At 35.4% G+C, this 288,358-nt stretch overlaps 1 long non-coding RNA gene and 1 pseudogene across 1 annotated transcript; one reads left to right on the top strand and one right to left on the bottom strand.

Moving 5' to 3' along the window:
* Positions 1-39,281: 39,281 nt before the first annotated feature.
* LOC126954400 (transmembrane protein 248-like) lies at positions 39,282-40,296 on the bottom strand (annotated as a pseudogene).
* A 10,286-nt stretch (positions 40,297-50,582) lies between these two features.
* On the top strand, positions 50,583-175,298 carry LOC126954488 (uncharacterized). Its single transcript, XR_007725613.1, has 3 exons — positions 50,583-50,817; positions 173,748-173,826; positions 175,204-175,298. It is a non-coding gene; the product is annotated as an uncharacterized LOC126954488 (long non-coding RNA).
* Positions 175,299-288,358: the final 113,060 nt, after the last annotated feature.

The following is a 288,358-nucleotide window of genomic DNA, read 5'->3' as shown; positions in this document are numbered from 1 at the left end:
GTACCTGTTAACAGCTGTAGTCACTGTGGCTGGCATTCCCAGAGTTAATCCAGCAGTTACAGTTATCACCATCTTGTATTTGTTCCTTCTGAAGTGAAACCAGTAGCAGGCTTATATACAACATGTCCCGTTCAAAAACCTCTGAAAGAGCAAATGCAGATGCTGAAATTGCAACTGTAGAATTTCATCATAAGCCCCTTTGAGGAGACTCAAATAGAGCAAAAGCAGAGCTTGGCTCTTAGGAGTCTATTCAATATATATTTACTCTTTGAATGATTATACCTTGGAGAAGAGGTATTGGCAACCACCTCTGTCCTAGTTGTGCCCATCACGTGAATGACTACAATAGTGGAGCCTATGTCTGGGTCCTGACTGAGCTGACTGTGGACTTGGCTGGATTCTGGGCCTGATGCTACTAGTCAGCTGCAAGAGGATTGAGATGTTTGAACACCTCGAAGCTCAAACATCACCTATTTCTAGACCCAGCCTATCAGGATCTTCTCACCCCAGCACAATCTGGAGCACATCTTAATTTTATTTTGTATCATACTTTACAGGTAAAAATTTAATTTAACACAGGTATTTTCTAAACTTTAGTATTTTTGTATATCCAATTGTGAGTTACCATTAGACATACATAATGTCTTCATTTTGTTGAAGCTATATAGAGCTCTCTTTTTTAGTTGACAATATATTTTATTTTATCACATAATGTTTAGCAAAAAGTTTTCTTACTGGTTGGTAATTTTCTTCCTTTTTTTCCTCCATACTTACATTTTGATGTGAGAAAGCATTTTATTTGATGTTTCAGGCTTTATAGAAGTATGCTAACAGTCTTAAAGTTCATTTTAGTCATAGTTTACTATAAATATCACTGTTGTTTCTTGTGTTCTTATATTTTTGTCTCTATTCTCTGTTATAATGTATTTTAACAAGTGGGTCTAGCACTTGCTAATGCAGATTAATATGCAAATATCATTTCCTATTATTAGTCTCTTTGTTTATATAATTACATACATTTTTAAGTAATTAGAGCAGAGCTAACATTGTTCATCTGTAAAACATCATCAGTGAGCTAGTTTTTCCAGTAAACAATTGAAGTTGGACTTGATAGACTGATAACCGCAGTAAGCATTTTAATATTTTTGGGACTTAATTTCCAAACAAAGGCTTTTCAGACAATACTCTATGTTTGTGTGCATATCAATAGCTTTACATATTTATTGGAAAAAAATCTGTTTTTTTAATGAGTTTGGATGCTTGAAGCTTTAGCTTTGGATGTCAAGTACTAGTTTTATGCTCTCATAAATAGTTTTCTCTATAAATAGTTTTCCTGAACCTCAGTTTTATTCTCAGCAAAAATAGTAACCGTAATATTCATCAGAAAGGAGTATTAAAATATTAAATTAGATAATATTTATAAAACATCCAGCAAAGGGTTTGACATTCAAGGTGACTTATGTAAATTTGTGATCCCTCAGTTCCCACTTTTTATGTAAACTGAATCTCTCTTAAATTATACATTTGATTTTCTTTGTTGTGAAATATAAGGCTATACTAATACTATTCTCAGATTAGTAGAGTAAATTTTTTTTAGTAACCTTTTTTTTAAATTTCTACAATGGGATACATTTCACTCTTTGCTATTTTTCCTTTCCCAACAAAAATGGATTATATGAACTGCTATTTTAATGTTTCTTAGCTATATAATAGGTATTCCTTTTAATAGAACACAGTAAATATAAAGAGTTCACCTTAAATTACAGTTTCTTCGTTTTCAAGAAATTCTTTCCATCTGGAACACATTGTATTTTCTTCACTAAATGTTAGTAAAGATTAATGAAATTAGCATTTATCTAATAAAAGTGATCTTAGTTGCAAAGCACTAATAACAAAAATAAGAATAAGTTCAGTTGGCTTGAAGAATAGTTTGATTCAATTTAAGAACATCTATTGGCTGGGTGTGGTGGTGCACACCTGTAATCCCAGCACTTTGGGAGGCTGAGGTGGGTGAATCACAAGGTCAAGAGATCCAGACTAGCCTGGCTAACATGGTGAAACACTGTCTCTACTAAAAATACAAAAATTAGCCAGGCATGGTGGCGCCCACCTGTAATCTCAGCTACTTGGGAGGCTGAGGCAGGAGAATCACTGGAACCCAGGAGGTGGAGGTTGCAGTGAGCCGAGATCATGCCACTGCACTCCAGCCTGGGTGACCGAATGAGACTGTCTCAAATAGTAAATAAATACATAAACAAACAAACATTTATTGAGCATCTAATATGTATACCTGCCCTGCACCAGGTTCTAGAGACATCAATAGAGAAAACAAAATCTATCTTGTGAAGCTTCCAAACTATTTGTGGTGGGTGGAATAGAAAATCAACAAATAAACAATGTATCAAGTCATAACAAGAGCTTTGAAGCAAAATAAAGTTGGACAATGAAAGAAAATATATCTAATGTGAGTGGGGACAGGGTGTTGATTATATATGGAAGCTAACTCCTCTCTATAAGGAGAGTGAATGAAGTGAGACAGTAAGACATGACAGTATTTTCTGAAACTTATTCGGTCAATGGAAGCAGCAAGTACAGAGGCCCTAAAATGAAAAGTGTTTCTGTGTGTGTGTTAGAGAAACAGAGAAGAAAGAGCAATGGCAGGGGAAACATGGTGTCTCAGTCTGTTTTATGCTGCTATAACAGAATACTATGGAATGATTAATTTTTAAAGAAACTTATTTCACCCATGGTTCTGGAGGCTGTATAATCCAAGAATGATGCACCACATATGGCAAGGGCCTTCTTGCTGTGTCATCCAATGATGACATTGTCATCCAATGGTGAAAGGCAGAAGGGCAAAAGAGCATGCATGGGTAGAGGAAGAATAGAGGGGCTAAACTCCTTCTTTTATTAGAAATATACTTCTGTGATAATGGCATTTATCCATTCACCTCTAAAAAGTCCTACCTCCCAACATTGTTTTATTGGGAATTAAACTTCTAATACATGAACTTTGAGAAACACATTCAGTCCATAGCATTCTGCCCAGATCCCCAAAATTTTTGTCTTTCTCACTTGCAAAATACATTAATTATTCCCAATAAACCCAAAGTTTTAGTTCTAGCACCAACTCAAAATTTCAAAGTCTAAAGTCTCATCTAAACTAGATGAAGGTGAGACTCAAGACATGATTTTCCCTGAGACAAATTATCCCCAACCAAGAGCCTGTGAAATCACAAAAAATGATTGACTTTCAAAATATAGTGATGAAGTAATAGGACCCAACTAAGTCCAAAATCCAACAGGAAAGATGATATTAAATCTTAAAGCTGAAAAAGAATCTTCTTTGAGATTTTATTATCTCCATATCCCACATCCTGGGCACACTAGGGCTGGGGTTGTGTGCTCCAGATCTCAGGCAGCTCTACTCCTATTGTTTTGCTGGGCACAGTCTACCCAGAAGCTCTCACAGGTTGGAGTTTCATGATTGTGGCCTTATCAGAGCTGCATGCTGATAGTACTATGGTTTTGTGATTTCAAGGACTTCCCCACTACCACAACTTCACTAGACATTGTCTTCACATGGGCTCTCTGCAATGGCTCCACCCTTGTAACAAGTCTCTGCCTGAGGCCCCAGACTGTTTGAAACACCTTTGAAACCTTGGTAGAGGCTGACATGCCCACGGCTCTTGCATTCTGTGTGCCTGCAGAATTAGCACCATGTGGACTGTCTTAGTTCATTCATGTTACTATAAAGGAATACTTGAGGCTGAGTAATTCATAAAGAAAAGAGGTTTTTTGGCCTATCACTCTGCAGACTGTACAAGAGCATAGCTCTGGCATCTGCTCAGCTTCTGGTGAGGGACTAAGGCTGCTACAATTCATAGTGAAAGGTGAAAGGGAAGTGAAGGGGAGCTAGCGTGGTGAGAGAGAAAATGAAAGAGCAAGTGGGAAGGGGCAAGGCTCTTTTAAACAATCAACTCTTGGCAGAACTTTTGCAGAGTGAAAACTAAGTCATAACCATGAAGATAGTGCCAATCAGATCCACTCTTATGACCCAGACACCTCAGATTAGGCCCCACTTCTAACACTGGGGATAAAATTTCAACATGAGGGTTTGAGGGTCAAATATCCAAGCTATAACATGAACCCAACCAAGCATTACAGCTTGTAACTTTTGGAGCAGTAGGTCAAGCCACATCTGAGCTCACTTGGGCCACAGCTGAGAAAGCTAAAAGTGCTCTGCTACAATTTGGGGAGCAGAGTGATTTTTGATGTGGCTCAGGGCAGTGAAACCTGAGGTCCCATGGACACCCCTCTGGAATCCTTGTCCTCAAGGTTTAGCTTGCTTCGAAGATGTCTGAAATGCCTTTGGGGTCTTTCTCCCATTGTCTGATGAATGAAACGTAGCTCCCTTCCATCCATATGAGTCTCTTTAGCAAAATGGTTGCTGGACTACACACTTAGGGTATCTGCCAAACATACGTTTTTATTTTTCACAAGTCCAGTCTGAGACTTGTAGTGGTAATAAATTAGAATTGAAGTCATCAGTATAAAATCATGTTTAGTTTAACAGAAACACAGATGATTACATATAGAAACAGATATGTGTAGATACCGAGGTTAGCATAAATACATACATACATTTCCTTGCTCTATCAGCTGAGAGGACTTAGAATCAATGATACACCACTAGCAACGAGTACATCTAGCACCCAGATTTTGGTTTCTAATACTGTTCTCCAATAAGAGGAGCCAGGGTGACTGGGCACAGTGGCTCATGCCTGTAATCTCAGCACTTTAGGAGGCCAAGGTGGGCAAATCACTAGGTCAAGAGTTCGAGACCAGCCTGACCAACCTGGTGAAACCCCGTCTCTACTAAAAATACAAAAATTAGCCGGGCATAGTGGCACACACCTGTAGTCTCAGCTACTCAGGATGCTGAGACAGAAGAATTGCTTGAACCTGGCAGGCAGATGTTGCAGTGAGCTGAGATCATACCATTGCACTCCAGTCTCGGTGACCAGTGAGGCTCCATCTCAAAATAAAAAGAAAAAAAAAAAAAAGGAGCCAGGGCTCTTTGGAGAAATACCTGATTCTAGGCCTGGAACAGGACTGGAACAGGAAACACACAAGATAAAGCTGAAGTATTCTGTAGTACCAGAAAGTAAGAAAATATTCAATACACACACACACACACACACACACACACACACACACACACACGGTATATAAATGTGAAACAGAAGTGAAGAATTACCAATTGAAGAATTACCAATTGAAGAATTACCAGTGGCTATTGTGAAACATTTTAAATTAAATAACGTAGTATTATATAATAACACACCACCTGAAGTGAATGTTAATGAGTCCATACTTATTTTAAAAATAAATAAATGGGGAGAAGAAACAAATATCTTGTACAGAGAAATTCCAAATTGTGTAAATATAAGGAGATAGAGGTTAACTGCCCACCATGACTTTTTTCCCAAATAGCACAGTATGAAAAGGTAAAGAAAAGAGTATATTTTCAGTGAAGAAACCTGAAAAACACTAAGTCAAGAGATCAAGGTCAACCTCAAAAGTGACGAATCACATTTATAATCTATATCTTTGAGAAAATGAGATAAAGATAATAATCCATCACCTTGGTCTTCTTCTCCCAAACCCATGACCCCAGTCTATCCATGAGAAAAATATCAGACAGATTCCAATTGATTAGCATTTTTCAGAATATCTGATCAGGGCTCATCAAAACTGTCAAGGTCTTCAAAATAAGGAAAGTCAGAGAAACTGTCACAGCCATAAGAAACCTAAGGATGCATGATGCCTAAAGGTCATGTGTGGAATCCTGGAACCTAAAAACGACATTAGATAAAAACTAAGGAAGTCTGAATAAAGCATGAACTTTAGTTAATAATAATGCATCAATATTTGTTCATTGGTTGTGAAATGTACCATACTAATGTAAGATGTTAATAACAGCAGAAACTGGTTACAGGTTATATGGGAATTCTCTGTACTACCTTGAAATTTTTTCCTGTAAATATAAAACTGTCCTGAAATTTAAAATTTATTCTAAGATAATTTAAATCCCTATGCTTAAACAAAACAAAACATTATTATCCCTTCAAATTTGAGTCAGGGGGTCTAAGCCAATTCATTGTAATGACAGGATATTCAATGCATATTAATGCTAAAAGAGAACATTGTACAAGTAGTTCACCCCTTTAACCTAAACTAATTTCTTAAGAATCCAGAACAGACTGTCTGGATGGCAATGCAATGACAGTCTTGGAATGTAGAAACATCTGGATGGTCATTTTCTATCTTTTTATATTCTGCCTCTATAAATCCCTGACTTTGAAGATTTGAAGTAAAATAGCATTAAAATATTCTGAAGAAAAACACATTCATAATATATTAAAATAGATAGTTCATCATTCACTTGGAAGAAAGCATTTGTCATCAACCTAGCAATTGCAGTATTTACTATTGAATCTAATCTATAATGATTTAAAAAACACTTTCATAATTCAGGCCTGTAGATATTTCTTTCGTTAGTGAAATCCTTTGAATGCCCTAAATAATTGAGTGTTCAGAAGCCAGCAACTCAAATTGAAGTTAGAAGTGTTGTTTGTACAGGTGGTTTGCCTACTGGGAGTCTAAATTCTTACTGTTGTTGTCCATATCAATTATTCTGAGACTTTGTCTGTTTAGTGTCTGCCAGTTTTTATAACAACAGAAGACTCTATTCAAAAACTGCTGACATGACATTTATCAAATTATCCTAAGAGTGAAATTCTGTTTCTAAATAAAAGAACCATGAGTGAAAGTAAATGCTTGGATGGTAAAATATTAAGTCACTGAAATGAATTTCTCAGATTTAAACGTTTAATATGTATTAACTAAAATTAGTAGTAATATGCTATTTTCAGATAGTCCTTTCTGAAACACTCATTTTTAAATAAGGAACAACATTTAAAACACTTTTCCAGATTTCAAATTTTATTTTTTTGCCTCTGGTGTGAGAAATTTCGATTCTTCTGAATCCTGAATTCAAACAAACAGCAGAAGTATTTTTCTTTGAAATGTATATAACTTAGTTTTTAAGTGTAATTATCAAATTAGATCTCATACACACAGAAGAACATACAGAAGACTAATATCTAGAGGAGAATTATTGAGTACTTCTTAAGTAGAGATTCTTTAAAGTTTGGCTTCGAGGATGAAATTGACAGAAACTGACAAAAGTCTGTCATTTTCACTGGTTTTTACACTGGCCTCTCAAGGACTAAATAGTTGCGTGCCTACTTCAGTATCCTTCTTCATGTCTTTATAGTTCATAATCAATGATAATTTTGATCATTATCATCTCTAATTTCCATTAATGATGTTAATATTTTGTGATGCTATTTGGACTTATTTTTAATAATATGTATTTTCAAAAGTTGAAACATTTCTTGGTGTAACAAAGTGAAAATCTCATTATGTGTTTTATATGTTGAAATCCTGATATGGTTTGTCTCTGTGTTACCACCCAAATTACATCTAGAGTTCTAATTCCCACAGGTTGGGGGAGGGGCCTGGTGGGAGGTGATTGGATCTTGGGGTAGGACTCTCCCTTTGCTGTTCCTGAGATAGTGAGTGAGTTTTCACAAGATCTGGTTGTTTAAAGTGTGTGGCACTTCCCTCTTTGCTCTCGCGCGCGCTCTCTCTCTGTCTCTCTCTGTCTCTCTCTCTCTGTCTCTCTCTCTCTCTCTGTCTCTCTCTCTCTCTCTCCTGCTCTGCCATGGTAAGATATGCTTGCTTCCTCTTCACCTTCTGCCAGGATTGTAAGTTTCCTAAGGCCTCCCCAATCCATGCTTCCTATATAGCCTGCGGCACTGTGAGTCAACTCAACCTCTTTGTTTCATAAATTACCCAGTCTCAGGTAGTTCTTTATAGCAGTGTGAGAATGGCTTAATACAAATCCAATCAGTTATTTTAAGTATAACTGTATGTTTTTACAAAAAAAATTGTCATATTTGGTGATGATTGTAATGTTGTGAACTTTTTGTAAAAAAATAAGAAATTTAAAATGGAGAAGCATTTTAATAATTGATTTTACTATTGATCATGTGTTCATAGAAAATGAGGTAAAATATTTTGATTCTTTTTTTGCTTTAACATAAATCCCACAGTATAATAATACTGAATATATTTTATCATAATTCTAATCTTTGAGAATAATTTGGTGTAATAATTTTATAGTTGGAAAAAATAACTTTTAAAATATATTTTTAGTATATTGTCATTTTATACTTTTTTCGTCTTGAGACTTTCAAGAACAAATCCCATTTAAAGATTTTTCACATATCATTAGGATGAATTTAATGTAAAATGCCAATTTTATTATTAATTTATTTAGCTTGAGATGGAATCTTGCTCTGTTGCCCAAGCTGGTATGCAATGACACAATCTTGGCTAGCTGCAACCTCTGTCTCCTGGGTTCAAGTAATTCTCCTGCCTCAGCCTCCCAAGTATCTAGGATTACAGGTGTCTGCCACCACGTCCAGCTAATTTTTGTATGTTTAGTAGAGACAGGGTTTCACCGTGTTGACCAGACTGGTTTTAAACTGCTGACCTCAAGTGATCAGCCCTCCTTGGCTTCCCAAAGTGCTGGGATTATAGGAACCATCACACCTGGCCCAAAATACGAATTTTAATGCCTCAAAATTTCATAAAGAGAAAAAAAAAAAATCACAAAAATAACAATTGATTTTTAATGTTAAGTCTTTTGAATTTCACCGAAGTTTGAGTTTTGGAGTACTTCATAAATAATGTCAGATACTGTCCTATGTGCTTTACATTTATTATTTCAATAAATCATCATGTAGTCCCATTTCACAAATGATATCAATGAAGGTCATAGAGACTATGAGGTTCATCCAAAATAGAGGAGAATTATTGTTAGTTTTTGTGCTCAATTATGAGCTATAACCCCATAAATGTGGAATCAACATACACTGTCTCAATTCAGACATTAAAATAGCATTTTAATTGTTACAATAAAGGGTTTGAATTTTTCCACAAATACACAAGAATTTAATTGATTGAAAATATTAACATTATTAAAGAAATTATTTGGTTAGGATTTAGTGGTGGGATGAGAATGACTCAACCAGAAAATAATAGAATAGGATAAGACAGAGGTTATAGAAAGTAGTGGTCATCATTCATCAGAGCGCGGGGCATGCAAAGTGCCCACAGTATTATACCACAAAGTTATTGTGTTGAACACAAACACACAAAGGGTCATTGACAAGTGTGCTGCTTTTAGATGTATGTTTAAAAATGGGTTTAGACTATACTATATTTAAGAATTTCTTTGTTTTGTCAAAGCAAAACTGCTTTGGTTTGTTTTGTCCACGAAGTCTCTGGATCCTATATCAAATTATGGGCGTGATGGTCAGTATTTAATTCGGAAGTACAAACTTCCAACTCAGTTGCTTGCATAATTCTGCCAAAGAAACATGGAAGAGAAGGCAAAGAAAATACAATAGGCTTTGGGGGCTCAAGCCAGATGTAGAAGGAGGCACTGGGTCAGGATCAGTGCACTGCATTGCATTGCAGGTGAGCCCAGATAGACTTTATAAACCAGTTTTTAAATTGGAGACCTGAAATGCTGTATGGGTCTTATCCTCATTGACATTTGTGACAATAACAATGTATACTTAGGCTTTTTGAGGGTGTAAACGTTCATGTGATTCATGTCTTGGAAAGTGGAGGCTGAAGAATGCTTTCCCATTGGGTTAGCAGCCGAGTTGGTCGGAAAAGGATAGTCAAGGGAAAGGGTTGCATTTGTACAAAAGAAAAAGTAATAAACCAAGATCACAAAGTATATGAGGGGTTTCCTGACACCTAATTTTTCTTAATCTAAAACCATGTTCACAGAGTTAGCTAATGAATAAAGTGTGGCTTCCCCAAAGGAGTATCAGCAGAGAATGTTCTGGCCAGAAGATTCAAGTGCTTAGTCCCCTTATTGTAAATTAATACATCAGGACTTTGATTTTTAAAATCAATCCCTTGAGCTTATTTAATATCACTAGGCCCCTTAGAAATAGACAACTAGCTTTCAGAGTCTGGAAAGACTAAGGGCCAGATTTGGAGCCAGGCAAATCTACCAAGGTAATGAGACTCTAAGAGGTCTTTTGGAAGGCAGCCTGCTGGCATTCCCTAGCAACACTCCCTTTTCTTCATGGTTTGAGCCAAGCCTGATCATTTTTCCAAGATGAACTTGCAATGGGTACTTTGTAGTGATAGAAAATTAAAATAATACTGTTTATTTGTGCAGGCTGCTATATTTTAAAACATTTCTGTAGAGCTTATCACATTTTAATAGAGCAGTTTTCCAGTATACTTATTTTTCCACTCATTTATAGATGAAGAGAATCAGTCAAAAGGGTGTTATGTACTCCCATATTTTCCCCCACATTAGATGTTTTGTTTTTCCTCCAAAAGTACTAACCTTCGAATGGCAGCATGAGCAGGAAGTGTTCCCAATGCTGTCAGTCTTCCCTTTGTTGATCCCAATGCTGGTTACAGAGGTGTGCCCAGTTTGCAAAAATTCACCAAGATATATACCCTGATGAAATGTACACTTTTATGTAGTCGTGTTATACTACCAGAAAAGTTAGTATATACTTAAATAACACTGGCTTCAGAAGAAAAAGAATAGTAATATTTCCATAATTGTTTTCTTTACCTATCTTTACATTTATTTAAAACTCCTAAATTTAATGTAGTTATTAATCTCTTCAACTTTTTAAGCTAGAACTGGGCCAATTTGGTAATCTCTTTCTTCTGAGTAACTTTAAACCTCACAATATACAGGGCCACCAAGTAATTGGTTCTTAGCTATTTAAAGATTCATGAAAAAGATTAGGAGAAATAAATGTGGTACTGTACCCAAAATAAAAAATTATGTATTTGAAGTATTTGAAAAACCTTATAAATAAATGAAGATAATAAATCAACTTAAAATTGTTAAAATTTCATTACACTAAACCAATTGTACCTCGGAGTCATAAGTGCATTACTCACAGAAATATTTTCAAGAGTTATATGACCTTGCAGATTAAGGCTTGTATGTGAGGATAGGTAGTGGGCTTCTGTAGAGTAGGATAGAGTAAATTGAATACATATGTGACTGAATTTGAATAGAAAGAAGGTATTTAGGGTTATAATGGGAAGATAATCCACACACCCACTTCTGATGTTTGAGGAATCTCACAAAGAGGAATTGCAAATTTTCTCATTGTTTCCATTTCATTTGTAAAGACTAGTAATGCCCTATCTAGAGAAATGATTTGACTTCATATAGTCAAACCATATATGTGTCTACTGAGTCTTTTTAAAGTAGCAATTCAATACCAGATTATGGACATAGGAGAAAGTAGTATTCCATCAGGAAGTCAGAGACTGTTACACACAAACACACAAAGGGTCGTTGATAAGTGTGTTGCTTTTAGATGTATGTTTAGAAATGGGTTTATCTTTAAGAACTGTTTTGTTTTGTCAATGCACATATATTCACTTTTTAACATTCTGAAATTTGGACTAATCTTACAATCATTTCCGCATGTGTTGCAGAAGTATCCTACAAAGAAGTTCTTACTAAATTCATAGTCTGTTGTGGTATCCTCTAAGAAATGAAGTAAAATGGTAATATTAGTCTCTGGGAAATATGAGTTTGAGTCAACATCTGGCAAACTATAGAGAGGTCTTGAGTACAGGAGACTTTGATTGCTAGAGATCATTGTGGATTTTCCTACTGAATTATGTATGCCAGCCTAGTGAAACCCACCAGTTCTCAACTTGAGGTGATCCTCTCCCCACCCCAACAGGGGCCATTTGGCAATGGAGACATTTTTGGTTAACACAGTGTTATGGGAAGAGTGCTACTGGTATCTAGTTTGTAGAGGTTAGGAACGTTGCTAAACATCTACGATGCACAGAACAGCGAGCCCCATTCTGAACAATAAAAAAGTGTCTGGTCCAAAATGTCAGTAGTACTGAGGCTGAGAAACTATGGTCTAATCTCAATACATCAAATTCAGGGATATTTTTATTAGGAAATGATACAAGCTCCTTATCAGAAAAAGGGATACTTGGTCATTTGGTTGAATGTTTGAGAATCTATTCATGACAAGATGTTGTGCTAAGTAAAATGCTCACAGTGGGGAGCAAAGCAGCCAATACCCTTCCTTTCTCTAGAATTTAGTCACATTAGAGGGCAGACTAGTAAATCAATTATATACAGTCATACTCAAATTGTTATAAAGGTTGTATTTGCTGAGGATCAAGTTAGTTTATGTGGTTCAGAATAAACACAATAAAAAGAACTTAACAGGCCAGGCACAGTGACTCATACCTGTAATCCCAGCACTTTGGGAGGCCAAGGCAGGTGGATCACGAGTTAAGGAGATTGAGATCATCCTGACCAACATGGTGAAACCCAACTCTACTAAAAACACAGAAATTAGCCGGGTGTGGCGCCTATAGTCCCCGCAACTCAGGAGGCTGAGGCAGGAGAAATCACTTGAACCCAGTAGGGAGAGGTTGCAGTGAGCTGAGATCATGCCACTGCACTCCAGCCTGGCAACAGAGCAAGACTCTGTCAAAAAAAGGACTTAACAAAACAAAATTATTTTTTCTCATATAGTGAGGCCTCTGGAAATAAATGATTTCTCACATTGGTGAAGAGTTTCAAGGGCCAAGTCACTGTGATCTTGGCCTTTTCCTCAATGTTGCAAGATGCTATTTCCGCTTTTGCCATTACATGCCTATTCCAGGCTGCGGGAAGGAGTAAAAGAAAAGGAAAAAGTGGATTGCTTCCTTAGAATACCTTTCTATAAATGAATTTTTCTGGAAGCCCACATATCAATGTCCATTTTCATCTGATTGAACAGAAATCATATGGTCACTCAGCTACAAGGGGGACTAAGAAAATGCATTAGTTTAAAACCCTCCAAGAAAACCGAGTTAAAATTGCCCACTGAAACCACCTACTATTTTAACCTAAGTCCTTGATTTTGGTTTATTTTTCTAGCCAACTGGTGTTCCAGCACTCTCATCAGGACATTCCTGTCCTCAACAAAATTGAGCTGTCATTAGCATGTAGGAGGGGAATGTAGATATTGGGAAAGAAACTAGAAGTCTCTGACACAAAGATTATGAAGGAAAACCCCAGAGACAATGAACTCAATTAACAGGGAGTAGGAAGAACTTTTCTGAGGAAGTAACATTTTGGACAACCTTGGAAATGAACAGGACTTAGCAATTGAATAAAGGACAATAACATATTTTACACCTACATATAGGAGGTGAAGCTGCTCTAAAAGCAAATTACATTTCTAAAGGGGCAAACCCTAATTGCAAAGAAGCAAGATTGTAAATAAGACTGTTTATGAAAACAACCTTTTGTAAAATGTCTGATTTTTTGGATACTTTCCATTTGGTGACACTTGTACAAAATAAATTTTTTAAAAGTTTGTCCCTCTTCCATCTTATATTTAGAAAGAATTGTCCCCAAGTCACAGATGCCTTGACAGCCAGCCACCCTAAAAAAATTCAGACAAAGCTCCCTTAAGAGTCTCCAGGAAAGAAAATGAATTCTTCCAGCTTGGTAACTCTAGTTCATGCTTTAAAAAAACAAAAGCTAACATAATAAACTCTGTAACCTTCCAAGAAACACTAACTGAACCCACCTACTATTTGATCCTAAGGCCCTGATGCTGATTTATTTTTCTAACCAATGGTATTCAAACACTGTCATCAAGAGCTTGGCCCGAGCTCCATGAGGATTATAGAAACGCATGGTGTTTTTTTGTTTTGTTTTGTTTTTACCTCTTGTTCTTACATGTGATAATCCCACAGGATTAAAATAAAGTCATGTTCCTCCTCCTGTTATATCTTAAGAGTACAAAAACATTGCAAATACCTAAGAAGAGATTTGAGATAATGTTTCTGTTCCACACAGTGTGTACTCAATTTGCTGGTTCTTTTGTCGAAACTTTCATACCCAATTATGAATAGTTACTTGTTTGAATCTGTAAAGACTAATTTCCTTATATTAGTACTTGAATATGGAAGAGCCCAAATAGCCAAGGCAATCCTAAGCAAAAAGAACAAAGCTGGAGGCATGTCACCCTTGTAGTATAGGCTTCAAACTATACCACAGGGCTACAGTAACTAAAACAGCATGGTACTGGTACAAAAACAGGCACATAGACTAATGGAACAGAATAGAGAGCCCAGAAATAAGGCCTCACACCTATGACCATCAGATCTTTGACAAACCTGACAAAAACAAGCAATAGGGAAAGGATTCTCTATTCAATAAATGGTGCTGGGATAACTTGCTAGCCATATGCAGAAAATTGAAACTGGATTCCTTCCTTACACCATATACAAAAATCAACTCAAGGTAGATTAGAGACTTAAATGTAAAATGCAAACCCTGGAAGACAACCTAGCAATACCATCCTGGACATAGAAACAGGCAAATATTTCATGACAAAGGCACAAAAGCAATCACAATAAAAACAAAAATTGACAAATGGGATCTAATTAAACATAAAAGCTTCTGCACAGCAAAAGAAACTATCAACAGAGTAAACACACAACCTACAGAGTGGGAGAAAGTATCTGCAAACTATGCATCTGACAGAGATCTAATATCCAGCATCTATAAGGAACTTAAATTTGCAAGAGAAAAACAAACAATCCCATTAAAAAAGTGGGCAAAGGACTGGGCATGGTGGCTCATGCCTGTCATCCCAGTAATCTTGAGGCTGAGGTGGGCAGATTGCTTGAGGACAGGAGTTCGAGACCAGCTTGGCCAACATGATGAAACCCCATCTCTACAAGAATACAAAGATTAGTGAGCATGGTGGTGTGCACCTGTAGTCCCAGCTACTTGGGAGGCTGAGGCATGAGAATCACTTGGACCTGGGAGATGGAGGTTGCAGTGAGCGAAGATCACACCACTGCACTCTAGCCTGCTCAAGAGTGAGACTTTGCCTCAAAAAAAAAAATAATAAAAATAAAGAAATAAAATAAAAATGGGCAAAGGACAGGAACAGACACTTTTCAAAAGAAGACATGCATGTGGCCAAAAAGCATATGAAAAAAGTTCATCATCACTGATAATTAGAGAGATGCAAATCAAAACCACAATGAGATATCATCTCACACCAGTCATAATGGCTATTCTTAAAATGTCAAAAAAACAACAGTTGTTGGTGAGGTTGTGGATAACAGGGAACACTTATACACTGTTGGTGAGAGTGTAAATTAATTCAACCATTGTGGAAAGCAGTATGATGATTCTTCAAAGAGTTACCGTTTAACCCAGCAATCCCATTAGTGGGTGTCTATGCAGAGGAATATAAATAATTCTTTCATAAAGACACATGCATGCAAATGCTCACTGCAGCACTATTCATAATAGAAAAGATGTGGAATCAACCTAAATGACCATTAATAACATACTGGATAAAGAAAATATGGTACATACAGACCATGGAATACTAAACCGCCATTAAAACGAATGAGATCATGTCTTTTGTGGGAACATGGATGGAGCTGGAGGCTATTATCCTTAGCAAACTAACTCACAACAGAAAATGAAACACTGTATAGTCTAACTCATAAGTGGAAACTAAATGATGAGAACCTATGAATACAAAGAAAGGAATAACAGACACTGAGGACTACTTGAGGGTGGAGGGTGGGAGAAGGGATAGGAGCAGAAAAAAATAACTATTGGGTACTAGCCTTAGTACCTGGGTGATGAATTAATCTGTAAAACGAACCCCTATGACATGAGTTTACCTATATAAGAAACCTGCACATGCATCCCCAAACCTAAAATAAAAGTTAAAAATCAACCAACAACAACAAAAAATAAAACAAAAAATACAAAACAGCATAGTAAAATTGTATGACCTAGTATTTCTTATTCCCTTGACTCCATACAAAAGAGAATAAAGTCCTAAAAAGGGCAGGTGCAAAATAAAAAAGGCATTCAAGGAGTAACTAGTAATAAAATAAGGAGCATCCCAAAGCAGAACTAAAAGCAGAGAGGAAGATCCCAAAATATAGAGGAAGATCTTTTAGGTGGATCACTTAGGAATAGATTAACACCTTCCTCCCAAAATTATACTAAAAAAGGATGACCTTTGATTTACTTGGATTTATATTTCTTTGGTTATTTGGCATCTCCTTTCTCTTATTCTCTGTCTGAAGTATAATCTTCACCAGTGCTAATAACCCACTTTGGGTATTTCATCATCAATTTATCATTATTAAATTGTTAGGACTGAAAAAGATTTTTAAAATTCTTTTGTCTGTAATAGATTCAGATTTGAAGACTATTAGCAAGTAAGTCTCTAGTTGTATGCTTTGTACACCTGTATACTCTGTATACCAAAAGCTTCTTAAAATGATATTATACATGTTATGATTATCTCATCAAGAGAAGGGATTTATTTATTCACTCATTAAGTCTGGTCTGGGTTGCTTTCATTAACGTACTATGGAAGAAGGTATGGAGTTATAGTTCCTGGTCTATCAAGACCGTTGCATGCTTCCAACTCAATTTTTTTTTTTTTTTTTTTTTTTGGAATGCTACCACCAACGTGTAAATAAGCACAGGGTCACCTGCTTGAGGATGAGAGGCCCATGACACAGCCATTCCTGCCATCCCAGTCAACAGCCAGCCAACTAAGAGATATGTGAAAGAGGTCATTCTAGACCATCCCACCTACCCTTCAGCCAACCTACAAGTTAATTTCAGGCACATGAACAAGCACAGGCAGGAGAAGTGGTATTATCTAGGTGATCTGCAGACTTCGGAGCAATAATAAATGCTTTTTTTGTTCAGGCCACATAGTTTGGTGTTTATTTCTTATACTGAAAGAGGTAACTAATATAGGAATTGATGATTAGAAATAGAGTGCCACTGACCTAAAATATGAGAGTCTGATTTGAGAGTGAAGCAGCAGGCAGATAATGGGAAACATGGTGAGCAAATATTTAGTAGAAGCTGGAGAAATGGTGAGAGCTTGCAGTTAGAGTCTGGGAAAATAGAGCCTCATGTAACAAAATAACAACAATAGGCAAGACTATACCAATAGATATGTTTCTAATAAACTTTTGGACTTCGGCAAAATGATTTTCAGACAAAAAGTTGAGAGTAGAAGTTTACTTCTTTTAGCTGCATGTAGTAAATGCTTGATATAGTAAATGCAGCTGCTATATGCAGACCACATAGTAAATATTTTTTGCTTTGTGACTTTACTGTCTCTGTCTCAACTACTGAAATTTGCTGTCCTAAGTGCAGAAACAGCCAAGGCCACCATGTAAATAAATAAGTGTAGCTGTGTTTCAAAAAAAATATTTATGGACATTAACATTTGAATATAAAATGATGTCCATGTACTACAAAATATTATCCTTTTGATTTTTTAAATCATTAAAAATGTAGAAAACAATAATAGTTCACAGCCAATACATAAATAGGCAGTAAGCTGAATTTGTCCTGCAGGCTGAACTTGAAAACTTTGAGCTAGACAAAGAACTTGCTAGTTTTCAAGGATAATTTAAAGGTATATAAATAAATAAAATTATTTCTCATTTTCCATCTTCTCAAACAATTAGAGTTCTAACGTAAACAAGTTCTGAGGACAAGATCTAATCAAATGGGCCCAGGTTTTGCTTTCAGCTACATTAAAGGGTTTCTAAGAAACTTCAGGTTCTTGTCCCATAACAGCTTGATATGGACAAAGAATCTGTGAGTAAGAAAGAGACACATGTTTCCCAAATAATAGTGAATTTGGTTGTTAGAATGGACTTGAGTCTGATTCAGAGCAAGCCCATAAAGTTTTAAAGTGAGTTATACTTCCAAAATAACTAGCTTCTCTTAAATCCTGCTCAGTTAACAGATGAATAAACCCAAACTTGGCACGTGGGAGAACTAAAGCACCACCTTCAACGTCAAGCAAGCTTCTAGAAGCAGAGCTGCCAAGGTGATTCACAGATAATCGCAGGTGATGAGGGAACTCTAGACTGGAACAACTATTCAATTGACTTGTAGACACGTGAGCAAAAACACACTTATTTTTAGTCCACTAAATTTGGGGATGACTTCTTGTGTAGGAATACCTAGCTGATGCAGAATATTTCATTATTCAATTGTTTGCATTAGCACATTGTTAGAGAGGGCTTGAGTTGGTAAAACACACTATTGAAATATTCCTGGCCGGCGCGGTGCCTCAAGCCTGTAATCCCAGCACTTTGGGAGGCCGTGATGGGCGGATCACGAGGTCAGGAGATCCAGACCATCCTGGCTAACTCGGTGAAACCCCATCTCTACTAAAAAATACAAAAAACTAGCTGGGTGAGGTGGCAGGCGCCTGTAGTCCCATCTACTCGGGAGGCTGGGGCAGGAGAATGGCGTGAATCCGGGAGGCGGAGCTTGCAGTGAGCAGAGATCTTGCCACTGCACTCCAGTCTGGGCGACAGAGCGAGACTCCATCTCAAAAAAAAAAAAAAAAATATATATATATATATATATTCCTTATGGCATAATGTATTTGGAATGGAAGAATGTGAGCAGCTATTAATTAGAGTTGTATATGCTGCACACAAAGAAGATTAATTTTATCTTCTTAAAATCAAATAGTAACTTAGTTTTTACTAACTAGATGTAAGCAGTATACTTTACTGAATTGCTTTTAAGTCTAATCTGGTGGAGCAAGACTCATCAGTGAAACTAGGCCAAGTGTACAGTGTATAGTTTTCCAGGTCATGAGATTTGCATTCTCATTTTTACAAAAGAATCTATATATTGCTTTTTATTATTGAGTTATAGGTCTCAGAATACTGTTCAAGCAAAATAATCAAGAGGCCATTAGCCTGGGGTTGTTCTCTGTACCAGGAGTTCTTTTCTAAGAAAACAGTAACTTAATTTGGAAACATTTCTTGTAACTGACTTAAAAAAAAATGAGCCTCAGCCAATCACAAACAGCCAACCAGCTCTTGGTCTGATCATTCATCAGATATATCCAAATAGGCAAATGCTTCATCACACCTCACCAAAATGCCTAGCTGTAGCCAATCAGGTAATTGTATCCTTTGTTGGTCTATAAAAACCTCCCTGCTCACTTTGGAGCAGAGCTTTCTGGGCCTCTTCTGGTTCTGAATGCTGCCCATTCATGAATTGTTCTTTGCTCATATAAACTGTGTTACATTTAATTTGTCTGAAGTTTTTTCTTTTAACAGTGCTTTTGAATGTTGATGTCTATATTCTTTGCTTAATCACATTTATTTTTACCCTAAAACATAAATTGAAGAACAAGGCAAAACATACACACACCCAAAACAAAGATACAACATGGAACCAGTTTGGTATTTAAGAGTAGGTAGGACATGCACTGAAAAAAAAATCTCTGAGGAGGGTAAACTTAATGTTCAGTCTGCATGATTACAGCAGCTCTGGAGGGATATGGCTCATACGGTTTTCACACACATTGTAAAACACAACATTTTCAGACACTATAAATTTTGTAGCTAAAATCTGTGAGAAGAAAATCAGGATAGACTCAACAGGTCAATTAAACAATCTCTAATTGAACTTTAGTCCATTCTTACCCTTATTTTCATTGCTGATGAGAGAGAGAGAGAGGGAAGCTTATGTTCCATTTGCTCACAAAATACCCAATGCAAGAATATCATTGTCTATACCTATGGGTCCTTTAAAATCACTGTCAACAGCAGAAGAGAAGTGTAACTTTCTTAGATATTTGGTTAGCCTGTGGGTTTCTGTAAAATTTAAACTGTTTCTCTAAAATAAGCAGAACCAATGAAAAGGAAAAGAAATTTGTTTTAAATGATCAAACTGGAAAAATGACCAGAAAACCCTTCTGGCCATTTTCTTTTTTTAATTCTATGTTCTTCTAACCATCATTTATGGGCCACTTGAGACATAAAGGAAAGGATGTTAAAGGCCCTGGAGATATTGTAGCTGCATTAGCAAAGTACCAGAACACATGTAAAAGGCTTGTAAAGCATTTGGCACTACAGCTCTGACATATAAACTGTGCTACAATTGTCTTCATTTCCTCTTGTCTCTGACTCATTCATGGTTTCTTATTCTGATGATAGAAATGCTGACCTGAAGGAAAATTATAAAATGTTCTAACATAGAAACTTATGCACTTCAAAATAATTGCAGAGGGTAAAATTTAAAAATGGGAAAATAAGCATACTGTATGTATCTTCATTGAAGTTACTATACATAATGTTTTATTATGGCTTCTATAATAAATTACTTTACCCTTGATTATGACTTTTACACATTACTATGAATTCCTTTCTGCAGTCTAGAGAATAACATGCAATAATGATTAAAAGATGTGGCAAGGAATATTTCACTTGGTAATTTTAAGAAATGTGGGAAGATTGGCTAGTAGAAAATTTATCACATGATTGATATCCTCCTGTGTGAATGAAGTTTAAACAGATTATTATTAAAATAAACTGAATTTTGATATACTTAGTCTTCATCAACATTCAATAACTTTATTGAGAAAAAGTCATGCAAAATTTTGAGGAACAATAAAACAGGAAAAGGAAAAGAGAAAGAACAACAAATGAAATGGAAGAAACTAGGGGAATAATTAGAAAACAAAATTGAAGTATGAACTTTACTTTTGTAAAATGAAGATATGATAGAAAATCACACCAACAGGGAGCATTATATCATGGATGATTAACTTTGGTACAATCAATATTTCTCTACAATCTATGTACTCTCCCCCAATGTTACTTGTACAAGTATTAGAATATGAATACAGTTAATTCTGGAATATTGAGGTTAATTGCTGCAAATTTATATATTTTTTAAAGTTTTCAGATAGGTATGTGAAAACTGAAAAAATATTGGCCAGACGTGGTGACTCACGCTAACATGGTGAAACCCCCTCTCTACTAAAAATACAAAAATTAGCTGCGCATGGTGGCGGGAGCCTGCAGTCCCAGCTACTCGGGAGACTGAGGCAGGAGAATCGCTTGAAACTGGAAAGCGGAGGTTGCAGTGAGCAGAGATCGGCCACTACACTCTGCCCTGGGCGACAAGAGTGAAACTCCGTCTCAAAAAAAAAAAAAAAAAAAAAAAAAGCATATATATATATATATATATATATGAGACATTTTTATGACAGAGAATAAAGTGATTGCCAAATTTATATGTCTTATTTGTAACAAAATAAACCAACTTGTACTTTTTCACAATTATTCTTGGCAAATTACTTTCTTAGCTTCATGCAAATATTTCAAATTCCTCAAATTCCCAAATGCTCTAGCAATTACTTTTTTGTAAACCACAAAGTACTATTGAAGGAAGACACATGAAACTAAAATGGCTCATACTGTTGCTGTCTCCTCGATATTATACTTACATAAATATTTATATTGATATAAATCTATATAATAAATACATTTGATATTTATATTTAGATATGTATAGAGATTTCCCAAAGAAATCACAAGAAAGGAATAAAATAATAAAATATAGACATTATTTTCAAATGTTTGATATTGCAAACAAGTTTTACTCTTAACAGTCATTTTAAAAAGCAATTCAGTTAAAAGGTGGTAGAGTTCACAAATATGAATGGCTATTTGTGGTATGGGATAAAATTATATTACAACATACAGAGATGTCAAGAGTGTCATATTCCAAATGAGTTAGAATGAAAAGAAGATAAGGCACATTAAAGAAAAACGTTGTGTTTTATGTTCCACAAAGAGGCTCTAGATATGACAATGGCCTATGGCAAAGAAAGAAATCGAAATTTGAATAGGCTAACTCATACAATGTAAAAACAGAAAAAAAAAAATGTTATTTTCTAATTTAATGTATTATTTTATTATAAGGTAAAATTTAAAAATGAGTACAATAACAATCCATCTAAAGATTTTTCCTTAGATCTTCTTGTTGGCAAAATGAATAAAGATTATAACTTGATCTTGGAATAAAACAGTATTGTTAAAATGGTTTAGTGATTATGGCTAGCATATTATGAAGCAGAATGTGATGGGAAATTAATTTGAAGAAGAGTGTTGAAATGAAAAATTACTTTTAAATTCTGGAAAAATAGGCAAACATTATGGAAAATGCAACTTTTTTGGTTAAGAAGAGTGAATTCCAGAAGTGAAGAATAGGAAAAATTGGACTTACTTGAGGATAATGTAAAAATGACTTGAAGGAGAAAAGATTAACAAAACTATGAGTCATTGTGATGTTTTTATCACTAAAATAGAATTCAAGGGCTTGACATTTTGTTTTATATTATGCCTCTTAGTAAGTGACATGTATTAATTTTTGGTCATTATTTTGAAGATATGATAAGTTATGATCTTCTTCCCTGTGTTTACATAAATGCACTAGTTAGCTAATAAATTCTGAAAGTCTCTAAGCACAACATAAGAACTCTTGCTTTATTTCAGAATTTTTGCCTTCAAGTAATTAACGTCCAGTGGAGAACAAGATGACTTACCTCCCAATCAAAAAATTAATTTTCTCTATTGGTACTGAAAACTCAGAAGCAAGGATGCTGTCATGGCCTTATATAAATAGACAAACCAAAAATATTCTTTAATACATTAGCATAATTACTAATTATATTCTTGAATAGATTTTTAGAAATTAAATACGTAAGAAATTTTTAAAAATCAAACACTTGCAAAAACTCTAGTTAAAACTACTTTATCTCTTTTAAAAATAGTTAAAAATGTATGTGTGTGTGTGTGTGTGTGTATCTATACTTCTAGTGCCCTCCCATTGCTTTTTCAATATTACTGTCTTATTTTTGAGCAAATGTTAAAGTCTCGAAAGGCAAAAACTATGTATTAATTGCTGTAGCCCGACAATGAATGCAAATAAACTAAACTAATGTCTGGTAAGTGTTTGCTACGCTGAAACATATACATGGTTGCGAACACCTTCTGCAACTGCTGTAAGTCTGATACTGAAACCGGAAAGGTTCCCTTGTCCCCCTTACAGAGTGTGCAATGGGGGTGTGGCTCACTTTCAGTGCCCCGCTGTTCAGACCTCCAGGGGAGCATACAGACCGGCAGGCTGTGGGGCTCGGACCCAACGGCAGTGTCTAGGGGTGAATGTTTACAGCTCCTGTAGCCCCGGTGGACGTGTGTTACAGGATTCTCTCTTAGTTTGCAGTCTGTAGTCTATAGGCGGTTTGTGTTAACTAGCTCAGTTAGACCCCCTTCCTTATCACAAGGACACAGGGCTTTCTGCATCGCCGGGTTTCTTGCCTTGGTGTACCAGAAGAGTTGAATCACACGTGGGCTTGGAAAATGGAGTGTAAAGTTTCATTGAGTGCAATAGCTCTCAGCTGATGGGGAACCCGGAAGGGAGATGGTCTTCCCCAGGAGGAGATGGGCCACTCCGCGGCCGCCGCTATCCTCCCACTGCCCCTGCCAGACTCTGCCTTCTCCCGCCGGCGAGCAGGTGCCTGTGTGTGTGCTCTTCTGCCTTCTGCCAAGGTGCTCTTCTGGACACCTGGCCGCCTGTGTATCTGCCCGCTAGGGTCTTGGGTTTCTATAGGCCCAGAATAGGGGCATAGTGGGCCAGGGTTGTCTTGGAAAATGCAACATTTGGGCAGGAAATGCCCGTCCTCACCTGGGTTCATGGAAGTGGAGCCCTAGCCAGGGACCATGCCCTCCTCTACCCAGCACTTCCCTCCCCTACTTCCCTATTATTTAAAGGCAACACGCCGCCAAGTGCAGTGGCTCACGCCTGTAATCCTAGCACTTTGGGAAGCTGAGGCAGGTGGATCACCTCAGGTCAGGAGTTTGAGACCGGACTGACCAATATGGTGAAACCATGTCTCTACTAAAACTATAAAAATTAGCTAGGCGTGGTTGCTTGCACCCCTTGTCCCAGCTACTAGGGAGGTTGAGACAGGAGAATTGCTTGAATCTGGGAGGCGGAGGTTGGAGGTTGCAGTGAGCTGAGATCGCGCCACTGCACTCCAGCCTGGGAGACAGAGTGAGACTCCTTCTCAAAATATAAAATAAATTAATAAATCAATTAATAAATAAATGGGACCACACTCTTCCCTTCCCAGCATTCCTGCATCAATACTATCATAGAGGTTTCCTTGGCCTTTCAGAGTTCACCCTGCATGCCCAAAGGGCTTAAGATTACACGGGGGAGAAGTCTTTATCCCTACTGCTGATTATTCTGGAGATTGGCTCTCACTAGCTAATAGCAGAGAGGTAGCAGTGTTAGGCTTTTTGGGCGCTATTAGAAATTACCTTCCCAGAGTCTACTGATAATCTCCATGTGGTTTCCAGAGTCTCTCAGCATCCATCCATAGGGCAAGCCTAAATTAACATGAAGTACACATTAGATGGAAGTCTTTGCAAAACTGGGTCCCTTTGCTATGCGAGCTATTAGATAAAACAATCCTGTTACTTCATTTACTATTAAAATATAATTTAAAATAGTGGATGTAGAATAAATTCTGTGCAGTAAGAAAACAGTAATATAATCTAAAAGGATGATAACCTTCTGGTGTCAGGCAAGATGCTAATGCTTTATATGCACTATATCATTCAACCCACTAAGCATCCTTTCAGATAACACAGGATAAGTAACTTGCTTACAAATTGCACAAGTAACAAATGGGAAAGAGCTGTCTGAGTCAAATGCCTATTTTAATAGAATAGTCTAATTTTAATTGCTGTACTATATGCCCTCCCTCCGGATTACTATTGTTTAAGGGTAAAAACGATAGCATCATGGAGAATTAGGAAGAAGCCTCTCACTGTATTTAGGAAAAACTTCAATCAAATAAGGCTCTGCTTCACATCCTAAAATTTGTTTAAATTGAAAATACTTTTGTTGTAAGAGCTGGTTTATGAGGGCTATTTAGAATTTTGACAGCAAACTGATGGTGTAGGATTGGCTAATATATTTATTTTGAATGATGGAAGAGTAGCATCAGAATCCTACTCTTCACTTTATGTATTTAAAAGTATCCCCCTTCAATTTATGATTTTAATGACTGAACCTAATCGTGAGCATTTTAATGTATTTGACTTTATTTGTAATGATTCATTTAGACAGTATCAATGGGAGGAGAGGTTTTTGAAAACCTAAAACACAAGATATAGATCAGTAAAAGGGTTTGTGCTTCTGTGCAGTATATGTTAAAGAGCTAGTCTGAATTAATACATTTAAGTAGATGTTTTGTTTAATGTCCCATTTCGAACTTTTCTCATTTCCTCCGTTCATCCTGCCTTCCATCCTCTAATCCACCAACAGATATTCCTCAACAAACTCTTAACCAAACTCTCAGCCATGTCCACTACCACCAAACTCATTCACTCAGATATGCTGTGTTAATCGTTCATTCTTTCGTCTTACCAAACTTATCCTAAAAAAAGAAATCACATGGCAGAAAGCAGCCTAAATTTTTATCCTCAGGTGTTTTTTCCAATTTAATATAGGTCAAAGAAATCATTTAAAAAATTAAACTTTATAATTTTACTGCCCCAAACCTCCCCCTATAAATAGTAGAGACATTTGGGAGGAAAATTTCACTACTCCTTTTATTCTGTCCTCAAAAATGTTCCTAATTCTTAAGAGTAAATTTTAACTTTTAGAGAACATGTTTCCTTTTCTTTGAGTTGTATATTGAAGAGAATAATCATTGACATGAAAATAGCTCAAGTAATTGTGACTGGTTATGGATTATGCAAAGAATGAATACTTCTCTGAATATGGGAAAAGAAAAGAATTACTTAAATAATACAACATGATATTTTAAAAGGCCATTGTATATGCACACAAGTGCCACACATTTGGTAGGTTTTAGAAATTCCATTTTTTAAAAAAAATTTCAAAATATAAGAAATCATTTTAAAATATTGGATTCTTTATTAGTTTTGGAAATTTTTCAGAAAAAAATTATTAGTCTAGTTAAACTAGTCAGCTAGAAATCTTGAAACCTGACTAAACTGGATATTTTAGAAAGTTTTATTTTGCCTTTTATATTTGATCTGCATATTTAGTTTTACATTTTAGCTGCTAACTTTAACTATCCAAAGATTTTTGAATGTTTAAGTTACATCTTAGTTATGGACTGCTGTAATGTGTCCCCTAAAATATATATATATGTGTGTGTATATATATATATTTATGCATTTAACTTCTGACTTCTCATGCCTCAGAATTTGACTACACTTGGAGACAGGACTTTCACAGAGGCAATTAAGTTACAATGAGGCCATTAGGGAGGGCCTTAATCCAATATGGCTGGTATCATTATAAGAAGAGGAGATTAGGACACAGACAACACAGACAGAGGGAAGACCTTGTGAAGACAGAAGAAGGTAGCCATTGGCAAGCCAATGAGAGAGAGGCCTTAGAAGAAGCCAAAGCTGCCTACACCTTGATCTTGGACATCCTGCATCCAGAATTGTGAGAAAATAAATTTCTGTTATTTAAGCCACTCATTCTGTTGTATTTTGTTATGGCAGGATAACTCAATAACAACCTTTCAGTCTAGGATTCATTTAAAATGCACACTCTGACTTATTATGGTCTTTATTTAAAAGTATAAATCATTAAGTCTTTAATACCTGGAAATCTAGCTAATTTCAGACTGGTTAATACGACCAGTTTCAGATGGAAAGATCCTGTAAGGACCAAATGAAAACGATCTAAAATATAAGGCATAAAAGATGAATTTAGTTATAACTTTGATAAAAGATACAAATTCTAATTGTTTGTGACCATTGCACGTTATCATCCATAGTTTTACCAAAAAGCCACTAAACATGTGCTTGGTAACATTTACTGTGGTTGCAGTTCATAGTTGTCTGTACATCTCCTTCATCATATGGAAGGATGTGTCACCTGATCTTATCTCCCAGATCTGTTAATTCCAGACAGAGAATAGCTTTTAGAGAAGACACAGACAGGGGAAGATTGCCTGGGAAAAGGTAGCCACCAGGGAAGCTGTGAACCATCAGTTTACATTTAGAGGGATTGTCTTGTCTGATCCTATAAAGCCTGTTGAATGAATACAAGTTCCCTTTGTTGTCTTATATTCCTATTTTTTTCTAATGCTTTATATAAGTATCAGAACTTAATAAATGATTTAATATGTATGAAGGGAATTGGTGACTGCTCTCTTGTTATTCTTTTTGGAAGAGTAAATCAGTAAGGATTAAGAAGAGGAGAGAATTATATAATGAAATGTGGTATTTGGCAAACCATATTAATAATACAGATGCCATACTGTTACTATGTCTTCCGAAATCTGATGTGAAATATTTATTTATATTAAATCAGAAAATAGCATCTTTTCACTAGATTTATGTGATATTCTATGTATTTCTTTTTAGAATTTTTTTATAACATTCATTTCTAAAGTTTAGTCTGCCTGGTCTATGTTCAAATGGTTTATCATTATTACAAAATCTGAACTTATATCTGAGAAAAAAATTAGAGTAATATTCCACTTTTCATTAAAAAGACAACATTGCTTTGCTAGCAGATTGTTTTTTTCTGGATGGCACAAATAAACTTCTGCTACTGATTTTGGAATTACCTAATAGGGTGCATACACAAACAAATACACATGCTGCACAAACCTAAGCAAATTGTCTTTCTCATCTTTCAGGAATTAAAATTTTGGTGTAAGGGTGTTTAGATTTAAAGGCAAAATTCAAAGAAATGCAACTCAGAATAGAAATATAAAATACTCAGATCAATGTCTCTGTCTTTTTTGTTTCTTATTCTAGTTGTCTTCATATCATCTATTTTGCTTGATGTAATGACTGACTGAGAATATCAGTGGGTATGTTTTTTAGGATAGAATAAGTACCATAAAAAATATCCCCAAAACATACACTGGCTCAAACATAATGTAAGGGTACAGTAGCCTCTGCTACATAACATGAAAAATGTTTCTCTTTATTCCTCCACATGGATGAAATACTTTCGTTTTGCCATGGCCAAAAAAGAGAACATTAACTCATTCTCAGGTCCATATTGCCTGCAGTCATCTCATCTGGTAGATCAATTTAAAAACTAATATTTAATTTTCCATGAAAATTAAGTAAAAGTGATAAGTCTTGTTAGTTGCCTCTTCTCTGGGAGTGAGCAGCAGAAAACACATTCTTGATATGTGGATAGGAGATTAAATCTTTAAAATAATTTAACCAGAATAGCACAAGTAATAAAATGATTTTCAAGGCCTCAAAATGGCTTTATCTTCCAGAAATATATGCTGAATTCCTATTAGTTCAATTCTTTAGGTGGTTCCTGAGGTTGATATAAACTGACAATTGCCATATGTGGCATGTGATATGGGAACCAGCCTAAAATATTGGTACCAACACTACATAGTGATCGTCTTGAACAACTTCAAATTCATAAACTTCACTTTCACTTCCAAACATTACATGTTGATTGCTGAGTACTTACTCAAGGCTTATAATGAGTAGATATTATTTAAACAAATATAGTTTAGCTGTGTAATTTTAGACTAGCATAATGTCTGACATATAATAGTAAATAGACTTTTGTTGACTGAACTAACAGATTTCCACTTGGGGCTAAGTAATAATACTGCTTTAAAAATTCAATTTGAGAAGTTTATATTAAAATTTCATTCTCTACTGTTTTACAAGCCATTTTATCAAGGTAAAAACATTAAGCTTCACAGCTGTATGTATTTTTGCTGTGTACTATAAATATAATTCAAGAGTTTGCTAACAGCATTTATTACTTATCTTCTTTCCTTTTTCCCTTTTAATAGTTTTCATTATGAGCTCTTAAGGTATATGCAGGGCAGGAGCATTCCAAATAGCCTCTTTACTTTCTCTCTCTTCCTGCATTTGGTGATGGCTTACTGATCTCATATAAGTTAGAATTTTATTGACTGGTATTCTTAAGAATACATACATACATTTGTATATGTGTATATATATGTACATACATACACATTTTTATATATCTATACACATACACATACATTTTTATATATATACACACACGCATATATATGTGTGTGTATATATATGTGTGTGTGATATGGTTTGACTGTGTCCCCACCCACATCTCATTTTGAATTGTAATCTGAATTGCAATCCCCATGTGTTGGGAGTGGGACTTCGTGGGAGGTGATTACATCATGGGGGCGGTTCCTTCATTCTGTTCTCATGATAGCCAGTGAGTTCTCACAAGATCTAATGATTTTATAAGGGGCTTTTCCCCCCTTTGCTCACCACTTCTCTCTCCTGCCACCATATGAGGAACGACATGTTTTCTTCCCCTTGTGCCATGATTGTAAGTTTCCTGAGGCCTCCCTAACCATGATGACCTGTGAGTCCATTAAACCTCTTTCCTTTGTAAATTACCCAGTCTCAAGTGTTTTCTTACAGCAGTATGAGAATGGACTAATACCAATGCAATGGACCTTAAGGATACAAACACATAAGAACACACACACACACACACACACAACAACTTTTACTACTGGATAAATTGTACATACAGTAAAGTTATGACAAAGAGAACTGTATTTGTTATTGTGATGGTTAATTGCATGTGTCCACTGGTCGGGGCCACTGAGTTCAGATATGTGGTCAAATCTGGATGTCCCTGTGATGGTGTTTTCAGATGAGATTAATATTTAAGTTGGTGGACTTGGAGTAAAGCAGATTGCTCTCCGTAATGTGGGTGGGCCTCATCCAATCAACTGAAGGACTTGGTAGAACAAAAGACTGGGCATCTCCTGGGCAAGAGGACATTCTGCAGCAGATAGCCTTCACAGATGAACTACAAAACTGGCTTATGTTGTGCTTCCATCCTGCCAGCCAATCCTTCAGATTTTGCACTTAGTGCTTGGTGATCTCTGTAGTCACATGAGCCAATTTCTTAAAATAAATCTCCCTCTCCAAACACACACACACACACACCCATGTGCTACTGGCTCTGTTTCTCAGTTGTGGTGTGAAAACTAAAGAAAATGCATGTTCTGTTGGTTACATGATATACACATTAGAATACATTCATGTGAAATTGTGAAAAATAGAAATGCAATTACAGCAGGGACTCTTAATTGACTTCAGATCTCTCTCTCTCTCCCCTTCCTGTATCTTAACAGACTCTAGTCTTCAACAGAGAGTAAGACCACTCCTATAAAGAGGGGCTTTTCTGGCCTCCAATGCAGATAATTACATAAGCATGCTATAGACTGCTAGTGCCTTCCACTACTTTGTGATATGGTGTCTAGGGTTAGAGTTTATTCAGCTACCTTGAACCAGAAGCTAACTTTAGAAATGAATAAAACTAGTCCACTTATGTTGTAATAATAAGGTAGAAGGAGCCTGGGTTTCCAAGGACATTTTGCACAGAGCTATCATACCAATCTTGGATTGCTCACTGTTGGACTTTTTACACATGAGAAAATATAATTCAAATATATATCTAAACTACTGCTGTTTTGTATTTCTATTGCTCACAGTTTAACCTAATACTGATAGAAAAGTATGATCAAAATTAAAATAGTTATATAATAACCCAGATACTGCATTTTACACTATGAAATTCAGAGTTTATTAAGAAAGTATAGAGGACATCTAGTCTTTGTTCCTCTTCATTGCCTGTGCTTTTTCTTTAGTAACAGCATCCTGATTTTCCTTTGTGAATGGTATAGTCTTGCTGTGTTGCTCATTCAAGGTGTCCTAGCATGCACTGTCTTTAGCCCTCCTTGGTAACTTAAATCCTAAGTAAAGAGTGAAGAATAGAAAGTGTTTACTTCTGATGCAAAGCGGGAACACCCTAAGGAATTACCCATCGTGTTCCTGGTATTCACAGCCCTGGCACTGCTCTGCTTGCAGAAATTTCTGAGCCTATTTCAATTTTATCTTTAATTCTATTGAGCTTCTAAGAGCTATCATATAACTTTTTTCTGTTTTGATTATTTTATTCAGAGTTTGTTTTTTTATTGCTCATAAGAGAAAAAGAGAAAAAAAAAGAAAGAAAAAAAGGAAGGAAGGAAGGAAAGAAGGAAGGAAGGGAAGGAAGGAAAATATTAAAACAACAAATTTAAAACTCAATAAGATACTGCAATGGATGAATATCTGTGTCCCTCAAAATGCATATGTTGAAATCCTAACCCCTGGCCAAGTACGGTGGCTCACGCCTGTAATCCCAGAACTTTGGGAGGCCAAGGTAGGTGGATCACCTGAGGTCAGGAGCTCAAGACCAGCCTGGCCAACATGGTAAAACCCCACCTCTACTAAAATACAAAAAAATAGCTGGGTGTGGTGGTGGGCACCTGTAAGTAATCCCAGCTACTTGGGAGACTGAGGCAGGAGAATCGCTTGAATCTGGGAGGCAGAAGTTGCAGTGAGCTGAGATCATGCCATTGGACTCCAGACCAGGCAACAAGAGTGAAACTCCATCTAAAAAAAAAAAAAAAAGAAAGAAAGAAAAGAAAAGAAATACTAACTCCCAATGTGAGTGATCCTTTTAGGTGGGATGGCCTTTAAGAGGTGATTAGAACATGAGGAAAGAGACCTGATGAATGAGATTAGTGTCCTTATAAAAGAGGCCTAAGAGAGCTCCCTTCTCCCTTCACCATGTGAGGACACAGTAAAAAGATGGTTGTCTATAATCAAGTAAGAGGATCCTCACCAGACATTTCATCTGTTGGCATCTCACTTTTGAACTTTGCAGCCTCCAGAACTGTGAGAAATACATTTCTGTTGTTTATTAGCCATTCAGTCTACAGTATCTTCTTTTTTCCCTCAGCTTCCTGAGTAGCTGGGATTACAGGCGCCCACCACCATGCCTGGCTAGTTTTTACATTTTTAGTAGATACGGAGTTTCACCATGTTGGCCAAGCTCTTCTCAAACTCCTGACCTCAAGTGATCTGCTAGGATTACAGGCGTAAGCCACTGTGCCTGGCCAGTCTACAGTATTTTATTATAGAAGCCCCCTCAAATCTAAGACAGATACCTTAATCATTAAGCACCAGGTTACACCAATTACTTTGTAATTTGCTTATAATCTTCCTTCTAAATTTGGAGGAAAAAAAATGTTTTTCCAATTTTCTCTATAACTTTCATAGTTTCCAGAATTAGTCTATGGCTCACAGATAATAGGCTGTCTTTAGTATTGAAAACCCTTTTATGTAACCTGTTAGTAAAACTCATCTATTAGGGTTACTTTGAAGATCAGAAAGAAATATTTAAAAATATTTCCTAAGGTATAAAATGTTTCATAGTAAAAGGTGATTATTTTTTCTAGAACAAGAAGACAGTATACTTCTAAAGTATTATTTTCTTATTCATTTATTAGAAGACATTCATCAAAAACTAATCTCTGGAAAGTATTTGGAATTTTTTTTTAACTCTCTGTATGTGCCATATTAATGTTATGGTAAGAATAATTAGAATTTTGCCTGACATTTTGTCACTTACAAGAATTTCATTAACCAAAAAAATGTAGGCAACTATAAAGTCCCTAAATCTTTTGATCATGACAAACAACGTTTATATATTAAGCAGTGTCCTGTTCAAGAGGAATTGTACAGTTGTACAGAAATGTGCCTTTTGGTGTTATTGGTTATTGCTCTAGATCAAGTGCAATAATTCTTACCCATTGCTCTGAGTGAAAGATATAACAAACATTGTTCTTGGCTTCAAAAAGACTGCTTCTTGCTCTTATATGGAGAATCTCAATACCAGAACATGAGATAGATACATTTTGCAGAAAACAAAGTATTTAATGTGAGGTGAGTAAGACTCAAGCCCATACAAGTTAAAGGTATATATAACTAGGTTTATTCCTGTCACTTATATGCCCTCCCTACCTTTGCCTTCCACATTTTGTAGAAGTGAGAAGAAAGTGTTAAAGTCCTAGGTGTTCTTAAGTTGGGGTTTGATAGAATTTTGGCCCATGAACTTGGATGAAAAGATTACTTAAAATAAGCTAGGTGTGGTGACTCACACCTGTAATCCCAGCAATTTGTGAAGCCAAGGTGGGCAAATCTCCTGAGGTCAGGAGTTTGAGACCAGCCTAGCCAATGTGGTGAAACCCAGCCAGGCATGGTGGTGTACACCTGTAGTCCCAGCCTCTCGGGAGGCTGAGGCAGGAGAATGGCTTGAACCAGGAAGATGGAGGTTTTAGTGAGCTGAGATCATGCCATTGCACTCCATCCTGGGTGACAAGAGCAAAATTCCATCTCAAAAAAATGAAAATAAATAAATAAAATAAAATAAAATAAGCATTAATTAAAGAAACTAAATAAGACCAAGTAAATGGGGGGCTATTCCATATTCAAGATTGGAAGAATTAATATTTTTAAAATGTTCATACTGCCCAAAGAGATTTATAGATTCAATGCAATTTTCTACCAAAATTCCAATGTCCTTCATCACAGAAATGAAAAAAAAAAAAATCCTAAAATTTCTGTACAACCACAAAAGACTCAGAAAAGCTAAGGAAATCTAGAAAAAAAGAACAAAGCTAGAGGCACTACCTGACTTCAAAATATATTACAAAGCTGTAGTAATCAAAACAACATGGTATTGGTGTAAAAAAGACACATTGAGCGATGGCATAGAATAGAAAGTCCAGAAATAAGCCCATTTATCTATGGTCAATTGGTTTTCTAGAAAAGTGTCAAGAACACACAACAGGGAAAAGATAGCCTTCTCAATAAAGGATGTTGGAAAAGTAAATATCCACATGGAGAAAATGAAAATGCACCTTTATCTTACCCCTTATATAATAATAAATTCAAACTGGATGAGAACCATAAATGTAAGACTGGAGACTGTAGAATTACTAGAAGAAAACAGGGGAAAAGCTCAAGGGAATTAGCTTGGATGGACCATAAGCTCCCTGAAAGAAAATGGCATTCTGTTCACTCTTTTGGTTCCCAATTAGTTGAATAAGCATATTTGAATGAATGAATGAATGACTACTATAAATGCTGTGAATTCATAACATTGCTTTGCTATTCACTCCCTTGACAACAGTCCTATGTACACTTTGGAAATAAACTTGTATAGGTTTATTTCCAAAGTTGCTAGTTGAGCTGAATTTAGACACTTGTTTATTACATATTGCAATGACTAGAGTCATTGTTTAGTTCTGTGGAGCTGCTGTAACAAATTACCACAAACTATGTGGCTTAAAACAATAGACATTTATTCTCTCACAGTTTTGATGGCTTAGAAGTCCAAATGCAAGGTATCAGCAGGGCCACCTTCTCTCTGAAGGAAGGATCCTTTCTTGCCTCCTCCTAGCTTCTGGCTTGCAATGGGCTCCTTGGTGTTCCTCAGCTTGTGGCAGCATGACCCTAATCTCTGTCTCTGTCTTCACACAGTCTTCCTTCGTGCATCTCTCCACATTTACAAATTTCTCTCTCCTTATAAGGACATCAGTATTATATTTAGGGCTCACGCTAATCCAGTATGACTTCATCTTTATTTGATTACATCTGCAAATACCCTATTTCCAAATAAGTTCACATTCACTGGAAATTCAACATCCAACACTTATAATCCTAAGTTGCACTTACATAGTTCTTCCTATGTGCCAGGCACTACTTTAAGCACTTTACCTATATTGGTTTATTTAATTATCACAAGGGTTCTATGAACTAGGTACTATCATTATCTCAGTATTGTAGAATAGCAAACTGAGGCAGAAAGACATCATATAACCTTCATGGTCACATTGTGACATGGTCACATGGTCAAATAGGACTGACCTTTCCCTATGGTTACATTTTAGATTCAAAACCTGGAAAATTGGCTAAAATGTTCGTGCTTTTAATCATTACAGACTACAATCTCTCAGGTAAGATGGGACTCATTCAATGAAGCAAATATTCTTGAGTCTCTCTTTTGTTATGGAACCTATGCTTAATGATAAAGCTAGAGGGATGAAGTTAAAACTCTAATATTTTAAGATTATATACATATTAAACTATATATATATATATATCTTATTTTCATTAGATTGCATTAAACGCTTCAATATGTAACACAGTTATCTTCCCCAGGAAGTATATACTTGTGAAATTCTTTGTGGTATCCCTGGGAATCCCTTTACCGTGTATCCATGGCATTCTGCCTTTACTGGGCTCATTTCTTCCTACTCTCCGGAATATTTATCAAGGGAAGTTTCTCCTTTCCTACTCTACTCTATTTTATAGATATATATCCATGTAACTATATAACTATATATTTATATATACATATATATATATATAAAACTTAGGAGAGTTTGGATCTGGAGACAGACTGCTTATCCTCTTGGTGTGACTTTGGACAAATTATTAAAACTATAGTTTTAATAATTTAATAATAATTTAATAATTTAGTAACAATAATTTAATTAATAATTGAATTATTAATTTAATAATAATTAATGATTAAATTATTAATTTAATAATCAACACTAATTTAATAATTATTAATAATTTAATGATTAAATTAATAATAATTTAATAATTTAATAATCATATATATATGCTTCACACTTGTGAAGTGTTGAAGATTAAGCAAGTTTATTGTATATAAATTGCTTAGAATAGTGCCTGGCAAATATACTATTTTTATGACATTAATTATTAACATTACCATTACTATTGAAAATAAATTATAAATTATTTATTTTACATAGATGATCTATTAGGAGAAAATAAATCTTTAAGTCAAAATGACTATTATTTTAATGTATGTTTCACTTCTTCCACCTAAACTTAAGAATTGCTTATTTGCTTCAAAATACCCATAAACATCTGGATTTGAAAAAATATTCTCTCTCCGGCTGTCTGGTGTGGTTCTTCTCACCCCAAAAGTGGGGCAGATGAAACCAGAAGGATAGGTATATACAGCATAACTTATGAGTGCCTAAGTGTTAGGTCTGTGACTGTCATCTCTCCAACCTTCTGTGAGATTCCTCCCGTTGGTGTAGGAAGTGACAAAGGTTCAGGAATCCTTGGATAAATATAAACACAAGTTTGAAAACTGTAAGTGTGAGTTTGTTTGTTATAATGACTCATCCAGATGCAAGCAAACAATCTCATCAAGATCTACACCTACTGGATTTCTAGAGTCACTTTCTTTTATGCTTATGTATCAAAGTATGCCATACACCCTCAGAAGTTTTTGTTCTTTCTAGGTGGCAAACTTCCTGAATAAATTTGTATTTAAATTAATATGTAACAATTGAATTTCACTTAGAATTGTTTTTTTCTGATGTCTCACCTTTGTTAACTAGGTTAGTACAAAAATAATTGTGAGTCTTGCAATTACTTTTAATAGATATTAAATATTAATGATTTTCCCAGTACAAACATAAATAGGGATTATTTGTTTGATTTTTATATTTCAAAAGAAATAGGTCATTTGCCTTCAAAATGAACACATTGATGGCTTTCAGCTAGTGAAGTAGAAAATTTGGAAATGATATGCATTTGGGACATGAATTTTACTTTGACTAAAAAGAAACCTTATTAATTATATATTATCTGTCTGGCCCACTACTGTCAATGTGATTTAAAAGATGAATGGTTAAGCTAGAATAGTGAAGAGAAAAACCACTGTACATATGTTATCTGATGTTTACACAAGCATATTTATAAAGTAATGTTTAAATGTTGGGGTACATTTGCATTTATTTTTTCAGGAATAACATAATTAAAGAATGTGGGAAAAAGAAGTTTTAAGATAAACAATTTTTAAGTTCATATGTAGACTGTAAGCTTTGTAGCAGAGAATAGAATTGTGTACAAAAATAATTATTCCCATTCCATATCCATTATGGTGAATAGGTATGAATAATGAAATTTCCCTACTTGGAAAATATTTGCTTTCTTTGTTCTGCTACTTTGGGCTTTAACCTAGGTCTAAAGTACAGTAGTTTGGGGGTAAAGATGAGAGAAGAAAACTTCTGTTTCTGCCTTTAAGTAAGAAAACAGATACTATGCTGTAATTTCTAGTAGTGTTAGATTTTTTCCTCAAATATATTGTTCCTTGCCTTTGCTTTCAGTTCAAAAACGGTAGCTTGGGGACAGAAAGCAAAGCCTTAGAGTAGGAAAGGAGAAACTTCCCTTGATAAATATTCCAGGGAGTAGGAAGAAATGAGCCCAGTAAAGGCAGAATGCCATGGATACACGGTAAAGGGATTCCCAGGGATACCACAAAGAATTCCACAAGTATATGCTTCCTAAGGAAGATGACTGTGTTACATATTGAAGCATTTAATGCAATTTAATGAAAATAAGCAAATACTATATATCGAAATGCACATATGCGTTACAGATTGGAGATTTTCATCAGTAACATAATAACTCCCCTTAGGTTTCATAGGCCTTTCCCAAACAGGCAGACAGACACATGTGATACTTGTGGAAAAAGATGGCTTTGCTTTTGTGAGATATGTAGTTGGACTAAGCTGATCAGAAGAGAGGTTGTTTATTTTGTTTCTACTCAATCATTCTGGCGTCTTGACAAACTTAATTTACTTAAAAAAAATAGAAAAGTATCGTAAATATATTAACTATATAATGTATGAATCTATTAGCAAAATTGGACATTTTCGCCATGTATATGTACTTTGTTTTGTTATATAACAAAATTTATCATATATTTTTTGACTATTTACCCCACGAAAATAGGCATGTGAGTTATGTTTGCTCACAATCTCTAACGTATAACTATCCCTGATGTGCAAGTATTTTTGAACTCAGAGGACTGTGTTGTAATTAATACTGATGAAGAAACCAGAGTTAGAAATGTCTTTAGCAGACACTATAACACATTTCCAGCTTGGGCTTGGACTCACTGTAGGTGGCACCACACATGTGCAACACTGCTTGAAAATAACTGAGCAGATTTAACACAATCATCTAGAGCAGATATCAGCAAACTTTTTCTGTAAATGTTGGGATTTGCAGGACATGTGGTCTCTGTACAAGTCTTTAATTCTGCCACCATAGGCAAAAAGCAGCCACAGATAATGTGTAAATGAAAGAATGTAGCTGTGTTCCAATAAAACTTTATTTAGATTTGGCTCATAAAGCCCTGATCTAAACATGGAAGTGTTTTAAAAAATAGTGAGTTTGGAATGAATTTGTCCATAAATGTGAGTGTCCTTTTGGATTTACATTTATTTCTACTTACTTGATGTTGCTCTTTCCTTTTTTACATTTTAAATTGTTGATATAACATTTTTTGTTTTAAAATGCAACTATTTTTTCTTCAAAAAGAAAAAAACTTAGGTTTTTTTCTGCAAGCAAAATGGGAAAAAAAGGTATTATTTTTACTATAATTACTAAGTCATAGACATGTAAAATCCACAAAATGGATTGATGATTTTAGAAATGCAATATCATACCCAAAGGCACAAGCTGTTTCAAACAGTCTGTACATATTTGGGCTAAAACAAAACCCAAACCAAACCTTAATTCCACCAGCAATGAAACGTGTCTTTGGCCTTGGTAGAAACATCATGACTTGCTCAACACGGCAAAATCCACAAATCCTCTCTAGTGCTATGTGGAAGTATCCCACCAGGTCCCCGAGTCCAGAGGCGAGGTGGGAGATTCTGGTTGCACCCAGTGCAAAGCGTTTGAATCACTGGACCAACTTCCAAGTCGATTTTTATAAATATGCACAAATAGGCTAGGCGCGGTGGCTCATGTCTATAATCCCAGCACTTTGGGAGGCCGAGGCGGGTGGATCACGAGGACAGGAGTTCGAGACAAGCCTGACCAACATGGTGAAACCCCGTCTCCACTAAAAATAATAAAAAAAAAAATAGCCAGGTATGGCGGCACACACCAGTAATCTCAGCTACTCAGGAGACTGAGGCAGGAGAATGGCTTGAACCCGGGAGGCAGAAGTTGCAATAATCTGTGATCGCGCCACTGCACTCCAACCTGGGAGACAGAGTGAGACTCCGTCTCAAAAATAAATAAATAAATAAATAAATAAATAAATAAATAAATAAATGCAAGTAAGTTACAGGCACTTGAAATGTCTTGCGCTGGAATAACCCAACATTGCAAGATAATGTATTACAGAGTGCCCAGACCCAAGCTGGGTTCAACAGGCAAGGATTATGGTTCTCTCAGTCTCTCTCAGAAAACAAGAAGCTGTGGGATTAGGTTTCAGCCGAAGCTGTCTTCTCAGGACAATATTTAGGATTGCTCTGACACAATTTGTTGGGTCTGCCTTTGATAACAGTATAGCAAAACACTATTATCACCATCATGAAGAGGAAGTAACTGGTATGCATAAGATGCAATTCATCAATGAACAGTCATCATCTGGAGCAATAACTGTATGCTTGGGATTAAAAACGTGATAGCCTTTTTCAATGGGCCTTTTCTAACACCGGAAAAGACTGTAACCTTGAGCGTATTGTGCTGGCCTTTCTATCAGTTCCAAAGATCTTGCACCATAGTGTAGCATCGCTGTGTGTCAGAAACACAGTGCGGTGGCTGCACAGTGAAGGGGAACACACCCAGGGTGTCCCTGAGGGTCATGCATGCTGTGAACACCATCTGCTCATGGGGACCATCAAGAGCACAACTATCTGATGTTCAAGTTGCAGGCAGAGTAAAGGTAATATTTATCCCTTCGTGGGCTTCTCTGTTCAAAGTCCAATCTGATGACCTAAAACGATTGAATACAGATGAGTGATGCCATGAGAGTACCCTCCAAATAATTTGAGTGGGTCCAGGGTTAGGATGATTTTGACTGAGATGTTAACTGGGCCTGAATCCTCCAGGGCCTGGGAAGACCCAGTGGATGCTCTGGTCTGCATGGTCATTATGCTTCCCGAAGTTTTGGTGTCATTTTTGAGATGCCTTAATGTTTCGTTTTCTGATGCATGCAAGTCCAAATCATTAAACCACAGCAGAAAAGTATTCCGATCTTCTGCCATTTCTGGTGACTTAATCTCCATGATTTTGAAGAAACAGTCCAGGGTTCGGAAAGCTATGCCATGGTGCCCACAACGATCATAAAGACCACCAAGGAGGCGGACCGATGATGTATACCTTCAGATTCTCCAGGGGGTTGATGTTAAAAATTATTTGGGTAAGCTCCACCCAGCCTTGGCTGGCACCTGTGTGCCTGCAGGCCCAGCCAGCCACCTCCTCAATGATTTGCATCCGTCCCAGGGACACTGGGCACCAGGCTCCCCACTGTTCTCGGGGGAGTGTCCAGCCGGGTCCATAGGGCCAAGCTGAGGACCAGAGACCAGCTAAGCTCCTGAAGCTGCAACACAGGGTCTGCTTGACTCCAGTAACCACATTTAAATATTCTTAAAAATTGCTCAATCTTGAACTTTCCCACAGAATTTCCTTTGTTGAATGTCTTTAATTAAATGTAATGGATATAACCTGTTATATTTTAGAAAGTTTTAAAAGAGGCTATGTCTGCAGGACAAGATAAAGTTAAATTAAATAAGGAATATGAGACAGGGTTACAGTAGGATAGAAAATAGCAGGATAGAAAATTAAGATGTAATATGATGAGATGCACAAAAGACAGTTTGTGAAATTCCGTTCATGTCCTACATATAGATCACATTTTTATCTCAAAGCCTTCTAAACACATAGCGTGAAAAAAGAAACATGATTTACGTCAGAATGTTCAAAAGTTGAAATCTTATTTTTGCCACCAGCAAAGTACAATGTGGGATTCCTAATTCCAAGATATGAGAAAAAATGTTTTCTTGTGGTCTCCATCACTAAAACAATAGTGAAGTCCTTGCAATTTATAAAATTTTTATAAAAGAAGATTTTTGGTAAACACGTTGGTTGCTTAGTTTAACTGAAGCTTTTGGTTAAAATATTGGTTATATAATTGCTTCAATATTACTTTTCAGTAGACCCTTGAAAAACATACAATTTAGAGATGCTGACCCTCTGCTCAGTTGAAAATTCATGAACTTTTGACTCCCCCAAACCTAATTACTAATAATCTACTCTTAACCAGAAGCCTTATTGATAACACAAATACTCAATTAACACAAGGATGTGTATATATTATATAATGTATTCTCACAACAAATTTAGAGAAAGGAAAATGGTATTAAGAAAATCATAAGGAAGAAAAAATGTATTCACTATACAGTAAGTGGAAATTCATCATCATAAAGGTCTTTGTCCTGGTTCTGTCCACACTGAAGAAGCTAAGAAAGAGAAGGAAAAGGAAGGATTGGTCTTGCTGTCTTCACAGGTGGCAGGGGTGGATGAAGTGAAGGAGGCGTAAGAAGAGGCAGGAGAAGCAAGTACACTATATGTAACCTTTAGAGAATACATTATAATTTCTAACTTGTTTCTTTTTCACTCTAAAAATGTTTCTAATGGTACCAATGTGTACGGAATCGGTGGGTTCTTGGTCTCGCTGACTTCACCAATGAAGCCTCAGACCCTGGCAGTGAGTGTTACAGTTCTTAAAGATGACATGTCCGCAGTTTCTTCCTTCTGGTGGGTTTGTGGTCTTGCTGGCTTCAGAAGTGAAGCTGCAGACTTTGGCGGTGGGTGTTATAACTTACAAATGCCCCGAGGACCCAAAGAATGAGCAGCAGCAAGATTTATTGCAAAGGGCAAAAAACAAAAACAAAAACAAAAAAAAAAAACAAAAAAACAAAACCTTCTACAGTATGGAAGGTGTTTACAGAGAACAGATTGGTCAATTTTACAGGGTGCTGATTGGACCATTTTGACAGGGTGCTGATTGGTGCGTTTACAATCCCTGAGCTAGACACAGAGTGCTGATTGGTGCATTTACAATCCTCTAGCTAGATATAAAAGTTCTCCAAGTCCCTAGTACACTCAGGAGCCCAACTGGCTAACTGGCTTCACCTAGTGGATCCTGCACAGGTCTTGCAGGCAGAGCTGCCTGCCAGTTCCTAGCCATACCTGCACTCCTCAGCCGTTGGGCGGTTGATGGGACTGGGTGCTGCGCAGCAAGAGGCAGTGCTCCTCAGTGAGTGTTGGGTCACTCAGGAGCCTAGGGCGTGGGGAGGTGGGGGGAGGCTCGGGCATGGCAGGCTGCAGGTCCGGCACTCTGCCCCACAGGGTGGCAGCTGAGGCCTGGTGAGAATTCCAGCAAGGTGCATGCAGGCTGGCAGTGCTGGGGGACCCCGCAACCTCAGCAGCTGCTGACCTGGGTGCTAAGCCCCTTACTGCCCTGGGCTGGCAGCACTGGCCAGCAGCTCCTAATGTGAGGCCCACCGACCTCGTGCCCACCGGAACTTGTGCTGGCCTGTGAGTGCCACGCGTAGCCCTGGTTCCCGCCTGCGCCTCTCTTTCCACACCTGCCCTCGAGCAGAGGGAGATGGCTCCGGCCTCGGCCAGCGGAGAGAGAGGCTCCCACAGTGCAGTGGTGGGCTGAAGGGCTCCTCAAGCGGCACCAGAGTGGATGAGGAGGCCAAGGAGGCGTCAAGAGTGAGGGCTGCTAGCGCATTGTCACCTGTCACCAGTACTCTTTCAACCATTTTACTTTAGTTTTAGCACTCATATAGAAAAGTCCATGTCATAAAAGAAGTCCAAAGCGGCCCTAAATAATCAGAATCTTCCGCCAAGTTGTCCAATGTTTTTCTGGCATTGCTTCTTCTATGACTTCTTTCTCATCACCTGAGACTGGTTCAGAAATACTGATCTCCATCCAGTTTTTTTCTGTTAATATCACCAGTGTGCTGTTTATTAGTTCTTGAATTTCTGTAAGATCCACATCTTGAAACTCTTTCCCACCTACTTTTTTTTAAATATATATATCCAGAATCTCTTTCATGATTTCCTTCATTGGCTCTGTTGTGAATATTGTGATGTCACAGAATTTTCTCCAGCAGAAATTTATTGTTTGGATCTTGATAATTTTCATGACTTTTTCTATCACGTTGATGGCATCTTCAGTGGTGTAATTTTTCCAGACTCATGGTCTCTCAGTCGTGTTTCTCTTCCACAGCTTTGAAAATCTTTTTTATGGAGTACCATTTATTATGAGCCTTAATAATCCTTATGACCCCTTGATCTAGAAGCTGAATTAGAGATATGTTTGGCAGCAAATAGATATCTTTGATGCCTTTGATGTTGAACTCATAGGATTCTGAGTGGCCAAGGGTTTGTCTAATCAAAAGAATGCCAAAGGGCAATGCTTTACTAGAAAGGTACCTTCTGAGATCAGGGACAAAGCATCAATTGAACCCATCCAGAAAAAGGGTTCTTGTCCAAGTGTCCTTGTTGTAAAACCAAAGACTAGCAGTTGGTGTTTATCTTTCCCTTCAAGGCTTGGGGTTTCACAGCTTTACACAAAAGGTCAGTTCTGATCATAAACTCAACTTCATTTACATAAAACAGTAGAGTTAGCCTGTCCCTTTCTGCCTTAAATCCTAGTACTCACTTCTCTTCCTTATTAATATCCTTTAAAACTCTCCCCGCCACCCCCCCAGAATAGGGTACTTTTGTTGACATTAAAATCCCATTCAGTAGAGATACTTTTTCTCCTCAATGCTCTTCTTAATGGGAATTCATCTGCTATCTCTTGGTTAATAGAAGGCGCTTCTCCTGTTATTTTGACATTTTTAAAGCCAAACTTCTTTCTAAAACTGTGAAATCATTCTTTGCTGGCATTAAATCCTCCAGCTTTAGATTCTACACTTTCCTTTTGCTTTGTCGTAAAATGACTTCGTTTTTTATCAAATCATGTTAGAGTCTATCTAGGCTTTAACCATGTTAGATTCTAAAGACCCTATCTTACTGCTGTAAAGAAAGAGCCTTTCTTATAGCAATCTTGTATCCACATAAAAGCTACGTTTTCAATACAAGATAATAAGACATTTTGCAAAAAGTACAGGGTTTGTTCACCTGCTGGCACAGCTATAGAAAGGGCTTCATGTATCTTTTTTCTTTTCTTTCCTTTTTTTTTTTTTTTAACAATGATCCTTACCCTGGATTCGTTTATCTTGAAATGGCAGGCAAACACAATTGCAGACCTCAATTTAAAGTATATATCAAGCAATTAACCTTTTTTCTTGCATTTTCATGACTTTCCTCTGCTTTTGGGAGCACTTCCTGCATCACTAATGGCACTTTATTTTGGGTACTATCATGTTATTCAAGGTTTGTGATATTGCACTAAACATGGCAAATACATGAGTATAATGAGAGATCCTTTTTTACTGTGATAAACAGTTTACTGTAGTGAGGAACTGCTCACATAAAGACGATTAAAATTACAAGGTGTTTTCAGCAGATACACAACACTTCAGCTCACTGCAATAGCAACAAGAGGTGGCTACAAAATTATTACAGTAGTACAGTATGTATTTCAGTTAATTTTATGTGGTTATGATTTGATACTGGATCTTTATATTTGTTTACATTTCTTTGGACTGTGAATGAGGTCATGTATTGTCAATAAGTGTGTGTATAAATTTTGATAAATTTTAACTTTTGTAATAGATTTGTGTGTATTGTATGGTAGTAAAGGATAAAATAGAATAATATCTGCATACATTTTACTCATTCATGACATACCTAACTTTTTAATTTTTTAGTTATTTTTAGGCTATAAGGTTTATCTGTGAGTTTTTTCAAATTTTCTCAAGTCTACTGAAAATTTTCTAATATATTTGTTGAAAAAGATCTGTGTATAGATGGTCCTGCTCCGTGAAAATCCCTGTTATTCAAGGGTCAGCTATATTTTGAAGAAAACCTTAGTGTTACTATAACGGATCTCCAATGGAGCAGCAATAAAATGTGTTAATGTAAACGGGAAAATTGGAGATTAAAATAGTAATTGGAACTAAACCCGTCTTCATTGTTCTCAGACATGTGGCTCAGAAAACCCTAGAAGCCACAGAATCTTTGGAAAACAATAGAGGAAAAGTCCTTAACGAGTGCATTATTTCTTATGGCATAGGTAGCCTTTTGCCCAAATCATAAGGCAGAGGAATGTTCTCCTGGCAGCCCACTTAGGGAGCGAGAAAAAGACAGAGCTGAGAATCAGGCTGGGACAGGTATGAAGATAATACTGTACTTGGGGTTTGTACCTCAAAAACATGTTGGGAGGAATAATGGCAGAAACCAGAATTTAGTGCAACACTGGGAAACTGAAAGCAACAGGAGTGTAGTCATGGGATTTCTGTATAAGCAGAGACAGCCAGCTACAACTTAGTTTTACAGTATAGTAAGTGAATAGGTAAAGCCAAGGAGACAACAAAGCAGTGGAATGGAAACAGTAGCAGCAAAATTCCTTGAATTAGGAAAAGAAGTCGGCCGGGCGCAGTGGCTCCCGCCTGTAATCCCAGCACTTTGGGAGGCCGAGGCAGGCGGATCACAAGATCAGGAGATTGAGACCATCCTGGCTAACAAGGTGAAAACCCATCTCTACTAAAAATAAAAAATAAAAAAATTTTTTAAAAAATTAGCCAGGCATGGTGGTGGGCAACTGTAGTCCCAGCTACTCGGGGGGCTGAGGCAGGAGAATGGCGTGAACCCGGGAGGCAGAGCTTGCAGTGAACGGAGATTGCCCTACTGCACTCCAGCCTGGGCGACAGAGCGTGACTCAGTCTCAAAGAAAACAAAACGAAACAAAAAAACAAAAAAGGAACTCAAATCTAAAGGAAGTCTTAAAAACATTTTCAAGAATTACCTTTTTAGAGTTACTGCTCGAAGAATATGATCACCTTGGCAGTAAGAAACTTGGAATCCCCAGAAAGGATGAATAAAAAGGGCCTGAGTACATACATGCATAAAAATGAAATAAAAGGAAAATAGGTAGAGGTCAAATTTCTATTGTAAAATATTAACCTATAATTGAATCTTAATATTTGTCTATAGTTAGCTTGGGTGAAATTATACAAGTCACTTTGTGTAGGGGAGAGCTAGCATTTACTAGGAGAAAATAAACACTTCATTTTAAGTTTGCAATTTCGTTTAAACTTTGGAAAAATGCTTATTCTACATCTAAGTTGCAGGACTATTAAGCAGCTTTCCTAAGGTCTCACATCTATGTGAGTCAGTTTTGAATCTTACTTCCATTTCCCTGGCTGACTCCCCTCCAGGGCACTCCTTCCCATCACAAGTTGACTTTGGGTCTGGACACAGCATTGTTGCAACGAGAATGTAAACCAGAGCAACTGCTGCGTGACTCAGCCACTCAGGCCTCTCTAGGACTTGAGTCATGTTGGTTACCTTTCCTGCAAGTCAGTTTCTGCATCTATAGAGTGGGATGATAGAACCTGCCTCACAGTCATGGAGCAAGGATGAAATGAGATAGTGAATGTCCGACGCTTCTTTGCAGCTCGCAGGACTGCCATATCTTAAAGTTTCCCATTAAATCCCTGGACAGGGGCAAAGCTGCAGCATTGTATTACAAGCACATAGTAAGCACTCAACATGAAGTTACTGTGATTCAAACAAAGCAAAATGGATATTTTTTACAATAGTTATTTGCTAAATATGACATTATTATAGTCCCTTCTGCAAAAAAAAAAAAAAAATGCAAGAAATCTTTGCATCCCACCAAAAAATAGCTAAAATGGGAATTTCTTATCATTATAATTCTTCATTTCAACTTTGTTTAATTATATCCTAGACAACGAGGGATTTAGTTTATTTTCTTAAGCTATTCTAGTAAAAGCTTCACATACAAATGTTCAGTTTCATTCACAGCTAATATTTTTTCAACAAATAACATAATACTTCTTTTACAAAATACAGTTAGAATATATATTTGCCTAGTTTTTCATAAGTAGTCACAGTTCTTGCTCCACACTCATTGAAGTTAATACAAAAACTTGACAGAAAACCAGCAATCTAACCACAGCAATTTATGTAGATTTTAAAGTCATGTAGATTTTACCAAAAATTTCAACCCCCTTTAACATAAACATTCCAGGCTGAGCACAGTGGCTCATGCCTATAATCCCAACACTTTGGGAGGCTGAGGAAGGCAGATAACTTGAGCCCAGGAGTTCGAGATCAGCCTGGGCAACATAGGGAGACCGTGTCTCTACAAATATACAAATATTAGTCAGGCATGGTGGTGCGTGACTGTAGTCACAGGTATTTGGGAGACTGAGGTGGGTAGAATGCCAGCACCCAGGAAGTCGAGGTTGCAGTGAGCCTTGATCACCCCACTGCACTCCAACCAGGGCAAGGAGAGTAAGACTGTTTCAAACACACACACACACACACACACACACACACGCACACATACACACACCCTCTTAAATTCTTTTAGTTTTACCCCTTTAAGATGTCCCTGCAATTGCAACCTCTTTCTTCTGTCTTCCCCACACAGTCACAGCCAATCCTTCCTATTTTGCACAGATTCTCTCCTTAGTTTAAATTATCTACTCGGGAAAACAAACTAAAAAATTAGCTAATTTTTAAGGAAAGCCACTGAGAAAACAGCTCAGTTGAAAGAAAGAGCTGAGTCCCTTGTTTCTCAAACGTTGCCTTCCTGTTCTCACCCTGAGAGAGGTCATCTCCCACAGTGAAATCTTTGTCAGAAATAGTTTCAATGCTTGGGAGATACTTGAAGCTACCTATTTGTACATTTTGACCACTCTGTGCCCTTTCCCCCTATCTGAGTGTTCTTCCAGACTAAAGTAGCCTCAGAGTGGGGCTAGCAGGCCCTCCATGGTGTCTATGCAACCCTCTGTCCCTGACCTACCAGCAGCCAGCAAGCAGACTGAGGCAACAGTATTCAAATAGGATGAAAAGATGTTCATAGCTTATTTGAATGTTAAGTGTCTTTCTTTATGCAGTTGCTTTGTTGTTTATATTGTCATAGAATAAATAGTATGATAGTTTATTTTTGTTGCTTTTGAAAAGTGCATAGCTGATTTAATGTATATTCATGTTTCATAATGTATTGTCTGACATGTCTCTATAGTCTCTATTCTCTGTATATATATTCTCTCTATATATATTTATAATATATATAGAGAGAAAATATATATATATATATATATATTTCTCTTTCCCTCTGGCATATCTGGAGGTTACTTTGTGATATTGGTATAGGGGAGATGTAACAATGTCATGTTCTTAAGGCTTTGATGCTGTCTTATTATTTTTACCTAGACAATATATACTCTTTTCCAGAAACATATGCAAATGTAGGCTCCTTTATGAACCCTTCCTTTCCCTTCCTGAGACAAGTTAATCACAGCCTCTTCTGAATTGCTTCTATTGTTTGCTCCTCACAGGCATTCCATATTGTTCTAATACAAAGTTTCTTCTCCCTGACTCTTACAGAGGTATTCCTGTTGCCTAGAAAACTACCTGCCACAGAGAACATGAAATATTTATGTCAATTGAATATATTGAAGCCAATGAGGCAGATTACTGGTTTGATTTTTCAGATATTAATCTTGATAAGCAGTGGTTTTGCATTTGGTTTTTAACCAGATAAACAAAAATGTATTTAATGCAGATGGGCACAAGTGAGCAACACTCAAGACTGGGCTTGCAAAACAAAAATCTCCATGTGCATTTTTTTTTAAATCGAGGCAAACCAAAGGAATTTTTTATAAATATTGTTATTCTACTAGAAATGACATCACTTTTCCCCTATTGCTATGAAATTTTGTGGTTTATATTGTTCAGTGTAGATAAGTTATCGTAGAAATTATTGTTCTGACTTTCCTCAAAACTAGCTTTGTGAACCCATGTGTGTTCGTGTGTGTGAGGGAGTATACAGAATAGAATTAATTCTTGTTCAGTGATCGCATTATAGAAAGTGCATTGAACAACGGCCATTGGCAATTATATGTGTGCATGTAAACACAGGAACACACCAGCCCTGGCCTTCTGGTGCAACAGACAGTGTCATGACTTTACTATGTCCAATGGAATTAAAGTTGGACATGTATAATTCTATTATTCATCACTGTTTCTCTTTCTTAGATATGCTGATAGAGTATATTATTTATTATTGAAAAATTTAAATTAATACCTATAAACTGTTGCAAAATAATTCAAGAATACAACAATTAACCTTCCTTCCATTTTGGAGTAATTTCTTTAGAATAATTTCTGTCTTCTAAGTGGTTTAATTTATTTTGCTTGCCACCATTTCAAGAGCAGGCTGTTGTCTTTATAAAGCTCTCTAAAAGCACTCCAAATTTGTGAAAAGAAGAAAATGTCTTTACAACTATGAATATTTCTGTAACTTTCAAGAGATTCTTGTGTTATTTGCCTCATTTCCCAAAGTGTTAGATGGAAGTGAAAATTACTCCCTACTAATAATGTCAACACTATAATTCAGTTACTTTTCTATGCTCAAATAGTTATGTGACATTAAAATTAAGAATAACCGACTTGATTTCACTTAACTTTATGTTCGGGTCTTTCATCTTATGCACTGATGACAGCTGGAGTCCTGAACTACTCTGCAATATTTCCTTCAAATACCGGCACTGAGGTATAGTCTTGAGACAGTTAATAAAGACAGGAACATGGCATAAAAATCCCTAAGACTTAATCACAATTGGATAGAGAGCAAAAAAGTATTCTAAAAAACGTAATAAAATGTCTGTATTGATGATAATAAACCTGGAGGTGTTTTCTGGAGAGAAGAATTGTGTTTATAATTATTCCTCAAATGTGTTAATTTTTACTTCTTGGGGATTCTAATGATATTGCTCATTTTGTTAGCTTGGTTTGACTTTGGGTTTTATAATTTTTTCCTTAACTCCCATATCTGTATTGAATATTCTTCACTCCATCATCATCATCACTGTCCATCATCACTGTCCTAATGAACATCACTGCCCTAACCATGACTGTAGACAGTAGGACTAAAGAGAAGGAAAGTATCCTTCCTTTCATTTACACTGCTTACTTTTATATGTAACATATCTCTTACATAGTATTTTGTTTACTGAAAATGGGCAGTTTTAAGATAACATGAAAGAACTTATTTCCCTTAAGATTAAATTATGTGAAAATGTTGAATCTAAATTCAGGCTTTATAATCAAGCTAGAGGGAAAAATACTCCTTCTGGAGTTCAAATTTTTGGCAGCACTTAGGATGGGAATGGTGGCTGTGATACTGGATAGCTACTGAACAAGAAATAACATCACTTAGAGTTTGGAGCCCAGTGCTAGTTTGTGCCAAATTCTTCGTCTTCATAAATATTTATGAGTGATTTCTGCCATCTCGTTAGAATGTAATTCAAAGACAACAGGTGCAAGCAATGATTGCTCAAGCTAGGCCAACTAACTTTGTTACTGTGTTCCAAGTTCTACTTTTAGAAGGATCTGTAGAGAGTTGTCTCTGTGACATTTTTGGTTTATTGATTTCATTTGAAAGATGTTGGTTGGGCACTTCTAAATTTCAGTGACTTGCTTCCAGTGAGCTGTAGTCTAGTTTGAAAAACAAATGCTAAAGGAAAAATTATACAAATAATCCTTCAGTTACATTTGGGAAGAAATATAGAGTGAACTGTGAGTCTGCCTCATGCAGACTGTTAAAGAAGGTGTACTGGGACTTGCAGAATGAGTTGGAGTTCAGTAGGCCAAGTGGAGCTGTAAAGGAATGGAGGGAGAGCACTCCGGAGAGACTGAGATGCTTGGGTTAGGGCCTTGAGGCAGAATGGCACTTGCTCCTCCTGAAAGCAGAAAGAAGACAAGAGTGTCTGGGGAACAGTGAGTCAAGGACGGAAGGTGAGACTATCAAAATAATCAGAAATGAGATCTTAAAAAGTTTTGTAAGTCATGTTAAACAATCATATATTCATCTAAGGGATTGGATGAATATCTATTAATGGCTTACTGTTATCTATTAAATATCTATTAAGAGTTACCAAATATCTATTCATGGCTTACTGTTACTGTGTGCCAAGCACTGTTCTAGGTCCTGGAAATATGGCAGTGGTTGAAAGAAAAAAAAAAAAAAAAGAACACTTTTGCACTTAAATGACATTAGGGAGACAGGAAATATGTAAGTGAGTAAATATATGGTGGGTCAATAAGGGTTATGGAGAAAAATAAAATAATGAAGATACAAAATTGAAAACACGGCTGGGCGCGGTGGCTCATGTCTGTAATCCCAGCACTCTGGGAGGCCGAGGTGGGCAGATCATGAGGTCAGGAGATCGAGACCATCCTGACTAATATGGTGAAACCCTGTCTCTACTAAAACTACAATAATTAGCTAGGCATGGTGACACACGCCTGTAGTCCCAGCTACTTGGGAGGTTGAAGCAAGAGAATCGCTTGAACCCAGGACAGGAGGCAGAGGTTGCAGTGAGCGGAGATGGTGCCGCTGCACTCCAGCGTGGGTGACAGAGAGACACTCCGTGTAAAAGGAAAAAAAAATGCAAACACAGGGGTCCTATTTTACTAGGATGCTCAGAGGAAACTCTATTATAAAGAGACACATAGGTAGATAATTGAAGAATGTGAAAACTGAGTAATGTAGATATCTTGGAAAATGATGATTAATTAAACAGGAGTTTTCAGTCTGGCCTCCCTCCTAGAATTCAGTTAGCCTATGAACTTGATTTGGAAAAAAATATTAAAACATTCCTCCCAATAACCTGTATGTGAAATTCAGTGTTCCCTTCAATTTTGGATTGTATCAGTAATCCACGAGAGTCCTAGCAGCAGCTGTAATGTTGCTCAATTTACAGATATCGTATTTTGTATAACAGTGTTAAGATATCCTGAAATATTTAGTCTCATCTCTATTTTGGCGTTATCATTATTCTCAGATGTGCTGCTAGATCTCATTTTGATGAATTAATTAAAAAGCATATATGTTACTATAAAAATTGCTTTAAAATATTTTTAATACTTTTGTTTCAATATAATTGATTACATTTGTAATTCTGTGAATTTTGTATGCATTATGAAACATCATTCTGAGAAACCTCTATCTGCTTTACTCAACCCTCCTTCCAGGAAGGGTCCACGATGCAGAAAATGTGAAGAGTCTCCATGTTAGAGAGAATAAGGAGAAAAGCCCTGATATAAAAGTGTTCTTGATATGTTCAAGAGACAGCTCCGAGAACAGTGAGGAGGAAGCAGAGGGGTGGGTGGGAGTGGTGAGAAAAGAGAGCAGGAGGTAGAAGGCAGATCAGTTGATCATGGCAGGGCTTTGCACCTGCACAGTGAGAGGTTATTAAGGGTTTAAAGTTAGGGAGCCAAATTAAGAACATTCAGAAAGCCTAGTGATAAAGAGAAATATTAAAAACTAATTAATACCAATAACATTTTACCTAACTGAGCTAATCGCCTTGCTCCCTATGAGAGCTATGAAAATACATTGCTTTCCTCCAAAGCACTTTGCTTGTTAAATCAAATGTTTCAGGGTCAAGGCTGTGCTGTACTTTCTCAGTTGAAAATTAAACCTTGTGAATTAGAATATTATCTAGAAACAATTTCCTTCTCTGCTTTCAATTTTCTACATGCTGAGCTTTCTAAATTTGCATTTGCTTTTTTAAAAAATCCAATAAAGTCACATCCTTTTATCTTAATTTATTTTATATTTGCAATATCAAAGTTTTCAAGTGTAAGACTTGAAGTTAAATGGCAGCATTTACTGTCTTACATACTAGGACAGAAAGCACACGTGTTTTTATCAGCTCTGCCACTGTGTGATTTTTAACACTGCATTTGTCCAGCCAGACCTGACTGTACTTCTCAGTGTTGCTCTGTGACATCTCATCCTCCTGCTCACATTCCAGTTGAGCTGCTCATTACCCTCAGAGTGGATTCCAATGGATGTTTCTTTCTTGTGACATGTGAAAAATCATTTTCATTACTATTACACAAGCCTTTCTAGGTTACCTCTTCAGGTTTACTTACCAACTTATTTTCTCCCTCCAGTCAAGAAGAGCCTGGTTTTAACTGCTTTTTAAAAAAATTAGTAAATCCGGTGTTATTTCCATTATTGTCCCAATAGAAAATTTATTCTCTTAGACTTTTCATAGATTCAAATTTCAATATATTTTTTAAAATCATAATTTATACTTTTTCTTTCCATGATGTGTTTGATTTGTTTATCTTCCTCAATTTACTTTCTTGATACATTATTTTCTTTTTTTCTTTCTTTCTTTCTTTTTTTTTACATAAGAAAGTGGCAGTCTTTTATTGCAAATATGTGCACACTCTCGGGCGAGGTTCTCTGGTCCTCAGGCGTGGGGGGCCAGGGAAGTTGCACTGGCGCTCTCGGGTGAGGTTCTCTGGCCCACAAAAATGGGGGTCGAAGAAGTCACCCCGGCTCCTGCCGGCAGTGGACTTTTATGCATTGGTACTGGAAGGGGGAGGGCAGGGGGCGGGATAAGGGCATGATAGGGGCGTCTCCATAGGCATGGCCGAGTAAGTTTCGATCTCTTCGGATTGACGTCCTGCGGCACCTGCTCAGTTGATCTGCATGTTCCCGTGCGCGGGTAAATTGGTGATGAAGAACCCAGAAGCAACAGGGGCGGTGCCTTCTTGTTTACCTTCCTCCATCTTGTCCCTTCTCCCTCACCCAAACAGTCCAACCTCTTATTGATTATAAGAATTTGGGGCACCGTTGCCTGTCTGGCTGCTTCCTGCTGTTATGGGGCGTAGTTAGGGTCTGAGGTTGGCAGTTGGGTGTAGGGATGCAGGAGCATTTGATTGAAAGTGACTCGGGTGATTTCTTGGACCCTGGCTGGGAGAAATTTTATTAAAATGGGAGCAAAACATAAGGCAAGGCAGAGGATTAGTATGGGAATTAGGAATGGGAGCATCTGCTGTACTACAGGCAGAAGCCATACCGGTGGTCTGGGGGTGAAGGGGGCATTAAATTGTTGAAGCTCCTTTTTGATCTTGTTTAATGTTTGGACGTTGGTGTCAACCAGGCCTGATTCATTTACGTAGCAGCAACACTCCTCTCCTAGGAAGAGGCATGTTCCTCCTTTTTCAGCAGTAGGAAGATCTAATGCCCATCTATTTTGTGCTGCTACCTGGGCCACTGAGGTGATTTGACGTTGTAAAGAGGCTAAGCTTTCAGCTAAAGCCTCTATGGCTGCCTGGACCTGAGTGGAGAGGGTCTGTGTGGATTGAATCGAGTGGGTGAGGGCCCCTGTTCCAAGTCCTGAGGCTACTAGGGACGATGCTAGGGAACCCCTGATAATTAAAGGAAGAAAAACGGCCTGCTTTTGGATGTTATTGCTGGGACTGAGCTAGGAAGCTAGTTCAGACAATTCTCCTTTGCTACATAGGGTTAAGCTAGGCACTAAAGATACCGGAACACAAAGGGATTGGGTGATGGAGGTATGGTTAAGAGTTTTAGATAGAGTTTGGTTACACCAAAAGTAGCCTCCAATGGGGGCCGTCTGGGTCTTGCTGGGAGCTTGAGTGCAATTACACCATGAAGAGTTTGGAGTAGAGTAGCAAAAGGGAATCTCTGTCTCACTCTGTCTCTCTTCATCTGTCACTCCCCATCTCTGTCTCTGTCTCTCCCCATCTCTGTCTATGTCTCTCTCCATCTCTGTCTCGGTCCATCTCTGTATCTCTTCATCTCTGTCTCTCCCCATCTCTGTCTCTGTCTCTCTCCACCTCTGTCTCTCTCCATCTCTGTCTCCATCTCCTCTTCATCTCTGTCTCTCCCCATCTCTGTCTCTGTCTCTCTCCACCTCTGTCTCTCTCCATCTCTGTCTTTCTCCATCTCTATCTCTTCATCTCTGTCTCTGTCTGTATCTCTCTGTCTCCATCTCCATCTCCAACTCCCTTTTCTTAGCTGGTATTTATAGAACTGTTAACTCAATGACATTTTTTTCTAGGATAAAGAAATAACTTTTAAGCACAGAGAGAAATGAAAGAGTATAATGATTTGCAAAGAGACATTACTCAGATTTGCTCTTGGCAGTGAAGAATTTTGAATGGGCTTCTTAAAATTGAAGCAGCAGCTTGGGGAACACAAACTTGGCCATAATAATGATTGTTTTTGTTCATTCACTTATCAAATATTGAATGAGGCTTTACTATATATTAGACATTGTGACAGATATTGTGGGACACAGAGATGACCATGCTTGGCATGATTTCTTACCTTCATGGTACTTGCAGTAAAAAGAAAAAGGTAAGCATTAAGAGAAATTACAATATGCTCAATTATTATAGGTTTAAAAACTTTTTCAAGCCCTAAAAAGCTTGGCGGAAATGCATGTAAGGAAATCCGCATGACTTCTCTAAGGAGATGATGTTTACAGTGACCCCTGAAGAATGCATGCTGGTAACCTAGGTGATGGAGCGGGGAGCATTTTGGGCACATGAATTGGCATTTTTATGCATTCTGACTAAAGCTGAGAGACTGCAGGGGGCAGTGTTTGGAAATGAGATTGAAGCATTAGGCAAAGCCAGATCACGGAGGCAGTTGTAGGCCCTATTAAGCATTTTGGATCATGTTTCCATGGGAAGTGGGAAGAAAATAAATAATTTATAGCATAAATTTGAAGTTTACGTCTTGTGTTTTATAAAAGCAATGTTTTGAAAATATGTAACCCTGACATATTTTTGAAGGAAATAATTTCAGTGGTAGCTTTTAAATGAGAAAAGAATGAATTGCACTTACTTAGGCAATATAAGGGAAGCATAAACAATAGAACTCAGTAATAGATTGTGTGTGAGGTAAGGACAAGAAAGGAAATAAGGATGGCTTAGAATATTGGACTAAACACTTATATGGGTAATAGTGCTTAGTACTGAGCATGTATACGCTGGAGGAAAGCAGTTTTATGGGGAAAAAGAGAATTATGCTCTTAGTTTGAGTCGTGTTGAGCTTGAGATGTTGGTGAGAAACTCAAATGTAGATCTCAAGTGGTCATTTAGATTTATGAACCCAAAGCTGACTTGTCTGGATTTCAGACAACAAGGAAACATAGAACATAGAGACAGTGAATGAATAAAGCCATAGCTTTGAAGACAGTGAGCCCGGGAAAGGGCCCAGAAAATAGTTATGGGCATTTAACATTCAAAGTTGGTGAATCTGTGGATGGATGAAAACTGTTCATGTTTTATCAGGTTCAGTTGAATCTGGTTTCTTACACAGGATCAGATATAGGCAGGGCCATGTGACTTTGCTCTGCATTAAGGCTAAACAGAGTATTGTCAGAGTGTTTCAAGTTCTTGAACTGTCCAGTAACCACATGTCTGGGGTGCAAACCTCAGAGGGCTGGAGGCCCATGTGAGCCACATGAGAGTGCTAGTTCCTGGAGATTCAGGTCTGTCCGCATAAGACCCAGATGGGGATGGCTCGTGAAAAATACTGGAAAAGTTTACCTCGTTATTGAATCTTTTCTCCCTATTGGATGACTGATTTGAGGAGGCCTTCTCTAAGTTGTCTAAGTCTCTAATGCAGAAAAAAAAAATGTGGTATGGAAAGTAGAAGAACAAACTCACTGTCCTTTCTGCTGTACCACAATGCATATTAAACTCTGGCTGGCGGCCGGGCATGGTGGCTCACGCCTGTAATCCTAGCACTTTGAGAGGCTGAGGCAGGTGGATCATGAGGTCAGGAGATCGAGATCATCCTGGCTAACATGGTGAAAATCCATCTCTAGTGAAAATACAATAAATTAGCCAGGTGTGGTGCCACACACCTGTAATCCCAGCTACTCGGGAGACTGAGGCAGGAGAATCGCTTGAACCCAGGAGGCACAGGTTTCAGTGAGCCAAGATCGTACCACTGCACTCCAGCCTGGGTGACAGAGAGACTCTGTCTCGAAAAATCAAACATGCAAGCAAACAAACAAACAAAAAATAAATTCTGGTTTGCTTTGATGTCCAGAACAACAGAAGAACCAAAGTCAACCAATGTACTACCAGCTTCATGTGCTGAAATAAGCAAAATTGCCTGATCAATCTTTCTTCCCCTTAACCTGTGAAACTCAATCGAGGGCTTAACATTTAAATAGAAATTCAATTTTAATAAGATTGTACCTCTTTGATACTTATTTATAATTTCTGTGTTTCTTCTGTTTTTTAAGGTATTCTTAAAGCATTAAAGTTTGGCTGAAGGGAGAGATATATGAAATATTCTAAATACCAACCAACTTAAAATCCACTAATACTTATAACTCACTTCTAAAGAATGAACAAAAGGCTTGCATGGTGGCTCACACCTGTAATCCTAGCACTTTGGGAGGCCAAAGAAGGTGGTTCACTTGAGGCCAGGAGTTCAAAGCCAGCCTGGCCAACATGGTGAAACCCTGTCTCTACTAAAAATACACAAATTAGCTGGGTGTGGTGGCATGCACTTGTAATCCCAGCTACTCTGGAGGCTGAGTCAGGAGAATTGCTTGAACCTGGGAAGCAGAGGCTTCAGTGAGCAGAGATCACACCACTACACTCCAGCCTGGGTGACAGGGCGAGATACGGTCTCAAAAAAAAAAAAAAAAAAAAAAAAAGAATGAACAAAAAACACTGCCAAAAATTGATGAATTAATCTGGGATAGATACTGGAGGCTTTTAGTAGACATTGAGGGAAACTACATATTAGTAAAGTTTGTGGGGTTGAAAGGGTATTGGCTGTTTGGTATGCAAATGCAAATGGTTGCATAATCAAATTCATGACCATTTAATGTTAAATTATTAGGGAAAATAAAGAGTTGATAAGGGAAAGAATAATAATGACAAATTAATTATATCTCAGCTCCTTTCTTAGAATTCAGTAGTTGATTATCTTCCTGGGCACATACAAATTTTTTTTTTCCTGTGACTTTCATGGACTTGTATTAATAATATCTAGGTAAAATATTTCATATACATTAGAATATAACATTGCCATAATTTCAATTTATTTGAACTATTTAGATGAGTAAGAGGAAAGATAACTGGAATTAAGTGTACTCCATGACCAACTAAGAAGTATCTATAAATTAACTTATTCAAGCATTTCACATTTTCTTATTGAGCGTCTACCACTTGCCATGGCCTGCTCTCTCCTCATGCTTGGGATGCCACCGTGAACAAAACAAAGTCTCTGCTCACGTGGCCTTACATTCCTTTGAGGAGAAATTGTTAATAAATAAACACAGGACAAACAAGTAAATGTATAGAGTGTATCAGTGATGCTAAGGGCTATGAAAAACATAAAGTGGGGAAGGCCCTAGAGATAGGGTAGTGTGGGCGATTTGATAGTCATCAAAAGTTACATTTGAGCAGAAGCCTCATTAAAGGAGAGAGGGAGACTTGCCAGTCTTGGGGGAGAGCATTCTAGGGAGAACATCAAGAGCAAAGCATCTAAGGCAGAAACATGCTTTGTTTAAGATGAGCAAGGCAAAGTGCCCTTCATATGCCCTTGGTCAATTTTTGTTTTCTTAACACTGACCTGTCCTTAAGCAAACGCTTAGAGGAAAAAATGAATTATTTAAGTAATGAAATAAATTCATTTTTATAGACTTAGATATGATAGATTGAATATGTAATAGGTGAGTATGAGAGTGTGTTTCTTTTTCAAATTATGCAATCTGTTTATGCTTTTCGGTATAATGTTCCATTGAATGTTGGTTCAACACTCAGTAATCATCATGATAAAAAATGTGTCTCTATTTCTGTGGTTCTCTTTAGAGTGATTTATTCTCAGAGCTGCTCTGCAAAATGAAACACATTCTTTAATCCATGTAAGTACAGAACAATGAAGTTCTATACACCTTCAATACAGTTTGTGTCTGAATTTTTCAGTCCACAGAGCCTGCAGAATGTATTGGGCTATGGAATGGTGGACTTACTACTGATACCAAACTGTTTGGAACTGGAGATTTTTCTCACAGCTGTGGCTAGGTATCTGGTTAGTGGTTTTAAGATCTGATCAGTCCCAATTCCTGAAACAGTTTCTTGCTTTACTGCCTTCCCCTGCCTGCCTCCATCACATGAAAAGAAGTACGACTTTCTCTTCCTGTTAGTCTAGCTGCTTAAAAATAACACATTCCAGCAAGGAGGGAGGGAGATTACAAGCAACAGGACATGTGAGACTTGCCAAAGGGCCAGCATTTCCTGGCTTACAATTGCAGGAAAGGCTTTGCTCCGTTATCAATGGGACCTGGATGCTTTGATAGGCAATTGTTTTAAAAGCTGAACAACATTTGCAGTTGAAATATTGTGTGTGTGATACAAGGCTTGTGTGGAGGAAATATAGCACCAGATGGATCAGACAATAGTCTTGTCTGATGTTTTGTTCTTTTACTGGTAATAAAATTAAAAACTCAAGAAATGGCCATATACAACTTTGCTTTTAATAAAGTCTCCGTTGTTTTAGAAAAGAATGGTGTAACTGTCATGAACAATACAGATTTCCTTTTCAATAACTGTTGATTTTAAAATGTACTGAGTTAAAATAGAAATTGACCAGAAACAATAGAATGGCTGTGACACTATGATCATTTTGGGTAAGGACATTCCTTATGAAGCACATTGAATCCATCATCTCCAGCGAGATTAGGAAAAAAGATTGACTACTTAGAAATATACTCTCCCTTTAAATAGAATAGAACCATGGCATCCAAACAATTCCTGCTATTTAAAGAATATCTTGACTAAGAGTGTTTTGTTCTTGATTCTGGCTCCTAGAGAAGGTATATAAATAAATAAATATATATGTGATATTTATATTATGTAGGTAGTCATATATAGAGTATGTAAATTATTAAATATTATTTTTATTGAATATATATATATACCTATATATACCTATATGTTCTCCCTTACCCATAAAATTCATTAGTTGTGAGGCTCTTTCTGGTGTGTGGATCAGGAAAATAAACTGTATGGTATATAGTAGGTGCTAAATAAGTATCCATGGCTTCCACCTCCTCTCCATTGTTGTTGATTATACTGAGAATTCTGATACTGAAAATGCTTCATGAATTAGTATATATAATGTATACTAGCAGAAAGTGACATTATGATATCCCAAAATAAAGCAAATCATCCTGTAGAAGCTAGTGTTTGAGAAAGTCTGTCTATATTTTTTGTTTTGGAAATTTGGTCTGGTATATGTATAAATCTCCTTTTGCCCAAATCTTTCAGAACATCCGGAATTCTGAAGATCCTACTTAAGTAGCAAAACTTCACATTTATAATATGCTTAAGTAAATGTATAGAAAATCACTCTATAGTCCTGCCATAATTCTTCTTTGACATAACCTGGAGCCCTTAGAGGTTAAAGGTGGTGGGTAGAATTATGAGGGTAGTTGAAAGAACCTTATTTCCAGGGAGAAACATATTATCTGACATAAAAAAGAAGAAAAAATATTTTATAATCAAGTTGAAGAAGTTAAAATTAAAAAGAGAATCAAGCAGAGTATTTAAAAATTTGACAATATTTATAAAATAGAATTAAGTTCAGACTTAATATTTACTTTTATTTTCATACTGACTCCTGATGGAACTTAAAAACAGCTGGCTTTGTTGATCTAATGGTTCCATGTAAGGCTACATAGGCAGAGTCAGAATCATTAAAGTTCCATTCTCATCAGATTTATGCTTGAGAAAACAGTATTCTCTTATAGTAATTTATTATAGACACTTCTTTGTTTGGCTTAGATATATTATTAAAACGACAGAAAAGGATGAAATGAAATAGTATAGCAATTACACAGTTTAAAACTTTTCATTAATAGAGAAGGATTCCACTGCATCTTTCATTACCACCATCTGTGTTGTATATAGCATTTTAAGATTAATAACCAGGCGAGGTTTTGTTTGTTTGTAGGTTTTCCCATTTCTGAAGAATATTGTTTAAAAAAGGACAATTATCTTTCTTGCATTGCAGGGACATTCTCAAGGCCTTCCCCAGACTATTTCTTCCCCCAATAAACCTACAGTGGTGCCTCAGCACTGAAATATTTTTATTCAAAATAAAGAATACATTATCATTTTACCTAACCTAGTAAAAGATTTTTTTCTTTAGTAATGGCCTGTTTTCATCTTCTTCTCGAATGCCAACTACAACATTGGTTTAAATTTCAATACCTAAATAAGACTCAGGGTGGAGAAAAGATGTCATCCGTGGTTTCCCAGCAATAATTTAATATTCTGAATTGCATCTCCTCCTAGTGGTCTCACAGAGTAAACACAGTTTCCAGTGTGGGTGGATCACTTGATTCAATTCAATTCAATTCAATTCAATTCAATTCAATTCAATTCAATTCAATTCAATTCAATTCACTTTTGTTCAATTCAGTCTCACAAGTATTCACTGAATACTTTGGAACAGATCACTCTTTTAGATGCAGATTGAAAAGTACAAGGAACTCCTATCTTTACCTCAAATAAATTAATATTATGAGCCAATTATTTTCATAACCAGTTGTGGCACTTTTATTTTGTTCTTTTGATCTTTTAAATTAAGTAGTAATACAGCAGTGGCTTACAAACGCCTGCAATCTCACCACTTTGGGAGGCCGAGATAGGCAGATCGCTTGAGCTTACCAGTTCGAGACCAGACTAGGCAATGTGGCGAAACCCCATCTCTACAAGAAATGGCTCAGGTAGGAGGATGGCTTGAACCTAGGAAGCAGAGGTTGCAGTGAGCTGAGATCATACTTCTGCACACTGTACTCCAGCATGGGCAGTAGAGCCAGATTTTATCTCAAAAAAAAAAAAAAGTAATACATTTCAATACTAATAGTTACAGAAACTTTGCTGTGCAAAGATGGCAATACTGCTGAAACTAAACCAGTGTTTGGCAGATAGAATCACTGTGCTAAGGTATCAAAGTCTAAATTCAAGTGTTTTGGGGTTGATTGAATGTAGTGAGAAGCATGGTGCAATGAAAGGCTTCTAGGAAGGCACAGTGCTGGACTGGAAACAGTAGTTTTTTGACTGGGAGAGGGAACACTGCTTTCTAGTCCTTACCAAATTGTGAGATCTCAAATAGTTACCCAAACACCTCAGTCAGTCTCCTCAATCAAAAAGTGGCAGGAAAGTTCTACCTAGGGTTCCTTCTTGTAGTGGATTTATACAATTCTGGTTTTTAAATTTCTACAGGATAATACCCAACTAGTTGTCATATAGATAATACCTATATGATTTAATAGGACTAGAATCCCATTCCTTCGTGATTTTTCCATTATAGAAATCTCTTTCAGTTTTTAGTATGATTTTTCAAATGCAAAGTAAGATAATGTACAATAGAGATTAATAGTGATATATGGAATAAATGTATAGTAGACAAAAACCAGCATATCTGCTTACCTCTCCATTATTAATTTAAACAGCAATAATTACTTAAAATAGTCATTAATAAATTAATATAAACACTTAAATAGTACTTTATTAAGTTATTAGCAAATGAAATTTATGTAATTCTCTAAACAACTTGTCCGAGTTAAGTATTATTTTTTATTTCTCTCTTTTATAAAAACAGAAAATGAAGAAACTTACTCAAAGTCTGAAAGTGAATAAATAAACTAAGCTAGAATTTGAAATGAAGAAGTGTCACTACAGAGTTCATGTTCTTAATACCCACAGCTTACTGCCTGGATGCAATGCTTCTAGCCCAGTGGCCATGTCTGCCAACGTTACCTTCGATCACCTCCACCCCAGTGTATCACTGATCCCAAACTGACCAATCAATCTCTCTTTCAGGAAGTTGGAATAAAAACTCAGAGCTACATGTGCTTGCAGTCAGATTACATTAATGGCAGACCCCAGAGGACAAACACTCAAAAATAAGTCATAAGGAATCTTGTTCAAGCCTTCCTGGGGCATAGTACTTGAGATTGTTCTCCAAGTCTACGAGCTATTTCACTATCTTCCTTTAAATTTTTGATGTTTAATTTAGTTTTGGTTGCTTGTCATCTACAAGCAAAAACTAATACAAACAAAATAGCAAACAAATGCATTGAACCAGAATACCACAATTAAAAAATATATTACAGGTACTAATCAAGACATTGGTACTCTATTTTGTTTTTAGAATATACTTCACAACATAAGGTGAAAACTAGGTTATATAAATACTTTCTTAAGTTTCTTTCTTCATTCTCACTCTAGCCTTGAGTTTTTGTCTAAATAATCCACCGTGGAAAGACAGAATGAAGAAGAAAGGAAAAAAAGGGAGAGAGGGAGGAAGGCATGAAGTGAGGAGGGAAGAAGGAAAGAAGGCAGCAGATACACAGTTGGAAAGATGAAATTTGTAATAGCCTTTTCAGATAATTGTAGGTATTGCTTTTAGATATTAGACAAAACTCAATGTGTGTAATTTATTAAAGGTAATTTGTAATGTGGAGCCTGAATATATATTTATCTTTTAGTACGATTACATTAAAACCCCATTATTTTAGTTTCCACTTTGAGTGGATCTTTTATCCCTGGATGACAAACTAATACCATGCATTGGTCACTTGGAAAATATTGGTTCACTTAGTTGAAGCAATTTCTCTCTCTCCTTTTTTTTTTTTTTTTTTTTTTTTTTGAGATGGAGTCTCACTCTGTTGCCCAGACTGGAGTGCAGTGGTGGGATCTTGACTCACTGCAACTTCTGCCTCCTGGGTTCAAGCAGTTCTCTGCCTCAGCCTCCCAAGTAGCTGGGACTACAGGCGCCCACCACCACGCTTGGCTATTTTTTGTATTTTTAGTACAGATGGGGTTTCACCATCTTGGCCAGGCTGGCCTCAAACTCCAGAGCTCGTGACCCACCTGCTTCGGCCTCCCGAAGTGCTGGGATTACAGGCATGAGCCACCACTCCTGACCACTTGAAGCAATATCTTAAATCTGAACACAGTGTACTACCCAGTAGCTAAAAGTTGAGTTTATAAATATTACTGCCAAACTCATCTCATAAAACTGGAAATATTGGGAAACTGTCAGGCTTATGGTAGCAAATATAAATTTCCAAACCTGAATTTGTTGCTTATAATCTTGACTTGGTTGTTGGAAACAAATGTCAGTTGTTTTAACATTTAACATTAAGTTGTTTAACATTATATTTAACATTACATTTCATTCATTTTTGAGAAAATGTCTGACAAATACACAAGTCTCAATAACTAGTATTTTTTCTGTCAATCATTCTTTAAAGCAAAAATGGTGTCCGTTAAAAAAAAGTAGCTGGTTCAGTTCACACCTCCACTGTGCAAGGGCCTCTTCTGATTTGTCAGTTTTGCAATGTGAGAAAAACATTACACATTTCATCACAAAAAAACATTAAACGTGTGTGCTCAATGTAAATGTAACGACATGATCGATATTTATTGCTTCATCAAAGATATATTAAAGAAAAACTGGATTAAAAAAAATCGGAGTGGTGCTGAAGAACGAAAGGACTAAGAAGAGTATAGCATATTTGGGTTTCACTGCCTTGGTCCATAATAAAGCACCAGTAGTTTTACTCTGCATTATTTTTATACCTTCAGGGCAAATGTGAAAACAGTGAAATAAGTAAATCCTATCTATTACTATGATTAAGTTACTATGAAAACAGTTTTGATTTCATTAAACTCAGTAAAATCTGTTGGAGACCTCCAGATCTCCATGATCTTTATGTTGAGAACCACAGACAAAGAGGAAGGGCGTAGCTCTGCATAGGATCAACCATACGATCCCACGTTAATAAATAAACAAATAGATAAAGTGACTTACTGACATTTCTAATAGTAATTATCAACCACAGGCACATGACTTGATTCTTAGAAAAGAAGGTATTGTGAGTAAAACTTAGATCTAAACATATCTCTAAATGACTTTCATGTATTGAGAGTTTTTGCCTCTTCTCCCGAAAAAGGAATAAAAAGCGTATTCCCCCAAAAAAGAAAGTGGTAAATTACATTATTCACAAATGTCAAAATATTTAGTCTTCCCCATGGAAGAATTATATATTCTCACTCTATTGATATCAGACTTAACCACATGATTTGCTTAACTAATGAAATGTGAGAGGTAATGGGTTCTATTTCTAAAAAAATTTAATATATATCATATTTCCAATTTCTTTTGCTGCAAGCCTAGTAATTTCCCAGAGTGAAGATTATGTGGATCCAAACACAGCCAAATGATCATGTAACGTGAGTGTAGGCAACAACACATGGATTGTTGAAAGCCATTGATACTTTGGGTTTGCGTTTTACTGTTGCATAACTCAACCTGCACAGGTACAGCTTCAGTGAAATGTGATGCAACAATCATAAGGAAAGCAGGCTAACATAGAGATGCGAGGATAAAAGGAAGAGACCTCACTATGAGACGATATTAGAAGTTTCTGAGACAGGAAAAATGATAAGGGAATTACAGTTCGATAGATAAATGTGAATTATCATTGGAAGAAATAAAGGACAGAATTCATGCTGCAAAAAAATGAAGTTAGAAAACTAACAACCATTACAGTTTACACATATCAACTGCTTATTATATATACCATATCTGTGCTAACTCTTAAGAGGAATTGCATCACCAAATCTTCAAATGATTTTGAGCTATTAGCACTGTTATTATCATTCAACTCATGAAGAAAACAGATCTATAGAGATGAAAACATTTTCTAGTTTGGAGCAGGATTTAATCCCATGCAGTCTGAGTTAGAAAGCCTTATCCCTTAATCATTCTACTGCTTCTTTCTCTTTCTTTCTTTCCTTCTCTTTCTCCCTTTCTCTTTCTCTTTCTCCCTTTCTCTTTCTTTCCTTCCTTCCTTCCTTCCTTCCTTCCTTCCTTTCTTTCTTTCTTTCTTTCTTTCTTTCTTTCTTTCTTTCTTTCTTTCTTTCTTTCTTTCTTTCTTTCTTTCTTTCTTTCTTTCTCTCTCTCTCTTTCTTTCTTTCTCTTTCTTTTCTTTCTTTTTCTTTTCTTTCTTTCCGTCTTTCCTTCTTTCCTTCTTTCCTTCTTTCTTTCCTTCCTTCTTTATTGTCACTCGGCATTGATTTCCTCTTCATAACAATTCCAGAAATTTCTTTTGGAGTAATATCCCCCGCACGTTTTCAATCATTTGATTGGGGTAGAATTCACCAGATGCACAGTGGTTGGTTCCATTGTGGGCACATTTAAATTAAACTATTTTGAAGTAATGATGGTCAGACCAGTTCCAACATTTGAGAAGCCACAGCTATGAAACAGAATAAGAAAACCCAAGTTCAAGGCACATTACTTGAGCCTTGAACCAAACCATACCTGAAATCAGATTGTCCCTGGATGCTTTGAGTTTATGAAACTAAATTCCTTCTTTATGCTTACATTAATTTAGTTCAACTTTTCTTTCACTTCTATCTGAATTGTTCCTACTGTAAGTCATTTGTCTTTTTGTTTATGAGTGTGTCATTCATTAGATGATAAACTCTTTGATAGCAGAGGCAGAGATTTCTACCTGGCTCTTCTTTTTCAAGACCCAGGACAAGATAAAGACTACAGCAAATTTTCAATAAGTAACAGAATAATCTAATTTTGTCTTGCTTGATGTAATAGTAATAAAATGAACACAATGCATTTAATTCTACTGTTTGGTCATTTGCTGGAGTAACATTTATCTATTTATGATTATAGTTAATGGAATGATCCCTCATCTTTAGCCAAATTGTTTGTAATAACTTCAGAAGAATTTGAAATCTTGGAAGCAGTCTATAGCCATACCACCCTGAACATGCCAGATCTCATCCCAAATCATGGAAGCAAAGTTGTGAGTGTGTGTGTATGTAAAAGAGAAATAAGTTATTTTCCATTTAAATATTAAATATGAGTATGACTCAACACATAGAAAGTGAGTCAGCCTGTTGTGTGAAGGATTGGGCTGGAGTGCCTGTGCCTGTCTCATTACCAACTGCTCTGGACACTCCAGGGACTTGAACAGTGGTGGAGTGCAGTTGGAGGGAATTCCAGCAAAAGAAAATGAAAGATTATTTGGCATTTTGAGTCACAAATTGGTCTGAAAGGATTAAATTAAATTTTTGCTGATTTACTGTTAACTCACACCCTCTGCCGTATACAAACTAAGGAAGATTTAGAGTTCTTCTTTAGTAAAATCCCTTGTCATATGTGGCTGCTTTCACTGTCAAATAATTCAGCTAAATGCAGGTTGCATGCAGGGACTGAGTCAATTGTGGAGGTCTTTTGAACATGTAAGAGAAGAACAGGAGAGTCTTTAGAGCCATCCATCAGATACTTACTGGTTTGCAGACCACTGGAGAATGGGTGTTCTCTGTTGCTGCAGGATTTTGTTTGGCCTAGTCCCTTCTCAGGATGTTCTGCTGGCGTCTGCTGCTGACATCTGGGGCTGATGAACATAAAATATAATTTTTCTCGACTCAGTCAGCGGTTCTGTCCTGACTCAGTTCTTGCTGTGTTGCGCACTCTCTGCCACTTTCTCCATCTGGATCCTTGGCCTAATCACTCCACTCTCCGTAGCCACACAGGAATGAGGAGAAACTTAGCAGATCATTCCAGACCCTATTTATCTGTGGTCATTTTACTCAATTTCCACAGCGTTACTGCTCCACCCAATGGACACACGAGGTCCTTTGCACCAGTCTCTTCCAAGCACCCCAAATGGAGAAGTGCACAAGAGCTCCTTCTCCTCAGCTTCCTTATCAAACTAAGTGATACCTCCCCTCCTCAATGCCAAACCCAGGGATGAGAAATGAGACATATCTGAAAGCTTCCCTGCCTGGTGTTTTCCTTATACTCCCCTAGGACTCGTAGTGTCTGCTTATTTCTTCCTGTCAGCCTAGGATTTCCCTCTGTCATCTAGTTCATAGAGCTGGAATTATGATCGGTAATTTCTTCTTCTGAAATGCTTCACATTCAAGTCTAATGACTTGTTGAAAAATTGTATTTGTAATATTTTAATCTGAATATTGGTATTTTATTTTCCTCTTGCACTCCTACTCTAATTAATCTGAAGTGGACAAGTGCCTGGGCTGACTAAGGAGAAGGTAATATTATTGAAATGCAAATGATAGCAGCCCTTTAAAACTTTGTTCAAATATGATTTCTATTATGTGCACCAAACTATTGATACCTTTCTATTTAAATTTGTTATATTTATAATAGCATATCAACTATGTAAGAACTCAATACCCAAACCATATTACATGACCTTGGGTCAAGCCATTTTGTTTCTATTAATTTCTATCAGTTAATGTATTACCCTTTGTCAAACAAGAAAAACACATATTTCGATACTCTATGAAAATAATTTTTTGCTATAGTTTGTATAACAATAAAAAGCAAGGACAGGCATGGTGATTCACTCCTGTAATCCTAGCACTTTGGGAAGCTGAGACGGGCAGATTGCCTGAGCCCAGGAGTTTGAACCAGCCTAAGCAAGGTGGCAAAATCCCATCTGTACAAAAAAAAAATCCAAAAATTAGCCCGGCATGGTGGCACATGCCTGTAGTCTCAGCTACTTAGGAGTCTGAGGTGAAAGGATCACTTGAGCCCAGGAGGTTGTAGTGAGCTGAGATCGAGCCACTGCACTCCAGCCTGGGTGAGTGAGACCCTATCTCAAAAAAAAAAAAAAAAAAAAAAAAAAAAAGCAAAATGATAGTTCTTAAATTGCTTGTGACATTCAGTAGAATTTTTAATAAGAGTATATAATCTTTTAAGTTAAAATAATTGAAATGCTAACTGTAACATATTTAAGTGCTATTGAAATTAGTCACCAATTTACATTTATTTATTTATTTATTTATTTATTTTTGAGATGGAGTCTCGCTTTGTCACCCTGGGTGGAGTGCAGTGGCGAGATACGGCTCACTGCAAGCTCTGCCTCCCGGGTTCACGCCATTCTCCCACCTCAGCCTCCCAAGTAGCTGGGACTGCAGGCGCCCGCCACCACGCCCTGCTAATTTTTTGTGTTTTTAGTAGAGACGCTGTTTCACCATGGTCTCGATCTCCTGACCTCATGATCCGCCCACCTCGACCTCCCAAAAGTGCCAATTTACATTTACTAATGTAGGTAGTGGGTGAGCATTCTTTCTCCTAATCTCTCCTTCCTTCATCCTTCTTTCTTTTCTCCAGGGATTCCAGCATTTGTCCCAGCATGTTTTATGCAGAAAGAAGTAATGAAGGAAAGTGTCCAAGATACTGTAAGCCGAACGTAGAATGAGGCTGAGTCATAGTGAGAGGATTGTCCACTCTGTTATGCATGATTGAGAGTCATATTTATTCCTAAACTACGTTCTTTTATTATTACTGTTAACTTTTCTGTTAAGTCCACATTATTTAAAATTTACTTACATGCTTCTCTTTTAAATCTTCATGCACTTAAGTTCCTGAAACAAAGCACTGCCTTCCTAAAGAGCAATACTAATTTATTACAAATATACATATTAAATCCTGAAAAAAGTATAGAATTCCTGTTACCATTAAAATAAAGGAGATAACTCACCCGGCCATATGAAAAGCTCTTGTCCAGATGGCAGTAGCAAGGTCATAGCTATTTCATATTGTCTTGATGATATTACATACATCTTCTTTGAAGATGTTATCCATTGTATAAAAGTTCATTTCCATGTTTTTAAATTTTTTCCTTAATTTAATATAATTAATCAAGTTTAAACAAATATGTTTAATTTTTATAGGTCACATTTTTTTCTGAATTGAATTCTCTTTCTTTACAATATTAAAATTTGATGGAATAAAACTGGAACAAAAATTGTGATACTAATCAATAGGTCCTCATAAGTTTTTACACAACTGAAGATGAAAAATGTCATGTTTAAAAATGAAAAGCTAAACAAAAATGACAAAAATAGGGAAAACCTTAGGATTTTAATTTGTATTTTATTAAAGTTTAGCTGATGTTAATAACTTGAAATAGTTGGTTTTGTAATTATATAAATGCTATCTACAACCTAACTATTCATAATGAGTGCATGTATTTTACATATTTAATAATTTAAGATAAAATGCAGTAGTAATGACTTAAGTGTTCTTTATAATTAATAATGTTATAACTTTATAACTAATAATAACCTTTTCTTTTTGTAGAGGAAGCAATGAGATAGGAAGAAAATACAATCAATAAATCAAAAATGGTAAAACAGATAATGCCAAAATGAAATCAAATGTAGAATTTTCACACTGCTGTACAAATTTAAGAAACAAAACTACTTGTGCTTTTTTTCTGTTTCAGCACATGGAAATACATGATTGGTTGATTACTTTTGTTTTTATCATTTTCCAATTTCTAAAAAGATATATTAAGTGTTTTCCACAGAAAAGAACAGTATGTGCTCTTTAAGTATAGGCTAAGAAAATTCTCTTGGATAAAATAAATATTAACACTTTGGCATAAAATGTAAGTTATGACCGTATTTTGCTCAAATTATGTCAGTATTTTCAGGTTATTGGAGGAATATTATAACTTCTCAATTTAATTTTTGTGAAAGTTAAGAGCAAATCCACAAGTGAATAGCGAATGATCTCTTGTTCTCAAGCCTCAAGAGCTTAGTCTGTAATATTGTGTACTGTGTGCTTTGAAGGCATTCTTCTTGATTCAATTTGTGGCAATTAAGCGCTTATTAGAGTAAAGCAGAATACTAAAGAAATACTGTGTCTCATCTCTATGCCAGAAGTCAGTATACTTCTAGTCTAAGTGGGAATTCGCAGAGTTCTGGAATGCTTCTGTATTGTTACATGGATAGATGGTTTAAAGGTTTGGGTCAATGGAAAGTTTCAGGTTTCTTTCTTTCTTTTTTTCGAGACAGAGTCTCACCCGTTCCCCAGGCTGGAGTGCCATGGTATGATCTCGGTTCACTGCAACCTCTGCCTCCCAGGTTCTAGCAATTCTCCTGCCTCAACCTCCCAAGTAGCTGAGATTACAGGCACCCACCACCATGTCTGGCTGATTTTTGTATTTTTAGTAGAGACAGGGTTTCACCATGTTGGTCAGGCTGGTCTCGAACTCCTGACCTCAGGTGATCCACCCACCTCAGCCTCCCAAAGTGCTGTGATTACAGGCATGAGCCACCGTGCCTGGCCAAGTTTCAGTTTTATATGAATGCTATATGCTTATCATAGATACGCCTCCCATGCACACAGAGAGAGACACTGAATTAGGGAGTCGATTAGCAAATAGGTACTTGGTAAGCATTACGTCCTCTAATCTAGCAAATTCATCAACTAATACCTGTCTCTGCAAAATTTGAGCTCATGCTGTTCTGATGGTTAATATAATAAAAGAAATGATTGAGCTATAAACATTGCAAAATCAGCTCAAAGAATCAAGTAATATGTAAGTTAGATCATGTCAAATCCCATTCAAAACCTTGTAGAAGCTTCCAATTTCACTTATAGTATAAAGCAGCACATTAAAATTGTCTTTAAAAGCCTGCATGATGTACATCCCCTTCTCAGGAGCACTCACAGACAGTGAAATCAGATATTGACAGTGATGTTATTTTTACTTATGTTTTTATGTGTTCTATTAACATATAAAACATATTAACATATTTTATATGTTCTATTAACATGAAGCCACAATTTTTAAATATATTTAACATAAAATTGTATTTTACTGATCTATTTATTATCCTCTACTAACCGCTGTATATTGATCATTATGCTAATATATATGCATGCGAATATATGTATCTCACACATAAAAGGTTGATTATGTTTATATAGTACCATTTTGCAATTGTATAAATTTATCCCAAAGAGTCTTATACTGAACTAAAATCTTAAGTAAACATAATGAAGCAAGAGCATATTTAGTAATAAATAACATGCTATATTCACATGACGTGATTATATTGTCACTAAAAGTGCTTTCTATGCTCATTCATATTGATGTAGAAAACGTTTACCATAAAAGTTTTTGTAAAAACAGCAGGATCAGTGACATGATTACGAGTAGGTAAAAACAAACAACTTTAGAACAGCAAAGCCAAAAATAAGAACAAAGATAAATCAGGTATAGAAAAAAGACTGGAAAAAGTAGGTCACATTTTATGATTGTTTTTTGGATAATGATTTTAAAAGTTTAAAAATGTTTCTGATCTAATTTAATTTTATTTTGTGGGCATATACTATATTAATAATGGAAAAGCAATTAGATTATTTAATTAAACACAGCTTGCATAGATGATTTGATTTAATTTATAATTGTACTTACAGTAAGCAATTCATGCTTCCCAAATTATTATATTAGTTTATCTCCTTTAGGATAGACATGATTTTTTTAACATGATTAAATAATACATAATTTTAATGTAATTTACTTATATTCACATAATTTCTTATTAACTTATGTAGCTAATGTGGAGAATTATTCAACAACTGTTGAAATACATTTTCATAGATATAATAAGCTATATATTTGGTAAAAAATACGTATAGAAGTCTGAAAGAACAATTCTGCCCCCTTCCCTCATTAAACTAGTTTCTGGCATTTCTTTATAATGGAATAAAACACATAATTTCAAAAGGTTTTTGAATAATCTATTACCTTATATATTTATTTATGTTTTCCTTTCATAAAATGTAATATTGTATACTATGAAAAATTAATTTCAAACATTCATATTGTTATTAAATACATTTTTTACTTCTGGTTTTTAATATTATATGTATTTATCTTAATGCTGCCATTTCTTTCTTAATGTAATAATCCAAATTGCTTTGCTTCGCTTTCTCTATTCTGCTTCCAACTGACTTCATTTTTCTTTGTTTAACATCCATTTTTCTGCCTAGTTATGTCTCTGAGGGAATGCTTGTCAGATTCCTCTACGAAGGAAATATACTCCTGTGACGACCCAAATTGGAGGCCTGGACCGATTTCTCTTTCAGCACGTTTTTTATTTTTATTTTTTCCATCTTATTAGTCATGTGACATTTTGTAAAATAATTCCTTTCCAGGGTTCTTCAAAAGGACACATTTTATCTGTGGTAGAAAACAAAAGTTGTTTATTTTTTAGAAATGTACAGAAAGAACAGGTATTAGAAAGCATTTAATTTTGGCAGTGGATAGAATCTGAGGTTTTTCTTTTGCAACATGTAACCTGGAAAAATACCAGAGAAGATGTTTTGGGGAACGTTAGTTGTAAATCTGTAACAAATCTTAAGATCAGAAAAAGGAAACATCCTTTGGTGTAGAGCTATGTCTATATACAATATTTTTCCTTCTGGTGCCTCTTCTTTCCACGTGGATGCACTCATTATCGCCTCCAGTTTTTATCTGCCTTTGAAGGGAACTCTCTCATTAAAGTACTCACAGAAATTCACAAAATAAACTAAATTACTGCTAATTCTCTAAAGAGAAAATGCATTTTTGAAATATTAATAAGAGGTTTGCTTAGCAAGATTACCTAATAGCTGTAAAAGAAAGAGCGTTTAACACCACCACCCATGGAAAACAGATCCATGGGTTCTAAGCAAAACACTATATCACATATACTAATAATACAGGAAACTTGAAAAAATGTTCATAGAATAATGAAATAGAATTTTTTTCTAGTTATTAAATCAATTATAATATACTGATATATGTTTTTTAATACTTTCAAATACAGATTCTTAAAGTGAAATTGTTCCATTATGTCTTTCAATTTCAGTGTTAAAGGTACAAATTAAAACTTAGGTTAATTCCACTTTGTAAAAGGGGAAGGGAGATCGATTTTAGGCAGAGAATGAATGTAGAAAACAAAGAGAGTAATTAAAAAAACAACTATTTTCAGTTCCAAGATTCAGTTAGGTTTTCAGAAAACATCATTAAAGTTGAGAAAGGTGCTGGGGTTGAAAACATAGGTTTACTTTTAGCTGTAGTTTTGTTTAAAGTGCCAAGTTGCTGAGAAATCTCAAATAATAGATAGCAACTGCTGTTGTAGCATTTTATTGGGTGCAGGGATTTATGGTCAAAGAAAAATGTAAGGGCATTTGGACAGGCACTCTAATTATTATTGGTGTTTCTTTCATAATCTCCTACCACTGATTTTACAGCTAAATTGGAAGCATTATCTGAATTAGATATGTGATTAGCACCTTGCTGACCAAAACATGAGAGGCTGCTGGATTATTTCTTTCCTTCTTCCTAGTAATTATTTCCCATGACTCATGTTGCTAGAACTTTAAATGATAAAAATCACATTTTCAGGGTGGGGAGGGAAGGACCCCAAATTTAGAAAACCCCAAGAATTATGTGTCCGTGTGTGGTGGAATTGAGAGTAGGTGGTCTGAGGGGTCATTTGATCTACCAAAGGGGTCAGTGGAAGAAAAATAGTGTGTGAACCATTAATTTTGCACTTGTTTACACAAGTGTAATTTTGTTTTGCTTGTTTATTGCCAGTCTGATGACAGAAACAGTTCTTCCTTGTCTTAGCAGCAGGCTTCTGGTCCTCCTCCCTAAAAAATATTTTGTGGTAATGAACTTGATGATTATGTTTAATAGAGCTGTCATTAATCTGATACTTTTAAGTATGGAATGACCTGTGACTATTTTGAAGTCTTCAGAGATTAACTCTAACAGGTAGGTATGGGGGCTTTAGTGTTTACTTTTCCATAAAGGCATCAACTTAAATTTGAGGCAAATAATATGTTTCTGCAATCTAGAAATAAGTACTTTTAGAGAATAGGTTTTCAATAATAGCAGATTATTGGTTTAATTATCTTTAAGATCTTTTATATGCATTTTATTCATTATCAGTGTTACAAGATCTTGGGTATTATTACCATACTATTTCAATTTGATAGCTATCTCCTACTGAAGTCTGTTTTAAAGAAATATAGTTAGGTTAGATTGTCCTTCTGGCAAAGTAAAGTTGGCAGAATTTCTGCATAATGTTATTATTTTGTAATATAAATGAAGTTTGAAATGAATTGAGAAGATCTCTTTTACACCCAATAAACATCTTTCATTTAAAAGTTTCATTGAATGTTTATAATGTATCAATCACTATGCTGAGGATGGAACATCATACATAAACAATCTCTAGACTCCTAAAGCTTATAGTGTATTGGGAAGATTAGTTTTGAACAAATAAAATCATTCCATAAGTATGACATACTACATTGAGAAAATAATTTAAAACGTTTAAAATTCTAACAAAGATAATTCATTCCTAGAAGTTTTCTTGAAAATATTCATGTAATAGTTTAAGATGAATATGAAGTTTGAATAAATATTTCACTATACCCCCCCCAAAATGTGTTGTGAGTACAAAAAAAAAATTACTTGTCTGAATATTTTATTTACTAATTGCTAAACAGCTACTTTAACACTCTTTACTTTCTTGATTTGATTGATGGTTCTCAATCTTTTGGCCATGTAAATACACTTGAGGAATAATATATATATTTCTAGTAGTAAACTGCCTCAATTAGGCATAATCCTTAAAATATGTAAGGTTTATATCAGAATCATATGTTGATTTTGGAATTGGCATGAGTAGGTCGGAAAAAACTCCCATTTCTTTTTTTTTTTTTTTTTTTTTTTTTGAGACAGAGTCTCGCTCTGCCACCCAGGCTGGAGTGCAGTCGCACGATCTCTGCTCACTGAAACCTCCAACTCCTAGGTTCAAGTGATTCTCCTGCTTCAACCTGATGAGGAGCTAGGACTATAGGCATATGCCACCATGCCCAGCTAATTTGTTTTTTGTATTTTTAGTACAGACGGGGTTTCACCATGTTGCCCGGGCTGGTCTCAAACTCCTGACCTCAAGTGATCCACCTCCCTCGGCCTCCCAAAATGCTAGGATTAAAGACATGAGCCACCATGCCTAGCCAAAAACCCCATTTCTTAATTCACTTTGGCACCTCCTACTAATTGGCAAAAAAACTTGTTCCCTTATTTTTCCTTGCTATCCTTTCCATTAATGACAGGCTCCCAGGTTTAGAAATTCTTACATACATGGTAGAGAGTTCAGAGAATTCATAGCTAACTAGAATTGGTCTCTCAGTGGAGCTGACATGACAGATACAGCAAGAACCTGATAAAATTAATAGTACAATATGTGTGAATGACTAAAAATATTTAATCACATAACATTTATTCCCTAGAAAGAATTACTACTGTTTACAGGATGCGAAAAAAGCACACTGTTTCCTGAAATTAGACTTTTTTCCATTGAAAAGGTAATCACATGCTATACCACTTTTCTGGCCCTTCAATTAGCTTTTAAAAAATTGAATATGTACATATATATGTGTATGTATAAAGGATCTTCAATCTTAAATGTTTCTATTATTAATGAAAAGCCATAATAGTTATTTTAAAAATATTCAAAATTTTCTAAAACTCAGCCAATATCTTAACAATGCAGAAAAACATCCTTTAAAAATGAATAAGCTTTTGGAAACAGAATCTGTTACTTGAAAGGCATAGTTTACTTTTTGGAAGTCAGATTTTCCAGCTCATGTGGAATTAAAAATTAGGTCACATACAGAAGTAGTTTCAATGTCATGCATAGTCCCTTACTGCCATGTACTCAAGTTAATGTGGAAAGAAAGGGATCTATGGTAAAAGTGGGGAGGAAGTGAGGGAAGAGGGAAGAAATGGGATCCAAAATCTCTCTGTCACTGACAGAAATCCAGCACCAGCAGTGTTGTTCTCACTCACATATAGGCTGGAAGCCAGGCTGACCTCAAATGATTCTCACTGGAAAAGGAGAGCTACTTGCAGTAGTAACTACTCATTGAGTTTCAAATATTAAGCCTTACCCCTAGACATGTGCAATGATTGCACATACAGAGCAGCTGGGGGGAACTGACTGAGGAGGTCACTGATAACAGAGGGAAAGAAGGGTGGGCAGAAGGCACCAAGGGGAACTAGGCTAATGCATAAGTGTATGTGCTAACAACAAGCACTTCAGTATTACAGCCATTATCTGCTCATTTAGTTTTTCTTTCTTTTATATTGCTATTCTTCATTGTTCTCAAAAGTAGAAAAAACTAAATAGATTTCTTTGAAAATGAAAGCTGTGAATTCAACCTCCTACAGTCAAATAAAACAAAATCACAGCTTCTTCCTCTATCCCAGCATTTCTTATTTTTTATTTTTCTTTGTAACCCATTATTCTATTACTATACACATTTTGTTAATGTGAAGAAAAGAGAATTAGCTATGATTTTTAAAGCAAAGTGTCTGTTTTACATTTACCCTCACCAGAGAGCCTCTATGATTTTATTGATATTAACTGAAATGACATTAAGTTTAGTCTGTTCAGACTGTTTGGCCCTCCCCACCTGTTGGATATGTTAATTCAATAGTCTCACTTCCCTTGTAACCACCGTAATAATGCTGGGCACATGGCTTAGTGCACCAGAGTGCTATTTGCCTGTTTCACAGATAAGCACGTGACCTATGCCCAGCCGATCACTGTTAGTGCTGTTCATTAAAAACAGTTCAGAATTACCTATTTATCTCCTCAGAAGAGGGATACTAACCTTTAGTAACAACTTACATACAAATAAGCATAAGACTAGAGACTGTAAGGAATTAAAAGGAAAAATTGGTTGATAGTAGAGAACGCTTTACTTCTCTGAGGACAGGCAGGAAATCATTAGGATTATTTTATTTTCATTAATTGTACATATGAAAAGTACATGACTATGCAGAAATAAAATATGTTAAGATTTGTTTCAGGAAAATGTAATCATGTCACAATATAGTGAATCATAAAAATTCATTAGTTCATTACTCTTAAATGTCTTCCTATTCCTGAGAAAACTCCATTGATTACGTCTGGGAGTTCCCAAATGTCATACGTATTGAAGAATCCGTCATTTCCCCTAAGTTGAAGTCATTCTGCAAGTCACTTTCATTGTCACTTTCATCACTGGTGAGGACACTCGGGCACTTTTAGCTGCTCAACAGAAATTCATGGATTTCCACATTATAACAGTTCTCCAGTGGTGGATACCCTAGCCCTGAAGAGGTCAAAGCAGTAACACAGTCTGTGGTGGACTGGATGTAAGGGAATGACCACTCTCTTTTGTGAGACAGCAATGCTGATATTTTTTGATAAGGCATCAATGTATTTTAGAATTCCTATGTTCAAGGAAATAGGACAGAAATTGATTTGAAAAATATGATCCTCTAGAATTAGCATTTCTGTTCATTTCCAATGATAAAGTTTTAGTTATTGAGTAAAACTCAGCATACCCAGTTTATTTTTCTTTTAACATGTGATAGCCTGCACAAAGCTCCTAGGCCACTCTGCCTGTATTTTATTTAGTCTATACATCTAAGGGGTTTTCAAAAGCAAGTTATTTTATAAAATGACTTAATTTCAAGTCAAATGATTTTGCAGTCACTTTACGTTTTAAATTATGTTTTATTTAATTTCATATGTAATACATAATCATGGTAAACAAGAAAATTCAAACGATAAATGAATGTACACAAAGAAAACTAAGTTGTTTTTCCATGCCAGGATTATGAATTTCTCCTTCTTATGAAGGAAAATAAAACAAAACAAAAACTCAGTAATTTCTTGCCTATCCTTTTAGATAATGTCCATATTGAAACAAATACAAGAAGCTGTCTGCAGTGGGTTGAATAGTGACCCCCCACAAAAGCTATTTCCATGTCCTAATTCCCTGAAGCTGTGAGTGTTATCATACTTGGAAAAATGAATTTTGCAGACGTAATTAAGGATCTTACCTTGAGGAGGTCATCCTGCACTGTTTGAGCCGTAAATCCAGGGGCAAGTGTATTTAAAAGCCACACACAGAGGGCAAGAGAGACACAGAAGAGAAGGAGATGTGACAAGAGAGGCTGAAATTGGAATGATTTGACCACAAGCCAAAGAAGTTGGCAATCACCAGAAGGTAAAAGAAGGATGGAACAGATTCCTCAGTAGAGCCTGTAGAGGGAGCACAGACGGCCCTGCTGACACCTTGATTTCAAACTTCTGGCCTCCAGAGCTGTGAGAGTGTAAATTTCCATTGTTTTATACTATCAAGTTTGTGGTAATTTGTTACATCAGCCCTAAGAATTGAATATATTGGTCTTTAATTGAAATAGTAACACAGTATAGGCACTGATTTTTACTATTCATTTTGCACTTTGATTCCCTTGGATTTTTTTTTTTCGTGTCCACATATATAAATGCACCACATTTTATTAATCTCTTAAAAGTATTTTATTATTTATCTGTATCATAATTGATCTAACCAGTATTCTATTAATGAATATTTATAGTGTTTATTATTGATTGGTACCTATCTTAGTCCATTTACTATTGCTGTTGTCCACCTAAAGTAACCAAAAGGCCAGAATGTAGTTCAAAGAGGGTTTTTTCATGTGAGAAGTTTGAAGACAGTCACATAAGAACATAGATTCAATTTGTCCTGAATGTGTACGAGGATTGGCAGCAGTAATAAGTCAGTTTTTAAAGGAGAAAAGAGGCAGTTCCTAAACTTTTTACCAAGACTTTGAAGAAAAATAACATAAGCTATTAATTGGCGGTGCATTGGTCTTTGTCTCATAAATTCCAGAAATATGATGATAGTGTGTGAAGCAGGTAGTTGGGAAAAAAAAAGTCTTTAAACAATTGCCCCTGGGTATGGGTGCCTGGGCATGACTGAAGTCCCATACGTAATGTCATGTCTCTCTGGGTCTGATAAATTTGACTACCTCACATAGTTGAGACAGCTCTGTACTATTTTTCTTTTCTCACTCTAAGGGAATAGTTGAGGCTGGATAAAGAGAGAATTGTGAGAAAGCAAATCAATTTATCAGTGTATCAGTTTGTAAATAAATTGCTGTCTCGCTTGGTATGTTTCAAGAAAACTCAAACTCATTATGTTAAAAATTGAGATTTTATTTCTATTTAGTAATCTTTATTGCATTCTATATCTCAGTTAAGAGAATCTTCAATTTTTTCAGGTAAGCAGGTAGAATCTAAACGATTCCTTCCGGTGCTCTCATACCTCATATCAATTTGCCGTCAGTTACTAGAGATTCCCAGCAATGTCTTAAATTTCTGATTTTGCCTCTTCATCCTTACTTCCACTGAACTTTAGTTCAGATGCATGTCATGTCTTAATAAGGCCTGCTTTAAATCTCTTTCCTCTGGTCACTCATTTCTCCACTTTTCATCACCAGTGTTTCATGTTCCACATTCCCAAAAGAGCTGCCTGTCTAAAAAATGAATCTGATTACCTCATTTCCCAGCTTCAGACCTCCCTTGGCTTTCTCTTGCCCACAGGATTGAGTCAAGCCCTCCAATCTTACTGTAGTCTACCCTCCCAGCCTCTTTGGCACCTGTTTGAACCATTTCTCAAGTCCAGTTATAGAATTTCCATCATTCTCTGAGTACAGCAGGTTTTGCCATGGCTTCATGCCATTTTTTGAGCTGTTTCTCTGCCCGAAAACCTTATCTCCTTCTTTACCTGAGAGCTCCAATGATTTTTTTAAAGGCTGAACTTGTTGCTTCCTCATGGGGAATTACCTCATAACCCATGGCAGAGCAATTGGCTCCATCCTCAGTGTGCTATGACCACATTTTATTCTTACCTGCATGGTGGCACTTCCCTTGCTTTATTATAATTTGTGTGTTTACATGTCTTCTCCACTGGGTTTCATGTTTATGGTGAGCACAGAGCCTCGCCTATTACCTGACACATTTTAGTCACGATTTTATGATTCTTGAATAAATAACTAGCTAAAATTATACTTCTCCTATGAGAATATACCTGTTATGAGTGAGGCAAATGCACTCTGTGTATAGTTCAAGTTTACAAAGGCCATACTGTTCTCTGTGAATAACTGAGGCAATGGTAAGCAGTTTATTTCAAAACCAGAATTGATTATGTATATTGTTTGAAGAATTCTCAAGCTTTAACAAATAAATTTGTCAAGCAAATTTTATTAAATTTGCTTTTAATTTAAATTTGGTCTTAATGTCAGCAGAAGACTAAACACTGTTTATGATAACACATACGACATATTTTAGAAAATACTTAAATTTTTGCATGGTGTTTGAATGAAATCCTAATCTGACATATTTATGAAAGTGTTAAATACTAGTAAAACTAGTAGCACAAAATTTTTAAAAACCTAATATTATGTTGCCCTATTTTTAACTTCAGTGTAAGAATTCAATAGAAATCAGGAAGAAAAAACTATGAACTAGATTGACCTGAGACTTTAGACTACCAGAAAAGAAGATAGGCACATAATGAAGACAAAAAACACATTCTCTTTAACTTTGAAGTAACAGTTAAATTTGGGTGGCATTTTATGACTTCCCACAGCCTAATTAAGAATTAGGCTTTCAAAACACAATGTGACATTGAAATATGAATAATACATTTTTTTCTTGTTTAAATGACGTTAACTTAACAAATGTTTCCCATCTTTAATACCCATTATGCTATATCCCCAAGGACATCTAGTAAATTTAGGCATCACTTTCCAAAGAAGATTCCTTAACAAAGTTGTAAATACCGTCAAAGCACACTCAGAAGTTCAATGCATGTTCCAATGACTTACTGTGTTTTTGTGCACTGAACTCTTATTCCATTTTCCTGCAAACTGCTATATATTGAGTACAGAGAACACTGTGTGTAATACTCTTAGCTTCCGACTCTTTACATTTTTATAATTCTTTTTCTCTTTTCTACTAGAGTATAATCTCTTTAAGAAACAATCCTGTGACTTCATTTTCCCATGAATTTTATCCTACCACTTCATACAAGGCCAATGTTTAATAGACATAATTTGAATGTATGAGTAAATGAATGAACAATTGTACACCTTGCCTAAAAATAGATTTACTTAGGAGAAAATAGAATATACATATATCTTATTATCTATATAGATATCCTATCTATATCCTATTATCTGTCTATCTAGATATCCTATGAGAAGAACATATATATTTGTAATGCCTAAATGAGTGTGTGTGTGTGTGTGTGTATATATATATATATTCAAATTTCTCTATATATATTCATTTAGGGCTTAAAATTTATCCAATTTGAGCGATGAGCTTACTTAAGATTTATAAAAATTCATATGAAATTGATAGGGTCTTCTTAGTGTTGTGGAAGGAGTCCATGTAGGTGAGGGTCTCTGAACCAACTTTATTAATTTTATGCTAATTCTGCTTCTGCATTTAGTACTGAATTAGCACAGAAATCTTCTCAGTGGCTGGATTTTGAATCTTTTAGGTCATCATTATCTGAGGCAACTCTCCTTGCTCTGGATGAACTCCAGAGAGATGACATCACAGGGTTTCATGGAGGAGATATGCCCTGAAGGAATTCTGTTTCCATTAAATGCAATATAACTTACTTTGGGAGTACTTTTAAAACTATTTTCATTTTTAGGTATATTTCTTTAGTTGTCTTGTGTAAAATATAATGTATCTAATTATTTAGTAAAGATATGCTGATTATAAAAATCTGAGAGTCAACTTTATGGATACATATATAAAGTGTGAGGATGAAATAAGAGTGATAGGTATATGCATAAATGTATGTGTAGTCAGAGTGAGCCTGGGAGAGTTCAAATACACATATATGCATTCTATTCACTCAGTAGTGAGAATTATTTTTCCCAGCACACCTAGTCATCCTCACACAAGATGGCCTTACCTTCATTTGCTTCAGGGCACAGCTGGTGATTTGAACTCCAAGGCCTAAGATTACATCTGGGAAATCTGTTTTTTTTCCAGTTGGTTTCATCGGAGGTCTAAACCACCCAATCTCCATTCTTAATTCCTGTCTTGCTTATATCCAATTTAATGACTGTCTGGATTCTGTTGCTGGCAAAAGGATGTTACAAATCCCAGTGGTCATTGGTGCAGGTTTTAGCCACAGCTACAGAGGCAGGAGAGGACTGGAAAAACTGGATTTGGCTGCTATTCATACTATTTACATTTAAACTGTCTCATAAAGTCTGACAAGTGTATAACGGTTACTTCTGTTCACTGCCAGCCCGGCTGCTGATCCCATGTCACACTGCTCTCAGGCTTCATACTTGAGCCCCCTGAGACTTTAGTTCTCTTGGATTTATTCATCATTCAGTAAACGGATTCCTCTCAGAGGTCAGCATATTGGATATATTTCAGATTAGGCTCGCTAGTGCTTGAGAAGTATGCTCTGACAGAGCAAGCATAATATAAATACAAGGCTTAGCAGCCACCTAGGTCTAATAATTGCAGCATAAATTAAGATATTTACAAGTTTTCTAACCTGTATTATATCTTTTCCAAATTTGTCCTCCAAATTAGTCTAAGTCTTCTGTGACAATGATAGCATGTTAATCAATTACTTTGAATTATCAGTGTCTTAAACTGTGAAAATAGTCCCTTCTGTAAACCTCACATAAAGATTCTGGTATCAGCATAAAAATGTAAAAAATGAAACACGTATTCATATCTCTAACCTTTTATCTATTGTCCTGTAACAGAGTTGTCATAAATCATTGGGCAGTTAAAACTTAACTTGGTCTAAACCAATGAAAGGCTCTGTTTAGTTGTTTTTGTTGTTTTTTCGTACATGTGTTTTCCTTTGTTTTTTTTCCACTGTTAATTCCAGGAAGCCAGGAGTTGGGTCTCATTCAAATTTGCATACCACAATTTATGGAATGAAAATGAATCTTATAAAATGCATGAATCCACTCTGGAGGCTTGGTTTTTCAAAAGAAAACGTCTTTATTACTTTTGTGGATCATTTACAACTAAAACGCTGTAGTGAAAGGCATCCTGGATTTTAAATCAGTTTAGCAAAACAAGCACGAAACGAGCTTGGACCATTTGTACTGTCAAAAGAGCTCAAAGGATGATGGAAAAAGCTCCAGAAGTCAGCTTGAATGAGGACCCACTGGCTGAATAAAGAATAATTTGATCATCAAAATAAATAACAATATTAATGAATTTAATCTGTGAAATACAATAGCAAATAATGAGTCAATACAGATATAAAACAACGAGTAGATTGAAAGTTTGGTGAGGAATAGGATATTTATTGTTTCAAACTACTTCTTTACAGAAGACACATTAATCACAAAGGGGTATAGCATAATTTAACAGTGGAAAAGCTTGACTCATATTGCCTTAATCAAACAATCAAAGCAAACATCATCAGTAAAGGGACAGGTTAAAACCTGGTGTTACTTGATAAGACATAGTGAGAAAACCATAGTACCACTTCTGTGATGTTACTGCTCAATACCTAAATCCCGAATCCAATCTAATCCAAATTGGAATACATTGTACCAAAAAGTTAGCTTATGATCTTAAAAATGTCAAGGTCACGGAAAGTAAGGAAAAAATAAGGAAACATCACAGAGTTAAGAAATATAAAGTCATGACAATTAATGCAACATGATTGTGAACTAGATTTTTTTTTAATTTGCTATATAAGCCATTTTTGGGACATTTGAATAAATTTGAATGTAATCTGAAGAATTAATGGTAATAAAGTATAAATGTTAATTCATAGTTTTGGTGGTATATGAGGATTATATAGAATAATGGCTTTATTTGTAGGGAATACGCCTGAAAATATTGCAAGGTAATGAAGCATCAGGTTGACAACTTACTACCCAAAATATTCTGGGAGGAGCCCATGAGTTTGAGACCAGCCTGGGCAACATAGTGAGACCCCATGTCTAAAAAAAGATAAAGAAAAAAAATAGCCAGATGTGGTGACACGTGCCTGTAGTCCCTGCTACTGGCCATGTGGGAAGGCCTGAGGTGGGAGGATTGCTTGAGCCCAGGAGGTCCAGGCTGCAGTGAGCCATAGCCATAATCACAACACTGCACTCCAGCCTGGTTGACAGAGTGAGACCTTGTCTTTAAAAGACAAATGAACTTTTATTCCAAATTTAGTATAAGTGAGTAATATTTTGTCAAAATAAAAAAGTTAAAAACTAAAATGTAATTTTAGCATGATGATGAAATTTATGAGAAATTGCACTATATTATTTCTACAATCTTAACCTGCAAAGTACACACACAGAAAAGCCTAAGATCAACCTTCAAAATAATGTGAAATTAAGGAATGGTTGAATTTTTAAATATTAAAGAAAAAGATTTTAGAAAGTATACACAAATTGCAGGAACTACTGATTTCAGTAGGATGCCTAAGAAATAATTAAATATTAAGAGATGTAATTCCATGCATATTACTTTTTCAGTGTGACTGTTGCTTCTTGGTCTCAGAAATTTTTATTTTTGCTATTTTTTTATATACCAGAATGTACTTTTTGGCATTTAGAGTACATATATTTACCTGGAAAAAAATATTATGAAAGATTCATACAGTTTGTGTTTATTGACCTCATTAAAAACTTAAACTATAGTTGGCAAATAGAAAATCCATCTGTTTTACTAGAGTGTAATAGATTTTGACTCTCAGACAGGGTAACTGAGTTATGTTTGGTATTGATATACATTAGTACCCACTTGTTCTTTCTCTATTTTTATTAGGTTATTATTTCAAAAGAAGCTCCCTAATGTTAGTTGTAGGCATTCTGTAAAAATATTATCTATTCACTTAGTTGCATATTACCACATTTTTCTTCTGGTAACATAATGAAAATACGTTACTCATTAAACATTAATATCTCTTTTATTAAATCATGTAAGTTGAGCTCTAAAATTTTATATGGGATCTAATTATTAAGTTTAAGAGCTTATAATAATTAAAATATTGAACTATTGAACTATTACTTAATTATTTCTGTTCCTAGTTAACTTTTGCCTGATTTTCAGACTTCTATTGAAAAGAATATTTCAAGAATATTTAATGTTTTAAGATAAAATAATTACTTACAGGATTATCACTAACTATTCACTGTGATCCAAGTTTAGCACACAATTTTCAAACAAGATCATCAATGTAATCATCCATGAAAAGGGAGAGGACTCCAATACAATGACAACTGGTGATTAAAATGCCAAAATCAGAAAAAGATACGATGAAAATCAACCAAAGGACCATCAGATTATTGAACTATTTCCAAAGTTTGTCCTTCCTATGCAGAGCCAAGGGAGAGAAGCCTCTCCATGGGGTGTGAAGGTCTGAGATACAACAACATGGAAGTATTGCCAGTAACTACAGATACTGGGAGAAGGCCCACATCAAACTGAGTCCTCCCAGCATGCTATACAGATTGCCTGCTAGTACACTGTTGAGTAAAAATGGACTCAATTATTCTGGGCCAAACTGGTGGAAATGTTTTCTGCTAACGGTGCACATGGACACTGATTTAAACAAACCCATATTAAACATTCACGTTGGCAACTGTAACATTTGAAGTAATAGCATATATTTTTCTGTGTATCAATGGTCATGTGAACATTGGAGTAATAGGATCAATTCACGCTTCCTAAGTAAAGGTAAATATTGTTTATCTCCCCCCATTTTTTTTTCTTTTTTTTTTGAATTGGAGTCTTGCTCTATTGCCCAGGCTGGAGTGCAGTGGTGCAATTTCAGCTCACTGCAACCTCCACTTCCTGGGTTCAAGAAATTCCCCTGCCTCAGCCTCCTGAGTAGCTGGGACTGCAGGCATGCACCACCACACCTGGCTATTTTGTGTGTGTGTATGTTTTAGTAGAGATGGGATTTCACCATGTTGGCCGGGGTGGTCTTAATCTCCTGACCTCATAATCTGCCTGCCTTGGCAGATCTGAAAAGTGGTGAAATAGATTTTTTGTTTTTTTTGGTTGTTCTTGTTTCGTTTTTTTGAGATGGAGTGCTGTGATTACAGGCATGAGCCACCGCGCCCGGCCTGTTTACCTCCTATTTTATAAAAGTCTTGCAATGATAAGTGATTGTTTTTCCAAATATGACATACCAACTGTAGTACCGTCAACATACAGTGAGTAAATCAGCCATAGCACAGCTGATATTATTTCTGTCATTTCTAGAGTCTCTTCCCTGGATTGTACATACTATTGATCTTTTGTGTGTTTTTTGTTTGTTTGTTTTTTGCTATAATTATCTCATTTTCTTATTCTATATATGCCCAGTTTCTATATTCAAAAGAAGTGCAACGATTAACCTGGACCCTTGTTTTCTTGAGCCTTCATTTTCTTTTCTCAAGTTTGATCTTTGATTCTTTCTTTGTAACGCTTACAGAATGATAGAGAAAATAACTCAGAATCCCTGGAAAAATAGCTGATCTTTACTCATGTAACTGTCAAATAACAGACAACATGATCCCTACTTGTCACCTAGGAATGTGACAATACACCACACCACCAATTCATCATGACAACCATCAGTTTGAAAGCTGATAAGATAGGAGAGGAGAAAAAAGAAGCAGTGTCTGAACAAGTCATAATCAAGATTGAGAGTCTTTGTTGAGGTAGGCTTGAATTGGAAAGGTTTTGATTTAGAAATGAGATAAGATCTCTGACAAGACACAGGAAATTAGATGTTCCCATTGCAGGCAAAGATAGTCATCTGGAAAGCGCAGTGGTAATAATTCAGGCACAAATGAAACTCAGGGAGGTCTAGCAAAAAAGTTACAGTGAGTGACCTGACACTGGGAAATCCGGTACTCAAAAAAGAGGCTTAGTTATTAGAACTGGTAGATGAAGAAAGATGTCACAGTAACAATTTTGAGATGCACTTTACAAACCTAAACTCACTGTAGAAAAAAAATAGCCATGTAGTTAATTAGATTGTGTTACTTAAGCTTTTAAATTAGGTATTTTTTTTCACTGTCTCTGGCATAAAATAAAATCTGATATCATGAGTGAAAGAGTCTGTAGAATAAGACTCTGCACATTAAACACAATGGAAAGGAACAACAGAAGCAGGAAAACATGTTGGTTATTACAGAGTGAATGTACTATTATGTGTTGTTTGTGAGCCTCTGAAAAGTGGTGAAATAGATTTTGGGGTTTTTTTTTTGAGACGGAGTCTCACTCTGTCACCCAGGCTGCAACCTCTGCCTCCCGGGTTCAAGTGATTCTTCTGCCTCAGCCTCCCAAGTAGCTGGGACTACAGGCGCACGCCACCACGCCAGGCTAATTTTTGTATTTTTGCGGGGCAGTGGGAGACCAGGGTCTCACTCTGTCGCCCAGACTGGAGTGCAGTGTCACAATCTCGGCTCACTGCAACCCCTGCCTCCCAGATTCAAGTGATTCCCTTGCCTCAGCCTCCCAAGTAGCTGGGATTACAGGCGTGTGCCACTACTGCCTGGCTAATTTTTGTATTTTTAGGAGAGACGGGGTTTCACCATGTTGGCCGGGCTGGTCTCGAACTCCTAACCTAGTGATCTGCCCGCTACCCTCCCAAAGTGCTGGGATTACAGGCGTGAGCCGCTGCACTGGGCCGGTGAAATAGATTTTCATCTTATGACTATCAAACAGAACCATGGAATTAATTTCTGTTGGAAACCTTATACTTTCTATATTCTGTCTGGATGAGGTAAATTTTCGGTTTCTATTTCCAAAAATAATATAATCTCTTTCTTTTTTTTCTAAATTCTCCTAGAATAAAACTGGTGAGTGCCCAAGTCACCCTTTGTTATACTCAATATTCTCAAAAAAATATAGTCTAAAATCTGAGTCTTCACTTCCTCAAGAACTTTTTGCAATCTAGTCTTATCTGGTCTCCCTGTAAGGTAATATTGACCTTCCTATTTTCTAAAGTGCATTCCTCTTGTGGAATCAGATTTCCACTTCTCTTCTGGGTTTTCTTCTATCGCGTCTCTCTGAATGGTCCTTCTCTGGCTCCTTTCCTTAATCTGCTCTTTGAATGTTTGTATCCTCTATGGTTACATATTGAATCTTCTTTTTATTATATTTTATATGCTTTTTAAAAAATATATCATTTACTTGGTTGTTTGAGAACCCATTTGTTCACTGAAGACATTTTCTGTTTCTTTTTTTTTTCACCTAATTTTCCACTGATGAACTCTCTTGAGCTTAATCAAATTGCTAACTACCAATTTATATCTTTAGTAGGACATTAAGCAGAAAAGTTCATAGATTCCACATGGAATTTGTTTTCTTCTGTGGAGAATTTGTTCATCCTCATTGTCTTCTTATATTTCCTATATTAATTAACAGCATCAACCACATAGTCATTTCCAAGAGTTAAGTTTTAAGCAATTACCTTCAGTTAGCTCCTCTTCTTGAGGTTCCAGGTGTAATAAGTTAATATTTCACAACTGTGTCTAAATTATATCTACTTGTTTGTTCTCATTACTACTGTCCTAGCCCAGGTCATCATCATTTCAAGGATCTTTCTTGTTTCTAAAACACAAATGTTCTCCCACTTCAGATGCCTTGTTTTTGGAATACTTGAAGTTTTTTTGCCCGGTAACATAACTTGTATATCACAGGGGTCAACAGTCTAATCAAAGTTGCTTTAATCTTAAAGCCTAAATGGAAATGCATATAATGTTCCATCTAACATTCAAGAAATTAACCTCTGCTCCATGTCTGCCTTCCTTCATGCTACTCCCATTATATTTGAGAGTATTCACAATGAAGTGTCTCTATAGATCCAAGTAAAAGTCTGGCTTGATATTCCCTACGTCTCTCCAGCACGTAAGCTCTCTGTGATAATGCTAATATCATGATATGTTTTAATGGCAAAGACAATCAGGTTGCTGTCTTTGTGTACATATTTTAGTCAACTGATGGAGTGATGGAGGAATTCTGGTTTCATCATAGAGATGGTAAATATCTCCATTCTCCAGCTTAGTGAGATGCTTTGATAGCTTGATGTTGAGGCGACACTGCTTGTGACCTGAGTCTTACAAAAGTCTGAAAATCAGCTTTTTCCTCATAAATAAGTGTTCAAACAATGGAAAGATAAACTTACCTACATGTTCCACTAAGACAAGTGGGGCTGAATTTTATTTTAAAAATTGCTTTATAGATTTCTGGGTTTTGTTGTTGTTGTTGTTTGTTTGTTTTTTGTGTTACCTTCCTTCTGTTTAACAAGATGGAAAGCTCTGAGTTTGCTTTCTGCTTGTTAGGTTTGGGGAATAGTAGGTCGGTTTTATTTTAAATCTTGAGTCCATTGATAGTAAGCAAAGTGCTCCAGAAAGAAACATCAAGAGAAGAGGATGTGACTATACTGGAAAGCAATATTTAGAGAAACTCAGTGTTTTCTGAGTAAGGAAGGTAGAGATTAAGTCTGTCCTGCACATAGGAGAAAAAAACATTTCCCCAGTCTATTGAGAAACAATGAGATGCCTATGGTTTTGCTTAAGATCAGACCCCAGTCCAGCTTCTCAGCAGTGTGCCAGGATATGTGACAGAGAGACAGATATTCTGGATGGAAATTGCTTGTAGCATGTCTGGGCGTTGTCCCAAAGTGGAATGAATATTTAATTTGAAGCAATGGGAATTTGAAAGATTAAGCACAGAGATGATGAGGATGTCAGTGGAAGCCTTGGCCCCAGTGAGACTAAGGACTATGACACAAGCCCTTAACAGCTTGAAATAGGGCCACAAGTCCAGACCCTAGGAGGAGAGGAGGTCATGCTTCTTATCATTATAGTAGGATGTGTTCTCAGTCAGAGAGTAAACTGAATAATAGAAAACAAGTATTTATTCTGTATCTGAGTTTTGGACTCAGTCAGACTTTATAACATGTAGAGGTTCATCAAGAATTGCTGAGTCTTTTGAACAGGAATGTTTCTGAACCAGTAATGGATTAAAACCCTTGAAACTGAGTTCATTACCTTAGGAAACACGTAATTAAAGCTCTTGAATAATTACTCTCAGTTGTCATTGCTGACTTCAGGTATATGAGAGGCCTATGAAGAGACTGAGCTTAAGAGAACACTGAAGATAATTTTTAACCTCAGATGTGTAAAAAATTGCAGTAGGAAGAAGTGCAAAATGTCAGGTTGTTGTAGTCACTGAGGAGATTAAGTTTTCTGATGCTTTGTAGAATTCTTAGAAGGAAATGCATCAAAGCTGCCTTTTAAAGTCCCCTTTCTACTCTTGAATTCTTAATAGCTCTGACCTTTTGTTGGAACAGAGAAACATTCAACAGAACCAGCATAGTTCCTTCCAAGTAGCATTATTGAGAGTGCTAATTTATTCATTGATGACATTTTGCATATTAGTGGTCACCCTTGCTGTGTCTCCAGCAACTAGGTAAAGGGATCACAGTACAATGACAAATAGGAATATATCCTCAATATTCCATTCAAAAGAAACTTGCTGTTAGAAGGCAAGACTATAATAAGTCAAAAAGAGAGGACACTGCCTGCCTAGAGAAGGGGAGCATTTTCACAAAATTACAAATAATTTGGAAGAGAAAAAATGGGCCACTCTTTGACTCACTCGTGGACTTTCTGGTTTTGTACCTGCCTGAACCCAGTTAGAGCTTGTTTTTTTTTTTTTTTTTTTTTTTTTTTTTTCTCTTTAATGGACAGCTGAGATTAAGTTTTTTAAATGAAGTCATAGAGACCCCACATGGTGAAGGTAGTAACTAAGTACATAGTGGGAACCTCTGGTCAACTTCATAATGATGACAAACTTGTTCAGGAGGCCAGCTCTCCATCTACTGGACACAGTCTGAGTGATGCATGTTTGCTCCGAGGAGGACAGAACATAATCAAAAAGTCTGATTGGAGATTAAACCCACACATTCTGCCAAAGTCGTCACATAGCAGGCTAATAACTAAAGATGACTGAGTGTCTTATCAGGACTCAGAGGAAATTATCTGATATGGTTTGGCTGTGTCCCCACCCAAATCGCATCTTGAATTGTAGCTTCCATAATTCCCACATGTTGTGGAAGGGACCTAGTGGGAGGTAATTGAATCATGGGGGTGAGATTTTCATTCCTGTCCTCATGATAGTGAATAAGTCTCATGAGAGCTCATGGGTTTGCAAATGGGAGTTCCCCTGCACAAGCTCTCTTGCCTGCTGCCATATAAGATGTGACTTTGCTTCTCATTTGCCTTCTGCCATGATTGTGAGGCCTCTACAGTCATCTGGAACTGTGAATCAATTAAACCTCTTTTCTTGTAAATTATCCAGTCTCAGGTATGTTTTTATTAGCAGTGTAAGAACAGATTAATACAGTAAATTTGTACCCAGAATAGTGCACTGCTGTAAAGATACTTGAAAATGTGGAAGCAACTTTTGAACTGGGTGATGGGCAGAGGTCAGAACAGTTTGGAGGACTCAGAAGAAGACAGGAAGATGAGGGAAAGTTTGGAATTTCCTAGAGACTTGTTGAATGGCTTTGACCAAATGTTGCCCATCTCAGATGGACATGAGGAATCGTTAGGAACTGTAATAGTGGTGACCCTTGCTATATTTTAGCAAAGAGACGGAAATTTTGCCCCTGCTTTAGGGATCTGTGGAACTTTGAACTTGAGAGAGTTGATTTAGGGTATCAAGGGTATCATTATGCAAGTTTGGAAAATTTGCAGCATAATGATGCAATAAAAATAAAAACCCGTTTTCTTTTTCTTTTTTTTATAAATTACTATTATTATACTTTAAGTTCTAGGGTACACGTGCATAACGTGCAGGTTTGTTACATATGTATACTTGTGCCATGTTGGTGTACTGCACCCATCAACTCGTCAGCACCCATCAACTCGTCATTTACATCAGGTATAACTCCCAATGCAATCCCTCCCCCCTCCCCCCTCCCCATGATAGGCCCCTGTGTGTGATGTTCCCCTTCCCGAGTCCAAGTGATCTCATTGTTCAGTTCTCACCTATGAGTGAGAACATGCAGTGTTTGGTTTTCTGTTCTTGCAATAGTTTGCTGAGAATGATGGTTTCCAGCTGCATCCATGTCCCTATAAAGGACACAAACTCATCCTTTTCTATGGCTGCATAGTATTCCATGGTGTATATGTGCCACATTTTCTTAATCCAGTCTGTCACTGATGGACATTTGGGTTGATTCCAAGTCTTTGCTATTGTGAATAGTGCTGCAATAAACATACGTGTGCATGTGTCTTTATAGCAGCTTGATTTATAATCCTTTGGGTATATACCCAGTAATGGGATGGCTGGGTCATATGGTACTTCTAGTTCTAGATCCTTGAGGACTCGCCATACTGTTTTCCATAATGGTTGAACTAGTTTACAATCCCACCAACAGTGTAAAAGTGTGCACCTAGGGACTTGGTGCCCTGCATCTCCCAACTGTTCCAGCCATGGATAAAAGGTACTAAGGTACGGTCCGGTCTGTAGGTTCAGTGTGTGCAAACCCCAAGCCTTGAGCTTCTACATGGTGTTGAGCCTGTGGGTACACCAAAGTCAAGAATTAAGGTTTGGGAACCTCTGCCCAGATTTCAGAGGATGTATGGAAACACTTGAATGTCCAGGAAGAAGTTTGCTGCAGGGGCAGTGTCTTCATAGACAACCTCTTCTAGGGCAGCGCCGAAGGGAAATGTGGGGCTGGAGCCCCTACAGAGTCCCTGCTGAGGCACTGCCTACTAGAGCTGTGAGAAGAGGGCCGGAGTCCTCCAGACCCCAGAATGGTAGAGCCACTGACAGGACAGCTTTCATTGTGCTCCTGGAAAAGCTACAGATACCCAACGCCAACCCATGAAAGGAGCCAGGGGGCAGGCTGTACCCTGCAAAGACACAGGGGCAGAGCTGCCCAAGGCTATGGGAACACACCTATTGCATCAGCATATGAGACATGGCATCAAAGGAGATCATTTTGGAGCTTTAAGATTTGACTGTCCCACTGGATTTGCATGTAGCCGTTAGCCTCTTCATTTTGGCCATTTCTCCCATTTAGAATGGGGACATTTACCCAATTCCTGTATCTCCATTATATCTATGAAGTAACTAACTTGCTTTTGATTTTACAGGCTCATAGATGGAAGGGATTTGCATTGTCTCAGATGAAACTTTGGACTGTGGACTTTGGAGTTAATGCTAAAATGAGTTAAAACTTTGGAGGACTGTTGGGAAGTCATGATTGAATTTTAAATGTGAGGACATAAGATTTGGGAGGTGCCAGGGGCAGAATGATATGATGTGGCTGTGTCTGCACCCAAATTAAATCTTGAATTGTAGCTCCCATAATCCCCATGTGTCATGGGAGTGATCCAGTGGGAGGTAATTGAACCACGGGGATGCGTTTCTTCTGTGCTGTTCTCATAATAGTGAATAAGTCTCATGAGATCTCATGGTTTTATAAATGGGAGTTATCCTGCACAAGTTCTCTTGCTTGCCACCATGTAAGATGTGACTTTGCTCCTCATTTGGCTTCTGCCATGATTGTGAAGCCTTTCTAACCATGTGGAACTGTGAGTCAATTGAACTTCTTTCCTTTATAAATTACCCAATCTCGGGTATGTCTTTATTAGCAGATGAGAACAGACAACTACATTCTTCCTATTCTGCTATTCTGTTTCTGGTTGCCTAAAAAAGAGAGCACTGTGATATATTAGCATAGCATAGCGATTAAGAGCATGGGCTCAGGACTGGGTGCAGTGGCTTATACAATTTGGGAGGAACTTCACTTGAGCCCAGGTGTTCAAGACCAGCTTGGCTGACAGAGTAAGACTCTGTCTCTGAAGGTAAAAAAGGAGCATGGGCTCTGGACACAGATCAGACTGCCTTCCTAATTCCTAGTGCTGGACCTTGACAAATCATGGAAACTCTCTATTCCTTAGTTTCTTGATCTGGTATAAAAAAGAATAATATTACCTTTCTCACATAAAAAATAGGGTAACAATTAAATGGGATCACTCATGGAAAAGGCTCAGAAGAGCACATAAGTACAAAGTGAACATTGAATGTGATAGTAGTAGTATTCCCAATTGCCAGCCCCACCCTGCATGCCAGGTGAGCACATTGAATAATTTACCCTTGGACAACCTCGACTTTCCATCCCAGATGATGCTGTACAAGTAGGATATAGTTTCCTAAATAACTCATTTAATTAAGTAATATAGGTTCCTCCTTCCACTTCAGGGTTAGGGGTGGGATAGAAAGCATTCATTTTGGTTTTGAGGAAGCATGGATTTTACTAGGGGATGAGCTGTCAAAATAACATTCTTAGACATTAATTCATTGTCCCCTCCTCAAGCAGGTTTCTCCCTTTCTCTCTTCCCCATTCAAACACAAAGCAGACAGGCTACTTTCTCTTTTTTTTTTTTTTTTTGTCTTTAATTTTTATTTTAAGTTTAGGGATGCATGTGCAGGATGTGCTGGTTTGTTACATAGGAAGAAGTGTGCCATGGTGATTTGCTGTACAGATCATCCCATCTCCAAGGTATTAAGCCCAGCATCCATTAGCTATCCTTCCTGATGCTCTTTCCACCCACTGACAGGCCCTAGTGTGTGTTGTTCCCCTCTCTGTGTCCATGTGTTCTCATTGTTCAGCTCCCACTGAGGAGTGAGAGCATGTGGTGTTTGGTTTTCTGTTCCTGCATTAGATTGCTGAAGATAACTGCTTCCAGCTCCGTCCACGTCCCTGCAAAGGACATAAACTCGTTCCTTTTTATGGTTGCATAGTATTCCATGGTGTATATATACCATATATATTTTTTTATTCAGTCTATCATAGATGGGCATTTGGGCTGGTTCCGTGTCTTTGCTATTGTAAATAGTGCTGCAATTAACATAGGTGTGCATGTATCTTTGTAACAGAATGATTTATATTTTGGGGGGTACATACTCAGTAATAGAAATGCTGAGTCAGATGGTATTTCTGCTTTTAGATCTTTGAGGAATCGCCACACCGTCTTCCACAGTAGTTGAACTAATTTACACTCCTACCAACAGTGTAAAAACGTTCCTTTTTCTCCGCAATCTCACCAGCATACAGACAGGCTACTTTCTTGCCCAAGGGAGAGTGTATGGTGGGATGTTAATTCCCAAAATAAATGATCTAATTAGATCTAAGTTTTCTCTCATAGATGCTTCTGAGACAAATCACAAAAGAAAACTATTTAGAGTTATAGTGTGTGCTGGAGAAGGTGAACTGTGTGTGAAGCTTCCCAACTGAACAAGAAAGGAAGTTTCCCCGGGATGGGAAGAGCCTGAGACTGGAAGATTTCAGGAGCCAAGAAAGCCCGAGCTTGGCCCTAGTCAATCACAAGGAAGTTGTACGACCCTGGAGGAAAAAGGTTTTATGATGAAGCTAGATAGAACCTGAGTGTGTCATAGAATGTGACAATGAATTCACCAAGGACATAGCAAGATCTGAGAAATGGTTTTATGCTATGGCTATACAGAAGGACTTAAAGGACTATAGAGTGAATATTTCAGGCTTCCAGCATGACCCAGAATCATGAGGGTGCCACAGTACCTGATGAAATTCTGTAGACCTAGGTAGCAGACATCTCAAAAATCATGTATAAAACATTAACTAAAGACTAGAGGAACTCTAGTGTCTGCATGTCCTCCTATATGTGGATGCCCATGTCTGCTCCTACTACAGATGTAGACTCCAGAAATTATCATTGATGAGGGCCCAAGAAATGAAGTCTGGAGTTGTAGGGAGGGATCTCACAAAGAAGACAAATATTTGGCTTTCTGACATCTCAATGGAATGAGAACTAAGAGTCTGAAATTACAGTTAAACAAATAAAATAAAATGTTTGGAATGAGAGTGATACTTATTTAAAAAATAACAATAGGTTTTCAATATACTTAGAAAAATGCATTTTAGAGAATAAACTCTGCCTTCCACATAGACAGATCACCCCTTACATTTTCCAGGTAAAATGCTCCCTGGATTTACACAGTCTCAAACAATTGAATTTCAGTTTGTGGTCTCTGCTTTTCATTTGCAGAACTAATGGCTTGGTTAATTGATTTTACCAGAAAAGAACATTTTGCTCCAAGGGTATGGACAAGTCTCTCTTCTTTCAAATAATCAAACCAAACCAGAAACTTCTGACAGCTTTGAAAATAGTATGTTGACTTTTATTTTTTCCACTAAATTATCAGACATTTTGGGATCAAGATTCCATTAACACACAAGCTCCAAAAGTAGTAATTTTTGTAAAAAAGATTTTCTTAACTACGAGGTTTGGGCATGAAAGCCAGATCTTAAGACAATGGCAACAGCATATCTTCTTGCCTCTTTCACATCTCCTTTTGTGGTCTATGATCTCTGGTACATTAGTAATCTCTGCCAAGTCATTCAAAAGAATGCTCCATCCAATTTTTATTTAGCAGTTCCATCTCTGTAAACTTCTCTTCACATACTAGCCATGCTAAACACATTAAAACATATCTTCAGTAGACCTGTCTCCTTTACCCACAACTTTCTATATCTGTGCCTACCCCCATTGTTCTCTATCAGCAAGACTTCTCTTCCTTCTCTAAGAACCTATGCAAGACTTTATTTCCCTCAGTGAAGTGTGTTGCTTGGTCTTTTGGATTCCCATAAATCTTCCAAGTGACTTCATGATAGCACTTACTGCAGTAACTATAATTAGTTATGCATCTATCTCTCTCAGTAAACCATAAACTTCTTAAGAAAAAAAGCATGAGCTATTTTTTCTTTGACTCTTCCAAGGTTACACAGTGCTTGGTGTAAGATAGGGATGTTCACTGTCAATGAATGAATAGCTGCATGAACTGGTACACACGTTGTAATCTCCTGCCCAATTATTTTGAAGTAATTGTATTAGCCCAAGTTTTTGTATATTTGAAAGCTCCATGAAAAATGGGTCACAGAAATATTCATTATGTTGCATTCCAACATATAGTTTTTTGTAGGGTCAGCAAAATACTTTCTATAAATGGCATTAAATATTTTATCCCATAAAGTATTTAAATTCTGTTGTCTGACTTTTCACTTTAAAGACAATGAAAAATGTGGTGCCCACAATTGTATAGGTAATTAGAAGGTTATCGCCCAAGTAATATTTATCTGTTTGTCTTTAGGTAGTCCTGCATTTTTAATTTGAAAAAAAAAAAAAAAAACTGTTAGGAGAGGGCTGCTTCTCCTGGAAATTGCTTGCAGGATTGGCTTTTTTGGTACTACTGGAAATCTTGTGGTTCTAATGAAAAAATAGATTTAAGCAGTTTCTCCACTAAATGTTTCTTGAAGTTGTAGTTTACGACTGCTCCTCACTCCTGGAAAAATATCTTCTCTAATAACTAGAAAACTATGGGAAGATAATATTTTACATTCAAGTTTTTTTCTAAACATTTTCAGCATAAACTGGTTAACTCAAATGACTAGCAGAGCATGGCTTATATAATTTAGATTACATTTAAATTACTGACTTTAAAGAAATAGAGACAAATATATATGTTAAGGAGGAAAAATGAAAAGAGTGAAGCTTAATTTCTGTCTCTAAAAGCTAAAGAAGTTTTTTTTAATGCATTTCTTCCCCTAAAAGAGGAAGAAATACATGAAAAGCAAAAAGAGCATGCAGCCTTAACACAGTGGTAAAGAGACAGGAATAGTCCTCATATAATAGAAGAGACAGATGCCCTGAACAGGCAGATTCAGTTTCTGGATGTTAGCAGGGGGGAAAAAATTATAGAGCCTGGAATTTCTAGCTCTAATGAGGGATGATTTAGGAAGTAAAGCCAACCCCAGTCATCTCCCAGTTTCACACTCCAAGAGCTGCCAATGTCTTTGGTTAATGAGGTAGACTTGGAGCCATTCCCTTAATTAACTTGACCCTGTGAAACTGTTTCTCAAACGTTTTAAACCCATGACACTCTAAAGCATTCTTGTTCTGTGCATTTGCATCAGTTAAGAAGAGTCTGTCTTGCTTTTCTAAATGTACTTTGAATTATAAAAAATAATAAGTGTACCATAGACACTTTTTCAATATATTTGGCCTATGGGTGATTTTGACATGTGCCTTTATTGTGAAATTTGTGCCATGTGCCACCCTCCCCTTACTGAACAGTGGGGTTAAAATATGGAAGCTGTTCACTTGTAGGCGAGTATAGTATATATAGTGTAGTGTATGGTATTGCATGTTCTTCACAATCAGGTTCCCATCATGAATGTTATTGGAAGAACTCAGTAATATCAAATATAGAGAAAGCAGGAGGGAAGGTTTTAAACTTATCTTTAAATTTAATTTAATTTTTCTATCGCATATATTTATTATACATTTTTTCAAATGTCATTCACTGAAGTTTTAATAAGAAAAACATTATTTTATAAGCTTATCTGTATAGGAGAGAATATTTCTACCATAGAACACAATCATAATTTTAATTTTATAGTTCAGCAAATTTAGAGAAATGCTTTTTATCACTCAGAATGTCATATTATCAAAAATAGGACAGAGTGTGGGACAAATTATTAGGAAAGTATATGAAACAGAAGGGAAGAAAACTTTATTTGAGAAATAGAGATTAACTTTTATTTGTACTACATTCTAGGTTTTGGCTTACATGCCATCAGGATATACAATCCTTTTGTTTCAAAATATAACCAATATAAGTGAGACACACTCAATCAGGGGTTTGGTTAAACATTTTAAAATCCAATTAGATTTTCTGAATGCTTCATAAATTTTCTGAATATGACTGGGCCAATTTTGAGGAGTCCTGTGTTAATTGATTACTTGGGGTGGGAGCCACTACAACTTCATGGTTTCAAATAGAATTGATGGAAAAGAGACACATTCCAGCAATTCTACAAATGTTTGCTTTTGCCTCTGAGAGTAATAGCCATCAATTGGGGTAGTTATGTGAAACAAAAAAGAAGAAGGAGAAGGAGAAGGAGAAGGAGAAGAGAAGAGGAAGAGGAAGAAGAAGAAGAAGAAGAAGAAGAAGAAGAAGAAGAAGAAGAAGAAGAAGAAGAAGAAGAAGAAGAAGAAGAAGAAGAAGAAGAAGAAGAAGAAGGAGGAGGAGGAGGAGGAGGAGGAGGAGGAGGAGGAGGAGGAGGAGGAGGAGGAGGAGGAGGAGGAGGAGGAGGAGGAGGAGGAGAAGAAGAAGAAGAAGAAGAAGAAGAAGAAGAAGAAGAAGAAGAAGAAGAAGAAGAAGAAAAGTTATTTAAAATAAAAACATTTTCTATTTTGGGTATTTGTAAGATAAACAATTTCGATTTGTTTCTATGTTGGCATTAAATACAATTTTCTGATCTAACTCTTTAGGTATCTGAGGACACATACATTCCGAAGGTGTGTACATTTTGCTACCATCTAATATATGCTAGATGCAGGCAATTACTAGATGGATAATTGCACATTAGGTGATAACAAAATACTTGGTGTATCATTTCACTCTGTATTGAGGTGCTTGGCCTGGCATATGTCAAGAACCAGGATATATCATTTGACCTTTCCTGGGAGAAGTTTTCCAAGCATGTAAGAATTATCTAGGGAATGTATTAAAATGCAGATTTCTTTGCTGCACCTTCAAAATTTATGACTCAGTACTTCTAGGGTAGCATAGAGGAATCTGCATTTTCACCTATTAAAACATTCTGATGAAGGTGATGTTGATGTTTTGAGAGGCTCAGCCTCCAGAGGAATTCTAAGCAATTTATGCTTGCAGCTCATGTAAGAACCACACAAATTACACAATGCACAGTGCTAATGGTAGTGCAATAATGAAATGATGTGTTTATAAAAATTCAAACATCTATCTAAAGGATAATCGCTGATTTCCATTATTTCTAAAGAAAATTTGTCTATGTGTTGAACAGGATTGAAAATACACAGTTTTATTATATGACTATGCTAACTTGAAGGATATTATATAGCAGAAATAAATTTGTCTCAGTGTTTCTGAGTTCTTTTAGTGTGTGTTTTTCTCAAAAGCACTCACCTTAGCCTTTCATATACCTGGTCCTAAGTGTCTTCTTTGCTATCAATTCATCTCTTCATGGGTAATCTTTTAAGGATTTAACAACTTACAAGGCAAGGGCAACTGCCAATCCACACAGACTCTAGAACCAGGTGGAGTGGATAAAATCTATTAAAATTTAATTAGAAACAGAAGGACCGTCCTGGTGTCTGCCAGCTAAAAATCAACTTTTTTTCTGTCGCAACTATACTTCTCCACCTAATCTTGAGAGTTTTTTTGTGGTTGTTGTTTAGTTTCCCACAAATCAATATTTTTGTTTCTTTGTCAAAATGAATCTCACTCATGAATTTTGCCCTTCCAGGAATATGTCTGTGTTTTGATAGATGTGGCCTGAGAATAAATAAGCACAATAAACCTTAAGGAGGGTATTCTTCTCATCAAAATGTTGAGTACTGTACTGTGACCTGCTAATGGAAATATAGGATAGAAATATTAGGTTTTTCCTGGGATTATTTATTTATTTAAAAGAAAAATCATTACATATTTGTTTAATGCCAGAAACTGTGTAAGAGATGTCAATGTGATTATCAACAACTTCATATAAATGGAATTTTGTATTTTAAAAAACCTGTCTTTATCTAGTTGACCTGGACATTATTTGGGCAGGGATTAGATTGGTGGGGGTGGGTATGGGGTGGAAAGGAGTGAAAGAAAAATTTTATCTCAGTATTTTCCCAGCTGTTGCAGAGACAGAGAAAGTCAGGATGGTATTTTATTTCAAGTATGAGTATTCTTTCAGTACAAGGTGTTCCCAGGTTTCCTCCTATTCCCCATCCATAAGCCTACATATTAAATATCCTAGTGCTACTAAGGACAAGTACCTCCTTCTGTAACACAATGTGCCAATCTCCTTTCCCTTAAAATATGTGATATGAAATTCTAATGTCCCAGAGAGCAGAAAATGTAGCCATGCAAAATATAATATAACATGATGGTATGTGAAATTAGATATTTATTTGTGAAACATAAGTCATAGTATTTTTGCTCTTTTACATGGTAAATATATTCTCTATCTCTCAGGATAAAGACAATAACGATGAATAATAACCACATTTTGTCTTCCCATGGACAGATCTGTTACATCAGAATGTGCTTCTCACTTGCAGACATCACATGTCACAATAGTGGATAAATTTAAAAGTTTGTCACCCACAAAATAAGAGGGGAAGAGGAAGTATGGTCATCATGAAAGTGTGGTGAGAATTAACTCAAAACTGGAGATTCTCTTTATTCCTTCTTTTTATTTTCAACCAGTGCTTCATTTGTATCAGACTTACTGGCACTGAAAAAAGAAACAGTGGTAATCAATGGGATATTTTCCTCACCAATTATTAATGGAGTACAAAAATTAGAAGCAGGGAGAATATGACACATTTGTTTATGTGCATATCTTTAGATATAATTACATACACTTATAGAGATAGGTAAATAGTACAGTAGAAATAATAAAAAATTTTAGAAAGTAGTTCATAATTCCTAACTGTGAAAGTAGTAAAGGGCCATGGATTTCTTGAGCTTCAGAGTCAGCTGGCATAGTGTTTACACCTAAAAATGTATAGTTTGGCTATTATTTTTTCAAAAATGTCTGCTGTTTCATAATCCCAACCTAGCATATCTCATTTTCTTATATCTACTGTTCAACAAACCTATGATCTAATGAGATTTTAGTTCATCCATGGGTTGGAACATCAGTAATAATATATATATATTTTTAAACAGATTCTTGCTCTGCTTCCCAGGATGGAGTGAAGTGGTGGGATCTTGGCTCACTGTGGCCTCTGCCTTCTGGGTTCAAGTGATTCTCCTGCCTCGGCCTCCTGAGTAGTTGGGACTATTGGCACGTGCCACCACACCCAGCTAATTTTTGTATTTTTAGTAAAGAAGGGGTTTCACCATGTTGGTCAGGATGGTCTTGATCTTCTGACCTTGTGATCTGCCCACCTCTGGCTCCCAAAGTGCTGGAATTACAGGCTTGAGCTACCACACCTGGCCAAGTAATAATTTTCTAGGTGAGGCCATTTCTCTAGCCAACAAGTATTAATGTCTTGTTGCATTAATGATAGATGTGGTGACTTGTTTTGCAACCCACTACTATGGAGTTATTACTGTCAGAAATAGAAATATGTATTTAAAAAACACAACTTGAAATGATAACCAATAAAGAAGATTGCCAATTTACATGATACTGAGAACATCAAATAAATTAAATCATTATTTTGGGATTGAAATATGCAGGTATATGAAGAGGTAAATCTTTTTTCACTTATCTATTTAAATAAGTATGAAAGTATTTTAATAAAAATAATACCTCTAACATTATACCTATATTTATACTTATGCATTTTCAAATGTTTTCCTACACTGTGGTGGTATCATCTATTCTACACAAACAAACATTAATATTTTCCCAACACCTTAAATGATTTATGTCAGATACTAGTACTACTTTTCCAGTACACTATTGTTCATGATAAAGATGACATTAATTCCAGTTCACTAATGTGTGGGAAAAAAACTGCTGAATTTTAATACAGGAATATATATTTAAACATACCCTCCTCAGAGCTCCCTGATTTGTGTATTTTAAAAGACTTCTCCCTCCCCTCACTGTTGCTTCTTTCCCTCAGCCTCAAATAAATTGGGCTTTTTTCTTTTCACCTGTAATCCCAGAACTTTGGGAGGCCGAGGCGGGTGAATCACGAGATCAGGAGATTGAGACCATCCTGACTAACACGTCTTTACTAAAAATACAAAAGATATCTGGGGAAAACCTACCCACGATATTTAACGTGGGTTCTTTTCTATTTCCCTAAGCGTTTCAGCTGCTTTGAAAAATAAAGGGAAAGAGTACAAGAGAGAGAAGTTTTAAAGCTGGGTGTCTGGGGGAGACATTACACGTCGGCAGGTTCCATGATGCTCCCTGACTCGTAAAACCAACAAGTTTTTATTAGCAATTTTCAAAAGGGAAGGGAGTGCACGAATAGGGTGTGGGTCACAGAGATCACATACTTCACAAGGTAATAAAATATCACAAAGCATGTGGAGGCAGGGTGAGATCACAGGACCACAGCATGGGGTGAAATTAAAATTGCTAATGAAGTTTCGGCCACACATTGTTATTGATAACATCTTGTCAGGAGACAGGGTTTGAGAGCAGACAACCTGTCTGACCAAAATTTATTAGACGGGAATTTCCTTGTCCTAATAAGCCTGGGAGTGCTACAGGCGACTGGGGCTTATTTCATCCCTTTGGCTTCTAACGTAAAAGGCGGCCACCTCAAGGGGGCTGTCTATAGACCTACCCTTAAGGTGTATTCTCTTTCTCAGGGATGTTCCTTGCTGAGAAAAAGAATTCAGCGATATTTCTCCTATTTGCTTCTGAAAGAAGAGAAATATGGCTCTGTTCCCTCTGGCTCTCCGGCAGTCAGACTCCAAGACCATCTCCCTTGTTCACTGAAGATTGCTGTTATCCTGTTCGTTTTTTCAAGGTGCCCAGATTTCATATTGTTCAAACACAAATGCTCTACAAACAATTTGTGCAGTTAACACAATCACAGGATCCTGAGGTAACAATCATCCTCCTCAGCTTATGAAGATGACGGGATTAAGAGATTAAAGTAAAGACAGGCATAGGAAATCACAAGGGTATTGATTGGGGAAGTGATAAGTGTCCATGAAATCTTCACAGTTTGTGTTCAGAGATTGCAGTAAAGACAGGCCTAAGAAATTATAAAAGTATTAATTTGGGGAACTAATAAATGTCCAAGAAATCTTCACAATTTATGTTCTTCTGCCGCGGCTTCAGCCGGTCCCTCCATTCCGAGTCCCTGACTTCCCGCAGCACAAATGTTTTCCTACACTGTGGTGGTATCACCTATTCTACACAAACAAACATTCATATTTTTCCAACACTTTAAATGTTTTATGTCAGATGCTAGTACTACTTTTCCAGTACAGTATTGTTCATGATTAAGATGATGTTAATTCCAGCTCAGTAATGTGAGGGAAAAAGCTGCTGAATTTTAATACAGGAATATACATTTAAACATACCCTCCTCAGAGCTCCTTGATTTGTGTACTTTAAAAGACTTCTCCCTCCCCTCACTGTTCCTTCTTTCCCCCAGCCTCACATAAATCGGGTTTTTTTCTTTTTTTTTTTTTTTTTCTGATCTTGGGTTGTCTCATTCACAAATAAAACTTCTTACAGCTTTACAGATTTTAATGCTAGACAAGTGGCAATGATATCCTCTAACTAAACTAGTTTGGCTTTGATAGACCCCAAAATACATCATCAATTATGGGGAAGCATATTGTTGCAATTTTTCAGTTAAAAAGTTTTCACTTCAAGGACATCTCACTCTCTAGGACACATGTATATTAAAAGTTTTTTTGTGGCCGAGTGTGGTGGCTCACATGTTAATGAGGTCAGGAGTTTGAGACCAGCCTTCTGGCCAACACTGTGAAACCCTGTCTCTACTGAAAAAAAACATACAAAAATCAGCCAGGCGTGATGGCTTGAGCCTGTAGTCCCAGCTACTCAAGAGGCTAAAGCTTGAAACACTTGAACTGGGGAGGGGGTGTTTGCAGTGAGTCGAGATGGTGCCACTGCACTCCAGCCTGGGTGACAGAGCTAGACTTCATCTCAAAAAAAAAAAAAAAAAAAAAAGTGTTGTTTCTGTTTAATTTACATTAAAAGGACAATCATTTTAATTTTCATAGTTATGCTCCATAGATATTATCATTTTTATTTGCCTGGGTTCTGGTGCCCGACTGTCTGGGTTTAAACCCCAGATTTATCACCTTTACCTTTAGCAGTGTAAAATGTGAAAATTGTCCAAACTCTTTGTGACTCAGTTTCCTCATCTGTGAAAATAAGGACAATAGTAATTTTCTATGTTAGGTAGTTATGAGAGATTAACTACTTAGAACATATCATGCTTTTAGAGGGGTACCTGGCATATAATAACCATTTTTATAGAGTTATAGTATTCTATAACTCTGAAAGAATTATTTAACTCTAGAATTAACTCTAAAATTTAACTCTAGAAGTCTCTTAAACTCCTGGTATGTAGAAAAAGAGAAAAGATTGAAATTTACTATTCATCATGACAAAGAAAATTTTATCATTTTTAATTTTAAATTTAATACAAAATTGGTAAAATTGACTTAGAATGACTTTACAAAACCTTACATATAAATTTATATGTTTCAGAAATATATTTTCTTGTGGCAGTAAAATGTAAGTATATGAAAAAGCGGTAATAAAGTCATTATCAGTATAAACGAAAAGACCAAGTTTTAATAAAAAAAAAAAGAGAGAATAAAAAACTGTAGATTCACAGTTCAACTTAGTGTCTATAGGTTGGAGTACTGCTGTGTGATTGTAAGACATCCCAAAGCAACAGTTCATCCTTTACATGTTGACTAGATTTAAAATGTGTAACCTAAGATTTATTTTTCTTTTTCTATGAGTTCATCGACCCAATGAGATGCTCATCAAACCTGGAAAGTTCAGCAGCCCTAAGGGCAGTTCATAGAAATTTCTCTGGGAAATAAATCAGAGACCCATAGGAAGGAACCACTAGAGGTCATTCAATCTAACTTTTTGGATATCCCTATGAACATAGATTATGCCCACTTTGAAGACATATTGTCTAATGTAGTTTATAAAGATATTAAAATGCTCTCTCAAGTTTGAGTAGACCATTTGCTTCAGTTGCCTCTGTTTACAGAACTTGTGTGATACCAATATTGATGTATATGAGAAAAACATGTCATTTTGGCTCAATGGAAATTATTCTAATATAATATTTTTCTTAGTACAAGTGTAAACTTTTTAAATTCACTCCCAATTCAATAATATTATGCAATATAATTTTACAGGTCAACCAACATGATAACAGTTTTGTAAACATTGTTTGTACTATAACCATGAGATAAGTGTTATTACTTCTATTTAACAGATGATATAATAGAATCATAAAAGCAAGCTTCTTGGCTGTATAACAAAACAAAGTACAGAAGGGAATTAGTGATTGAACAAAAACATATCTGGCTCTGCAATTCAAGTTCTTATCTCAGTGTGCTATCTTTTGCAAATTAGATCCAAGTACACTCTCAAAAATGTGTTCCTAAAATTACGATTGTGTTTCATACTAGATGCATGCCGTACATTTTTTCATCATCAATTAAACGTTTGAATTTTACAAATTTCACCATTTTCTTTTAGAAATAAAAAATATACTCCCTCTTTGTCCTGATATAGATTACACTAGTAATAATACTTGTTTGTTGACTCTTTATGACAAGGGTGATCAACCATTTCAAATGCTACTATGCTTAACCTTGGCAACAGCCATCAAGTATTATCATCACATTTTAGGAGATAAAGATAATATAGTTTAGACTGCTTAAGTGAATTATAGAATTGGTGAATGGTAAGAGATTTGAACCAAGTCAATCAATTTCAAATTTCATATTCTTACTCAAACATCTACAATAACAAAAAAGATGTGTAAGGAAAAATCATTGTAAAGTACTATGTAGACCAATGATTAAAGCAAGGAAGGCTAAACACTTATTTCAAACTGTATCTTAAAATAACTCCAAAGACCATAAACAGGCTAAAAGACAGAAAGATTTAAAATAATATGAAAGCAAAAAAGATAAATTTAAAGTTCCATAAACAACTAAACTAAAAGAAGAAAAGCAAGGAGAAACTGAAATATTGGAACCTGTTAATGAATGCAATCGTTTGGGAATTTAAGATAGGATAGGGCAATGTGAGAGCAAAAAGAGCAGAGAATTTAATAGAAACACAGGAACTTTCCACATGGAGGTAACAAAGATACTGAAAGACGCCTAGGCTGCCAGGAGGAGAGCCTGGTGCAATACAAAACACAAAGGAAAAAGAGAAGAACGAGAGAACATGTCAGTGGTTTCATGTTTCTTTTGGCAACAAGAAGCTTCAGAATTACATCTGTTTTTCCCTTCTGCTTTACTTCAAGTGCTGCTGAATTTGAAACTCAAAACCTCCAGTAAATTCTATCCTATGCCTTGGTAATCCTGCATAAAACACAGAAAAGTGGGGGTAGGATCATTTGAAGCAGTCATTCTATCCTGTCCTCCAAAATGGAGAAATTGTATTTTGAAGATTTCATCATTTGGAATGGTACAATTTGTCACCTCCTGTTCATTCAAAGTAAATGAAGGCGAGATGGATACTTAGGAGCCAAAGACAACAACATTGACCTGAATATAAGAAACATTTAAGCTGAAACTGGTTATTTTGTACGTGTGCATATATATTTGCACCTGGGAGTCTTAGGTGATAAATTTGGCGAGTAGAACTATGACTTTAAAGAAAATCCTGGGGCCCTACTTCACAGCACAAAATGGGCACTGGGACAGTAACACCTGCATTTTGGTCTTCATATGAATGTCTTTGGGTCAGGAGAACAGTATTTTTTTTTTTTTGCCCCAGTCTTTTTAACATTCTCTTAGACATGGCTCTGAAAACCTTGTGCAGATAATGTACACTGTTCCAGAAGTCAAAATAAATTAGAAAAGCCTTGCCTCATGAACTTCATTTATTTAATGCTACTAGGCTCCCTATATTTGGGCAAATTGCTTTCCATGGTCCTCTCTATTTTCAATCTGTAGATGTAATGTCTAAGAAGAGATAACGTAAAAGTTTCCTTTAATATTTATATTATTAAATTATCATATTTTAATATATGGCTATCATATTTGCTTATCATAATGTGGTTGAAAATAATGGTGAGAGAATAGGCATTAAGTACATTTTAAATAGCTGTACTATTTAGAGAGTAAATGTGCTTCAATTATTTAATAATTAGCCTCATGTTAGTTATGTGTTACATAATTGATCATGGCAAATTATTTACATGACAACCAAAGTAGAAGTCATTAAAGATATTCTTGTCTTTCTGCTGCTAAATCCAGGACGCCTCCAATATTGGTTTCTCATTTTGGTGAAGGACCTGGAAAGCCAAGTTTGCTCTCCTTTTCTCTTCCCTTTCTCAGCCACTGCTGCCCCAGAAGATAAAGGGACATGATGCTCACCACATTTAGATGTTTACTGGCACTCTGGAGTTTCCTTGCAGTTTACACCTTACAAAGCACAGTGCACTTGTAAATCTCAGAACTTACAAGTATCCCTTTCCCCACAGGAATCACCAATATCACAGGAAGGGAGAGAGGTGGAATCTCACACAGTTTAGGGATTTACAAGTCTGTATTGAAGTTTGGGGTGTAAATTGCTGAGAAATCCAAGAGTGTATTTAAATATTTAAAGGTAAGGACACCTAGGTGTTTCTCCTGTTTGAAACTTAATCAGACTGGGAGTTGGAAAGGAGAGTAACAAGATGCCTGGCCTCATCCCCATGGTTAAGCCCTCTGCCTGACAGAGGAGAGAGGGGTTTTGACTGACCTGCCCAAGTTCCATTTTGTATCACATAGTTCAGTTAAAGAGCCAGAAGATTCTCAGAGCATGTAGAAGTTCTAAATTATGTCAATAATTATAAGAGCAAGTGCCTTTCTTCTAGAATTTAATAATCTTCAATATTTAAGTGTTGTGGTTGCAGCTTCCATAAGGGGTCAATATAGATTGCCTTCTGTATTGGGACACTATTGAGAGTAGATGGGAGTACCATTAATAACTATGCTGAGACATCAAAATTATTATACCTATTAATAATGATGATACCTAAAGGGCATAAAATGGGAATGCCCAGAGAAAATTGAGACATAAGGTCACCCTATTAGGTTACACTTGGGAATAAACAGAAAGAATATTTATTAGTTATGTTTTTCCAAAGGCAAAGAATGATGATTAGGTATTTTATAATCTCACATTCAACGTGCAAATGAACTTAAATTGTATAGCATAACAATCTAGGGCTTTAAAATCTTTGGCCAGGCACGGTGGCTCACACCTGTAATCCCAGAACTTTGGAAGGCCAAGGTGGGCAGATCGCTTGAGGCCAGGAGTTCGAGATCAGACTGGCCAACATGGTAAAACGTAGGCTCTACTGAAAATACAAAAATTAGCCGGGAATGGTGGTGGGAGTCTGTAATTCCAGCTACTAGGGAGGCTGAAGCAGGACAATTCCTTAAACCTCAGAGGCAGAGGCTGCAGTGAGTCAAGATTGTACCACTGCACTCCAGCCTGGGCGACAGAATGAAACTCTGTCTTACAAAAAAAAAAAAAAAAAAAAACGAAAGAAAAAGACAGAAAATATTGAAAACCCTATTGAGGTATTTTTTAAAGTGTATGCTTTTGATATGCTTCTGAATTATAACCAATTAATTACATATTCAAATATTCTGGGTATCTATACCCTTAAAGTGTTTTAAGAGTATAGTAATACTTTCTAGAAATAATATTTCAGATACAAGATATGTCATTGCTTAAATTTATCTAGAGAGAAAATGCTTATCTGTTTGATGAACTATGTTTATCTTGAAATGAGGTTAGTATTCAGATTAGACTTGCCATGATTTAGATATAATATTTTCAGTTCTTCTCATAAAATAAATAAACACTTATTTCCTAATACTTGAAACTATTTTAACTCTTACACAAAATGCTGCTCTTGACCAGCTTATTCCAGTTCCCATTCCCTCAGTCTATAGTAGAATAGCATGAAAGTAAATAATAAAACAAAACATAGAAGTATGTAAGAATATTTGTACTCAAAGTTGGAAGAAAAAACTATCAAATGAGAAACTGCCAAATCTCCTAAATTCCCATATATATCATCTCATTTTAGTCCTTTTTCTTTCTTTTTAATGTAACTTTTGCCACATTTCTTGAAATTCTACCATTTGGACATTAATTTGAGGTCAAGAAGGTGCTTCTTTGAAAAATGAAAGTAGCTTTAGGAGGCATAAGTTGTTGAAAATTTTTCTCATATTAATGTAACTTAATTTAGCCAATCCTATTTTATTCATTCAATGCACATTTAATCTCCTACTATGCTCCACCCATTAGGGAAATAAAGAAGATAAAAAATGCCTTAGATGTAGAATAGGACTGGAACAGTGCGATGAGGACCTGAAGCAGCATGATGGTGCCTTGCACATCCTAGTATTTTGGATCTGCTGTTGTAATTTCCCAATATTTTTAGGTTTGTGACTATGGTCACATGACAATTAAGATAGTTAACATATACATATAGTCTAGAAAACACTTTCTAACACATTTTCCCTCTTCTCCATTTTATCTTTCTTTAGAGCCTAGAACCTGTTTTAATATTAACTACATTTCATAGAGGGACGTTCTAAGGCTCAGAAAGATAGCTGATAAGTTTTGGTATCCTTGGTCAATTATTATAATATTTGTCTGAGTTCTTCTAATTCTAAACTGTGTCCTCAGATCTGCGACTAGACCTATCTGTAGGCACAGGGACTAGTCAACTTTCAGAGACAGTAGCTCAATAACTACATTGAGTTGGTCTTGCTGTGTTGCCTTCCAGTTCCTCCAAAGCTGAGTTCACATTTCTCTTGTCTGATTTCTCAACGTCTTGCTTACTTCTTTACATCTCAAAGTCAGCTTGGAATTCCCGCCCCTCATGTCTAGATACTGTACTTTGAATTTTAATACCTGTTGCTTAACATTAATAATGGTATTTTCTCTTTCCTATCGCCCAATATCTGAACTGATCTCTTTTCTTAATTATTTTTTTTAAGTAGTAATTGCCAACTCCTTCTGTGCCTGGATAGTCATGCTCATCTTGAACATAGACACTTTTGGGTCTAAGTGTTTCTTTACTTTTTTTTTTCTATGCATTTTCCCTCTGGTATTGAATAAAAAATTAGATTCATGTCCCTATTTAATGATCTTTAAAATAACCAATCTCTATTTTCTGCAGCCTGAAACTCTTTAATGCAAGCACTGTGCTTTCTTTACCATGTGCGTCCATCTCCTAGTATCATGCTTAATGCTCTAATACATGTTGTTTTAAAATTAATACAAACAGCAACACAACATTAGCAGCTAAAAGTTCTGCACTGTCCATACTGCTTATAATATATCAGTCATTATTCCAAAAGTTTTACAAATACTATTCAATTAATCTTCAAACAAACTTTGTGGGCTAGTTACTAGTATTGCCTCCATTTTACAGATAAGTGATATATAACAGAGGGTGATTAAATAAATTACTTAAGAGCGCTCAATTCACTTGTGGCAGATGCAGGATTTAGGTCTCAAAACTCTGGTTCCACAGTCTGTGGTCTTTAGCACTTTGCCAATGAATTAATGGATGTTTACATGTCAACACTTCATTCAGTCCTAAGACTCTTACCACATTCAATAGACCATGTCTGTACACATTAGTAGATATATACTAGATGGTTGAAAGGAGTGCAGAAGTAAAGAAGTCAACCTAAGGGAAAATTTTATCTGTCACAATATTTTGACTTGTGGTTGTACTTGACTCTATTTTTTCCTTCTTCCTTCCTCTTAGTTCTGTAATCTTGGAATCCATAACTCAGGTTATGTATTTGTACCACACATGAGATCCAAATTAGGCTAACTTAGAAATCTAACATTGTTTAAAAAATCATTTGAATTCCAAAACAAAAGTACTCCAATAAATTTTTACAATATGACACTTCTGAAGTTCAGGTTCTGCCTATATTAACTCCTTCCTCTCTCTCTCTCCCTCTCTTACACATAATCTTTTAAAATTACTAAGTCCCTTTTTGAATTCTATGAACATAGTTTCTCTTTTCTAAACAAAAAATGCTATTATACAGATTGACTCTCTAAGTCTATAGCTAATAAACTGATGTATTACTGAGCTATTTATAGAAAGAGTTGGCCTAACTAAAGTCCAGCAAAAAGAAGGGAAGCAAATCTTTTGAAAATGAAATGAGATAATGAATATCATTCTTATAAACATTAATGAGGACAATGAATGGGAATGTGATATTTGGGCCATCTGGTGAAATACTGAGGACTTATTAAATTTGTTTGATATAGCAGCGAAATGAAATTACTAATATTAGGCCAAGCCTGCTGGTGTCTATGGGCTAAATTGGCTTGGTTGGTTTTTATTTTAAAAAATTGAGTGACAGTGTTTTATTTATTTATTTTTTTGAGACGGAGTCTCACTCTGTCACCCAGGCTGGAGTGCAGTGGCGTGATCTAGGCTCACTGTAAGCTCTGCCTCCCGGGTTTATGCCATTCTCCTGCCTCAGCCTCCCAAGTAGCTGGGACTACAGGAGCCTGCCACCACGCCCGGCTAGTTTTTTGTATTTTTAGTAGAGACGGGGTTTCACGGTGTTAGCCAGGATGGTCTCGATATTCTGATTTCGTGATCTGCCCGTCTCGGCCTCCCAAAGTGCTGGGATTACAGGCGTTAGCCAACGTACCTGGCCAATAATTTTGATTTTTAAATCCTTTGTTAGCATTTATAATAGAATCTGTTTGTTACAGTGAATAAGCAGTCAAGAGAATTATTCTAGGCACACATTTGGGTGCTTTTCATATGCATACCTTGTTCTGTAATGCATATTAGGAATTAAAATTAATTATGCATTTTACATATTAATATAGTAACCTATAGTATGTTTTATCTTTAAAGTGTACAATCAGATATAGAAGCTAAAACCTTCAAAAGTCTATAAATCAACTGTTATATAAACAATTGATAACAAGGAAAGGTCATTTGGAAAGGAAAAAAAAACCAGAATGTAAAAGGAAAACAGCTAATTCCATAGCCATACAAAGACATGAAATCAGTCATTATGTTATGGTATCTAATGAAGGCTGTTTGAAAGTAAAACAAGCAAAGCTATATAATATCTTCTTTCTGGAGCCAGACCGCCAGGGGTTGCTTCTGAGGCACCATTTATTATGTGTTACACTATCAGCAAGTAATTATCTGTCTGTGCCTTAGCTTTTGTGAAAAATCAGGAAACCGTAACTACTTCATAGCTGTGTAAGGATTAATGAAGATAAAATTTTTAAATGCATAAGACAATGCTTAGAACAAAATAAGTTCTTAATAAATGTAAGTTGTTATTAATTAGATTTTTTAGGATTAGAAATGGTATAACAATTATAAGATGATTTTAATCCGTTATTTAAACAATCTGAACATAGAATTAGACTCTAATAACAGCTTAACACCTTGAATAGTCCTGGACTAAAAACTAGAACTTTTCATTAGCTCCAAATTAACATGATACCCTATTATTCAAAAGGCTTACAGCATTTTTATACTGTCATATAAATTTATCAACTTTAAAATTTTTCTACTTCTTAGTTGTTATTTTACATGTAAAATAAAAATTTCAGAAAAATAATAAAACACGTAATTCTCAGTTTCTAGAGATTTAGTGTGCTTCAGTTAGTCATAGAAGGATCACAGGGATCATGATTGACATTCATTAATTTGTCACCACGAATGTGAACCACTGACAAAAAGATGTAATGAGTTTTTAAAAGACTCAATAATTCAATTATACTAATCACACACATATACATATGTCTCTCTATATATATGTATATACACACTCATATTTGTACATCTATATCACATACACATATATTTTAGCCGAGATGCAAAGACATGATAAACATTTTTACAGATCAGCAACGAGCCCACAGAAAAGCAAAGTAGTTTTGGGGACTATAGCCACTGGCCTGTTGGACTCCAGGGATTAGAAGATAAGCATGGCGGCAAGGAGACTGGCTACTGAAGGGAAGAGCATTAAGAGTTCTCTGAGTGACATGGTTTTCAGTCAGTCTCAAAATTCAAATCTTGGGACTGGGAAAAAATAAAACCCCTTTCTCTCAAATGTGCAAAGAGCCTGAAAAAATGGCTATTTACTTGCTACTTGGGATATGACATTACAGAAAGCCTGTTGACATATGGAAATAGATAATGAAAACACAACCTCTTGACCAAGTATTGAGCCAAGTTGTCAGCTGGCTCTGTGATTGGATCTGCAATATCCTGGATACCTTTATGAAACAGAAACTGCCAGAAGCCATTCTAATGACAGCTGGTCTGGAGACCCACAGGCTAGAAGGAAGCAACGACAAAATGGCAGAGTTGCTAGATAGTTGGAGAGTGGGTAGGAAAAATACAAAATAAAAAAATAAAAGTAAAACAAACACACACAGAGACACACAAAATCACACACCCCAATAACAACAGAACAAAATCAAAATATTTAAAACTTTTCTATTCAAAACATGCCTATAATATGATCTTCCTAAAATATTCAAGAAATCAAATAATTTAAAAAGTGTTGAATGAATCAATGAAATACACTTTTACTCTAAGAAAAATTAATTTTATAACATGTCTGAGGGTCTAAAATAAATGATGTTTGAAGGATCAAAAAATAAAATAACATAATACTGATTAAAAATAAACAATAGATAAAAGTCAACAGTCATATAAGACTGGAAGATATGCAAAATAATAAATTACTGCAATGAAAATATTCTCATAAAAATTGTGATCACTGAAAGGATATCCTATCTATAGTCAGGATAAGCTTATATTATTCAAATATAAAAATTAAACCCAACTCAGCACAGAATAAAAGCATTTATTAAATGCAACATGGTGCATAATTTCAGAATTTCCACAGACATATAAAAAAGATTCAGATAAGAAAATAGCAAAGAATCAATATTTGAAGGGTAATAGCCAAGATAGTCTTGAAATTCATGAAAGTCCTTGAAATATAAAATTCAATGAAAGCTCCAAGCAGAAAAAAAAGAGCATAGTTTTACATCTGGTCACATCAGAGTGAAAGTTAAAAACAGCAGGGATAAAAAGAATAAGTAAAAAATTTCATGATAGAAAAGTAACAGCCAACTTTGCACTACTGATAATGGTATCTGTAAAGAACTAAGAGTAAATCACAGTCAACTTAAAGTTTAATATTCAGTAGACCTATCACTCAAAGTGAGAGCAAACTAAAACTAAACCAATAAAAGAATTTAAAGCTTAAAAACATACTATACTATTTTAAGACAGTTTCTTTTTCTTCTTTTTTTTTTTTTTTTTTTTTGAGATGGAGTTTTGCTTTTGTTGCCCAGGCTAGAGTGCAATGAATGGTACCATCTTGGCTCACTGCAACCTCCGCCTCCTGGGTTCAAGCAATTCTCAGGCTTCAGCCTCCCAGATAGCTGGGATTACAGGCGTCCACAGCCACGCCAAGCTAATTTTCTGTATTTTTAGTGGAGATGGAGTTTCATCATTTTGGCAAGGCTGGTCTTGAACTCCTGATCGCAAGTGATCCACCCACCTCAGCCTCCCAAAGTGCTAGGATTACAGGCATGAGCCACTGTGCCCAGCCTTAAAACAGTTTCTTTTGCAAGAAGGGTGTAAGCTCAGGACGGATGCAGTGATCCACACCTATAATCCCAACACTTTGGGAGTCCACGCAGGAGGATAGCTTGAGCTCAGGAGATTGAGATCAGCCTGGGTAACGTAGTGAGACCCCATCTCTACAAATAACAAAAACAAAATAGCCGGGCATAACTTGAGCCTGGGAGATCGAGGCTGCAGTGAGCTGTGTTCATGCCACTGCACTTCAGCCTGAGTGACAGAGTAAGACTGTTTAAAAAAAAAAAGAAAGAAATAAAGCAAGCAAGTTCATAGATATGAAAATAAAAAATGAAGTGGAGCAAAATAATTGTTGAAATACGTTAAGAAATTCAACTGTTTAATATAGAAATTAATATTTTAGTGTGATTTTAAAAAGTAAAAAATCAAGACTCTATCATGTAAATAAGATGAGTGTGAGAATAAATAGTTAAACATGCTGAAGTCAGGCACATTAGTTATGTAATTATATTTTAGGTACAAGATGGTTAAAGGTATTCAGAGAATAATAAAAATAAAGTCTGTTATTTCAAAATTGCTTGAGGAAAATAAAGGTGGGAATGCAGGAAACTTTCTCAACACAGCAGAGGGTACAATGGAAAAAGTGAAAAAAAGAAAATAAATAGCAATCAAAACCACAAAAAGATTATAGAAATAAGTACAAATATACAAATAATTATAAAAAACTATAGACGGATTTACATAATCTATAGAAATAGATTAGGAGACTAAATAAATAAAAATCTAGCTGAATACTTTGAGTATTCTGTTTTTATATGCAGTGCTGTAGAAAGAGGTTGAGGGGAAAAAAGATGAAAATCTATGGAACATTCAAAACCTACCACAGAGAAAACTGGAACAATATTAGAACATCAGACAAGACATAGTTAATGAAAATTTTGCTACTATGTATAATAAGTAAAGCAAAGATAATCCATCAAGAAAATGTAAGAATTGTGAGCTAGTTTGCCTATAATAGCTTCCAGTGTATATACGTGTGTGTGCACATGTGTGCGTGTAAGCACAGAGACATGCACCCAAGTATATATTTAAAGGTATAAAAAACAAAAAAGGAGAACCAAAATCTATAAGCACGTATAGGAAAGTATTCAACACACTTATTTTAGAAATAGAGTCAATTAATAAAAATAATTTTGTAAACAAAAATATTACTGTTAATAATAAATTACTGGGATAGTCATACTTAATGAATATAGTTGTACATAATTTTTACTTATATGCCATATCTTTTTTCTCTAATTACTTTCTTTCAGAAGATCATGCCTTGCGAGAGTCTCTTGAGTATTCATTGTGTGATTGTTTTATATCTGAAAATTCCCATTGTTCTCTTTCACTCTTAACTAATAGGTCTGCCTAATAGTAAACTTTAAAAACTAACTTTTAACCACAAACTTGTCAAGACAACCATAATAGATACTCAATTATACATGGAACAACAAGTAAATTGACTTTATTACTCATAAAGAACATTTTGACAAATTTTGAAGAATAAATATACTAAACATATTCATTAATTATAAGGGAATTAAATTAGAAATAATACAAATAATATGCACATATTAGAAAACTTTAAAATGCATTTCCAAATAACTCAAGCATTCAAGAGGAAATGCTAATGAAAATTACCATGTGTCTAGAAGTCAATGGCAATTAAAAGACAACATATCTGGTTGTGTTTACTTCAAATTTTGATAAACCTACTTTGGTAAGTCTAGTTTTTAAATTCAACTTCAATTCCTGGAGAATAAAGATAATTTGGATGGATGTTTATAACCAGGGTTCCCATATAATTTATTGACTATACTGGGGTGCTTTGAAAGTGAAAGTGAGAACTATTAATAATTACTCTGGGTGCACAGAAATGATCTAAGATCATTTTCACAACTAGAATTTAGAACAGTTTTAATATCTTCAGAAATGTACGTTGCTTTCTGTTTACTTATTATTTCAAATTGTGCCACATAGTTTAAGAATCAACTTTGACTTAAAAATTCTATGTTTAGAACAAAAGGGTTATTACCCTGTTTTATTTAGCATTTCTTACATTTTCATAGAGGTGAATTTACTTGAAATCTTTGAAATTACTTCTCCCCAAGGTATTGTCCGCTTCTAAATGAGTTCCTTTTTATATGCTATTTGACATTTTTCATCTACAGTTAAAGATTGACCAGATAATAATACACATGGTCTTGTGAATGAATTTAATTTTTCACAGGTAGCATAATAAATGTGTTCAAAATTAAGAATGCCTCATGGGTGATTTTGAAAGTTCTAATATGAATAATAATAAGCTAAATTCAGACATTTCCTTAATACTGTGGAACTCACAGCAGCAAACAATTAGTGAAATTTTGCACCAGAGAAATACAAGCAAAACTGTCATCATTGAGTAAAGTGTTTTTTCACCTTGTAAAATTGCCAGGTGTCCTACTCAATTCCCAAACTGCATAAATGCTTAACAATTAAATGTGACTTTGAATAGTCATTGTCTTTAATCTTTTTTTTTTTTTTAACAGAGTTGCTAGATTTGTTGAATATTAAGATGTATGAGTAAGCGATTTTGTGAATTTGGTATTACTGATACTCATGTCCATGGGTGGAGATTCAAATCAGTCCAGCCTTCGTAGGATGTGTTCCATTCAAAAAGGTAAAAGTTCCACAGATCCTCAGAGGTTGCCAACTCCTTACTCAGTTCTCTTGGGGAATTGCATTACTCTCTGGGATGCTGTGAGGCAGCATATTTTAAAATGATTCTTTAAGTCAGATATTTTAGAACCTTTTGTTTTCCTTCAATATCGTTTCTTCAAATGTATATCAAAGAATCCTTTCTTCAAACGGATATTGAAGAAACAGATGTTGAATCCTTTCTTCAAATGGCATCAACAAATAACGTTTTAATTTTTCCTTACTTTCAGTAGCACTGAGATTTAGCAAGCTGGACCGCCTTAACATTTTACAACACTGCTTGCAAGTATGAGTGCCTCATTTTACTGAAATGCTGCTAGTGTTCTACCCTTCCTTTCACAACAACCAGTTATGTTCCAGAATTGTAGCTTAGATAATGTCGTTTTCCCTCTGCAATTCTTCTGACTTCTGAGAAAGAATTTGACAATTTGTAGGAAGGCAAAAGGATAGGCTACAATTTGGCGGCAATCTACCATTTTCCTTTGGTTTCCTGCCACATCGTCTCACCATCACCACCTGCTTCTGGCCAATCATATTTTACATCATTGAAAAAGTTACTTGATTTTATTCTACATGCATAATCTTTATCAGAAAATAACTCAAACACTTTTTCATTCCAGCCTCTGTAAGTTTCCAGGATGTTGGAATCTCTTATTTTCAGGGTGTTATGATACATACTTGTTCTAAATTGCACGCGGTTTCCAAATAGACATGATAGTTATTGATTGTGCCATCTATTCTGAGGAATTATAAAACTTATATATATTAGAAACAATTTAAATTATTTTAATAACCCCTCAATTAGAACTCAATCCCTGATTAAATTGAAGAACAAAAAAGATGCCACTTCCAACGTTGAGGCCGTTGAAAATAAAGGTTCTTTCAAGACTTTATCAGGAACCGGGCTGTTAGAGCTATCTCCAGACTGCCATATTCTGGTCATTTACACGGGCTTAAATCTTTTTACAATCAGTGTCAGGTGCTGAATCTCAATCAGCCATATAAAACTTGGTATCACTTAGAATTGTTGTTTGCTTCATCATTTTCCCTCTATATTCCTTGCCTCAGAGTCAGAATTCAGATAATTCCAACAGTGACATGTAGGCTTGCAGGAATTTTGACTGGCAAAGAAGTATGGTTTCAACGGAGTACATTTTCAAAAGCAAAGCAGCACACGTGTTCTGCAGCTGAACTTCACAGAGATCCTGGTTTAATGAAACAGTAGTAGCCACCTTGTCTATAGTCCCTCAGTAGCAACAAAATGGTGGCAACAAAGGGAGGAAAATGTAACCTTTCACACCTTTTTTCATTTTTAATATAGATGTATTACTTTTGGGGAAAAGAAGGAGTTGAGGAAATTATAATTCCCTAAAACCACTGTAAAAGGGGAAAAAAGTAAAGTAATAAAATTATAGCTTCTATTTAACTCTCTGACACAGTGTGCCTCCACATTAAATATGTGATTTTTCATGAAATAACATGTTAGTTTAAGCACAGGCTCCTACTGTCTATTCTTAATGTTACTTCAGCAGCCCCTATAAAAATAATGTCTTATTTCCTTGGGGACTAATGGGGCTGTGTCTACTTGTCTGGCTGCTGTAAGAGTAGGCTACATGTTTTGCACAGAGCTGTTCTTGTAGTTCTGTTTCATTGAGGAATTTGACTTTTCCTTCAGGTTTACTTATAGGAAGGTGTGGACAAATTAATAAGGACTCATAACTCATTGTCAGAATAGTTTGGGGTTTCAAGAGGCTAAGTAACTTTACTTCCTTCTCCAAATGTACTTGGGTATTCATTTGTCCATTTGAAAAATAAAACTAGGTAAATCAATAGATAATACTGCTACTGATTCTAACTTTATTAATTTGAGGATAAATGGGGAATGCATCAGAGTCAGTATTTGGATTTTCTGCCAGCTTTAGGGGATAGCCTACATAGAGATGTGTGTCTTTTATATGTGTGCTGCCTGTTACCCACTGCCATGTGACTAATATGTGGCTCCAAATGACCTATAATTGGTCATTAATCACATATATTTTCCAGATCAATACTTACTTAGGTTTACATCTCAATTTTCTTGCAATATTTTACATCAAACTTCAGGATGAGAGTAACCACACAGAATAACATTGCGTTAATGAATAGTCAGTGAGTTTCCTCTTGCGGGTTGTTAGTAATTTTTGTTCCATACTCCTGCTAATTAGATGTGATAGAATAGACCTTTAGTAATGCCCTAATAGAAAGAGTTATTAAAATATACATATATTGAGGTTTTCCGATTCCGTTGTCTAATTTAATCATAATAGTTTCGTGTATATGTGTTTTTCAATGCTAAGATTTGTTGTTTAGCTATAAACAAGGCAAACGTTTGTTATATAAACTAAATTTGAATACTAAAAGAAAAATTTTCATGCAGACAAAGTTGGAGAATAGAAAATGTCTTGGAAAGTTAGCAAATAAATTTGGCATGCTTTCCTGAAAGTAATATGGTACTACTATTTCAATCATTATCAAAATACATAAAAATTAAAATATAAAAAGAAAAATGATTAGTAACATAGTAACAAAGCCTTTAGGACTGAAATTAGAATATAAAATATAAAATTATCAAATTAAAATTATTATAAATAAATAATTTTTTGAAACAAAAACTTTTACCATTAGTTACATCTATTTACTTCCTGACAAATAACATTATATAATTAAATTATCCACAAGTAAGAAAAAAGAGGTTGGGCATGGTGGCTCATGCCTGTAATCCCAGCACTTTGGGAAGATGAGGTGGGGGACCACAAAGTCAGGAGATCGAGACCATCCTGGCCAACATGGTGAAACCCCGTCTCTACTAAAATATGAAAAATTAGCTGGGCATGGTGGCACACGCCTTTAGTCCCAGATACTCTGGAGGCTGAGGCAGGAGAATCGCTTGAACCTGGGAGGCCGAGGTTACAGTGAGCCGAGATCACGCCACTGCACTCTAGCCTGGCGACAGAGCAAGACTCCATCTCAAAAAATATATATAATAAAATAAAATAAAATAAAATAAAGGAGAGAAGAAAGTCAGCGTGTTTCCTCAATGTCATAAAAGGTCATTGTCATAAATTATTTTGTTCTCTAGGAAAATGTGCACATTAACTCAAAAAAAGACTTCGATTTTTATATGTTGATTAGAGTTAACACATCATAAAGTTATATATGAAGCTGAAGAGTTTTGTTGAATAGGAAAGATAATCATTCCAAAGATTATGGTTTTATTGCCCTTACATAGTTTAGTATCTGACATAGACTCTCATTCTAACATTTTTTAAATTACTATAAATACTGTTTCTAAAATGCCTTTGGGACCCAGTTTTACTATTTTCTTGTTAACTCATTTATGAGTTAATAAAATTTTGGCACATGCTAGTTTTATATTTGTATGAGAATAATGTTTTTAACTTTTCAAAAATTACATCTTGACACTATTAACTAAATGTAGGATTTAGAAAAATACTAGATCCTACCCTAAAAAAAATTAAGTTCTGGGCCGGGTGTATTGGCTCTTGCCTATAGTCCCAGCTACTCTGGAGGCTGAGATGAGAGGATTGCTTACACCAGGAGTCCAAGGCTGCAGTGAGCTGCGATTATGCCACTGCACTGCAGCCTAGTTGACAGAGAGACTCTGCCTCAAAAAAGAAAACTGTGCTAAGTGAAAGAAGCAAATCACAAACACCACCTAATTATATTATCCCATTTATGTGAAATGTCCAGAATAGACACACCTATAGAAACAGAAAGTACATTAGTGCTTGTCTGGGGTTTGGATGGGAATAGGAATAGGGAGTGACTGCTAATGTGTATGAAGTTTCTTTGTGTGATCAAGAATATGTTCTAATATTAGATTTTGATGATGGTTGTATAACTCATACTGTACTAAGATCCATTGACTTGTTTATTTAAATGAGTGAATATTATACTGTTTACATAACATCTCAAAAACTACTAAAAATAAAATACACTGCCATTGCTTGAGATATTTTAGTATATTCCCCTATTCTCCAATATAAATTTCTGGAGTTTGAGTTATTCTTATAATTCTAATTAGGCAATTGAAAGAATAAGCAGGGTATATTAATGTAGTGTGGTCAGCTGGGGCGGTAGCTCATGCCTGTAATCCCAGCACTTTGGGAGGCCTAGGCAGGCGGATCACCTGGGGGCAGGAGTTAGAGACCAGCCTAGCCAACATGGTAAAACACCATCTCTACTAAATATACAAAATTAGCTGGGTGTGATGGTGCATGCCTGTAATCTCAGCTACTCAGGAGGCTGAGGCAGGAGAATGACTTGAACCCAGGACACGGAGGTTGCAGTGAGCTGAGGTGGTGCCATTGCATTCCAGCATGAGCAAAAACAGCAAAACTCCATCTCAAAAAAACCTCAAAAACCAAAAAGCAATAATGTTTGTGGTCATCTTTATAGTTCTATGTGCGTGTGATGGAACTAAAATGAGCAATATTTAGGCTAATTGTAATGCATTTTGATAGTACTGAAGAATTTATATATATATATGTATACGATTTGATCTGCTATATTAGTCAAATTTTATCATAATACAGGGTTTGGTTTTATTTGCTATTTCAAAACACATCCAGCAGTTAACAGCATTTCTTGAGGTTACAGGATTACTAAATTACCAGGATTTTGGTAGTAACCAGCATGTCAAATAAAAATGAAAAATAGTAGTTAGTAATCCTAATGGAAAAAGTGTCTTGTGTTAAAGTTTGCTATTTGCAAGCAAATGTCTTCCTCCTTTTCTTCTATCTTCCTTTCCTTTATTTTTTCTCTTCAAAATCCTTCCCTCTTTCACTCCTGTTTGCCTCTCATCTTGTCAGTCCACATAATAACCACTTATGGAGACAAATTTTTAGTGGTTGATAGCAGCTTAAATCAACGGAATAAACAAATACGTCAAGATTGAAGAGAGAAGAGTAATTTCAGTTTCAGAGGAGATTGAATTAACTACGTGGTTGGGAAAGATTTTGTGTCTCTTGTTATCTATACTCTAATACTAAAATAGTAGCAGTATGTGATTTTTATAGTCACAAAGCTGAAGCCACGAGAATGGAAAGGCAGTGGTATGCATATACACAACTTTCCTTATTGAGAGAAGAACTCTGAGGCCGTAGTTCTCTCAGAGGGCTACAAAGAACTTTGTACAAAGAAAAGGAAATAAAACAGATTCCAAAATATCTTCTAAAATTATGGAATATGTAAGTACTCAAGGCATATTTTTATAGAATTGGTGTTAATTTATAAATGAAGATTTTCTTTCATGTGCTACTTTTCTTAAAGCTAAGTTACAAATTACCAAGTTTCTTGATCCCAATGTTGATGTTTAATTCCTTTTCTTAAAAGCCTGACCTTGGCAAAATAAAGCAGAGCCTGAATCAACAAGAAACACACCTTCTCTATTTCCAGAACTCAAATAGTTTTACAGGTACCTTTTCAAAGACACAACTTTGGAGTGAGAAATTGTTCCCTTCCTGTATTCAGAAGGCTGTGTTATTTTCATGTTGAGATGCATATTTTGGCTGGTAAGGAGTGTGTGATAATGAAAAACTTGAGACTTCTTTGCAGACAGTTTTGTCATTTCAGACAATCCCCTCCCTTTCCTGTCTGGACCATTTTTTTGTGTGTTTGTTTGTTTTTTTTTTTTTAATCCTTGTTGAATCATGGACAATATTTTCTTTTAAACATGATTTCTGTGTGTGCTGACATTTCTTTCTCTTATTTTGTGAATCAAAAATGTCATGTGTTTTTATTCATTTTTGGACTATTTTCACATTTTAGAGGCTTTTTTTTTTTTTTTTTTTTTGAGACAGTCTCGCTCTGTCACCCACGCTGGAGTGCAGTGGCGCAATCTCAGCTCACTGCAACCTCCGACTCCCAGGTTCAAGCAATTCTCCTGCCTCAGCCTCCTGAGTAGCTGAGACTGCAGCTACACACCACCACGCCCAATTAATTTTTTGTATTTTTAGTAGAGACAGGATTTCACCATGTTGGCCAGGATGATCTCGATCTCTTGACCTCATGATCCGCCTGCCTCGGCCTTCCAAAGTGCTGGGATTATAGGCTTGAGCCACCACGCCTGGCCTGGAGTACTTTTTTTTTTTTTTTTTAATGGAAAAGATTCTAGAGTCTTTTTATCTTTGTGACATCAGATTATTTATACCCTTCTCATTCACAAATTATAGACTAATGAATTATTAAACTTTAAGATTGTTTAAAGTACATTTTCTACATAGCAAAAAATGTGCATACTGTGCAGCACTTAAAAATAACCCTACTGCAATACACTTATCAATACTGATCTTGTATTCACAAGCTGTGCTCGTTAAGTTTGCCTTTTAAAAATGATTTGTAGTACTTTTTTAACTGTTAAAAAGAATCACATTGTTTACAAATAAATTACATAGCTCCAGATAAACTTTGAATATTATATATCAGCCCTCTTTAATATTTTTACCCCGAAAGAAATACTTGGCCGGGCGGGGTGGCTCACACCTATAATCCCAGCAGTTTGGGAGGCGGAGGGGGGCAGATTGCGAGGTCAGGAGTTCAAGACCAGTCTGGCCAACATGGTGAAACCCTGTCTCTACTAAAAATGCAAAAATTAGCTGAGTATAGTGGTGCGTGCTGGTACTCCTAGCTACTCAGGAGGCTGAGGCAGGAGAATTGCTTGAACCAAGACCCAGGAGGCGGAGGTTGCAATGAGCTGAGATTGTGCCACTATACTCCAGCCTGGGATACAGAGCGAGACTCCATCTCAAAAAAAAAAAAAAAAAAAAAAAAGAAATAAGAAATACTCAAATAATATCACATTACCATGATCAATAAATTGTAGAGATTATAATCCTTTAACAACTGTCAATGTGCTTTGGTAAAGAAAATATTTTTTCTGTGTATTTATTTATGTTGGTCAACATATTGACCTACTCTATTTGCGTTATTCCCCATCCTCATTTTGTACCTCAACTCCAATGAAAGTTACCATTGTAGTCAAAGGAAACTTCAATTTTTTAACTTTTTTGTTTTTGTTGTTTTAAAATAATTTTTTATTTATTTTCTTATCCATGTAGAACTAAATTTCAAAAGATACTAAAGATACAAAGTATAGAGTATGTCTTATTTAAATTTTTGTTTTGTTTTTGTTTTTGTTTTTTGAGGTGGAGTTTTGCTCTTGTTGCCAGGCTAGGGTGCAATGGCATGATCTCTGTTCACTGAAACCTCCGCCTCCCGAGTTCAAGCGATTCTACTGCCTCAGCCTCCCAAGTAGCTGGGATTACAGGCACCTACCACCATGTCCAGCTATTTTTTTGTATTTTTAATAGAGATGGGGTTTCACCATGTTGGCCAGGTGATCCGCCCACCTTGGACTCCCAAAGTGCTGGAATTACAGGCGAGAACCACTGCGCCCAGCCAAATATGTCCCATTTAAAACAAACAAAAAAGGGATTTTAGTAAATTATTCAGGAAAACAAAAACCACAGCCACTCATACTTCATTTTTCCTTAAAAATAACTTATTCTTTTCCTTTTCATAAATTTTATAAATTCAAAAGGCAAACAATATATTTTAGTTAAATAGCTTAAGTAAAAATGAGATTAATTTTTGAAAGATAGACTTAGTAGAATTAATATAAACAAGTTGTAAATTGACATCAATGATTTCTATTTGCAACATACTTTTTATCATGTTGAATACCAGAGCTACTAAAACAAAACTAAATGAATTTTAATTAAAAGACATTTAAAACAATATTTTCATACTAACTGATGTTTTTAAGCTCAAATAGATATCTAGCAGTTATAAAATGATTATATGCATATGTAGCTGTTCAGAGGCCTCTGTTAATTAAATGGTTAGTTTTGAAAAAAAAATAAATATTAAATATATCTCTTTAGTGTGAAACTTGTGCTTCCAACCTGGGTCAAATTTGAACTAAACACACACAGATTTCATTTGCAACTGAAATGCGATGATTTCTATTTTTGCTCATGATGCTTGCTGAGCAAAATAAAAGCTGGCTCATCTGTATAAAATGTGGAAAACAACAGCAAAATATTCATTGCTAGGATACTCTTTCATAGAAATCTGGACCTAGATAAGAGAAGACCAGCGAATTTCATCTAAGGTGAATGATTAGCACGAAGTTCTTTTTTTCATTACTAAAGTCAAGTTATTGGGTTAAAAAAAGATCAGATAACTTTCCCTTACCCAGTCATCCAGTTGTACTAAAAAGGGAGTAAATTACTCTTCAGTTTTGATCTGAAGTCCTTTCAGGTGGTTTTTAATAAGACAAGACATTATGATATTCTTTCTCAATCCCAAGTTCACGAAGCTGTGGAAACATTTCAACATTTCCTTCTGCAAAATGATTTTTCTAAAGATTTTCCAAAGATTTTTTCCAAATAACTTTCCTTTAAAAACCAGGATTATTGTCACTCAAAAGCCAAAAAAAAAAAAAAAAAAAAAAAAAAAAAAATTCTACCATACAGGGTAGATTCCTGTTCAATAATCAATAATTTCAGGTGACGAAAAATGTCTGAGAGGTAGTTTAGTTTTTGTAACCATGTCTCATCTTTAAAGTACTCAATGAAAGGTGACCAACAGTTTCCTAGAAAATGATTTCTTTAACTTACCTTTCAACTCAAACACCCTATTAAGAACTCTTCTCATACTTGACATCTTTAGAGTATGTGATCTTGAGACCATTCTTTCCTTCTTCTTATTTTACCTTGCCTTGGATTTTGTGGCTTTTCATTTCCATGAATATTTCTCTTCTCATTTCAGCTTCTGTCCCTTTCTGACTGCTCTCTCCTGGTTTGTTTTTTTCTGCCTAAATTTTGAAATATTTGTATTTCTCTGTATATTTCCTTTACTTACTTTTTTTCTCTTTGTATATTTTCTGTGGATTATGTCTCTCATGTCTCTGACATTTTATGCCCTTTGACTCAAATTACTTCTCTCATTCAAGGAATTATTTAAGTTCTAGATTTACCTTAATCTTGACATGTGTAAAACTAAACTAAGAGACACTGGGACAGAGTTTGAGAGGAAGTTTATGAGGAGTGCTCTGGAGGTCAGCAATTATTCAGTGTAAAGGAAGCATGAATGACAGAAGAAGAAGCTCAAACATGATGCAGTCACAGGAAAATCCCCAATTGATTCCACAGGGAATCTATCTATCTATCTATCTATCTATCTATCTATCTATCTATCTATCTATCTGTATATTTCCTTTTGTTTCCTGAAGAACCCTAACAAATATAGGAAGACTGAAAGTGAACAATTTTACCAATGGATGTATTTAAATTTCAGATAATAATATGCCAATAGTAAAAATACCACTTCCTTGTTTTCCCTTGGGTTTCTTCCTATTTTCTTTACCTAAATATAAGATGCTAGCGCTTCTCTATTCTTTTTTATGTGATATTCCTGGGAACCATGACATTAAACAAAAGACTAAACCATATGTTCTAGAGGTTGAACCTTCCACCCAGGATGGGAATCCAGCACATTCTCTCTAGATGTAGATCTGCCATCTGCAAGCTAGAGATCCAAGAGAGCAAGTGGTACAATTCCAGTCCAAGCATACAGGTCTGAGAACAAGGAGAGCCAGTGGTATAAGTTCTAGTCCAAGTGCAGGAAAAGACTGATGTCTCATCTGGAAAACTGTCAGTCAGAGTGAGCAAATTCTCTCTAATCTTGCCTTTGTTTCTGTTTAGGCTTCAAAAGGTTGATGAAGCCCACCCCTACTTGGAAGGCCAATTTACTTTACTCAGTCTATTGATTCCAGGGTTAATCTCACAAGAAACATCCTTACGTCCTTACAGACACAGCCATCATAATGTTTAACCAGATATCTGGGAACCCCAAAATTCCATTCAGGTTGGCAAATAAAATTAACCATAACAAATGGAGATATGATCAGACATATTTTAAAAGTATTACTCAAACTGTTATGTAAAGAATAGAATAGACTGAAGGTGGTTAAGGATAGAGGCAGGAAAGCCAGTTGGGAAGTATCATACTTTTGCTACACACATAAATCACATTATTAACATATGTAATTAAGTAATTTAATACCATAGATAACCATAGATGTAGCCTAATTAGAGGAATGTTATATTTTTAGAGTTAAATTTTGGTGTGAAATCTTTTTTAAAATCTTATATACCATCTTTTTACCTTACCTATTATTAGTATCTTGCCTCATTTTCTTAAATGTGTATTTTCATAATACTGTATATTGAAAAGAGAAAAAAATTAAGTTTCTATTTTATTTTCACTTTTAACAAAGCTTCAGTTTCATGGTAACTCCGGTTAATCTCATGCAATTTGCTTTTCCTATATCTGAAACTTTCTGTAGGTTATTATGGTAAATATGCACTACCATGAATTATTAGACTCCTTGCAACTAAAACGTCTTATTTGATTCTTTGACTTAAAATACTTCTTGTTTGATTCATTTGGCTTTTAATAAATTATTCACACATTATTACAGTTAAATTATAAAACCTTGAAAAACTAATCTTAAGCAGATATAAAAAATATATGTAACTAATTGAATTAAGTCAGTTAACAATATTGTGATTTATTCATTTATTCATATCAGACAAATATTTATTGGGCACTAACTTTGTGACAGAAGATTTACTATTCACTAATGTGAAGTGATTCATAATTAATTTACTATTTCTCATACATGCATAGGTAAAGAGAGAGGCAGGAACAAATAAGCAAGTAATCAACAATAAATAAATAAATAAAAACTATAAAAAGATGTAAAAAGAAATAGATAGACTACTAAGATAGAAATAAGAGGAGACCAAACTTAAATGATAAAAGAAGGATTTTCTAGAGAAGTGATGTTTAAGCTGAGACCTAAGAATAAGAAACCACCAAGCTTGCAAGAATGGAAAGAAATCTATTATAGACAGTAGGAACAATATAAATAAAGCCCCCAAGGTAAGAATGTCTTTGATGAATTTGAGGAACTTAAATGCCAGTATTGCCTGAGCATAACCGTCAAGGGCTACAGTGGAGGACTGCAATTGCAGTGTATAAATAGTAGCTGTGATTTCTAATGCTCAGGGCATATTTAAACTATTCCGGTAAATTCTGTGGAAAAAAAAATATTTAGACAAACATTTTTAAGAAGATTTAAAATAAGCACTCTGCCTACTTTAAATAAGAGCTATGAATTATTTGATCATACTAATCAAATTGGATGTTTAATTTTTTCTGTAGGCACGATATAAGGAATCGCAGGAACAAAGCTTTTCATTTGCTGCATCATCTTAATTTACATGCTTCATAGCAGGAAACCCGTTTCTGTGTGTGTGTGTGCTTTGATCTTGCCATTTTATTTCATCTTACCAAATTCTTTATAAAGGGTTATCAAATATAAGCCTTGGGAAATGTATATAAAATCTATTTCCATTTTTATCTTATGACTGGGGTCTTTTTTATTGAAAAAAAAAAAATCCCTAAGGTTGGTCTCATTTTGTATGCAGCTTGAAGATACAGTTTAATGTCTGCAGAGATACATTTATTTATTTTAACTTTGATCATAGTTGAACATCTCATAGTGTGTTTTAAGCATATTTTCCCCTTCGGTGGTAAAATATTCTTTTAAAAACTTTGAACCAAAAGAATATATTTTAATGCTATATGTATAAATGTATATTTTTCCAATAAAAATGAATTGGAAATCCTTTTATCACATTAAAATATAACCAAGAGGGATTTATGCTTGTTGTAGTGTACAAGCTAAGGAATATAAATTGTTAGTCACATTATAAAGCATTTTAACAATGAATATAAGAATATATGCATTTTGGCAATATAAACAGTAATTTATTTTAAAATACTAATTTTTTCTAGCAATCTTATTTTCTGCATTTTAACAAAAACATAGATAAGTTGACCTGTTATGTCTAAATGTCACATTTTAATGTAACAGAAATTACAAATTCAGGTTCAGATGTGCATAAATCAAATTTTCATAATCAAATATCAGAATATCCCATTGAGTAAAAGTACACTGTTATTTCTTGCTTTTACTGGGAAAACCTAATGAACAGTTAGGTTAAACAATTCAGAAACTAACGTGGATGCATTTAACAGCTCTTTCATTGTGAGTTGACTAAAATAATTCGGTATGTGAAATATATTATGAGATTTAAAAAATAAACTTCCTTTGTTAACTCACATATACCACTATGTGTCAAACTCTGCTAGGGCCAATCCCAGCTGTCACAAAGCCAATACTAACTGGGTAAGTGTAAGGTATTCAGACAGGTCAGAATAATGGCAGCACTTAACACAGTGTACTGCCTGAAAAGGAAGTATCTACTCTTGTAATTCAATCAGTGGAGCATCAAAATTACCTAAAGAACACTTCAAAAATTCAAAAGTCTATCTCAAATTGAAACAAAATGGGGGATGGTTTCTACTGTAAATCAGAGAGTGATGTGATCAAATACGGAAATAAGGAAGGTCATTCAGGCATCAGAATATAAAATAGAAGAGGTGATAAGGGAAGTAAGTATACCATTGCAGTAGATGCTTCAGTCATCTGGCTGAGAATGATGGTGCATGAATTAAGGTTGTGGATGTGGAAATGGAAAGATATAACCGAGAAATGGGAAAGAAGATCATATGAATAGAGTAGAAAAGGAAGAGAGGAACTTAATTGCGTAGAGGAAAAAAAATTCCTTAAGAATCTGAGACAAATATGTGCTGAAATTGATATATGCTGTACAATATGTTAGCGAGTAGCCATGTATATTTGTTGAACACTTGAAATGCAGCTGGCTTAAGTTGAGATGTGTTTTATATGTAAACTACACTTTAGATTTTTGAAGACTTGCTAAGAAAAAAAACGAATATCAAATATCTTATGAATAGTATTACACTGATTCACATTTTTAAATGACAATAATTGGACATGTTGGAAAAATACAGTATTAATTTCCTTTTCACTTTTTAAAATGACACTAATAGGAATTTAAAATTACACGTTACTCTCACCTTGACTAGCATTATATATGTATCTACTGAACAACACTACCTTTGATAATTATCTAAACTTCATAATTTTAAATGTCACTTAATCTTTCTAAGATTCTGTTTCACCTCAGCAGAATGTAAATAACTATATTTTCTAAAAATCTTTTCACAGGCTTGTTTGAAAGAACAATTAAAACAGTATATTAAAAACTGCTTAAATAACAAAACATTATATAAATTACTTCAAAAGACATTAAGTGAATAAAATGCCAAATTTACCCTAGGTTTCTTTGAAAATAACTTATATGTAAATGTAACTTTCACTATGAGACAGCTATTTGATGGCTACAAACAAGCACAGACTATGACCCTATTTAGGAAGGGTAAATATTTCATTCTTGTAAATGCCTAGAGAAATATAAGACATATCTAATGATAACATACAACTACCACCTAATAACCTTCAAAACATCCAAATAGTCTCTATAACATGCAGCAATTTTTCTATATACCTAGAATTACCGCCTCCAAGTTTCATTAGGCCCGAATTCCAGCCTTGTAAAAATTGAAGTTTTTGAATAAACATGAAGGGGTGGCCTGCCCCTCCACAACTTCGGGCGTTTCTCCTTAGGTGGAACGAGAGACTTGAGTAAAGAAATGAGACACAGAGACAAAGTATAGAGAAAGAAAAAGTGGGTCCAGGGGACCGGCATTCAGCATACAGAGGACCCACGCCGGCACCGGTCTCTGAGTTCCCTCAGTATTTATTGATCATTATCTTTACCATCTTAGAAAAAGGGAAGTGGCAGGAAAATAGGATCATCGTAGGGAGAAGGTCAGCAGTAAGACATATGAATAAAGATCTCTGTGACATTAGTTTAAGGAAAAGTGCTGTGCCTTGATATGCATATGTAAACATCTCCATTAAGCTTTTTAGTGCATAAAGAGTAGCATTGTGCTAGCAAGTCCCACCTTTCGCCCTAAAGCTGGTTTTCTCCTTTTTCAGTAAACAGAACATACAATCGGGTTTTACACCGAGATGTTCCATTGCCCAGGGACGGGCAGGAGACAGATGCTTTTCTCTATCTCAACTGCCAAGAGGCCTTCTTTCCTCTTATACTAGTCGCCTCCTCAGCAGAGACCCTTCACGGGTGTTAGGCTGGGGGACCATCAGGTCTTTCCCTTCCCAGGAGGCCATATTTCAGACTATCACAAGGGGAGAAACCTTGGACAATACATAGCTTTCCTAGGCAGAGGTCGCAGTGTACGTGTCCCTGGGTACTTGAGATTAAGAGAATGGTGATGACTTTTCACAAGCATACTGCCTTCAGGCACTTGTTTAACAAAGCACACCCTGCACAGCCCCAAATCCTTTAAACCTTGAGTCACCACAGCAGGTCTCTTGCAAGGACAAGGTTGGGGGTAGGGTCACAGATTAACAGCATCTCAAATACAGAACAAAATGGAGTCTCTTACGTGTACTTCTTTTTATATAGACACAGTAACAGTCTGATCTTTCTTTTCCCCACAAAACAAATGTTTGTCCTATCTATATATTAGAGTAATTCATTAATTCTTATCACTTTTTTCAGCTTTTTAATTTTGCTTCTAGTCTCAGTTTTAAATTAATAATAATATATAGATAAATATATTTCTTGCAAACTCATTCTTCTGAATACTGTGAAAGATAATTTTTCAGCCTTAACTGAGCCAGTGGTAATTTTTAAAGTCATCTACAGTTGAAAGTAACTGTTTGCACCTTTCACAATTGGCAGGGGTTTTGTTATTATATACAACACTCATAACTTGCTTGAGAAAATTGCTAAAGTGACTTTTCCCAAAAATAAATGAACATTTTCTTTTGGCTTAGTTTTCAAAATTAGTCAAAGTGGGAGTTGAACTCCCTTTGAATTGCACTAAAACATCAAAGACTTCAAGCTTTGCATACAGTGTTCATGACATAAAAGGAACATTAAACACTCAGTCTAATGTAAAATAATTATAAATCAGCCAGCAAATGTAACCGCACATACTACTTCTTTTATGTATTTACACTATTAATTTGGGTAAGAAGAAGACTAAGATCATTTAATAATTTTTCTTGATATGTGAAATATGATATATTTAATGTTTCGTTATAAATAGGATTATATTACATGTTTTGTTCCCTATAGGAAAATTTCCCTATAAGAAAATTTTTAAGCCAGAAAATGGAATGTATTATTAATGCATAATAGCAATAATAATTATTATTACAATTATAAAAACTCAGGCAACTCAGACAAGCACAGGTACTATTGAATTCATGATCTTTATAAAAAATCATTTTTTTGTCTTATGTTTCCTTAAAATACATAAGAAATTTTTTTATAAATAATTCTTACCTACATCTTAGAGAATGCTTTTCTCCAAACCATTCCATTTTCTTCCTAATAACCCTCTTCCAAACGCCACCAAGGATGGCAAATGACCATGTTTCAGTTCTGCAGTTTGTAGAGGAAAACTCAATGTAGTTACCCTTATTCCCTGAATAAAATTAGATGGTTTGGTTATGTTGCTTTTACAAAGAAGGTAATGATGAAGTGTAAAAAGTCATGTGTAATGTGATGTGGAAAAGTAGCAGAGGCCAAAAACAAAGGATCTTGGTTACTATTTGATACCTGGTTCTTTCTATATTTTCTCTTATTTCCCTTTTGGAAATTTCCCTCTGGGTGGTATATATCCTGTCTTTTCCAATAATACCAAAATATCATCCTGCCTGCCATGAGGAAGATTTGGTATGTAAAAATACATTGAGGGCAATGTTATAGTGTGTTGGACCCTAAGAAATTGAAGGAAAATCAGAACACCATGTTAATTCATGAATACAATATTTAATATAAGAGAGAAATAAAAAACACATTTTGATATTAGTAGGTCATGGATATTACCAAGGAAACATGCTATGGCATGTAAAATATGGGTTTTTACAAGCATTTTAACAATACATTCAGATAATTCGATATTTCTTTTATTTAGCTATTCACTAATTACACAGTGAGCTTCTATATGTGCTACTAGCAATAAGGAATACCATAGTGAAAAAAAAAGTTTCTTACATTTGTAGACTGTAAAGTCATTTTTGAGCACTAAATACTCAGTTAAATCGTACATGTTAAAATCATATAAAGAGTATCCTTACAATTTGGTATGTGTATGGAAGGAACACTTCAAGTGACTAGGAAACCATATGTTATGAAAGATAAGATACTTTGACATTACCGTGTAATTATATATATACCAGTAGGAAAGCAGATGGAATCAACAAGTTCTGACTAATGACTATTGTTTATAAATTGTCCCAAATCTAAAAAATCTATCTCAAAAGAGAAAAAAAGAAAAGGCAATATTTGTAGAAAATCTTTGGAGATCTTGTTAGTTTTCTATAGTTTGATTAATGATTCAGAACACATGAAAGAAAGCAATACATTTCTTCTCACTGCCTAATATAAAAACAAATGCTGCAATTAGATGCTGTGATTATGTTTGGTTTAAATTACGTGGAAGGAATTATAACTGAAGAACTTCTATTAATGACAATGGATTTAAGTGGCTACAGAATCTCTACAAATGATAACATCATAAAAGCTGTACTAAGAAAGAAAGATATAAAGGTTTTACAAAGTGTTCCATATCAGATAGATAGCAGAAGAGAGTTGGTTCCTTAATACAACTCCAGCTGGAAGGGGTAAGATAAACACACAATAATCGTGCAAAGATTCGTATGTAAATAAATACTTAAAATAGCATTGTGCCTTAAACTGGAAATAACAAAATGCCTATGAACAATAATGTTATAGTCTCAATGCTATAATATTCAGCAAGAAAAAGGAATGAATTATGTATACATATAACAAAAACAAATGTCAATACTGATATACTGAGTGAAAGAATCAACACACAAAAGAATATATATTATGATTTTAGTTATATGAAATTATGGACTCAACAAACTAATTTATAGTACAAATAGCAGATGAGTCATTGCCTGTGGTTGTGAGAGAGAAGTGATGTTATAGTCTAATTGTGTCTCCCCAAAATTTATATATTGATATCTTAACCCATCAATGTAATGGTATCAGGAGATGAGGCCTTTGGGAGCTGGTGCAGCTCATGAGGGTCAGACCCTCATAAACGGGATTCATGTACTTATAAAAGAGACCCCAGGAAGCTGTCTCACTCTATTTCCACCATGCAAGGGCCTTCATCAAAATCCAACCACGCCAGCACCCTAATTTCAAACTTCCAGCCTTCAGAACTATGAGAAATAAATTTCAGTTTTTATGAGCCACCCAATCTATGGTACTTTGTTACAGTGCTGGAACTAAGAGAGGTGGTTAACTACAATGGACAGTGAGAGAAAATTAGAGAGAAATAAATGCCGTTTGTATGTTGATTTTGGTGGTGCTTATGTGTGCATGCATTTGACAAAAGTCATTGAACTGTAAATGTAAAATGTTTCTTATTTGTCCATGTTTTCTTAATAATGCTTATTTATTTATTTATTTTTTCTTTTTTTGAGACAAAGTCTCACTCTTTCGCCCAGGCTGGAGTGCAGTGGTAGGCTTTTGGCTCACTGAAACCTCAGCCTCCCAGTTTGAAGCAATTCTCCTGCCTCAGCCTCCCAAGAAGCTTGGCTTACTGTCATGCACCACCACACCTGGCTAATTTTTGTAGAGACTGGGTTTCACCATAATGCCCAGGCTGGTCTCGAACTCCTGACCTCAGGTGGTCCACCCACCTCAGCCCCCCAAAGTTGCTGGGATTACAGGAGTGAGCCACCATGGCCAGCCAAGAATGCTGATTCTTAAAAGATGAGAAAAAAGCATTATAGGTAGAATAGGCTTCTATTTCCAGTTAAATAATGCTGTAAAAAAAGGACTGTATGTAGCCTCCTACCTAAAACAACCAAGAAAATTAATAAAATATTTACAAGAATATAACTACAAAGTTATTGAGCAGCAGACAACAAAAGATAACGATCTCTGGAAAAAAGTGAACCCAAAATGGTCCCACTTACTGACTAGAGAAAGTTTCTAGGCCACAGGGCAGTGAGAGAGAATGGATGTTTTCTTTCACGTAAATCTTTGTGTTGTAGCTATCATGACAATTCTAAATTAGAAGCCGAATCATTTAGCTTCAAATCCTTCAATGACTCCCCAAATATGCCCTATTATTGGAAGTTTTTATTAATCTGAGCCATCCCCCCTTATCACCTAGGCTGGAACATAAAGCGTGTATAAAGTGTGGGGAATTCTGACTTCACTCTACTCACTCAAACAGGCTTCTCTTACAGGAACTCTGGATCTGAGATTCCAAACTTCATGGTCCTATTTTGAAAGCTGTTCCTGGCCCCTTTGGCTTTGATGTTGTATTTAGCCCCCCATTTTTTGACACATTATAATAATATATAATTATAGGATACACAGCGATGCTATATGTATACAGTATACAGTAATTAAATCAAGTGAATTTACATATCCATCACCTTAAACACTTCCCATTTATTCCCCCTGATGGACTATCATATTTTGTTCCTCTATTCCTTTCTCATAGCTCAGTCGATTTCACCAGGATGTTCAGGATGTGCACTCTACCTTTGGGCTCACTACTTTCAGCCTGAGTTTAATTTGAGCAGGGGGATGGATAGACTCTACATTTGATAAAATGAAAGTTGAAGATCCAAGTATAGCCTTTAATTTTCCTCTGTTTTCCTACTTCTCTAGCCTCATTTTATTCCACGCTCTCTTTAACAACTTTTGGCTTTCCAGATAGAGTATAGTTTTCACAACACACCGTTGAAGACTTGTTGATTGGCCTACCTAGCCCCCATTTTAACCTCCTTCCATGTTGTATGTTTCTATTATAAAGTTTATGAAAGCTAAATACTCAATTTTTTAACATTTATTTTAGCCTGAAGTGTCAAGTATCGGATCTAGTCACAGTTAATCAGATATACAGTTAGCTCTCTGTATTCACAGATTCTATATCCATGAATTCAATCCACCACAAATCAAGAATATTATTTGAAGAAAGCAATGACAAAGTAATAATGCAACAACAAAAATTAGCACACATAAAAATACAGTTAAACAATGATTTACATAGCATTTGTATTGTATTAGGCAGTATAAATAACCTAGAGATTATTTAAAGTATATAAGAGGATGTGCATAGGTTATATGTATATACTATGCCATTTTGAATAAGGGACTTGAGCATCTATGGATTTCTGTATCTGCTGGGGGTTCCTGGAACCAATCACTTTTGAATACCAAGGGATGATGGTAAAGGAAAATCTATTGGTACCAGCCATTTCTTATCTAACATAACAGCAAGATGGGTAGAGTTGCAGCAGCCCTCTTGTTACCATTAGAAAAAAAGAAAATAAAACAATAATAGTATTGCAATACATCATATAGCATCATCGAGCTACTGAATCAACACTAGCAACCATCTATTTCTGGACTTCTTATTAAATGGGGATGGGGAAATGTTTATTTATTTAAAAATTAATTTAAATTATTTTTACTTTTCCCAAATTTATTGGGGTGTAATTGACAAAATTATGTACAGTTAAGGTGTATAATATATAATTTTATAGGCATATATACTGTGAAATAATTACCACAATCAAGTTAGTTAACACATGGGTTATCTCACATAGCTATCAATTTTAATTTTTGATGAGAACATTTAATATCCATTTTTTTAAACAAATTTCAAGTATATATGATAGAGTACTATTAAATGTAGCCAGCAACCTGCATATTAGCCCTATTTATTTAAATAATTGTGATGTTTTCTTCAGCAAAAACTTTCTTAAGTGACACATATATATCTTTGGCTTCATGTCTCTCTGGGTCTTGAACATTTCTCCCTGTACATGTCTACCTTATCTGTTTGGAAAACTTCCCTGTGACTTTAACATTCAGTTTAGATTTCATCTGCCCTGTGGAATTTGCTTTGTTCTCCTCCTCTACATTTCTTCTCAGATTGCCATTTGCATATAATTCTACCATTTCACTGAACAAACTCTAGAGTCATTGTTTCCATGAGTGTGATTCAGGAAATTACAACTTCCTCCTCTGTAGTACAGTACCTAGTATATTTCAGTCACTCAATACATTTTTGCAGGATTGAATGTCTTTGAATTAATTAAATTGTGTGGAATCCAGTTCACCAGAATGACATTTGAATGGGCCACTGCACAGGGAACAAAAATGTAGCTGGAGACTAAATAGATGTGAGAAAGTGCAACAATTGAAAATTTAAAAAAAAGGCAGCATTTGACAAATCAGAAGATACTGAGCCTAAGAAATGGAACTTAAGTAACTGAAAAAACAAATGGAATGTTAACAGAAGAAAATTAAAAAAACAAGATTTAGATGTGAAGGCCAGTGATAAATTCTGATTTTATTGGTTCTCTTTGAAAAGTAAACTCAGCAAGTCATTTTTGGAAGAAAGTCACACTTTATATTTCATGCTAGTTGTGAAATGGCATTTGCTTAATTCATTTATCTTAACAGCGCACTGGTTAAGGCAAAGATTAAGAAATAAGTAAAAGACTTAAAAACCATGCAAATAAAATCTGAAAATATATAAACGTATACACAAGTGACATTTGTTTCCATCTGTTCTCTATTGGGAAACTGTTAAGTACTGCTAAGCCTATGCCTGGGTATGTGCATATGCATGTGTGTGTACTTATTAAGGCAGTAACAGAGCAGCATAATGCTTTTCTTCATGCACATGCATTTGTTTTTGAAAATTTTCTTTATGCTATTTAATGCATATGTTTTTATTCTTTGAATGATAAAACTTTTTGACAGTAATTAAGATCACACAAGATTTCAGGCAGCACAAACACGAGTAAAGCTCTCAAAATATGCTCTGCTTTTAGCTAAAATGTAACTATCCTTTTCTGTGTTGTCTCCATAACTAATAAAGCAATAGACGAAACAAACATTACGTGAGCGTAATTGTCTTTTTATGCAAGCAATTAGAACTAGGGATGGGAAGATTCGCAGCTAAAAATTTATTGGTAATTCCTATCTGTTCTTGATTAAACTCACATACACATACACACACACTGAGGACACTGAAGAGTATGATACTTCTGGAAAAATCATCTCTGTCCAGATACTAAACTAGAAAAGAAATAAAGAAAGGGGGAAGGAAGGAAGGAAGGAAGGAAGGAAGGAAGGAAGGAAGGAAGGAAGGAAGGAAGGAAGGAAGGAAGGAAGGAAGGAAGGAAAGAAAGCAAGCAAGCAGGCAGGCAGGCAGAGTGATCATAGTCAGAACTGGCATTGGTGGCCACACAAACTCCTTAGAGAAAGAGATGCAGATGACAGTAGTGGGAAGTTCAGCCTGTATCCACTGAAGTCGTGAAGACTAACTATAGGTGGGCAATGCACTGACAACATCTGCATGAGGATAGGTCCCCTGATGACCTTGGCTGACCCAAATAGTCCCCCTTTTACTTTGAAATCTCATGCAGAATGTACTTTGTTTGCAGTATCTTGAGGTAAGGAAGAAATGTCTAGAACAATCTAGGCTTCCTCCCAGAATAGAATTTTCTACAAAGCTTGAGCTGTGTGAGACAAGTGGTACTCAGTGTATGCAAACCCAAAGCTGAGTGCTTTTGAGGTTTTTCAGCTGTCATGCAATGAACGGCATGCACAGACTAAACTTCATTTTTCCTGGGCAGCTTTGCTAAGCCTTGGGGAACCAGCTTGCTATGGATGTTAAGCTTTGGTTTATCCTTTCTGCCTTTCTGTGGGTAATAAGTTTGCTTTGACTAACTTGTTCAGAGAATGTTCTGTCTCACTGGATTCATGCAATTGGTAGAGAATCTTTGCAATATCTGCTAGAAAAGTTGTACTAATACTGAAATTTGTGTATAATATATGACTAATGCATTTGTTAGCCACTTCTAAGACGTAAACTTCCTGGTGACTGAACTACAAAATTTCAACTTAAACTTGGTGAATTCTTCAGCTTACAGGCTGGCTGGTTCCCTAATTAAGGTTAACATGTAAGGACTAGAAGATAATAAGAAGGATAGTTTCCAATGTTAATAGTAAGATTCAACAAAATATAGGACGCAAAATTATTAATTTACTTGTAGTAATTGTACTAACATACATTCTGGTAAAGAAACTAGAAAATATGGCTTAACCCTTTCAGATAATGTTTTGGGAAGAGCCCGGAAACTACTTTTTTTAGCTGTCCATTTCATCACTTGTTATATAAACAAAAATTGGAATATGTTGGAGAAGATCAAGGAGTTGAGAGAGGTGAAGAGAGGTTAGGGGAGAAGAGGGAGGAAGTGGTAGAGCTGGGAAAGGAGGCCTGAAGAGGGGAGCAAAGGAGGGAGAAAGAAAGGATGGAGCAACACAAGAAAGGGAGTGAAGTGGGAGGACAGGATGATGAGGAGGAGAGAGGAGGAAAGAAAAAGAGGTGGGAAGAAGTGGAAAGGAATAGAAATAGAATATAAAATGGACTAAGAAGAAGAGTGAAGGGAGGGAGTGGGAACAGCCACACAAGGATAAAGGAAAAGATCACTAGGGTAGAAGTTCTAAGGAAGAATGGTCTTGACCTGTTTGGGAAATCATGGAAATTCCATTTTGTCTGGAATATAGTGGATAAAGAGGGAGTAGGGAAAGTAGGTAGGGCAGGGGATTCTAGATCATGCAAGTCTCTAATCCCTAAGTAGCAGAAAGCAGATACTATTGTCTTGTGTCTTTTAACCATTGTTTTAAAATATATTTATTTTTACAAACTCTAGCATTTTATTTAAACTGCCAGGTAATTCAGATGTAGGTGAGTTTGTGAACCACGACCCTAATTTATTTAATTTATTTTAATGTATAGCTTAAAAAATGAAGTGAATCTCAATCTAAAGCTAACAGCTGAGGCCCAGCATAAGTTCAGGATTCAGCTAGCCACCTTCTTGTTACAAATGCACCCCTCAGATCATGCTATTTTCATCCGCCCTTATTTAGCTTGTCCTTTATAATATTTTAATTCAACAATTAGATATTACATAAATAAGCATAATGGTTAAGCAAATCAGAATGAAATCACATCTCAAACATGTCTAGGTATCTGGCTAAGACAGAGCTATCTCACCTCTCTAAACTTCAGTAAGTTAATTTGAAAAGTTGAAGTATATATTTCACAGGATAACCATGAAGATAACTGAAGTTATAAAATTATGAAGAGAATGCAAGGGCAGTGCTTATCATAGTGTTAGGGACACATTAAACACTCTGGCAGCTATACATTAAAATAAATTTAATGCAAATATATAGTTATGGTAATTTTAGCATCAATATGTTTCAATAAAAGTATATAATCATTATAAATGATTATCACCCGATCAAACTTTGAAAGAAAATAAATCAATGAAAAAAGGAGGTGAACATTGAGAAAATCAACATGAGTAAAATATGGTAATGTTTGTTTTAGCTCTATTTTAAGTTCACTTTGAATGATAGTTATGTAAAAATTATCATTTATTAGGGGCTTTGTAATTTAAGAAATGGATACAGAAAGGTGTTTTTTAAGCTAAAAAAATATGTAGTTAAAGGCAGATATTCAGAATTCAACATAATTCCACACATGTTGGGTCCTGTTTACGTTTACTTCTATCTGGTGAGGAGCAAAGGTATACAATGAACTATTTAGTTTTCTTTTGCTTGATTTATGAAACCTTTTGTGGTTTTCATTTAACATAGAGGATGTCTAATATGTTCCCATGAAAATCATTAAGCTAGGGCTGTATATTTCCAGTGAAATGGAAAAGGCTGTTAATTGGTCAAATTGATAGTTTATTTATATAAATCATGACCCCATTAGCTAAATATTCTCTTCCTAAATCGCAGTAATTTTAGACTTGAATTGTCTAAATAATTGACTCTATTTTTCATTTTAGCTTGCCACTATTCACACAACCTTTGAGTTAAAGATGAATATGAGCCTTTTAAATTTAGCCGACAGTACCAAATTACTTATTTTCTTAGTGATTTTTTATCTAATTAGAGTCTTAATCTGAAATAACGTATTTTTCTTAACCCAACAGCAATCCCTTGCTGACTTCATGCTTTAAATTCCAAAATATACAATACATATCAGTGAGCCGTTGGCTGGCTTATTAGAACTCAATTGAAAAATATAACGTGACACTTTTCAAAGGTAAAATGAGGTGGCAGAGAATCATGCTTTTTGAATGAACTAGAATTGAAGCAAATTTAAAGAACTTGTTTGTAATGGTTTTGTGATTGGAATTGGTTTACTACTTTGTCGTTATTGCTACTTCACCAACTAGTATAAGAGCAAGCAAATTTCAAAAATACATATTTCTCATCGATTTATTTGTCAGAGAAAACTACTAACTGGATTGCTTGTTTTCAGTTGATTTCTTAAATTTTTGCTTCCAATCATGTTTTTACAATTCCGCTGGAGAGAAGGGGAGCGTTCTTTCCAGCTGTTTAATGGATAGCATTCCTACGGACATTGACAGCAGTAATTAGTCAGAACAACAATAGTTATACTATAATGTGAACTTTCCCAGCCAACAAAAAGATTTGGAATTTTTTACTTATCTGGAGTTTGAGCTCAAGTTTTTAATTTTTCTTCTCAACAACTCTCCGTTGTATATACATCCCTAGAAAATAAATGTCATACTTGATTAATTGTATTATGTTTGCATTTATGATATATGCAATACATTTTTCCTATATTTGTAAATTCATTAACTCTATTTGTGGCTCTTTAAGTTTATCGTCGCTGGTGATTTGTGGAGCACCTTCTAGTAGCAGAATTTCCTAGGGTATTTGGAAATACGGACATTTTTATCCTATCACCCTCAAGCTGGTGAAATAAACTGTGGGGTCTGTCTGAGAAATTTGCATTTATAAAGAAAATCAATGATTCTTTTATCTTCTAATATTTAGGATACATACAGATGTTTTATAAATATATGCATATATATAGATACACACATATATGACCTATAGTTGAAATGTTCCTTTGCATTTGAATTACATATTGCATAAGAATTTCAGCAATACTTGCTATTTTCAGTTAGCTTTACAGTGACCAAGAGACCTAAGAGGATTTCTCAAACCCACCAATCACTAAGGTTCCACATCATTCATTAGCGGGTAAGTGGTTGTATCTCTTAGTTTCCTGGGGTTGCTGTATTGAAGCATGACAAACCTGATAGCCTAAAAAACAGAAATGTATTCTTGTACGGTTCTGGAAGATAGAAGTCCCAAATCAAAATGTGAGCAAGGTCATGCTCCCTGAAGGCTCTGTGAGAGTATCCTTCTTTGCCTCTTCCAGCTGCTGGTGGTTGTCTGCAACCCTTGACATTGCTCGGTTTTTAAATGTGTCATTCTAATCTCTGCCTCTATCTTCATGTTGCTTTCTACCCTGTTAGTTTCTGCGCTCAAATATCCATGAAGAAATGTGCATATCATTTATCATCAGATAAATGCAAATTAAAACAACACAGAGATACCATGTTATACCAGTTGGAATGGCTACTGTTAAAAAGTAAAACAAACAGACACACAAAACTATCATAAGTTGGTGTGTATGTGGAGAAAAAGGACCACTTGCTCATTGTTGGTGGGAATACAGATTGGTTCAATCTCCATGGAAAACAGTGTGGAGATAACTCAAGGAACTAAAAATAGAGCCACCACTCAACCCACCAATCCCACTACTGGTATCAACCCAAAGGAAACAATCATTACGTAAAAAAGATACCTGTGGTCTGAGAGACGCTTTGTTATAATTTCTGTTCCTTTACATTTGCTGAGGAGTGCTTTACTTCCAACTGTGTGGTCAATTTTGGAATAAGTGCGATGTGGTGCTGAGAAGAATGTATATTCTGTTGATTTGGGGTGGAGAGTTCTGTAGATGTCTATTAGGTCCTCTTGGTGCAGAACTGAGTTCAATTCCTGGATATCCTTTGTTAACTTTCTGTCTCGTTGATCTGTCTAATGTTGACAGTGGGGTGTTAAAGTCTCCCATTATTATTGTGTGGGAGTCTAAGTCTCTTTGTAAGTCTCTAAGGACTTGCTTTATGAATCTGGGTGCTCCTGTATTGTGTGCATATATATTTAGGAGAGCTGGCTCTTCTTGTTGAATTGATCCCTTTACCATTATGTAATGGCCTTCTTTGTCTCTTTTGATCTTTGTTGGTTTAAAGTTTTTTTTTTTTTTTATCAGAGACTAGGATTACAATCCCTGCGTTTTTTTGTTTTCCATTTGCTTGGTAGATCTTTCTCCATCCCTTTATTTTGAGCCTATGTGTGTTTTTGCATGTGAGATGGGTCTCCTGAATACAGCACACTGATGGGTTTTGACTCTTTATCCAATTTTCCAGTCTGTATCTTTTAATTGGACCATTTAGCCCATTTACATTTAAGGTTAATATTGTTATGCATGAATTTGATCCTGTCATTACAATGTTAGCTGGTTATTTTGCTCATTAGTTGATGCAGTTTCTATCTAGCATTGATGGTCTTTACATTTTGGCATGTTTTTGCAGTGGCTGGTACCACTTGTTCCTTTCCATGTTTAGTGCTTCCTTCAGGAGCTCTTGTTGGGCAGGCCTGGTGGGGACAAAATCTCTCAACATTTGCTTGTCTGCAAAGGATTTTATTTCTCCTTCACTTATGAAGCTTAGTTTGGCTGGATATGAAATTCTGGTTTGAAAATTATTTTCTTTAAGAATGTTGAATATTGGCCCCCACTCTCTTCTGGCTTGTAGAGTTTCTGCTGAGAGATCTGCTGTTAGTCTGATGAGCTTCCCCTTGTGGGTAACCCGACCTTTCTCTCTGGCTTCTCTTAACATTTTTTCCTTCATTTCAACTTTGGTGAGTCTGACAATTATGTTTCTTGGAGTTGCTCTTCTCAAGGAGTATCTTTGTGGCATTCTCTGTATTTCCTGAATTTGAATGTTTCCCTGCCTTGCTAGTTTGGGGAAGTTCTCCTGGATAATATCCTGCAGAGTGTTTTCCAACTTGGTTCCATTCTTCCCATCACTTTCAGGTACACCAATCAGACGAAGATTTTGTCTTTTCACATAGTCCCATATTTCTTGGAGGCTTTATTCATTTCTTTTTAGTCTCTTTTCTCTAAGCTTCTCTTCTCACTTCATTTCATTCATTTGATCTTCAATCACTGATACCCTTTCTTCCAGTTGATCTAATAGGTTATCGAAGCTTGTACATTTGTCACGTAGTTCTTGTGCCATGGTTTTCAGCTCTATCAGGTCATTTAAGGACTTCTCTACATTGGTTATTCTAGTTAGCCATTTGTCTAATCTTTTCTCAAGGTTTTTAGCTTCTTTGCGATGGCTTCAAACTTTAGCTCAGAGAAGTTTGATCGTCTGAAGCCTTCTTCTCTCAACTTGTCAAAGTCATTCTCCATCCAGTTTTGTTCCATTGCTGGTGAGGAGCTGTGTTCCTTTGGAGGGGGAGAGGCACTCTGATTTTTATAATTTTCAGCTTTTCTGCTCTGTTTTTTCCCCATCTTTGTGGTTTTATCTACCTTTGGTCTTTGATGATGGTGACGTACAGATGGGGTTTTGGTGTGGATGTCCTGTTAGTTTTCCTTGTAACAGTCAGGACCCCTCAACTGCAGGTCTATTGGAGTTTGCTCAAGGTCCATTCCAGACCCTGTTTGTCTGGGTATCAGCAGCGGAGGCTGCAGAAGAGTGAATATTGCTGAACAGCAAATGTTGCTGCCTGATCATTCCTCTGGAAGCTTCATCTCAGAGGGGTACCTGACCGTGTGAGGTGTCAGTCTGCCCCTACTTGGGGGTACCTCTCAGTTAGGCTACTCGGGAGTCAAGGACCCACTTGGGGAGGCAGTCTGTCTGTTCTCAGATCTCAAACTCCATGCTGGGAGAACCACCACTCTCTTCAAAGCTGTCAGACAGGAAATCTGCAGAGGTTTCTACTGCCTTTTGTTTGGCTATGCCCTGTCCCCAGAGGTGGAGTCTACAGAGGCAGGCAGGTCTCCTTGAGCTGCGGTGGGCTCCACCCAGTTCAGGCTTCCCAGCTCCTTTGTTTACCTACTCAACCCTCAGCAATGGCAGGTGCCCCTCCCCCAGCCTCACTGTCACCTTGCAGTTAGATCTCAGACTACTGTGAAAGCAATGAGGGAGGCCCCGTGGGCATGGGACCCTCCAAGTCAGGTGTAGGATATAATTTCCTGGTGTGCTGTTTGCTAAGACCCTTGAAAATGCACAGTATTAGGGTGGGAGTGACCGAATTTTCCAGGTGCTTTGTGTCACACATGACCTTGGCTAGGAAAGGGAATCACCTTATCCCTTGCATTTCCTGGGTGAGGCAATGCCCCACCCTGCTTCGGCTGTCACTTGGTGGGCTGCACCCACTGTCCTGCACCAACTGTCTGACACACCACAGTGAGATGAACCCGGTACCTCAGTTGGAAATGCAGAAATCACCCGTCTTCTGTGTCACTCACACTGGGAGCTGTAGACTGCAGCTGTTCCTATTCGCCCAAAACTCACTCAAAACCACTCAACTACATGGAAACTGAACAACCTGCTCCTGAATGACTACTGGGTACATGACCAAATGAAGGCAGAAATAAAGATGTTCTTTGAAACCAATGAGAACAAAGAAACAACATACCAGATTCTCTGGGACACATTTAAAGCAGTGTGTAGAGGGAAATTTATAGCACTAAATGCCCACAAGAGAAAGCTGGAAAGATCTAAAATTGACACCCTAACATCACAATTAAAAGAACTAGAGAAGCAAGAGCAAACACATTCAAAAGCTAGCAGAAGGCAAGAAATAACTAAGGTCAGAGCAGAACTGAAGGAGATAGAGACACAAAAAACCCTTCAAAAAATCAATGAATCCACGAGCTGGTTTTTTGAAAAGATCAACAAAATTGATAGACCATCAGAGTGAACAGGCAACCTACAGAATGGAAGAAAATTTTTGCAATCTACTCATCTGACAAAGGGCCAGTATCCAGCACCTACAAAGAACTCAAACAAATTTACAAGGAAAAAGCACACAACCCCATCAAAAAGTGGGCAAAAGATATGAACAGACACTTCTCAAAAGAAGACATTTATGCAGCCAACAGACACATGAAAAAATGCTCATCATCACTTGCCATCAGAGAAATGCACATCAAAACCACAATGAGATACCATCTCACACCAGTTAGAATGGTGATCATTAGAAAGTCAGGAAACAACAGGTGCTGGAAAGGATGTGGAGAAATAGGAATATTTTTACACTTTTGGTGGGACTGTAAACTAGTTCAACCATCGTGGAAGACAGTGTGGAGATTCCTCAAGGATCTATAACTAGAAATACCATTTGACCCAGCCATCCCATTACTGGATATATACCCAAAGGATTATAAATCATGCTGCTATAAAGATACATGCACACGTATGCTTATTGTGGCATTATTCACAATAGCAAAGACTTGGAACCAACCCAAATTTCCATCAACAACAGACTGGATTAAGAAAATGTGGCATATATACACCATGGAATAATACTATGCAGCCATAAAAAATGATGACTCCATGTCCTTTGTAGGGACATGTATGCAGCTGGAAACCATCATTCCAGCAAACTGTCACAAGAACAGAAAACCAAACACCACATGTTCTCATTCATAGGTGGGAATTGAACAATGAGAACACTTGGACACAGCCAGGGGAACATCACACACCAGGGACTGTCGTGGGGGTGATGGGAGAGGGGAGGGATAGCATTAGCAAATATACTTAATGTAAATGACGAGTTAATGGGTGCAGCACACCAACATTGAACATGTAGACATATGTAACAAACCTGCACGTTGCACACATGTACCCTAGAACTTAAAATATGACAAAGAAATTAAAAAAAAAAAAGAGAGACACCTGCACTCACATGCTTATTGCAGCTCTATTCACAATAGCAAAGTCATGGAACCAACCTAAGTTTCCATCAGTGGTCGGTTAGATAAAGCAAGTGTCCATCAATGGTTGGTTGGATAAAGAAAATACGGTATATATACTCGATGAAATACTATGAGTCCATAAAAAAGAATGAAATCATGCCCTTTCCAGCAACACGGGTGCAGCTGGAGGCCAATATTGAAAGTGAACTAACTCAGAAGCAGAAAATCAAGTAAGTGGGAGCTAAAAATGTGTCCTTATGGTCATGAAGATGGAAACAATAGACACTGACGACTCCATAAAGGTGGTAGGAGGGAGGGAGTGAGGGTTAAAAAGTTACATATTGAAAACAATGTTCATTATCTGATGGGTATACTAGAAGCCCGATTCCCACAATTACAAAACAAACTCATGTAACAAATATGCACACCTACCCCATCAATATAATTTTGTAAAAAACTCAATAATTTTAAAAAAAGAAAAAAATTCAAAAATCATAAATATCGCTCTTATAAGAGCAATAATCATTACTGGGCTTCTAGTATCCCACTACTCGTACCAACCCAAAGGAAAAGAAATCATTACATAAAAAAGACACCTGCTGGAGTAATCAAATTAAAATGAATTAGGGCTAACCCTAAATGAGTATGACTTCATCTTAATTTGATAAATTCAGCAAAGACTTTATTTCCAAATAAGGTCACTTTCACAGGTACTGAGGGATAAGACTTATATATATATATATATATCAATGTCTTGGAGAAAGACAATTCAACCCACTACAGCATCTATGTACATCATATCAAATTAAATAAGGAAATGATAATCTTTTTCAGGAGTTTTTTTGTTTGTTTGTGTTTTCTTTCTAACATCTGTCTAATGTTAAGGTGGATATACATTTTTTTTCCCCAAAGATGAGAATGAAGGATTTAAAACAAAAATTTATAATAGTTATTAATTGGTAAGTCTAATGATAGAATGTTGGAACCTAGGAGAATTTTTTTTAAAAAGTAGCAAACAAATACTACCCTCCAGTGATCTGTAACTGACTTGCCTGATGAAGCATCCATACGTGAAATAGTTGAATGAACAAGCACAGTGTCATATGATTATCGATAAAACTGAGTGACAGAAAATTCCTTGAAAAGTGGGATGGAAATAGACAAGTTGGGGTGGTGGTGTGCAGTGGGGAGAAGTGCGAAGATGTAAGTTGGTGTTTGGAGTTAATGAGGAACACAATTTATTTTGGAAATAATGAAGGACTTTATGTAGCTAGAATAATTTTGGTATGCTTTGGACTGTGGTTGAGAGCAATGCTAAGAAGATACATCAGAATCAGTTATTGAAAATGGACTGCCCAGTTAATGAGTTCAGGGCTAATTATTTTCTCCAATACCCTGAAGCCGCTAGGGTTTTTCTGTTTGTTTTTTACAACCATAGCCACAACTCTCTTTCCCTAACCTTGTGATTAATTTTAAACATTGTTTTTCTACTTGTGACTCCACTAACCAGGTTGGTTTCTCTTGATGTTTTATTTCTTAAAATGGGAGCATTATTTTTATCTTTTTAGAAATCTGTTAATATGTCTAGTAATCAAGGTATCACTTAAAACCAGGAAGCTACATTGCTCTTTCCAGGCTCTTCCCTTAGACCTTAAGCCTTGATTTTCAGCCTAAGCCCATATGACTAAGGCTTTGCTGATCAAGTTGGATGCCAAAAATAGCCTGTAAGCCCACATTTCCATTATTACCTCTTGTATTCCACATTTCTGTGCCTTAAGCTTTTTTAGAACATGATGCTACATTGTCTTGGTCACTGATACCCCATTGACAATGTACCTTATATAACAGGCTAAATATTTTTTCAGGAACTGCTATTAGGAACTTCCTGAAACACTTATTCTGCCATGGGTTTTCAGGTTCTCACATAATCTTGCTGTTACTAACCAGGAAATGCTTTCCTTTTTTACACCTTGTCTATACTACTTAACATAATTACCAACTCTCTTGTATCAATTACTCCTTGCCTACCCACAATTTTCAGTGGGATCGATTATATTTCCCATGAGGTATTTAGAAATATAAAGTAAGCCTACCTACTTAAGATCAGAGCATCTTAGCAAAGGAACCACTAGGAACCACTAATATTTTAAGTGTTCTCGCCCTTGAATCAGAAGTGGTTGATGACAGAAATCATTTTAATCCATTTCTTGAGTTGTGGATTCACTGCCCAGTTTTATTACTCGGCTTGTGTCCAGGGGTGTAGTTGAAGTTGCCTTGGATTTCAAAGCATCACATAGACCAGTGAGGTGTGCACTGCATCACCTTGTGTTTTGGTTGGCGCTCAGAGACCAGGAAGACAGCCGAACTCTCTCCAATCCATTAGAAATGGGCTACTTCTGACTGCTCCAACTGTTACAGGGCTATTAAAAGATTATTTTCCTTTTCATTGAGTTATTTACCATTAAGACTTTGTCAGAAGAATGGAAGGTTTAAAATTATTAAATCAAATGCATTTGCTTATTTAGGGGGGAATGTCAAAACTCAGCATAGTCCTATACATTAACCTCATTGGTCAAGGCAAATTAATTCTAATTCTTCAATACATTTTGATGAAAAACCACTCACACTATAAACCTTAAACATAGTATAGTATGATTTTGTTTCTTTTTCCCCAAAATATATTATATTGTTCATTGTGGGTTTAATCGTTTTCCCTCAAAAACTATATTGAAATGCTAACTTTCAGAACCTATTAATGTGAGATTATTGGTAAATAAGATTTTTATAGATAGAATCAATTTCAGATGCGGTCACTAGGGTGGACTCTAATACATTATGACTGGTATCCTTATAGGAAGAGAGAAATTTGTACACATTCACCCACAGAGGAGAACTCCATGTGAAGATACACATTGAGAGAGAAGATATTCATGTGATGATGGAGGCAGAAATTAGAGTGATGCATCTACAAGCCAAGGAATGCCAGAGATTGTAGGCAATTACTGGAAACAAAAGAGGTAAGAGAATTCTCCCCTGCAGGTTTCAGGGGAAGTGTAGTCCTACTCCTACCTCGATTTCAGACTTCTAGCTTCCATAACTGTGTGACAATAAATTTTTGTTGTTTTCAGCTACCAAGTTCTGTTACTTTGTTTTAGCAGTCCTAGGAAACGAATATGCTGTTAAAAAAAAAAAAAAAAAAAAAAAAAGTCCAAAATACAGATTGATACCTCTGACTTTTTCTTTTCGTTCCTCCAAAACGAATTAATTTCAAACACCAAAGTAAGAAAGTGGCAAAAGAACTGTGAACTCCTAATATCAGATAGAAGGTACGAAGCCATGAGGAGTTTTTGAACAAGAAATTGGGGAACTTTGGGTTTAGTAACTGATTAAAATTTTGTAAATGGATTTATTAAATATGACTAGAGGTATTATGAAGTAAATGAAAGAGGGAGAAAGGAAAGCAGCAGCAAAGGGTGAAAGGAAAAAAGGAATGAAAAGTATTTTTCAAACAATCAGTAATAACATATAAAGTCATAAAAATGATGAGATTAGAAATTGAATGACATAAAATGGAATTGGTGAAGCTTTTAATGTAAGAATTGACAGTTTATTCAAACTACACATATGTATATAGACATATATATGCATGTATATATGTATGTATGTATAGACATGCATACATAAAAATGTACATGTATGTATATAGACACATAAGCATATATAAATATGTATGTATATAGACATATATGCATAATACACGCATGTATGTAGACACATATGCATACACACGCATGTATACAGACACATGCATACACACATATGTATATAGACACACATGCATACACACATATGTATATGGACACATGCACACACACACATGTATGTGTATAGAAACATGCACACACGCATGTATACAGACACATATGCACACACACATGCATGTATGCACATATGCATACACACATGCATGTATACACATGCAAAGACACACATGTATGTAGACACATGCATACACATGTATGTAGACACATACACACGCATGTATAGACACATGCACACACATGCATGTAGACACATATACATACACATATGCATGTAGACATACATACACATGCATATAGACACATATACATACACACATATGTACATAGATACATATACACATGTATATACACTCATATACATACACACACGTATGTAGACATATACATACACACACATATATAGACACATAGACACACACGTATATAGACACATATACATGCACACATACATGTATATAGACACATGAACATACATACATGCATGTATGTATATAGACACATATACATAATACAAATATATACATGTATGCATATAGACACATATACATGCCTGTACAAATATATACATGCATGTATATATGCGCACATACATGCATGCATGTACAAATATATACATGCATTTTTATATACACACACACATGCATAAATATATACATATATGTATATGCATGTATATATGTACAAATGTATATATACACCATACATGCATACATATGTGTATATATACACATTAAACGAAAAGTATATACATATATATACAATAAACGAAAAGTAGAAAATTTACCCTTGTGCTCCAAATTTGAGAGAGAAAATAATGTTTAGTTGATAATGTGTTGTCACGGCAATTGGAAGAAGTTTACTTGATTGAGATACAAAGGAGAAAACAAAAAGTTATATTTTGATAGATTGAGCTTATGCTGGGTACATTAACTAGATACTGCATTCAGAAAGTAGTTACATACACCTAGAAAAGAAGATGTGAATGGTACAGAAGCTGGTGCTGCCTTGGACTGTCAGAATAGAAGTCACCCTGACTTATCCAGCACTTTGCTCTGTCATCCTCCGAGTTTGGTTCTCATTCTCATAGTTTTAAGGTGCCATCTAGAGCCTCAGTTTTCACATCCAAATTCTAGGCAGGATGAAGGATAAGAAGGAAATAGCACAAGGGACACAAAATCTCTGAATATTTCAAACATTTTTCTGGGGAACTACATCTAACCCCTCCCCTTTACATTATCTATCTGCAGGGAAGGAGAGGAAACCTACATGTTAGCTGGACAGAGCAGAGGAAGTGAATATTGGGTTTATGACTAGCAGCCTCTGCTGTTAGGACATCCCTGCCTATTCGGTTTATTTGATTGTTAAAATGTAATTTAATTCAGATTCCTTGCCAGTGAATCCGCTGCAGTGCTCTAATTATTTTTCTTTTCAGACAGTTTTAAGGAAAGTCTGTAGAATGAAGCTAGTAAATTATGAAGTACTGTAATTGTTTGTCTAAACATTTGCTTGTTTATATGAGTTTGCATATATTTCTGCTTTCTGGAGATGGATATAAATCATTTTTGTCATTTGTTTTCAATAGTACACAATTCTGTTATATCTTACATTAACATGGGCAATTAAAAGTTAACTTTATCCTAAAGTTAGGAATACATAAAGTAAACTTACCTTTGAAGATTATATCATTCATTTTTTCTTTACTATTCCACTTGTCAACACAGAGCAAATGGAGCAAACATTGACTTTTCAAAATGTGAATCATTTGGTTGTTTTGCTCAGAATATTATGGGACAGCACAATAGCCTAAATTATATGTCAGCAACAGTTAACTACACAATTTCCCATTGTATGGAAGAAAAGCCTTTTCACCTTTAAACACTTTCAAACACAGGGAGACAGAATAGTACAATCAACATTCAATCAAGAAATATGGAATTCTTTCTCAGTGCCAGACATTATGCTCAACTGTGAAGATAGATTCAGTGGTAGATGAGACAAATTTAGAATCAATATTTTTCAAGCAGTTTGTACCAAGGCAAATCATTTTGTCTACAGTGTCCAAAGTTATGGGCATTTTTGTTCATAATCTTCTTGGTGCTACATAAATATGCATAAACATGGAGCCTGCATGGTGTGGAGGCAAAAAAGTGCTAAGTTGTATTTGCACTGTCCAGTACTTGTCTGGACCACCCATTTAGCTAGTGAGTGATTTCATACTGGGTGGTGGTTTGTTAAAAAAAAAAAAGAAAAGAAAGAAAGAAAAAGAAAAAAGGAAAAAAACCTCAGTCAACTTAGAAAGTCAATAGTTTCAGAACTATTTTCTAATGTAGAGGTCAGTGGTTTGCCCTCAAACTCATAATTCTTGATCTGTTTAAACTAATGTCTTGTCTGTTATTCATCACGCAACTTCCAGGAGCACTTTTAACTTTCATCTAATTTTACTTGATGTGGCGTAGATTCAGTTAGCAAATATTCAGAAACATGACAACTTCATTTGTAGTTTACTAAGTTGGCACAAAAGGTAAGATAAGGTGGCAAGTGCAGATTTATAGCCTTCCACCATCAGCCTCCATATTCACTTCAAATTCAATTCAAGAGAATAATTTTAAAACATGCATGTATAAATATCTCCTTTTTTTTTTTTTTTTTTTTTTGAAACAGAGTCTTGCTCTGTCGCCCAGGCTGGAGAGCAGTGATGCAATCTCGGCTCACTGCAAGCTTTGCCTCCCGGATTCAAGTGTTTTTCCTGCCTCAGCCTCCCGAGTAGCTGAGATAACAGGCATCCACTACCATGCCTGGCTAATTTTGTACTTTTAGTAGCAATGGAATTTCACCATGTTTGCCAGGCTGGTCTTGAACTCCTGACCTCAGGTGATCGGACTGCCTCAGCCTCCCAAAGTGCTGTGATTACAGGCATGAGCCACTGTGACCAGCCTAAATATCTCCCTTTTATGTCAGATGTATAATGTTCTTTAAAATGAGTAAGGCTACGATTGTAAATTATTTTCAGTTCTGAAAAAAGTAGCACTACATGCTGTGACTGAAATGTTAAAGTTTTCAAATATAGAGAATATTGTCTTATCAGTTTTCTACTGAATGTTGTATAAGAGCACAGATTCAATGTGATGAAATATATATAGCAAAATGTGTTATAATTCAGATGCCCAGAAATTCTATTTTTAATTTATCCACATGCAGTATTACAATTTAGTGTCTTCCAGTACACTAAATTGTTGGATTAGCAGTGCTCTATGGAGGCAGAAACATTTAATGAATGATGTGTAACAAGGTCAGCTGTTCAAGGCACTCCCAGAGCATTGCAAAGCCATAGTGACATTGAATCATACCAGTTATCTGCAGGTGAACAGAAGAGGCATTATCAGACAATAAAAACTAACCAGAAACATACACAAAACAAAATAACAATCTTTCGCTTGAGCTATAATTTCAAAAATGCTATCTTTGTGACCACTAAATAAAATTAAAACATGTGTCTTATTAATCAATTTAGTGTATTTTTATAAGGCATGGTCAATGTGAGATCAGGTAAAGCAAACAAAAATATAAATAACATTAGGTGTTTTGGTGGAGAGATGGTTTTGACTTCAGAAAAGCTCAATTTCTCTTACCCTGAACAGACTTTCATTTTCAAGATTTCAAACTTTACATCCTGACTGACCCAAACCAGCCAAAATAAAAAAATTATACTGACTGACACATTCCTTTCTCAAGGAGCATATGGTGGAAAGCTACACACATCCGCAGCTGTAAGACACACACACACACACACACACACACACACACACATACACACACACACACGATATTCCAACATTTAGTTAATCAACAGAATATTGATTGAGTTCTATTTTCTTTCTCTTATTCTGAAACCTTTCTGAAGAGCAGCTGTGTGGCATTTCATAAGATGAGCATTATGAATAAAAGCCAGGTTTGAAGCTCCCATCGACTGAGTGACTTCTTTGAGTTTCAATTTTCTCCTCAATGAAATATAAACAATAATACCAAACTGGAGAATTTTTAAAAAGGTTTAAGTGAGATGATGTATATAAAGCTTGTAACAAGGATTAACAAATGTTAGCTTTAATCAATATCATCATTATAAAACACAAGGTTACTTTTATGAAAATAGTGTGACTTACAAATAGTAACATGTTAGCTTATATGTGAAAGCTTCCAATCTAATGTCACATGTAACAGTGGTCCTATTATAGTTTTGGTCATTTCTAATACCCTTAATTTTAGTTAACATTATTTAATTTGGGAAAACTAAGTAAATAAAAATGACTGGATATTTGAATTTACCTATATTTAAACTATCTTCATGAAACTGAGTAAAAATTTCATGGTAAAATCTGACTAACATTATATCTCTTCTTGGCAAGAAAAAATGGCTATGTTTCACATATTTTTCACTGCAATTTTTGTGAAATTACCAAATCTCTTATAAGCTGAATGACCATTGAAGCTTATATGGATGAGAAAATAGTTTAAGACAGAATGTTATAATCATAGTTATTCCCCTTATACATCTGTGAAGTACTAGCCACCATATCATCAATTCTAAATACAAGACTAATTTGTAGGAAATAATGTGATTTACATGTTTTAAAATAGGTTAGCTCAGTTCAGGGCTTCCAATTGAAGAATACCGTTAACAGTGGTCCTCATGCACTTTTGGTCTGTGAACAATTTGAATAAAGCAAAAGATTCCAGGAATCATATCTTTCTGCTGTAGGAGATAACAAGTATTGTCTTTTCCTCACCTGCCACAAGGTTCATAGGTGAAAACCATAGAACAAAAGAAAGATTAACAAGATAAAAGCAAGACAAATTTACTTAATATAAGTTTAACATGACCCAAAGACCCAGGGAATACTGTGGGTTTTTGTTTGTTTGTTTTTTGTTCTGTTTTTGTTTTGTGAGACTCAGTCTCACTCTGTTGCCCAGGCTGGGGTGCAGTGGCACGAACTCAACTCATGCAGCCTCCGCCTCCTGGGTTCAAGCCATTCTTCTGCCTCAGCCTCCTGAGTAGCTGGAATTACAGGCGCATGCCACCATACCTGGCTAATTTGTGTGTGTGTGTTTAGTAGAGACAGGGTTTCACCATGTTGATCAGGCTGGTCTCGAACTCCTGACCTCGTGATCTGCCCTCTTTGGCCTCCCAAAGTGCTGGAATTACAGGCATGAGCCACTGCACCTGGCCAATACTGTGTATTTTTATGGACAACAGTCTTGCAGAGTATGATTGGAGGATAAAAGGTATCATCTAATGGTAATAAAACTAGGGGGAAATTAGCAAGGGCTGTTTGTTCAGATTATTTTCGGCCTCCAGGTATAGTGCAGGATCCCTCTGGAATGAAGGCCTTATGAACCACTTTCTGGGAAGGTAGATCAAGATCAGAGAATTCTTTTATGAGCTGCTTTTATGGAAAAAGGTGAGAGAAGATCTGAGAGTAACCTTTCTGCTTCCAAATAAGAGTTGCCAAGTAACATTTCTCAATTTCCTTCAGCTTAAAATATCCAATACTGCAAGTGTTATATTTTAGATATTGTAATCTTGTCCCTGACATTGCCTAATAGGAACAAAGGACTAGGTGTTTATTAATTTGCATAATCTACAGAATAAAGAACAGATTTAACAATAAAATATAAGAATCAGTTTCAACATTTCACTTGTTTCTTTTCTAATATAAACCCACTGAAGACTTCAGTTGCAAATCATAGATATTATCTCATAAGGTTGTAGAATAATCAATTTTATTTGCTTGATCAAAGTTTGTATCAATTCACAGTCAACATTTTCTCCCACCATATACAGTGAACTATTTAAAGCTAACTATAATTCCCTAGTTAATAACTAAAATTACAAAAATATATGCAAAGAGTCAAGAAATATCATTTATGTGTCTTTTCAAATGCATTGTAATTGTGTTTGTTTTTTGTACAGTAAATACAATGGTATTTAAAATATAACAGTCCATAGACTGATATAATCATCAAGAAATTATAAGCAAACAGCTCCAGCTCTAGAGAGAGAATACAAGATATGAAATGGAAAATAAATGGGAAACATTACCACACAAAGGGACACAAGGGAGCAGATTCTAGAATAAAAAATAAGAGTTGCCAAATAAAGTACAAGGCTCATAGGTAAATTTTAATTTTAGGTCAACAACAAATAATTGTCTATTATAAGTGTCCCTTATAATATTTGTGACATATAAGTGATAAAAAGTTTTTGTTCTTTATATGAAATATAAATTTAATTGAACATCCTTTATTTTTATTTGCTAAATCTAGAATTTGTCCTCAAAATTATATTAGAAATGTAAAACATGGAAATGGAAAATGCTTCATAAATTAACAAATATTAGATGAATGAAATACATGGAAACAATTTAGATGCTATGCCTTAAATTTTTGCTATTATTTTTAAAAATGATTATTGGGGCAAAATATTCAAGTAAGACATGAGTATACATTTACATCATGGAGACACTGTCATGGGGATCATTTACATTTTTATAAATTTTATATATTTTTGGCATATTTCATAAGTCAACCATTTGAACTAGTGGTTTAGTACGATCAAATAATTGGTAGTGTTTTTTCTTTTTTTTTTTTTTAAGTAAGAAGTTAGTTTCAAGAGAAATGTGATTTGTTTACACATTGTAGAAACCCTTTTTACACTCAAATATTCCTTATATATAGACCATTTTTCTTCATCAATCATGGCATTTGGAAATATTAATCATTTGCATAAGTAAATTTGCTACAGATATGCCAAGAACTGATATGACTGATAGAGTTCATAAGTAATTATAAATATTTAAATAGAAGTCCAAAAAATAGCTGCTGTTTTAGTTTCTAACACTCAAAAAGAAATATTTATATCCATGTTGTTTTAATCTGAAGCTATTTTATTCACAAAGACAAACAGAAAGTTGGCTGCCTTAAAAAAAACTATATATTATTTCATAAGGGCTAGACAATTTCTCTGGAACAGAGTATGTAAATCACCTTAGGGTATTAAAAATTTCAACTTGAGATAATTTTTAAAAATGACTTTTAAGACTAACCCACATGTACACACGAAAGATGGAAAGAGAGAGGGACATTCTGGACATCATTGGAATGGCATTTTTGTTGACAAATGAGTTAACATATAACATACTGCTAAAAATATAATAGCTTAAATAAAAAGCAAAGTGTGGGCATAAAAGTGAATAAGTTATTAAACCGTTTATTGATGGATATACAGAGATATTATATAAAATTAGTGTTAATTTTATTTTATGTTCATTTTTTAACTCTATTTTCCTTGTATTCTTCAAATGGGGTGATTGGGTGATTTGTCTGTGCACAAATTAACAAATTCTATCATTTGTCATCTCCACCCTCATACTGAGTTCATTCACTGAGATTTTATGTTACGGTATTTTTCTGTCCTATGTTTCCCTTTGTTTTTCTTATAAATTCAATTTCTTGCTGAGTTTTTCTATTTTAAATTTCTTTTAAGATAATTTGTAATTGATTGGAATTGATGATGGCTGCTTTAAAATCCTTGCCAGATAATTTCAACATCTGATTCATCTCAGTATTGGCATCAGTGAATTCTCTCTCTTTTTTTTTTTTTTGGCATATCCTTTTTGTTACTTTTATTGTATTTTATTTTATTTATTTTACTTTAAGTTCTGGGATACATGTGCAGAACATGCAGGTTTGTTACATGGGTATACATCTGCCTTGGTGGTTTGCTGTGCCTATCAACCCGTCATCTAGGTTTCAAGACCTGCATGCATTAGGTATTTGTCCTAGTGCTCTCCCTCCCCTTGCCCCCCACCTCCCAACAGGTCCCGGTGTGATGTTCCCCTTCCTGTGTCCATGTGTTCTCATTATTCAACTCCTACTTACAAGTAAGAACATGCAGTATATGGTTATTTGCTCCTGCGTTAGTTTGCTGAGAATGATGGCTTCCAGCTTCATCCATTTTCCTGCAAACAACATGAACTCCTTCTTTTATATGGCTCTATAGTGTGAATTATCTTCTATAAAGAACACTTTGATTTTCTTCATTCTTGGTAAAACAGGTAATTTTTTATTGTTTCTTTGACATTTTGTTTATTCTGAATGGAAACTCAGATTGCTTTTTACATCTTTTATTTCATGAACCATTTTCTTTAGGTTTGGCACATAGTTCCTTGCCTTTTGTGGGTTGTTCCAATTACAGTTAAAGTTTTAGAACTTTTGTAGTATGATTTTGATATACTTGACTTATCTGGTACTCCTGGGGCTCCCATTGTTCCTCCTACTGTTCCTAAAGGGGCATTCCTGTGAGTCAATATCCTCTCTAATTAACATTTTTGCAGAAAAGCATTTATACATGATATGTAGAGAAGAGGTAAATGACATAATCTGAGGGTGGAGTAGGGAAACAAAATGTGGTTTAAAAATGTGTTTAAGTCTGCATTTATATAATTTGAAAGCATCATAATATAAAATAATATTTCCAGAAAACAAAATATGTTACTAATTATTTTAAGTATTAGTGAATGGTGATGCTTAAGAAAAACTAATTTTGCTAAGTAACAAAATTGCCTACAGAAAGAAATTTAGCTGCCAGAAATGTATAATCTATAAACCTGTTGCACAAATGGCTAGGATTTTAAAAGCTTGTAGCTAGTGTATTAAATTACTGCTACCCAATTACATGACTTTTTATTGCTTCATCAAAAGAAAAACCGATTCTAAATAGTATAAATGATTAAATAAATAAAGATAAAATTGTAATGAAATCTAAACACAAAACACCATAACTACAAGGTTCTTTAGAATTGAAAACAGGAAAATTCCTTAATCCATCTCTTTGCCCCTCTTGAATTGATATAAATGGCTCATATAAGAAATGGAGAAAAAATTGAAAATACAAATCAGTATTTGTTTCCAGGTGAATTGTGCACATAAAAACAGCTAATAGCAGAAAAAAAAAAAAAAAAGAGAGAGGGTTCATCTTCACAATTAAAAATATAGTACCCAATAATTTTCAAATTAAATGTAAGGACTACTTTAATCTGTGAAGACCATTTCTTAATAGCACATATACATGTATACTTGTGCCATGTTGCTGTGCTGCACCCATCAACTCGTCAGCACCCATCAACTCGTCATTTACATCAGGTATAACTCCCAAAGCAATCCCTCCCTCCTCCCCCCTCCCCATGATAGGCCCCGGTGTGTGATGTTCAGCTTCCCGAGTCCAAGTGATCTCATTGTTCAGTTCCCACCTATGAGTGAGAACATGCGGTGTTTGGTTTTCTGTTCTTGTGATAGTTTGCTAAGAATGGTGGTTTCCAGCTGCATCCATGTCCCTACAAAGGACACAAACTCATCCTTTTTTATGGCTGCATAGTATTCCATGGTGTTTATGTGCCACATTTTCTTAATCCAGTCTGTCACTGATGGACATTTGGGTTGATTCCAAGTCTTTGCTATTGTGAATAGTGCCGCAATAAACATATGTGTGCATGTGTCTTTATAGCAGCATGATTTATGATCCTTTGGGCATTGGGAGTTATACCTGATGTAAATGATGAGTTGATGGGTGCTGACGAGTTGATGGGTGCAGCAGAGCAACATGGCACAAGTATACATATGTAACAAACCTGCACGTTATGCACATGTACCCTAGAGCTTAAAGTATAATAATAATAATAAATAAATAAAAATTTTAAAAAATGTAATTAATATTGTATACATTCTCATGATGAATTTAATTACAGTCTCTAGGATATTGAAACATGAAATAAAGAAAAAGTAGAAAATCCTTTGTCTAAAATTATATTAGGAGAAAAAATAGTGTTGTTTAGGAATTACTTGACTTAAAGGGGCCTATAGAACTCCCTTAGGATAAGTTACATTAAACTAATTCTCTATTACCGTATTCTAACAGGGAATACTTCTTAAGCAAGATAAAAAGTACAAATTATAAGTAAAGCCAAGTATTTATAGGTTTAAATTGAAATTTGTAAATTAAAATTACAAATTTAAGTTTAATCTACAGATTCTTCAGATTAAATGGAAGGGCTGGAAGATAAGAGATAGCTTTATGCTGGGCGATGGCTCATGCCTGTAATCCCAGCACTTTGGGAGGCCAAGGTAGGCGGATCAGGAGGTCAGGAGATCCAGATCATCCTGGCAAACACGGTGAAACCCCATCTCTGTTAAAAATACAAAAAAAATTAGTCGGGCGTGGTGGCAGGTGCCTGTAGTTCCAGCTACTCTGGAGGCTGAGGCAGGAGAACGGCGTGAACCTGGGAGGCGGAGCTTGCAGTGAGCCCAGATCTCGCCACTGCACTCCAGCCTGGGCGACAGAGTGAGACTCCATCTCAAAAAAAAAAAAAAAAAAAAAAAAAAAAAAAAAGAGAGAGAGAGAGAGAGATAGCTTTATTCATATATCTGATATATTACCTTGGGTGTTTGTAATAATACTGGGTCCTGGGTCTCTTTCTCTCTATCTAAGTTCTCAACCTTTAGAATTTTTCTCTCTCTACATAACCATTCTCTACCACAAAGTAATTGGAGTTCTTTACCTGGCTAATATTTTCCATAATAACATTGAAAAATACAAAATCTTTTAAGGCATGGGTTCAGAAGTCCCTGATAATTACTTTTATTTCATTGTATTGTTCAGAAAAGTCACATGTCCTGAGAAGATAAATGGAAAAGAAAATAGACTTCACTGTTAGTGGAAGGAGAAGCATATGGCTGCAGGAATAACCATTTTAACAGACACATGGTACTACCACACATGGTACTATCGTACTAAATGTTAATAAGAAAAACAATCAAACCTCATACATTTGCAGTAACAAAAGCATTAAGTTCAGGCATAAAATTACATAAACTGATCAGTGGATCCAAGAATATTCAGAAACATACTTGTGAGATAGCATCGTTGTCTGGGGTAAATACCTTGGGTTTGTCGTCTAGCACCAAAAAAATTAAGGAAACAGACACATGTGGGTGGGTTAAGGAGGGGAAAGTTTAATTGGCAGAAGAAAGGAGAGAGGAGAGCAGCTCCTTGCCAGAGAAGCTTCCGAATAAAAGGGGCAAGATGGTGGACATCAGCAGATTTTATAGGCAGGCTTGAGGAGGCGGTGTCTGATTTATATAGGGCTTACAGATTGGTTTGACCAGGTGTGACGTTTACATAGCACCCAGGGAAGGCTAGTCCCTCTACCCTAATCTTATCATGCAAATGGATTTCCACTTGGCTAGTGCCATCTTGTCTTGCTCCTTACTGTACACTTGGTTGGCAAAAAAAGAAGATGGAGCCGCCATTTTGAACATGCCTAGTCCCACCTAGTATATTCCTATGGGCACAACTGCCGCCCTTCAACGGTGCAAGATTTCCGCTTGCTTGTTTATGTGAGCAGTTCGCTTTTACAGGTTACTCTTTGTTAGAAAAGAAAATGATCTGGAGGCTACTTTTCATTAAAAGGAAAACCTTAGCGAGGACTTCCAAACCCTCAACATCTGCCTAAGTAATTTCTTCTTAAATCCTGTATCACTTGAATATATGTGAGGATTACTTTTACATTTTTTGTTAAAGAAGGGACAAGTTAATGCTGAGATAACTGACTGCGTGTCTGAAAATAAATTTAGAGCTCTGTCTCACATTACAAAAATGTTTCTTATAAATTAATGATTACTTTCAAGCAATTTTAAACTAATGAGAGTATAATTTAAGAAAGTTTTGTTCCATTATCGTCTTCTAACAGAGAATACTTCTTAAGCAAGATGCAAAGTACAAAAACAATATATAGAGAAAAAATCATAAATAATATAGCTCTTTAAACACGTATAAAACAAGCTGTGCATGGTGCCTTGAGCCTGTAGTTCCAGCTATTCCAGAGGCTGAGGCAGGTGGATAATTTTTTTTCTAGGAATTTGATTCCAGACTGGGCAACACAGTGAGACCCTATCTCAAGAAAAGTATAAAACTCTGATTTGCAAATGAACAATGTATTTTTAAAAATGACAGGTTAGGATGATATTTTTGTGAAACATATAACAGAATGGGACTAAAATATTTGATGAAAACTAAAGAGAATGACCCTATGAATCAGTATGAACATAGCATACAAGCCGTTAGAAATCAGAAGGAGGGGCATGAGGAAAGCTATGAACTAGTGCACTTAAAAACAGTCCACAATCACACTAGTGATGAGGTTATTGAATTATTAACAAAAAAAGATATTATAATTGATACTATAGTATTTGTATTTCTATTGAACAAAAAAAATTTTAAATGGTAAGAATACTCTTTTTAAAAATATAACGTGTAGAAAATAGAATTGTTGTGCATTGTTGTCACTGTAAGCTGATAGAAAGTTTTTTAGACTAATTTAATAATACTTATCAAAAATACTACTAGTAATAAAATAACATTGATCAGGAATGTCCACTTCTTGATAGCTGTTCTTTAAAATATTCCTGAGCACATATACATGTACAATTTGTGATAATGATATTTTGGTGAAAATTATGTAGAAATGGTTAAATAATGTATGCTATATCCTGAGAAATGATATGTCACTACAATAATAGAATATTAAAATTTCACAATAGTATGCATGGGATTAATCAATTTAAATACAATTATATGTATGCATATTTGTATATATAAATATACACCTATGTTTATATGTACACATGTATATGTATGTATGCATATATGTGAAATGCAAGTGATTGCAATTGAATTTGTTATATATTTTATATATATTTTCTTGTTTCAATATTTTAATCACTAGCTATTTTGTGATTTAGGTAACAACAAAGGAAAAACAAAATGATATTAAGTTCTATTTGTGTCCTGACCATAGCAAATCTCTTAAATATGAATGTGTCAGTTTTCTAATCTGTAAAATAAGAATAATCAGTCTTAAATGGTTTTAGTGATAATTACATTAACATATATGTAAATAACGATATATGTTAGTCAACTTGATTATCTTAAGCATTGCTGACTTTGTTTAGATAGATATTTGTTTCTTGGTTCATAAAGGCATTTTACTTTGTGTCCCATGGAAAGCACCAAGAGCTTCTCTGTTGGCATTCAAATTCCTTATGGGTGAATTACTAGTGCTATATGCCTAAGAGGCATATTGTCCAGGAAAAAGAATGTCTATTGCTTTAACCTTTGTATAGTTCTCGTTTTTTGTTAACTATAAAACAATACGCAATTTAAAAATGTGCACCAGAGATCATAAAAGAATCTAGCAAAATTATTTCTCCAAAGTTATCTCAAATTGCTTGATCTGTTATTTTTATGAGTCAGGTGTTATTATTTAATTAAAATCAAGATGTTCTCTAATTGCAGTGTGACCTCAGGTCAGATTCTGGAGTTCTATTGAAAACTCACAGTGTTTATCTCTATGTGTATATGTGTGTGTCCTATGGATAAATCACTCAGGCAAATGATCAAATGATCTACATTTAAAATTCTGGACGCCAGAACATCTATAGGCTCGTTTTGTGAAGCAGTCATAGTAAATCATCAAAATTTAAAATGTAATAAAAAATAATCAAACAAAAGAGTAACTTGTAAACAAAAAAGAAAAATTATTTTTAAAGGTTTTTTTGAAACAATAATAGAATCAAGTTTTTGCTAGCCAATTGAAGCATAAAAATTATCTTTAAAAGTGTCACAGGGCTACAGTTTTCTGGAGCAGCAGAAGAAAAACCAATGTAGAGTTGAGAATAAGTAGATTAGGGAGGGGAAATAATTTTGTATGAATTTAGCTAATCATTCTTAGGTTTGCTTCTTGTCTGCTTCTTGTCTGGCTCTGGCTTTTTATGCCATGGGCCTTGTGGAATCCTCACATACTGTTGGGTCTCTTTGCTATACTATTTCCCATAAGCTGAAAATAAGGAGATGTAGCCTTACATGCGTTTATCGAAGTAGTTGCACAGGCATCTCATTAGGAATGTATTTAACACATAGCACAAGGTTAAAAACAGAGAAAATAGAAGGAAAATAAAAATGACCAAAAAAGTTGAGTTTGTGATTTAATATAGCTGTACCACTTTGGTGTTATTGACCTTTCCCAAGGGTCAATACAGTCAGAAGCATATCATATTGGAGAATAAGTACAGGGGATAATGATTATTTAGGCTGATAAATTTGAATTTCAAAAATGAATGTATATGGAGACTAAGACAATGAGACTATGTTTTTTTAAAAGTAGGGGTAGGCCAGGTGCAGTGGCTCACGCCTGCAATCCCAGCACTTTGGGAGGCAGAGGCGGGCAGATCAAGAGGTCAAGAGATCGAGACCATCCTGGCTAATGTGGTGAAACCCCATCTCCACTAAAAATACAAAAAAATTAGGCGGGCGTGGTGGCAGGCACCTGTAGTCCCGGCTACCTGGGAAGCTGAGACAGGAGAATGGCGTGACCCGGGGGGCAGAACTTGCAGTGAGCCCAGATTGTGTCACTGCACGCCAGCCTGGGCAACAGAGCAAGACTCCATCTCAAAAAAAAAAAAAAAAAAAAAGTTGGGGTGAAGGGAAAAGAGCAGACCCAAATACAGTGGGAAAACTCATGCCACATGCATCTCATTGTGACAAGTTTTAATGATGGTGTCTTTGCTTACTCATGTTCTCCAAATAGAAAACCCATTATACTCAGAAAATTTATATAGCCTACTTGGGATTTATGCTAAGGTTGACATGAAGCAGTTAAGGAGAACCACTGCTTATGTATTGTCACAATAGAGAAAGGAATGCTATGCAGAATGAAGTTGGAAGGATCTGACTTGTTTAATACTAAATGATAAGTACAGTTAGCAGCTTCTGGGGGAAGTAGGGGCTAAGAGATAAATCTATCAATAATTGATTTTACATGCTAATTACAACTTTATAATTTTAGAAAATTCTGACCTCTACAGATAATTAGATTTTATCTATTTTAAAAAATGTTTAAATAGATTTTAGCTATTTTAAAATACATTTTCCATTCAGTACGAATTCATTGTTAATTGAAGTAACATTAATATAAAGTAAAATTGAGATTTAGCAACAATAATGATTTCTAGAAAATTGTTACTATGTACAAGGCATGATTATAAGTTTTTAGCATATATTCATTCACTCTGTTCTCATCCCATACATATTTTTTAAAACAAGGAAACCAGGGGGTAAGAGCAAGGCAAAGTAACTGGCCCAAGTCAGACAGACAGACCTGGTGTTGAGAATTAAACAGCTAGAATGTTTCAACATTGTATGTTGCCTATGAATTAACTATTTGATTAATCTGATTGTTCAAGATAACACATCTATTTCTTTGGCCAGTTTTATCTCTGAAAATATCTGGTTTTCCATTGTAACTTGTAATATTAAAGATACATTTGAATCTATTTTAATAATTTTATTGCTACAATATCAGTAATAAATTGTTCTCTAATTCCACTCATTTTATTTCTATTTTACCAACTTTGTGGAATGTGGTCATTATTATAGGCCTATTTCTAGCTTTCCTGCCTTCTTTATTCAGTCAACACTAACTGGTGCATTATTGCAAAAAATATTTTCCTAGTCCTAGAGTTACAGACATGAGTAGTTAAAAAATATTCCCAGCTGATTCTGATATTCTCCTCCTCTTTACCTTTTGAGAAGCACCAAATTAATTCAAAAATCTACCTCCTCTGCTTCAGATCTGCACCCATATTATTGTGCACCACAAGAGAAAACCAGATGATCTTAAAGATTAGTACCACAGCAAATTTATGGTATTCAAACTCAGAGGTAACCACAACGACTTGGCAATTCTATTACATTTTTCTTATATGGCCAATTTCCCATTCCCTTCAGCAATTACTCCAGCCCTTCTTCATTTTCTTTAAATCCCCAACCCCAGTAGAGTCTATCTTACCCCATCAATTATCCCCTCCCTAGGCTGTATCTTTAGGCTTCTCTAAGCACACATATACCACACACCTACACCACATTTATACAAATATTCATGTCAAAAGTTGAATACCCATACATACAAACAAACATGCATACATGCATAAATACACAAGAACAAAAGTGTATGTGTGTATTAATATGTGTGTGCATTCAATTTTTGACACAATTGATTTCAGTTACCTTGTTAAAACTCACTTTTCCTTTTATTTCCAAATCACCATCTTTATATTCTCTTTCTCTCTCTCTCTTTTTTTTTTTTTTTTTGACGGAGGTTTTGCTCTTGTTGCCGAGGCTGGAGTGTAATGGCATGACATTGGCTTACTGCAACCTCCGCCTCCTGGGTTCAAGCGATTCCCCAGCCTCAGCCTCCCGATTAGCTGGGATTGCAGGTGCCCACAACCACGTCCAGCTAATTTTTGTATTTTTTAAAATAGAGACAGGGTTTCACCATGTTGATCAGGCTGGTCTCGCCCTCCTGACCTCAGGTGATCCACCCTACTCGGCCTCCCAAAGTGTTGGGATTACAGGCATACAGGCATGAGCCACCATGCCCGGCCTCTATAATTCTTTCCTTTTCAGTCACTTCTTAGTTTTTTTTTTTTGTTGTTGTTGTTGTTGTTTTCCGAAGTCCATTCCTTAAAATATGAAGGTCATTAGGACTGTTATTTAAATTCTGTATCTTCCTCAGGAATCTGTATTAAACCTTTAACTCTTTTTATTCAATATCAAAAAGGCTGAAACTATGGTCCTGAAGTGGGCTTTAAGGACACAGTACAGAGACTATGTATTATATTTAAATATATATATAATTACAAACAATTGTCTTGACGATATATATACACCTATTTCTAAGAATGAGATCTGGAGTTTTAAAATTATAATGTGACATACTGAAAATGAAGAACCATTGTTCTAAAACACTTGTGCATTTAAATCTTGATCTATAGTTCTAATCACTACCTGTATACCTGTATATAGATAACTTTTTTTTTTTTTTGAGACGGAGTCTCACTCTGTTGCCCAGGCTAGCGTGTAGTGGTGCGATCTCAGCTCACTGCAACCTCTGCCTCCTGGGTTCAAGTGATTCTCCTGCCTCAGCCTCTGAAGTAGCTGGGACTACAGGTTGACACCACCATGCCAAGCTATTTTTATTTTTATTTTTTTTGTATTTTCAGTAGAGATGGGATTTCACCATGTTGGCCAGGCTAGTCTCAAACTCCTGCCCTCAAGTGATCCGTCCACCTTGGTCTCCTAAAGTGCTGGGATTACAAGTGGGTAAACCACTGCACCTGCCCATATGTAGATTACTTCTACATTTGTTTTGTGAACTTGAACTTCTGTTCTGAGCTATGTCTGTGTGCCCAAGAGACAAGTATGCATCTTCACCTTTACATCTCACAGACAACTTAAATTGAACAAACCCAACTACATTCACTAACTTTGTTAAGATTTTATCTCCTTTTTCTATTTTTATATCTCAGTGACTGCCATGATCACCCTGCATTTGTCCAAGTGATACAACTAGAAGTCATCCTAGACATTTCTCTTTTTGTAATCTAGACATTTTATAAATCGTCAAATCCATTTGGACCATCCCTTTAATATCTCCAGGATTCCATGCTACTTCTCAGTCCTTTCAGTCATTGATTGAGCCCAAGTCCTCACTGTTTTCCATATGAATAGTATCTTCCTCTAGTCTCAAAATTCTCCATATTGTTATCAGAGATATCTTTCTGAGACAAAAGTTTAATTATGCCTTTCCTGTATCTGATATTTAGATACGAACCCAACAAGACTTATTAGATTGTGAAAAAATGTTGTAATCCTATTTATATAAATAATAAGATTGATCATTAACAATACTCAGTATCTAGATTGACAGCAGCATTCTTTGTCCATGTATCTGACAATCAAGTGTCACATTTATTGGATAAGATAGACTAAGGCAAAAAAAAAGCTCCAGTAAAAAAGAAATTGTGTTGTCAGTAACCAATTATTTAATTGCCAATGGACCTCCACCCATGTTATTGTGCATCACAACAGAAAACCAGACAATCTTGAAGATTAGAACCACAGCAAATTTATGGTACTTTCAGTTCATTACAACGTGCTATAGATAACATAAATTAGGTAGATGTATTTATGTTATTTAGTTTTGACTAAAATAACCATCAGTAAATAGACAAGAGATTGATTCGATTTTCCGCAAAGAAACCACAATTGGGAAGATAATACAAAGCAAGAACCACAAACCAGTAAGAAAATTTCACGATCATATTTCTATTTGTATACTTCATCTTTTCTTAAGCCAAAAAATAGGTAAAAACAATAACAGTCTAATATAATCAGCAATATTTTGGTCAGAAAAACTGGAAAATCTTAAGAAGGATACATGAAATATGTATTTATATCCTTTGTTGTGAATAACGGGCTTTACCTAAGTACATATTGTGCCTTGAAATAGAAGCTAATAACACAAAGCCATCAAAAGTCGCAAGACTTTCAAAAAATTATTAACAAAAATATTTATGAAGTAAAATAGTCATTTAAAATATTATTTAATTTATCTTTATCTCATTATATTTTCTATTACGCATTTTTATAATTATACTGCAAAAGTAAAGACATATTTCCTTTGCAATAATATGTTTATATTAATGATTTTTGCATGAAAATATTTACATATAAAGGTGAATGAGCAAAACATTTTGAGGCCAATTACTTATAGTATAATACAATTATACTTACTATAATTACTTATAATATACTACAAGTACCTTTAATAAAGGGTACAAGGTCCCTCCTAAGATGGCCCACTTTCAAATTCAGCTACATTTTGTATTATGAGCCCTTTAAATCTATCATTTCTAACTTAAACTTCTCAGGACATATTACACACATCACATTATGTCTTTCGTTGTAAGTCCAATCAAGCTCATTGATCTCTAACAATGCATTGCCTGGTTAACTTGGACTTGACCATTAGAACTAAGCTTGGTCATTTGTTCCCCTCAGGATAAGCTTCATTACTACTGTTCACATGTCCATTTTGGTTTTGCTTCTGCCATGAACATTAACTCTTTGGCTATTCAGCTCACTGCACCTCCTTGGGCAAATAATTTTCTTGGTTTATTTGGAGAACTATAATACCCCTTTTCATACATTTTCATTGGGATGAAACATCCCATTTGCATTGGGATGAAAATTGAAATCTATTTTAAGTAACACCAACTTCACATGTTGCAGAGATTCACTGGGAGTTGAGCTTCTGAACCAGGTTGGACTGATCATAGTACCTTAACCTCCTCATGTACAACATGGGGACTATAGCTAATAATATTGTATTGTGTACTGGATGTTTGCTAAATGACTAGAATTTAGGTATTTTCACCAAGAGTTTAAAAAGGTAACTATGTGAAATGAAGGATATGTCTCTTTGTTTACTATAGTAATTTCACTATGTATATCAAAACATTGGAGAACTATAAATTTTTTAAAAGTACATGGGAAATATTTGTGTCTAGATTTTTTTTTCAGTCTCAGATTCAATGATTTTTTTGGATCAATACATAATAGAAAGGATTCCTGCATTGGCTGAGAAATGGGATTAAAAACTTTGTTCCCTAGCAGAACTAAAACTAAATGTCAAGTGTTTCATATAAGGATAAATTTAAGATTATTTTTCATTGGGGAAAAAATCTATGATGCAATTATTCCTTTATCTGGCTATAATAAAGAATAGCTAATATGTACAGTTAATAAAATTGGAATGAATAATAGTTTGGGTTGTGAATAATAAAGGTTAGAAATGAAACTTATTAAAAAATCTTTTGCCTTGTTGTTTTTGTTGTTATTTTTCTTCCACTTACTTCAACTGTATCTCAAGAGAAGCCACTGGCACACTCAGAGATTAGCTGAAACTACTTTACTGGTAGTGTTAGTGCCAATTCAATCCAGAATCTGAGATCAATTTAAATGTATTTTCATCATTTAATATTATTTTTCTCCTGTGAATTTTCAAGCTGTTGCTTAACAGTTTCTTAAGTTTCACTAGGCTGTTTTAAAGTCTGAGGTAATACAGAAAACTGAAACTTTTAGAAGGGCCGTTTGGAATGTTCCTTTTACTATAGAATGTTTTAATACAGTATCATATTTCTTTTGAGATTTGTTTTTTGTTAAAAATTCTGATAATCACCAATCAGAATGTAGAAAAAGTCAGCATTCCCATCTATTTTGTTCAGGTACAGAATAACAAGTATGATATATCTAAGATCTCTCAGCAAATAAATCAATTATGGATTATTAGTTTTTTGGGGTTTTTTTTGAGACGGAGTCTCGCTCTGTCCCCCAGGCTGGAGTGCAGTGGCCGGATCTCAGCTCACTGCAAGCTCCGCCTCCCGGATTCACGCCATTCTCCTGCCTCAGCCTCCCGAGTAGCTGGGACTACAGGCGCCCGCCACCTCGCCCGGCTAGTTTTTTGTATTTTTTAGTAGAGACGGGGTTTCACCGTGTTAGCCAGGATGGTCTCGATCTCCTGACTTCGTGATCCGCCCGTCTCGGCCTCCCAAAGTGCTGGGATTACAGGCTTGAGCCACCGCACCCGGCCTATTAGTTTTAACTCTTTTTTCATGTTACTTCACTAAAGATTTTCTGATGTTTACTATGAACTTTTGATAAAACATTTTCATTATGAATATGATCTATTAAATCAATGACTGGGTATATAACAATGAAATGCCCATTTATTTGAAGACATGTTATTCTGCACTGCCTGCAGTGTGTCTGTGCCTGAGAAATAGCTGACTAGTGAAAGAAAAAGGGAGGTAGACAAAGGATGGGGTGGTGAAATAAGGAAGAGTTTATTTCAGAACCAAGACAAGAATTTGTGTGGAAACAAACCGAGAAAAACTGAGAAGCTCTTTAGCTTCGATTTTCCCTTGTGTTCAGTCTCCCAAGACTCATTTGATAATAAAAGCTATTTAGGGTGGTGGTTAATAGCATAGGCTTTGGAGTTCTGATTATTTAACTATAAAACTACATATTGTTTTTCTCCTCTTCTCATCACTCCTACAGATTTTCTAAGGAGATATGGGTGAAAATGCCCCAGTGCATGTCTTCTAATGATATCTCCTGGGCTGCCACCTCTGTTGAGGTATGTAGCATCTCTACATGTCTTCAGGGTACACTAAATGTTTCTTCTGCATTTCACTTTTTCTCACTGGGGCCAAATGTATTGATTTCCAAATTCTTTGAGTTGTGAAGCTTCACTGTGCTCTCTGCAATGCTACAAAATTTCCATACTTGCACCTGGGTAACACAGCGGTGTTTCTTGTGCTTAGGCATCCTACAAAATATTTTTTGCTAGTAATTTTTTCAGCTTGTATTATCAGAAAAGTCTAAAGGAGGCTGAACCCATGGATAAATTGAGTGCAAACAACATACTGGACAAGTACTATTCCTTCTTTGAAAATTAAATTTGTGATTTTGTTAACCAGACTTTTGGCAATTTCTGAAACATTGGCTGTCATAGCTGGGAAAAGGGTACAACTACTTTCTAGTGGTAAAGTTCTGAGGTGTTGCTGAACTCTAATAATGCAAAGGGAAGCCCCAACACTAACGAATTATCCACCCCACGATGTCAATAATGCTAAAGTTGAAAAACCGTGTTGTATTGTCTTGTTTGCCTAATAAATGCCCAGTTTCCCTTTATTTTTAAATCTCAGCACTGAATAGAAGTTAGTTTAAGATAGTAAATACTTTGAGTCCTTACCCCATCCCGAACACAGTTAAGCATATACCCTCTTAAATATATACACATGAACAAGCACAAACATACAGAACAGAACCACATTTTCTACAGATAAAATTAATATCACTTTTGGAAGCAAATAAATTGACAAAATAAATTGATCATTGAGACCTGCACAACATAATTAGAGAAACTAATTATGAATAAAGAGATAAAATAAAAACACTTAATTTTTCCTGAATATTCATTTATACAGGGGGCCTCAATCCCAAACAGGATTTTCTTGGTATTTTTAGTATATGTATTGCTATCAAATGAAACATCTTTCTGATTTGGAAGTAAAGACTTTCATGATGATCTACAAAATTTCAAAAGTTAAAGTCTTATGTATATTTAACAATAAATTCAATCATAGCTGAGTATATTTTCAGCATCATAAAAATGAGATATGATGTAGATTTTTATACTGTTATGTTAAAAATTACTGAAATATCTAACTTATATAAAACATTTACAATGTCTTAGTCTATAGTCAATTTTTGTAACTGCAAGTAAGGATTTCAGTGAAAAATGTTGAAATCTCTTAAATAATTTAAATGAGCCCACACCATAATAACAACCCTCAGTTAACCTTACTATGTTCAATGAATAAGACATGAAAAGGTTACATTTGATTATTAAAATATAATTAAAGATTTGAAATAATTCATTAAATGTAATTAAGAGAAATTATCCAAGATTAATGCCCAAAATGAATTTAACATTTAAATTCTTTTCTAGGGGGCATCCAAGATGGCCGAATACGAAACAGCTCCAGCCTCCAGCTCCCAGCGTGAGCAACACAGAAGACGGGTGATTTCTGCATTTTCAACTGAGGTACTGGGTTCATCTCACTGGGGCGTGTCGGACCGTCGGTGCTGGTCAGTGGGTGCAGCTCAATCAGCGAGAGCTCAAGCAGGGTGAGGCATTGCCTCACCTGGGAAGTGCAAGGGGGAAGGGAATTCCTTTTCCTAGCCAAGGGAAACTGAGACACACAACACCTGGAAAATCGGGTAACTCTCACCCTAATACTACACTTTACCAAGGGTCTTAGCAAACAACACACCAGGAGATTATATCCCACGTCTGGCCCCAAGGGTCCCACACCCACGGAGCCTCCTTCATTGCTAGCAGAGCAGTCTGAGATCTAACTGCAAGGCAGCAGCGAGGCTGGGGGAGGGGTGCCCGCCATTGCTGAGGCTTAAGTAGGTTAACAAAGCTACCTGGAAGCTCAAACTGCGTGGAGCCCACCGCAGCTCAAGGAGGCCTGCCTGCCTCTGTAGACTCCACCTCTGGGGACATGGCATAGCTAAACAAAGAGCAGTAGAAACCTCTGCAGATGTAAATGTCCCTGTCTGACAGCTTTGAAGAGAGCAGTGGTTCTCCCAGCACGCCCCCACTAGGTGCAGACTGACACCTCACACATCACATGGCTGAGTACACCTCTGAGACGAAGCTTCCAGAGCAAGAATCAGACAACAACGTTTGCTGTTCAGCAATATTCTCTCTTCTGCAGCCTCTGCTGCTGATATCCAGGTAAACAGGGTCTGGAGAGGACCTCAAGCAAACTCCAACAGACCTGCAGCTGAGGGTCCTGTTAGAAGGAAAACTAACAAACAGAAAGGACACCCACACCAAAATTCCGTCAGTACGTCACCATCGTCAAAGACCAAAGGCAGATAAAACCAGAAAGATGGGGAAAAAGCAGTGCAGAAAAGCTGGAAATTCAAAAAATCAGAGCACCTCTCCCCCTCCAAAGGAACACAGCTCATCACCAGCAATGGAACAAAGTGGGATGGAGAATGACTTTGACAAGATAAGAAGTCTTCAGTCAATCAAACTTCTCAGAGCTCAAGGAGGAATTACATACCCAGCGCAAAGAAACTAAAAACCTTGAAAAAAGAATGGAAGAATGGATAACTAGAATAACCAATGCAGAGAAGTCCATAAGCGAACTGCTAGAGATGAAAACCATGACATGAGAACTATGTGACAAATGCACAAGCTTCAGTAACCGACTTGATCAACTGGAAGAAAGAGTATCAGTGACTGAAGATCAAATGAATGAAATAAAGTGAGAAGAGAAGTTTAGAGAAAAAAGAGCAAAAAGAAATGAACAAAGCCTCTGAGAAATTTGGGATTATGTGAAAAGACCAAATCTACATCTGATAGGTGGGCCTGAAAGTGATGGGGAGAATGGAACCAAGTTGGAAAACACTCTGCAGGATGTTATCCATGAGAACTTCCCCAACCTAGCAAGGCAGGCCAACATTCAAATTCAGGAAATACAGAGAACACCACAGAGATACTCCTTGAGAAGAGCAACTCCAAGACACATCATTGTCATATTCACCAAAATTGAAATGAAGGAAAAAATGTTAAGGGCAGCCACAGAGAAAGGTTGGGTTACCCACAAAGGGAAGCCCATCAGACTAACAACAGATCTCTCAGCAGAAATTCTACAAGTCAGAAGAGAGTGGGGGCCAATATTCAACATTCTTAAAGAAAAGAATTTTCAACCCAGAATTTCATATCCAGCCAAACTAAGTTTCATAAGTGAAGGAAAAATAAAATTCTTTATAGACTAGCAAATGCTTAGAGATTTTGTCACCAGCAGGCCTGCCTTACAAGAGATCATGAAGAAAGCACTAAACATGGAAAGGAACAACCAGTACCAGCCATTGCAGAAACATGCAAAAATGTAGACCATCAATGCTAGGAGGAAACTGCATCAACTAACGAGCAAAATAACCAGCTAATATCATAATGACAGGATCAAATTCACACATAACAACATTAACCTTAAATGTAAATGGACTAAATGGTCTAATTAAAAGACACAGACTGGAAAATTGGATAAAGAAACAAGACCCATCAGTTTGCTGTATTCAGGAGACCCATCTCACATGCAGAGACACACATAGGCTCAAAATAAAGGGATGGAGGAAGATCTACCAAGCAAACGTAAAACAAAAAAAAAAGGCAAGGGTTGCAATCCTAGTCTCTGATACAGCAGACTTTAAAAAAACAAAGATCAAAAGAGACAAAGAAGGCCATTACATAATGGCAAAGGGATCAATTCAACAAGAAGAGCTAACTATCCTATATATATATATATATACACATATATATATACACCCAATACAGGAGCACCTAGATTCATAAAGCAAGTCCTTATAGAGTTACAAAGAGACTTAGACTGACATACAATAATAATGGGAGATTTTAACACCCTGCTGTCAATATTAGACAGATCAATGAGACAGAAAGTTAACAAGGATATCCAGGAATTGAACTCAACTCTGCACCAAATGGACCTAATGGACATCTACAGAACTCTCCACCCCAAATCAACAGAATATACATTCTTCTCAGCACCACATCACACTTATTCCAAAAATGACTACATAGTTGGAAGTAAAGCATTCCTCAACAAATGTAAAAGAACAGAAATTATAACAAACTGTCTCTCAGACCACAATGCAATCAAACTAGAACTCAGGATGAAGAAACTCAATCAAAACCACTCAACTACATGGAAACTGAACAACCTGCTCCTGAATGACTACTGGGTACATAACAAAATGAAGGCAGAAATAAAGATGTTCTTTGAAACCAATGAGAACAAAGACACAACATACCAGAATCTCTGGGACACATTTAAAGCAGTGTGTAGGGGGAAATTTATAGCACTAAATGCCCACAAGCGAAAGCAGGGAAGATCTAAAATTCACACCCTAACATCACAATTAAAAGAACTAGAGAAGCAAGAGCAAACACATTCAAAAGCTAGCAGAAGGCAAGAAATAACTAAGGTCAGAGCAGAACTGAAGGAGATAGAAACACAAAAGACCCTCCAAAAAATCAATGAATCCAGGAGTTGGTTTTTTGAAAAGATCTACAAAATTGGTAGACCGCTAGCAAGACTAATAAAGAAGAAAAGAGAGAAGAATCAAATAGATGCAATAAAAAATGATAAAGGGGATATCACCACCGACCCCACAAAAATACAAACTACCATCAGAGAATACTATAAACACCTCTACGCAAATAAACTAGAAAACCTAGAAGAAATGGATGAATTCCTGGACACATACAGTCTCCCAAGACTAAACCAGGAAGAAGTTGAATCCCTAAATAGACCAATAGCAGGCTCTGAAGTTGAGGCAAAAATTAATAGCCTAGCAACCAAAAAAAGTCCAGGACTAGACGGATTCACAGCCGAATTCTACCAGAGGTACAAGGAGGAGCTGGTACCATTCCTTCTGAAACTATTCCAATCAATAGAAAAAGAGGAAATCCTCCCTAACTCATTTTATGAGGCCAACATCATCCTGATGCCAAAGCCTGGCAGAGAGACACAACAAAAACAAGAGAATTATAGACCAATATCCCTGATGAACATCTACGCAAAAATCCTCAATAAAATACTGGCAAATTGAATCCAGCAACACATCAAAAACCTTATCCACCACGATCAGGTGGGCTTCATCCCTGGGATGCAAGCCTGGTTCAACATACGCAAACCAATAAATGTAATCCAGCATGTAAACAGAACCAAAGACAAAAACCACATCATTAGCTCAATAGATGCAGAAAAGGCCTTTGACAAAATTCAAAAGCACTTCATGCTAAAAACTCTCAATAAATTCTGTATTGATGGAATGTATCTCCAAATAATAAGAGCTATTTATGACAAACCCACAGCCAATATCACACTGAATGGGCAAACACTGGAAGCATTCCTTTTGAAAACTGGCAAAAGACAGGGATGCCCTCTCTCACCACTCCTATTCAACATAATGTTGGAAGTTCTGGCTAGGGCAATCAGGCAAGAGGAAGAAATAAAGGGTATTCAGCTAGGAAGAGAAGTCAAATTGTCCCTGTTTGCAGATGACATTATTGTGTATTTAGAAAACCACATTGTCTCAGCCCAAATCTCCTTAAGCTGATAAGCAACTTCAGCAAAGTCTCAGGATACAAAATCAATGTGCAAAAATCACAAGCATTCTTATATACCAATAACAGACAGAGAGCCAAATCATGAATGAACCCCCATTCACAATTGCTTCAAAGAGAATCAAATACCTAGGAATCCAACTTACAAGGGATGTAAAGGACCTCTTCAAGGAGAACTACAAACCACTGCTCAGTGAAATAAAAGAGGACACAAACAAATGGAAGAACATACCATGCTCATGTATAGGAAGAATCAATATCATGAAAATGGCCATACTGCCCAAGGTGATTTATAGATTCAGTGCCGTCACCATTAAACTACAAATGACTTTCTTCAGAGAATTGGAAAAAACTGCTTTAAAGTTCATATGGAGCCAAAAAAGAACCCACATTGCCAAGACAATCCTAAGCCAAAAAAACAAAGCTGGAGGCATCACGCTACCTGACTTCAAACTATACTACAAGGCTACAGTACCCAAAACAGCATGGTACTGGTACCAAAACAGAGATATAGACCAATCGAACAGAACAGAGACCTAAGAAATAATACCACATATCTACAGCCATCTGATCTTTCACAAACCTGACAAAAACAAGAAATGGAGAAATGATTCCCTATTTAATAAATGGTGCTGGGAAAATTGGCTAGCCATAAGTAGAAAGCTGAAACTGGATCCTTTCCTTACTCCTTATACGAAAATTCATTCAAAATGGATTAGAGACTTAAATGTTAGACCTAAAACCATAAAAAACCCTAGAAGAAAACCTAGGTAATACCATTCAGGACATAGGCATGGGCAAGCACTTCATGTCTAAAACACCAAAAGCAATGGCAACAAAAGCCAGAATTGACAAATGGGATCTAATTAAACTAAAGAGCTTCTGCACAGCAAAAGAAACTACTATCAGAGTGAACAGGCAACCTACAGAATGGGAGAACATTTTTGCAATCTACTCATCTGATAAAGGGCTAATATCCAGAACCCACAAAGAACTCGAACAAATTTACAGGAAATAAACAAACAACCCCATCGAAAAGTGGGCAAAGGATATGAACAGACACTTCTCAAAAGAAGACATTTATACAGCCAACAGACACATGAAAAAATGCTCATCATCACTTGCCATCAGAGAAATGCAAATCAAAACCACAATGAGATACCATCTCACAACAGTTAGAATGGCAATCATTAGAAAGTCAGGAAACAACAGGTGCTGGAGAGGATGTGGAGAAACAGGAACACTTTTACACTGTTGGTGGGACTGTGAACTAATTCAACCATTGTGGACAGCAGTGTGGCAATTCCTCAAGGATCTAGAACTAGAAATACCATATGACCCAGCCATCCCATTACTGGGTATATACCCAAAGGATTATAAATCATGCTGCTATAAAAACACATGCACACATATGTTTAACGCAGCACTATTCACAATAGCAAAGACTTGGAACCAACCCAAATGTCCATAAATGATAGACTGGATTAAGAAAATGTGGCACATATGCACTATGGAATACTATGCAGCCATAAAAAATGATGAGTTCGTGTCCTTTGTAGGGACATGGATGCAGCCGGAAACCATCATTCTCAGCAAACTATCGCAAGAACAGGAAACCAAACACCGCATGTTTTCACTCGTAGGTGGGAATTGAACAATGAGATCACTTGGACACAGGAAGGGGAACATCATACACCAGGGACTGTCGTGGGGTGGGGGGATTGGGGAGGGATAACATTAGGAGGTATACCTAATATAAATGACAAGTTAATGGGTTCAGCACATCAACATGGCACAGGTATACATATGTAACAAACCTGCACGTTGTACACATGCACCCTAGAACTTAAAGTATAATAAATAAATAAATAAATACAAAAATAAATAAATAAATAAATAAATAAATCTTTTCTAAAGCATCATTGGTCTATTTTCAAAGATTAATTTTATTTATCATAACATGTAATATGCGACGAATGCACAAGATGTGTTTGCTTCAGTAAATGCCAGTTTCTAAAAATGTTAATGCTAAAAAAGGCTGAATGGCCTGTTACATAATATATTTATGATGTATAATTAGTTAGCTCTTAAAATTGTTTTGAACCAGTGATTCTCCAAAAAGGCACTCTTCCTATTCACTTGAAATTCTACAGGAAAAGGGAGTGAGAATGTGAGTTCTGAAAAATCTACATGTACAATATTTTTCACTCTGATAAAAAACACATAAAATAAAATTCTCCTTATCAATCATTTTTAAGTATACAGTTTTAGTTATGTTAAGCATATTCACATTGTTGTCAGGTGGATGCCCAGGACTTTTTCCTCTTACAAATCTAAAACTCTATACCTATTAAATAGCTTCCCATTCCTCCCTCTCTGCAGTCTCTTGTAGCCACCAGTCTACTTTGTATTTCTGTGAATTTAACTGTTTTACATACCTCGTGTAAGTGGAATCACACAGTATTTGTCTTTTTGTGACTGGCTTATTTCACTTAGTATATTGTCCTCCAGGTTCATCAAAGTCATCATATGTGACAAAATGTCATTTCCTTTTATGGCTGAATAATATTCCATTGTATATATTAACTATACTTTGTTTATCCACTCATTCATCCATAAATAGCTGGTTTGCTTCCTCCTTTTGTACGTTGTGAATAGTGCTGCTATGAACATGGATGTACAAATATATCTTTGAGATACTGCTTTTAGTTTCTTTGGTTGTATACCCAGAAGTAGGAATGCTGGGTTATATGGAAGTTCTATTATTAATTTTTTGAGGAAACTCCATACTGTTTTCCATAATGGCAGCACCAGTTTACAATCCCACTAACAGTGCCCAGGGGTTCCAATTTTTCCCCAACACTCGTTATTTTCTGTTGCTGTTGTTGTTTCATAGTAGTCATCCTAATAAGTGTGAGGTGATTTCATTGTGGTTTTGATTTGCATTTCTGTGATAACTAGTCATGTTGAGCATCTTTTCATATGCTTATTGGCCATTCCTATAACAATTTTGAAGAAATGTCTCTTCAAGTTTTTTGACAGTTTTTGTGTCAAATTAACTGATTTTTTTGTTGTCAAGTTGTAGAAATTCTTATATATTCTGGATATTAACGCCTTGTCAAATTTATGATTTGAAACATTTTCTTTCATTCGTAGTGTTTTCACCCCATTGATCATGTTTTTTGATGCACAACAGTTTTAAACTAATGTAGTTCCATTTATTTACTTTTACTTTGTTGTCTAAGCTTTTAGTGCTGTTTCCAAGAAATCATTGCCAAGTCCAATGTCAGGAAACTTTTCTGCTATATTTGGTATGTTTGTTAAAGATCATTTGATCATATACACAGGATTTCTATCTGGGTCCTCTATTTTGTTCCATTGGTCTATTTGTCTGTCTTCATGCCAGTAACACACTGTTTAGATTGCCATAGTTTCCTGATGTGTTTTGGAATCAGGTAGCATGGGTCCTGCAACATTGTTCTTTTTCAAAACTGTTTTGGCTATTTGGAGTCTTTTGAGATTCTATATAAAGTTTTATAATTTTTTCTACTTTTGCAATTAGGGATTACTTTGAATGTGTGAATAGCTTTGGGTAATATGGATCCTTATATGAGTTCAATATATATTTGAATATAATACTGAGGTAATAATGAAGGAAGATATTTATTGTCATGAAATATGATATGTCCCTTCAGGATACCATATTTAGCTGTCATGCCTTCATATAGCCTTCTTGTCTGTGACAGTTTCTCAGACTTGTTTTTGATGACCTTCACAGTTTTGAAGAGTACCAATCAGGTATTTTGTAGAATGTTCCTCAACTGATATTTTCATTTTTCTCATTATCAGACTGAGGTACAGGGTTTCTCATTATTAGACTGAGGCTCAGGGTTTCTGGGAGGGAGATCAGAGGGGTAAAACCCCATATCTCAAAATATTGAGGATACATACTATCAACGTTAACCTGGATCACCAGGCGGAGGTAATGTTTGTCAATGTAAAGTAAGTCTTCATACTCCTCTGCCCACTCTTGTACTTATCATTCGGTACTCTTTGGAAGAACGTCCCTATGCACAGCTCATATCTAAGGAAAGAAAAGTTATGCTTCATTTCCTTAAGGGAGGAGTATTTATTGTATATGTATAAAATAATATAAAATTTAGAATCCTTCTGCATCTACATGCTAAAGGATTTTTATAAGTAATTCTAAATTATATAATAATTTATAAAATTGTATGTATAATTTATAATATATATAATTTATAAAATTTAGAATCCTTTTGCATGCAGATTTCTTTAACTTCCTTCATATATGTATTTATTTAATCATTTATTCTTATAATTTTAGATCTATGGATTTTTGTATACTTTCAGTTATAGTTCAATATGACTTTACTAATTCTGTTACTTAGTTTGTTCCACTGTTGGTCGAAGGGAGCTCATTCAGCTGGCTTCTGTATAACTTTGACGTATCTCCATTAATGTGTGTGTGTGGACTTAGATTAGTTATAAGTTTATATTGCAAACTCTAGAGCAATCTTTTAAAAAATCAAAGACAGAAGTATAACTGATATGCAAAATGATATGAGAAAAATGCAGACATATAAAATGCTCAGTTAAAACCAGAAAAGGCAAAAATAACGTGGCTATTAAATATTCAAGAAACAAATAACAAATACAAATAATAGAAAATGGTTACAAACCTGATGGATATTAATTCAATAATATCAACAATCACTTTTGGTTTTAATGGTCTAATTACACTAATTACCTCTCCCCTGACTTTCCCCTGAGTCCCCAATGTCCATTGTATCACTCTTATGCCTTTGCATTCTCATAGCTTAGCTCCCACTTATAAGTGGGAATATATGATGTTTGGTTTTGGGTACAGTGTATATTGCTCAGGTTATGGGTACTCCAAAATGTCAGAAATCACCACTAAAGAACTTATTCATGTAACTGAACACGATTTGTTTCCCAAAAACCTATAGAAATAAAAAATAAAATAATATAAATGAATTGAGACAGAAAATCCAAAGCATAAAATCCATTAAAATGTCAGTAAATTATTACTTAAAAATTAACAAAAAATTTAAAAAAATAATTACAGTAACTAAAATACAGAATGTCAAAGAAAAATAATACCAAACTATATATGAATTTTAAGTAGCTCACTTTAAACATAAAAACAGGTTGAAAATAAAGAAAAGGAGAAAGATAACCTATGCTATCTCTAATCAAAAGCAGTTGTAATAGCTATATTAATTTCAGACAAAGCAAACTTGATGACAAGTTATCTTATAAGAGGAAAAAGAAGAAACTAAATATTGATGACAGTCCATTTTGCAAAATATATAATTATCTCAAATGTGTATACACATAAAAAGAGTGTAAAAATATGTAAGTAAAAAATTGAAAGACTACAAAAGATTTAGGCAAATCCAGTATAATAGTTGAAGATCTCAATCCCTTTGTGTCAGTTAAGATATAAATGACCTGAATAGCATTATCAATCTATTTTATCTAATTGACAATGTAGAATACTTAATCCAACAATAGCAGAGTATGCATTCTCTTTGTTAACATTTTTTATTCTTTTCTATAGTTTACCTCTTTTCAATTCCATTGAAAATAACAACAAATGTAAAAGTCTTCTTTTAAAAATTCAATAAAATTGATATAAAGCTCTAATCAGGCTAACAAAGAAAAAAAGAGAAAGCAGAAATTATGTTTCCTTTATATGAAAACTTTTGCATTTAATAAGATTGTATAAAAATCATGTGCTTTGGAAATGACTTCATTTACATATATGTGTATATATGTATGTATATATACATATGTATACATGTATAAATGTATATGTATATATACATATGTATACATGTATTAATGTATATGTATATATATACACATATAAACATATATATACACACATATATACATATATGTAATGAAGTCATTCGCCAAATCTATGCATATAATCTATGCATATATGTATACATATATGCATATATGCATAGATTTGGCGATTCGATTAGAGTTGGGAAAAAAATAGTTGAAGTTCCAGAGCTAGAAGAAAGACAAGTCATTTTAGACAAAAGGAACAGCCTATGCAAGGACAAGGGTGTATGGCCATCAACAGCATGTTGAGGAAAAATTTCTAAATTTGATGATGCACATAGAAAGGAGTGAGTGGAGGTAATGTTAGAAAATGCATTTTTAGGCATATTTTAAATAGAATTGCTTGCTATACAAAAGACCTTAGAATTTAATCTGTGTCATTCCAGTACCAGGAATGAGGGCATTCTATAACAGGAAAAAGTCATGGCAATACTTATGCATCATTTGGCTGATGAACTAGACAGGAGAGAAAATATAGATGGGTAGAACATTCTAAAGGACAATGTATAATTCTGATGAATTAAAAATAGGGTCTAAAGTTAAATATCAACAGTGGTAAAATGACAAAGAAGTTCTGGTAGAGGGGGCATTATGTAAACTGTGGAAACTAATATTAAGGAAGCCGTGGAGAGTCATTGTAATTTTTTTAGTTTTTGTAGGTGTAGGAATTTTTTTTTTTCATCATATTGAAGGATATGTAAGAAGGAATGGTGTACTTGTGAAATAAGAATTCTATTCCATGTCTTATTGGGTTATGGATAGTTTAATGAGCTTAAATAAGGTTTTATTATGAAGATTCACTGAGCTCAGGAGAACAATAAGAGGCAGTATAGAAAAGTGGTTATGAGCTCAGATTCTGGGACCAGACCTTCCATATTTTAACTGCAACTATACCTCTAGCAAATTGTAAAGTTCACAGTTTCCTCATCTGCAAAATAGAATAAGAGCATCTAATTTAGATGAGTTTTGTAAGACTCAAATGGATTAATATAGGCAAAATATGTATCACAATACCTGACATATAGTAAGTACTTAATACACTTGAGATAGTACATACATAGATAAGGAAGTCATTGAATTCTTTAGGGGTTTACTGAAGTAATGGGGTTAGTGAAATTAACCAAGAGGCATTTAATTCCTAGAAGAACTAGGGAGATGTCTGAGAAGACGAAATAATAAATACATTGAAAAAGGAAGAGAAATCAGCAAAAGCTAAAGAGAAGAGAATAGTAGGATGAGAAACAGAAGATAGTGATGAGTGCTGTTAACATCATAGAAAAGACAGTAGAATTTCAAGAAAGAAGAGACGACTGTCAGTATCAAATAATATAGATAGGAAACATAGCCTAAGGAGCATAAGCTTTGAAACAGTCTTTTGCAGTTAGAAGTTAGAAAATATTAGAATTTGTAAGAGCAGTTTGCATTGAGAGATGAATAAAATAATAGATTTCACTGGGCCGGAGAATATTATAAATGTATAGTGATGGAAATGATGATTGTTCACTATGCAAAAAGAGGCGTGGTGCTCAGATAAGAAATGTTTGTGCTATAGTGAAAAATATTCTAGCAAAAGATTGAAGTGTTTAATTAAAGAAGATATACATAAAAATCCTATATTTTCATGGTAAAATGACTTTATTAATAATAGCAAAAAGAAAACTAAAATATTTAGAAATACCAAAGCATTTGCCAAATCTGTTTAAAGAGAATTTTATATAGACAAAATAAAGATGTGAAGAAATGAGGCAAACTGAAAATCTCTATACACTTATACATTTAATGTAATCTCAATAAAATTACCAGCTAGATGATTATACTAATAAATAAATAAACAAACAAAAGTAGTCAAAAATTTTTTGAAAAAGACTAATGAGCATATGACCAGAAAACTTACCAGAAGATGTGGGTAGGCCAGCACTGGTCTTTAAGAAATTACTTACTGAGTGCTGGGAAACTTGCAGGAGGTGTACATGAACCAGAGCTCATCCACAGAAATGGCCACCCAAAAGGGTGGCTGAGAAAATTTCAGAAAAATATGAACCATAACTTTCTACTGTAGCTTACTACACCTTATCCATTCATGGCTGCTCCAAAAAACAGCACACCAGTATCAGGATGAGGAGTGACTTTCTCTTGCCACAGTCCTTTAATTCCTCCAGGACTTCTATTGGCAGGGCCTAACATGAAGCCAAATGGAAAAGGATGATTATTTACAGGGTACAACTCTTGTATCACAAAATAAACAAAGATGAGTGGATTTGGTGTGGAAATGTAATAATGAATAATCGGCAAAACATCCAAATACAAATGGAAGTTTAGTATATTATAAATAATCAAAGATATTATAAAACCACTAGAATAAATTATGATTTATTTTATAAAATCAAGCTATAGATGTGCATTCTAAAAATTATTTTTTAAAACGTGAGAAAATTAAGACTTTGAGACATACCCTTAAGTATTATGTATCACAAAATAACTATAAGCAACATCAAATACAAACAACAACCAGAGAAAGATACTAGCAATTCACATCTCCGAAAATTGTCAAATTATTCAGACACATGAAGAATTTGTACATGTCAATTAAAAAAATGCACCAACATAACAGATACATAAATATATAATCAGACATTGAGAAAATACCAAATACAAAGGTCCTTTAAAATATAAAATAATGGGCTGGACACGGTGGCTCATGCCTGTAATCCCAGCATTTTGAGAGGCCAAGGTGGGTAAATCATGAGGTCAGGAGATCGAGACCAGGCTGGTCTACATGGTAAAATTTCATCTCTACTAAAAAAATTTAAAAAGTCACTGGGCTCTGTGGTGGGCACCTGTAATCCCAGCTACTTGGGAGGCTGAGGCAGGAGAATCGCTTGAACCTGGGAGGCGGAGTTTGCAGTGAGCCGAGATCACGCCACTGCACTCCAGACCAGGCGACAGTGTGACTCCGTCTCAAAATAAATAAATAAACTAATTAATTAATTAATTAATTAATGATCAGCTTCACTTAAACTAAGAAAAAGGAAAATATTAAATACAATGAACTTTTTTCACCTACCAAATCACCAAAGAGCTAAACATTTGATAATGTGCTGCATTGATAAAAACAATAAAGAAAATAGTAGGCTCATATATTGCTGGTGTGCAATCTGGCAATATCTATTTCTGCATACATACAGAGGTAGATATTGAAATGTACATATTGAAATGTACATACTGAAATTATTTTCAATTCTATGAATTTATTCTAGAATTATCTTTACATAAATGAAATCTGAAGTATGTACATGGATAAATATTGAGGTTTTCTCTTTACTGGAAAAGATTTTCAACAGCTGAAATTTCCATCAGCCACTGACTGATTAAAAAATATGGCACATTACAGCCACAACAAAAACACACTCAAGTGCATAGACCATCAATATTATAAAGCAAATACACACCAAAGTCTACATAAAAAACAGCTAACACAATGACAAAATTAAATTTGCATGTATTAATATTAATCTTGAATCTAAATGGGCTAAAGACCCCACTTAAAAGGCACAGAGTGGCAAGCTGGATAAAAAATATCCAACTACATCTGTCTTCAAGAGACCCATCTGACATGAAAGCACACCCATAGGCTCAAAATAAATGGATGGAGAAAGATCTATCAAGCAAACAGAAAGCAAATAAGAGTAGGATTTACTATATTTATTTTAGACAAGATGGACTTTAAACCAACAATGGAACAGGACAAAGAAGGACATTACATAATGACAAAGGGTTCGATTCAACCAGCAGACATAACCATTCTAAATATATATGTAAACAAAACTAGAAGACACGGATTCGTAAAACAGGTTCTAAGAGACCTACAAAGAGACTTAGATGATCATACAATAATGGTGTGAGACTTCAACACCTCACTGACAGTATTTGACGATTGTAAAGACAGAAAACTAATAAAGATACTCAGGACCTAAACCAGACACATCATCCAAGGACCTAAAAGACATCTACAGAACATTCCATCCAACAAAAATAGAATATACATCCTTCTTATCAGTGCATGGCACATACACTACAATTGACTATATGCTCAGCCATAAAGCAATTGTCAACAAATTCAAAAACACTGAAATCATACCAACTACACTCTCAGACCACAGTGTAATTAAAATAGAAACCAATACCAAGAAGATCTGTTAAAACCATACAATTAATGGAAATTAAATCTTCTCCTGAATGACTTTGAGGTAAATAATGAAATTAATGCAGAAATCAAGGAATTATTTGAAACTAATAAACACAAAGATACAACCTACCAGAATGTCTTGGACACAGCTACAGTAGTGTTAAGAGGAAAGTTTATAGCACTAAACACCCACAAGAAAAAGTTAGACAAATCTCAAATTAACAACCTAACCACACCTCAAGCAACTTGAAAAACAAGAGCAAATCAACCCCAAAGCTATCAAAACAAAATAAATAACCAAAACCAGAGCTGAACTGAATGAACAAAATGAGGAAAACCATACAAAAGATCAACAAAATCAAAACTTTGTTTTTTTGTCAGAATAAATAATATTAATAGACCACTAGCTATACTAATAAAGAAAAAAAATCCAAATAAACACAATCAGAAATGACAAAGAGGACATTACCAGTAACCCGACAGAAACTAAAAAAAAAAAAAAAAAAAAAAAAAAACAAGCTCAGAGACTATTACAAACACCTCCACGCACACTAACTAGAAAAACTAGAAAAAATAAATAAATAAGTTGTTGGAAACATAAACACCCCACCAAAATTGAACCAGGAAGAAACTGAATCCCTGAACACCAATAATAGATCAATAATACAAAATAAACAACAACAAAAAAACCTAACAACCAAAAAATCCATGGTCTAGATAGATTCATAGCTGATTTCTACCAAACATACAAGGAAGAAATAGCACTAATCCTACCGAAATTTTTCCAAGAAATTGAGGAGGAAGGACTCCTACCTCAAGTATTCTATGAGCATCTTTCTCATACCAAAACTGGCAGAGGCAGACACACAGTGAAAAAAGAGAACTTCAGACCAATATCCCTGATAAACGTGAATGCAAAAATCCTCAACAAAATACCAGCAAACCAAATCCAGCAGCATATCAGAATGAGAATCCACCACAAAACAAGTAAGTTTTCTTCCTGGAATGCAAGGTTGTTTCACATATGTGAATCAATAAATGTGATTAATCATATAGACAGAACTAAAAACAAAAACCACCTGATCATCTCAATAGATGGACACAAGACTTTCAATACAATTCAATATCCCTTCATGTTAAAAATCCTCAACAAACTAGGCACTGAAGGTACACACCTCAAAATAAAAAAAGTCATCTATGAGAAACCCACAGCCAACGTCAAACTGAATGGGCAAAATCTGGAAGCATTCCACTTGAAAACTGGAACAGGGTAAGGATGCCCACTCTTACCACTCTTATTTGGCACAGTGCTGGAATTCCTAGCCAGAGCCAATCAGGCAAAAGAAAGACATAAAATGCGACAAAATATAAAGAGAGAAAGTCAAACTGTCTCTCTTTGAAGATGAGATACGATTCTAGTCCTACAAAACCCCATAGTCTCTGCCTAAAGGCTCCTAGATCTGATAAACAACTTCAGCAAAGTTTCAAGATAAACCAATGTTCAGAAATCTGGAGCATTTTGATACACAAATAATATTCAAGCTGAGAGCCAAATCAAGAATGCAGTCCAATTCACAATAGCCAGAAAAAGAATAAAATACCTAGGAATACAAGTAACCAGGAAAGTGAAAGTTATCTATATGACAATTACAAAACACTTCTAAAAGAAATCAGAGGTGACACATATAAATGGAAAAATGTTCCATGCTCATGGATAGGAGGAATCAATATTGTTAAAATGACCATATTATGCAAATCAATTTACAGATTTAATGCTATTTCTATCGAACTGCCAATGACATTCTTCATAGAATTAGAAAAAAACTATTTTAGAATTAATATGAAACCAAAGAAGAACCTGAATAGGTAAGGCAATTCTAAGCAAAAAGAACAAAGCTGGAGGCAGCCCACATTACACAACTTCAAACTATACTACAAAGCTAAAGTAACTGAAATAGCATGGTACTGGTACAAAAACATACTTAGACTAATAGAACAGAATAGAGAACCCAGAAATAATGCTGGCCACATACAACCATCTAATCTTCAACAAATTTGACAAAAACAAATAATGGGAAAAGTACTCACAATTTGTATATGTTTCAGATACATAAAAATAATGAGTTTTTTTTTTTTGCTTGAAAACTGTATTAAAATAAGGATTAAACCTGAAAAAAGAACAATCAGAATGCCAGCCTTTTGCATAAAGTCAGCAAGAAAAAGGAAAGAGAAAAAGAGAGAAAGAAAAGAATGAGATTTTAATATATAACTGCAACATTAGAGTTATATATAGTTATTTTAGGAATAAAATACTTTATTAGTAATACATTGCTCTCTAGCTTTGTATCCTTGAATCAATGAAGGCTTCTCAAAAGATGTCATCAACTTTGGTGAAGCTCAACATCTTAACAAGAATGACTTTCACCTTATTCTTTTCCTACTTGAACTCTGCTTAATTTCACTTTAATAATTATAGTGTGGTAAGTACAGCCTATGTTAAACTTCTCCCATATTTGGGACTCTATTATGTTTATTGTTATATCATCAATATGACCACTTGCTCTTCATTGATAATTAACTGTTTCATTGTCTACATTAAACTTCAGTGCCTTAAAGTTCAGGAATAGAAAATACAAATATTTTTAAAGGCCCGTCAGTGCCTATCACACCATTTTTCTAACAGTAAAAGCTTACTAAATTCTTTCTGGAAAAAAAAATAAGTAAAAGACTGCGTTTTTTCATATCCTTTGAGGCATATTTGGTGGCAGATTAAGAAAAGCTTCTGTTAAAACTCAGAAATATAAAAAAACTACACCCACATCAGCCAATAGCAAGAAATAATAGTAATGAGAAAAATACCTGTGGTGAACTGTTCACTAGTTAATGTCCTCCTGGGTTTACTATGCTACAATTTAAAAGAAGTTCAGTTCTATAAACTAGTGGAATAATGTAACAGGGACAAAAATCCATTTCAGTTGTCAGTGGCTAAAAAGTCCAAATAGCATCAAGGTGTTTTTTGCTAAAGCTTTTTTATTATTAAAAAAATCAAGTTATGTCTATGTGAGAAATATTTTTGGAAAAGTAAAATAATCCTGTAGGCAATATATCCATGATGATTTACAAGCCATCAATCTCTTTCCTCACCACATATAACAAAATCTTTCAGAGATCTAATTAAGGGAAAAATGGAACAAATGATTTATTATTTATATAGTTGATGTTAATAAATTTTACAAGATTATTTGCCCATATAAAGGCAGTTGGAGAGTTATATTCCAAATATTAAGGTATTTTATATATATATAAAATAAACATGCAATATATCCAAGTCAACTAGCAACACATGTAAAGTAAAATACTATGTCTACCTTTAATAAATCACATGGGGTTCTTATAACTTAGGCCTGTACTTGGAAATCTATTCTTAAAAGTCTCATTGAAAAGAAAGGAATCTTCATAAATTGAGAACTGATTGAATAAATCTAGGGCTGTGTCTATGCCTTACCCACCCGAAACCCACATTACCCATATCATCCTTGATAATACTCTGTATATGCCCTTTTTTGTACCCCAAATCTCAGCCTTCTTCTATTCCTGAAACCTTCCACTGGGCTCTTTAAGGACTCCCACACCTCATCAGCAATATCGCCCAGATCTTTCATTTTTATCTGCATGTTCTCTTCTACTCACCCTATCTAAAACATGACACTTCTCTAAAACTGTTTTTCGGCAGCTTTCCTGAGTAGATTCTGTTTTCTATTCCATACTCCTTCCTTTTCATTGCTGTTTTCAGACTATTCTCCTTTGCTTTTTCCTAAAAGCCCTTAGCATTGAATCTCTTCTGATTAGATAATACTCTTTATCAGCACATCCTGCAGTCAGCAAAAATGATTTTTAATTTTTATCTCTCTCTTTAATTTCTTAAATATTTTAGCTCCTAACTCCTATTGCCTCTCTCCAAACATGTTATTTTATAAATACTCATTTCAGAATCCTTAGCTATGTACTTACCAACACTATTCCCTTTCAGTAATAAATCTCAACACTCCCAATATCAACTGCCAAACTCTCTCAGCCACACTCTCAAAAAGTGACACCCTAGACTTCAGCATTATCCATACATCTATCCCCTTTGTAACCACCATTTCCATTATTTCATTCTCAGGTCACCAATTCTGTCTCTCCAGCTTAGTCCCTTTAGTACCTGCCCTTTCATTCCACAGGGAACAGTGATCTTCCTGACCATCTTTCACCAAGTTAAATTCCATGGTTCATTCAACCATGTATTACTTCCATCCATAACTAGCTCTTTCTCATTTCAATATATTCTCTTTTTTTTTTTTTTTTTTTTTTTTTTGAGGTGGAGTCTCCCTCTTGTTGCCCCGGCTGGAGTTCAATGGCATGATCTCGGCTTACTGCAAACCCCACCTCCTAGGTTCAAGCGAGTCTCCTGCCTCAGCTTCCTAAGTAGCTGGGATTATAGGTGCCTGGCACCATACCCAGCTAATTTTTGTATATTTAGTGGAGACGGAGTTTCATCATGTTGGCCAGGTTGGTCTCAAACTCCTGACCTCAGGTGATCCACCCACCTAGAGCTCCCAAAGTGCTGGATTACAGGCACCAGCCACTGCTCCCGGCTGTACGATGTTCTTTTTATTTATTTTGAGACGGAGTTTTGCTCTGTCACCCAGTTTGGAGTGCAGTGGCGCCATCTCGGCTCACTGCAACCTCTGCCTGCCAGGTTCAAGTGATTCTCCTGCCTTAGCCTCCTGAGTAGCTGGGACTATGGTCCCACATCACCACACCCAGCTAATTTTTGTATGTTTGGTAGAGACGGGGTTTCACCATGTTGGCCAGGCTGGTCTCAAACTCCTGACCTCAGGCAATCCATCACCTCGGCCTCCCAAAGTGCTGGGATTACAGGGGTGAGCCACAGTGCCCAGCTGAACAATATTCTCGAATGAATAAAAACTATCCCAAAAAGACAAGAAAGCATTAAACTCTTAACAAGAGCATGTTAATCATAACTTCATTTCAATTAATTTTCCAATTTAGAAAAAGTGGTTACTTTCTTTTTAGAAAACTCAACTTACATAAAGTGGCACAAAATGACATGAAAAATTTAAATAGTATTAACATTATTAGAATGAATAAGAAAATCTTTGAGCACAGAGGACTGCAACAGTAAATTATGTCACACAAGGTTCTTAGATTCACCTACTGAATACATGGTGACAAGGAACCATCACAGACCACATGAGAAAATAACCCGCACCACCACAAAATTGTTTGGGTTTTTTCCTTAGTCTGTTGTTATTGATTTTATTTTACTTAAATTTTTAGCAAATATACATTATTTTTTCCACGGTCCAAGTTGCCTTTTTAGTATTACTGATATTTTCGGAAGAAATAGAATGATTGTAATGGAATGGTAGGTGTTTTTCACATTTCAAAATGTGATGAAGAAGCACAAAGTTAGAACTTCCTTTCTTTGTCAGCGTTCTTATCAACTAAGACAAATATCTTTCCTAGAACTAATATAAACTATATCCATTGTGTGATAAACATTTCTATATTTTTGAAGTATTTTGTGAATATCGTTTGTATAAATTTTTTCTTGGGCAAAGCGTTTTAGGAAACTTGGAAATAAGATATATGCCAAGGTATATATGACTATACAGATACAATATGGCATGTGTGTATTTCTCTTACTATAGGTATATACATCTTTATATTGGTGGCAGCAAAACATCTAATTTGCTGTATTTACTTGTGTTTTCCTACAATTATCTGAACAGTAAATGGACAGAAATAAAAATAGGGTAAGTCTTTTGGTCAAAGAAAAAAGTCTTCAAAGGTCCATGTCATTTTGACCTCATGTTATGATAACCTTTGTGTGAATATGTGATCAAAAAATTAAAGTGCTGTCGATACAACTAAGAGTCAGTAATCTAACATTTTTCTTCCATCTTCAAAACTGAAACATGATTTAGATCTGGCTTAGGCTATTGGTAATTTCTTATGTAAGAAACTGGGTGTTTTTAAATGGTTAAAAGATTGGCCTAGTTTTTATAGCATTAAAGTTGTATGCAGTGCCATTCATTCAAAGTTCTAACATTTGAGGCAGCATATACCACTCTGTTGAACTGTATTTCAGTTTTGAATCTGCAGTAGAGAATATGTTATTTGTGTCCACTTTAAAAGGTAAAATTACAAAGGTCAAAAATTCGTACCCCACCTGTTATGAACTACTTACCACCCTTAGAGGATGGCTGAGAATAAACTTATACTGTAATCTGGTCAAACAGGATGTCAAATTAATTCATTAATCAGGTGAAATGTGTGCATGTTGTGTGTGTGTGTATGTGTGCATGCATGCAAAGAAAACTATTTTTTGTTTATGTTTTTGTTTTTTCAATTTACATCAGGTATACAACATGTTTAAATGAATATATCAACATCAAAAATATTGGAATTTGTCCTATCATATGGTTCAATTATTGTGTGTATCTAAATATGTTAAATCAAAATATCTTGTAAGCCTATTTTTTTAGAAGGTAAAGGGTTACAAAAGGTAATATGTTTGAAATGCAACATTTTATTCTTATTGAATCTTAAATTAGAAAGCAATAGAAAATAAAAAGTAAGTAGGTACTGAACTATATGATACCAGAAAAGGCGGTTCAGAATGAGATAGGTCAATTGTGGATCAGAGTTACTGAGAGAAAATTACCATTGAAGGTGAGACTGAATAGATAAAGAATAGGTCAATTGTGGATCAGAGTTACTGAGAGAAAATTTCCATTGAAGGTGAGACTGAACAGATAAAGAAGAGAGGGAAAAATGGGATAGTAGAAACAAAAATTTCAAAATGGTAGTGAACAAAAGGTTAATATAAGTTAGTTTAAAGATCAACTGAATTGAAGTGTCAGCAGATGTATTAGATAGACTTTAAAAAATCCATCTTAAAGATGCTCAAACAACTGAAGAAAAAATGTAAAGAAAGGCAAAAAATATTATGTGGACAAAATAAAAATATCAATAGAAAAAAAGAAACTCTCAAATAACCAAAAATGTATCCTAAATTGCAATGAACAATAACTGAAATGAAAAATTTACTAGAGAAATTCAAAGGCAGATTTGAGCAGGCAGAAAAAGAATCAGTAAACTTAAAGACAATAAAAATTATAAAATTCTTTTTTTGAGAAACAGATTTTAAAAAGATTAGGCCGGGTGTGATGGCTCATGCCTGTAATCCCAGCACTTTAGGAGGCCAAGGTGGGCGGATCATGGGGTCAGGAGATTGAGACCATCCTGGCTAACATGGTGAAACCTCCTCTCTACTAAAAATACAAAAAAAAAAAAAAAAAAAAAAAAAAAATTAGCTGGGCACGCTGGCACGTGCCTGTAGTCCCAGCTACTTGGGAACGGGAGACAGGAGAATTGCTTGAACCTGGAGGGCAGAGGTTACAGTGAGCTGAGATCACTCCACTATACTCCAGGCTGGGCTACAGAGCGAGACTCTGTCTTGGGGGAAAAAAAAAAAAAAAGATTAAAGACAAGTGACCAGAGCTGAAACATCTATCAGACACCGTCAAGCAGAAAAACATATTCATTGTGAGAGTCTCGAAAGAAGAAAAGGAAGGAGTGAAGAGAATGTTTGAAGAAATAATGGCTGAAACCTTCCAAAATGTGATTAAAAACAAATATGAGCAACAAAGCAGCTCAACAAACTTCAAATAAGATAAACTCGGAGACCCACACTGAGACACATTATAATCAATTTTTGTTTGTAAAAAATTGACAAATAGACAACACAGAATACTAAAAAGAACAAGACAGAAGCAAGTCATTACACACATGGGATCCTCCATAAGATTATCTGCAGATATCTACCAAGAAACTTTGAAGGCCAGAAGGCAGAAGGCTGATACAGTCAACATACTAAGAAAAAAGAAAATACTGTCAACCCAGAATCTTATATTTAACAAAACTGTCCTCCAAAAATGTGGAATAAATAAAGACGAATAAAAGCTGATGGAATATGTTACCACTAGACTCGCTCTGCCAAAAAATAATCAAGAAAGTATCACTGGGTAAAATAAATAAACACTACACAGTAACTAAAAGATTATTAAAAAGTGAAGATTACCACAAAGGCAAATGTATGGCTAATTATGGCAGCTAATCTTTTTGTAACAATTCGTCATGACTCCACTTTTTGTTTTCTACATGTTGTAAAACAGTAACCAGAATTTTTAAAGAAAATATTAGTCTTAAAGCTAATATTATTGTAACTTTGGTTTGAAACTCCACATTTTATATTCTACACAATTTACGAGACCAATTTATTTATTTATTTATTTATTTATTTAAGGATTTTGAAGATGATATTGATTTATTAGTAGATATTTAACAAATCTGATCATGCATTTGAAAAAAACTAATAAGGCTAAGTACTAGGAAAACTATTCAAATTTAAAACAAAACACTTTTAAGCAGAGACTGATACTTTTAAAATAGATTTAGTTTATGTTTTTGGACACATATAAAGATGTAATTTCACATATCAGCTACAAAAAGGTGTGGGACCAGAGCTATAAAATAGTAGTTTTTGTATGTTACTGAAGTTAAACTGGTATAAATTTAAATTACAGTGTTGTAACTTTAGGATGTTAAGCAAAAGCCCTATGATAAATGCACAGAAAATAGCTACAGAATATGCATAAACATAAATTGGAAAGGGATTTAAATATTTTGCTCAAAAAAATTAAACAAAAATGAACACAATAATGCACAAAATAAGGTGCACCTTAGCTATATGACAGGTGGTAAAATGTCATAAGTCAGTCCTTTTTTACCAGAATAACTTTAAATTACCAAGCAGAAGATAACTAATAAAATAGAGGACTTGATAACACAGTAAATCGACAAGATCTCACAGACATGTACAGAATAATATACACATCAAATCATCATACACATTATTTTCAAGTGCATATGGAACATTTCCAGTACAGACCACATGTAAGGCCACAGATTAGGTTTTAACAGATTAAGAAAATAGAGATCATACACAGTATCTTCTCTGACTACAGTGGGATAAAATTAAAAATCAATAACAGAAATAAAACTGGCAAATTAAAAATTTGTGGAAATTAACACACTATTAATCAACTCTTGCACCAAGAGCATACTTTTTGGAAAGAACACACTCTTCAATGAATGGGGCTGGAAAAACTGGATATCCATATTCAGAAGGGTAAAACTAGACCCTTATATCTTACCATGTATAAAATCAACTCAAATAGATTAAAGACAAATTTCAAACCTGATATAAAACTATCAGAAGACACCACAGGATAAATGCTTCAGGACTTTGATGTAGGCAAAGATTTTATGGGTAAGAGTTAAAAAGCACAGGCAGCAGAAACAGACTACATCAAACTAAAAATCTTCCACATAGCAAAAGAAGCAACTAACAGAGTGAAAAGATAATCTGTATAATGGGTGAAAATATTTTCAAACTATTCATCTGACAAGGGACTAATATCCAGAATATATGGGTTGAGTATACCTGATCTGAAAATCTAAAATTAAAATGTTTCCAATTCTAAAACATTTTGATTGCCTACATTACACACACAGAAAATGCTCAGTGGAGCATTTTGGATATTGGATTTTTGAATTATGGATGTTTAATCTATAAGTATAATGCAAGTATTTCAAGTAAAATTATTCAAAATCTGAGTTCTAAGACTCTTTTGGTACCAGATTTTCTGATAAGGGAAACTAAAGAAATTCAACAACTCAACAGCAAAAAATAATAATAATCTGATCAAAAAATAAATGAGATCTGAATAGACATTTCTCGAAAGAATACATACAAATGACCTATAAGTATAAGAAAATTTACTCAGCATCACTATTAATCAGGGAAATGCAAATCAGAACCACAATGAGATATCATTTCATCCTGATTAGAATGACTATCAGCTGAAAGAAACAAAATAGCAAATGCTGCTGGGAATGTGGAGATTTCATATACATTGTTGGTGGGAATGTAAGTTAGTAAGGTATTATGAAAAACTATATGTAGGTTTCTCAGGAAACTAAAAATAAAACTACCACGTGATCCCGCAATCCCACTACTGGGTGTTGACCCAAATAATGTGAAATAAGCCAGGCACAAAAAGATAAATGCTACATATTATTGCTCATATGTGGGAGCTAAAAAATGAGCTCATAAATGTAGAGAATAGAATTGTGGCTATTAGAGACTGGGGAGGGTATAGGAGTATATAGGAGGAGATTGGCTAATGAATACATAGTTATAGCTACATTGAGGAAATTAGTTCTAGTCTTCTCTATTAATGGAGGGGGAATAAGGCTAACAATAATTTAGTGTATATTTTCAAAAAGTTAGAAAAGAGCATTTTGAATATTTACAACACAAAAATAATAAATATTCTAAGTGATGTATATGCTAATTATCCTTATCCTATTAATACACATTGTATACCTGTATAAAAATATCATACTGTATCCCATAAATATGTACAATTATTACCTGTCAACTAGAAATAAAAGAAAATAATGTCGAAAAACTAAAACAAACAGCCTCTAACAATTCTCAAATAACAAATGGATCAAAGAAGAAATCACAATGAAAATTAGAAAATACCTACAGATGAATTAAAATGAAAGCACACCATACCAACACTTGTGATGTGCAGTGAAAGCAGTGCTAAGGAAGAAAGGTAGAGCTATAAATGTTTAGATTAAAAAGCAAGAAATATTTCAAATCAACAGCTTATCTTTGCAATTTAAGTACAACAACAAGAAAAAAAACTAAACACAAAGACAGCAGAAGGAAGAAAACAATAAAGATTAGAATAGAGATAATTAAAATAGAGACTAGAAAAACAATAGAGAAATCAATGAAACTAAAAACTGGTTCTTTCAAAAATAAACACAATTGACAAATCTTTCCTAGATTGACTAAGAGAAAATGAGAAAACTTGAATTACTAATAGCAGCAATGATAGTAAGAACATTGTTAATAATTCTACAGAAATAAAAAGGATTCTAAGAGACAAACAAATATATGTCAATGAATTGGATAACCTAAATGAAATGGAAAAATTCTTAGAAACTCATAATCTACCATGGCTAAATCATGAGAAATAGAAAACCCTAATATACTTATAACTAGTAAAGAGATTGAATCAGTAATTAAGTCTTCCAACAATGAAAAGCCCTGAATCTGATGGCTTCCCTGGTAAATTCTACAAACCATTTAAAGAAAAACTAAAGAAGTTGTACTCATATTTCTAAAATTTTTCAGACAAAGGAACACTTCCTAATGCATTCTATGAAGACCGCACTACTCTGATACCAAAGCCAGACTAAAAAACACTACAAGAAAAGGTAACCACAGAACAAATTTCCCTTAAAAACAACGATGTAAAAATCCTCAACAAAATATGAGTGAACTACTTCAGCAGCACATTAAACAGATTATAAACCAGGAACAAATGGGTTTTATTCCTGGAGTACAAGAAAGGTTTAAACATACAAATTTAATCAATGTAATATACCACTTAGAAAGATGGGAAAAAAAGACACATGATTTCTCAACTGATGTATAGGAAACATTTGAAAAAATTCAATGCATTTTTATGATAAAAATCCTCAACAAAGGAGTAGAAAGAAACTAGCTTAAGATAATATAAACCATATTTGAAAAACACACAGAAAGCATCACAATCAATGGTGAAAGACTGAATGCTTTCCTCCTTGATCAGGGATAAGACAGATATCATGCACCTTTTCACCATTTCTATTCAGCCTAGGACTGGAAGTTCTAGCCTGAGCAATTAGGCAAGAAAAAAAGGCATCCAAATTGGAAAAGGAGAAATAAAATTATCTCTATTCACAGATAACATAATTTAATATGCTAATCACCATGAGATTAGCTCTTAGTGGAGAATGGTTGCACCTCTGGAGTGGCTCCCCATATTTCATTTTTCAGTGGTAACCACATATTGACCCTTCCTTTTGACTTCTTTGATGCTCAGTCGTAATTTATTTCTTAGAGATTTTCTCTTCACTGGCAAAATCACTGCTTTAGGGTTGCTGTATTATGCCACATTTCTATCACTGGTATCTTCTGAAATAAAACTATTAATTTTTTTTCTTTTTTTATTATACTTTAAGTTCTGGGGTACATGTGCAGAACGTGCAGTTTTGTTAGGTATACACGTTCCATGGTGTTTTGCTGCACCCATCAACCCGTCATCTACATTAGGTATTTCTCCTAATGCTATCTCTTCCCTAGCCCCTCACCAACCAACAGTCCTAGTGTGTGATGTTCCCCTCCCTATGTCCGTGTGTTCTCATTGTTCAACTCCCACTTATGAGTGAAAACATGCAGTATTTGGTTTTCTGTTCCTGTGTTAGTTTGCTGAGAATGATGGTTTCCAGCTTCATCCATGTCCCTACAAAGGACATGAACTCATCCTTTTTTATGGCTGCATAGTATTCCATGCTATATCTGTGCCACATTTTCTTTATCCAGTCTATCATTGATGGGCATTTGGGTTGGTTCCAAGTCTTTGCTATTGTGAATAGTGCTGCAATAAAAATACGTGTGCATGTGTCTCTAGGTAGAATGATTTATAATCCTTTGGGTATATACCCAGTAATGGGATTACTGGGTCAAAGGTATTTCTGGTTCTAGATCCTTGAGGAATCGCCACACTGTCTTTCACAATGGCTGAACTAATTTACACTCCCACCAGCAGTGAAAAAGCATTCCTGTTTCTCTGCATCCTCTCCAGCATCTGTTGTTTCCTGACTTTTTAATGATCGTCATTCCAACTGGTGTGAGATGGTATCTCATTGTGGTTTTGATTTGTATTTCTTTAATGACCAGTGATGATGAGGTTTTTTTTTTTTTTCATATGTTTGTTGGCCACATAAGTGTCTTCTTTTGAGAAGTGTCTGTTTATATCCTTTGCTCACTTTTTGATGGGGTTGTATTTTTCTAGGAAATTTGTTTAAGTTCTTTGTAGCTTTTGGATATTAGCACTTTGTCAGATGGATAGATTGCAAAAATTTTCTCCCATTCTGTACATTGTCTGTTCACTCTGAGAATACTTTCTTTTGCTGTACAGAGCCTTTTTAGTTCAATTAGATACCATTTGTCAATGTTGGCTTTTGTTACCGTTGCTTTTGGTGTTTTAGACATGAAGTCTTTGTCCATTCCTGTGTCCTGAATTGTATTGCCCAGGGTTTCTTCTAGGATTTTTATGGTTATAGGTTTAAGTCTTTAATCCATCTTGAGCTGATTTTTGTATAAGATGTAAGGAAGGGGTCCAGTTTCAGTTTTCTGCATGTGGCTAGCCAGTTTTCCCAACACCATTTATTAAATAGGGAATCTTTTCCCCATTGCTTCTTTGTGTCAAGTTTGTCAAAGATCAGATGGTTGTAGGTGTGTGGTGTTATTTCTGAGACCTCTATTCTGTTTCATTGGTCTATATATCTGTTTTGGTACCAGTACCATGCTGTTTTTGTTACTGTAGACTTGTAGTATAGTTTGAAGTCAGGTAGCATGATCCCTCCAGCTTTGTTCTTTTTGCTTAGGATTATCTTGGCTATACAGGCTCTTTTTTGGTTCCATATGAAGTTTAAAGTCGTTTTTTCCAATTCTGTGAAGAAAGTCAGTGGTAGCTTGATGGTATCATTTTCACAATATTGATTCTTCCTATGCATGAGCATGGAATGTTTTTCCATTTGTTTGTGTCCTCTCTTACTTCGTTGAGCAGTGGTTAGCAGTTCTCCTTGAAGAGGTCCTTCACATCCCTTGTAAGCTGTATTCCTAGGTATTTTATTCTCTTAGTAGCAATTGTGAATGGGAGTTCGTTCACGATTTGGCTCTTTGTCTATTATTGGTGTAGAGCAATGCTTGTGATTTTTGCACATTGATTTTCTATCCTGAGACTTTGCTGAAGTTACTTATCAGCTTAAGGAGCTTTGGGGCTGAGGTGATGGGGTTTTCTAAATATGCAATCATGTCATCTGCAAACAGGCAATTTGACTTCTTCTCTTCCTATCTGAACACCCTTTATTTGTTTCTCTTGCCTGATTTCCCTAGCCAGAACTTTCAATACTATGTTGAATAGGAGTGGTGAGAGTGGGGATCCTTGTCTTGTGCTGGTTTTCAAAGGGAATGCTTCCAGTTTGTGCCTATTCAGTATGATATTGGCTGTGGGTTTGTCATTAAAAAAAAAGAAAAAAAAAAAAAACTTTAATTTTTAAGAGAAAAGTCATTATAGGCTGCTCATTTAAGTTTTTTTTTTTTTTTAAATGCAATTCATTTATGCTGCATTGATACTTCCCTGCATCATCACACACACACAGCAACTAGATAACTAGATGACTTGACTGAAGTTTTCAACTATTAAATGCCACCACTCTTTATCGGTTATAGAAAGGTCACATATACAGAGGTTTGTACTTCACACTTGCATGCTTGGTCTCCTCAGGAAGTACTTTGATCTTTGTGAGACTAGATTCTGTATTTTATACTTATTAAAATAGTCTCCAAGGGCCTTACACTGTTTGTATAACTGAAGGCATTAATGAAACTTTTGTTGTATTGGTATTTAGAAGCAAGCCATTTTAATATAATTCAGCCTGGTCATAAAATAACAAATAAGACATGAAGTTCTCTCATTGAACTTTACTGTTGGCATGAATCATATGAAGAAATGAGACTTATAAAAGAAAACAATATTTTCTTCTTTCCAGTTTTTTTTATGTTCCATACAGCCTCTCAAATCACAGTCCCATTTGTTTATCAAGATATTTTAAACCCATGTTAAACATGGCAATGTGTCATATTAGACCTATGATTGGGCTTTGTGGGTGTAAACTATTGCTATGAAATGGAAATGTTATGGTTGAAAAAAATGGAAGAAGAGTGTGCTTTTATTCAAGTAATTTTAAATCTACTTCCTCATTAACTTTAAAGGCGTGTGTTAAACTGAAGTTTATAGTTTTAAATTAAGCATGTAAGAGGGGAGAAAAAGATGTGTGAAAGTGATGACATACATTGATAATTTATTCAAATAATGAAAGACTTGAGATGCTCAAATACTTGGAATAATAGAAATCATAAAGTACTCACAAAATACTCATAAAGATTTGTTGCACTTGTGCCATGCCTCATATTGCTTATTGGTTATTTTCACAAATCCCTAAATCCTCAACCCAATATTCTTCATGTCATTTCCCTTTGCTCATTTAAATTTATGCATATTTAAGATTTCCTCCTAATTTGACTCATGGGTTTTTTTTTTTTTTTTTCAAATTTGCTGCCATTCTCATATTAATGTTATTGAAAATTTGGTTTTTAAATTATGTGTTATTTCACTTAATTTAAGTTACTGAATAAAAGGTAAGTATAATCTAAAGTGAGATAAATTATAGATGATTCTAGGTTTTCAAAAATAAAACTGGGCTAAGAAATTTAATAATTTTCTACCTTAATTATCAGGGCCTTTGGTATGTGCTAGTCATAGACCGAGTAGACATTAAAATGTCAGGTGGTCTTCTTTTGCATTGTAGACAGACTGACATCATCATGAAGAATTGGCCCACATTTGAGAACTGCATTAATTGTGTCATTAAAGGTAATCTTACTGTTAAAGGTCAATAGGTTTTAAAATCTTAGAGATTCTGAACTGTTTCTAGGTTTAATTATGGCACTTCATATAGACTATAATTAGCAGACAGCCCTAAAAGAACAGAAAAAAAATCCTACTCGAGTGCTTAGTTTTACATTGTAAACCATTTAGTGGTTACACTAGAGCCCATTTAAATGTAGCTTTAAATGATCCATGGCTGGTTTGCAAAATACATAAATTAAAATTCAGCTGTTAGGGAATATGAAGAGTTAAAAACAATTTTAATGAAAAGCAGTGATGAAGTCAGCACTACTGAGTGTTATGCTTTGTTTTGTTTTTAACTCTTTTAGTGAATTTGAATCTGGTAATACTTTTGTAATGATTTAAATGCTGAAAATTGACAATTTTGGAGTTCATTTAGTTTAACTCACAATTATCTGTTTGTTTACATTTGCATGGTTTTAAAAAATCATAACAAATTAGTGTTATAACTGAAGACACAAAACAGTAACAAAGAACCAGTAGTTTCTTAAGTCTACCATTTTACCTCGTTTGGACCAATATAGTTTGTATTGAGAGTCTTACATTCCTGTTTCTGGGATCTCTTCCTGTTCCTGAGGTTGCAGTGGCATGATCTCAGCTCACTGCAACTTCCACCTCCTAGGTTTAAGCAATTCTCCTGCCTCAGCCTCCTGAGTAGCTGGGACTACAGGTGCATGCCACCACACCTGGCTAATTTTTGTGTTTTTAGTAGAGATAGGGTTTCACCGTATTGGTCAGGGGGGTCTCTAACTCTTGACCTCAGGCAATCCACCCTCCTTGGCTTCCCGAAGTGTTGGGATTACAGGCGTGAGCCACCGCGCCTGGCCAATAGTGCTCTCTTTACACAACTTGTGGCAGCGTAAATACCATATGTTACCTTAATTCAGTTATTCCTACTCTCAGTTATTTCTGCTTTCCAAGAAAACTGTTTGAACTGAGACCACTGGTCAGTCTTCCATTTTAAGGAAAATTGAACAGTAGTCAGTTTAGCACCCTGAATATTTAAGTTTCACAAAGAAATGTATTTCTAAGAAAATATGAAGCACAAATATTTATGTTTGAACAGCTCATTGTTGAATAACACCATTTTTAATTTTACATGCTTATCATTCTAGCTAACATCACTCTTAAAAATCCATATTGATTAAGTATTTCACTATAATTTTAATAGAATTTATAACTATTGCAGTCCTTACTAACAAATTGCATATAATTAAAATATTTTCAAATTTTAATTGTTATTATACAATAATACTGTAGACAAGGATGCCATTTCTGTAGTCAAAACTATCTTTATTATAAATTAAAACCACTCTAGACTCGGGCATTATAATGTATTCAATCTTGTCTTTCATCCGCTTTCTTATTGTATCACAGAAAATTACAGTGGTTTAACAGACTAACACAATTTTAAAGGTATGTCTTAATCAAACATTGCTCACTTTTACATTTGGGACTGGGGCGGGAAATCTTTGTTCAAAAACAGATGAATGGCCTCATTTAAACTCTCACCAAATGTTTTTGCCTCTGAATTTCTTCATTAGATCCAGATGTTACAATATTAACTGCCTGTAACCATTACACTAATAATCCACGAACTGACATTTTTGCTAATAATATAGCAAGCTAGGGTTTTTCTTTGTCACTTTTACTTAGAATGGTGGGAGAGATGGAGAATGATGGCAATTCTCAGTCCCTGTAGTAGCCTGTTTCCAAATCGCTATCTTTGAATGATACTATCCATTAGGCAGGTAACAGGCAAGATGTTGTTCTTATAAAAGTCCATTCTGCAACAATTATGTGATTTTTAACTAACAATGAGGAACATATTTTACCTATGCAATTGATTAAAATGGCAGCAAATTTCCAATAACTTATTACTTAGTCACAAGACTAAAGAAAGATTACATTATAATAGAGAAGGTTACTGAGTTAAATATATTTATATATATTTTCATACATATATGTTCATAAGAGAAATATGTGGCATGTCCCTTACAGAAGACTGAAGTTATTGTACTTCCAATGTTAATATAGCTATTTAGATAATACTGGATGGAAACAGGACTCATTGATCAACACCAGTAGTGTCTTATATTTTAATATATGCTTTTTGAAAATGACATCCACCTGTGGTCTCTCCCATAATTTCTGTGAATCAAAACCTACAGTATTCCCAAGACCTGCTGTCTCTATGGAGACTTTACCATGCTAAGATATTTTTCCGATCTTGTCTCTGTCGTGGGAGTAATTATTTTTCCCCGTTTTTGTTCCATTTTAATGACTGACATTTTATTTAATATGAGTATATATATATATGAGTATATATATGAGTGTATATATATGAGTATATATATGAGTAACAAATATATATATATATTTGTAAGTTTGATGCCAACTGTTTCCTACTTTTTTACCCTAGTGAAAATGACACCAGTAAGAACCTTTCACAGAAATTTTGCCTTAAAGTGATATATTCTAATGTTTATTTCCACTTGATGATACCTTTAAAAATAATGTCTATATTTCCTTCAATAATCCATACTACAATAAAAAATATGAATATAGATATTTTCATATATTTTAAATTTTTTAAATTATAAGTTTATGTAAAGTATAAGTTTATGTAGAAAAATCTCTGTTTTTTAGCCTTAAACTACCTTCCAAAGACTCGATTTCCGTTTTCAACTTCCTTCCTAGTAAATACTTTCACCTTGATTTTCTGTTTTTGAGTCTGCAAGTAAATCTTAAAATACTGCAAATCAAAATTATAAACTTGATCCTTTTCTTGACTTTTTTTTTTTTTTTTTTTTGAGACTGAGGCTCATTCTGTTGCCCTGACTAGAGTGCGATGGCAGGGTCTCGGCTCACTGTAACCTCTGCCTCCTGGGTTTAAGCGATTCTCCTGCCTCACCCTCCCGAGTATCTGGGATTTACCAGTGCACACTACCACACTCGGCTATTTCTGCATTTTTAGTACAGTTGAGATTTCACTATGTTGGCCAGGCTGGTCTCGGACTCCTGACCTTGGGATCTGCCTGCCTTGGCCTCCCAAAGTGCTGGGATTACAGGCGTGAGCCACCGCACCCAGCCTTGACTTTTTATATTGTACATTTAGCAAAACAATTCTCCCATCCACTATCATTGTAGACAGCAGATCCCCAAGATTATCCTTAATTCTTGATTTTCCTTCACTTCTTACAACTATTATTTTCTCAAACCCTGAAAAGTGTTTTTGAACGCCAGTGCCAATGCAGTCACCTAGATAGGACCTAAAAACAAATTATGCCTAAATTGTTATAATGGAATTTGAATAGATTTTCCTGCATTCACCATTTTCTTGTTCTAATTGGTCTAATATAATTTTTCCAAATTATTTTTATACAGGTATTTTCCTGCTCAAAAACTCTTTCTGTTTCCCAAAAATCAAAAACAATCAAATTTGGGAGCCCAAAGACAGGATTACTCTGAATCTACAAATTAAGCACCCAGGTCCCTCACCGGCAAGGGAACCTTTCAGTGCTCTGTACCCAACTTCATATGTGTAATTTTGTATTCTATTTTATTTAAATAAAGGCTTCCCAATTAAATATGTTTCAAGAATTAAGAGAAACTAGTTCTATCCCAGGTTGAGCATCAAGATTAACATTTTAAGTCACACTATAAACCTATCAATTAACTGAAATTTAAATATAGTTGCTTAGTTAGAATAATGTGTGCGAGAAAAACTAACAAACTTAAATAGTATGGAACATCTTTCTAGATTCCCAGAGAAAGCATGAGAGAAAAGATACAAATCTGCTCTTTCCTCAGTCTTATCCCTCTAGGTTCTCTTAGTGTGAAACTGTTTAACCCGTGATTCTCAGTGAATGCAGGTTAAACCTCTGAGAATAATGAGGTGGTAATTTGTGACCACTAATGAAGAAGCAAAATGTAATATTCATGGGGTCAAGAATAAGGAAGGATTTCATCTGCATCATTAAATACTACTAAATAGTCCATTGGTCCATTGAGTTCCTGTAGGAAAACTGAATCACCCTTATAAGACAAAGATATCCAGAACACGTCTTCCAACCAAAAAAAAAAAAGCACAAAAACCTCTTGAATATTTTAATGGCTGAATTCTGGACTATGGCCAAAACAAAGAATTTCTAAGTAGAATTTTGACCAAACCCAAATTTTGTGTGACATGTAGACTTTATAATGAGTGGTTCCTGCACTATAAGATCTGTTTGTTTTTGTTTCTGCGCCATAAGATCTGTTTTTGCTTTTTTGTTTCTTTATTTTTCATCGAGATATGCACCCTGCTCTTCTCACATCCGAATGAAATACATACTGCTCAGATTCTGTGGGAATACCACTGAAATGTTAATGTCCAAAACATGATCAAGTAATTATCATACTTGTTTTTGAGGCTCAAGTTCCAAAAAAAGACTGACTAAAGCTAAGTAACTATTCAAAACACTTAACAGGAAATTGTTTAAACACTCCCTTTGAAATCATTGCTGTCACTAGATCTTCCAGCTTCTTCCTCCAAACCAGGAGATGTCCTGGCAACAATGTCTCCTGGAGATTAAAGGAGTGGCATGAAATTGCCCCCTCGTCCTGATCAAGGAATTCTCATGTCTGCCATAAAGCATATCTTTCATTTCCTTTTTCTTGTGTCTCATCAGTGAAGAATATTAGAACTATAGAAACATAGGCAATTTTTAGTGTCAGCTTTTAAACATGGTCCCAAGGGGAAGTTAGAGTCATTGCATACAATCTCTCTCGCCCATTATCTAGAACTGAATTTGTTTACATTCGTATTTAGGTCATGATTAGGTGTGGTCATCTGGTTATTTCACAATATATTTTGGTTATTTTCAATATGTATCATACATTGTTGATGCCATCCCCATGTCCTGTCAATACTTATCATTCCAGTGTATGCCAGTAGCATCTTATTAAAAATACCTGGAACTCTGCACCTCAGGACTTTCCGTTGACTAATGGGTGAGGGTAGAGGGAAGGCAGTCAGAAAGTGCTTAGAAGTGAATGACCCAAAAGCAGCTTTCAGCCGATGAGAAACATTAGTTGAAAGATACATTTCCCAGGTTTCCCCCATTACAAAACAAACAAAGGCATTTCAAAACCAAAGAAATACTGTTGAATGAATGATTTTTACTCTTAAGCAGAGAATCCCATTTGTGGTAGGTTGAATAATGATCCCAAAATGTTCATATTCGAATCCCCAGACGCTGTGAATCTTATCTTCTATAGCAAAAGGAACTTTGTAGATGTGACTGAAGAAAGGATTTTGAGATGAGATTATGCTGAATTATCTGAGTAGGTCCAGTGGTTTTGCAAGTGACATTATAGTGGGAACAGGAAAGGAGTCGGAATCAGAGAAAAAGGTAGATGATGATGGAAACAGAGACTGGGGTAATAGGCTTTGACGATGGAGGGAAGTGCCACCAGTCAAGGAATACAAGAGGCCACTAGAAACTGAAAAAGTAAGGGACACAGATTCTCTCCTCAGTTTCTCTACAGCATCCAGCCTTGCCAACACCTAGAAACTGTGTAGGGAAACTGATGTTGGACTTCTGATTTCTTAAACGGTAAGAGGAAAATTTGTGTTCTTTTAAAGCTACTAAATTTATGGCAGTTAGTTATAGCATAAATAGAAGATTAATATACAGTTCAAGCACAGAGTCCAGATAGGCTCTTGGCAATAAAATTTAGAGCAGGAGAAAGAAGATAAGTATCTTTGAATGTATTGATTTGATGTCAATATATGGGCATATTGATTCGGCAAGGACTAGGTGGCTGGAAGAAACTGCTGTGTAGGTGCAGCGCCCTTCTCAGGATGCAGCTGCTTCTGCTGTACGTGTAAAGTTCCTGGCTTAGAGTTGCACTGATCATAATAGGCCACTTGGCCATATCATCTTCTTTTGGGTGAAGAGGGATAAGACTCAGACATTTTCTACACTTCCTTGCAGAGTTGTACAAAGAAGTAAAACGGCCCAATAATATAGTATGTATTGACATATTTCCCTTTCCTTTACTTCTCTACTCCCAAATGGATGTTTCCTGAAATCATTTCACAAATATACTACTTATATTGAAGTCCTTGTTTATGGGTCTGCTTTTGGGAAACAATTTAAAATACTGTAATATATCACAACTTAAAAGGATATTAATATTAACTAGATCATTTGTCAGTCGTAGATGTTAGTTTCCAACAAAGCACAACCTCTGCCTGATGGCATTAGGTAAGGAATTTAGTAAATAGATGAAGAGCAGCTCAGAGAATATTTGGAAAAACTAGAAAAGAATGTTTGCAATTAAATGTTCAGGAATAATTTTCCAAAACTGAGCCACCAAACTGGTCTAATAACAAAACTACTGAACTTGCCACTCACTAGAATCCAGTTTCACGGCTATCGCTTCTCTCCCTCTCTTTTTTTTTTTTTTTTTTTTTTTGCCCCAAAGATTTAATTGAGGTGCTACTGCTAGTGTTGCTAATGTAACTGCCATTTCTGTACTAGGGATATATTCTTGCTTACCCCAAACCTGCCCCATTGCTACCCAAGAGAAAAACTGTTTGACTATATCCTGCTTCTTGGGTCACTAGCTCTTGAGTCAAGTATGGAGTGAAGTGTATCCAATTGGCGGGCACAGGAAACATGTCTACTTTCTGGCAGCATGGGGAGCTGGGAAAGTGAGTGTCTGACATTCTGAGCTTTCACAGTAAGAAACAATTTCTGCTTTCCTCCACAATTAATAATATGTGGGAATTCTTCTAACAGGAAGAGAGTCCTAATATTGTTTGACTGAAAGAAATGTCAATTATTAACTATGATTATCATTACTACTTAAAAAAGCACCTGACAATTTCTGTCATTCTTCAAATAATATACTTTGCTGAAAGTAAACTCAGAGTCACCAGCAATGACAGAAATTCTAATCATGTTACTAGACCTGGTTAGGGCTACATCATCTCCATAAAAGTAAATAACTCCAACTTTATATGGCAGAGCTGGTGGTCCTGCCATATTCCCTGCTAATGTCTCCTGAATCTGTCAAGTTGTTCCAAGAAAAACTTTTGGAGGGAACTAGGCTGGATTCACTTAATCTCTACCCTTGCACATACATAAACTTTAATTATCTGACTGTTAAGTTGACTGCTATAGTTTGATTAATATATGAATCCCTAGTTTGTTAAACACAGAAATATTTAGAGCCCACAACAAATTCCATTGCATATACACTCTGAAAGACCATGCTTTTAGAAACCACAGAGTTTGATGGATTTTTGCCAGGAGCATGGTCTCAGAAGATGATATTTAAGGAAGCTTGGGAAGAGTCAGCAGTTCCTAACTTAAGTGAAATCCTCTAGACTAAACTGATGCCATGTAAAATTCTAATTTACATTCCAGAGGAATCTTCAAGTGGGACGCAGCTACTTTGTTAGTTAGTAATTTCCTCTTTCTTTGGATTGATGATTGGAAACTGTGTGGTATCCAACTACAATTCCCTTCATTTTCTGTCCAAACATAAGAGGGTTTTTTGGTGTTGTCTTTTGTTTGTTTGTTTACTTAGAAAAAAACAATATTATTATAATCGAGTTTTCTAAGTCTATATAAAATCTCTTAAATTTAATTATTTCTCACCCTCATAACTAATTTTCTACCTAAATGGAAAAGTCACAGAAATTATCTCAAAATCAAATATCACACTTACACATTTTAAAGCATCCTGAAAATTTGCCTGGAGATTCTTCCCTCTAACTTTTCCATTGTCTTCTAGATAATTCCATCTCCAAACAAGATTTTATTGTTTCCCTTACATCTTTATGTATACCTTCAACTTAAATATATTCCCCAACAACCTATTTTAAGAAGTTTTCCATAGCCCCCTTTTCCTGTAATTTCTGCTTGCTTTGTCCACTTTGTAAATACAATACAACCTTTAAAATGCCTTCTCAGAAATTTAGATCAGTCTTGGGCAAGTATGAGTATGATGTTCTCAAATTATTGTTCTTTACTCTTTCCTACAGATGAGTTAGAAACAAGCCAGGTATTTTTTTTTTTTCTTTTCTTTTCTTTTCTATTTTTTGAGACTGAGTCTCCCTCTGTCACCAGGCTGAAGTTCAGTGACACAATCTCAGCCCACTGCAACCTCCGCTGCCCAGGTTCAAGTGATTCTCCTGCCTCAGCCTCCCAAGTAGCTGGGACTACAGGCATGCGCCACCATGACAGCAAATTTTTGTATTTTTAGTAGAGACAGATTTCACCATGTTGACCAGGATGGTCTCGATCTTTTGACCTCGTCAAAAGATCTGCCCACCTCAGCCTCCCAAAGTGCTGAGATTACAGGCCAGAGCCACGGTGTCCAATCACAAGCCAGGTATTTTAAGCTGGGCAGCAAGAGACATTTTCTGGACCAATCTATCTTCTTCCTGCCTAATTCTAGAGTAGCTAAGTATTTTTCTTTTTTTTTTTCTTTTCTTTTTTTTTTTTTTTTTTGAGATGGAGTCTCGCTCTGTCGCTCAGGCTGGAGTGCAGTGGCCAGATCTCCGCTCACTGCAAGCTCCGCCTCCCGGGTTCGCGCAATTCTCCTGCCTCAGCCTCCCGAGCAGCTGGGACTACAGGCGCCCGCCACCTCGCCCGGCTTATTTTTTTGTATTTTTAGTAGAGACGGGGTTTCACCGTGTTAGCCAGGATGGTCTCGATCTCCTGACCTCGTGATCCGCCCGTCTCGGCCTCCCAAAGTGCTGGGATTACAGGCTTGGGCCACCGCGCCCGGCCAGTATTTTTCTACTCTGATTTACTATTTTATGTGGCATACTTTGGAAATTCGTCTCCATGGAAATGCTCAAACAGGGCCAGATAAGAGATCAGCAGGCATGTCTCCTAAGCCTGCCCTCTGATGGCTGATCATCTTTTAAAATTGCCTTTTCAATTCTTAATTTATATTGATAGCTCTTGGTTGAAAAGAGAGATAATCCTGTCAACAGCTGCTCACAGTCACTTCATTCCATTGAGTGATTGTTACTTGACCAGTTAGGTTAGCAGCATGGCTCCTGCCATTCCTAAGAAATTATTATGTAACTGTTGTGTTTTGCCTTCAAATTCCACATTTATTCTAGTAACCTTTGTATTGTGACATTTTTCCTTAGGGTGTTTCTGTCACACTTCTGCTCTTACTGATGGCTAGCCTCTTCTCCCTTCAAGACTGCATTAATAAATCATCACATTCTAGAATTAAATAGGATTTCCTTTATGCCTGTTCATAACCTGATATTTAAATAAATGGCATAAAAACCTGCTTGAATGGAAATCTTCATGAAACTCCATTGAGGGATGGAGTCACTCTTAGAGTGAGACTGCATATAAACCTTATATATATCTTTGTTTCACAGATGATATGATCATCTGTGGAGAAAACCATAAGGGACCAACAACCAAAACAAAATAGAATAATAACAAAAAACTACCAGTGCTAGTAAATAAATTTAGCCAAGTCTCAGAATACCAAGTTATTAGTGTGTGTGTGTGTTGCAGTTAAATATCACATATAGCAGTATGATTTTAAAATTTGATATATTTCATCGTAAACTTAATAAAAATATGTATAAGAACTGTACACAGAATATTATAGATTAAAAATGAACACTAAAAAGGCAGCTGGAAAATCCTCACATATTTGCAAACCAAGTAATCTATTTGTAAATAACCCACAGGTCAGAAGAATAAATTAAAATGGAAAGTTTTAAAAAAATATTTTGAACTGAACATGCCATATTGCAACTTGTGGAATTAAGCTGAACAAAACCATACTGAGAAAAATTTTAAAATGCTTAAACAAATAGGGATTTATATCAGTGTGATGGAGTGAGGGGAACAATATTTTTAAGTTGCCAATTCTTTCATGTTGATCTATAGTAGATTCAATACAATCCTAATTAAAATTTCAGCATATGTTTTGTAGAAATTTATCAGCTAATCATAAAATATATGTATAAACTCAAAGGACTTGGAATAGATAAAAGAACATTGAAAACTAACAATTTTGTAGGAGATACACACCACCTGAAATAAAGACTTTACTCCCATCTGTAGTTACCAATGCGGTTGATATGGTGCTGGTCTAAAAATAGATAATTAGATTAAGGTAATAGAATAGAGTCCAGAAATTGGCACACATTTGTACAGTTAATGTATTTTCAACCACGGCACCAAAATGATTCAATAGGGAAATGAAAGTGTTTTCAATGCATGCTGCTGCAACAACTTGCTGTTAAAGTGATTTAAAAAAATGAACTTCAGTTTTACAGATCAACGAGACAGAAAATTAACAAGGATATTCAGGATTTGAACTCAGCTCTGGACCAAGCAGACCTAATAGACATCTACAGAACTCTTCACCCCAAATCAACAGAACATACATTCTTCTCAGCACCACATTGCACTTATTCTAAAATTGACCACATAATTGGAAATAAAACACTCCTCAACAAATGCAAAGGAACAGAAATCATAACAAACAGTCTCTCAGACCACAGTGCAATCAAATTAGAACTCAGGATTAAGAAACTCACTCAAAACTGCACAACTACATGGAAGCTGAACAACCTGCTCCTGAATGACTACTGGGTAAATAACAAAATTGAGGCAGAAATAAATAAGTTCTTTGAAACTAATGAGAACAAAGACAAAACGTACCGGAATATCTGGGACACAGGTAACGCAGTGTTTAGAGGGAAATTTATAGTACTAAATACCTACAGGAGAAAATGGGAAAGATCTAAAATCGACACCCTAACATCACAATTAAAAGAACTAGAGACGCAAGAGACAATCAATTCAAAAGTTAGCAGAAGATAAGAAATAACGAAGATCAGAGCAGAACTGAAGGAGATAGAGACACGAAAAACCCTTCAAAAAATTAATGAATCCAGGAGCTGGTTTTTTGAAAATATTAACCAAATAGAGAGACCACTAGCCAGACTAATAAAAAGAAAAGAGAGAAGATTTAAATAGACACAATAAAAATGATAAAGGGGATATCAACACTAATCCCATAGAAATACAAACTACCATCAGAGAAGGCTATAGACATCTCTACACAGATAAACTAGAACATCTAGAAGAAATAGATAAATTCCTGGACGTATACACTCTCCCAAAACTAAACCAGGAAGGAGTCGAATCACTGAAGAGACCAATAACAAGTTCTGAAATTGAGGTAGTAATTAATAGTCTATCAATCAGCTGGGTGCGGTGACTCACACCTGTAATCCCAGCACTTTGAGAGGCTGAGGCATGTGGATTGCCTGAGCTTAGGAGTTGAGACCAGTCTGGGCAACGTGGTGAAACCCCATCTCTACTAAAATACAAAAAATTAGCCAGGTCTGGTGGCATGTGCCTATAGTCCCAGCTACTTGGGAAGCTGAGGCAGGATAATTGCTTGAACCTGGGAGACGGAGGTTGCAGTGAGTTTAGATCGCACCACTGCACTCCAGCCTGAGTGATAGAGCAAGACTACTTCTCCAAAAAAAAAAAAAAAAAAGCCTACCAAAAAAATCCCAGGACCAGACAGATTCACAGCCGAATTCTACCAGAGGTACAAAGAGGAGCTGGTACCATTCCTTCTGAAACGATTCCAGATAATAGAAAAAGAGGGACTCCTCCCTAACTCATTTTATGAGGCCAGCATCATCCTGATACCAAAACCCGACAGAGATACAACAAAAAATGAAAATTTCAGGCCAATATCCCTGATGAACATTGATGGGAAAATCCTCAATAAAATATTGACTAACTGAGTTCAGCAACACATCAAAAATCTTATCCACCACGATCAAATCGGCTTCATCCCTGGGATGCAAGGCTGGTTCAACATACACAAATCAATAAACATAATCCATCACATAAACAGAACCAATTACAAAAACCATATGATCATCTCAATGGATGCGGAAAAGGCCTTCGATAAACTTCAATACCCTTTCATGCTAAAAACTCTTAATAAACGAGGTATTGATGGAATGTATCTCAAAATGAGAAGAACTGTTTACGACAAACCACAGCCAATATCATACTGAATAGGCAAAAGCTGGAAGCATTCCCTTTGAAAACCAGCACAAGACAAGGATGCCCTCTCTCTCCACTCCTAAACATAGTATTGGATGTTCTGGCCAGGCCAATCAGGCAAGAGAAGGAAATAAAGGGTACTCAAATAGGAAGAGAGAAAGTCAAATTGTCTCTGTTTGTAGATGACATGATTGTATATTTAGAAAACCCCATCATCTCAGCCCCTAAGCTCCTTAAGCTGATAAGCAACTTCAGCAAAGTCTCAGGATAGAAAATCAATGTGCAAAAATCACAAGCATTGCTATACACCAATAATAGACAAACAGAGAGCCAAATCATGAGTGAACTCCCATTCACAATTGCTACAAACAGAATAAAATACCTACGAATACAACTTACAAGGGATGTGGAGGACTTCTTTAAGGAGAACTACAAATCACTGCTCAAGGAAATAAGAGAGGACACAAAAAATGGAAAAACATTTCATGCTTATGGATAGGAAGAATCAATATCATGAAAATGGCCATACTGCCCAAAGTAATTTACAGATTCAATGCTATCCCTGTCAAGCTACCATTGATTTTCCTCACAAAATTAGAAAAAAAACTGCTTTAAATTTCATATGAAACCAAAAAAGAGTCCGTATAGCTAAGACAATCCTAACCAAAAAGAACAAAGCTGGAGGCATCACACTATCTGACTTCAAACTATACTACAAGGCTACAGTAACAAAAACAGCATGCTACTGGTACCAAAACAGATATATAGAGCAATGAAACAGAACAGAGGCCTCAGAAATAACATCACACATCTACAGCAATCTGATCTTTGACAAACCTAACAAAAACAAGAAATGGGGAAAGGATTCCCTACTTAATAAATAGTGTTGGGAAAACTGGCTAGATGTATGCAGAAAACTGAAACTGGACCCCTTCCTTACATCTTATACAAAAATTTACTCAAGGTGGATTAAAGACTTAGCATGAGACCTAAAACCATAAAAATCCTAGAAGAAAACCTAGGCAATACCATTCAGGGCATAGGCATGAGGAAACACCAAAAGCAATGGCAACAAAAGCCAAAATTGACAAATGGGATCTAATCAAACTAAAGAGCTACTGCACAGCAAAAGAAACTATCATCAGACTGAACAGGCAACCTAAAGAATGGGAGAACATTTTTGCAATCTATCCATCTGACAAAGGGCTGATATCCAGAATCTACAAAGATCTTAAACAAATTTGCAAAAAAAAAAAAAAAAAAAAAAAAAAAAAAGTCAAAGAGTGTGAGAAGGGTGAACATATACTTCTCAAAAAAAAAAAAAAAACAAAAAAAGGCATTTATGTGGCCAAAAAAACATATGAAAAAACCCTCATTATCACTGATCATAAGAGAAATGCAAATTAAATCACAATGAGATACCATCTCAGGCCAGTTAGAATGGCGATCATTAAAAAGTCAGGAAAAAACAGATGCTGGAGAGGATGTGGAGAAATAGGAATGCTTTTTACACTGCCGGTGGGAGTGTAACCATTGTGGAAGACAGTGTGGTGATTCCTCAAGGATGTAGAATGAGAAATACCATTTGACCCAGCAATCCCATTACTGGGTATATATCCAAAATATTATAAATCATTCTACCCTAGAGACACATGCACACGTATGTTTATTGCAGCACTATTCACAATAGCAAAGACTTGGAACCAACCCAAATGCCCATCAATGATAAACTGGATAAAGAAAATGTGGCACAGATATAGCATGGAATACTATGCAGCCATAAAAAAGGATGAGTTCATGTCCTTTGCCGGGACTTGGATGAAACTGGAAACCATCATTCTCAGCAAACTAACACAGGAACAGAAAACCAAATACTGCATGTTTTCACTCATAAGTAGGAATTGAACAATGAGAGCACACAGACACAAGGAGGGGAACATCGGACACTAGGACCTGTTGGGGGTGGGGGCTAGGGAAGGGATAGTATTAGGAGAAATACCTAATGTAAATGACGGGTTGATGGGTGCAGCAAACCACCATGGTACATGTATACCTATGTAACAAACCTGCACGTTCTGCACATGTATCCCAGAACTTAAAGTATAATAAAAAAATGAACGTCAACTTATACCTCACACAGTAAGTAAAAATTACTTTGAGATGGAACATAGGCTAAAAATATAAACTTCTACAAGAAAACATAAGTATCTTCCTAGTCTCATGGTAAGCAAACATCCTTCCTTCCTTTCTCTTTTTCTCTGTTTCTCTCTCTCTCTCTGTTTCTCTTTCCCTTCTCTTCTCCTTCCTTCCTTCCTTCCTTCCTTCCTTCCTTCCTTCCTTCCTTCCTTCCTTCCTTCCTTTCTTCCTTCCTCCCTCCCTCCCTCCCTTCTTTCCCTTCCCTTCCTTTCCTTCTTTCCTTCCTTCCTTCCTCCCTCCCTCGCCACTCTTTCTCCCTCCCTTCCTTCCTTCCTTCCTTCCTTCCTTCCTTCCTTCCTTCCTTCCTTCCTTCCTTCCTTCCTTCCTTCCTTCCTTCCTTCCTTCCTTCCTTCCTTCCTTCCTTCCTTCCTTCTTTCTTTCTTTCTTTCTTTCTTTCTTTCTTTCTTTCTTTCTTTCTTTCTTTCTTTCTTTCTTTCTTTCTTTCTTTCTTTCTTTCCTTTCTTTTTCTTTCTATCTTTCTCCTTCTTTCTCTTTCTTTCCCTTTCTTTCTTTCTTTTTTTGAGGACCCAATAAACAAACTACAGATGAAAGGAACATATCTACAATTAATTTGACAAAGCCAAATAAAACCACAATGACACACCACTGCATACCCACTAGAATTAGAAAAGTCTAGTAACACTCAATGTTTGTATGAATGTAGAAGTTAGTGATGGAAGAATAAAATGGTAGAATCATTTTGGAAATTAACTTCTCAGATTTTCTTAAAAGTAGACAAAGTTATTTTGAAGACCATGTTATTTCATACCTAGATATTTAAACAGGAGACAGGAAAACATATATACACAAAAAAGTGCATGAGAATGTTGATACGATTTGGCTATGACCCCACCCAAATCTCATCTTGATTTGTAGTTCCCATAATCCCTGTGTGTCATGAGAGGGACCTGATGGGAAGTAATCAAATCATAGGGTTGGTTCCTCCATGCTCTTCTCATGATCGTGAGTTTTCATGAGATCTGATGGTTTTATATGTTTCTGGCATTTCCCCTACTGGCACTCATTCTCTCTCCGGCCACCCTGTTAACAGACACCTTCTACCATGATTGTAAGTTTCCTGAGGCTTCCCCAGCCACGCGCAACTGTGGGCTGATTAAACCTCTTTTCTTTATACACTACCCAATCTTGAGTATTTCTTCACAGCAGTGTAAGAACCAATTAATACAGATGATGTCCATAACAACTTTATTCATAATTGTTAAAGAGAGCAAACATTAAACATCTATCAACTAAGGATGGCTAGACAAATGGTTGTATATCCATATAGTCAAATAAGACTTAGGAAATTAAAACAAAAATGTAATAAGCTACTAATACACACAAAAATTATAAATCTCAAAAATATTAAGCTATTCAGCTGTTCAAAAGATGCCAGACACTCTGCAGTTAAATGCGAATTTCTCTTACAGTCAAGTAATAATGAAGCAAATGATTTTAAGAGATCAGAACAGTGGTAGTTTTTTGATAGATAGAATAGGGGTAAGTATGCAGTTTAGGTAGAAGTATAATGAATCTTTCTTAAATGATGAAAATAGTTTTATATTTTGGTAGAAATATGAGTTATTCAGGTGAAGATATTTTCAAAATATTTTGAATTGTACACATAATTTTGTGCATTTCACTGGACCTAAAATATACCTCATAAAAAGACCACTCCCAGACATATATGTTAAATCTTTAATGCAACTTCAGACACTTCAGTGAAACACTTTGAAAAGCACTTATCAGTTAACAGGAGTGTTTAGTTTAAAGCCTTTTAAGCATAGAATTTATATGCTCACAACATTTTTTTTTTTTTTTTTTTGAGATGGAGTCTTGCTTTGTCGCCCAGGCTGGAGTGCAGTGGCGCGATCTTGAATCACTGCAAGCTCCACTTCCTGGGTTTGCGCCATTCTCCTGTCTCAGCCTCCTGAGTAGCTGGGACTACAGGCACCCGCCACCACGCCCAGCTAGTTTTTTTTTTTTAGTTTTTTTTTTGTGTGTTTTTTTTTTGGTTTTTTTTTTTTTTGTATTTTTAGTAGAGACGGGGTTTCACCGTATTAGCCAGGATGGTCTTGCTCTCCTGCCCTCGTGATCTGCCCACCTCAACCTCCCAAAGTGCTGGGATTACAGATGTGAGCCACCATATCTGGCCTAAAAAATGCTCCTACATTTTCAAAAATAAACAAAATGAGTGGGTATTAGTCCATTTGCATTGCTATTAAGAAATACCTGAGACTGGGTAAGTTATAAAGAAGAGAGGTTTATTTAGCTCACAGTTATGCAGGCTATTCACAAGGCACAATGCTAATATCAGCTTCTGATGAGAGCCTCAGAAAGCTTCCAATCATGGTGGAAGGTGAAGAGGAGCCAGCATGGTGAGAAAGGGAGCAAGAAAGAGAGGAGGAAGTGCCAGGATCCTTTTAAACAAACAGTTCTCCTGTAAACTAACAGAGCAAGAACTCACACATCATTAAAGGTATGGAGCTAAGCCATTCATGAGCAATCCTTCCCCATGATCTAACACTTCCCACTAGACCCCACCTCCAACATTGGGGAGCACATGAGATTTGGAGGGTGCACACATCCAAAAATAACAGGGCGATTTCACTGGCAATAATTAGAAACCTATAGATATCCGTTACCAGATCTCAAGTTGAGAGCTGGCTTCACAAAAGTGATGAGAATTGAGTAACAGTCTTCAGTGTATTTTTGTAAAAAGTCTAATATCTGTGACCTAAGAGAGTATTTAGCATTCTCATGTAATCAAGATATTCATACTTCTACACATTTCTAATCTCACCCTAATTTCATATTTTCCAAATATTGTAAATACATGAAACATCTTTAAAATAGAAGCCTACCCCTTCTCTTGGGATTTTGGCATCATTTTGGCATTATATGTGATGAAGTTGTTCAAAGAGGCAAGGAAAAATACAATATATCACTATAGTATCAAATTATATTAATTTTTCACTTCGTGTATGTAACGATCTTGATACTACTTTCCAAACATAAAAATAAACTTAAAAGATTTTCCTTCCTTTTACAAGTGATACTTTTGCTTTTTAATGTACTTTAGTATTAAAAGTATTCGTTGAAGCATTTTATTTAATTTCAAATAAATATTTTTAACATCACATTATGATATTATTAATTGTTTTGAGATTGTATCTGTACTAGTTCAAATGTCATGTTCTTGGCTTTACCTCCTCTGTGTGCTCTAATTAGAGATGCTCCTCATGTTGTCTTCCTCCTTGCCATACAAACATGTGCCTTTTTGCATTACTGTGTTTTATTTTCTCTCTGGTGATTATCCTTATCTGAAATAATTGTTGCTTACATTTTTTTAAAAATCTCTGCTTATTATCATCTGTTTTACAATGACAATGATTTGTCTTGCTTATGCTATATCTCCAGTGCCTATGATATTGCCAGATGCAGATTAGGCATTCTTTAAGTATTTGAATGAAACAAAGAATGAATACACTTTGTAAAGATATCTAAAATAGCAGGTTTGTGTTGCATTTATTCGTTTATATTTCTTTATATTTGTCTTCCATTTATTAAATGGCAAGGAGAAGAAATTTACATTGAGAAGACGAGAGTAGAAAGAGATCAGCACTGTGGGATTGTAAAAATAATTGTGCAATTTGATATGTTTAAATGATCATAACCATGCTCTGATTCACACCACAGTGGGAATAATTCTAGTCTCAAGAAATGGATTGAAAAAAATCTCATGCTTCAGTTTTGTAATCTCATGTGTAAGTAGATAAGCAGATTTTTTTAAAGGTCATTGAAATATGATTATAACCATTTACTAAAGAAAAAAAAAGTGTTCAGTCCCAAAGCTTTTTACATCTTGATAAGCAGAGTAAGAACAGTTAAATCTAGTCCAAGTTTGCCTTAGATAAATGGCTATCAGACTCCATTAGCCAGTGATTCTGCCTTCTTTCATCTTGTGCAATGAGGAGGGAAAAGTAAACCATTAAATCACAAAAGTCAGCATTGAAACACTTGGAAAGTAGTTCAAATATGGACAGATCTGTTGGAAAGAGCATCAGTGTGATCTACTAATTACTAACAGGCAAAATGATATGAACGAAACTATCCTGGACCAATTTCTGTAAACCTTGAATGTTTCTTCATTACTTGGGTTACATTTCCCCTCACCATTTACTACCCCATCACAACCTGAAGCACCAGTTTAAATCATTCATTTAAACTTGATCATATGGGGCAATTTAAAGTTCTTACTTCCTCTTGCCAGCTTACAAACACATCAATACTAGGAGTCTTTCAAATTCCAAAATGAAAGTCACTCACTTTATATTTAATTGTCATACTAATAATAATAATCATCATCATTATCATCATAGTCATCATTAACATTGCCATCATCCCAATAGTTTAATAATGCCTGGATAGTGCAGAGGTGAACAAGCCTTTCAGGACTGTTAATATTGATTTCAGCATCAGCCATGACCTTGTTTGGCCCTCCTATGCATGACCCTTGGATATGTATAGCAAGAATCAGATAATGACATCAAATGATTTACAAAAGCTAATTAGTAAAAATAACCAACTAATTTTTATCACTGCTTTTTTTTAAGGTTGGTAATCCCCAAACATAGTCCTGATCATTATTATTTCCATGCTTTTAGATTATATCATTGAAAGTTAATGTGCTTTTGAAAATTTTCAATGTCATGCATTTATTCAATTTTCCTTTACTCATTTATTTGTAAAAGCATCTTTGGATTCATCAACCATTTTTTTCTTGTCATTAGATACTATTAGATGTCATTTCCTTACAGAAAAGCATTGATGGAAGACACCCTGAAAGAATAATAAAAGACAAGGATTTAACTAAGTAATGAATGGCAAGAAAACATTTAAAAGAAACAAAAGGTAACAGGGTCAAAGATACTAAAGTAATAGAAAGAGAATCTAATTTAAAAGATTACACTTAAGTGTAATCTCAAAATATCCAATATCATGTACAAAGTTTCTTTATGATGTTTTGTTGATCTGAGCTAAGTACTTTTGGAATCTTCATTTTGTGGTTAATTATGCTGCAAGAATCTCTATATGAGATTAGTGCCTGATTATATGGTGGGAAGGATATATTTTTCCAAATGTTGTTATACTTAAAAAAAATTTTTGGATTGTGTTACACATACAGTAATATAAAACATTTTATGCTGATAATTTTATCTTATTATCTGCAATACGGGTGTGGCTTATCCTCTACTTATTTGACAAAATACATTACCTCATGTAATTACAATTTATTTGATATCTTTAATAAAATATTTTAAGCTAGATCTCTTGGAGGCTGTCACATATCCTTTCCTAATATCATTTTATACATGATCAGCAATTGTTTTATAAAATGAAAAGTTAAATAAAACCACAGACCTTTATTCATATAGCTCCATGGTGGTCTTCATTAGCAAACTCTGATATTTTATTAGTAAGATGATTTTAAATAATATATTTTTAAAACTTTCACATACAAATTAAAAAAAATTAAAGGACAAAAATCAGGCAAATTTACTATGGTTTATAATTTGCCACACATTATCACTAGCTGGTCTTTTTATTCATTGTGTATTTGCTATACTATTCTAAACCTATTTGTTGTAATATTACATGGGAATTCCACAAATCTTGCAATGGGCTAGCAAGTTAATCTTCATTAAAAAATTCACTAAAATTATTAAAGTTGTATTTTTTTACAGATTTAATTCTAAACATTAAGTGGTGCATCTGATAGTTTATTCTTTATTAATATATAATGTAATAAAAATTACTCAATGTAAACTCCTCGAAAGGATGGTTAGCTTTTTGACTGCCATAGGTGAATTTCTGAAACACAAAGTAAATATACAATTATCCATTAATAAGCAGACGTTTATTACCAACTATGTGTAAAGTGTCTCAGTATCCAAAAGAAAAATGAAATTATTTTAGTTAAATATCAGTGAAACAATTTGCCTTTTCTAACTGAAACCATGTGAAATTCACCTTTAACGGTCCTGTATGTTGTGGGCTCTGCAAGCATCCTGTGAGTACTCCTCATGTATGAATGAATGTGTAGCTGGAGAAAAACATGCCTATATTACTTGTTTTGAATGAAAATCTCATTTCATAGATTAGCTAGTGCAATCACTTTTCAATTCAAAACATATCCAAATTCATGCAACAACATGATAGACCCTGATGTGAACGGAGTTTTCTGTGCATAATTCGGATGGGATCATATATTGAGGTAAGGGTTGCCAGGGAAGATTGTGTGTAATTTATAATAATAACACTTATTTTAGTGAATATTTATGACACAGAGTATATCAGATTTCAGCTAGAAAAGCAAAACCAGTAAGACATATATATGAACAGATTGCAAGAAATTGTCCCACAACTAATTGTGTCACACCTGTGACCCCATTTCCAACACAGCTCACGTGATTCCTAATTGTTCTAAGCAAGCTGGTGGTTCAATTATCCTTACAGTAATTCTGTTATGGTTAGTTCTCTGACACAATTCTGACCAATGAAAGCTGAGAGACCAGCTATGAAAGTTCTTTGAAAATATGCACAAGGATGCTTTTGTAGTCATAAGGGATGCTTAAAATGTAGTTATAAGAGATGCCACAACTGTTTTACAAACATGAAAACAGAAGTAGGAACAAAACAGGAAGTATAGGAAGAACTTGGTACTCTATAGTGTTATCCAGCCACTCAATAAACCACCTTTGCAAGCTCTGCCATATTTATCTTTTTTTTTTTTTTTTTTTTTTTTTTTTTTGAGACGGAGTCTAGCTCTGTTGCTCAGGCTGGAGTGCAGTGGCCGGATCTCAGCTCACTGCAAGCTCCGCCTCCCGGGTTCACGCCATTCTCCTGCCTCAGCCTCCCGAGTAGCTGGGAGTACAGGCGCCCGCCACCTCGCCCGGCTAATTTTTTTTGTATTTTAGTAGAGACGGGATTTCACCGTGTTAGCCAGGATGGTCTTGATCTCCTGAACTCGTGATCCGCCCGTCTCGGCCTCCCAAAGTGCTGGGATTACAGGCTTGAGCCACCGCGCCCGGCCCATATTTATCTTTTATACACACACACACACACACACACACACACACACACTTTTTTTGATAACACCTTTTTCTTGTTTATTTTGTTTGGATAAGAAATTTTTGTTAAATCAATTGATAGCCTTTTAACTGATACAGAAGCCAAATGGAATCAGAAGTAGCTTAGTATATGGTGAAATCAAATGATTCAAATGCTCATTGGCATTACAAAAAAGTGGTCAGCAGCAACATGTCCTCCTTTGAATGTGAATTGTGGAATCACAGTATTTGAAGCTGGGAGTCACAGCAATTCTTCCCACAGTGGTTCTCAGGCTTTAGCATGTGCCAGAATCACCTGAAGTTGAGTTGTGAGATTTCAGGCTTCTCTTCTAACATGGACCTCTCAATTTTCTCTGAGTAATTCTCTTATAACTGCTCTCATTTGGCTTGAAGTAAAGACAAGCCCTGCCTCTCAGGCATTTTCATCTACTTGAATTTTCTCAATGAATCCTCTCAATAAATCTCTAGTCTTACTGATATGAGGTAGGAGGGGACTCTGCCTAAGCCTAGGCGTGGCAGGCAGAGAGGAGGAGGACTGCAGTTTGTGGAGCGTCCCTTACGATATTGTCCCTGTCTGTTGCCTGGGACTGACTGAAGCCAGCAGTGCCATATAGGCAAGACCCTCCAAACCTGGATCCAAACCTGGATCTGGTCTCATAAATTCTAGTTTTGGGGAGACTACCTCAAGATGATCTATTTTCCCCACGGCACTGACATGCTGATTTTAGGTGACTCGGTTACATCAAAACACAGGAAAGTTTCAGGACTCTTGGCTATCAGTATCAGGACTCTTGGCTACCACTGATGAGTTTTGAGCTTGAACCATGTGAGGCTGGGCATTAGCTCTCTCACCCCTACGTTCTGACCATGACGCTGCCTCCAGTCTGCAGCACCCAAAGGCAACTGGAGTGTTAGTAGGCATCCTTTATTTTTTGCACTCCCAGCCATTGGCACTTGGGCAGTCGCTCCACCCCCTCAGGCAGTCCTCCAGGGTTGACCTTGCCAATCCCGGTTGAATTGTTTCAAGACTCTGGGTCTGCAGCAACAAGCCACTTCTTAATTATATCCCTCATGCTTCAATAGCTAAATCTTAAGCTGTACGATCCAGAAACGGACATTTCTTACATAAATGGGACTTCTGCACACAGCACTTTATCCACTCTATTGGCGGTTCTATGTAGAAGGTAGGTTTGTGGTTAACATTGAAATGTCTCACATTTTAATAATGTAGTGCTTACAACCTAAAGAGTTCAAGAGAGGTCATAATTGGAAGATATGTCATTCTGCATTTATGCTATTATATGCCAAACAGTAAATTTAACAAGACAAGCAAATTATTATTCACATTTTCCTGCATACCCTGGTTAATACTTGCATTTGTGGGAAACATCAACAGCCATTGAGAGAGTCTTTGGAAGCTCATATTCACTGGCTGTTTGATGATGCGGTGTCATGAGTGAGGATGTGAACAGATTTAAGTAAAAGTGACCGGAAAACTGCAAAAACAAGAAGATTGTAAGTGTTTTTATACAGCTGGGTTCTAAAGAGCCATGGTGTTATGAGTAACACCCTTGTTTTTCATAGTGGGAAATATGAAATATGATATATTCTTTGGAGAATATAGATCACAGAGGGTTGGTTCTTGGACTGAAATGGAAAAGACAGTGTGTAGCACTAGAAGATTCTTCCCGTGCATTCACTGAACATGAAATATCACCTCTTCTTCACTTCATTCCAAATTGTCATTGATAAATCCATATATTTCACATGGGCCCTTATATTTTGTAATGCATTATAAATTTAAAGATTTTATATAAAGAAGGATCTTATGAAATATTACTCTCAGAATGCCTTGAAAACCCTGAGTTAAATACACTGGGAAACTTCGAGAACTTCTCATTTAGAATCTCTTCACTTATCATGCATGGCATTCAACTTTGAGTCCTTAGCCAATTTAGAAACAATAGAAATAATTCTATTTAATTCTATTCCACATTTATCTATGGATACGTTAGTAAATACACACACACAAACAGACACATACATTATCTCAACATTCATTACCTTAAATCTTGCAATTCAAATTAAGGAACAACATCTAAGAAAAAAATGTCTATACCATTTATAACTTGACATGGTTTGAATGTGTGTCCCCTCCAAATCTCATGTTGAGATAAAAGCCCCAGTTTTGGAGGTGAGGCATAGTAGGAGGTGTTTGGATCATGGGGGCAGATCTCTCACGAACGTCTTAGTGCCATCCATCCTTGTGATAATGAGTGAGTATGCACTCTGTGTTCATGTGGGATCTGGTTCTCTAAAAGAACGTGGCATCTCCACCTTCTCTCTTGCTCTCTCTCTTGCCATGTGACTTGCCCGCTACCCCTTTGCTTTCTGTTATCATTGTAAGCTTCCTGAGGCCCTCACCAGAAGCTAAGCAGATGCTAACACCACACTTCCTGTACAGCCTTCAAAAGTGTGAGCCAATTAACTCTCTTTACTTAATAAATTACCCAGTTTCAGAGATTTCTTTATAGCAATGCGAAAATGGCCTAACACATAACTTAAATAATATATAGTAATATCTAATATGTATTTACATTGTAAATTATCTTATCCTCTTATAAATATTAACATATTAATTTGTTACAACCTTCATGTGATATAGTTATAATTTTTATCCAGCCTTTGAAAATAAAAAATTTAAGGAAAAAGGAGGTTAAATAACTGCTCATAATCACAAAGCTTGTAAATGCAAGATGGAGTTTTAACTCAGAAAGCCAAATTCTCAACCATATTTTTACTGCCTCTCATATGACTGATTTATTTTCTCTCTCTCTTGATTTTACATTCATGTATAGTTTGTCCTGAAATGAATTTTTAAGGAATACATTCTTTAAAACAAAGTGTTTCACAAGAAAATTTTGTTGTTAATCATGTTGAAATGAGAGACTGCGATTCTGGGGCATTTTAAAAGCAGTGCATAATAAATTAATTCAGTAGAGATTATATTTGCTCAAAATATTTAGCAATACAAAATTTCCATAAGGCAAATTTTGGATAGCTCTTCAGCATGTGAAATGACATCATGAGAAAGACACCTGAAAACTCTGCATACACAATAACTGATTAGACAATTACTGGGATTATACATACATTTTCGTGAGCCAGCACAGCAATTATTTTTCTCTGAACTGCAGGACCAGAAAGGTCACAACTGACCACCCAGAAGTTTGATCAATTTAACAACTGCCTCTAAACTCTCCCTGGAGTCCATGATTTCTCTATTTATTGGAAAACCTCAATCTTAATTTTTAGTCTACAAAAATGATCATTTTTATTTGATAGAACACTCAAAAGCAGTAAAAAAAAAAAAAAAAAAAAAAAGTCACTATAGTCCACTGGTTTTAAAGTTGGTTTTAGTTGTACTCTAAAACTAGAAAAAGTGGGTTACTTATTAAAACCATATTTTCCAATTAAGTTCTTGCAAGGGTTCAGATTGCACACAGTACTATTATGCAGGGCTATTTAAGGAGGTGCTATAACTCTTAAAAAGTGGTGCATGCTCAGTTCCAGACATGGGTTTTTATGACACTTTCACATTTTCATTTGATCGTGTAGTAAATAATAACATAAAATCCCATACAATGGCCAAAATTAGAGTTACATAATCCTCTGAGTACTCTTAACTTGTAGAAGGGTATGTTTTGATCATTTTTAAAGAATGGATATATGTTTTTGTGTGTGTTTCTTATTAAAATATTTAGAATAAACTTGAGATGTTGTATACATTTTTGATGATGTAATATAAAGCTAGTTGTGCCTCCTAATTACATTATATATTTCAGGCTATAATTTAAAATAATCTATTATTTTAAAGAGGAATTTTGAATTTGGAAACTCTAGATTTAGCCAAACCAAATAACTTACATTTTTATTTCCAAATCTCCACCCACACTGCAACGTATTCTAATTTTCTCCCATTATCTCACTGAAACACCATCTATTAATGTAATCAATGAACTGTACAAAAATAAATACAATAGGGCTATTTAATTTTTTAAAAAGTAATTTAATCTTTCAGTAACATAAACTAATGTGATCATAGTCCGCCTCTAAACCCCTATTAAATCTTTTGTTTCTTGGGTTAGTTAATAGAGTGATCTTTCAGCTTTCCTATTACCTTACTGTTTCTTCTCTTGTCCTTTTCTTTTCTATAAAGCCATATATTGACATTCTTCAAGGCTCAACCCTGGGCCCTTAGGAATCTCATTCTTACTCAAGGCTTTAACTGCCCCTTAGAGACAGATAATCCGTATCTATTTACACCTTCCCACAGGCCTCTCATTGAATTCTTCAGTAAACTTACAATCAGTCTCCCATTCTCTTACCTAGTTTTCTTCCAATGTTTATCATTATTTAATCCATTGCAAGAACAAAGAATAAATATTATTATTGACACCTTTCAAGATGCACTTCCCTAATCCAATCAATCAAAAGTCCTAATGTCCACTTAGATGTTTCTTCTCTATTTCTACTGCATATTTCAGTCTTTGCTACAATCATGTATTTCTTGCATTCTTTTACCTTGAGTTGACCTACCCACACATACTTACTACATCTGCATTTCTACCAGAACAATACTGTTGAAATGTAAATCTGATGATCCCCTTTGTGTGAAACTCTCCAATCAGTTATTTCTATTCTTCTGACAAGTACCAGATCCCTTGACATATCCTAATTGACCCTACCTACTCTGTTCTCTACCTACTTTTTTAGCCTCTCTTCTACTTATTTCCTCTTTTTTTCTCTTCACTTTTCATATCCTATTTTAGTCTTCATGGCCATGAGGTTTTCATTCAACATAGATATATTGAAAATGCTTTGTCTTCTTTATCAGGCAGCTTTTGCTGAAATTAATGGATAACTTTAGACCTACTGGCACATTCAATAGTAATTTATTATATCCTATAAAAGGCCAAGAGACATTTAGAAAGGGCAATATCATCAAAGCTCTGGGCTTTCATAATGTCTCTCTTATATCATATTCACCTACAATGCCTCCCCTTGGGTTATCATCTTGTCACGGGACAACAGGCTCTCCTTGCCCACCATCCTCCCAAAACCAATGAGAACAGCAGGTGTTGCAGGAAAGAAAATGTTTAATAAGCACCGGGTCAGCCAAACAAGAAGAGCAGGGAGAAATTTCTCCAACCCATCTCCCCAAAAATTCAGAGGCTAGTGTTTTTTAAGGGTACTTTGGCAAGCAGAGGACTGGGGAGCTTAAGCGATTCATTGTCTGGAGATAAAAATCACAGAAGTATCTAAAACCATCTTTGCACAGCTGAGTTAGTTCCTGGAAGGGGGTCTCAGGACTAGGTTTTGTCTCTTGGTCTGCCGCAATCCTAAATCTGGAAAATATCTCAAAGACCCAGTGCTTTAGGTTTCACAGTAGCGATGTTATCTATACGAGTAGTTGGGGGAGCTATAAATCTTGTGACCCCAGATTACATTCTCTGGACAGTAGGCAACTTATAGTAAAACAAGATAAGCAATGGTAGGTCATTGTTTAACTATTCCTATTCTTTAGCAAAGTTCAAGCCCCTTCTATAATTCTAACCTTGTCTTATGAATGCAGTTTCAATATCTGAACAAGGAGGAGAGTGTTTTCTGTACCTCAAAATTTAACTACAAACTAAACTTCCCTCATAATTATCTCAGACTCCATGTGAGAATAAGGAAAAAAAATAAAATTAATCTCTGATGTTAGAAGCAAGGCAGAGTCAGTCATGTTAGATTCCTCTTCTTATAATTCTACAAAGGTGGTTTCAGTCTCTGAAGATTTAATCATGAATATAGTATCTCAGAGTATTATATGCTTCATATAACACCTAAAGATAAAAGCTTTTGTTTTTTCTTTGTGTCTCATTTAAAGATGTAGAAATCCCTGAAGATCTCACAGATAATTTACCCCTATGCATAACTGGCCACAAAATGTTACATGCTTATGAGTGAAACAATAATACAAGTAATATGGAACACTCCTGAGTCTTCCTGAGTATTCTCAATTAAATAAAACTCTCGCTCATAACTTTTCTGGAATCTATTTCTACATATTGCATTTCCAGTGGGGTGGGTCGTTGTTCTTTGTACTGTCACATAATTCTTGAGAAATGATCACAATATTGGGTTTGTATATGTATTGTAAACCAAAAATTATTTGAGGCTTCTTTCAATTAAGTTAAAGGTTTATTTTACCAATATTAAGGACTGTGGCCCATGACACAGCCTCAGAAGATCCTGAGAATATGTGCCCAAGATGGTTGAGTTACAGCTTGGTTTTATACAATTTAGGAAGACAGAGTTACAGGTAAAAAGGAAATTACCCACTGGAGTGGCCCCAAATGGTAGGACATCTCAAAACAAGGACTTCCAAGTCATTGGTGGATTCAAATATTTCCTGATTGGCAATTGATTGAAAGAGTTAAGCTTTGCCTAAAGAGTTTGAAATTAGCCTAAACAATGCTCAAATTAAGATAAGGGGGGTTGTGGAAGCCAAGGTTCTTGTTATGTAGATGAAGTCTCCAAGCAAGGTTCAGAGCGAATGATGGTAAATGTCCTTATCTAACCTTAAAAGGTGTCAGACTCTCTGGAAAATTCTACACAATTCAAATTTCCCTCACAAGAAACAGCTTTGCAGGGCCATGTAAAAATATATCAAGGAAATATATTTTAGGGTAAAATACTTTAATTTCTTCAGAGTCTGCTGTCTCTCATGTCAGGTTGGAATTTGGTATTTTATTGCTACAAAGAGCCTGTTTTGTCAGTCCTGTGATCTGTATTTTAATGTTAATGCTGGTCAATTGTACCTAAACTCTAAAAGGAGGAGGATATAAAGAGGCTTGTTCAGCACCCCCTTCATAAAATGGCCTGAACCAGTTTTCATGTTTCTTTGGAATGCCCTTGGCCAAGAGGAGAATCCATTCAATCAGCTAGGTGGCTTATGATTTTATTTTTGGTTTATAGTATGAACCTAATAAGATGCATGAAGTAAAATTCTCAATGACTGATAAAAAAAAAAAAAGAACATGAATCTATTTATATATAATTTTAGTTAGAGATCTACATTTAAACTCATTTGTGGGTCATCAAATTGAAGAGAAAGATTATTTCCAAAATGGCAGCATAAGGGTATCTATGAACCCACTCACAAGTAAAGCAAGCAAAACTGACTAAAACTGTAAAAGAACAACTATTTAAAATCTCTGAAAATTGTACCAATGCTATACATTAAATTAAACAAAATCAGTTATTCAAAACAATCTACTAAAATCCCATAAGAACATCATAAGTTTGTGACATTCGAACCACAATTTGTTCACAATCCTATTTCTCCAACTCAATTTGATGAAAGCTCCTTTTAGGGCAGATGTGGCCAGAAGACACTCTTTCTCTCCTCACTCTTTTTCTCCTCTGTCTTGCTTCTAACATCAGAGATTAATTTTATTATTTTTCCTTATTCTCCAAGGATTACCTCATCTCACTGGGCAGGTCAGGCTGCCAGCATTTCTCAAACCTTCCAACTGCAATTTGAAGAGGCTAATTTCCTCTTCAATATGGCCAACCATTAAGGGAATCCCTTTCTTGATCCGGCTCCTATTGATAAGTTTGAGTCTCTATTTATTTGTAAGGTATAGAGGTTATACCCTATCTGTGGTGGCTTTGTCTACCCTAGGCCCTACCCAGAGGCACAGCAGACCAAGAATAACGGGGCCTAATTGCTTTTCCCCAAGTTCACTTGCTAGGGTGGAATTTACACACTGGGAGAGATAAGCAGAGAAGACAAGCGGTTATCACCCCACTCAATGCCTAGAGTAGTGGATCAGAGATTTTGACTAGTGGGGAGAGGCAGTTGATAAGAAAAACGAAAAGCAAAAACAAAACACAAAACAAAACAAAACAAAAAAATGCAGAGATTCCCCACAGTAACTGATTTTAGTAGAACGAGAGTATGAAAAATTTAAGCCTGAGAGTACTCTCAAAAACAGTAGATCATCTTAATTAAGAACAGCAAACTAAATCAAATGGACCATTGTTACAGCCTGTAGCCCAGGCACAGTGGCTCAGAGACTTTGCCCAGAGGGGAAAAAGGCCATGAGAACACTGAAACTCCTCCCCAAAGAAATTGATTTATTTAGAACAGTGTGGGGAATTTCAAACATAATCATGCTCTGGAAAACAATAGAGATTTTGATTATAAATCATTAAGAGGAAAATGGCAACGCAGGAGATTAACAAGCTAACCTGTAGGCAGGCTAGTTTATCAAAGAGAACCAGGGGAAAACATAGCTAAGTAGAGGTCTGATGTCAGAATATACCTCAAAGATTGGCCTCAAAAACTACTCCTGCAAAGGGGCCCAGGTTTAGTTGAATCAGACTAAACCTGGGAGCACTTTATGTTTTAGGGAGCACATTATGTTTTAGGACATTGTCAAAAAAAAGAAAGAAAGAAAGAAAGAAATCTATTAATTAGTGGAAGTGAGTGTAATTAGTGGAAGTAATTAGTGGAACTGGGTGTAATACCAAATGGGATAAACAGCTTAACAGAGAAATCAGAGAGGGAGAGAATAAAAGACATTCTTTCTAAAGCCTTTGCCATCCCAAGGTGAATGTGCACATGCCCAAGGTTACAACCAGTCTGAGGTGCAATACCAAATGATGTACTCAGCTGACTTTTCTTTAAGAAATTTGCAACCTGATCCTAAAATTCATATGGACGTTTAAGGGATCCAGCATAAGCAAACAATCTGGAAAAAGGAAAACACATTTGGAGTGCTTATATTTACTAATTTTAAAACCTACTACAATAATACCGTAGTCAAAGGGTATGGTGCTAGCATAAGGATAGTCACATAGAACAATAAAATAAAACTGAGAGTCCAGAAATAAAACATCATGGTTATAGTAAATTGATTTTCAACAAGGGTGCCAAGATCAATTAATGAGGAAAAAAGTCTTTTCAACAAAGGGTGCTGGAACAACTGGATATCCACATGTAAAGAAATGAATTTGAGGCTGGACGTGGTGGCTCACACCCGTAATCCCAGCACTTTGGGAGGCAGAGGTGGGCGGATCATGAGGTCAGAAGATCGAGACCATCTTGGCTAACATGGCAAAACCCTGTCTCTACTAAAAATACAAAAACTTAGCCAGGCATGGTGGCACACGCCTGTAGTTCCAGCTACTCAGGAGGCTAGGCAGGAGAATCTTTGAATCCTGGAAGCAGAGGTTGCAGTGAGCCAAGTTCATGCCACTGCCCTCCAGCCTGGGCCACACAGGACAGAGTGAGACTCTGTCTCAAAAAAAAAGAAAAAAGAAAAGAAAAGAAAAAAGGAATGAACTTGAATCCCTATTTTATACCATAAACAAAGATTAACTCAAAATATATCAAACACCTAAATGTAAGCACTAAAGCAATAAAACTATTAGCAGAAAACATAGGTGTACATATTCATAATCTTGGATTAGTCAGTAGTTTCTTAGATATAATACCACAATTATAAGTAACAACAACAACAACAAAAATGGGTAAACTGGATATTGTCAAAATTAAAAACCTTTTTCCTTCAAAGGACACCACTAAGAAAATGAAAAGACAACCCATAAGTAATACAAATAATACATCTGATTAAAAAAAGCTTGTATCTAGAATATATAAGGAAATGTTATAACTCAAAAATAAAATGACAAATATTAAGAAGTTTTACATGGGCAAAGTATCTAAATAGACAATTCCCCAAAGATGATAAACAAATGATTGATAAGCACAATAATTAATTAGCAATATCAATAATCAGAAATAATTAGCAATCAGAGAAATGTAACTCAACACTGCAAGATACCACTTCATACCCACTAAGACAGCTATAAAGAAAAAGATAACAAAATGTGTTATGTGGAGAACTGGAATTCTCACGTACTACCTGTGGGATGTAAAGTGGTGTTGTCACTTTGGAAAACAATCTGGCAGTTTCTCAAGCGGTTAAACGTAGAGTTACTACTAATTCAGCATTAGTACTTCTAGGCATATGCCAAAGATAAATGAGAACATATGTCCACACAAAAGATTGCAAAAGAATGTTCACAGCAGTATTACTTAAAATAGTCAAAAAATAGAAATAACACAAATGACCATCAATCGATGCATAGATAAATAAAATGCAGTGTATCTATACAATGAAATATAATTCAGCAATACAAAGAAATGAAGTATCAATACATACTACAATATGGATGAATCTTGTGAACATTATACTTAGTGAAAGAGGTCTAATGTTGGTAAGTTTGATAATAATTACTATTAACACTATACCTTCCATTAAACTTTTCACCAGTGAATTATTTTTCTATAAATGGTCATTATACCTATGTAATTTTTTTTTTTTTTTTTTTTTTGAGACGGAGTTTTTTGTGTGTTTTTTTTTTTTTTTTTTTTTTTTTTTTTTTTTTTTTTTTTTTTTTTGATACGGAGTTTTGCTCTGTCTCCCAGAGACACCTTGCCCTCCCAGGCTGGAGTGCAGTGGTGTGATCTTGGCTCACCGCAATCTGTGCCTCCCAGGTTCACGCCATTCTCCTGCCTCAGTCTCCCGAGTAGCTGGAACTACAGGCGCCCGCCACAATGCCTGGTTAATTTTTTTGTATTTTTAGGAGAGATGGGGTTTCACTGTGTTAGCCAGGGTGGTCTTGATCTCCTGACCTCGTGATCCACCCGCCTCGCCCTCCCAAAGTGCGGGATTACAGGCACGAACGACTGCACCCTGCTAAATTTTCTTATAACGTAGTTGATACTATTTTTAAAACAGAAAATCTTTGTCGAGATCAGTTTAGACGACTATTTTGGCCTAGACAAATTTGAGACATTATTAACACAGTGGTGAAAATCAGACATATGAGTCAGAACAGTTGACATTTTAATTTTTAGCTTATACCTTGGTGTTGTATAATCTGAGGAAATTGTAGTATCTCTCTGAGACTTGGACTTAAAAGGATTTAGTTCCCACTTGAAAAACATTTTAGTTTTAAAAATTACTCTGGGAATCAAAAATGTGCTATCTGTGAATGGCTTACTCTGATTCAACCCATGAGAGAAAATGCCTACTGTATATATCAAAGAAAAACAAAGGTAATATATTTTACCAATTTGGTAATAGAAATACAATTATGAAGTATAAACATTATTTAGAAATCAATATAGTCCACAAAACTGGAACTTAGTTTCCTGAAATCTTGAGAATTATTATTTAAAATTTGTCAATAATTTTAATTTATAACAGTTGAGAGCCAGTTCACCTTACTTAAAGACCTGTCCTGGAATACATTTTCTTGAGTGGTGTTATTTAAGTTGTAGACTCCTGGAAAGTATATACTTCCTCTACCCCCAACCCATACACCCCCTTTAAAAGCTTTGGAGCTTAGACTTGTCTTCCTTTTTTGGGGCTTTTCTTCTTTTTCCTTCCCTCCCTCCCCCTTTCTCTTCCTTCTTTCTTTCCTTCCTTTCTTCTTTCCCTGCTTCCTTCCTTCCTTCTTTCTTTCCTTCCCTTTATTCTTTCTTTCTTACTTTCTTTTTTCTCCTCATGCTCCATGCCATGGCTGAAATTGTGCTGACTCCTGCTCACATATGTCAATTTATATCCATCTATTTACTTATAGGCCTGTGTGGAAAAAGATTGAGAAAGGTGTATCTTCTTGTACGGAGGTCGAGTAGAAAAAAATCCAAACAAAACTATTAAAATAGCATTCACCTAAAAAAGACACTGTGGGAAAGACTCTAATGGTCTGGCTTCTGTATCTTCAGACAGCATAGCTGACTAAGCACAAGAGTATGTGCTACAATAGCAAAGACTTGGAATCAACCCAAATGTCCATCAGTGACAGACTGGATTAAGAAAATGTGGCACATACACACCATGGAATACTATGCAGCCATAAAAAAGGATGAGTTCGTTTCCTTTGTAGGGACATGGATGCAGCTAGAAACCATCATTCTCAGCAAACTATCGCAAGCACAGAAAACCAAATACTGCATGTTCTCACTCATAGGTGGAAATTGAACAATGAGATCACTTGGACACAGGAAGGGAAGCATCACACACCGGGTCCTATTGTGGGGAGGGGGTAGGCGGGAGGGATAGCATTAGGAGATATACCTAATGTAAATGACAGGTTAATGGGTGCAGCACACCAACATGGCACATGTATACATATGTAACAAACCTGCACGTTGTGCACATGTACCCTAGAACTTAAAGTATATATAAAAAAAAAAAGAGTATGTGCTAATATTGAACCCCTCCTATGCTAGACACTCTAATGTTCTAAGGTGACCTAGGAAGTCACCAGATGAATTTTTGAATTAATTGAAACAAATACAAACCAAAGAGTGCTACAAGGGACACCCAGACCGTGTCTGGCTTGGAGGACCATGGCTGAGCATGTCCTATTTGGAGACGTGCCCTCCTTTGCACAATGAATGGTAGAAATTTAAGAATTTCTACAATGAAAGAGCTTGATCATGGCTGGGAGATACACATGGGTAGAAAATGTGACTGGAAATTTAATTTGCATAGCATTTTACATAGGAACAAAGAAACAATTCTATCAAGGGTTGGATGGAAGGACGGAGATGATGAAGTGATTTGCTCTGATCTTCAGGACTGCCATTGCCACACGAGACTTGACTTTTACGGCAAATCTACTCCCTTTGTCTCCCTTTCGTGAAAGGTCAAAATGTATAATGAATCTTCGTATTAACTGATGGTAATCTGGAGCATTAAACAGGTAGGGGTCAAAGGAAAGTAAATATCAGACTTTAAGATCATTTGAGTAGGTGAGACAGTATGTCATCATGGCTTTAAAAACTAAGTATTATAAATAACGGCAAGTTTGAGGTGATATTAAATTGCACTTGGCTAGGAAATCCAAAAACCAAAACCCCCTGTCATCATTTACTACTCCCCAGGAGGTTTCTAAGGCAACTACAGCAAATGGAGAACAGTGATCAGCTAACCCAATGTCTCTGGTGAAGTGTGCGGCCTAAGCTGAAGGTCTTAATGGGACTTTTCCAACTCCAATAAGCACAAATTAAAATCTTACCATCAGCCACCCACAAACAGAGAAGCAAGGGACAGGCTGTAGATGGTGTGTGAGCAGAGGCAAAGGCAGGACCAGATGTCTGGCACCATCCTTATGCATTTGGGAACCACACCCTCTACTGAACATTTTAGTGCACAGTGACCCGGCCCTCTAGTAAATGTAGACTCCCTCTTCTCAGGGAAGAGTAAGGAGGGTGGGAAACGATGAGAGCGAAGGCTGCCTTGCTTCTAAAATATAAAGGCGACCTTGTTTTTTAGTGCCAGATTTAGGGACAGCTGGATCACATAAACAGATTATTTATTTGTATTTTGTAAATGCTTTTGTTGGTTTCCTTTATGTTCACGCTCGTCAATTTAAGAACCAGTAAGTGGTATGGTTAACAGCATGTGCTTTAAGAGAAAGAGTTTCGGATTCAAATTCACTTTCATTTATTTGACTCCTGAGCCTGGCTATGATCTAAAGCCCCAAAAGCCATAGTCCCTCATCAGTAAAACATGCAAATTCATCAAATATTCTTATGTAAGGTACTTATCACAATGTTTGACACAGAAGTAATACTCAGTAATGCAGAGATAAATATGCAGAGAGAAACAGAATAAACTCATTCCAACTGAGAACTTACTTCCTACTGGTAAGACAGACACATGACCAGCTGTAATACAAGGTAGAAGGTGTCATGTGCTATATAAGACCTAGACACAGGTTTTATAGCTAAGAGCAAAGGAGAGTAATTCTTTAAGAACAAAATTTTAATTAATTATCAATTAATTAATTTTAACTTTTATTTTAAGTTCAGGGGTACAAGTGCAGGTTTTTTACATAGGTAAACTTGTGTCGTGGTGTTTGCTTTATAGATTATTTCATCACCCAGATATTAAGCCTGGTTACTATTATTTTGAAGAGTAATTGTTATAAGGGTGTAAGTACAAGCAATATGAATGTACAAGCAATATGAATATACGCATTTGGGTGAAGGGATAGATGCATGGGCAAAAGTGAGTGATGAGCTGGAAATGTAATTTAAAACAAATTTGAACATTATATAAGGAGTTTGTATGCATGGATATAGTAAATCGCCATCTCATGTGAGAATGCTCCTAAGATCTTATTTTGTATCATATCAAATAAAAAATGACAATTCAATCCTTGCTTCAAACTGTTAGTGAAAACATGACCTCAGGAAAACCTGAAAATATAGGTTTATCTATCAGTGTGTGTGTAATAACACATGCTGTGCCTAGAAAGAGTGCTGTTGTAAGGAACAGATGACATTATGGCCCATAAAGTATAACGTGTAATCCAGATGAAATATTTTATTATGATAATTTGTTTTACATTAACAATAGGAAGGTATGCATGATTCCATATTAATGCTACATTTTAAAGGAAAATTTGATTCAAGGTAGACAAACAAAGTTGAGAAAAACATTCGATTTTCATCAGTAACAATTCATGTGATGTTATTTTCATCTGTCATCCCTACTTTTATTATTGTTCCTATATTCCATGTTTACACATTCCAAAACCCACTCAGGGAAGAATGTATGTAAAGTGATGAAGCCTAATCCCACCTGATTTATATTCCAACTCTGAAAGTCAGGTAGGTCCAAAGAGATTACAGAAAAACATCTGAACTTGTGAACCTGGTTCAAATGAATCAAATATTCCATGTTGTAAACAAAAGACAGATGCTTATTTTATGACTAGGCCAGATGCTTATTGAATAATATTTTCACATTTGCTAAAATATTTAATGACCAAACACTAAATTCTTTCTCAAATGTAAAGATCAATAATACGTTTGATAATAACGACTGAATTTTTAAAAAATCAGTGTAAATAATGTGGATTTTTAAATGAAATGTAATTCTTCTTGTCTAAGTGATGCCTTTGTTCTGGAACAAAATGTGTATTACTAGCTTTCCTCATTTATGTTCTATGCTCATCTAAGAAAAGAAGTCATAAAAAAACAATAAACAGAATGTTTGAATGTGTCCAGCTCACAGTTGTTAACAGGCCAGATAGAAACAAGACAATCATCTAAATGTCCTGAGGTATTAATGAGATGGGGTTTTCTTTGACTGTTTCATTCCCGCAGTAATTTTCAGAGGGTAAGTTGAAAAATCCTGTGGCATTTTTATGGCATATAGCCATTTATACTATCTCCCCTTCCTGCTGGCTCAAGTATAGGACATTTATTTAACAAATATCAGACCAACTCTTTTCTGGCCCAATTCTCATTCAGTATAGAAGACAGGCAGTTCTATAGGCAAGCATTCATTTGGGAAATGTGTGGAAATAAAGCAAAAAGGGGAAGTATGATGGAAATTATATGTCATGATTTCCCTACTGTGTTTTTAGAAATTAAAGTTTGCATTGTGTTAATCTAGAGTCATTAGGGATAGTACATATGCTTTCCCTAGCATCATAGCACTTAATATGTCCATAGAGCTCCACTTCTCATCACTTCTCTAAGCAATTGCATATTATATGCAGGGACATCTTTCTCACTTTAATTTTTGTGTATGTACAAACAAATATCATATTTATGAGACAAAATGAGATCTATTCTGTGTAATGTATTATTGTCAGTAGAGAGAAATTCTATTTTTAAGACTAAGAGAAGCAGTTTATAGAAGTGCTCAGAAGGAGTATTATAAAGATCAGCATTATTTAATTTGCATGCAGGCTTCTTTTAAATGAATCCCATTTCTACTGTTTATTGTTTATTTCCCACCACATTTAGTTTCATATTTGCACTAGATTTGTAAGGATGCAACAGTGAAAATACTACATAATTACTACAACTGACAGCCAGCAGTATTGAAGTAGAATCTCTAAAACTGTGCATTTGAATGTCATTCTTTCATGCACCCATTTCTTCAAAATAGAGTTTTTGTTGTGTTATGTTTTGTACTATAGGCAGTAGATTCAGAGAGAAACAAAAATTATCCTTCCCTTCAAGAAACATATTGTCACTTAGGGATAGGCAATTAAACACCTTATTAAGATCAAGCACATTCAGCTCTGGGGAACTGATATATACAGGATTATATACATAATTCTTTGACAGAGGGGGACTTGGAGAAACTGTCCTGTTTTCAGTAGGGTTATTGCTAACAATGGCGATGATACTCTGCTGCCTGAGAAGCTAAAAGGTACAGAGAATGCACAAAACAATTAGTCTGACTTGATAGATATCCACCTTATTTTAAGTCTTTTAGGGATTTTAAAAATGAATCCTTTTAAAATTATTTTTTATACTTTGTATATACAATTCTCATCAGGTTCTTCCAATTCTATTTACCTCAGATTCACACTTTACTTTGTTTTGTTGTTGTTTTAAGTGAAAGCAAATTTATTAGAGAAGTAAAGAAACACAAGAATGGCTACTCCATAGGCAGAAGAGCCCAGAGAGCTGCTCATGGCTTATTTTTATGTTTTTTTTTTTAATTTTTATTTTAGGTTTGGGGGTACGTGTGAAGGTTTTACATAGGTAAACTAGTGCCACAGGGGTTTGTTGTATAGATTATTTCATTACCCAGGTATTAAGCCCAGTACCCAATAGTTATTTTTCCTGCTCCTCTCCCTTCTCCAACCTCCCACCTCAAGTAGACCTCAGTGTCTGTTGTTTCCTTCTTTGTGTTCATAAGTTCTTATTATTTAGTTCTCACTTATAAGTGAGAACATGTAATATTTGGTTTTCTGTACCTGACTTAGTTTGCTAAGGATAATAGCCTCTAGCTCCATCCACGTTCCCATAAAAGACATGATCTCATTTTTTTTATGGCTGCATAGTATTCCATGGTGTCTATGTACCACATTTTCTTTATCCAATCTGTCACTGATGGCCATTTAAGTTGATTACATGTCTTTGCTATTGTGAATAGTGCTCCAATGAATATTCGCATGCATATGTCTTTATGGTAGAATGATTTATATTCCTCTGGGTATATACCCAATAATGGGATTACTGAGTCAAATGGTATTTCTGCTTTTAGCTCTTGGAGGAACCACCATACTGCTGTCCACAGTGGTTGAACTAATTTACACTCCCACCAACAGTGTATAAGTGTTCCCTTTTCTCTACAACCTTGCCAACATCTGTTATTTTTTGACTTTTTAAGAATAGCCATTCTGACTGGTGCAAGATGGTATCTCACTGTGGTTTTGATTTGCATTTCTCTAACAATCAGTGTTGTTGAGCTTTTTTCCATATGCTTGTTGGCTGCATGAATGTCTTTTGAAAAGTGTCAGCTCATGTCCTTTGCCACTTTTTAATGGGGTTGTTTGTTTTCCTCTTATGAACTTGTTTAAGTTCCTTATAGACACTGGATATTAGACCTTTGACAGATGCCTCCAGCTTTGTTATTTTAAGACATTCTTATGGTCCATCTTTACAATACTACGTCCTTGTGTAACTGTAATACACACAGATGGTGTCTTCAACTGCAGTCTTTCTTCCTGTTCCAAAGATTTCCTCATCAGGGTAGTAAAAACAGTTTCCTCAAATACCCTTCTCCTCCTGATCCCTCATATCAGAATTATGCCCAACTTCTTACTGATTTATACCCAACTTCCTACTGAATAACTGTAGTCAAATTACATGCAACTCCAACCCAGGTTAGCTAATAAACATATACATATTTTTTTTTTTTTTTCTTAGCAGTGTGGTTTCAAGTGTATCAAGTTTGGAATGGCACAGACGTTAGGGAAATTCATTATCTGAATTTCTCTGGGCTTCAAACTGGGTAAGTGTAGATAATTCACATTTCACAACAAAATAAGGTACTATTAGATTATAACTTAAAGTATAAAATAAATATCTATGAGTGCAAACTGACCTTAAAAAGTTATTGAATAAATGAATGGGGAGAATAGACAAATCTTCTTTGAAGAAGAATTCCAAATAACTTATGTAGATAGTACCTTCTTGTTTTAGTCAGGGTTCTTCAGAGAAGCAAACCAACAAAATGTGTGTGTGTGTGTGTGTGTGTACATATACACACACACAAGCATATATACATATATACATACATATATGTACACCCATATACATATATATGAATATATGCATATGTCTATATGTATCTATACATGTCTATACATATGTATATTTATCTATACATGTATATACATATATGTATGTGTACATACACACACACACATATATGACAGAGAGAGAGAGATTTTAAGAAATTGGTTCATGAGATTATGGAGGCCTTGATAAATCCAAAATCTGCAGGGTAGGCTGGCAGTTTGGGGACTTATGGAAGAGCTGCATTTTGAGTCTGCTGGCAGAATTCATTTTGGCTAAGGAGAGGTCAGTCTTTTGCTGTTAAGGCTTTCAACTGATTGGATAAGTTCCACCTGCATTGTGGAAGATAATAATGCTTCACTCAAAGACCACTAATTTAAATGTTAATCTCATCTAAAAATCACTTTCACAGAAACATCCAGAATAATATTTGACCAACTATCTGGACCAGCCAAGTTGACTCATAAAATTAACCATCATATCCTTCAAGGATATTAATGATAACTTCCCATCCCTTAAATGCAAGCTGTACGTAGTGACTTTCGTCCAATGAATACAGTATGAAAACGTGAGAAGAAGAATCACTTTGTAATGGAGAAACGTGATGAAGCTAGCTCAGTCAGATGATGAGGGTTACCCTCAGCAGTGATAAGTTGTGTTCATAGTATGTACCCTCGATGCGATGTGATGAAAAGGCACTTCATGTCTTTGTTCTTCCTCCACAAAACCCAAAACCCCAATCTAATAATGAAGAAACATATCAGAAACTGCTCTTGATGAGCATTCTACAAAATACATGATTGATACTTTCTCAAAACAACCAAGGTCATTACAAACTTGAAGATCTTAGAAACTGTCACCATCTAGGGATGCCTAAGGAGACATGACTGAATCTATTGTGGTATTCTGGATAGGATTCTGCAACAGAAAAAAAAAAAAAAAAAAAAAAGTGGCATTATGTAAAAATGAATAAATCTAAGTAAAGAATGCACTTTAATTCATAATAACAGAACAGGAATAATTAATTAATTGTGATGAAGCTACCACATGCATTTTACATGTGAATAGGGGAAATTGGATGTGGAGTATTGGGAAAGTCCTTGCACTGCCTTCACAAAGTTTCTGTAAATCTAAAATTTCTCTAAAATAAGATACTTATTATAAAAAATCAAAACAAAAAATGCACTGACTTATTTTACATTAGACAGACTTTTAATCAAGAATGTCTAACTCTCACAATTTTATTTTTCTCATTTTTCAAGATGGTAGAGAAGATGAATTTTAAAATGAATATATAAAGTCAGAAGCAAATTGGCACATAGTATGTGTTCCATAATGTAAATTTATGCACTGTACCCATACCTCTTCATCAAAAGGTGTTAGGTTTATTTTTATTATTATTACCATTATTTTAAGTAAAAATGCCAACAACTCATTGTAAAGTAACAACAGGTGATTGATTCACTGAGAAAATTAATTTTATTTAAACCTACAACTCTACTGTATATATTTATTATAATAATCTGCATTAAACATATAATTACTACAGGGAGGGAAGCAATAAAATTCTCCATGGAGAGTACACATTTTTAATGCAGGTAATCAATATTCTTGGAACATCCTCAAAAGAAAGGGCTAAAAGGAAAAGAAATAAAATAACCTACCACTGGCAGCATTTGCTGCTGCATACTTAAAGAGTCTTATGTTGAATCTGGCAGTCTCTGTGTCGTTTACCAGATAAATCTCTTTACCAGACCTCTCAGGTCAGGTAAAATGCACACCAGACACATTTAAGCCAGACTGCTTCAGTGGAGGAAACACTGTTGGTGGTCACAGACACCAAAGATCCAGGTATAGGAAATTCTGCATTAGGCAGTCTCCAATTTATTTCTCCCCTACAGCACCCTCCTCACTCTGCCTCTGTCTTTTGAATTCATGGCTAACATTTTGGATTTCAGATTGATTAGACTGTAACTATCCACTCATAAATTTAAAAATAAACACAGATTAAGTGTGTGTTTGTAAGCTAGATGTGTTCTTACCTTTCAGACTGATGGCCATGAATTCAAATAATTTGCTTTGGGGAAATGTAAACATATTTTATCTGTTTGCATCCCAGTCAATGTGAAGCACCACATACAACTGGAGTCATTGCCTACATTGCAAGCCATAAAACACCCTATAGCTCTTGTTAAAAGAAATTATTTTCAAGTATGTGCAATGTGGCTCATCCCCACAAACCATTAGATGGTTGAAGTGATGTGTGAATAGAGGTGTTTGTATATAAACAACAATACATACATGTACAAATAAAATCTTAAATGTGTGTTAGAAGTAAAAACATCCTAAAAATCTTTAAGAAGGAACAAAAAGAAGTATTAGGTGAAACATATGTGAATGTCTCAACATTTTATCTTCAGTCCTGATTTTGTATCAAAATTTTTAATAATGTAATTTATTTTTACAATTTACTTTCCAAAGCCAGTAAAGGATTTCTATATTATCCAACATGACTTACTTGAAGCCAGTCATTTTTAAAATTTTGATGAATATTTCTTATAAGAGTAATATTAAGCATTCTCAGCTTAGTATTTATATCCATCTCTATACTTAAATGCATATCTCATCAATTTATATTTCTTTCCATTGGCATATAAATGCAAATAACTGATATAATAATATATTAAGTCATAAGACACTTTCCATTACATAGATACATTAATGGCCACTAACCCATTTATTTGTCTTCACAATTACCTGAAATAATTGAAAATAGTCATCATTCTTTGCACTTCATAACCAATAATAGCCTACACTTTTAGAGTTCTTAAGATGTTCTGAAAACTCTTTTAAGTATTTTTAAAATATTTAATATTTTAATCCTCATACAACCCCATAAGGTAGCATATTATCTCAGTTTTATAAATAGGAAAATTGAGGCACAGGGAATTGACATATTTTATGCAAGTTCATGCAGAGAACAAACACAAGATCTGATGTTCAGATACAGGCCGTGTGGCTCCAAAGTTTGGGTCTGGAAATTATGTTATATTGTCTTTATAGGATAAGGACCAAAAACAATCAGCAATGGAACAAACACACACACAAAAAAAATGGTATTTGAATAAACAGCTTAAACTCAAGCACCAATTACTGATGTGTTTGGGGTTTTGTGCAATTCAACATTAGGGGTATTTTTTTTTTTAATTTAAACAAATTTTTGGTTTAAATCCAGGTCCTATCATTTGAGAGCTGTGTGTATACTTGCAGAAGTTGCTTACTTCCTCTCTTATTCCTTATCTTCAAAATAAGGAGGACAATACCTATTTCATTAATTAATTCCATAATTAAATGTGTTAGCCTATGTAAAACACTTGGTACATAATAAATTGTCAATAAATGATAGCAAAGTACACTCTTCTGGATTGGAAAAGCAGATTTAAGAAAATTTATTTGAGAATTAAAATATTTCATGGCAAGTCTTAATTTAGCTTTAGCTTTTTAACAAATAATATGCTTTTCCAATATATCTAAAGGGTCCAAGGTTGAATAAGTCCACAAATGTAGTGATGTTGTTAGATATAATCACCTATATATGGTCACAATATTTTCACCGTTAATAATTCAACACAGACTGGGAGGCAGAGCAAGATGGTAGAAGACAAAACTCCACCAATTATTCCCCCTGCAAGGACCCCAAGTTAGTAACTATCTACATAGATAAAACTCCTTCATAAGAACCAAAAATCAGGTGAGCATTCACGGTACCTGGTTTTAACTTCATATTGCTGACAGAGATACCGAAGAGACAGAAAAAACTGTTCTGAATCACTGACACCACCTTTCCATTACCCTGGTAGCAGATGGATTGTACTGAGAGTGCCTCTGGGCACTGGGAGAAGGAGAACACAGCAACTGTGAGGCATTGAACTCAGTGCTGTCCTGCTACAGCAGAAAGGAAACCGGAACCAAACTCAGCTGACTCTACCCATAGATGGGGCATTTGAACCAGCCATAGCCAGAGGAGAATCGCTGATCCCAGCTGTCTGAAATTGAGTGCCAAGAAACCTTGCCACCAAGGACCAAAGTGCTCTTAGTCTTTAAGTAAACTTGAAAGGCAGTCCAAGCCATAAGGACTACAACTCATAGGCAAGCCCTAGTGGTGAACTAAGCCCAGGGACAGTGGACTAAGGGGCACGTGACATACTGAGACACCAGCCAGGGCAGCCAAGGGAGTACTAGCATCATGCCTCCCAGCCTGTGGCTCCAAAAGAGACCCCTTCCTTTGGCTTGAGGAAAGGGAAGAGTGAGGAGGACTTTGTCTTGCATTTTGGATATCAACTCAGCCATAGCAGAATAGGGCATGGGTCAAAGTTGTGAAGCCCCTGTTCCAGGGTCTGGCTTCCAGATGACATTTTTAGACACACCCTGGAACAGAAGGGAAGCTGCTGTCTTGAAGGAAAGGACCCAGTCCTACCAGCATTCATCACCTGCTAAGTGAAGAGTTCTTGAGCCCTGAATAACCAGCAGCGATACCCAGGTACTACATTGAGGGCCTTGGGAAGCCTCTGAGATTTGCTAGCTTCAGGTGTCACTCAGAACATTACCAGCTATGGTGTCTACAGATCAAAACTTCTTCTGCTTGAAAAAAGCATAGGGAAAATTAAAGGGGAATTTGTCTTGTACCTTAGGTACCAACACTGCCACAGGGGGCTAGAGCACCAAGTGGGTTCTTTGGGTCACTGATTTTAGGACTTGACTCTTGGACAGCATTTCTGTACCTGGCCTAGGGCAGAGGGAAGCCCACTGCCCTGAAGGGTGAGTCCCAGGCTGAGCAGCATTCACTACAAGCTGATTTAAGAGATCTTGGACCTTAAAGGGACATCAGTGGTAGCCAAGCAGTGCCCTTCCTAGTCAGAGGTGGCAGTGACTAGAGGGTGAGGATCCTCTGCCTTTTGAAAGGAAAGGAAAGAGTGGGAAGGACTGAGTCTTGTGGTATGAGTGTCAGCTCAGCCACAACACAATAGAATGTTGGGTAGGTTTCTAAGGTTTTTTTTTTATTCCAGTTCCTGAATCCCAGACGAACTTAAGAACCCATCCAGCGCCTGGGTACTTCATCGCCCTAAGGGGACAAAAACAGGCCTGGCTGGCTTTGTCACCTGCTGATTGTAGAACCCCAGGGTCTTGAGCAAACAAAGGCAGTATCCAGGGAGTGTTTACAGCAGGCTTTGGGCAAGACCCAGCACTGTGCTGACTTCAGGTCTTCTGACCCAAGACATTCATAATGGTGGTGGCACAAGGGTGCTTGTGTTATTCCAACCCAAGGTTTAGGTGGTTCAGAAAGGAGTCATACACAGACTCTGTATGTTTGGGAGAAAGTAAAGGAAGAGAACAAAAGTCTCTGTCTGACAATCCAGAGAATTCTCCTGGATCTTGTCCAAGACCATCAAGATGGTACCTCTACGTGTCTGCAAGAACCACAGCTTCACTTGGCTTGGGGTACTCCACAAAACAGAAACAGCTTATATCACAACAACCAAGTCCTTGCAAATGTCTGGAAAGCCATCCCAAAAAAGACAGCTACAAAAAGCCCCCAAAATAAAGACTACAATAAGTATCTAACTCTTTAATGCCCAGACACTGAAGAACATTTATAAGGATCACCACCATCCAGGAAAACATGACCTCACCAAATGAACAAAATAAGAAACCAAGGACCAATGCTAGAGAAACAGAGATATGTGACCTTTCAGATAGGGAATGCAAAATAGCTATATTGAAGAAACTCAGAGAAATTCAAGATAACACAGAGAAGGCTTTAAGAATTCTGTCAGATACATTTAACAAAGAGATTGAAGTAACTTAAAAGAATTAAACAAAAATTCTGGAGCTGAAAAATGCAACTGGCATACTAAAAAATACATCAGAGTCCTTTAATTGTAGAATGGACCAAATAGAAGACAGAATTAGTGAGCTTGAAGATATGCTATTTAAAAATGTGCCATCAGAGAAGACAAAAGAAAAAAGAATATAAAGCAAAGAAGCACACCTACAAGATGTAGAAAATAGCTTTAAAGAGGCAAATCTAAGAGTTGTTGGCCTTAAAAAGGATATAAAGAAGGAAACAGGAGTAGATAATTTGTTCAAAGGGTTAAAAACAAAGAACTTTACAAACCTAGAGAAAAATATCAATACCCAAGTACAAGAAGCTTATAGAACAACAAGCTGATTTAACCCAAAGAAAACTACCTTAAGGCATTTAATAATCAGACTCCAAAGGTCAAGGATAAAGAATCAATCCTAAAAGCAGCAGGAGAAAAGAAACAAATATCATACAATGAAGTTCTAATACATCTGGCATCAGACTTTTCAGTGGATACCTTATGGGCCAGGAGAAAGTGGCATGACACATATAAAATGCTGAAAGAAAAAAAAAAGACTTTTACCCTAGCATAGTATATCCAGCAAATATATCCCTCATACATGAAAGAGAAATAAAGACTTTTCCAGGCAAACAAAAGCTGAGGGATTTCAGTATCAGGCATGTCCTACAAGAAATGCTAAAGTGGTACTTAAAACAGAAAGAAAATAAAATTAGTAAACAATAAATAATCACCTGAAGGTACAAAACTTACTAGTAATAGTAACTACATAGAAAAACACAGGCTATTATAACACTGTAACTGTGGTGTTTAAACTGCTCTGATCTTAAGTAGGATGGCTAAACAATAAACCAATAAAAATAATAACTACAACAACTTTTCAAGACATATTCAATACAAAGAGATATGAATAGATAAGATTAAAAGTTAACAAGTGAAGGTAGTGACGGGATAAAGTTTCCCCCCTGCCCCCATGGGAAGAGCCAAAAAATATTTGACTGATAGCCCTAGTGATTTACCATAAAAGTTCTTCAGTTGAACAATCACATTCTTATCATGGTCACATTTTACCAGTATTTTCATGCACAAATTATTTTTTACATGGATGTGATCTTTAAACTTAGCTAAACTATCACTATACTGAATGACATTACATGGAAACTTACGATTATTTTCATATATTTAAGGTTTGTTTTTAAATAATACAGCATCTGTATTTGTCTTTTATTTCTAATGATCATGTTCACTTCTTTTTTAATCTTTATTTTAGGTTTGTGGGTACATGTGTAGGTTTGTTACATAGGTAAACATGTGTCATGGGGGTCTGTTGTACACATTATTTCCTCACCCAGGTATTAAACTCAGTACCCAATCGTTCCTCCCCTTCCTCCTACCCTTCATCCTCAAGTAGACGAGAGTGTCTGTTGTTTCCTTCTTTGTGTTTATTTCTTATTATTTAGTTCTCACTTATAAGTGAGAACATGTAGTATTTGATTTTCTGTTCCTGACTTAGTTTGCTAAGGAAAATAGCCTCCAGCACAATCCATATTCCTGCAAAAGACAATATCTCATTCTTTTTTAGTATTCCGTGGTGCATATATACCACATTTTCTTTATTCAGCCTGTCATTGATGGGCATTTAGGTTGATTTCATGTATTTGTTACTGTGAATAGTGCTGCAATGAATATTTTTATGCACATGCCTTAATGGTAGAATGATTTATATTCCTCTGAGTATATACCTAGTAATGAGATTGCTGAGTCAAATGGTATTTCTGCTTTTAGCTCTGAGGAATCACAATACTGTTTTCAACAATGGTTGGATTAATTTGCACTCCCGCCAACAGTGAATAAATATTATCTTTTCTCCACAACCTTGCCAGCATCTGTTATTTTTTGACTTTTTAAGAATAGCCATTCTGACTGGTGCAAGATGATACCTCATTGTGGTTTTGATTTGCATTTCTCTAATAATCAATGTTATTGAGCTTTTTATCATATGCTTGTTGGCCACATGAGTGTCTTCAAAGGGAGTTTTTATTAATTTTCTTTTTTCTTGTTTGTTTATGAAAATAGTGTTACATTGTTATCAGACTAAAATAATAAATTAAAAGAATACTTGCAAGCCTCATGGTAACCTCAAACAAACAAAAAAGTACAATGGATACACAAAAAATGAAAAGCAAGAAATGAAACTATATCACCAGAAAATATCATCTTCACCAGAGGAAGACAAGAATAAAAGAAAGAAGGAAGAGAAGACCACAAAACAACTAGAAAACAAATAACAAAATATCAGGAGTAAATTCTTACTTATCCATAATAACATTGAATGTGAATGAACTGAACTCTCCAATCAAAAGACATAGACTGGCTGAATGCATGGGAAAACAAGACCCATTGATCTGTTGCCTACAAGAAACATGCTTCACATACGTAGACCCACATAGACTGAAAATAAAGGGACGGAAAAAGGTACTCCATGCCAATAGAAACCAAAAAAGAGGAATGATAGCCATGCTTATATCAGACAAAATATATTTCAAGAAAAAAAAAAAAACTATAAGAGGAGACAAAGGTCACTATTTAGTAACAAATGGGCCAATTCAGAAAGAGGATATAGCAATTTTAAATATATATGTACCCAACATGGGAGCACCCAGATATATAAATAAAATATTAGAGTTAAAGAGAGAAATAGGCCCCAATACAATAACTGCTGGGGACTTCAACATCCCACTTTCATCATTGGACAGATATTTCACACAGAAAATCAACAAAGAAATATCAGACTTAATCTACACTATAGACCAAATGGATCTAATGGATATGTGTAGATCTTTCCATCCAAAAGCTGCAGAATACACATTATTTTCCTCAGCACATGGATCATTCTCAAAAATAGACCATATGTTGGATCACAAAACAAGTCTTAAAACATTCAAAAAATTGAAACAGTTTCAAGCATCTTCTGTGACCACAATGGAATAAAACTAGAAAGTAATAACAAGAAGAATTTTGGAAACTATACAAATATCTAAAAATAAACAATATGCTTTTGATGACCAGTGAAGGGATCAGTGAAGAAACTAAGAAGGAAATTGAAAACCATCTTGAAACAAATGTTAATGGAAACACAACATATCAAAACTTATAAGATATAGCAAAGGCAGTATTAAGAGGGAATTTTATAGATATAAGTTGCCTACATCAAAGAAGAGGAAACTTCAAATAAACAATTTAGAAAAGCAGGAGTAAACTAGACCCACAATTATTAGAAGAAAGTAAATAATAAATATCAGAGTACAAATAAATGAAGTTGAAATAAAAAAATACAAAAGGTCAAAGAAAAAGATGTTTTTGTTTTGTTTTGTTTTGCTTGTTTTTCTGTAAAGTTAAACAAAATTGACAAACCTGTAACAGGCTAAGAAGAAAAGAGATAAGATCCAAATAAATAAAACTAGAAATGGAAAAATAGACATTACAGGTGTTACTACAGAAATTCAAAAAATCATTAATGCCTACTCTAAGCAACTATATGTCAATAAATTTAAAGTCTAGGAGAAATTGATACCTACAACATACCAAATTGAATCACAAAGAAATTGAAAACTTAAACAGACCAATTAAAAGTAAGAGATCAAAGACATAATAAAAAGTCTTCTGGTAAAGAAAAGCCTGGAATCTGATGGCTTCACTGCTGAATTTTACCAGACATTTAAAGAAGAACTAATATCAAGCTTACTCAATCTGTTCCAAAATATAGAGAAAGGGAAAATGCTTACAAATTCATTCTACAAGACCAGTATTACCCTAATACCAAAACCAGACAAAGACACATTAAAAAAAAAGAAAACTATAGGCCGATATCTCTGAAGAGCTTTCATGCAGAAATCCTTAACAAAATACTAGCAAACAGAATTCAACAATACATTAGAAAGATCATTCATCATGACCAATTGGGATTTATCCCTATAATACAAGGATGGTTCAACATATGCAAATCAATTAATGCAATACATCATATTAACAGAATGAAAGATAAACACCATATAATCATTTCAATTGATGCTAAGAAAGCATTTGATAAAATTTAACATCCCTTCAAGATTAAAAATAAACCCTCAAAAATTGGGTATGGAAGGAACAAATCTCAACATAATAAAAACCATGTATGAAAGACACAACTAGTATCATATAGAATGAAGAAAAACCAAAAGTCTTTGTGCTACAATCTGGAAAACTACAAGGATGCCCACTGTCACCACTCTTTTTCAAGATAGTACTAGAAGTACCAGCTAGGGCAATCAGGTAAAAGAAAGATATAAATTGGAAAATAATACATCAAATTATTCTTGTTTGTTGAAGCTATAACCTCATATTAAAAACAACAACAACAACAACAACAAAAACCTCAAGCCTCCACAAGGAAAGTATTAGAACTGCCGGGCATAGTGGCTCACACCTGTAATCCCAGCATTTTTGGAGGCTAAGGCAGGCAGATCACGAGGTCAGGAATTTGAGACCAGCCTAACTAACATGGTGAAACCCCATCTCTACTAAAAATACAAAAATTAGCCAGGTGAGGTGGCACATGCCTGTAATCCCTGCTACTCAAGAAGCTGAGGCAGGAGAATTGCTTGAACATGAGAAGCGGAGGTTGCAGTGAGCCAAGATCACGCCACTGCACTCCAGCCTGGGCAATAAAGTAACACTATGTCTCAGAAAAAAAAGAAAGAAAGAAAACTATTAGAGGTGATAAACAAATTCACTAAGGTTACAGGATAAAAAAAATCAAAATAAAAAATCAGTAGCATTTCCATATGCTAATCATGAACAAGAAAAAAAGAAATTTTAAAAGTAATCCCATTTACGATAGCCACACATAAAATTAAATACTTAGGAATTAAGTTAACCAAATTAGTGAAAGATCTTTCTAATGAAAACTATAATATTTTGATGAAGGAAATTGATAAGAAGACAAAAAATGGAAAAACATTTGATACTCATGGATTTGAAGAATCAGTATTATTAGAATGTTCATACTACCAAAAGCAATATACAGATTAAACACAATCTCTATCAAAATACCAGTGATATTCTTCACAGAAATACAAAACATCACCCTAAAATTTATGTGGAATCACACAAGACCCAGAATAGCCAAAGCTATTCTAAGCAAAAATAACAAAACTGGAGGAATCACATTACCTGACTTATACTATAAAGTTACACTATACTCCACTACATTATACTACATATACTATATTTATTCTATATAGATCTATAGTACACTATACTATAGAGCTATAGTATCCAAAACATCATGGTACTGGCATAAGATTACACTATAGAGCTATAGTATCCAAAACATTATGATGCTGGCATAAAAACAGACACATAGACCAGTGGAACAGAATAAAGAACCCAGAAACAAATACACACAACTACAGTAAATTCATTTTTGACCAAGTGCCAAGAACATACACTGGGGAAAAAATAGTCTCTTCAGTAAATGGTCCTGGGAAAACTGAATACCCATACGCAAAAGAATTAAACGAGAACACTATTTCTGGCCATATACAAAAATTAAATCAAATGGATTAAACACTTAAATCTAAGACCTAAAACTATAAAACTTGTAGAAGAAAACATAAGGGTAAATCTCCAGGACATCTCTCTGGGTAAAGATTTCTTAAACAATACCCCACAAACCCAGGCCACCAAATCAAAAATAGACAAATAGGTTTTCATCAAGTTAAAAAGATTCTGCACAGCAAAGAATACAATCAAAGAAGGGAAGAGACAATCCACAGAATGGGAGAAAATATTTGCAAACTACCTCTCTGACAAGTGATTAATAACAAGAATATATAAGGAACTCAAACAACTCTATAGGAAAAAAAATCATAATCTGATCAAAAAAATGGGCAGCAAACTATCACAAGAACGGAAAACCAAACACCGCATGTTCTCACTCATAGGTGGGAACTGAACAATGAGATCACTTGGACTGGGGAAGGGGAACATCACACACCGGGGCCTATCATGGGGAGGGGGGAGGGGGGAGGGATTGCATTGGGAGTTATACCTGATGTAAATGATGAGTTGATGGGTGCTGACGAGATGATGGGTGCAGCACAGCAACATGGCACAAGTATACATATGTAACAAACCTGCACGTTATGCACGTGTACCCTAGAACTTAAAGTATAATAATAATAAAATAAATAAAATAAATAAAAAAAATGGGCAAAAAATGTGAATAGACATTTCTCAAAAGAAAACAAATGGCAAATATGCATAGGAAAAAGTGCTCAACATCACTGATCATCAGAGAAATGCAAATCAAAACTATAATGAGGTATCATCTCACCCCAGTTAAAATGGCTTATATCCAAAAGACAGTCAATAGCAATGCTGGCAAGCAGGTGGAGAAAAAGGAACCCTTGTATACAGTTGGTTAGAATTTAAATTAGTACAACTACTGTGGAGAATAGTTTGGAGGTTCCTCAGAAAACTAAAAATTGAGCTATCATATGATCCAGCAATCCTACTGCTGGGTATACACCCGAAAGAAAGGAAAGCAGTATATGGAAGACATATCTGCACTCCTATGTTTGTTGCAGCACTGTGTACAATTGCTAAAATTTGGAAGTAACCTAAGTGCCCGGAAACTGATTAATGGATAAAGAAAATGTGGTACATATAGACATGGAAGTGCTATTCAGCCATAAAAAAGAATGATACCCAATCATTTGCAACAACATGGATGGAACTGGTAATCATTGTGTTAAGTGACATAAACCAGGAACAGAAAGACAAACATTGCATGTTTTCACTTATTAATGGGATTTAAAAATCAAAACAATTGAACTCATGGACATAGAGAGTAGAAGGATAGTTACCTGAGGCTGGGAAAAGTAGAGGGATGCTTACCAAAGGCTGGAGGTTAGGAAGGAGGTGATGTTTAATGGGTACAAAAAACATAGAAAGAATAAATAAGACACACTATTTGATAGCACAATAGAATCATTATAGTCAATAATAATTTAATTGCATATTTTAAAATAACTTAAGGAATATAATTGGAGTTTTTTTGCAACTGAAAAGATAAATGCTTGAGGGGGTAGACACCTCATTCTCTATAATGTGTGTCTTTCACATTGCATGCCTGTATCAAAACATTTCACATGCCTCATAAATATATACACCTACTAGGTACCCACAAAGATTTTTTTAAAATACAAATTAAAAAAAAATAATTCAAATCATCTCTCATTTGTATACAACACATATTGACATTTTCCTGAAATCCTGACAAGTGATTAATAACATTGGTTATTAATCATTGGTTATTGGTTTGCCTATTAAAGATATGAACATTCAAATTATTTTTAAAAAGCATGTGTAAAAACAAATTTTACATTACAATATGTGAAAATTTATGATTGCATGTATAATGCTTCATAGCCTTTAGCTCATATTCCACATTTTTGAATGTGAATTGGAGGTGGAAGGTTTAAATTATATAGAGAGAATTGAGACATAATTAACTTGGCCCCACTTTTCCTGACTTGTATTTGGTTTACCTTCCCAATAGAGTCATCTTCATATTTTCCCTTCTTGGAAATGGTGTAATAGGAAAGAAGAAAATCAAAGGACCATTGCTCAGAGGGTATAAAAATGCTTTCGCATTTCTTTTTACCAGGATCATTAAATATGGCTTTTCCTCCATCTGTACTATTCCAAAGACAAATGTAACATGTTAACAACAAAACCAAAATTTTTAGGTTGATCATATTTTAACGGCTTTTATAATTTTCTACTTACTTCCATTAGTTATTTTATATGAATATTTCTTGAAAAATCATATTGGTTTATGATTCCCAGTCCAATTTTCAGGTTCAACATTTATAAAGCCTATTATCATTTGTCTAGCACTTCTTATGCATTTAGCTGAAATAGAAATAGAAGTACAAACTATGAATTCTGTACTCCAGATTGTATAATATAGTTGGGAATATAACAGCAATGCACATTAAGCACTCATCAACAAAAAAAATGCAATTGCATATAATTTTTATAATAGAATGGTTCAGAGAAGAATAACAATGTAGTTAGTGATAATAAAATAACTATTAGCCCTTACCGTTTGCTATTTGCCACATGCTTAATATGTTATATCTCACCTAATACTTTCAACAACCCTAAGTGGGTGTCCTTAGCAGCCTCATTTCATAATTAAAACAACTGAGGCAGAAATGGTAATTAGCTGCTCATGATTACACAGATATTAAACGGTGCAGTGAGGACTGCAAGTCAGGCAGTTTCAATGCTAATTCTGTAGCTGCTTTATGACCAGATGACAGGACTAAGAAAATAGAAGAGAATAGGCTTTGTAATGTAGTAAAGGAAGGAAGGAAAAAAGTATAGCAGAAGACGGGAGAAAGAAGGAAGAGTTTGGAAGTCTTAAAAATATATTTTAAAAATGGAATAATGGGACAAAACCCAGAAAACCAAACAGAGGCCATTTTATTTCATGAAGCTTTAGGAGATTTGGGAGAAATAAATCATTTAACAAAATAAATACTAAACAGGAGTCATTTTGGAAGGTAGTTAAAAATGTACCAAAAAGGAAAGAAACCAGGATTAGGAAAGCCTTGTTGGAGATGATTTCAGGAATATGTGGGATGCAATTTAGAGCTGAACTTGCATAATGACTGTGGAAATAAGATGGGAGGGAAGCAAGAGCTCTTTGGAATAAAGTCAAGAATTTTTATAAACATCTGTTTATGACATAGCTTGGGCAACCACCTTCACCTCAATTCAAAATGTAATGATCTGCTTCTCATCTCCCCCAACCCACACTGATTTTCCTTCTAAAACCCCTTACCTCAGTCAATTGAGTCATTTAGGAAGTTTTTTCATTTGCTCGCATATACAATCAGGGAGATCCAAATCTTCTTAAACTTATTTAAAATAATCTCTCCAAGTCCATAGCTTTTCCTCCTTGAGCCCTTCAGCACCTTCAGTGAGCAATAATTACAATAATAATCTTGTATTATTTTGCTTTCCTTTCTGAATTTATAATTAACTTTTGAACTATTCCTAAATGTATCTGCATAAATATTACATTTACAATTTCATTCCCATTCATTTATACCAAATAGTTCATCCATCTACCACTGGCATCCATAGAATTTCATCAAAAGTGTTCAATTCTTATACTTAAAACTGCAATACTGTGAATGGGGTCACGATTTGTCATATATGATGCACTATGTTGAGTCAGAAAGACAGATTTAATTTAGTTAGTAAGCATTAAGCTGTGTACAATAGGAGATACACAAATGATAGGAAAGTTGGCCTTCAAAGGTTTTAAAATCTAAAGCATTATATATAATGCATGTATATTATATATATGTATATGTGCATACATATATGTGTATATATACTTTCAAATGACCATAATAAATAGGAGTGTAAAAGCAACAGACTGAAACAGTAGTAATACTTCAAGGTTGAGGAAAAACCAAACTCTTTAGAAAATAGAAATCTCTATGGAGAAAAGAGCATTTGGGTGGACTTTAAATCACAGGTAAGAGTTACACACTGAAATGAGGAAAGACATGTAGTGGGATTTCGGGGTCATATTCGGGATATTTGTACACTGTGTAGGAAATGCAAGGAGGAACGATGTAAAAGAGTAATAGCTGGCATTTTATAAGATACATTCGATGTCCAAGACATCTTGTAAAGCACTCCACTTGAAATAACTCAAGAACTGTCTTACTATCTTAATGAGGCAATTCCTATTATTTTTCATAATTTACAACTAAAGAAACTGGGATTAGACAAGCAAAAGCAAGTGCTAAATCACTGAAGCAGGCTCTGCCAACGTCTCACTCACATAATCTCTGCTTACTTGGAGGAAGCCAAGATAATTCCCATACTTATGGAAGTCTTCCCGTGTTTCTCTGCATTAGGCTGCTTTCTGGCTATAAAAGGTGCTTGGCTCACTCTGGAGCAATGATCAGTCCACTAGAGACAAGTGCTGGCACAGTTCTGAGGACTCTTCCTACAGAGGTCTCCAGTGGGATTAAGCTCCAGTTACCCACAAGTATAACCCACCTATGATCAAACCCATTATGACTTTCTTCCCTCCTGTGTTTCATTCTCCCACTCCCTTCCATTGCTTCCCAGATTTACCTTCCAAAGCAACTTCCTCAGATACTGACTTCAGGCTCTGCTTTTAGCATAGTCCCCCTTAAGTCATTTGGCATATGGAGTGTGCCCAGAGGTCATAGCCTGAGAACAGAATTCTGGAATTGGACTACTTATCAGTCATTTATCAATGAGTATTACCATGCCAGTGGTATGCAGGATTCAAATACTTCTCGTGTCACAATAATGTTTAGATTGTCACCTATGGTGAATTGGACTGATACACAGAGAGATGCAATGTTTTATGCAAGAGAATAAGCTCTTGAATATTATTGAGGAGAAGTAATTATAGTAATTATGGAGTTGTTTGGCTTGTGTTAAGTCCTGTAGGAATGATTAAGAAAGAGAAAGATAAACTCAGATCAGCTAACTTCTATTTAGGACACTGTGAAAACTAGAGTCTCCATGGCAGCATTTAAAGATATTATTATCTCATAATCAGAGGGCAGATTGGGCTGAAACTCTGGGGTAAGACTGACGGGAACAGTGAAAGATTTAAAAAGAAAAATTAATTCACAGTCTCAGCAAGCTGTTATGTTAAAGTCAGAGACCACGTAGGAAAAGAGGAAAAGAGAGACCCTGAGAGCTAGAATGGTACCATTTGAATGAATGTGCTTGAACAACTTGATTCCCCGTATTTCCCTGTCCTTTGCTAATGGAGAGCAGCTTCGCATTTCCTTAAACAGGGCAGAACCATCACATATGATGTTTGTCCTCATTAATATTGGCCACTACCTCCCCTTATTTCTTTTAGAGTCAGAAGAAATAAGGGGAGGTAGTGGCCGATATTAATTTCTCCTCATGAGCAGATAAAAGAGGTGTTATACTGTTTGAGTAAAGAAGTGACTTCTGAAAGCGTTACAGAAGCCTGAGAATATATACCAGCAATAACTGGGAAAGCATATGTGGAGGTGAAATGTTAGAGTGCTGGGTCAGGTAAGAGACAGATGTTAAGGTCAGAGGGAAGAGTTTATTGACATGGTGGCATTTTGTCATGAATCCGTACTTCACATCATGACAAAGATGCCTGAACTTAGTACCTTTAGGGAAATACTTCTTTCACTTTGTAGATGACTTAGAGTTAATGAGACAGCAATGCTGAAATGCCTTGGCAAAATATTAAAGAAGAATACAGAAGGTTCACGAAGATAGTTCTTTGTGAATAGATTGATAATATAAGGCTAGATATTATATCAATAGATTGATAATATAAGGCTAGATAGCCACCAACTGTTTATGTTTCCCAGCAGAACACAGAAGCCAATCCCTTCCCTAAAATGTTGAGAAAGGGGGCAATGAAATCATTGAGAAGCTCACTGGTAGCTGTCTACTGCAGTCCAACATAAATGGTAGGAGATATTGTTAGTGATCTGGAGTTCCTACTGTGAATAGGGGAGCTATGATTTTGAAAAATGAGAAGCCAAATGGTAGCATTTAATCACCAGATGCAAAGTTTTATGATTACCATAATGAACAGCAAGGCAAAAATGGGAATTAGGAAACTGATCTTTCAGCATCCCTGGCAATGGTCATGATATTCAAAAAGCTAGATGATGTTAATGTTTGGCTAACATAATAAAAAGTAATTGAGATCTGGAAAGTAGAAGAGTGAAATCAGCCACAGTTATGAAAATCCACTCTCCCTCATTCACTTTATTAAACTAAGCCAGTGCTCAGATCCAGAGGTTACCCTGAAGTGGAGATCAGGGCCATTTGAGGAAGAACTCTGCAATTCTACAGCAGGAGTATGAAATATATATTTTCCCTATCCTTCCGCCAAAGCTCCCCTGACATTTACCTTAGTAATGGTACACTGGAGTAAAAGGTATATACATGTTTCAAGGACTCTTAGACATATAATCTCAACTGACATTTAATGCCAAGGGTGCCAAAGCAACATTATCTCCTCTTTGTTACAGTAGGGATATTCAGTGGTCAGGTGATAAATGGAGTCCTGAACCATATTTATCTTGCAGTGAATTCAGTGGGTCCACCAGACCCACAGCTCACATTGTGGTTAATTTCCATAGTTCCTGAGTGCATGATTGGTGTTAACATAATTGGTTATAGATAGAACTCTCATATTGTTTCCATGATATGTTACAGTCATGATTTTTTTTTTTTTTTTTTTTGGTTTGTTTTTATTGAGACCAGGTCTTGCTCTGTCACCTAGGCTGGAGTGCAGTGGCACGATCACTGCTCACTGCAGCCTCAACATCCTGGGCTCCAAGTGATCCTCTTACTTCAGCCTCCCCAGTAGCTAGGACTACAGGTATGCACCACCACGCCTGACTAATTGTTTTTGTATTTTTTTTTGAGACAGTGTTTTACCATGTTGCCCAGGCTAGTCTCTAACTGCTGGGCACAAGGGATCCTCCCACCTTGGCCTCCCAAATTGCTGGAATTACAAGCAAGAGCCATCATGCCCTGCCAACCATAATGATTTAAAAGCCAAGTAAGAAAAACAGAAACCTCTCTCTCCCTTTCTCTCTCTCTCTCTCTCTCTCTCACACACACACACACACACACACACACACACACACACACACTCCAGCTAGTAAACCAGAGGCACTGTATCTCATAGTGAAATGGCCAAGATTGGTGTCACATTCAAAGACATAAGAGATGTAGAGATGGTTCTATATTTTATTTCCATTTAATTTTACCACTATGAATCCTACAATATATAAATGAATCACAGTGAATGATACCACACTATTATAGTGCTACCATTGTAAACTCAATCCAAGATATTGTGGTGAATTTTTTTTTATCAGATCTACACAGACTCTGGCATTTCCTATGTTGTTCTTGATATGGTAAATGCATTATTCCAAATCAATAAAGAGAATCAAAAGCAGTTCAATTTCCTGGAATGTAGAGTTTTGCACATTCACTGTGTTGCCCCAGAACTATGTTAACGTTTTTGCTCCTTCTCGTGATATGGTTCCTAATATATTTTGAATTTTCCTTTATAATACACCAATGAACATGTATTTTATCCAATATTTGAAAAGCATTGGCTATCTCTGCAACTTTCCATTTCCTGTTTCCCAGAAAAGGACTTGTCTCTCTAAGTATATTAAGGCCTGATATCATTTTGGTATTTTTACTCAGCTGGGGCAGTATGTAAATATACTGGTAACTAATTAAAAACCCCTAGAATATTAGAATCTCATTTTTCCTTAGAATTTAAAAGCCCTGTGACTTAGGCAATTCTGACTTTTCATGCTTAAATAGATCATTGTTTGACTGTTTACTCATAACTTATATTGTCTCTTCTCCCTGAGTTGACCCCTAAAGTCATTTTGTGTTTCATCTTTTCTAACTCTCTGCTTCGTTCTCTACATCAGCTGTCAAGAACTGTCCACTGGCCTGAAATACATGCTCTATTTCCCATTCCTTTACTTCTTAGACTCTGAATCACCTCTACTCCACACTACCTAGATCCTTCTTAAAGTATGGTCCATGGACTCATAGTATAGGTATCATCTCATAGTAGACATGCAGAATCTCAGGCCCTATCTAGACCTACTGAATCAGAATCTATACTTCAAACAAAAATTCCTAGTTGAGATTTGTCTACTAATGTTTAAGAAGCACTTACCTAATCTATCAATTGAATAGTGAGTAATGGGCCAATAATCAGCAGACAGAGATGCTTCTGGGTATGGATGTGGTGGATACATAGAAAACTTTTAAGTGCATGAACCTGGGGCATGCTACCTGTGTTCACCAGCTTCCAATCTAGCAAATTTCTGTTCATTTGCTGCCAGAAGATTTCTGCCCCATGGCAACTAACATAATGTTGAGCAATTCTAAGCTTGTTATTGCTCAGAAGCTATAATCAAATGAAAGCGCTGTCTCCTTGAGAGTCTGCTCATGGTTTTAAAGCTCCCTTGAATAATTAAGAATGTGGCCATTATTAGCCTAAATAACTAATAATCTTCTCAGAAGTCTTCACCAAGAGAATTATCCCAGAATTGAGTCCTTTAGATACTGGTTTTGGGTGGGTGCTGCCTTTCTTACTTAATTAATCTTCAAGCAAAGAAGACAGTGAATACATTCTATTTTTACAGAGAGAGCTGAAGCATCATATTTTTAGTGAATCATTATCTACTTTTCCTATGTAAAAGAGAATTGACCCTCTATCTTATCTTTACAAAATTTCTTCATAAAAATAATACTTATGGGCATTATATTACATTTTTTTTCATTTATTTTGTTGCCACTAACAGAGTTCATGCCATGTGAGGGCAATAAATTGGTTTAGTTCACCATTATGCTCTATTTTCTAAAGAAATGTGTGACACATTATTTGAACTTAATATATTACTTTTTGCCATTGCTTTTAATGGCATAAGCTGTGATTACTTTTCCACCAACCTAATAAAAATGTTAGAATTAAGAAAAAGTATCATTCAGCTTCCAAAGTTTAGAATTAAGGAACCAGAAGGTTAACAGTCTCCCTTGTCTGAATAGTCCTCAGTCTGAACACTAGTTTAGATAAAAATGATTCTTATCTCAAGAACTCTGTAAGGCTTCATCCGGGCTTAAAGGGATTATCTAGGGCAGTCTCAGGTAGGTGTAATAGTTAGATGGTAAACCTGTATTGTGGTACTATTATTCAACATACTTGCTGTGTTTTCCTTCATTTATACTCACTGAATTTCTCCACTTATGTTTTAACAGCATCTATTCTTCTATATCTGTAGGGGCCCATATATCATGAAAAAATGACAGTAAAAACACTTGACTATTAATTGTCACATTAATATTCTAGGTGAAATTTTAAAATGATGTATATATTAAAGTCGTTACTTTCTATCCTAGCCTCAAAAGAAAAAAAGAGGCTATTGAAAGCAGAGAAAGAAATAAATCAGAAGACAAGATCAATACAAGATAAGTACATAACTTGTTGACTGATGTGGACTGTGGTTCACTTGGCAGTCATAAGCAGGACAACTAGGTGCTGGCTTAGAGCCCATGTAGCTCCCAGGCAATGATGTAATTTAAAGAATGATGTTCCAGTAACTTTTTCCAAAGCATAGTTGCATATTCATGAGTTTGTTTTCTATTATTCTATCATTTTAAGTTCTGAACCTGTTCATGTCTGCCTTCCTTAAGTTTATGAACACTTGAGCCAGGTTTACAAATGGTAAACTATCTGTTTATATGTATTTTTTATTTTATGCTTTCAAAACTAATTAGCCAGCAACTGCAAAATTGTACTTATATTTATTCTAGTCAAAAGATTTCCATAAGATTAATTATAACCAACATCTGTTTACAAGGTATCTTGTTCAGCACTCAAATGCAGACATATAAAATCAGTTGACCAGAACTTTTGTCAAACATATAGTACTATTCATTCAGTAAAAAGAAAAATGACTTTGACATGTTAAACAATATTATCAATAAATGAATTTAATTCATAATGCATATTTTTTTTTTTAGATGGAGTTTCACTTTTGTTGCCCAGGCTGGAATGCAATGGTGTGATCTCGGCTCACTGCAACCTCTGCCTCCAGGATTCAAGGGATTCTCCTGCCTCAGCCTCCCAAGTAGCCGGGATTACAGACATGCACCACCACACTCGGGTAATTTTGTATTTTTCGTAGAGATGGGTTTCACCATATTGGTCAGGCTGGTCTTGAACTCCTGACCTTTGGTGATCCACCTGCCTCGACCTCCCAAAGTGCTGAAATTACAGGCATGAGCCACCATGCCTGGCCAGTAATGCACATTTTAACACAGGCAATTATAGGGGTCAATATACTCATTTTAAACACTTAAAAATTCAGACTTATCAGCACTTAAAAGTTAATTCAGTGGTTAAGAATTTGTCCTTAGACCCGTCAGAATACAAAATGGTTTTCATTGTACCATTGCCCACACTCAAATCCTCTTGAGTATTGTCTCACTTCCCAAAACAATTTAAAAATAGGTTAAAGTGTTTCAAATATGTAAGATGTTGCTTTAACTAGGCCAACAAGCTCTTTCTTGCTATCAGTTTTATTAGTTAATTCATCTAGTTACCCCTTTAATCCCCTGGAACACATAAGTGAAAACAGAAACTTTGCCTTTTGTTTAGGAAAGAATTTCAGTCTTGGGTTTCTATTCAAATGAATATAATACATGAATTAGAATACAAGGTAGACCAAACCGTTGAGAAAAAAAAAATCATTCCCAAATCAAAATTCTCCATGAAGTTGGCTTTATTTTTTATGCAAAATTATAATCATAATCTCTTTATTCTCTAATAATTCTTGAGTGGAAAAGATTATGTCTGTCTCTTTGGAATAGAAACAAAACCACATTTCAAAATCAGAAGTAGGTAGTATGATTTGATGAAATAAAGTTCAATGAGACTTTGGAAATTAACTTATTGGGACTGTTGGGCATTTTGAAGCCTCAGTGTTTTCTATATTCATTTTCTTCTTTCACCTTAAGGTCATAGTAATTACTATAGCAATTTGTAATCATTTTGACATTTCTTGGAGATACCAGATATTAAAGAAAAATCTATATAGCTATTTAAGTAGTTATTCCAATATTGGTTATAATAGCCAGAACAAATACCATTGTGTCAAGAACTTTACCATCTAATATGGTTTTAACTCATCTTAGGATCCGTAAAGGATTTCAACACTTTCACTTCCATGGAATATTGGTAATTTATTTATTTCTTGGCAGACTTATCCAAAATATACTAAAATAAGTTCAGATGATTATAGAAAATTCTTTCTGTATGTTTAGAAATTTTATATAAGCACTAGATCAAGTACATTGTTCAACATCATTGTATCAGTAAGTAAATGGCTGATGAGAGCAATTGCCTGAAAAGTTCTAGGGCTAAGCACCCTGCCTACATATCAAATACGTTTCCACACAGTTAAGAAGAAAGGTATTTGTGGACTACATTAACTTTCAAACATGACTGAAAAAGAGGCATGAGGAATCCAAAGGAAAAAAAGGGGGTGGAACCATTCAGAGTTCTATAACCATAAAGGCTAATGTTAACTAGATGGCATATTCACTGCTGCACAATGGTGAAGGATACTTAAGATAAGATCCAGTAAACTTCGATGCTTACTTTAATGAGGCACTGCAGCTTTTTACTACAAACGCTAAAAAATATAGTTATTTAAATGTCTTCATTCAAGCTGATACTTTAAGATTGAAATAAAATTCAAATACAATCTCCACTGGTATAGGTTTAGATTCTAAGATCTGCCCACATAAAATGTCTTATATTATTTTTAAAACAATTTTGATTAAAATTCATTAAAAGATACTGCAAGTATATTAACAACTCATCATTTTATGGTTACTCATAGTAATTGATTCACTTATAATTTATTTTTGTCTTTTTAAACTGCTTATCATAAAATGTAGGCATCATTTTGTGTCTGCAATATTTGAAAAAGATTTGAATGTTTTTTCTTTAAATGTATTACTAAAATACTTTATAGTATGAAAACTATTCTTGCAAACCAAAATATAAACAAATAACTCAGCTGTACTTTTTATATTATGTAGACTGTGAACTATACTTAATGACATGAAATGAGGAACATTATGTATTTAATTAAAACCATTTGCAAAAAAAAAATGAGGCATTAGAATCTACTGTAGTGTCTGTAACTTATATCACATTTTCAGTAAAACTTTATCAAATAATTTCTTACAAATTTTCTGAAATATCTTTTTAAAAAAACATTTGCATAAACATAGAAAGCTCTGCAATGCCATCTCTAGAGTTTAAAACATAAACCAGCATATTAGTGTTGCTAAATCCAGAGAAAATTATGTTTCTTTGACCCTTGTTTGAAGGTTTTAATTAAACATACACACATGTTTTGTTTTTAGTTATCCAGAAAATACTAACTCACTTCTGATATTGGGTCTCAAGTCAAATGAATGCAAAAGCGTAATGTGCCATTTTCACTGCCAGGAATCATATAATTCAAGCATATAAAATAAGCAGTGTTGTAGTCAATATCAAAATAAATCTACTCAAAATTCCCCAAAAAGAGCCATTTGCCAAAGCACTTTCTGCTATAAACGATCCATCAATGCCAGGAAATAGAAAGGAAAACATGATTTTTCTCTTGGGAGGACTTCATCGGGAAGAGTCTGTTCAACTTTTCTGTGCATTGTCTTTTGAAAATGCATTCTACTTTTTGCCCTACTTTCCCAGCATTACAGATGCCCTGCTAATAACACTAATGATTTCATGCTGAAATTTTAAAAGTAGAAAGAATCTGAAAAACAATAATGTTGTATTTTTTCCTTAAGTGAGTTAATTTATGAATTACAGATGTCCTAAAATATTAGTTAAGATGAATAATATTGTTTTCTAACATTTATTTCTAACATTTCTCTCAGATATGTTAGTAATTCCCTCTCAAATATTTCTGAGGATTGGTCTTCCAGGTAGTTTATGCCTGTAGTCATCTAGAGTGTAAGCACCTCCACTCTTCAAAGATGTTGGTCAATCTTCTTAAAACTGTTCCTTCCATTGTTTAATTATTGTTACGATTAGAAAATCAATTTTTCTAAAATATTTTAATATATGTTCTAATAGCATTGGAGCATTAGAAAGTCTGATTATACTTTTCAAGGCAAGAACTCCTAAAAGTATTTGGAACTGTCAAAATTCTCTTCATAGGTGTTCCCATTAAAGTGAAAAGGAGACTGTTTTCTTCAGTTATATTTTTATCTATAAAGGTTTCCAGCTCCTTTGCGATTCTGTCCACTCTCTTATAATTAATCTAGTTTGCAATGGTGATAATCAAAAATCAAAATATTTCTGTTGGCAGAGTCTGACAAGAAAACAGTGTGGTTGCGATGGTTTGAATTTGTCCCTTCCAAAATTCCTGTGTGAACATTAAATGGCCAGTACCATGGTATTAATTGGTGAGGCCTATTGGGAAGTGTTAAGTCATGAGGGCTCTGACCTCATAAATGGGATTAAGTGCCTTTATAAAAGGGTTTGACAGAGAGAATTGGACCCTTTATTTCACTTCCACTCCTTCAGCCTTCGGCCTTGTTAGGATGCAGCATTCCTCTCCTCCAGAAGACACAGCCACGGGTGTCATCTTGCAGGAGAGACTGGCCTCTCACCAGACACCAAATGTTCTGTCACCTTGATCTTAGATTCCCAACCTCCAGAACTGTGAGAAATATATTTCTATTGTTTATAAAGTGCCCAGTCCATGGTATTCTGTTACAGCAGCACAAACGGGCTAAGACAATGGTTGAAATGTATCTTTCTTTATTTGAAAGCATACTTCTTTCTTATCAAGCATTCTATAGTTCTATTCCACTGTTTGAATTTAAGAATAAGAATATATCATCATTGATCTTAAATATCATCTTAATATTCACAATGCCTAGTAATTTTAAATGTAAATCTGTTGATATAGTCATTGGTTATCCCAGCCTTTTGTATCACACCATATTAGATAAGTATGTTCCAATTGTTGAAGAACAGATTGTCATGTTTGAATGTAGGCTTTCCTGAACAAAAGCTGCCTATAATATGTGCATATGCTGACTAATTTCAAGGAAAGGCACATAAACAGAAGTTAGCAAAGACAGTAGTAGGGGAAAATGAGATGGTTACTACTGGTTTAAAATTATAAAATATTTCAATAAAAGCAACAACAAGGACACTTTTACCCATATCATTTCCAAATTCACACCAACTACTCACATGATTTTTTTTCCTAAAATCTGAAAATAATTATAGGACAGTATCCAAGTAAGCAATGTGGGCAGTTTAACAATTAAAGCTTACCTTAGTGGTAATTTTCAGAATGATTTTTGTCTAAAGCTCTTCAACTTTATCTGAACTATGTATACTTTCCTTAAATATTTAAACAATTAAACTTTTATTTTTATTTCTTATCAAAATATAGCAACTAAAAAAGAATTAAATAATACATTTAAAAACAAATTTTATATGGCTTTTAGTTTTTACTTTTTGAGAAATTATAAATATGTCTACAACTAACCAATTAGAAAATGATAACAATGATAATTTCTCAGCAGTCAAATAAACTAATTTAATCATATTATTTATAAAATAAATATTTTAATCCTTTTACTATAATAAAATTTTATTTATAGTGTAAGAATGTTTTTAAGCTATTTTCAAAATATATCAAATAAATATTTTGATCTAAATTTTTCAGCTGTCCTTTTTTCTTCTTTATTAATATCATTGATACAGAATTTTCAAAAATTAATAATGTAACTCAGTAGCTCTATTTATATTGTAACTGCTTATACATTAAAGTAAAATCAAAAAGTTACATAATTCATATCTTAATCATTTAATACAACATTACAGACCAACTATGCAAAGTAATACTTGCCATCATTCTTCATTGCTAGTTTAAATTTGAATTTTACATTCTTCTTTTAAGAAGGAAAATCTGTTTCTTTTTTCCCATCATAGGTAGAAATGGTCTAATTTTTAGACTAACTTTCCTTGGGTCTTCCATAAAAAGAATGACTGGTAGCTATATCTGTTAATCATTTAAAATTATTTTTAAAATTGTATTTTATACACCATTCTGTTTTCATGGTCGGTAACTACATGTGGGATGTATGAAAACCAGTCAACAACTAATAGTGCATGTGTACCAGAGAGAAATCAAAGCTAGTTACTTCCCTAAGTGGCCAACAGTGAGAATCTATAAACATTTAAATAGTACATAATATTCCATTGAGTATGATAAGGTTGAGCAAATAAGTAGAGAGTAGTTTCACTAAATTCCTTTTAGGCATATTGCAGTGGTCAAACCATGTTAATTTCTAAAATATAACAGACAAGGAAAATAACAAGCCTTCATTCCAATGAGTTAAAATGTACCATTTTTCTTGGTTCACTCTCCGGATGTGTAAATCAAGACAAAATTATAATCCTATACTAAATAAAAATGAAACACCAAAATTATCATTATATGCACAAAAAAACATGAATTATAATAAAATTTGTGCTATTTTAAAAAGCACTTTAAAGTCAATGTTGGACTGTGCCTGACGCTAAAAAAAATCTATATTTTGAATCATACCCAACTTTATGCTATTAGAAATAAGCGTCCTCCAAACCAATGGAAACTGGCATTCTTGTCTGAACAGAAACCGTCTGGAAAAAAAATTCTCATTTTATAATCATTTCGGTATATGCATGATGACATTTAAAAACATCTGGTTTTAATGATGTCCAGAGGACATTCCAGAATGGTGGAGTCTAGATGAGCAGATATGTAAAAAAGCACTTCTTAGTAATTGTAGTAAGTAGAATACATAAAAGGGATAAATTCAGGCTGAAGAAAAATGGGAATTGTTATTTTAGGGGTTCTTTGGAAAATGAATCACAAAATAAGTATAAATGCCTAAATTGTATATTGCCTGATGAGTAATTACTTGACTGATCTGAAATCAAAGTCACAGTTGATTTTTAGCCAAGATTCTTGACAGGCTTAAATAAATGGAACCAATTCAAACCATTCTGGCTCAGCATGATTGAGACTCAGTCTCCAGAACAATAGCCTGCTAATCTACTGTCACATGGGAGAAAAAGTAAACTTGGTTTGGGCTCCAATGACCTTAGGATTTTTAATTTTTTAAGCCCTAATTTAGATAAGTTCAATATCTCAAACTTTTAGCAGCTTACATAAAACAATTATTAGGTAATATAATAATTACCATGTAAGAATAATTAATTTAATTTATAATTAATTTATACTGGAACATCAGCCATAAGGGATTATATCAATTATATTCAGATTTGGTTATGAATGTCTACTAGTGTTTACATGTTTCAAAAATTGTTACACAGGCTTGAAAAATCATTACAGAATGTAGAACTGGTGGAAAGATTTTACTACCAAACATACAGAATTCTATCTTAGCTTTCCACTTTCCAGAAAAGGAAAGGATATCTAAAGTTTGATTTTTATGGATAATTTGATGTAGTTGCTGTCCTCAAAGTTGTTTTGCTTTTTATTTGAGGGTCACTGCATAGCACTACCTATGAAGGGGGTCATGGCTTTTTATTACTAGAGATAAGATAATATTTTCTTGTCTTTTATATAAACTATATGTTTATTTGACGGCCGGGCGCGGTGGCTCAAGCCTGTAATCCCAGCACTTTGGGAGGCCGAGACGGGCGGATCACGAGGCCAGGAGATCGAGAGACGATCCCGGCTAACACGGTGAAACCCCGTCTCTACTAAAAAATACAAAAAAACTAGCCGGGCGAGGTGGCGGGCGCCTGTAGTCCCAGCTACTCGGGAGGCTGAGGCAGGAGAACGGCGTAAACCCGGGAGGCGGAGCTTGCAGTGAGCTGAGATCCGGCCACTGCACTCCAGCCTGGGTGACAGAGCAAGACTCCGTCTCAAAAAAAAAAAAAAAAAAAAAAAAAAAAAAACAAAAAAAAAAAAAACAACAACAAAAAAACCACATAGCTTCTGTGGATGAAATGAATGTGGAGAGGCAGTTGTTCCCCATGAACAATGCCATACCCCAACACAGCGGAGAGCAGAGCCATGAACGGAAGAGAGAATGAAAACCATTGTTAGAAATTCAGCTCAAGGACTGTAAAGTAACAGAAAGATCCTCTGGTATAAGATATGTTAGGTAAACTTTATAGTGCTGAGTTTTAATAAAAGCTATAAAATTATTCAGAATTTCAGTTTACTTATTTATTCATATGTTTTTCATATTTGGACCAAAGACTAGTTCAACCATTGTGGAAGACAGTGTGGCAATTCCTCAGGGATTTAGAACTAGAAATACCATTTGACCCAGCCATCCCATTACTGGGTATATACCCGAAGGATTATAAATCATGCTGCTGTAAAGACACATGCACACATACGTTTATTGTGGCACTATTCACAATAGCAAAGACTTGGAACCAAACCAAATGCCCAACAATAATAGACTGAATTAAGAAAATGTGGCATATATACACCATGGAATACTATGCAGCCATAAAAAATTATGAGTTCACGTCCTTTGTAGGGACATGGATGCAGCTGGAAACCATCATTCTCAGCAAGCTATCGCAAGAACAGAAAACCAAACACCGCATGTTCTCACTCATAGGTGGGAATTGAACAATGAGAACACTTGGACACAGGAAGGGAAACATCACACACTGGGACCTGTTGTGGGGTGGGGGGAGCGGGGAGGGATAGCATTAGGAGATATATCTAATGTAAATGACGAGTTATGGGTGCAGCACGCCAACATAGCACATGTATACATATGTAACAAACCTGCACGTTGTGCACATGTACCCTAGAACATAAAGTATAATAAAAAAATTTTAAAAAAAATTTAAAAAGATACTCAATGCAAAGTATTCAATCTGGAAATTGAAGGCAAAAATGTCAAACCTCTCTTTCTTTTTAAAATTAAAAGCTCAAACTCAAGGCAAAAATGTCAAACCTCTCTTTCTTTTTAAAATTAAAAGCTCAAACTCAAGGCAAAAATGTCAAACCTCTCTTTCTTTTTAAAATTAAAAGCTCAAACTCAAGGCAAAAATGTCAAACCTCTCTTTCTTTTTAAAATTAAAAGCTCAAACTCAAGGCAAAAATGTCAAACCTCTCTTTCTTTTTAAAATTAAAAGCTCAAACTCAAGGCAAAAATGTCAAACCTCTCGTTCTTTTTAAAATTAACACCACAAATTAATGCATTCTGTCGTATTCAAGAAAGCATAGTAAAGGTACTTAAGAAGCAATATTTTTATATAAATCAAAAATATTAATTTTTTTCAAATATAGGTTATGTGCATTTCTTATGAGGAAAGAGCTAAAAAAAACTATCAGGAGCAAAACTATACAAGTATATTCCATCTTTAAAATAAAAGCTCTGTATGCACCGATATTTAATAACATTACATGGTTTAAATTGAAAGCTGGTAAAAAATAACATAAATTATTATCATAAATTAAAATCATTTAATGTAATTAAAGTGCAATGGAAAAACTTAATCTTTGCAATTTGACATATTTCTTCTAATAATACAACAACTTTATTTACAATAAAGATGTTACTCATTTCTTTAACAGTACATCTTAGAGTAACTACATTGTAAGAAATAAAATTATGATGGTATACATAAATGAAGCAACATTTTTATACAAGTTATTTGTTTTATTTTTAAAAAAGAAAAGTAGTAAGTAGTATATATTGAGCATTGATTGCATAGTTATGTATATTACCACTTTTTAAAGTAGTATTGGTAATTAGTAGCTGAATATTATGAAAGCTTTATGCATTCTGCTAAGTCTGGTGCTAAATCTGATTCATAGCTACACACTGACTTAATATTTCAAAAACCAGTTTGAGTAACTGAGCCCTAGAGAGATGAAGAAACTTGTCCAAGTTTACAAAATCATAAATGACAAAATTGACTTTACAAGCCTAGATCTCTCTTCAATCTCTTTTTAAAGAATCCACAATTCTGTATCCTGAGCCCTTAAAGAGTAATTTTAGAGAATTTGAAGCTACTAAATTCTACTGAATGTAAATAATAAATAAACAATAACTCCTTTATAATATTCATCTACTCCCTGCTAATTGAAGAATGATTAAAAACAAAACAGTCATAACTCTTTACATCAATCCAAATGTTCCCATTCAGATGTATATGTACAAGGTGAAATGAAATAGAAATAAGTATAATGCAAAAATCAATGATTCAAATTTATGAATTGTTTAAATATTTTGGGCAATTGTTAACTGTGCTCACTAAATGTATAATTATTCAAGTACTTTTTTTCCACCTGGTTAGTTTGTATTTCTGTAATACTTCCATTTTTCCTTTTCTTTCTCATACTATTTATCTTTAAATTCTCATGACAACTCCATGAAATACTTCAGTATTTTTCTCATTTTAAGATATTCCAGGGAAGTTCATTTATTTGGCCAGCAGCATACACAGACCAAACAACAGGATGCAGAAGCAAACAGCCTTTGAATTTATACCCTCTTGACCAACCTGGCTGGACTATTCTACCTTTGTGCTGTGTAGGGAGGTTATAAGTTTGCAGGTGTTCTTTTCACCATTTTTATTTAAAAATTATGTTTACTTTCAAACGCATATATACATTTTAAATAAAACATTTATATTAATTTTAAGTTATCCATCCAATTCAGTAACTAATTTCAGAAGGAATAAAGATAACTGTTTCATTTTATTTAAAAAAGTAAATATTTGACTTACAGAATTTTTCACTCAGCAGTAATTCAATTTAACTTTGTATATACTGAGTAATAGTAAGAAATTTTTATAGTCATAATCATAAACAATGTGATTAACACAATGCTCGTATGCAAAATGTTCATTAATATTTGTGTTTAGACAGGAAAAACACCCACATCAGTATCAGTTGTGAAAACATTGTTGTGACTCACAATCATAACAATTTAAAAATCTATACATATAAAACTATAAACTAACTATATTGTCCAGCTGTCTCTAGTCTACAATTCATACTGATGATAATGGAAAATCTTAATAATTCGTTCATGTATTTGTTATATAACAAAGTGGCTCCCTGAGTAATTTAAAGAAGAAAAGTTTACTTCTCTCTGATAGTCAATGTTTTCAGCCTAAGTGGTGTGATAACTCTATGCCAATAGATGATTAAAGGGCACCAGCTTCTTCCATTTTATGGAAATATCTCATAAGGTCTTATTTTTTTAAATGGTCAAATTTCTATCACTGTATTTCTGCCAGGATATATGTTCCAAAGGGCAGGAAGAAAAAAATTACGGCTGAACATGCGTGTCGTATTGAAAACTTAGATCCAAAAAATAGTAGATAACACTTCTGCTCATATTCTGTGGGTAAAAATAGCACATGGTTATATCTAGTTGCAAGGGTACATGGCTGCTGACTAATGGTTTGACCTGTGTAACTAGTAGTCTGCCATAGTCATATCTTTGATCATTCATCTATATTCATTCTTCCTCGCATACATAGATACAATGACTCTTATCTCCAAGGAAGACAACCCCATACTGCATCCAGATAATATCTCTGGCTCAAGGTCTGGAATCTGTCCCCATTAATTCAAGATAAGTGAGGCCCCTTATGAATTAGTGACTTCCTAACTAAAATGTATGTTATCTGATTCCCCCCTCCCCCAACATCTCTCTCTCTCTCTCTCTCTCTCTCTCTCTAATAAATACATATTCAGCAACAGGAGAGGATAATCGTAACAAAATCTTTCATTTAGAAATGAAAATAATGAGAAGTACTAAGTAGTCATGGGTTAATAAGAATAATAGAATCTCACAGGACTGAAATTCCAGCCACCTCCCTTGAACTGACAGTGAAGAATTTCCTTGATTTGAGCCTGGTGTTCTCTGGGAAGAATTGCCTTCACTGTTACAAGAAGGAAGGACAATATATCATTGTGTCCTTAGCCTTGAAATTAAGGGCAAGAGAAAATACATAAACATGGAAGTTTAGAAATTCCCTCTATGAAGGGATACTTAGGCAGACCATATAATTTGTTATAGAGTAGAGACACGTTTGAGACTGAAAGGTGATATTCAAAATAATTGACAGTTTTTTACCTGATATGTTAGGAGCATTAGCCAGGATGTTTCCTAGGCAACTTATAATGCATGTTCATTCTATTTCAACCTAGAAAAAGTTGCAACCGTGGGAGAAGGCCTGTCTAGTGAGACCTGTGGTCATAGTTAGAGCCCTCCTTCCATGGAGGACGGAAGATTATGAAGGTTGGTAACAAATACTTCAATCCGTGGGTCTCTTTTTCAGTGGGTCCTCTTTTTGCCAGTGCTTTCCATTTCATCTCTAGTGTTGTGGTCTCTATCTGTGCGCGGGGTGGTATTGGGGAATTAACTAACACATATTTCCTACTAAAATATATATATACTTTCATCCACTATGTATTCATTTAACAAATATAGCACCTATATAGCTTCATCAACATGTTTTTGGGCAGAAACTCTCTAGTGTCGTAAACTCCCCAGTTCACAGTAATTTCCACATGGGGCTCGTCATTTATTTTAATCACCTGCTTATTAGTCACTATTAGCATCCTTAGGCATACGATTTTTTTTTTTTTTTTTTTTTTTTTTTTTTTTTTTTTTTGAGACGGAGTCTCGCTCTGTCACCTAGGCTGGAGTGCAGTGGCGCGATCTCGGCTCACTGCAAGCTCCGCCTCCCGGGTTCACACCATTCTCCTGCCTCAGCCTCCCGAGTAGCTGGGACTACAGGCGCCCGCCACCTCGCCTGACTAATTTTTTGTATTTTTAGTAGACACGGGATTTCACCGTGGTCTCGATCTCCTGACCTAGTGATCCGCCTGCCTGGGCCTCCCAAAGTGCTGGGATTACAAGGCATATGATATTTTGACCCAGATAGTGAAGGAAAGAATAATTTGGCAGAAAAGAATGTTCAACACAGAAAGGTAGAGAAAAAAATGATTACTGTAATAAAATCTGGAGGTGCTCATTCAGCAAATTCTAGGAAAGGATCATCTGGTCAGTGAATTCACTAACTTGGTCCATTTGACAAGTATATTCTTAATACAGAAATAGGTGCATTAGATCAATTTAGCCTAAAGCCAGTAAACACTTGAATTATATAATTCATATTGTCCTATATTTATATGTAATATAATTATGTATGTAATTATAAGTTGTATAGTTGCCCTCAATTTACATAACTTACATTGCCCTGTATGAAATCACCAAGGAACTTAGTTACTATACAGAGGGTCTCCATAAAATCCTCTAATCCAGCACTGTCAGTAGAAACATAATGTAAGCCATATGTGTGATTTTACATTGTCTGTGTAAGATATTTAATAAAAGGAAAGAAAACAAGTATAATTAATAACTCATTTATATCATCTCAATCTATATAACAGTATTTTAATTTATAATAAATAAAAATTAATAATATATTTGCATGTTTTCTGGTACTAAATATCTGAAATTCAATGTCTATTTTTTACCTATAATTTTGCTGTAACACATCTGACTTTGTAGTAGATGGATTTTAAGTGCTCAGTGGGCACATTTAACTAGTGGCTATCGTATTAGATCAATAGGCTTAGTCTACTCAAAACTTGTGTTTATCATTGTAAATTTCAAACTGTGTATCTGTCAAAATCTTGCACATTTATTTGTTGTTAGTCTTTCTTAGTCTAATGTAACATGTATCTCACATAATATGAACATTCTTGGTCTGTTAAGCTAACAACAAGATCCTGTTATCCAATAACTCCTGTAGATCTGCCTGAACTACCAGTTTATTGCTAATAAACTACTTCACTCCTATCAGCAATTAGATCTGGAGATACTTTTCTCTTGGAATATTCTCCGATATTATACTTGACCTTTATTTTGTTCATCTGAGGTCATTAATCAAAGAGTAACAAAACTGCTGACCATTTTCCCCAAATCCTACAAAAAATATTCTGGGATCTTTTTTAAAGAGTCTTTCTTTGCCATGATATGTCTTTAAAAGGGTTATGAAGTTGTTCCAGCTGTCTCTTTGACCATCATAGGCTGTTGTGAAAGTTCAAGACAGATGTTTCACTCTCTCTCGTCATTGGTCAAAAGCATTGCCCACAGGTATTTTTCAATGCTTTCTTTATTTAACATTACCATGAAAGGGAAAACGGTGCCTCTTCAACAGCCTTCTCCCTGTCTTGAGTACTTCATGTCACTGATTCTAAAAAAAAAAAAAAAAAAAATCCAGCCTGTTAAAAGTACATGGCAATATCTAAGTTCTGGTGAATAGCTGCATTTTATATGATGAAATTGTCATTCATCTTGCATTATTTACTGCTTGCATAAATGGGCTCATTTCCAAGATGCTGTTGAAGCTAAAACAATAACAACAACAAAAGTTCTATTAGGAAAAAGAGCCTTCTGGCAATTCTTGCTACACACTCCATTGCTTCCCACCATCAGTAAACTGTGGAGTTTACTAAAAGTAATTTAGACTAATGGCTTGCTGAAAGGCAACCCAAATAATGTGCCATTATAGAATAATGAAAACTGCCTTTATTTCTTGATTAATCACTGGAAGATATCTTGCAGAGATGTTGGAAAGAACCTGTGAACATTTTTCAGGTCTTCCTCAAATAGGCAGCCTGTTGTGTTGGGTGAGGTAGCTAAGTTTCTGTCTGAAGGAAAAGGCTTTGCTATCTAGTGAGAACTGCCATGCAGTAGGGATCACCAGATCTGGATTCCAAATAGATTTATAGTTCCCACTTTAAGGACTATGTTAATTATTAATGATAATTCAAGCAAACAGATATATAAATGTATAAATGCAAATGCCAAATACAATGAGCTATGACATTATAATAAACATAAACAGATTACCCAAAACTATAAAAATTAATGGAGACACAAATGAAAATATGATATAAATAAAAAAAATACTGAATTATTCTAAAAATCTGTGGAAGATTTTACTTTTACTTACAATAAATAATATAATTAAATTATTTACTGAATTCCAATGAATTGAGTCATACAGAGTAAATCTAATTATTTGTCCATTTACATGACACTAATGTAAAAAGATTGCTTTCATTATTTAAACATGATCAGCTGTTTATGCAAACAATGATAAATAATTTTGATATAATCTATGTCATCTAATAAAAAAGTTATTGAAAGTGATCTCATCTACATAATATAAAATATAATTGAATCAAATTTAGTGTCAAGAATAATATATATTTAATTAGAGAAAACTCAATCATTTGTTACATGGAATATAGACAAAATTATGCCATCAGGCTGATATCATGCTGACATGTTTTTTCTATCATAAAAATGAAACCTGTCAAGTTCATTGCTGGTGGCTTGATAACTAATAGCTTCTGCCTATCAACTGTATCCTTTTTTCCCCAGCTTTACTGAGAAACTGACAAATAAAATTGATAATTGCAATTTACAAATAAAAATTATATATATTAAAAGTGTACAATGAGATGTTTTAATATTTGTATACTCTGTGAAATAATTGACACTATCAAGCTAATCAACATCTTCATCACATCACATCATTATCTTCTTTTGCATGTATGGTATGTATACCTAAAATTACTCTCAGCAAATTTCAAATATACAATATATTATTATTAACTATAATCACCATGCTAGACATTAGGTCTCCAGACTTATTCATATAATAAACACTAGTTTTTAACCTACGACCAACATCTCTCCATTTCCCCCATCCCTGGTAATCACCCTCCTACTCTCTGTTCTGTAAGTTCAACTTTTTATATTCCACATATGAGTGAGATAATACAATATTTACATTTCTGTGTCTGGCTTATTTCTTTTAGCAAAATGTCGTTCAGTTTCATCCATGTTGTTGCAAATGGCAATATTTCCTTCTTTTTTAAGGCTGAATAATATACCATTTTGTAGATATACCACATTTTCTTTCTCCATTTACCCACTGATAGACTCTTAGGTTGTTTCTATGTATTAGATATCATGAGTAATGCTGCAATGAACATGGGTGTGCAGTCATCTCTTTGAAATCTTCCTTTCAATTTGTATGGATATTTATGCCAAAGTGTAATTGCTGGTTCATATGGCAGTTCCATTTTTAACTTTTTGAAGAACCTCCATACTGTTGTCTATATATTTGTGATAGCAGCAGGAGACTGACAAATACCTAGGCAGATAGGGGTGGGTCCCCAGTGAAACTCATCCTTTAAGCCAAGAGCAACCTGAAGTCTGAAAGACTGGATAGCTGGTTCCAGATGAAAGCTGCTACCTATCTCTACTAAAAATACAAAAATTTGCTGGGCATAGTTGCGCATGCCTGTAGTCCCAGCTACATGGAAGGTTGAGGCAGGAGAATTGCTTGAACCCAGGAAGTGGAGGTTGCAGTGAGCTGAGATCGCGCCATCCAGCCTAGGCAACAGGGTGAGACTCCATTTCAAAGAAAAAAAAAAAAAAAAAATGTTGCCTTTTTCAATACTACCTATGGTCTGCCTTCCCTGATCCTGTGCCTATAAAAGCCCCAGACTCAGCCACACTGAAGAGATACCTGACTTCAGGTAAGAGACCATCTTCGCATCCCCTCTCCATTGGAGCTGTTTTGTCACTCAATAAAATTCTCTGTCCTCATCACCCACCAATTGTCAGCATGACCTCATTCTTCTTGGATGTGGGAAAAGATCTTCTTGAATGCGGGTACTCAGAAAGCTATAATACTGTGACCCTCTGCCCTCCATCATCATAAGGCAGCTGCCCCACTTGATGGGAAGCAGCAGCAGAGCTGAGTCAGCCATAGAGCTGTAGCCCAGAGAGGGGCAAGGGGTTGATTAAGCTGGTAATATGCTGCTCTCTGTTGGGCTGTGGGCAGATAGACTAAAAGAGCTAATTAGCACATTGTAACATCCGTTCTGGGGCTTTGAGGTCATGGACACGCCTGACTGGGGACCACATTTCCCTCAGGGTGACTTGACGGGTTCAGCTGAACACCCTGCACGGAGCCTGCCTCTGCCAGCATTTGGAATGGTGGCTGGACTCCACACTCACTCACTCACATACTGCCTCCTGCCAAGGGATGAGTGCACAGTCACTGTGGTCATGGGATTTGTACCAGAGTACAAGCCAGATGTGGCCCAGTACGTCAAGTAGGCAGGATGCCTCCTGCTGTGAGCCCAGAAAAGAAGCCAAGAAAAATCCTGTGTCAGCTGTACCAATTTATATTCCCACTAACAATGCATAAGGGTTTCTTTTTTCCTTCATATCTTCACTAACACTTTTTATGTTTTCACTTTTTGATAATAGTGATCCTAACTGGTATGAGGTGATATCTCATTTTGATTTTGATTTAAGTTTTCCTGATCATTAGTGATGTTGAGCAGATTTTCAAATATATATTGCCAATCTGCATGTCTTCTTTGGAAAAATGTCTATCCCCATCCTTTGCCCATTATTCCTTAACATTACTAGTTTGTTTGTTTGTTTATTTTTGCTACTGCTTTATATCTGCTTTATATGAGTTCCTTGTATAGTTTGAATATTAATCCCTTATTAAATTTGTGATTTTCAAACATCTTCTCCAGTTTTGTGGGTTTCCTTTTCATTTTGTTGATTTATTTTCCTTTTTTAGTTGCTGTGCAGAAACTGTTTAGTTTGATATAGTCTCATTGATTAGTTTGCTTTTGTTGCCTTTGCTTTTGGTACCTGATATAGTTTGGATGTTTGTCCCCTCCAAATCTCAAGCTGAAATATACCCGCTGATGTTGGAAGTGGGGCCTAGTGGAAAGTTTCTGGGTCACAGGGGAGGATCCCTCGTGAATGGCTTGGTTCTGTCTTAATAATAATGAGTGAGTTTTTGTGAGATCTGGTTATTTAAAAGTATGTGGCACATCCCCCCTCTCTCTCTTGCTCCTGCTATTGCCATATTAGATGCCTGCTCCCCCTTCACCTTCTGCCATGATTATAATTTTCCTAAGGCCTTCATAAGAATCAGATGGTGGCATCATACTTCCTGCATAGCCTGCAGAACAGTGAGCCAAAATAAACTTTTTAATAAGTTACTTAGTCTCAGGTATTTCTTTACAGAAATGCAAACATAGCCTTACATAGAAAATTCATACAAGGACTATGGGACAACACTGACCCATTCCTGGTATGAAGGTGCTGAAGGATCTTTGGAACTTGGTAATAGGCAGAGGTTGGCAGAGTTTGGAAGGCTCCGAAGAAGACAGGAAGATAAGAGAAGTTTTGGAATTTCTTAGAGATGGGTAAAATGGCTGTGAGCAAAATATTGGTAGAAATATGAACAGGGACCATCAGACCAATAAAGTCTCAGATGGAAATGAGGAAGTTATTGGGAACTGAAGTGAGGGTCACCCCTGTTAAACCCCAGCAAAAAAGCTTGGCTGCATTGTTTTCATGTCCTAGGGATCTTAGATATCTGAACTTAAAGGCGATGACAGTGTATCTGGGGAAGAGATTTCTAAGCAGCAAAGTGTTCAAGAAGTGACCTGTCTGCTTCTAACAACCTATGAGCAGCTATGGGACTTAAAGCTGGAACTTAAAAGAGAAGCAGTATAAAAATTTGGAAAATTTGCCATCTGACCATTTGGCAGCAAGAGAAGCCACGCAGGCTGTGGAGGAATGACTTGCAAGTGAGATTAGCATGGCTAAAAGGAAATCAAGTGCTAAAATTCAAGACAATGGGAAAAAGTCCTCAAAGACATTTTAGAGATCTTTAATATAGCCCATCCCATCACAGGCCCAGAGAATTAGGGGAAAATAATGGTTTTGTAGGCCAGTCCCAGGGCCCCACTGCCATACACAGCCTCAGGGTCTGTTCCCTGCATCCCAGCTGCTCCAGCTTCAGGCTTAGTTAAAAGGATACTGGAAACTGCTTGGCCCACTCTTGGAGAGTACAAGCCACCATGATCCTTGGTGGTGTCCATGTGGTGTTTGCAGGGGCCTGGAATGCAAGAGTGAAAGAGGCTTGGCAGCTTCCCTTAGATTTCAGAGGGTGTACGAGAAAGCCTGGGTACCCAAATAGAGACTGTTTCAGGGGCAGAATCCTCACAGAGAATTTCTACTAGGCTAGTGTGGAGGGCAAATGTGGGGTTGGAGCCCCCCCACAGAATCCCCATGAGGATACTGCCTAGTGGAGCTGTGGAAATGCGGCCACCATCCTCCAAACTTGAGAATGGTAGGTCCACTGGTAGCTTGCCTCCTGAGCATGAAAAAGCCACCGGAACTCAACTCCAACCCATGAGAGTAGCTGCAAGAGCTGTACCTTGCAAAGCCACAGTGATGGAACAGCTCAAGTGTTTGGGAGCCTACTGCTTGCACCAGTGTGCCCTGGAGGTGGAACATGGAGTCAAAGGAGATTATTTTGGAGCTTTAAGATTTAGTGACTGCCCTGCTGGGTTCTGCAGTTGTGTGGGGTCTATTGCTCCTTTCTTTTGTCCAATTTTTCCCTTTTGGAGCAGTAATGTTTACCTAATGTCTGCATATCTGTTTTATCTTGGAAATAAATAACTTGTTTAGATTTTACAGACTCACAGGTAGAAGGAGATGAGTCTGAGATGAGACTGAAGATTTGGGACTTGATGTTTAAATAAATTAATACTTTGGGGCACTATTAGCAGGGTATGATTATATTTTTCAATGTGAGAAGGACATGAGATTTGAGTGGCAACTCCCACTTCTCTCTTGCCGCTGCTCTCACCATGTGAGATGCTTGTTCCCCTTTCATCCTTCACCATAATTGTAAGCTTCATTAGAAGCAGAGGCTGGTACCACAGTTCCTGTATAGCTTACAGAACCATGAGCCAAATTAAACCTCTTTTCTTTATAAATTACCCAGTCTCAGGTATTTCTGTATAGTAATGCAAAAATAGCCTAATACAGTATCAGATCCAAAAAGTCATTGCCAAGAACACTGTCATAGAACTTTTCTCCTATATTTTCTTCTAAAAGATTTACAATTCCAAGTCTTACAATTAAGTCTTTGAAACAATTTTTAGTTTGTTGTTATTGTGTAAGAAGAGGATCCAATTTCATTATTTTTGTTTGTAAAAATTCAGTTTTCCCATCACCATTTATTGAAAAGATCTTCCTTTCATCCTTATGTATTCTTGTCACATTACCAAAGATTACTTAACCATATTTCTGTTAATTTATAGACTTTCTATTCTGTTCCCTTTGTTTTTATGTCTGCTTTTATGCCAGTACAATATCATTTGATGACTGAACTTTTGTAATATAATTTGAATAGGAAGCTTCTAACTTTGTTCTTCTTTCTCAAAATTGCTTAACTATTCAGTCTCGTGGTTCTTCAACAATTTTACAATTGTACTTACTCTTTTTACTTTCTAAGAAACACAATTAGAAACAATTAAGGCTCACATAACTGGAGGTGCTGTTTACAGATGGGTTGACTGAGGAATGCTCTTAGGCGGAATCTGGGTTTTCTTTATTTTCCAAGGCAAGAAAAGTTTTACTGAAGTCCTGCGTTGGTGAAGAGGATGCTAACCACAATTTATCTCCCCAGTCTGAGAGGTCTTTTTACTATCTCAGATGTAGCAGTCTGGACCTACTTATGGCCCCAGACACTGTTTCTCTCACTCACTTCTCTTCCTAACTAACATAGAGAAAAAATTCTTTCTTTTCAATTGTATAGCTTTTCCAAAAAGAATACATATTTAAAAAGATTGGAGTCTCTAGAGACAAAGTTTCATCAATTTATCATGTATTCATCTTTACTAGATTCACAAAGGAATTTTCATGTGGTAAGAATCAGGTGGGATGTGTACCAGAACCAGAGCAGATGTCTCATACTGACTTTGAAATTGTTTTTGTACCATCCATGGTCTTATTTTTTTCATTGATTCTTCGTGGTTTCCTCTAGATTGTCTATATTTTCCTTCAATGTTTATATATTTCATGCAGTTAGATTTTATTTTAGCTTATTGAATGAAGAAGACTTTTTCAGCATTTTACTATGAATGTTTCCAAACAAATGGAAAAGTTTTTAAAAATTTTACATTGACTGCCCATATAGCTATCACAAAGATTGTATAATTAACATTTTAACTATTTTAGATTTATCACATATCTTTGCATCTATTCATTTGGCACTAGATATTTAACTTTGTCTTTTAAAAATTTAATATTAATAAATTTAATATGAATTTTTCTAAATTTGCCGTAAGTTTCATTTTATATTTTGTCATTATTTATTTTCTATCTATTTCTAGGAGCTATATTTTTTTAAATTTTTTATATCCAGCTTTAGAAGGTATACTGATTATAGCTCCTATTCCTCAAAATTATAAGCTATATACTTAAAACTAATAATTCCACATTTATTTTTGTTAGTTAATAAATAATAACTTTTTAGTATAAAAGAGGAGAAAATTTGAACACCCATATTTCAGTCTACCTCTATTTGCCATCTTAACTTTAAATATACCTTGCTCTGGGTGGTAACATTTCTAAATTATTTTAATATTTCTCTCAATTATTTATTCTTAGGTTTTATCAGTGGAATTTCGTGCTTACCATTATTTTTTTAACCTTTACTTCTTTCTCTGTTACGGAGTTCTTCATTTTGATTAATCTCATCTTTGGCTGAATATTTTTGCATATAGTTTGCCTTTTTGTTTTAATCGTTTTCCAAGACTAATTTATTGAGCTGTGATCTATGAATTCTTACATGAAAACATAACACCCTTAGATCATATTTCTTTTTCCCTAGAACTTTACAGACATCAGTATACTTTCTTTTTTCAGGAAATGATGCTCTGGATAATCTGAAATCAGCCTGACTCCCTCTCTGTTAGGTGTCTCTTTACATCAACTGGAGATCTTTGTTGTTGTTTTCTTGAGGTTCGTAATATTTACCAAAGTAAAATGTATGAGAAGTAATTATTAGTAATTTTCCTAGTACACACTGTACATTGTGATTTAAATATTCCATTCTTGACTTGAGAAAACAATTACTGTAAATATTTTTCTTCAACACTGTTCTTTGGTATGGAAATGGTAACTATACAGAACAGATCTCTTTTGACTTTTATATGTATCACCTTTATGCATTATTCCTCTATTGTTTTCTATTTCATTAAATGTGACTTTGCTTATCTGTACCTAACTCAATTTTCAGCAAAATTTATTTTACTCATTTTTCCTTCTAATATGGCTTTAATTTTTGAAATGATTTAATTTTACTGTAATTTTTTTCCAAGTTCTTTTTACTCACTTTGTATTCCCTTTTGTGAAGAGTAATGATCTCTTCTTTCATTTATCATGAGTTATTTTTTAGTTTCTTTAAAATAATTTGTATATTGCTGTTGAGATTATGGGGAAGTATTTTTTAAAAAGTACATATGCAATTCATCTAATTGAAAAGCTTCATCTGTTTTTGGTTTGTTACGTTTTATCCTGTCTCTTTTCACACTTTAAGACTTCATGGGAGCTGTGAGGGGTTTTTGTTACTTTTACTATTTTTCTCTTAATTGAAATCATTTTAACAGAGTCAACTGATACTAAAGAGGAGAGTGAGGGTAAGCTAGGGAGGAAAATTTGGGCAGCAGATTACACGTTTATTATCTCTGTGTCCACCTGCACACTTTGCATTACTCTTTAAAGTTCAGCTCATATTTAAACAGTGCATGATTTGAAGGCAAGAGGTCATCATTTATCCTGTTGCAGTCCCAAGTTTTAAAACAGTGTCATTAATTGTGCTTTACCTAAATTAGTCACGTTGACAACCTGGCTCTCAAATCTCATTTTTGAATTCCAAACCCACAAAACCATTGATCCTTGGCCAGTAATTTCAGTTTTTGGTGCATTCCTGTCTTTCCTTTAAACCTA

This window comes from Macaca thibetana, chromosome 5 (genome assembly GCF_024542745.1).
Source record: "Macaca thibetana thibetana isolate TM-01 chromosome 5, ASM2454274v1, whole genome shotgun sequence".
Classification (NCBI taxonomy): domain Eukaryota; kingdom Metazoa; phylum Chordata; class Mammalia; order Primates; family Cercopithecidae; genus Macaca; species Macaca thibetana.
Note: the sequence above shows the minus strand (reverse complement) of the source record. Positions and strands in the feature narration are given on the sequence as shown.